Source organism: Lepisosteus oculatus, chromosome 12, assembly GCF_040954835.1.
Source record: "Lepisosteus oculatus isolate fLepOcu1 chromosome 12, fLepOcu1.hap2, whole genome shotgun sequence".
NCBI classification, from domain to species: domain Eukaryota; kingdom Metazoa; phylum Chordata; class Actinopteri; order Semionotiformes; family Lepisosteidae; genus Lepisosteus; species Lepisosteus oculatus.
This window is the reverse complement of record NC_090707.1, coordinates 23,970,494-24,258,851: the sequence shown is the minus strand read 5'-3', so window position 1 is coordinate 24,258,851 and position 288,358 is coordinate 23,970,494. Positions and strand designations below refer to the sequence as shown.

General features: G+C 37.0%; 5 protein-coding genes across 5 annotated transcripts in view; 4 read left to right on the top strand and 1 right to left on the bottom strand.

Annotated features, from left to right (window-relative positions):
- glb1l (galactosidase, beta 1-like) overlaps positions 1-1,819 on the bottom strand; it is a 13,418-nt gene extending 11,599 nt beyond the window's left edge. Inside the window, exons 1-2 of the mRNA XM_006636711.3 lie at positions 1,582-1,819; positions 595-764 (exon numbers count right to left, since the gene is read on the bottom strand). Coding sequence (XP_006636774.2) covers positions 595-764; positions 1,582-1,638 — 227 coding nt within the window. The 5' untranslated portion in view covers positions 1,639-1,819. The remainder of the gene's footprint in view (positions 1-594; positions 765-1,581) is intronic.
- Positions 1,820-64,132: 62,313 nt separating this feature from the next.
- On the top strand, positions 64,133-198,162 carry LOC102695284 (unconventional myosin-X-like). The gene is made up of 41 exons (XM_015359310.2): positions 64,133-64,542; positions 104,890-104,988; positions 128,562-128,720; positions 134,536-134,723; positions 136,795-136,929; positions 137,390-137,514; positions 138,667-138,680; positions 139,493-139,577; positions 140,149-140,252; positions 140,753-140,882; positions 141,884-142,002; positions 147,705-147,851; positions 148,409-148,509; positions 151,454-151,520; positions 153,148-153,240; positions 153,740-153,808; positions 156,529-156,611; positions 157,423-157,531; positions 158,879-158,959; positions 162,046-162,170; positions 163,384-163,498; positions 171,561-171,667; positions 175,217-175,657; positions 176,158-176,197; positions 176,856-177,641; positions 179,247-179,370; positions 180,465-180,708; positions 181,083-181,178; positions 183,400-183,493; positions 184,543-184,598; positions 185,067-185,209; positions 185,621-185,815; positions 186,294-186,451; positions 189,771-189,894; positions 190,481-190,778; positions 191,650-191,857; positions 192,494-192,630; positions 193,156-193,279; positions 194,094-194,564; positions 195,090-195,281; positions 195,781-198,162. Exons 1-41 carry the CDS (start codon positions 64,522-64,524, stop codon positions 195,883-195,885), a joined length of 6,312 nt encoding a protein of 2,103 aa, XP_015214796.2. The 5' UTR covers positions 64,133-64,521; the 3' UTR covers positions 195,886-198,162.
- Positions 198,163-209,970: 11,808 nt separating this feature from the next.
- Positions 209,971-224,066, top strand: pttg1ipb (PTTG1 interacting protein b). The gene is made up of 7 exons (XM_015359316.2): positions 209,971-210,399; positions 212,307-212,359; positions 215,588-215,696; positions 217,887-217,989; positions 218,980-219,045; positions 221,181-221,227; positions 221,887-224,066. The coding sequence occupies exons 1-7, from the start codon at positions 210,309-210,311 to the stop codon at positions 221,928-221,930; spliced, it is 513 nt and encodes a 170-aa protein (XP_015214802.1). The 5' UTR covers positions 209,971-210,308; the 3' UTR covers positions 221,931-224,066.
- A 3,143-nt stretch (positions 224,067-227,209) lies between these two features.
- LOC102682389 (small ubiquitin like modifier 3) lies at positions 227,210-232,957 on the top strand. The gene is made up of 4 exons (XM_006636645.3): positions 227,210-227,351; positions 228,589-228,717; positions 230,899-230,970; positions 231,932-232,957. The coding sequence occupies exons 1-4, from the start codon at positions 227,331-227,333 to the stop codon at positions 231,992-231,994; spliced, it is 285 nt and encodes a 94-aa protein (XP_006636708.1). The 5' UTR covers positions 227,210-227,330; the 3' UTR covers positions 231,995-232,957.
- An 862-nt stretch (positions 232,958-233,819) lies between these two features.
- ube2g2 (ubiquitin-conjugating enzyme E2G 2 (UBC7 homolog, yeast)) lies at positions 233,820-275,716 on the top strand. Its single transcript, XM_069196246.1, has 6 exons — positions 233,820-233,975; positions 245,324-245,359; positions 250,333-250,378; positions 266,495-266,613; positions 271,173-271,313; positions 271,677-275,716. The coding sequence occupies exons 1-6, from the start codon at positions 233,933-233,935 to the stop codon at positions 271,787-271,789; spliced, it is 498 nt and encodes a 165-aa protein (XP_069052347.1). The 5' UTR covers positions 233,820-233,932; the 3' UTR covers positions 271,790-275,716.
- The last annotated feature ends 12,642 nt before the right edge of the window (positions 275,717-288,358 follow it).

Here is a 288,358-nt window from a genome sequence, read left to right as displayed (position 1 = left end):
GTGAATCAACCATGGTGACAAACTCCTGTTTGTGTTCTTGTCATAACAGGCATTTTATCATATCATTTCTAAGTACTCACACCACATAGGGGTGCTGAGGCATGTCTACATTTCAAGATGTTTAAGGTCAGAGCTTGCCATAGAAACATAGTACAGATGTCTTTTCAGCTCTGAAACTTTGCAACTGACATCAAGTTTTTTTTCTTTTTCTTCTCTCTCATTATTTATTTACTACTAATTTAGTGATAAGGATTATTTACTATGATTTGAAATCACATCTGTACCCGAGAGTTTTTCTATTGCACCCGAGCTATTAATAGTAACTGATAAAATTGTAAACTTCTTACAGTCTTACAGCAGGATGAAGGCAATATAATATGGGATAACCTGCTTTTGGCAAAGTGTGTCTGAATATTTCCCCCAAGAATGCAGTTTTCTATGGCACAGAAAAACCTAAAATTTCTTATAATGGCAAATTTCTCACTGTTGGTTATTTATCGTTTTATACTTAATAACATACTGTTAGTTTGTATTTCAACTGTAAAAGGCTTCCCCTTTATCTTTTATTCTAACTATGCTTCGGTCTGTACTTACGTCTGAATCGTATTGAGCCCAGTCATGTACATTTTCAGAAGCCTGTCTTTCCAGTAGAACCACGGGATGCGAGAGTAGTGGATACTTCCCGAGATGTACTGGAATGGAGCGCCATCCTTCAGGAAACAGTTGTTCTTGTAATCAATACTGAAACTGCGACTTTCTGATGCCTGGACAAACAGAGGGAGCATGTTTTAGCCCATCTATGGCAGAGGTGAGAAAACAGTTTGCAGAATTTTCCATTTTCACCAGCTCTCATCCAGTTTGATTAGTTACTTGCTAATGTAGCATTCTTGGGGTCATATAAAGTTGTCATATAAAGATATGTATGTGTACCTTTATCAGAATTTCTAAATGTACTACGAGAAATAGGCATTTGCACTAAAATAACACCCTTTTGGTACTTCATAGAGTTATAACCTTCGATGATGTAAACCGCATATTTTATATGTTTAAAGGAAAACGAAAGGTGAACCAACACTTTTTAAAGAGAATCCAGTCTGGTTTGCGCTGTTATGAATGAAACCTAAGCATAAAAAGAGACCTGTTTTGTTCGTAAGAATTATTTTACTTTGTCTTCCGGAATCTAATGGCATTGATTCAGGTACATTGAACACCTTAAAACATTCCTTGTCGTATTTAAAATTAAAAATTAAAAATTTGGTCTGAAAAGTAACTTTTTAAATTAAAAAAAAAGGATCTCAGATCAGGCCAGAGTTTGCCTGATGAGACTGTAGTTTTCCTGAATCTTTTCTTTTACCAGTTTTTCCAAACTTGCCCTCACCTTATGCGTGACATTTCAGTCAAATTACAAGTAACATCATTTCCATTTAAAAAGCAAGCCAAGTACAGTATATCTCAAATAGTTTTAATGTAACAGCATATATTGCACTCATATAATGTTATCTCAGCTTCATACAACTGACATAATGCGGGCTACACTTTCCTGCACAAGATGTGAACTTCAATGAAACAAAATTAACATACCTTTATTATTAAAAAAAGAAAGCTTATTGCGAAAACGAAACCAACCCTGAATTTCATAATTTCGAATAGTCGATTTACTGATTTAACACATCTCTTACTTCGTGCATATTACTTTCTACAAAACTTTTTTCAGTAATATAGAAAATAAAAATAAAAAATTGTTTCGATCCAATCACAACATTCTCTTTCGTCTGTAGTAACGGGAGTTCGCAGAAGCTATCATGCAGACCAGTTTGCAGAAGACCATCATGTGATTCAAATTAGGTGTTTCCGCTGGGTCCTAAACAGAATAGAGCTTTCTGCTACGGGCAGACACAGGCATCTTCTAACTGTGATTAGATAATGCAGCATAACATATCGAATATATATTTTTAAAGGAACAAGTAATAGGTTTATTCCATGCTGAAAAAAAGAAGAAAGAGAATACAACATTTCGGCCGTGGAGCCAGAACAAGAACAAAAAGCAGATAGGAGGAATGGAAGAATAAATAAAGCACGGATACATTATGACTATTACGAAGGTTATATTTGCACACAGTTTTGTTGAACTACAATGCTTGTAACAATTGATTAAGACAGGGTAATCTTTGCATGATATATTGAATATAGCGATATATTGCCCTTGTTGAGTGACGATACTGTATGTACATATTTGAGTCCATATAGCGCCTTTGTCATGGGGTGCTAAAAGTTGGTGTAGGGCTGTGGCTATGGCATGTAAGGAGTGCTCACTGGGACATTTTCTTTCGTTACTCTCTTTTTGAGTAGATGTTGTTCATTTTATTTTGTGTGTGTGCATCCTTTACGGATACTTGTTTGAACTCTCTCTTTTTGAGTAGATGGTGATACTTTGTTGTAATTTCTAGAGGAAACAAAACTACAATTACTGTATGTATAATTTCTTGGGCTGGTCTCTGGGTGAGCCCATGGTTCTGGGGGATTCAATGTGTTGGGAAAGGGGTCCTTGAACCTTATAATTGCTAGATAGCATAGCTGGCTAAGGGTACTGCCTGGTCACTACTAAATTAAACAGCTAGCAAAATCTATTAACTCCTTTCCAATGACATCCCATTTGGAAGAACTACAAATTTGTAGACATACTGTATTTTAAAGTGAAAAAATGTAATGAAAATTTGAATGTTCAATCTAAACATAGTTGGAAGAGGTGAAAAATTTTGCAAGGCAACTGGATATGAGCACGTATTTGTAAAAAATATTAAAATAAGCACAACTCAACATCAAATTTCCAACATAAACTGGGCCCTATGTAGGTCAAATGATCATGAACTGTCCCTGTGGTAGCAGATAAGGAAAAAAAAATCTCTATGTATAACAGCTTTTTTATTTAAACAATAATTAAGGCATTGGCCTTTCTTTGGCTCATCATCACCATATCTAGACTGCAGTAAAAAGCACGTAAGTGCAAGTGAATAATAACATTGCTGTTGATAACTATTACCCTTCAATACATGTCTTCTGGCTTGAAATGTTAGTTTGTTTTTGTACATATCTGTAATCTATTTTCAGCATGCTTGTGAAAAAATGGACAAACCTAGACCATTCTCTGTAATTCCAGATTTGTCAATACACACAGATTTCTCGTGACACTATATGAACTGGTTCAGAATGAATGGGCTACAAAAAACCTTCAGAGAGCTGACTGAAATGAGCACAGTGACATGCATGTTGTTGAACAATGGCCATTGGTTTGACTTCATTGAGCAGACAGACCAGGGAAAGAATGCTGAATTTTACTTTCAGTCATCCCAACAGGCCTTACGTATTGTTTCATATAGTGTAGCTATTTACTGTATATACAGAACCGTTCAAATGTTTGGAAACACCACACACAGAGAGGCAGAGAGAGAACAATGCAATTTATTCTTCTTAACTAGCTAGTAGATTAACTGCCTAGTTAATCTAATATCTTTGCTTTGCTGAACCAGTATATATCTCCTATTTAATTGTACCCTAAAGATGTGTTAATGGGTAAAGAGAACCCAATATGCCCATGTTTTATAGGCAATTTTACTATATAACCATGCAATTTAGTAGTGCGTGTGTTTTTTCTAGTATATCAGCTTGCATTTCTGTATGTCAGATATGTTGATTTCTCTTAACATGGCTTCTTATTATCACTGGCAAGGTTTTAAATAATAATCTTTACTTAAATTGTAAATGCTAGATATTGTAAGCAACACAATATCTACTGTAGCATTGTGGCAGCCCGGGTGCTGAAATGGTTGTAATTGCAGCTGAACTGCCACTAGAGGCTGCTACAGCGATCCATTTTTTGGCCAATTAAGGGTCACATGGGAGCCGGCACCTACAGTATCTCAGCAAGTATTGGGTGCAAGGCAGAGTGCACCGTGGACTGGACGCCAGTTCATCATTGGGCCAGTGCAGACATGCACACACTCACACACCAGATTCAATTTACTCAGACGCCAATTAACCTACCACTATGTCTTTAGACTGTGGAAGGAAACGATAGCACCCGTAGGAAACCCACATAAACACTGGGAGACCATGCAAACTCCACACATATAGCACCCCAGGTCCATAATTGAACCCAGGACCCCAGCTCTGTGAGGCAGAATTGCTAGCTACTGTGCCACCATGTTGCCCAAGACTGCTGCTGTTACGCCCTCTGCAGCCAGAGGGCGCTCCTTCTCTGTCCTGTCTCTTTTTTCCGGTGCTTTGCTGTCCTTCCGGTGTCTCTCTCTCTCTGGGGCTATATATTTCTGGGTCTTTCATTTGCCCTCGCTCAGCACTGATGTTCGGATGTCCTGAGACCCACCTAGTACCAGGTTGCCCCACGTCAGCTACCTGGGGGCATAGGTTTCTATACAGCATTTCCTGAACAGCTGAGCCCTGGCTAACCCAAGTCTCGCCGCTACGCATAGGGTCTTTTACGCTCTCCTGTCATTCCGCGGTTCGTCCTTTCCGACATCCGTGACAGCTGCAGTGCCTCCAAATTGTTTGCAAACAGCCACTGTAGGGGGGTGTTGGTTAATTATCAATAATAATAATTCCCTTTTGCTTATACAGCACTTTCCTGGACACCCCAGTCACTCCCCTCCCCTCAACCACCAACAATGTGCAGCATCCACCTGGATAATGCAATAGCAGCCATAACGCTCACCACACATCAGCTATCAGTGGGGAGGAGAACAGAGTGATGAAGCCAGTTCACAGATCTGGATTATTAGGAGGCCATGATTGGTAAAGACCAATGGGAAATTTGACCAGGACACCAGGGTAACACCTCTACCTTTTTCGAGAAACACCCTGGGACCTCTGTTTTACATCTCATTCGAAGGACAGTACCTTTTTACAGTATAGTGTCCCTGTCAGGATCCACATAGACTGCAGGGTGACGGCCCCCTACTGTCCCCACTAACACCTTTTCCAGCACCAACCTTAGCTTTCCCAGGAGGTCTTCCATCCAGGAACTGACCAGGCTCACACTTGCTGAGCTTCAGTGGGTTGCAAGTTCTGTCATAGGTAGTATGGCCACCATTAAACATTTGTGCAACAACCTTTTCTCTTTCCTATAAATATTGTTAAAAATATACAGTATGTACAGTATATATAAATTGTCAAAGAGGACTTTGTTTCATTTAACTCTTTTACAAAATGAACAAGATGAAAAAATAGAATCTCCGTATTTGTCACATATGTGTTACTACGGTTATTTTTCTGGCCAGCTGTGAGTTTTCTAACTGCCGAACCCGTACTTTATACAGTGCCTTGCGAAAGTATTCGGCCCCCTTGAACTTTTCAACCTTTTGCCACATTTCAGGCTTCAAACATAAAGATATAAATTTTTTATTTTATGTGAAGAATCACCAACAAGTGGGACACAATTGTGAAGTGGAACGAATTGTGTAGAGCCACCTTTTGCTGCGATTACAGCTGCAAGTCGCTTGGGGTATGTCTCTATCAGTTTTGCACATCGAGAGACTGAAATTCTTGCCCATTCTTCCTTGCAAAACAGCTCGAGCTCAGTGAGGTTGGATGGAGAGCGTTTGTGAACAGCAGTTTTCAGCTCTTTCCACAGATTCTCGATTGGATTCAGGTCTGGACTTTGACTTGGCCATTCAAACACCTGGATACGTTTATTTGTGAACCATTCCTTTGTAGATTTTGCTGTATGTTTGGGATCGAAGATAAATCTCCGTCCCAGTTTCAGGTCTTTTGCAGACTCCAACAGGTTTTCATCCAGAATGGTCCTGTATTTGGCTGCATCCATCTTCCCCTCAATTTTAACCATCTTCCCTGTCCCTGCTGAAGTAAAGCAGGCCCAAACCATGATGCTGCCACCACCATGTTTGACAGTGGGGATGGTGTGTTGAGGGTGATGAGCTGTGTTGCTTTTACGCCAAACATATCGTTTTGCATTGTGGCCAAAAAGTTCGATTTTGGTTTCATCTGACCAGAGCACCTTCGTCCACATGTTTGGGGTGTCTCCCAGGTGGCTTGTGGCAAACTTTAGACGAGACTTTTTATGGATATCTTTGAGAAATGGCTTTCTTCTTGCCACTCTTCCATAAAGGCCAGATTTGTGCAGTGTAAGACTGATTGTTGTCCTATGGACAGACTCTCCCACCTCAGCTGTAGTTCTCTGCAGTTCATCCAGAGTGATCATGGGCCTCTTGGCTGCATCTCTGATCAGTCTTCTCCTTGTCTGAGCTGAAAGTTTAGAGGGACGGCCAGGTCTTGGTAGATTTGCAGTGGTCTGATACTCCTTCCATTTCAAGATGATCGCTTGCACAGTGCTCCTTGGGATGTTTGAAGCTTGGGAAATCTTTTTGTATCCAAATCCGGCTTTAAACTTCTCCACAACAGTATTACGGACCTGCCTGGTGTGTTCCTTGGTCTTCATGATGCTCTCTGCACTTTCAACAGAACCTTGAGACTATCACAGAGCAGGTGCATTTATACAGAGACTTGATTACACACAGGTGGATTCTATTTATCACCATCAGTCATTTAGGACAACATTGGATCATTCAGAGATCCTCGCTGAACTTCTGGAGTGAGTTTGCTGCACTGAAAGTAAAGGGGCCGAATAATTTTGCACGCCCCACTTTTCATTTTTTTATTAGTTAAAAAAGTTTCAAAAATCCAATAGATTTCGTTCCACTTCACAATTGTGTCCCACTTGTTGGTGATTCTTCACAAAAAATAAAAAATTTATATCTTTATGTTTGAAGCCTGAAATATGGCAAAAGGTTGAAAAGTTCAAGGGGGCCGAATACTTTCGCAAGGCACTATATGGTTTACATACAAGAGCCATTCTTCGTATTTGCATGGATGCTCATACTGTACATGGTTCTGCCGGTGGAAGCCTGAAAAGGTGTGTGGCTTCTCCACCAAGTCATCACTATGAGTTGCCATTTTACCTCTGTAAATGTTCTCACAAACTTTCTGTGTAGGGCACATTACAATCATATTAGTAATCCCAGTTCTATTACTACTATTACTGTATTGGAACAATACAGGTTAAGCTAGGTATACTTTAGAATTACCCCAATTCTAAATAACCTCTGAAACTCTCTTTAATTTTAATTTTGACACAAATTCTTCCAAACATAATCTTCCAAACAGAATTTCCAGTGAGGAGAGAGGTCAACTTCACACCATGTACACTACATTTAATTTATTGTATAGTAGTGTTTTCTATCTTAAAAATGAGCTGAAATTTAAAATATAAGAGCTAATTATGTGCTGAGGATATTCAGGACTGATCTGAGTCAGGATTGAGAAAGTTAGGAACTGTAAGCCATGGAGAAAAAAAAAACTGTTTTTTTTTAAATGCTTAAAATACGATTGTGTGATGTCTACTTTGACCTCAACTTGATTTTTATATAGGTCTATTATGGGGTCTCTGTTTTTTAAAGTTTTCATTCTAAAGTTATCTGTAAAGTAATTCCATGTCCAAAATTTGAAGGAGGGCAGGACTTACACTGTAATAATAATTAATATCATTTGAACCACACATATGACTCTGTTGACTCTCTAACCTTAACGTTTGCTAGAACTAACCCAGATCTAAATAAAATGCAAATAGGTTTAAACATTGATGCTAAGTCCTGAAATATCATTGTCAGTCAGGTCAAAGTACATTTAAAACATGGAGACTAACTCTTTTGTGTTATATTAATATTTTCTAGCTCTGAACTGAAATTTGTGCTAAATAACACTTAGGGGATCATTGTGTTCACAAGACTTTGAGCTGACTGGATTGGTCTGAGACAGGGTTAAGAATAGTGAAAGGCTTTGATGAATGGAGCTTTTTTTATAGTTGCATTTTAAATGCTTAAAATAAGAGTATCATGCTTCCGTTGACCTTATACTTTGAATGTTGGTATTGGTGAATTTTGAGGATATTTATAGTTTTAGGAGTGGCAGAGTGGTTGGTGCTGCTGCTTGGCAGAGTGGAGTCCTGGGTTCAATTGCAGGCCTGGAATATACAGTATATGATCTCCTTGTGATTGTGTGGATTTCTGCCAGGTGTCATGTTTTGCTTCCACACTCCATGGACATACTGGAGGTTAATTGGCTTTTGGGAAATCTGAACCTGGTGTGATTGTGTGCGTAATGGTATCTATGTTAGTATTCTAATGTATATTAAAAATATTTCTGACATAAATGGAATGTAGGGCCAGGGTTGCATAGCAATTATATGAGTAAAGTAATTGGAACCACAAATATTGCTTTGTTTGGATTGGTTTTACATCAAAAGTAGCAATGCTTTATAACTACCCTAGGTCTACTGTAAATAATATGTAAAGCTTTCTGCACTATGCAATGGATAACAATTTAGACTGAAAGGCCTGCAATATCATCTACAGATCAAAATAAATTTAACACCAGGTAGGCTTTGATTTCTACTTTTATTTTCTTTTTTATCTTATCATTGAAACTTTTGCCAAATGTACACCATAGTGTTAACAAGGCATTGAGCTGACCCCTAAGGTTAGGTGTAGAAAAGGCTTTGATAAAATGTATTGCTACATTAGCATTTTAAAAGCTTGAAATGAGAGAGTATGATATGTAGTTTATCCTTGGATTGCATTTTTTGTTTGGGTCTATTTTATTTCTCTTATTGTCTCCTGTTAGGCTTAATGCTAAATCTATTTTAAATAAAATGTCTAATTAGTAATCCATATTGAAACACAATTATTACCCTGTTGGAAAAATAAAGCTGTAGAATTTCTAACATTCTCTATCCATTTTTTTCACATCTAATCAAGTCATATGTGCAAAGAAACAAGACCCAAGTCAAGTTTCAAATTAATTTGTTCACACCTTCAGAGAAATAATACTCAGATCCAAATCACACTTCATAGTCAACAAGTATTGTGTTATTTCTAGGATTACGTACACAGATTCAGTGGTATTAAGGGCCGCCATTGATTATTTGTGTGAAATATCATTTTGACAATTCGATAACATTCGCACATCGTTTATCAATCAATAAAATGAGACTGTGGTTCCTGGGGAGTTGGGTGCAGTAGGTATAATCCTTAAAATGGTTGAGAACAGACAAATCCAGACATAAGATATAAAGACAGTAGTCTTTTATTATAATGCAATATAATAATAATAGTAATAATAATGTGTGAGAAACTCCAAAAAAGAACATACCACAAAACAAAATCTTGCTAGCAAGCCTCTTGCTACATTTCTTCTTTGAGTTTTTCTCTATGAGTAAGTGGGCAGCTAAGCTGCTTAATGAGAGCAAAATCCAAAATTCTTCTTCAAAGCTTACATAAAATCCAAGAACTCGTGCTTTAAAATTCAAGAGGTCCAAGGGTCTCGTGTTTCTGTTGGTTGCTTGCTTCCTGTTCTGCTCCCTGCTGTCTCTGGTGCAGTGTATAAAGGCTTCTGCTCTTTTCCTAGCTAGCAGAGGTTAATGGCCAATGTTTACGTGGCACCTGACAAGTTGTTTTCCTTCAATTGGTCAAGTGACTGAGGATGGCAGGTCATTACCCATTGCTCTCTAGGGAGTGTGGTTAAGACAACAATTTTACAGTTTTTCTCCAGCTGTTGCCCTCTTACATATTGTACACTGGAAGGGGGGAATACTTTTGCAAACATTGTATATTCTGAGTATAAATTACACTGAGAGGGAAAAAATAATTTGTACGTTTGAAAGTTTATGTCACCCCTCCTCACTGAGGTTGGGCTGAAAGAGTGAGTCAAATGCAGCATAATTTCACTCTGTTATCTGACTCATTTCACTGAACATATATATTATAGCTTCATTGCAATAACATAATTGTAAGAAACATAAAGACTTAGAAGACTAACTCAGTGTAGCCAGTCATAAAGTTGTGGTTCTAAAAATAATATAGTCATAAGAAAAGCTGCCACAGTGAAGAAAATATTATATGACATTATCTGCAAGTGATATGTGTATGTTATACTTTAAAAATTAGAAAACATGACAGCAGTCACAATTATAGAAAATATTTTCCTCATTTATTAATGGGTAACATGTTCACTCTATTTTATAAAGATTAGAAGATTTAGTTCAAATTCCTCACGTATTTATTCACCATAGAGTCAGACAAATTCCAATTCATCCACAAATCATACAGTTTTTCATCAAAAAATATTTTTGACAAAAAGCAAAAAGGAAAATGTGAATTTATTTACAGGGAATATCTTGGCTTCAGTTGCTGTGGTGTTGTTTTGCATATTCTTTTAGTTGATGTTTGTGTGATATAGCCTTCAGCTTTGACCACCATGATTCAAGACTTGACTAGGACTTGATAAAAGAGGCTGGAATAAAACTCTGGTGAGACAAACCATGCAATCTAGTACTAATTGCAGCATTGTTGTACATTAAATGTGTTAAGACAGGTTGGGGTTTAACTTGAAATGTTAAACGTTTTGGCCTGAATTGGCATTGCAGTGAATTCCCAAAATAAAATAAACTGAACAGAAACACAATCTGCACAAAAATCTCACTCCATAGTGTATGTGATGCCAGCTGTGACAGTCTACCTTCATTCAAAGCCTGAATACTTGCTTCTCTTTTTATAGAAAAAAGTGTAGCACTGATTATCTTATGTGTTTTGCTTCATCCATCTGAGAGTACAGTATATACTTACAGTGCCAGAAAAATTAAAGCAGTAAGGTCTAGAAGTTTAAACAGTTTTTTTTTTGCTTAACAGTCAAGCAATTTGTATTTGTGATCATGAGATTAGTATGAATAATACATACAATATGATTTAGTTTTGGCTGATTCCATTCATACATTTTATTAGGACAAAAACATTCTTTGTGTTCAATCCAGTGCTTGTCTCTTAGTCCAGTTTTTAATCACAAGACAGCTGCTGAGTTTGTTTATTTACATTATTATTTACAATGGTCTAAATTGTTTCTGCAAAGGAAGAGGTTAGATAATTCCACACTTGAAAGTAAAAAGAAAAACACAACATTTTGACTGTGAAGCCTTTTTCGGGAATGAAGAACACATGGAGAATGCTCCAATCCAAAATATTATTTTGTCTTCTTTTCAGTGTGGAATTAACCTATATCAGTTCCTTTTCAGCTGACCTGCTAGTGCCAATCCCACTCTTAATTCTTGTTAATTAGTTGCGTGATGTCCAGAAAGGTGGAAAAAAGAACCAAAATAAAAATAAATATAACATTTTCACAAAAGCAGCAGCAGCCATATCACCCTGCAACTGGTAGCCCACTGAAGCTAAGTAGGTGTGAGCCTGGTCAGTACCTGGATGAGAGACCTCCTGGGAAAAACTAAGGTTGCTGCTGGAAGAGGTGTTAGTGGGGCCAGCAGGGGGTGCTCACTCTGCGGTCTATGTGGGTCCTAATGCCCCACTATAGTGACAGGGACACTCTACTGTAAACAGGCGCCGTCCTTCGGATGAGATGTAAAACCGAGGTCCTGACTCTCTGTGGTCATTAAAAAATAAATCCCAGGGTGTCTCCTGAAAAGAGTAGGGGTGTAACTCCGGCGTCCTGGCCAAATTTCCCATTGATTGCCCTTACCAATCATGGCCTCCTAATAATCCCCAGCTATGAATTGGCTTCATTACTCCTCCCCACTGATAGCTGATGTGTGATGAGCATCCTGGCACACTCTGGCTGCCGTTGCATCATCCAGGTGGATGCTGCACATTGGTGGTGGTGGAGGGGAGTCCCCATTTCCTGTAAAGCACTTTGAGTGGAGTGTCATTACCTGTGAAGTGCTATATAAGTGTAAGCAATTATTATTATTATAAAAGTAAAAAATCCGTACAAAAATCTGATTCTAAATGAAAGCCAAACTTGTAGTTCTCCATATTGAACATAAGATGACAGTAAAAAGCAACTTATTACAATATGCTAGATGTCCTTTTCACTCTTAAAAGGCAATATGTATGGTGAACTAATGGCAGTGTCACCTGATTCTATAATTAATATTTAATTCTATACTTGTTGTTTTATCACTCTATTCTACATTGTTCATTTGTTCAGTCCGACATTATTTTGAATATACTGTAAGTGTCCTTGTCCCTAAGGGCATCAGTTAGACTTATGATAAAAAAGTCAGGTGTAAACTGGATTTAAAAAAAATATCAGTTTTTGGGTTATTATAATATTAGAAGAATACTAATAATCTTTGGAGTTTAAAAGTCTAAAGTATAGATAATACAAGACAAAATATAAATATAAAGGTAAATTAAAAACACAAAGTATATGTTTTAAATGACAAATAAATCTTACATGGGGGTAAGATGGGTCAGTAATTAGCATCGCTGCCTCACAGCACTGGGGCCCTGGGTTCGGTTCCAGACCTGGGGTGCTGTCTGAGAGGAGTGTGTATGTTCTCTCTCTGTTTGCGTGGGTTTGCGTGGGGGAAAGCTGTCCCTAGGTTTCAGTATGAGCGTGTCTGTGTTTGTGGCTGTGCCTATCCTGCAATGGACTGGATGCATCACACTGTACCTTGTGCCCATTGCTTGCCAGGGTAGGCTCTGTCTCCCAAATGATCCTGAATTGGAAGAAGCAGGTAGAAACTGGATTGATGGATACATCCAACATAAGTTTCATTACTAATTGGTGAGTCAATTCACTGGATGTGATGCATTAAGATCAGCATTTTCTGACTTTGGTTCAGCTGAAATCTATATATAATTTGAATATATGTATCATATTACAATGTGTGCTGGCACAGTGGTGCTGTAGTTAGCATTGATGCCTCTCAGTACTGGGGCCTTGGACGTGTCCTGTCTTGTACTCATTGCTTGCTGGGATAGGCTCCGACTCCCCTGTGTTCCTGAATTAGATAAAGTGATTAAAAGATTGATGGATGAATGTTAAAAGACTTAAAAATGTATTAAATTATGTTAATGATGTTTAGAATTTAAAAAAAAATATACATCTCTGATTCTTATATGTGTACCATTTATAGTGTAAAGGAATACGTTTTGCAATTACAAGATCCACAATTACTACTTTCTTTAAGGTCATTTAATATTCTTGCACTTAAATATTTCATCATTTGTTTTTGACCTTTTTGGAAAGCCAACCTGAAGTGCTGCTGTGTGTGTTACCAGAAGGGAGATTTGGATTCGGTAAAATCAACTTGAAGTAATTTTTTAAGCAATCGCCCTCCTCTTTCTGATCTTAAAATCAGAATTGTTAATGAATGAGAAATGTATTAAACATATATCTGGAATGTTCATCTTTCGAAATACTCAACATTTCTCATACACCTCTCATAATGTTTCATCAAACTTTCCCATATTATTATGTTCCCTTTGTAAAACAACTCACAAACAGCTTTCCAAGAAATTCATACCTTTGAATTCAAAACTTATATGTAACAGATTATGTTTTGAACGTGTTAAGGGTGAAAGCCAAAATGTTGTGTTTTTTTCATTTTCAGCTTGGAATTAAACTCCACTTGTCCTCTTACAGCTCTTACACTGATGTGACTCCTCTTTTGAAACTCATAAAATAGTTACAGATTATATGACATTGGGATGTGATATTATTTCTGAAATATTCTTACACTTTCAAATTTAATGAAAATATTTATGAAGTTATGTGGGGACTTTTACTCCCCAGACAAAACAGGAACATCATCATCATCATCATCATCATCATCTAATAATAATAATAATAATAATAATAATAATAAAAACTTTATTCTATGTAGTGCCTTGACAAGTAAAATCTCTAAGCTGCTCACAGTAGGTGTAAGAAACAGTTTTAAAGATAAATTACAAATTAAGTTAGAAAATGGAGCAGACACAGATACTATTTAACTGAAAAGAAAGGGTTCGACTCTAGATTTAATTGCACCCTGGTTAGGTGACTCTGATGTCCTTGGGGACAGAAAACCAGAGCTTTGGGACATAACAAGAGAAGGCCCTGTCACTCATACAATGTCAATGAGCTTGAGGGGCTTTTAGAAAACCAGAGTCAAATGAAGATTGTAAGGTGGGGAGCAGACAGATAATAAATCAAATAGGCGCCAAGCAATGTAGAGTCTTGTAGATAAGCCTGAGAATTTGATGTCGACTGATCAGGATTCTGGCTGCAGATTTCTGAAAATATTGACGTTTGTTCAGTGTGGATTCAGATGCCCTAGCGAGTAGGGCATTGCAGTAAGACAGATGGTGTTGACCATCTTTTCTGCTACAGTCAAAGACAACATAAGACATAGTCTAGCTATTTTTTTCAGATGGAAGAGTGATGCTTTTACAATATTCTGCATATAAGGTTCAAAAGTCAAACTGGGATTAAACATCTCCCTTAAATTATTTAATTTTGATTATAATTCAAGCACGGTTCAGTTCAAAGTTAGGGTTACTGCATTAGCAATAACAACAGTCTTATTGCAGTTTAAGGAAAGGACATTTTGATTCATCCAGGTTTCTATATTATCTCTATTATATTCTATATTGTCTATATTGTATATTTCTATCCAGGTTTCTACATTAGAGATGCAATTAAAGACAGCTACTTCAGTGTCAGGTTTAGTATGGACATAGATTTGAGTATCATCAGTATAGGAATGATCATTTAGAAGATTTGTTGTGTAATAAGGACCTTAGCTCTGCTTTTGGTCCTGGGAAGTTGCAGTGTGAATGAAAACTAGTAAAGAGCTCTCCCAGGATATGTGCAGGTGGTCTTTCTTTGCAAGCAAAGGTACTTTCTCTATTAAATTAACGAGTGGTGTTTTTACAAAAAATATTATAAATATGATAAGATATGGGCACATAATAGTTTTGTTAATTTGGACATTTTTGGGCAATGCAGTGGACAACACAGTGCTTCGTAACACTGGAGCCCTGGGTTCAGTTCTGGACCTATGGGACAATCAGGTTTTTTTCTTATTTCCTCCCATAATGCAAAGACATACTATACTGGTAGGTTAATTGCCTTCTGGGGAAATTGACACTGGTGTGAGAGTGTGTGTTTTTGTCTATGTGCTCTGTGATGGACTGGTGTCTTATCCAGGGTGAATCCAGTTATGCACCTGTTGCTTGCTGGGATAGACTCTGACTCCTCCTCAAGCCTTTTTGTAAAAAGCTGTAAGAAAATGGATGGATGTAATGTAGTTGATGGGTAGTAAATGCATTAGATTATTTATTTTGAGTTTTTCTTGCAATCTTTGCAAGATGTATTGGTCAAGGGTTGCTAATTGCAATAAATATCTCTGTACTTTTTACTTCCCATGTATTGCTTTCTTCTGTCTTTAAAAAGACTGTCACATTTTGTATAATTGTAAATCAGTGGAATGCCCCATCTTCAACACGTTAGCAGGTATGTTAATATTTCTGCTTGTGATACATATCTAGAACAATTTCTTTAAAGCAGTACAGAGTCATGGTGAATAGTTTTGTTTCACAATATGTACTAGGACCAGGCACACCTTGTTCTGAACAGAAATAATTTTGAGTCGGTGAGTACTTTCTGAATGCATATTCCTGTATGATTTAATCTGAAAAATAACAGTTACCAACATTAGCAAGAATTCCCTTTACTTAGATAAGGACTACTGTACATCTTGCCAGGATAAGCTTGAGTTAATAAATATAATTTTAAGAAGTATAAATGACAAATCGGACAATTTAACAATATTTTTCTTTAAAATGTATGTATAAAGGTCCTGAAGTTTTGTTTACATTCAATTCCTGCTACATGTACTGCACATGTTTAGATGTGATTGTTGAGTTGTTATTGTGTCCTCTTTCTTCACATTGAGTGTATGTTTTGTATCTAGTACTACCTTTAAATGGTTGAAATCTTACCATTCTAAGCAACATTTTTTTTTTCTTCGTGGGTTTAGTTCTGAAGTTAGTATGGTTACATCTGGCATTTTACAGGGCTCAATCCTGGGGCATCTGCTATTTGGTACTCATGTAGTTCTTATTGGTCAAGTACCAAAATATGTTCTTAATTATTATTTCGAAGCAGATGATTTTCAAATCAAATGTGGACCCTGAGTGTAATGTAGCTGTTTCAGTACTCTGTGATTGCATTTCAGACATACTCGTTTGAATGTAATAAGGTTAACTGTAATACGACTGAGGTTGAGTTATCGAGTTTTTCCCATGACTTACATAAAACCAGCAGGGCAGGATTTGGGTGTTCGTAGGCCCTAGGCTCTTTCACTCCAAAATGTGCAAAAAGAGGGGTAAACGCCAATTGAATTATGTCGATTGACATGATGCACTTTAAACTATTATAATGCTAAACCACGTGATTGATGGAGCGAGTCGAGCAACCATCACTTCGATTCTTCTAGTTTCTAGAACAGCCTCTAGATAGCGTATGATTATTTGGAGCACCTAGAGTCGATCACAAGCATGTTGTTTCAGCTCAATTTTCGTTAGTCACTAGTGTTACCCTCCTTCGTAGGCCCTTAACAATTTGTAGGCCCTAGGCACTGTAGAAAATCTGGCAGTGAAAACAATTGCTGTGACCTTGTCAGTTAACAGAACTGTGCTTGAGTTTTGAGCCACATTAAAGACTTTGGCAGTTATCATCAATTCTGGATTGACTTTTTTTAACCTCATTTGGAGAGTTATGTACAATTTTACTTTCTAGAAACATTGCCAGGCTATTTCCTATGCTGTCTGTGTCTGCAGAAAAACTAGAGTTAGTTTTTTTTTATTTTTTCAAGGATTGATTGATGGTACAGTATGCACTACGTGTAGTAGTCTCTAATACTACATTTAGCATGTTGCAAAATGTTTAAAATTCAGCCATTTGTTGAATTTTAGTGTTTAGGAGCCAGTGATTATACACAGTAGTGGGGTTCTGGGGCAGACATCTGGTGCTTTTTGCTTTTTGTAACCTAAAGAGAAGGTCATCTTGATGTGTCTGGGGCATCCAGCAGGAGTATCTGTCTGCATCAACCAACTGCCCTGCCTGTCTCAGGTTTGATATCAGGGTAGTGCTGAAGCTTATTTAGCTTCCAAAAGCTGGTAGTCAAGGTAATGCTATTGAGAATATGTTAGGTTATGCACCCTTGACCAGCCACAAGCATCCCAACTTTGACAGAAGGGAGATGGGATGACTAAGTCCTTTTTGGACTACTTTAGTATGTGATCACAGCGTGATGTTAGTGACAAGGGAATTCCCTGTTGTTGTAGCCTGCATTTTGTATTGAAAGGGAACTGTTAATTCATAGAAGCAGCCTACCATTACCTTTTATTCAGGCCAGTGACTAATGCATCTGAACATTTACTTGGAAAACACTTACCTCTCTAGGTGCCAAACATATTTAAATTGTTTTTTTACATAAGATTAGGTACACCAAAATCTACCATCAAAAGGCAGGTGATCCTTACTAAACAATGGTGGCATTGAAATTAAGATTATTGATATATACTGTAAATCATTACAAGGAATAATACTTTGCAACAATGATGCAGAACAGCATGAGAACGTAGGCAATAGTTTGCATCATTTGGGCTAAATTTACAAAAACTAAGATAAGCTACTTCTTAAGAAATTCATTAAGTCTGTAAGTTAACACGGTCATAAATTCACCTTCAACATGAATTAACGTTCTCTGGCACATCCACATTTGTTTATCTAAAATAAATGTAAAAATTAAATATTAATCCCTTTCTTTCTTAATTTTCTTTTCAGGTAGGTAGCTGTGTCAGCTGGCATAGGCTGCAAAGGAACAAGTAAAGCTTCAGCTCCATGCTGAAAAGAGAAGAAAATAGGCACAACATTTCGGCTGTGAAACTTTGTAAAAAATATTTTCTTGTAACGTGAGGGAATTCAAAATGTATCCTGCATTGAGAACAATTTTATCGTGCTATGTGTTACCCAGTCACTCAGTGAGCCATTTTACAGACAGTTTAAAAATGTATAATAAAGACAAGCTACTAACAACACATAAATTAGCCATATTGTTAGAGAGAAAAAGAAGTGTATTCCTGAAACACAATATTCAAAACCTGAAATTGCCAACAATGACAAAATGATAAAAACAGTAAAATGAGTCATCATTTAAGTTCTTATTTATCTTTAATATAATTTTTATTTAAAACTTTTGCTGGTAGCTGTAGACATTCAGAAAATTGAGAGTACTATCAATTAATACTTGTTGATTGTGTACACTGCATTCTGTTTTAATTAAGATGTTATAAAAGGTAAGTTCAAACTTTAGCAATTGGCTCAATATTTCTGAGAGGCGTTTCTATATGTGCAACAAATAAGTATAGTATCAATCTTGTCTCTTGAAATATCTTTAACTTAAATCTGACTGTCTTTGAAAGGAAAAGGTACTGTAGTAAACATAAACTGTTTTATAGCCAATGGATTCAAGTACAGTGCCATCTAGATTTATTGATTTATCAAAACAGCAGTATCTATTTATACTACATTAACACTCTCTGTCTGACTTTGCATGACATTGTCTAAAAGTAATGGGTACTTTTTATGATACCCATTTTCACTTCCCCATTTCTGCTGTTTGTAAATCCTGCTCTTCATTTAGGTCTGGTTTGTGCAGGGTATTTTTGGCCTCCCTTAGATTCTCTTAAGTTGTTGTCCCCTCCACATCTATATATTGAAAGGAAAATCAGATAACATACTTCTATTAGTTGATTAAGGTACACATTTTCAAAATAAATCTTTAATGGAGCATGGACAGTGAAAAAAGTTAAATTAGCTCACAAGAAGCCTCAGAGCTGTAGATTGTGAAATCATAATAAAGTACAGAAACTGATATCAATTCAGACAATTTCCAGTGTCTCATTTAAAGCAATTCTTAAAATTGTATACTGTAATATAATAGCATTGAATGAGCAAAGTCATATTTGTCATAAATAATTGAATTCCAAAATAACATGGGTAAAACCTATAGAGAATCCTTTATATAAAAACAAAACAAAAACAATATTGTAGAAGCTCTTTGGAAGTACAATGAAGGAATTTGGAATTTTATAGAGGACTCCAGAGACTTCCCATTTCCCTGGTGTGTAAGAGGAGGTAACGCAATGATGTGATCACATCTTTCATTCATACCAGTGGACATCACCGATAGACTACAATAGTCATGCTGTCTAGTGTTGTAGAGTAGTGGATTCAAACACTGAAAGCAAACAATGGGGTTCCCTGCCTGATTCCATGGAGTAAGAGTTTTCCAGCGGAAGAGTTTTGTAATGACTTGTGGACTGAAGTATTACATCCCTGGATGGTCTGAATCTCTTGGACCAAGATGAACTTTTGTGGATAGGCTAAAGGATCACAGTGGGGGCATTTTCATTTCCCTCATTCTCTGGAGAGAAATAATAGAGAGAGAGATGATGCAACCATGTAATGTTAAATACATTAGCTGTGAGTTACATACATTATTTTAGTTAGTCATTCTAAAATAATAATTATGTGTTTTGTGAGCCAGGAACTGTGCAGATAAGGATCTCGACCAAAGGCTTAACAAAATATGAAAGCAATTAAACCTCTATGGTGTGAAAATATCTGGTGATGGAAAGGAGACATGGGGATGTGTCAATCTACTTATTAGACTGTTATAAAGCTGAATCGGCACAACCTATTGGGCAAATGCCGTCAAGAAACACCTAGCTACATGTGGCCTATTCATTGAACAGCCTCCAGCTGCCTTTCCCTTTGATGATAAACCTGTCTGCCTTTAACTGTTTATTACTTGAGACAAATAAAACGTGATATTTATGGTATTGACTCACTCCTGCCAGCCATTGTGACAACCCCATCTGTTGCAACAATAAGTATTATGAGAGGTTGTGTGCTGCCAGCATTACGAGAGATAGGTTTTCACATTTCATGGGGGAAATGGCTACAATGTTTTCTTTCTGCAGGGCACTGAATAGAACATGTCAAGAGAAGAAACCCTGTTCTGGAAATGTATATGTTCAGGAAGGTAAACCTGGCTTCGACAATGAAACTGAAACTGGTCAGTTGAACAATTTGAATTACGTAGACAGAACAACAACATCTTAACAACAAATACATTCCTTTCCCATTGAGTTTTACTTTTGTTTACTGCTTTGTTGATATTTTTTTTTGGTATGATGGCATAAGAAAAAAAACAATAATGCTTAGAGAATGGCTTATTTTTAGACTGCTTTTCAGTCTAAAGTCTAAAGTAATTTAAAGTTTCAGTCTTCTCAGTCTTTACTTTTAGACTACATTTCAGATAACCTGTCATTAGGTTAATATAGTCATAGAATTAAGACAGGTTCTTATGGCATTGATAGTTTTCACAGTTAATAGTCTTGTTTTAGACCTTGTTCAGACTTTCAATGATATTTGCTGGTGAAAACGCTATTCCCATGGAGTAAATGTAAGAGGAAAGAAGTGGTATCATGTTAAATAGCTGGTTGATTTATGCACGATTTCATTCAGATCTTGTATGTTGTAGTTCTCACGGATCAGGGCGCAAGCTACACATTTTGGCACAATGAGTACTGTCATCTTTTGGTGCATGTAGTATGGGAGAGTGACAAAATAATAAAGGATTTTATTATTTTGACTCATCCTTCTGACATAAGCAATTTGTTTGTTTTAATGATAATCTGTTCCACAACCAAAAGACTTGATTTTTCCCAAACATTTTTGCCTCAAGAAGATATTCAATAATGAGTGATAATAAGATGAAAATGGTGATTAAAGCAACAATGAAAAAAAGTTATGTATTGGGGTGTCACTGGAATTTTTCAATTCCTTTATCGCCTCTCTTTAGTTAATTGCCCTTTGTAACTGACTTCTTGAAGTCAGGATAAGTCAAGATAAGTAAGATTTCTTCAGCTTCTTGTTACCAAGAGGTTCTGGGATGCTCTGGCTCTCTCTTTATGGCTGAAGGAAGATACTGTAATTTGTATCCATGTTATACTGCATTGATGAAAGATACCTCGTCTCACTCTTTGACATTGCTGGTAGTTTTTAACTCGAATGGAAGATAGCTGATCGACCTCACAGTCTTCTACTGTTGGTTGCCATCAATCACACCTTGTATAGATTCCAGTATCCTTTTTTTGTTGTTGTAAGACACTGTGTAAATAATCATCTCTCAGAAACTCACAGAAGCATCTTTGAAATAGTAGCATACAGGGACATAGATGGATATACTGTATTGCACATTTTTGTAGGAGTTTGGTCCAGATGTTGGCTTCTTTTTTCATCTGATTTTTGCTTGCTGTGTTACTTCTTATAATAAATTGTTTTGTGACTCTGAATCACATGCACGTTTAAAAATATCTATTACATAAGCCACTGCACCTAAAAGTACAAAGAAAACAACTGTGTGCTGTAACTTGCATTGTAAATGAAAATGAAGTGGAGACATTCCAGATGGCAGCAGTAGTATTTATTTCTAACATTACAAGAGAAAGAACAATAACAAAACCACAGTATGGAAAAAAGGATAAAACAAACAGCACAAAACCACACAGTCATGCGATGAGATTTTTATTGATAATAAGATGGCTTCTTGATTCTTTATGTCTGGTGAAGTTTATAATATGCATTTCAGAATGTAAATGATTTCCATTATCATTTCATTTTTTAAAATTAAACAGCCCCTAAGCCTCCCTCTTAGAAGAAAAGAAAAACAACACAAGATTTATGATCCTGACTGCCATGCACGTGTATTTAATATAACTATATTTGTCTGCCATCTGTCACACTCCTTTTGGAGAGAATAGCTGATTCAATTGTGGTTTATGAGAGCACTCAAGGATGGAACCTGATTCTGTAACGTAATTGCATTACATCATTGGACTTGCTGTCCTCTGCCTGTAAAGCTCTGTTTTAACTCCAACTGCTTGGCATGGACTGTGATGAGAAGTAGACATTTTCTCATCATTTACGCCAATATATTAATTACAATATAGTATTAATATACTAAGTAATCTGCTTATTTAATAATTTAACTCAAGATAATTATTATTTTTTAATTAGTAATAAAAGGAGAAAGGCATACTTTTCCTGAAAGAGTTAGAATATCCTCATTAGCAATATTGTACTGCGTAGTTTTTCCCTGCTCAGTTTTATAAACCTGAAACTGCCATATTTTATATAGTTAATGCATGATGACTGACAAAACAGTCAAATAAACTGTTTACAAATAAACAAAAAAAAAAGAATAGGCCTCTTTTTGTAAGGGGGTATCTCTAATAGTATTGTGTTGCTATGGCAGCTAATTCAGTGAAGGAACATGTGTCCTGTCACCTGCATGGAAACAATAGAGCCCACCCTCATTAGTACGGTGCATCGATAACCCCAGTGGAGGACAAAATCAAATTGTACAGGTCTACACCCCTGCAGGGATCTCTATTAAGAGACTGGCCTCAGGGCACATCTCATTAACAGAAGCTTGTTTTCTCTGTACCAGAACAAATATGACAGACAAAAGATACAATATGAATAATTTAAGGTCCATGAGTGGTATTTGTATACCAGATCTGGAGTTGTATACATGTACATGTAAAGTTCTTGGGTTGAATGCAGAGACATATGGATTCTGTTGTTTACAAAACTGAAATCACCCAAACATGGCTAGCATAGAGTAATGGTGAAGAATAAAACATAAGTGGATACACTGCATTCTGAAAATAAAAGAAAGATGGAAGAGGTGTAGGTGTAGTGCTGTACATTAAAAGATTATTCAGGCACAGGGAAGTTAACTAATACTGACCTAGATTCTCCGAATTTATATGGTCAGAGCTACTGTATAAAAAGCATATAAAAAGCAGATATAGTGTTAGGAATAGGCTACAGATGACCACAATTAAATATTTTCCTCACATAGATAGGGAAAAGCCATCAGGGATGTCAACATTGCAGATGAAACTGAATGACTGCTTCCATACTCACTTTGAAAGAAGGCCTACTAGAGTGAATGTTAAATGGAATCAAAAACTGTACAGACAGAAACAGATTTTAGGTAAGCAGACTGTGATGGAATGAGGCAACAACAGTTATGTATTCTGCCTGAAGCATAAATCAGTTCTCATCTGAAGTACATCAAAATTAGGAGAGCAAATGCCATAATGTAGTAATAAATTATGAAAAATATAAAGAGAAACAAAGCACTTAGAAGATTCAACTGTGCAGGATGTAGTTAAAAATTAGTCTTTACGAACTACAAGTAAAAGTAGATATAAAAAATTCCAAGAGAGTGATTGGGATGAACAGTACAATGGAGGCTTAAATACATAAAGAGTATTATAACAGCATAAGATGAGTGAAAGATAGTGTTAAGTGCCTCAGTGATGCAAGTAAATGGCTGATGTATGAAATGAATTTTTCTCTTAGGTTTTACCAAGGAAAAAAACAACAAATTGCTTCCGACTGAGGAAAAACAAAGTTATATATTAAATGATATTAGTATAGAGGTAGAAGTGTTAGAGGTACAGTATTGGAAGCATTTGATACCAACAAACACCCGAAGCCTGATGGTATCGTAGCTATTGTATTTAAGGAAATGAGAGGTGTTAATCATAGAAAATTGGCTTAAAACAAGTGCTTGCTTAAGGGGGAGTTATTCAGAAAATTGCTAATGTCGCACTTATCCATGAAATGGGAGACAAAAATGAACTAATACTTATAAATCAAAGTCTTACTTATATTACATGTAATCTTATGGAAACAATCATTAAAACTTAACAATAGGCTCATCTATATAGTTCTGAATCTACAGACAGCATGAATTTAGCAAATATGTTTTGCTTAACTAATCTGTTAAAAGATTTGAAAAAGCAAGTAAAGTAATTGATATAAACAAATGATACAAACATAGGGTGAATGCCCCAGTTGAGGCGGAAATACTAATTATAGTAAAAGAAGTACCACAGAGATCTGTTTTAGGATCATTGCTCTTCTCAATTAATATTAATGATCTATGGTTCTGGCATAGCTAATTAATAAACAATATGTTCACAAAATGGTAGGTGTATTATTAAACAAGGTGGAAACTGCAAAGGATAGTAAAAAATGTTTAGAAAAGATTCAGAACCAGGCAAATACCTGGGTGATGCCATTTAATATAGAGACATGGTGAGTGTCACTTGCAGGTATGAAAAACGGTTAACCATCAATATAAATATGAACCATATTATAAATCACTATACTATACTGTATCATTACTTTTTTCAAGAGATTTCTGGATGAGAAGCTTACATCCATTCATTGTTCTTCAGACCCTATCCTAGGAAGCATCAGGTGCAAGGCACAGGCATGAACACACACTCACACCACCACCAGTTTTCCCAGAAACCAATGAATCTACCAGTACAGTATTTTTTTAGGCTTTGGGAAACCAAAGCACCTGGAGGAAACCCATGTGAACACACGGAGAACATACAAACTCCTCACAGATAGCACACCAAGTCTGGAACTGAACCCAGGGCCAGAGTTCTGCGCCACTGTACCAACCTGAGATCTTCACATTACTTATACTGTACATCACAGATGATATGCAGATTACAACATCTTTTTGACTTGAATGGGAATGTTGTACACTGGATCAAAGATTTCCTTACAGATTGAACTCAGAGAGTCCACATGAGTGGTGTATTCTCAGATGTACTAGTTTTAAACACAGGTGCCCCCTAGGGTTGTGTATTGTCACCTCTTCTGTTCTCAATATATTCTAGTGAGATGCAGAATCGGAGTAGCACAGCCAGTCTGATTAAATATGCAGATGACATGGTTCTCGTGGGACTCTATTTAAAGGACCAACCTCTGGGTGAGAAAACTTACAGTACGTTAAAAACATCAGTATCCTTGAAAGCTGGTGCCAATCCAGCGCATTAGAAATAAATGTGATCCAAAATTAAAGAGCTTCTTTTTAATGCTAAAACTGATGGAGGGCAATCTTTGCAGACAATAGTACTCAATGGTTAGTCTGTCGAGATTGTGGAGTGTTTTAAATATCTGGGAACACGTATTGATCACAGGCTGAGTTACATTGAGAACACAGACAATTTTAAGAAAGAAAATCAGAGGTTTTTAATTCAAAGACTCAAGAACTTTAATGTTAGTGAAAATGTCCTAGAGATGGCATATAAATGCCTTGTTGAGAGTATCCTGGCATTTAACATGACAGTTTGTATGGAAACCCAGGGTTGGTAATACAGTCCTCAGGATGGCAAGGAATATCACAGCTGACTTCACACAACCACTCCATTCTCAATTCATAATGCTCCCACCGGGAAGATGGTATAGGTCCATCTATTTATGTATCACATACTGTTGTTGTGATTTAATGTGACTCTTATGTTTTGCTTGGGTGTTTTGTGGGAGAAGCCAAAGACAAATTTCCACAGCAGTGGACAATAAAATATCTAAGGTATCGGGTTTATTCCATGCTGATAAGAAAAGAAAGGAAACACAACTTTTCGGCTGTGAAGCCTTCTTCAGGTGTGAAGAACCTATTACCTGTTCCCTTGCAGCCTACATATGCTGACGCAACTACCTACTTGAACTAATAAAATATCTATCATCTTACCTAATAAAAACCAAACTAGGAGGAGCCTCGTTTCATTTGCAAACATTCTTATAATAATCTTCATCATTAAGTCACACAGGGGAGCACAATGGAGTTAAACCAACAGCCATATCACCCTGCAACTCACAACTGGCAACCCACTGAAACTAAGCAGGTGTGAGCCTAGTTACTGTAGTACCTGGATGGGAGACCTCCTGGGAAAAACTTGGGAAGGTTGCTGCTGGAAGAGGTGTTAGTGGGGCCAGCAGGGGGCGCTCACCCTGCGACTCATGTGGGTCCTAATGCCCCAGTATAGTGACAGGGACACTATACTGTAAACAGGCGCCGTCCTTCGGATGAGATGTAAAACTGAGTTCCTGACTCTCTGTGGTCATTAAAAATCCCAGGGCGTTTCTCGAAAAGAGTAGGGGTGTAACCCCGGCGTCCTGGCCAAATTTCCCATTGGCCCTTACCAATCATGGCCTCCTAATAATCCCCCTCTAGAATTGGGTTAATTACTCTGCTCTCCTCCCCACTGATAGCTGATGTGTGGTGAGCGTTCTGGCGCACTATGGCTGCCGTCGCATCATCCAGGTGTATGCTGCACATTGGTGGGAGTGGAGGGGAGTCCCCATTACCTGTAAAGCGCTTTGAGTGGAGTGTCCAGAAAAAGCGCTATATAAGTATAAGCAATTATTAATTATTATTATTATTATGTTCTTTTGGTCTGACTGGAAGCCACAGACGCACTGTGAATTTGTTACTTGTTGTCCTACATTATTACAGGATTGTCTCATGTTTGCTCGTACTGTAGTCCGTTTTGTTTGCAGTTACTAATAGGAACAATACATTAATTTCACATAGGACCCACATAGACCACCGGGTGAGCACCCCCTGTTGGCCCCAGTAACACCTCTTCCAGCAGCAACCTTAGTTTTTCCCAGGAGGTCTCCCATCCAGATACTAACTAGGCTCACATCTGCTTAACTTCAGTGGGTTGCCAGTTGTGAGTTGCAGGGTGATATGGCTGTTGGTTTAACTCCATTGTGCTCCCCTGTGAGACTTAATGATGAAGATGCAAATAAGGCATTAAATAAGGTATTGAAGTCAGATAAGAGGGTTAATTAAAATATATGGTGACGGCTGTCATGCTTACAGTCGCAGTGCCTTCAAAATTTGTAATTCTGATATCACTGAACAGCAAACAATTAACCTGAAAAATGGCTTTCAGTGCCTTGAACTGAACTGTACACTCACCGTCACATTCTGAAATATAAAAAATAAAGCAAAATTAGCCTGGTTCATCTAATTAAAAGGAACATAAAACAAGTTTGCCCACAGAAGAAGCAGTTAGAAAATGGGCGGATGAAACAAGTGAATATTTTGAAAACCATTTTAACCGTCAAAGGGCTGTTAACTTCAAAGGAGCTTGGAATCTCATTCATTTTGTCAAGCGGTTGTTGAAGGGTCACCTGCATTTTCATGATGAAACAAGATGGTTCTTTCTTATATAAGGGGGTTTTGTTGCTTCTTCTTATTTGCTAATGTCTGAGTTCCCTCTTCCTCTCAACCCAGACCACCTAACAGATGCCATGCTGCATGGTATTTGCAGATAAAATCTACAGGATATATATATGAACAAAGGTGTCTGCATAGGTTTTTCACAGTTACCGAGAACAATTTCAAGGAAGTGTATTAATATCAAAAGTAAGACAATAACAAAGCACATTTCTTATAAATTGTATAAATGGATGACAATAGCACATATATCACAATTTTAATTCATGATATCTGTTGATATATGTATTTTGTGTTTTTCTTTTTGTTAAGTGTTGTTGGAAGAAGGCAACACTGAAAACAATCATATACATTCTTGTTTCACAGAATACTTGCAGCAAAGGGAGTTCCTCATTTGTGTGCCTCAGATTTGTGTTACAGAAGCCAAGGACTGGGTAAATAAAAAAGTATGCCAATTTTCTAATAAGAAACTTTGTTTTTCATTCATCAGCTTGAAGCTACGAACCCTTTAACTGCACACAAGGAGAATGAAGTGAAGGCCGATTCCCCTGACCCAAGCACCTTTGGTCTTTTTAATACTTCACAGACAGCAGAGTCCTGTTCCAGAGACCGTGAGCTGATTGAAGGAGAGGGGTGTTTCTCATTAACTGCAAGCTCCCTGGAGGCCACAATGGTCATCTTGTTAGTGAGACCCAAAAGAGCCCTGGCAAATAAATCCTACCTTATCCAGTGACACTTATTGAAATGTCACCAAATCATGGGGAATTCCATTCACAGTAAGCTAGTGTCCAATCCATGATCACAGAGCTCAATCTGCACTCAGACAAGTCCCTTTAACTGTTGAATGACTTTGGGAGGCCCATGATGAAGTTTTAAAGGAAGCCACAGAGTTCTACAGGCAATTGCTCTTTGTTACACTTTTAATTTTCTACATGTATGAAATCCAAAATTCTTTACCTTCCCGACTCCACTCCATCGCATTGTTTACTTATCGCTCATACCCTGGTCTCTTCCTATTACATGTCTACTTGTCCTGTCTGCTCAGTTTTCTCCTGGTGACTGAATATATAGGCTTTTTGTTAAAATAGGCTTTCCCCAGCCTGGTTCACACTGGTTCTGTTTCCTCAACAGAACCAGTGTGTGCCAAATGATTTTTCACTAAAGTTTCATTGCTTACTTTCTTCATATCATCTTAAATGTCTAGTTTTCCCACATCGTGGATCAGAAGCTCTTGCCTAGATGGGTAATGAGTACAATCTAAAATTATGATTCAGAACACAGTAGAGAACCCCACACCCCCTGGTTTCCTCTCAGTGAAACCTGACTCAGATGGATGTGGTACCATGCAAGGAAATACTGTATCATTCCTGGGGGAAAGCTTTCATGGAATATTTTAAGGGATCAGTGGGTTATGAGAAAGATCAGCCCTGCCACTTTGTAATTGTGTCCAAGTGAGTCTCTATGAGAATTAAGGGAGATTACAACTCTTGAGTAATAGTTTAGACTGAGGTCAGAGCCCACGCTACTTGGAGAAGCAAAATGTAAATGGCCAGTTATACTGTACGTGGTTGCTTTTATTTTAGCATTCCACTCTGTCATATTTTCGTAGGGTAAATGGATATGTTTAAGCAGAGTGCTTTGAAGTCTGAACTGCATTTAGATGTTTCTCACGAAACACATTGATGCATATGACACCCTAGAACTTTTTAAGAGCGAGCTTTGCTTTGGGGTGTTTTCTACATGGGATCTATACTTTATCTACGTTCCTTCCATCCATCAATTATCTAAAAACTGGAATTATTTTTGGGCTGCAAAATCCACGTATACATGGGGAGAAACTCCAGCTCCACGCAGAATGTGTCTCAGCCTGTAGCTGAGCCCAGGACTCATGAACTGTGAGGCAGTAGTGCCAATGACAAATGCTACCCTATCAAAAATAAATCTAAAATATGCATAACATTTTGTATATAATTATGCATATTATGTAAGACCTCTGTCAATAAAAGGAGATGATTTGAGAGAATAGATTAGGGTTAAGTTACGCCTGGTAGAAGTATCGTCAGGTTTTATCTGTAAGTAGCTGTGATTATAGGATTTACAGACCTGATTTAAATTATCCCTGGCATCCACAGACATTTTGTAACTTAATATAGATAATGGATTTCTTCACTGTACAGAAATTCTTTTACTTATAATGAACAGGTTATCATTCAACATTATTAAAAAGTTGGGAAAAATGTTCAACAAATGTTAGCGAACCTGCTAACTGCATGTCATGTACTAACTCTTAAGGTCTTTATGGACTACTTGTCACCTAACACAAACACACTAATCACTAAGTAACAAACACACTCCTACATCAACCTCCCCTTTAAAGACAATAATTCATACTGCTTCTAACCCACATCACAACAGTCAATTTCATTTGGCACAGTACTATATAATTTGTGAAATTCAGCAGAGGCACTCATGTAGTTATGCAAATACGCTCTCCTCTGCACTACCAAACAGGAGTGTTGTGTTAAGATTCAGCTTTAAGACCTTTTTTCATTGCAACATCATATTCCCTTGGGTCCACACCCTTCTTGTCCAGACTGTCTTCTGAAACACATTTGCTTTATCTGTATCCCCTTGGAGGTTTCAGGAGATGAAAAATAGAAATTCACAATTTTCTGATTTTTCCCTCAAAATCTGATAAATTATTTACTGTGACTTTTTGTGCATTTGGATTCATTATAAAAATGCACTGTAACAGGGAAGTGCTTATTTTTAACAGTCACTGTTTACTCAGCAGGACCATTTTGTGAAGCTGATTTAAATTGCATTCTTCCCACTGCCTCAGAAGTATTCATCAGTTCTGACAGGCTGCTGTAATGGTGGTTGGGGGGGGGGGGGGTTCTCATCCTTATTTTCATTTTGGCAAGATCTGAGGCTTTGAGAGCTTGTTTGCAGATGAAAGATTTATATCATATGGGTCCTGGCATCCAGTCAAAATCAGATTGGTTTAAAAATACATAATTCTCATTGTGGAACACTAATAACAGAGGTGTATTTACTTTTTCATGGGAGAATATTAATGATGTAGACTACAGTAGTTTAAGAACTTTTTAAATTTGATCTCTTGGTGAACTATTTCACCAATACTTGAATATTTTGAATATTTTTATTTTTTTTTATCTGTTAAGTATCTCTTATGCTGTTGTGACAGTCAGACTTTGAAACAGACTGACCATTATATCTATTGAATTACTTTAATATTGAAACCCTCACTTTCTAATAACACTCCTGGTGAATAGAGCTTTGGCCAAAAGCACACACACACAACTGGTCTTAAAGGAGGATTATTCTTTGATATTTCAAGAGCAGCAATATACTTGGTGAATTTTAATTTGCTTAAACCTTGATATTAGATGTAACAGAGTGGATCCCATGAGTTATATAACTCAGTTCAGTGTTTATCCATATCTTCTCTCAAAGGTGCATATGTTGCCACAGCAACAGGGCACTGATTATGCTAAAAGGCAAAAGCATTTATTTAAGTCCCATCCATGTATAATCTTAATGCTTTGATTACCTTAGGTTGGACATGAGGACTGGTAGTTATTTCTATTAAAAACTTTTTTTTGTTGGTATTGAAATATAAAGACATAAAATACCAACACTTTAACACCTGCAAAATGATATCTCTCTCAGGTTAATGATGTGTCATTGTTTGCTCATAGAGCAAGTTATAATTGTTATTGGATGCACCCAGTCAGTACTGGACTGGAGTCGGGGCTGGATATAACAGCTGTAAACAACACAGGAGATAATATTTACTGTGATCAGGTGATCAATAATCTGAAGACATTGAATATTGTAGTCAACGGTGAGAAATTCATGGAGGGCAGAAACCTACTACAACAGCATCCCAAAACAGAGATTGTAGAAAATGCAGTTTTCTGCAAAATATACCTTTTATAAAAACACATAGTTTTTGCCTAACTTTATAACAAACATTTAGACACGCTGATGTTTATAGGTGCAGTTTTATTTCTCCCTGTGCTCACAGGTAATGTGAGGTACAATAACTCTTTCATGTCACTGTCTTCATTGTTGTAGCTTTGACATAAAAGAGGTAAAATCTCAATATATTTGATTTTCCATTAATGGCTCATTTCTCTTAATTGCAGTCCACAGATTAATTTGGCCTTTGGTACCTTATTGTAGGAGTGTATTGTGGAATCTAATAGTCCCCTCCAACAGGAGTAGGAATAGGAGACTGCTTATCCTCTTCGCTGTGAACTCTATTTCATTGAAAGTTAAATAGTTTGGGTTGCATGGAAACAAATAAGCAATTTCCAGTTTCTTTTATTTTCACATCAGAGTGTAAAGAGTAAGAGAGGTAACACTGCCTGTCAGTGTCAAGTTAAATATGTTCTGTTACTTCTGCAGTGCCAGTGGAAACATATATTGTGTGGTAGGATCTAGAACGCCCATGTTAAACAAAATGGACATTCACATTTTTCAACTCACAATGATTACTAGACATTTCTTGAGTGGAGTTATGGTGATATTCTTTTGTCTACAAATATTGCTTTATTATAGCTGTTTTCATTAGGACATGCTGTACTTAATAATGTGTTTCAAATGCAACTTCTCTCATTGGGATTCCTGCAAAAACAAGAGCGGAGCTTCTTGTGGCCCCATTGCCACAGGGAGCATACCAGGAATGTCTTGTGTTTTGTGCAAACACATGATATCCTTGGAGTAAGAAAATCTGTCTACATTTTCAAACAGATGATACTTGTTGATTATTGTAGTTTGGGTTATCAACTGCCTCCTTCACAGTGCAAACTGTGGGGACATGAGACTACATATCACATCCATAGTTTATACTTGATACTTTCTTCAGCAGAGTAAACCATTTTCAAAAGCAACAAAATCTTACTCTTATTGTTGTAACCCAAGACATTATTCATGGTTTTCAGTCAGTCTTTGTAAGGCTTTTTATACAAGCTGAGAAGAAAGTTATTCATGTTAAAAGGACGGTTGCACCATAGGTTTCTGAAACAAACCTTTGAATGCTGTATGAATTCTTAACTGGAAATATGATTTCAGGTTGGAATTGGACAGTTCTATCATGGTATCACTAAGATATTTTATCAGCTATATTATTCCCCTCTGTTTCTCCCTTCCACTGAAAATAATTAAAGTTTTACATTATATTCTGATACACAGAAAGTGATGTAAAAGACAATAAAACTGTTAGGAATCCCTGGTGGGAAGATGCAAGGATCCTGTGCAGACGCAGGCACGGGTAATAGGTGAGGCAGGTGAACAATCCAAAACAAGAGGCAAGGTCGTGGTCAAAAGGCCAAAGGCAAATCGTAATCCAGGGAGATCTCCAGTAGCAAACAGTCTGAGGCGAGAGGCGAGGTGCAAAGTCGAAAAGGCAGAAGGGGAGTCCAAAAACCAGAATAAACGAGGTACGGGAAAAACCGCCAGGTAGAGCTCTCAAGGAGTAGACTCAATACCGAGCAGCAGGAAGCAGGTGAAGACGGAATAAATAGCACTGCACACCGCACGGTGGAGTGTGAGCAGGTGGTTTAACTCGTGCGGCGGCGTTTGTTAATAATCACCTGCTGCTGGGGCTGATTAGCTCGCTTACGAGTTGATCTTGACTGCCTGGTGGTCATGACAAAAACTTTACCTTAAAAGTGAACCTAAGAATACTATTATCTGTATCTATTGCTTTTTAAAAATACTTTTTACAGGGTACTGGAAGGTCTAATGGGAAAGGGGTCCCACAGGATAATAATTTAAGTCTTATTGGTGATTATAAGTGAACCAATATGAAAGTGAAATGCCAATGGGAAAAACTTTTGGGTACCTTCTGGGCTATTCACTTCTGAAAACAAATGAAAAATTGTTGTCTAGAAAAGGGAATCAATGTAAGACAGGGGAAATAAAACTACTTTCCTGCGTCAAACAGGTTTGAAATGTGACCTGCAGGAGACAGAAAGCTTTAACAGTTTTGTCTCACTCCCAATAGGAGAAACTTATCTGGTGGAATACTAAAAATGTCAGGGTGCAAAGGTGTGCTTAATTGAAAAAAAAGATTGGAGCTGCATAATTTATAATTATGCTTAAACATGTCTTTTGAATATGTGCTGCTGGGTTGTTAAGTTTTTCTCCTAGAGATACAAAAATGAGTTCCAATAAAGGTGAATTTGCATTCTGAAGTTCCTTTCAAATTTAATTAGAATTTGTGCTTAAACTGTTACCAGAGTGGGTGTATGATGGCTTGTCCTGCTGCCAGCCTCAACACGTATTGAGTTGTGGATTCAATTCCGGTCAGAAGTACCTTCTGTGTGGAGTCTGCATGTTTCCCCCATGTGCATGTGGGACTTCCCAGGTGCTCCAGTTTCCTCCCACCTTCCAAAATGCAAGTTGTGTAGATTATTTGGTGTCTCTAAATTGTATCAGTTTGTGTACCCTGCAATGTACTAGATTCATTCCCATCCATATTGTAGTCTCATTTGTGCCCTATCCTTCCTTGATAGGCTCATTACTAGAAATAAGCAGCTTTCTGATAATAGATGACTGGAGACACTAATGCTTCACTATTGAGTGGAAAATGAACACAAAACAACTACAAACATGGAACATATCATAGATCAGAAAAGCTCTCAGGAGACACAAGAGATTATCTTTGGCTTGGACCTCATTTAAAATCATCACCTCTTGCAATAATCTTAGCTTTTATTACTTTGAGTCAGATGTGTTACATATAAATGAGTACAATTTTTTCTATCAGTGTGAGGAGGAAAGAATATTGGAGAGGCCTGGGCCTGGATTACAGCACATGGGCTAGAAATGTCTTTGTATGAAGTCTGTTTAGGTCAAACAAAAAATGCTGTTTATAAAGACATGTTGAATAATGATTTATAGACCCGGAGCAGGTAATTCATGTTAGTTGATCATTCTCTCATTTTCAGCTATGAGACATTACATTATGAGTTATTACCACATTAATAACATGATTTATTCCCAGAAGTTTTGTGAAAATAAAGAAACATGCATTGTAGGGAACTTTAACATCTTAGTTTGCTCAGTTTATCTTCTTTTTGGGTGCTAATCTGAATACACTGCTTCCAGTTATGGACACACGATTCTTATTTTTATTTTCTCTGCTTGTTTCTAGGGTGGTTTGCATTTGGTTTAAAATAGCAGCAGGTCCAGATGTCTGTAGCTTGCTTGGTATGCTGAAGATGTGCTGACTATCAGCAAATTAACACATTTCTACCAGTTCCATGTGTTAAATTTGATTCCTTCTTTGTTCTTGTAGGGAGGTCTTCTTGATAGGTCTTGAGCTAACTTGGAAAATGCAGGAATTTCATATACGTAATCAGACATTCTCTTGAATAATTGTTATTGCAATAACATTCCTGCCAGACACTAGGGCACAATTCTTTTCACAACTCTAGCTACAGAAGTGTATTTTTGTTCTCCATCAATAAAAACATTACAAGTTTATTTTGTCAAAGTGCACATCTGTTGATGTTTCCTTTACCAAAGACATCAGCTGTGTTATATTTAATTAGTGCTGGGTGAAGACCATACGGTTTCAAAACCACTGAGTCATCCACAAATGTTGACTGTTCACAGACGAGGCAGCGCTATAAATTACTGAAAACACAAACAGGAAGCTGAGTGGGGGAGGAATGACTGGACTTCATTCTTGATGCAAAAGTATTTCTCAAGAATTAGGGCTGAGGGGCTTTTAGAGACAATGTGCAGTGAATACTCAAATGAAAGAATATTTTATAAGTTATATAAGATGAATGATTTCAGTCTAGTATTTAAAGCTACTGGTTTCTACAGTAATTATGACCTGTCAAACATAAGGGTTCGCAATTGTATTTCTTTGTACTCTGATGTATTTTTCTCATACTATTGTTGCATGTATTATAAATTGCATTGTTGCCAGTATTCTAAATGTTCTTATGCTATTGTGCTATTGCAGAATAGCACATCAAATACTGCCAACATAAACATTGTCAAAGCAGATGTAGTGTTTTATATGATCAATTTTATATTTAACACCTCTGCTGTTGAAATTCTAGCACTTATTAAAATGTCTTTAATATTTCATAAAACACATACGTCTGAAAATACTTCTAAAGTCTGAAGCGAAAGCATGTAAAGTACTCGGGTGATGGAGGTGAGCAGTTGGGGGTATTCATATACTATGCTACGATGAACTGGAAGAAAGCAGCAACACACAGTAATACTGAATATGCTGTTGACCTTCCTATAGTTCCTGTCTTTTCAAGCTATTTATCTCAAAGTTGTTTTCATGGAATAGTACATAAATAATTAAATGACACCATTTACACCACTCATTGTTAGCCCTGAACATAAATGTGTTAGCATCTAGATCTCCTTTACAAGTTCATACATGGAAATGTGGAACCCATAAACACTGACATTGAACTTCAGACAGGAAGCTCCATGTTTTATGTGAGTGCCAAATAACTTCTGGCTCACAATATTAAGTGTGCTAACTGGCAGAAAAGTGTAAGGGATGATTAGTGAATAAAATGCATGGGACGCCAAGTTTCCACTCTTCTGCTACATGTTAGATGTTTGTGGGGCCAGCAGGGGGCATTCACCCTGTGATCTATGTGGGTCCTAATGCCCCATTATGGTGACGGGAACACTATAGTCTCTGTAGTCATCCCAGTGTGTTTCTCGAAAAGAGTAGGGGTTTTACCCAAGTGTCCTGGCAAATTTCCCCCTGGCCTTTACCAATCATGACCTCCTAATCATCCCCATCTATGATTTGGCTTCATCACTCTGTTCTCCTCCCCACTGACAGCTGATGTGTGGTGAGCATTCTGGCGCACTATGGCTGCCGTCGCATCATCCAGGTGGATGCTGCACTTTGGTGGTGGTGGAGGAGAGTCCCCTTACCTGTAAAGTGCTTTGAGTGGAGTGACCAGAAACGTGCTACATAAATATAATCAAATATAATCATTATTATGTCTACAATAATTTTGTACGGTAGAGCACCAGTCAAGCCAGCAGTAGCAGACTCTCAGCAGGGTGTGGGGTGTTTATAAAAAGTGCTGCCCTCCCCTGGGTGTTGTGGTCAGCAAAGATTCCTAGAAATCACTGCACACCCTGTGCTTTATTGTCTTGTAAAATCAATTAAAAATACAGTTGAATTTCAATGGTTCCCAATTATAGTCAATGTTCTTACCCATTCAGTAATGTGGTCTCATATAAAATGTTTATTTTACATTATTTCAGCATTGTGCTGATTCTCCACAGTTTATCAGATGGGAATATCCTGATCCATTCTGAACATTCTCAAGCTGTATATATTTATTTTGCATGTTAATAAGATTGGTTTCTTCATGCAGAAAAGTATCACAGGCTTTGCATTGTGAAAGCCTAAGATATATGTATATCTTTTTCACATTACAGATGCATTAAACACATTTTGTATGTATTTTATATATTATATATGTTTTTAGATATGTTTTAATACATTTTTTTCTTAATTTTCAATGGAGAAATGCCAAATAGGGAGAATGAAATTGTTTGCTGAACAAACTATTTTTTGAAGCATCATTGTGAGAATAAAAGTGAAGTACTCCAACCCTAATGCACGCCATACACCTAAGCTTTACCTCAACCTAAAATTAGCTATCCACTTTTGCAATAAATATGCCAATTAATTTAATTTTCCTTTGTCTCTTCTTTCCTTTGTAACTGTGTGCCTAATGCCTTCTTAATTAACTAAGAAGCTGAACCCTAGTTCAAAGATGAGAAGTAATATAGGTTTCTGTACTTATCCAAAAGGGTTTAACAGCAGACAACAATATCAGCTATGATGGACTGTATAAACTTTTCTTTTCAAACTGTGTATCCAGGTATGCTCTAAAACCACATTCTAACAAAGTACTGTAGGTGGTTTGGTATGAAGAAGTATTCAGGCCACTATCAAGATCTGTGTTATCTATCACTCTGGATTAACAGGAGAATCCAGCACAGAGGCCTAAGTAATAAAGAGCTATATGACTGAAAACCACTTCACTATACAATATTTTAGAAAATGAGTTTCTAAAAAGTTTTGGGGGTGGGACTGAAAGAGGAAGTGTCATTCAATACATGTATATTGAATGTCTTCACAAATCACAACCAGCTAACCACATTCAATTACATCCATCTAAGAACTGGTGATTATTTTCCCCCAGTATTAACCTTATCATACAGAGAATGGAAAATTAGCACCCTCACTTCTGTTTATTTTATTCCTTGTTAAGTACATAAAGAAGGCAACAGCACGATACCAGTTTTTCTTTTACCATTTTTCTAAATGTACTGTAACAAGTGATGTCTTTTGAATGTGAAGGGACTTTACCCAGATTCTGTCTAGGCTGCATTATAAAATAATACTAGCATAAATGACAAAAAACTGCAGGAATTTATTAAATTCCCCACAGATGCCAAAGAGTCTTACTTCAAGCTGTAGATGACATGCTAATTAGCTCTTCTTTATCACCAAAGCAATATATTTCATTTCTTCTGACTCTCTTGCATAAATCCACATAATGCAATAAATGACTAGAATTATAATTCCAAGTAATTTAGTATATCAGATATCAAAGTCTGCCTCGGAGTATGAGGAATATTGGGGCTGTACAGTACGTAACAAAAGTGCTTTTGCTGAGGTTTGGATTCACTTTGAGATTTTAATGTTTTGCTACTCCCTGGTGAATAATACACCTTCAAATGGCTCTTACTCATCATTCTGTGGTTTTGGAAACTTCAGTTATGGAATGAACTAAATATAGCATCCAAACTAATTTAGGTTTCTCACAGTTTAATATAAAAAAGCTTGGCAAAGCCTAAAGAATTTAATAATTGTTACATCTGCACTCATTTTACACATATTATATTGCACTGGCAGCTTGCAATCAAACTTTTCTGTGAATATGGCAGCAACACCCGACGAAGCCATTTTTTTTTGTACTGTGCAAAATAGATCTGTAACATTGCAACAGGCGAATAGAAAATATTAATCTGATTAAGATAAATTTTAACCTATTAAGGAAACTCAGACATAAGTCATTTGTTTTATTTTGTACCTGGTCATTGTGTTGGACAGCATAAAACCTATACAGTATGCTGTTATACACATGTTTAGGGGTTATTATTTAAGAGCTTGTCTTTATAAAACTCACAAGTGCAGTTGTCAAAACTGAACACAAATAAATAACACTGAAAAGTCTGGCTTAGTGGTTCAGGCTTTGGATGGAAGGTTTGTAAATTCTGGCCCACTGGGAAAAGTGCCAGATACTAGTCTACCAGTTTAACAACATTATAAATGGTACAAAGAGGAGGAGGCCATTCGGCCCAGCTATCCAGTTTTTTACTACATAGTCAATTGATCCAAGAATCACATCCAGCTGTTTTTTTTTTTTTAAAAAAAAAAGCCTGTCCACCAGCTTCAACAACATACAGTAGCTAGGAAGTTTGTTGCATGGTCCCACAGACCTCTGGGTAAAGTAGTGCCCCCTATTCCAGTTTTTAATGCGCTTCAACATAGTTTTCACTTGTGTCCTGGTTTGTACTTCATTCTGAAGTAATCCGCTCGCTTGACTTTTTGATGGTCTTCTCTGTTCAAGACTAAGAATGGTCACTTGCTTTTGACTATCAGTGAAGGGCATTTTCTTAAGCACCAGAATGTATTTAGTTGCACTTCTCTGGACTGATTCCTTAATATAATGTGGTGACCAAAATTGTCCACAGTATTCTAAATGAGGCCTTGCTAATGCATTACAGCACTAGTATAAAATCCCTAGATTTCAGTCCTTTGCCTAACTATAAATCCAAGCATTTCTGTGCCTTTTTCATTAATTTCCCATATTGATCCGAATGTAAATGATGTAAATGTTTCAACAAGATACCTTAGTTTGTTTTTCATAAATAGCCTCTTCAAGCTCAGTGTTTCCAATTCTGTATTTGAAGTGTACATTTTTGCTGCCTGCATGAAATGTCCTGCTCTTGTATAAATGTCATCTGCCAGGAGTGGTCCAGTCTTGAATTCTATCTAAATTACTTGACTAGTTAACTAACTATTCCAGGACTCAAATCACTGATATAAATTAAGAAAAACAGATCCCTGTGGTACTCCATAAATTACTTCTCCACAATTTAACTATTCATCCCTTATCTGTAAGCTCGGTTACCTATATAATAAGTAATTCTCAATCAAAACACTCATGTTCTCATTAATACTTACTGCCTTTAATTTGAGAATGAATCATCCATATGGAACTTTTAAAAAAACCTTCTGAAAATTTACACACCATATCATATGCCTTATGTGTATCAATTAACCAAGGTTGCTGCTAGAAGAGGTGTTAGAGGGGCCAACAGGGGGTGCTCACCCTGTGGTCCATGTGGGTCCTAATGTCCCAGTATAGTGATGGAGACACCATACTGAAAACAGGCGCCATCCTACGGATGAGACATAAAACTGAAGTCCTGACTCTCTGTGGTCACTAAAAATGCCAGGGCGTTTCTCGAAAAGAGTAGGGGTGTAACCCTGGCATCCTGGACAAATTTCCCATTGGCCCTTACCAATCATGGCCTCCTAATAATCCCCATCTATGAATTGGCTTCATTACTCTGCTCTCCTCCCCACTGATAGCTGATGTGTGGGGAGCGTTCTGGCGCACTATGGTTGCCATTGCATCATCCAGGTGGATGCTGCACTTTGGTGGTGGTGGAGGGGAGTCCCCATTACCTGTAAAGCGCTTTAAGTGGAGTGTCCAGAAAAGCGCTATATAAGTGGAAGCAATTATTATTATTATTATTATTATTATTAATGTTCTCAATCATCACGCATCAACATGCCCTTCCTAGAAATTTCTAGAAATTTCCTATTTTGTCCCAAAACAATTTTCTTGATTGTTCTTTTGTTGTAGTACTGCTTTTAGCTTTTATTATTTATTTTAGCTTACACTGCAATATACCTTTCAATTTCTCTGTTGGCCTTTCCTAATTTTACTTCTGCTTGCATTTCAATGCATTATTTATTGTTAACTGGATCCTGTTGTCCTTTTTTATAATTTTGTAAAGTACTAGTTTTCCCATTATTTTTGCTTGAGTTGTTGAAATCCCATTTGGGATATTATTTTTTAACTTCTGATGTTTGCAATAATTTTGATCAAGCAAAGACCTTCTAACCTGTTGACATCTATTTTCAACCGTTTTCACCTGTATTTTATCAGTCTAATTTCTTCTAAGCTTCTGTAAGTACCACATACAGTAGAAACCTGGGTTTCCTTGCCAGTTGTGGTTTTTATCTACTGTTTTACCTACTATTATCTATTTTACTATTTTAATTTTTTAGGGTTAGAAAGAATCAGCTTCGTTGAGAGATTTCTAACCACAATAAAAGTAAAATGCAAACAGTAGCTTATAACACCTCCAATTTACATCACAAAATAGCCAAAGTTTCCAGGTATTCCATATCCTGTGTTTTGGAATAAGGCAACAAAACTTCTAGTTATGTGATGCAGCCCTATGACATTACAAAAAAGTAGACTTGTGAGTACATCTCTTTTAATCCAATAGAAATATTGCTCTTGATTTCAAAGTGGTTTTGCTGACAAAAACTACTCACTTGTTAACTCTGCATAACTCTGCTGCACCTACTGTACTCATTCCCTCGTGGATTGCATTACATTATTCATTATAGTAACTAGTGAGCAGGAAGGGGCTACATCACGTCGCAATTTGAGGGAACCCTCTACATACTTGCCCGTGACGAGACTAGGGGTTGCCACAACATAGTAACTTACAGGACTTTCACAATGTTTATGATTTGTCAATCATAATTCACAATGTCAATGAATTTATTTTGTTATCTAGATTTAACCATCCTGAGAAATTGGGACTGCAGTTCCCCTTTAACTTTTGTAATCTGACAAGATCAGGTTAGAAGGTACTTATGCTTTGAATAAAATAATAATAATAATAATAATAATAATAATAATAATAATAATAATAATAATAATAATAATAATAATAATAATAATTGCTTACACTAATATAGCACTTTTCTGGACACTCCACTCAAAGCGCTTTACAGGTAATGGGAACTCCCCTCCACCACCACCAATGTGCAGCATCCACCTGGATGATGCGATGGCAGCCATAGTGCTCCAGAACGCTCATCACACATCAGCTATCAGTGGGGAGGAGAGCAGAGTAATGTAGCCAATTCATAGAGGGGGATTATTAGGAGGCCATGATTGGAAAGGGCCAATTGGAAATTTGGCCAGGACACCGGGGTTTCACCCCTACTCTTTTCGAGAAACGCCCTGGGATTTTTAATGACCACAGAGAGTCAGGACCTCGGTTTTACGTCTCATCCGAAGGACGGCGCCTGTTTACAGTATAGTGTCCCCGTCACTATACTGGGGCATTAGGCCCCAAATGGAGCACTGATTAAACAAATTAATAATCTAAACAAAATGACCTTATACTGTAACATTGATAATAATAATTTGCAGAAATCTGCTAGGACATAAAGTGGACCCACTGTCTTTATAGGAGTATGTGTAGCCAAGAGTGTGCATGTTTTGTGAAGACTGGACTGACTATGCCATCCTAAGGTGATTGATATTCTTTGCAGAAGTGTACAAGAGGAGTTAATTAAGAAATATGCTAAAGCCTTACTTTCTTGCTTTACTAATAAAGGATTCCACTGCTACTGAGTAATACTAGCAATCATCCACAACTTTCAATTTTCGGATCATTCTAAGAGTTCTTGTCTTATAACAATAAACTTAAAAGTTCTACCAACACAGAAACAGAAAAGAAGTCACATTGTGGCCTTTTGAAGAAACATGGAATTTTGGTGCTCTAATACTATTACTCACACTGTATGTTTAGGAAAGAAACTGCAGTCTAATGCATTTCTTCATGCTATAACCTAAATGTAATATGTCAGTTATGCCAACGTCTGCTTATATAGTTGTATAGGTATTTTAAAAGGCCTAGCTGAATAGATTTGAAACATTTTTACATTATAAATGGTGAAAGTGATTGACAGTTGAGATAGACACAATGTGCTCGAGGGATTAGATATGCACATGCACTATTGTTTCTGAATTTGAAATTATGGAAACATGGAAAAATGTGTCCGTACAGAAGGATGAGAGCTTCATTCACTAAAATGTTACACAACATCAGCTGAAATGCCAGCAATGCAATGAATTTGTCATATTTCTAGTATTTTCCAAGCCTGTCTGATATGATCAAATTAACTGTTGGGTCAATGGATTTTGTTGCAGAAACCCACTGACTGGAGAAACAGCTTCTTTCAGAAGCATACACTCTACTGTATATACTCACAGGAGTTTTCAGATATTTACAATACTAATCAACAAGCCAATCACAATGCGGAGAATGGGATATATGACCTGTATTCTTTTTAGAATCCTTTACATATATATTACATTATACTTTTAAATTTCACCTTCCATACAGGAAAATTAGATTTTTTTAAAACATTGCCCCTATATACAAACTGTGTCTTACAGGCTAAAATGAAGGTACAATTTTCATTACTTTAATTTTAAATATATTGAACACACAGTTCAAATCTGGCCAAGAGTGAATTCCAATTATTTAATGACTATTAAACTTGGTTGTTTTTGTTGTCAATGATACATTGTAAAATTATTTCCTACTCTCTGACTTTTTCTACCCTTGGTAAACATATCCAATGCATCTCAATTTAATTTTAATATGTTTAGGGACATTTCTGCCTGATTATATGGCAGCACATTTTGGTTGCTTAGTGGTATTGACATTTTGTGGTTCCATTTGTCTGCTGCTTTTGTGTTTCCCAGTAGTCTTCGAATTTAGAATTATGTTGCATTAGCCCGCAAGTTGTCCTTGATAACCTGCACTTATCATTTGTGTCATACTGGTGTTAAATAACACTCACAGTATTCATTTAAAAACAAATCCCTTCATAGAAAAATGTTTGTGGAAATATGACTATGAATCTTTTATTCCTAAAGCCTTGTATGGATTTGAACCAGATTCTCAAAAGTGAAATCCTTTTTTATCCCTGACCATCTGAATACAACTCACCCCTGCTGTGAGTCAGTTTTACTGCTGAGAGCCATCCCCCTTTGTCTCCTCTGTTCTTTCATGTCTGTCAAAGTAAAATGTTTCACTTCGTAAGTGCAATTTCCATCTCTTTTTAGTAATTTCAGTGGAAAAACCTGCTCCAAAACCATATTCACCTCTAATAGGAATGAAATGGAAAAATACAGTACATATCATGACAATTTACATTCTTGGTTTTGCCAGAGAACTCCCATACAGATTCAGCTTTATGAAACTGTATCACTTTTAATTTCTGGACAAAAACTGGACAGCTCAGGTTGGAACCCTGACTGGTGCCAGCACTGACACTGCTCATCTTCCTTTTACAATAACAGTAAATGCCAGTGAACAGTAGGAAATAATGTGTTCAACCCATGTAAGCAATGATTCATATGTTTTTTTTCTGTTTTTCCCTATGTATAATTTGCTTTCTTGAGCTAAAAGATTTTAGAGGTTTTTATAGGAAAAGAGTCAAGTATTGCCTGGGGTACTATTAGACTAAAAACAAATGCTTTTTTTCTTAAGCAGTTAATTTAAACCTCTGTGTTATCATGCCGGACCACCCCTGGTTGCTGTTTTTTTAATGCATGCTTGGCACCTGTGTGTGGGTCTTCAACAGTGCCAATATCTCCACCTAGTTTCTTCAGAAATGTGACAGTTTTCCAGTCAGTGTCAGCTCTCTCTGTACATACATGCCTAACTGCTAGTTTCTCACATTCCATCTCTCCCTAGGGAAGAGTGCAAATGCATCCCCCTTAAATCAAAACATCTAGAAAAATCTGTTCAAACAAACACTGTTGCTTCCAAAGGTCATGCATTATTTCTTCTTAAAAACATCTCTTTATATCAGTGAAGATTAGCAAAGCTGGAGTTCCAAACAGGAAGGGTTACTGTGAAATATAACTCCACAGAAATATGTTTTCAAAGGTCTTGAATGAATAGGCTAAAATGAAGGAATATTTCAGCAGGATATGAAATGACTTGTTGTAATGGGGTAATTGTTTTCCTTACATGTGTATGTATTTTTTTACATCAGAATCCAAATGTGGTTTTCCTAGGTGTTGATTGAAGTCTAGTATTTCAAAATAAAAACATGAAAGCATCAATTCTGGTATTGATAATGATGTAAGTGTCTTAGGCAGGTACTACAAGAAATACAGCTGTTCAGAAATGACCACCTAACTATATTGGCATTCATCAACAGACAGCTTGTTGTGGTCCCTTTGTCAATAAGCTACCAGCAATCAAAGAAGAAAATGTAGTTTCTATGAAATTATATTCTTTCTATTAAGATTGATAATGGACACTCTGTGGAATTGTTTCAGGGGAGCACCAGTATAATCTACAGAATGTGTAAGCAGTTGGAGCAGTTTCTATGTATTTCCCCTCAAGAGGCCAGAGAGAAAGCCGTCATGCACATTCATGCGCTTCAGTAACACTGTGTGTGGTGGCCTGGCCTGGTCCAGTTGCAGAGAACTTCAGGTAGAAGGCTATTAAGGCTAGCAAAGTCCTGTGTAGGGGGCAGTACCATTTTGAGTAATAGCAGACTTCCACAGTGAAGTTATCCCCCCTCTGAATTTTTGGGATTTTGGGAGGTCTCCTTTCCTTTCATTTTTTCTTTCTTTCTGGTGAAAAAGAAAATAAACTGACTTGTCTAAATGTTTTTGTTTCTGCAGGCAACCAGACATTGCACAAGAAATTCATTCCGCTTCTGTATGCTTTTCCTTACCCACAGACACTGATGCCTTCTTCCATGGACAAGTGTGTTTGTGTACAGAGAAGTTGCAACCCGCTGTATCTGTGTCCTGGGACAAGGTGAAGATGAATGAGTAGAACTATCTTGGCTAGCAGTTTAACTTCTGTTAAACTATTGAAAAAGGAAGTAAAGGCCAAGAGGGTAAATTGTATTTTGTCTTTCATTAACAGCTTATAACTCCTATAACTCGGCTGAATGTTTCTACAGGGTGGTTATATTCAAAAACACACACAAGAAATAAACTATATACAGACATCCCAAGTCTCCTGGAAGTTCCAGGATTCTCCTGGAAATCAGCATCTCCTCCTTGACTCCTGCAAGTGATCCATAATTTCCCGGAAATTCCCAGATTTTCCCAAATTTTTCTGTTGGCGACACTCCCAGTCCAAAAAAATCAACAGTGAATTATTTGATTATACAACATGACCCGCATCTATGTACAATGAAATTTTTAACAGAAAGGGAGATTATTCAACTGGACCGATGATGTATAGTATTTAGTTTATTGCATGTTTATTATAGCATCTATCACCAAATTATTTAATTATATAGCTGCAATTTTTTTCAAGGGGGGTACCCCCGTGGTCTGCAGGTTTTCACGGGAGGGAGGACCCCCCCTCCCTGAAATCAATTTTTCAAAGTTGGGATGTCTGTATATAATTCATTATCGATGTTGCGGCTAATGACATGCAAACATTGCACATTACTTTAGTCATTTTTCTAAAATCCTTTTTAAATAGTGTCCTGGGAAGTACTTTGAGATCTCCCTAAGAGAGCGTCCAAGCTGTGACAGAATTTGTGCAATTGATTGAGTAATCCTAAGAAAACCTGTCTGATCCAAAAGTGTGGGGATTAGATCAGGCCAATTCAAGTGTTCTTCTCAAGGCATTTTGTAAGTGTTTAGCATGCAAGCAGCATAAAAGTTATAAACTTTGGTGCACAGATTAGAAACTAAATGACATGTGATTTTTAGGAAGAACCTGGAGCGATCTGGTAACCCTTACGCCTCGTACTCACTTGCACTTCTCACAGAAGGAGCAGCTGCATGGTAATGGCTATTCTGGGTCATTCCCACTGAAGTCTCTTCTCTGCTGGACGTCCTCCTGTTCTCCTTTTCCCCCCTTCCCTTTTAACTCTTCCTTTAGGAATTGGGCTAATTTCATTAGTGCTGCTACCAGACATTTTAACCCCTTTGTCACCATATTGTCTCTTTTAAATAATTAGATGTTGCCATGCTCATGTGCTCATGGGCGTACAGAGGTTCCATCTTCTAAATGAGCTGAAATCATTGGGGGACATTAATCTCATCTGTTTAAAGATTCTGTGCTTCATAAAAGCAGCTCTTCAATTATTCAGAATATCTCATAAAGTCTTGCTGAAAACATTAAGCCTTATGAAGTGGCTGGATCTTTCTGTTCAACCTAAACGTAAATGTGCAGCTCAACAAATGCAGTAGTAGTCATAAACTTAAGACAGATCATTTAGGAAGTGAGTAACTCTGAGGAACCTATTTTTTTTATTCTGTGGACTAGACTTTTTTCACAAATCCTTACTTTTGATGTTAACAGCTTTGATTGCTTTGGCATTCATCAGAAAAGGGATTTATTTGGTTTTCTCTGATGGAGGGCTAAAGAACTGAAAGTCGGTAGTGCTCTTTCCAAAACATTTAAGTAACAGGGATTATTGATGGATTTATTGTCTTGTCCAGCCCTTTAAAAATAGTTTTATCCCTTACCGGTTATAAAGCCTTACTTCTATCATTTGTGCCTTCATGTCTGTGTTCTCCACGTTGTGTCCTGTCATCTTTAATGACCAACACAAAGACAGACTGATCATGTCCAGAAAAGCACTATATAAGTATAAACAATTACTATTATTATTATTATTATTATTATTATTATTATTATTATTATTATTATTATTATTATGACCACTGATATACTGGCAGCTCCATCTCTCAAAATCCTGATGATGTTCAGTCAGCTCTGTCCATTGAAAAGTTAGTCATTTGCTGTGGTCTCCAGGACTAGGTCAGTGAATAGGACCTTCAGAATCCAAACATATAAGTTCTGAAACAAAGGTATCTTCTAACTCTCCAAATGGAGGGCTTTACCTGAGATTCATGGCTACACTTCCTGTCTCTCTTTCTGCAAAATTGGTGCAAGATGCTGGCTTGACCCTGCTTGAAGCCACATGTTTACAACCTTCTGCAGAGGTGAATTCTGCCTTGGAATCCAGCTGCATTGACTGTAAAATCTATGTACTTTTCATATAAAAGAAACTCAACAGATATCATCAGCAGTTTGAAAAAGCTCACAATATGTTAGTGGCCGGATGATACTAGAAAGTTTAACTGGAAGTAAAAGTCATTTCAGTCTTGAGAGCCCGTATTAATTCTGTCATGGTGGTTCAAGTTAACTGATGCATATTATCAAAATAACTTGATTTCTCATAGGAAAACTCTAATATGGAGGACACTGTATAGCTGCATCCCTTCTGAGATACACTAGATAATAGCACATTTCTATGAATAAGGGCCTTATAGGCAAGTTTCTGTGAAGCGAAGCAGCACAAAATAGATATTTCATAATTATCTGTCCATCATATGGGTTTTTAATAATATTTTATTGAAGTGTCTATCAATCTCTGGGCATCCTATCAAATATATAAAAAAAATATAACAACAGGAAACTGATAAAAATTCCCTAAGGCGACAGATGACTCACAACGCAGACACTTTAAAAATATAATTAATTATTTTATTGTTCTATTTCCATGTAAACAACAATTCAGATGGTCATTTGTACACATTTATGCTGTAGCATTGATATACTGTAAGTTTGAACTAATATAACTTGATTATGTTATGTTATGTATAACATTTCAAATGTACAATATAAAACTGATCCAGCCTACATATTTTAAACTATCTTATAGGCTTGTTCATCTGAAGAATTTTCTTACGTCAGCTTCTAAAAAAATCCTCTAATATTTTTTATTTTTTTCAATTATGAAAAAACCTATATGCTTATTTTATGAGGCACATCAGTGATTGAAAAGGCAATTTTATAGAATTTCAGAAAACTTAGGTTGTTCTTTAGCTCAGAGGACTACAAGTCAATCAACGACCCGCCTAGCTCTGGACACCTGGCTATTGTTGTGGTCAATCATTTTGATTTTGTTTTCTGTTTATCCTTAAACTGAGAAAATGTCTAACACTCTTTTTCTTCACAGAGTAATTTTGTTCTTGTGTATGTAGCCTGTATAGTCTCACCACACAGCTGTTCAATTGGTGTAGCTGACAGTTACAATATGCAAACAAAGCAGAGAATGTATCCAGAAGGGTTTAGCCTTTTCCTATGACTTTCTCTGAGTGTCAGAGCACTGATTACTCTGCTTAGCCACAATGCTAGTACTGTGGGAGTGGCATCTAGTCAGTCACTCCAGCTACACTATGGTAAAACAATATGAGAACTATCATTTTGAATATGACATAGTCCTTCTGGCTTGAATGTGCATCTACAGTCTTGGAAGGAGTACTTGATTGAATACAAAAATGCAATGAAGTCTGCTAGATCCAGTGATTTCATCCATTAAATTGTGAATCACCCAAACCATCCTTAATTGGTAATTGATTGCTAAAGCCTAACTTTAAATTCAATTCAACATCTCTGAACTGGCTTCATCACTGTGCTCTCCTCCCCGCTGATAGCTGGTGTGTGGTGAGTGTACTGGCGTACTATGGCTGCTGTTGCATCATACAGGTGGGTGCTGCACATTTGTGGTGGTGGAGGGGAGTCCCCATTACCTGTAAAGCACTTTGAGTGGAGCGTCCAGCAAAGCACTATATAAGTGTATGCAATTATTATTATTATTATTATTATTATTATTATTATTATTAACTGCCCTACTACCTATTACCTGGCTCACTATTTACAACCAAGATTAAAAATATCTGCCATCACATCTCTCAATCACACTTGCCACTCCTACACCTCCTCCTTTTCAAGTTTTCTCTGCTTGATAATTCAATTAATAATTTTAATAATTTAAATGGTTGATGTAATTATTTAATATTTAATAATTTGATTTAATATGTAAGAATTTAAAATTAATAACTTAATAAATTGGTATTGTGTGTGAAACCCATTACCTGTCTACACGATCACATTCCTTTTGTTTTTTAACTGTTTTTTTACATGTAGTGTAAATGTTTTTCTATTTTTAAATCCACCACCACCAACAACAATACAAATAATTTTATTGTCCATGAAATGCAGACTCTGCTAAAGATAGCAGATTAATCTGTTTAAGTTTCTTCTTTACCATTTAACATTTCAGTTGTTTTGCAGAAAGTTAATGGTTTTGACCTTGCTAAGCTACCTCTGACCCATTTTCACTGGTTGTAGTGTTGGATAAAGTGCTCTTTTTCTTGATGTTTTAAAGCAACAAAGTGTATTTTGTTTTATATTTATAATTAATCATTAAATTAAATATCTGAAATCAATGCAATATAATATGATGATGATGATGTTATCAGGTCAGTCGGATCTGACTCTCGGTGATTCCATAGGCCATCTCTCGCCACATTTTCCGGTCTTGGACTTTCCCTTTCAGCTGTTCTATGCCTAAGCCAGTGTCCGTTTTGATGGCGTCGAGTCACCGCGTTCTTTGTCAGCCTTGTCTTTTTGTCCCACTGACAATTCCAAGCATCATTGCTTTCTCCAATGAATCTGATGGCATCACGTGACCAAGTGAGACGGAGTCTGGTGATCTTTCCCTCAAGCAAAATTTCTGGCTTGATGCGTTCCAGAACTTCTTTATTGGTGACCCTTGCTGTCCATGGTAGCCGTAACAATCTTCTCCAGCACCATAGCTCGAAAGCATCCATCCTCTTTCAGTCAGCTTTTTTCAGGGTCCAGCTTTCACACACATACATTGATATGGGGAACACAATAGCATGGACCATTTTGCATTTGGTTGTGAGGCTGATGTCTTTGCTCTTCCAGATTTGGTGCATGCTCAGCATCGCACTACGGCCTAACGCAACTCGTCACCTAATTTCAGGGCCGCAGTCTCCAGTTCGGTCGATCATGGATTCCAGGAAGCAGAAAACCTTGTCACATTATATCTCTACACTATTGATGGTTATTTTGACTGCTCCATTTCCAGCTGTTGTCATGATCTTCGTCTTTTTGATGTTGAGGTGGAGACCCATGTTTTCGCTTTCCTTTTTGATTCTTAATATGAGATATTTCAGGCCATCTTCCATTTCCGCCAGTAATGTTGTATCATCAGCATAGCGGAGATTATTAATATTTCTGCCTCCAATCTTCACATTGATTTCCGATTCTTCCAGATCTGATTTCCTTAATGATCATTTCTGCGTAAAGATCGAAAAGAAAAGGGGACAGAATACAGCCTTGTCGCACGCCTTTCTCGATTTTGGACCACTCGGTGTCTCCATGTTGTGTTCGAACAGTTGCTTCTTGATCTTTATAAAAGGATCTTATCACCTGGATCATGTGTGCTGGCACTCCCAGTTCTTGCAGGGCCTTCCATAGCTTATCGTGTTCGATGCAGTCGAATGCCCTACTGTAGTCGATGAACCAAATGTAGATGTTTTTCTGATGTTCATGACAATTCTCCATAATCCACTGCAGATGTGTGATATGGTCACGGGTACCACGACCTCGTTTGAATCCAGCTTGCGAGTCAGGTAGTTCTGCTTCAATGATTGGGCACAGACGCTGCTGTATGATCTTCAGAAGGACTTTACTCACATGAGGAATCAGGGTTATTGTACGGTAATTGCAACAGTCCCTTGCGTCACCTTTCTTAGCCAGTAGGATGAATACTGATCTCTTCCAATCCTTTGGCCACCTGCTGGTTTCCCAGATCTTCTGGCAGATCGCTTTGATTGCCACTGGTTTAACAGGCCACAACATTTCTGCTGAGATGCAGTCAATACCAGGTGCCTTGTTGTTTGGTAACTGCTTCAGCACCCATACGACTTCCTCATCCAGGATAGCTGGCTCCATTTCCACTGGGTCGTCGTGGGGTGGCTCAGGGTCACTAGTGCTTGTATACAACTCTTCTGTGTATTCTCACCATCTGCTTCTGATACATTGCTGGCCAGTCAGGACCTTCCTGTTCTTGTCATTGATTGCTCCTTTGCGGACAGTGAAAGAAGTTAGAATTTTCTTGACCTGCGCAAAGAGATTTCTGGTGTGACCTTTTTTGACAGTCCTCCTCCATTTGCTTGCATCGCAGATCCAAGTATGCTTCTTTGTCCTTCCTTGCTGTCCTTTGAAATTCCGCGTTTAGCCTCCTAGCCTCGTCTCAGTCCCCAGCGGCTTTGGCTGCTCTTCTTTGATCGGCGTCTTTGATGGTTTCTGCGGACAGCCACTTGCTCCTATGTGTTCCTGCGCTGCTTTCCTGCGCTGCTTTGATAATCTTGGATTGGAATTCCTGCCACAAATCGTCTGGCTGTTTGTCTTCATTGCCATTGCCAAGCAGTTTGAATCTGTTCTTCACTGCGACTTTGTATGAAACAGGTACCTTGGAGACATCAAAATGCTTTGATGGAGCATTCTTTTTGATGTTGCAGAATTTCACCTTGATGGTGGCTACAAGCAGTTCGTAGTCAGAACCGCAGTCAGCACCAGGGAAAGTTTTGATGGCGAGGACTGAACTTTTCCAGTGTTGACTACAAAGAATGTAATCTATCTGATGGCGATGCTGTCCATTGGGGGCTGTCCAGGTGTACAGACGGCGTTTCAGTTGTATGAACCATGTATTTGAGACCCTGAAATGGTTTTCATGACAGAATTAGACCAAACGATCACCAGCTTCGTTCCTTTCGCCCAATCCACACCAGCCTATGATTTTCGCCTCTTCCTGACTGCCGACCTTTGCGTTGAAATCACCCATGATATAAATGATATCCTTTTTGGGCACTTGTTCCAGTGCTTCCTCGATTTTGGCATTAAATCGTTTGCTTTAAACTCCTGGAGCATCTGTTGTTGGAGCATAGACTTGTAAAACCGTGATATTTAGCAGCTTTCCACGGATACGGAAAGTATCTTGATGCCCAGAATAATACACTGAAACGTCCAATTGGAAGTGGCTGTTATCTTTCCAGTGTAATTCACTGATTCCAAGCAAATCTATGTTGAGTCTGATCATTTCTCGCTTGATGATGTCCAGTTTCCCTTGACTCATTCCGCGGACATTCCATGTTGAGATCTTGTGCGTTTTCGTGCAGCGCAGATTCTTTCTTTCATTTCAGGCAGCATCAGCATCTGGGCTTCCCAAAGGATTTCCCCCATTTGCGTCATAAAATCCCGGATTACTCGCAAATGAACCTTGCTCTTTCCCAGTCTAATTTTTGGATACCTGCTGGCCTGGGTGGGGTCTACCATTGGGTACCATATTTGAAACATGTGAGAGATTTTCCATCAATTTTCATGCCGATGGTTTTCTAGGGTAGGTCGCCAGGTCTTTCCCCAACCCTCCCCATTTGTCCGGGCTTGGGACCGGCATGCAGGAATAACCCTGCATGGCTGGGTTGCAAGATAATATACTCAATTGCTAAGTTATAGCAATTGAGTATATTTGAAAACAAATGCTTGGATACAACAAATTTCCTTCTTATTATTTTAGCATAAAAATAATATATAATATATTCAAGTAACATTCAAGTAAAGGTAACATTTCTTCTGTTCTTGCTGTCTTTGCACCAAAAGGCTCAAAATGTCTACCAACGTGTAAAAATGTGTAGCTTCTGCAATGTAGTTAGTGCATAGTATACTAAGACCACAAATCACATTTCAAGCTGCAGAATAATGCATGTACTCTATTATATCATTCTAGCAATCAGGACCAAAAATATTGTTAGGAGTGATATACTAACACTGCTTATTATTCTAACAGAATTTACAGGTGGCCAATTTATCCTTTTTCATTTATGTCTTATATGGCATAGAACCTTTTGAGATAGCAAATTATAGTGTGAATTTTAAAACTGAAAAAGGTAGGAATAACAATACAAAATAATTATGTAAGAGATTGCCCAAGGGGGCGATAAAGTGAATAAAATGTTACATTATGTACCATATTTTCTCTTCAAACACTAATTACTAAAAATGGCATTTTTTAAAAAACATTTGACATGAGTGCCTTTTGCCTGATAGTAAAGATTCCCAAACATTCGCCAAGTATTTGAGGATGATTGTGCCTGAGGATTGCATTCAGTTTCCAGCACCACTTCATCTAATTGTTGTATGACTACAGTGCATGTGTCAAAATATAATCTGCTAGCTTTGTTTGCAACCAATGTAATTCTATTGTCAGCAGAAATATCATGACTAGGTGAAAAGGTGCCTCAGACAGTGGGAGGGCCGTCCAAGGTCTTGTGTTTCATTGTGATGCTTCTGATTGCTTTATGTAAAATCAGTCCCTTGGTGTGGTTCTTTGTTCTTCTGTGTTACTGTAGTGATAACGCCTGGTCTCGTAGACAACTTTTACTGAGACATGCTGATGAGTAGTCTGTAGACTACTGGAGGGCCCTTCAAAAAAAGGTGTCAAGTGTTTAATTAAGAAATGAGTACTTTATTTGCTTTCATCTTCACCCAGCAGGTATCTGCTGACAGCCCACATCAACAGAAGGGACCCATTTATACTAGCCGGGAATCTTGAGATAGCTGGAGAGTGAAAGCTACTTCACTGGGCTAGTCTGTTTGTCTGTGAGCACAAAAGCCATTCAGTGTAGTTACAGGTGTGATAACTGCTCTGGACTTGAAAGGACATGCAAAAGTTCTGCATTCCAGTCCATGAAAGAAAAGCTAGCACACAATGATGTTTAGTGATAATTTTAGCATCCTGTAATGTTAAGCTAATACTTTATTTCAGGATTCTCCTATCAGGCATTTCCAAGCCATGTTATACAGATACCATATTATTAATTCTGAATTCCTAGTGCTTCATAACCACCCCTTGGAAAAAATAATTTCCTGTTAGCTTTTGTGTGTGTATACATATCCTGCATTAAAAACATTGTGTTTCTCATCTTTTAAAGATGAAGAGATATTCTGTGGAAATGGGTCCACTTTGTGCGTATAGTGCTTTGGGATACTTGAGCATAAAAATCACAGTATATGAATGCTCTATATAAAAATATTTAAATGCATGAGAACAGAAGGCACTTCTTTACAAAGGGTTGTGGAAGTGTAAAAGAGCCATCTTAAGCTAAAGAAGAAATGACCAAATAAGACCACATAGCCTTCTTTTATTTGTAACATTTCTTATGTTCTAAATACAGCAAGTGATGATAATGATGACTATGATGATGATAATGCAAATTTCTTTTTTACAATTGTCAACAACTACAAGAGAACTACAATTGTCAAAGTTTCTGAGAAACATTACCTCTCAGTACTCTCAGTTGCACTACATAAATACCTGTTTGTAACTTGTAGCTATTATTTTTTAATTTCCTTAGAATGGCTAATGAATAATTTCTTATATACTCTTAGGTATATATTATTCATTCATTTGGGACTTACAATCGCTTATCTTCAGTACAACTGAGAAGCAAAAATAACAATGAAATCTTTTATGCACTGTTCATTTATAGAGTAAAAGACTATCAGTGTAATTTACACAGCTTTTTTAAGGCTCTTAAAGGAAAGATGGTAGCATTATGCTGTCTTTCAAACAGCAAAGAGTAGCCTCTACTCAACCAGCTGGGAGGTAGCCAGGCTTAGAAAGGTTATATTGCCATTTTTGCTTTGTTGTACTTATTGATTTCTGTGTTCAGAATCCTTTATGAAGGCTGTGTCTTTGCATTTGCACTCCTAAAATAAAATATAAATTCTGCATGAAAAGCAATAATTCACTGATTTATAAATTCAAAAGGGCTATTGATTATAATCAAGACCTGTAAATGTATGAGATGCCCTGAAATATACAGTGAATGGCAGAAACAAAGGCCGCAATGTATTATAAAACAGATTTAATATAGCCACCTACCAAATGCATATAAAGAGAACAGAACAATAGGTTTAAACTGTTTTATTTTTCATCAGTGAACATGCTACCTGTGGACATATACTTAAAACTTTAGACATTATCTCAAACAAAATAATGTTCTTTGATAATCCTGAATGTAAAGCTACACTGGTCATTATTTCAAGGTAGTTCAATGTATGATAAAAGGATGGTAGGTGAAGACAAGATGCAGATATTTGTACCACTTTTCCCAGAGAGCAATGATCAGGTGACATTTAAGAACAAGGAAGAAGAGGCTTCCAGGGGTTGCTGACCACTGCTATGAAGACGGAGGACAGAGCTTCTGAGATGCAGTGCCTCTGATGGAAATGGGAGCAAGGAACTGACCTAACAATGGATCTGTGGACGTGTTGTGGAGAGAGACATGTTTAAAGCATCACTGGGCGGTTATAAAGCTGCGATTGAAAGAAAACGTTTGGCTAGAGTTAGGAAAGATCTAGGCCTTCTGTTTCTGGTTCGTTTTTCTTTGCACTGTAAGTAAAATAGTGCTGTTTTACTTCACAGCTGTTTTCTGTGCCTGTTTTCCCTGTGATCTTCCTATAAATAATTCTTGTTACTGCACCCCACCCCTGGGTATGCCACAATATACAGTATACATGCTGCATTATACAAACGCACTCTAAAGTCTCATACAGCTATTTCATTCCTAGGGAGGAATTTCAGCAAAATGGCAAAACCGTTTGTTCCAGACACACCCTAGGGAATATGCAAAGTAGTAACTCTGTTCTTTTTAATGCAGTTTATGAGTGACCAGAGGGGAATACTGTATTGCAATAATGCTTCTTGCCTACATTAAAATGATAATTGATTAAGTTGAATTGTCTTTAACAACCCTGCTATTGAATGGATACTTTCAGGTCCTATTTAAGGGAAATGCAAAGCTATCAATGTAAAATTCATTCTTTGCTAATGACTGCACCAAGAGCCAAACTGACACTCCTCTGTACACTGCCCACTGAATCTGAACAACAGTACCCAAAAATTAAGTATAACTTGAATTCTATCAAGCGTGACTGTTGCACTCCTTTTATATTGACTGTACATACAGAACTGATGCATAAACTGTTTACCAAAGTACTGGTTTGTCTGGATTTGTAACTTAAATAAGCTAATATTAGTCCAAAATAAAACATCCATCCAGCTCCATCTGAAATTAAGTATGAGTCATAAAAATACAAGCAAGGCTGTGCAGCTCACCTGCGATGGCTGTCAGAATCCTCTGATGGTGGAAATCTTGTTGAGTGACAGCTGATCGGTTGCTAGAGGACCCTTGGCTGTGCTGGTTGGAGTTTTGGAGTCTCTGATCAATCGGAATTCGGCAATTAAAAATCATTCTTTATTGAGGATGAACATTGCAGAAAAAAAGAGCAACGTCTGTGTCTTGTAGGAAACAAGAGTTTGTACTTACAGTAATTTCCTCTTGGCTTAGTGTAGGGCTGCAGTATAGATGTAGATGGAATAAGAAATGGTGATTAAAGACACGGTTATGGAGGGGTTCACTTAGTGGCTCAATCAATAGTAGTTTGGTTGTGGTGGAAGTTAAAATCTCTTTATCCAAATGAAGCTAATGCATGCCTAAGTAATGCGAGTCAGATTCCCCAAACAATAGCACACGAATAGCAGAGCACTGACTGGTGAGGGGTGGAAATACTTGTCCTCTTGTCTTTTTGGCAAAACAGCGATTCCTTTGACTTCCAGGGTACATGCAGGTTTACAGAGACATCAATAATAATAATAATAATAATAATAATAATAATAATAATAATAATAATAATAATAATAATAATAATTCCTTACACAATATATTTTCGAGAAACACCCTGGGAGATGAGGGATGTGGGATGTGCTGCTCTTGAGCTTGATGAATGGGTACCCACGTTGGTGTGCCATAGGAGTGTCTACATCCCTTGTTCTCCCATGACCAGGTACAAGAGATGTTGCTGGGTTTTAAATCTGGTAAATATATAAGAGCAAATCATTGGGAATTCCAAAAAGAAAAAAATACAAGCATATAAAACATATAAAAGAATTTCAGTTCTACAGTACATTTATATTTGAAAATTGTATGAAATGATGTACGCATGTTTAGAAGAATACACATGGGACCCAAAATTAACTTCTTCAAAAGCTCCTTCATTCATTTTCCCAAGACAAGACAATGAAACACAAATCAGAGAACAGAAGTGGGACCTACAAGGCAGTACATCTTGAATTGAGACAAGGAGGCAATCTCTAACACAACAGGTTACAGCATTCTAAAAAAGTGTTGCTGAAGTTGTTCTTGTATCAAGAAACCACTGAATGTGATTTTTGGTTAACTTGGTGTAACAATTAGCAATTGCAATGATCTAGATGGGAAGAATGGTCTCCTCTTGGCTGAAACATGTCTTAAGTCCTAATTACAAGTATTACAGGATTTGGGCTAAAGCCATGGTCCATAAACTACATCTTGCAGTCTGTATAGCATGTAGGCCTAAATTAGAAATGCTTAGTAGAGATTCAAGAGCCCATCAAGACAAGTCCAAAAAACAGTTGCATTTTACTGCCAGTGCAAATGGACATTGGTGTCAAATGTCATCAGTGAGAAGGGGCTTAACACCGTCTTCTTTAATAGTGCTAAATCTAGGATTGGCACCTGTTTTAAATTTTCTTGTCTGGAATTTAAGAAATGCTTCCTGGAATTCCACACTCATTTTATGGAACACCTAGTTTGTCACTCTCTTCAGCTAATTTTAAATACAAAATTTCGAGCCATACATCAATTTAGAATTTGCAAGTCTCACACAACAGGCCTGCATCAGAGGCACAACCAGTACAAAAGGCAGAGAATATTATGTAAAACTCTTACAAAGTTCTGCAATTTTAAGAATTTCAAGAATTCTGATGTAATGAAACCGCTATTAAAAGGCAAACTGGATTAGAAAGGTCAGGTTGTGGTTTGAGAAAAGATGAGAGAGGCAGAAAACCAGGCAGACTCATGTTGGGCCATTAAACAGCTGCAAGCACAAATGAAAATGAAATACTAAATTGAAATAAGTATTACTGCTCCTAATCCTTCCTTTGCACTGTTCCTCAGGTGACAGATAAGAAAGAAAGGGTTAGGCTTTCATCCTTTATAACCGAAAAGAGGCTTAAACCCTCGCTTGTTGAGATAAACCAGACCACTTCCTAGCCAGAAGAAACAGAGCTCTTGTTCCATGCAGAATTAAAATCTCTTATCACCCCATTGATAAACATGATTGATAAATAACAACAAAAAAGGACAGCCCTGGCTTAATATTAATTCTGACTTTTCAAACTTAATTCTTAATTTTTGTAAGACTTAATTCTTTAATCTGAGGTTAAACACATTTTACTAAGGAGTGAGTTCAAGCAAAGGACAGTGTTCTCTGATTTTCCTTTTTGAATAAAGCAAGATATAAGAAATCAAGCTACAGTATCAATTAAATGTTTATAAGCAAATATGAATCAAACTTATCTGTATGGCAAAAAAAATCTATGAATATGACCATGCAAACATCTGCAAGAATATGTTATGAATATATCAATATTTACATAGGAAACATATTTAAGCTTGTTTATTTAAGCTTTATTATTTAAGCTTGAATTCACTTGAATTGCTGACATTTGCTATATTGAATGGTAAATTTATAAACACAGACATACTTTCCACCACACCAATGTTTATAGTTTATTGTCTAGGCATCTAAAATTCATTTTGAGTCCACATTAGCTCAAAGATGAGGCTCTCAATCTAAAGCAGTATCAGAACTGTAGTGTCTTTGACAGTTGCATGGATTTATGTATATTATCGCAATGGATATTTTGTGTGAATTGCAATATGGTTTTCTACAGTTATTAGATTTTTTATCAGTTCAGTTTCATAACCTGTCTTGAGAGGTTTGATTACAATCACTTGTTTGTAAAATATTAGGGATGTGAAGTTCACTTTAAAAAAGAAACATCTTTTTATGTCAAACCTATTACAAAAAGGTTAATATAAAAATTAAATAAAATATAAAAGGTTTATGTCTACCTAACACCAACTAAGATGCATGATCACAGTGTAATATGACAAATGCAATATGTACTGTAATTTAACAAGCTAAGTTGAAATTTATAGACACTTGTCTGTATGATGGACTTTAAATATCATTTTTTCTTAACTTACTTTTTTCCAAAATGGTATTTTGACAAGATGATCCAGATTCTCTTTTGTATAGGCTTTGCTTTATGACAATTATGGCCATGTGACTTCAGAACCAAAAAAGAGCAACTGTTTAGGAGAAAGAGCAAGATTCTCATAATGGAGGAACTTCTTAGCTTCAGTTAAATCAACTCTTTATGGGGTATGTCTGCTGGATATAACCTTGCTGCACAGGAGTGGAGTCTAAAGCTTCTTAAGTATTTTAATAGGAACTGGTAGCATCAGGAGATGAACAGAATATGCAGTTCTATTATGACATTTAAATCTACAAATATAATAGACAAATAAGGTTTTCTGTAGTGGTTCTGTTTACACTTTGGATGAAAAAAGCAGCTCGAGTATAGGAAATGTGATTCACTGATGGGCTTGTGATTATTAACATATAAAACATTAAATAACTTATTTTCCCTGTTCATTGTTTCAACAATATATCTGGGGAAGTTAAAAAAAACAACTGCTACCTAATCACGCTGAAAAATTATAAAAGGTTCAAAATGCTAATGGTTTTTAAAGTGTTTAATGATGCTTCATTCAGAGACTAGGTTATCTGTCTTGGTTCTTCTTGGTGTGATGTGAAACATGTTCTGTTCTGAAAACTCAGAAATGTGTCAGAAAGTGTTTTATTTTGATCCCCAGAGCCGCTGTGATATTTATAGCCCTTGCTGTGAATTACTCTCTCACAAAACAAAAAGGAAAGATTGTTTTGTAGTTGAAGTGCTGAAAATTGCTAATGACAAAATTATGCCTCATAGCTCACAGTTTCAGAAAAAGCTGGGGGAACTGTTCATTCCTCTTTTGTCATCTACCTTTATCAGATGAGTGACAAAACAGACAAACTAGAAGAGATGCAGACACCAAGATCATCGGAATTTTGGGATGCCTCACAACTCTGTAATGCAATCAAGGTGTTTTTAAATTATGTCCCAGCTGGGGAGAACACAATGACTTCAATTGATCTACGTGGCATTTCAAACGTTAAAGGCAAAGATGTGTAGATGAGCATGCTCTTCTTAGTCTTTTTGTTGAAGACAGTAAAGGCAAGCATCATTGTATCGACAGATATATAACTTATTCATATGGCTTCCTTTTACATGGGTCAAAGTTTTTTGGGGGTAACCTACTGGAATGTAAATTCACTCCTAACAGAATCTCTCTCTTTGGATAGTATTGAGCTTTTGAAACAATTCTGCTGTTCAAAGCAAATGGGGGAAATGCAGGTATACTTAATATTTGAAATATTAAGTATAGTGAATATCAGAAAAAGTTAAATGGTTGTTTAAAATAGCCCACAGTGCTCTAAATACTTCTGAAGACATACAGTACTTTGTTGAGTATTCACTTGCGTACACTGTAAACAGTTGCCTGCAAAAACCTAAAATGAAAGAGCTGTTCCCATTATTCCACATCCTTTATATATAGATCCTTACATTAAACATATTTCTGTGTAAAGGAAACAGGGACCACACGCTTAACTCTAGGATTAAAACTTTATACAATTGAACAACAGGTTGAAGTTTTTTGAGCTCTGCACGAGTTTTCTAGCTCACATTGAAGTGTTATGGTAGTGTTCTGGCTCTGTATTCAAAAATTGAGTCAATGCTACATCAGGATAAACCATAGTCCACATGGTCCACAGCCCAAGGCACAAAGCTTCATTTTTGGTCATTAAACTCTTATCATCTGAGACGACCAGTGTCATATATTTCATTGTCATTTTCAGTTTTGTCATCTTGAAGTCAGCTGTGAATACTCCAGCTCCGTACCTGAAAAGCCCCTGGTGAATGAAGCTCCCAATTTCATGGTGTTTACAACCTCTGTACATTTTCCGTTTCAGAATTTGTAACTACAATGAAGAATGACATAAAAATGAAAACAGAATTAGGTTTTATACTTCTTTATGGCCGTTTTAGTTATGCTCTGGATAAGGTTTGACCATCACTACCATCCATCATCCAGGTGGATGCTTCACATTGGTGGTGGTGGAGGGGAGTCCCCATTACCAGTAAAGCGCTTTGAGTGGAGTGTCCAGAAAAGCGCTATATAAGTGTAAGCAATTATTATTATTATCACTTCAGCATTTCTTGTCTTCCTTGTATTCTTTGTGTGCTTTGTATGGATATAGAGTAATTTGGTTGTCTCATCATGTTGCATGGATCTATTAACAATCAGGATGTTTTGCAAGTCTACCTTTCAATCAATTTCATTAACAAATGGGTGAATAAGCCGCTCTGACTCACACTCACTCCCTTCCCTTGGCCTGCTCTCCCTGGGCTTTTCTGTGACTCGTCCAAGTGTTACATATCCCAAGCTACCTACAGCACTCCTCAGGTCACACCTTTAGGCTGACACCTCATTGGTTAGTTTAGCACCAGGAGTTGCATAAACATGGCTGTGGAAAGATTCCTATAAGAGAAATTTAATGTTCTTAAAGGTAAACTCACCTGTTTGTTTTTCTCTTTTGCCTTTACCTTCTGGCTGTGTAATTTCTGTCCTTCTATCTTCTTATGAAATGATTATGAAAGAATTGCAAGACTTCTCAAAGTATGCGTGAGCTCAATTAAGATAAGCTCTGGCCTCAACATTATGTCGATCGCTTAAATCTTAGAAATACATTCTTTTAAAAAAAATGTTGATACATGTAGCAGAATTTAAAGAGATACATTTTCGTATGTCTTAGTTTGTAATACACCAAATGAACAATCAGGAATGCACAAAATATGCATTATCTTCTTGTGTGAAAACACAGTTCACTACAAGGAACTCCTATGACCAGCTTTTGCTTTAAACTCACACATATGTTGGTTATTATGCTGTACAACAGCAGACCTGGCTTTGATGATGTGAATGATAGTATCACAGTGAGGATTGTATCCCATAATACACATTTAAAGCCAGTCCTTTCTTTCTCCAGTGAAGGAGAGAAATAGCATAAAAGTGGCCTGCTGGAAAAATAAAATAAAACATTACATTACAGAGGACTAAGGCGGAAACCTACAGTGCTTTTCTTATGAAGTTTATCTTGTGTGTGAAACAAGGTTCCCTCAAGCTGTGGATCTGAGAGATGGAGCTTTACTGCCTGCAATTTCCCTCACAGGATTAATAAAATATCTATTTATCTATCATATCAACTGCTTGAGTCCTATTCTTTCACCCTATCTGAGTGCAAGGAAAGGCAGAAGCCACATCCACCACATAAATGTTTTTGCTGCATTTAATGACTGTGTTAGGCTAACTACATAAAACTAAAATATTTAGTTATATTTATCAACTCATCCATGAATATTGATTACTCACCTGTGTTTTGCAGTCAGAAGTGTATCACCTATACAACTTAGAAAAAAATAATTGTGTCAAAGCATAAAATACTTAATTAAAATATGAACTCAGGAGGATAATACAACATTATATTATTATATAACAGTATTACGGTACTGTATTGCATTGTCATATTGGAAGATAGTTTCTTCTGTGTTTCTTCTGTGTTTCAGGACATCTATGAATAATGTCACAGAATTATTCCCACAACAGAAAATTACTTAAATACTTTTAAAATACTTTTATTGGTAGCAAAAGGCTAAGCACCAGAAACCAAAGTGGTACACAAGCTACTACTTTCTCACTTGGTTTGTCAGAACACCTTCAAGAGGCAATGTCTGTATTGAGCTACTACTCTTTTCTTTTCATACAATCAAGATAGAGTAAGAAAATAGGTGAGAGAATATGGACCTGTGATCATAATATTATATGCTTTGGATCATATTCTGAAAGTGTACGGGGGTACTCCACAATTAAGGAAGTGCTTAAAGGAATTGTTACAGTTAACCCCAAGAAGTTATTTTAATCAACAGTGAAATCCGAACGAGCGTGCACAACTAGAAAATACGAGGAAATACATTTAAAATTGAAAATAATTTTTTTCTCCACAAAGAGTTGTGGTAGTCTAGAACCAGACACTCAGTCATGCGGTTGAAGCTTCTTTCAAGAAATGGCTGAATATATTTCAGATCAATTAGCTACCAAGCAGTACATAGGCTGAATGACCTCCTCTCACTTGTACCTTTTTTTACAGTCTTCCATAGTAGGTCTAGAAGTATTAGAACCAATATTAGTCATATCAGCAGTAGTAGCATTGTTGTTATTACTAACTATGTCATAGCAGTCATAATCAGTAATTGTAGTTTTAATAGTAATATATAATTATAAGTGAAGTTTCTTCTTACCTTACGTTTATGAAAATTGCTCCTTCTAAGAACCAAAGACTATAAGAACAGTTAGAAATGAGAAGAAGCCCTTAAATATTTCTGAAAGTAATTAGTAGTACTGTAGGTAATTGATGCAGGGATCTCATCCAGTCCTTTCTTGATAGAAGTTAGGGTTTCAGCTTCAATGGCATGGCTGAGTAACTTGTTCCAAATGCCCACTACTTGTGTAAAGAAGTGCCTCCTATTCTTTCCTTCCCTTCCTAACACTTCCACATAGTTTGTAATTATGATCTGTGGTTCAGGTTTCAGTGCTGATACTAAGGAAGTCCACTGGTTTAACTTTGTCAATACTAAAGAGGCATTTAATGATGGAAAAGTGAAAAGGTGGAGGAAAGACCTTTCTTCCATTTTATACAGGAAATATCATGTTAACGAGAAAAATGGCAATTGTATAAAATATTGTTCAGTTTTACCGTTACTAATAAGTATTGTTAACAAATGTTAAATAAAACTACGTTTTCAATATTTTGTTATTATTCTGTGAAGTCATGGAATGGGTTGTACCTTTTTCCATATATAGCTTGGAGGCAGGGTTTTTGGCGTTATGCACCGCCTACCCTGAATTAAATCCCTGTCTGCCGGGTCCATTCATTACTGCCGGTGTACACAATTTCACACTAGATTGGTTAGGAAAGACAGGAGACCCGGGAGGTTAGAACGTTGTCCTGTAGTAGATTTCACCGAGTGGTCACTGTCCCAGGAGGGCAAGAAAGGTCTAAGTAGGATCACGTTTGCTTGAGGGGAAGCGACGTCCGTGTTACTGCTGATGCAGTGAAAGCGCAGGGTACCGGCTTTGTTTCTCGTGTTTCTTAGTCTGGGAGAGGGAATGCGGATGGGACCTCCTCAGCTTTACTTGAGCTTGTGAATGGAAAGCTCCCGCAAACTGGACCACAGCTCCTTCTTCCAGTACGCAAGCTGTTGTAGTGTAATTCACTGATAACTGCAACGGGGGTCATTTTGACGTGCACTTTTGGAAATGGATAACTTCTTCGTTGAGGTATGTGTTATATTGTATTCATAAAACCTTTTATGTATTTTGTGTGTGTGGTTAGGCAGTCTTTTACTGACAGGGAGACGAAAGTTGAATACAATCGCTGCTTTACAGGTCTGTGGTTTTAGATTATGCGCAAAGACTAGCGAAATGCTGCTTTAAATGTAAGTCTTCGTGGATGATGTCATTAAGCCTGAGGGGCTGATAGCGTCTCTTTGAAGAATTTTTGGTTGATCAGTTTCCAGTGGATTTTTGTGTTACACGCTATGAGTTTCTAAACTACAGTCCATTGTTTCTCGTTTTCTTTACGATTACTGTTGGACGAGCATTCAATGGTTGTTCTGAGAACACGATTCATGTGGCAACATGTCTTGATTACGCATGTAAAAATTAAAACGTTTTTGTAAAGGATACAATTCAGATATAATTAAGTAATCGATGCCGTTTATATTACATTTTAGATGCAGAGTAATTTTCCTTTGAATTGGAATAACTGTTCGACTTTTTAGTTATCAACTGTGATGCAGTGCGTCTGACCCAGGAATGAAGCTTTTACTTCCCTGCTCAGCAAATGCTCTTAACAGTGATGTGCTTTTCTCAGTAACAGACATTACGGAGCCGTTGCATTTAAAGCTATTGCATGATACAGCTGTGATAGTAGGGGGGCAGTCAGATGCAAATTGTGATACCAAGTTATCGTCAGAGTCTGGGTGAGATAGGAGGGGGCGGGGGGCTACACAAAGATAAGATACTCAAATCATTTTGTACTAAGCAATATTCCTGTCAAGAAAACGTAGTTATAAAAACAATGTTAGGTTTTAATTTATTGAGCTACTAGAGAAAACCGTCTTTCCATCCAGGTCACAACGTATTGTATGGATTTTCAGAGGCTTTTATTAGTGACTCGAGTAACAAGCGTTATTAGACTTAAAACAATGTCATCGAAAATGCATTCAAAGTCGAGATAGTAGATTCTAACATTAAAAAGGTAGCATTATACATTCCACACAACACCTTGTCTATGGCCAAGGTGAAACTGGTGCTCCGCTCATTGCTTTTCCAGATCTATGCTTAAGCAATAAGCGCCTGCAGTCTCGAAGAAACTACGGTACATATCCGTCTATCGTACCCGTTATTAACTCGTGTATTTTGGCGGTGATGGCAAGGACAAATTCTGCCGTCATCCAAGGTAGAGATTTTCATTGCGTCTAGTGTAGACGATGGCACTTTGGATGGATGTATTATTAGTGCATCTGCTGCATTTTTGCGGCTCAGGTGTTCCTTTATTCCACACTGCAACGTTTTTAAACTAATGGTTCTTAGCAATTTAGGCAAATGTGTTGAGTTTTTCAGTTAAGGTTGGTGAGGTGTTAAAGACATGAATGTTATCATATTTGTTCTTTTACCCAAAATATATTTGAGCATCATTGAAAGCAGAGCTTTTCTAATCTTGCTTAAGTGTAGTCGGTAAGAGAAATGTGTAGTGTAAATATTTTTAAAACCGTTATTTTGTGTACACTGTACCATGCGATTGTGATTATCAATTAAATCTATCGGCACTTGTCTTTCACTGCTTTGTTTTGTCGGAGCTTGAGTGCATACGTTATTTTTGCAATCATTACATAAGGATCCTTCACAATATGACTAAAATTTTAAATTCATGATTTCATTTCAGTGGCTTTATCATAAAAATGATCCATGTCAGATTATCCATAATGTAAAGCTCAGTATGTATAGAATGGGTATATAGTTGTTATATACAAATCCTTTGACATATTGCAAAATCTGCAATAAGCTTTTTAAGATGACAAGCCTTTCTACCAAAACACATTAAGTTTTAAGCAGCTTTCTTTTGGTGTTAATTTCAAGCCAATGATTGTACTTATACAACACTTTGCCTTTCATCTTTTTCTTCAAATTCAGGGCCATTTTCAAAACACCTGTGCACTCTTTTTCATCTGTCATACACAAGGGTGCCTAAAACCACTGACTGATTTCATTCCACCCCTGACTGTGCATAGGAATGTGTCAGCCCTAATCAATAAAAGTTAAACCTCTTCCCTGCAGGGTTAGATCTAGCGTTACATTACACAAGGTGCAATTAAGATTTCTAAAGCCTTTTAGTATATGACTTTGACGTCAACTCTGTATGTACACATGCTTTGTGAGGGTCACAACAAAAAAGGGAACTTGTAATTCCCTATGTATTTGATGTGAAATTCCAGTCCTCTTCACTATTCCATACATCTGAGTTCCCATGCTCTATTTCAGTCTTCCTTCTCCAGAGATGAAACACTAGGGCTTATGTGTTCCCTGCACGCACAGAGCGTTATGTTTGCCAGAAGCACTGCTTCCCCAGCTTGTCTGTTGGATGCCAACCATCTCTACTGCATACATGAGAGAGAGGCACTATTTACCCATTTGTCCAGAGGTCATAGCCCAAGTCCCCCAACCATTTGTCACTAAGAAAAGAGGAAGATGGTTGTCCTGTAAACATTTTTGATCTGAAGTATCTGGCTGGCATCTTAATTGTAGACGTATCTCATCAAATGAAATGTGGTCTGGTGTAATGTTTTTCAGATTCTGTTTGATTGGAATTGCTACGGGAACTCTTTGGGAGTATGTTTTGTTTCATCTGTCTGGATAAATAAGGAATCATAGGGAGGAAAGCAAATGAATAGAAGTTTCATATTATAATAACAACGAGACATTTCACCTCTCTTACTGCAGTTGATTAATACTGCTCAAGAAACAAGCAGAAGACTATAGCTTGATTTAACCCCGGTATCATTGTTGGATACTGAATCGGTTCATCGTTCTCTTATTTATCATTATTTCAGTGCTGAATCAAGGAAACTGACAGTTCTTATGCACCCAGGAATTTTTGCAGAAACACCTTTGAAGTGGCAGCTGTGCTTCAACATGGTTTGAGAGAAACTCTGGCCTAATGAAAGATTCTGGTCTCTCATCTAATCTGCCAAGTTTAAGGAATGCTAGAAAAAAGAAGTGATATTCATTAAGAGGTGAACTTTTTTTAAGCGATCTTTGTTGCACAACTAAAGCAATGACCATACCCACTACTACATTGTCCCAAATCATTGGTATGGATGTAGCACATACTGTAAAACCACTGACAACACTGCTGTGAAAAACGACAGACAGTCATTAAATGTGGTGCTTAGATTGCTGCTCATATCTTCTTCTGGATGTACTTTTGTGATCTAGTCAAAGAAGAGAATGCAAACAGACAGTGCTGGACAAAACGTCAAGACCAGTAGCCTATCCTGTTTAATCAGGTCATTGGTCCAGTATAACAATATTGGCAATAATTGGACAAATTTAACCTTATTCCTTGGGTTTTACGGTAATAATAAATTAAGGAAACCCAGAAAAACTGCTGAATTATGAGGACAAGAAATGGAAGCCCTGAACCTAGACTTTTTTTAGACTATTCCATGCTGCTTGCCAGTGAAGCAGACATGTGGTAGTCCTACAGTGTAAATTATTATTGTTACTGAAACCTCAGATGTCTGGTGCTCTTTAAAAGCTCAGACAAGGTTGGGGCACATTTTTGTCATTTAAATTGCATTAGCTAACTTGTGGATAGAAGCTTTTGTATTCATTTTGAGTCCATTTTGTGTAGGAATGACACAAACAAAAAGAAGGTCAAATTATCCAGTCGCAAGTCACCTTCTATAAAATGGGATGTTCTGTCATTCCCTTAAGGCAGTGGTGACTTCAGAAAGAATACCATTACCACAGACAGTTTGGCAAGCAGATCTATATGTGCATCACAGTTTGCCCCAGATAAACTATTTGTTAACTGATAAACATAATAATAACAGCTGTAACAAGAAAAAAAAAGTTTTTTTATATTTGCAAACATCATTGCTGTGTAATGTAACAATTTTATTTGTCAAGTCAGAACTGACTTAAGACATTTGTTACAGAATTTGGATGATAAAATGCTGAAATATTCTATATTTCTATGACTTGCTCAAATAAAAATATGGTGCTCTGTGAACAGTTGTGTATATGGTATAAACAGTAACTGTCCTTTCTATTGAACTGATGTTGGAGCAAACTCAGGATTCTGTTAAACTGTCAGTACAGTTTAAAGAGCACATAGTTTCTTTTATCTATTGTTGATCTGACTGTTGGAGAAATTAACAAATAGGTTGTTTTTATCCAGTTAATTATTTTTCAATGTGCTCAGAAATGCTGATATTAATGTTTTACCAAAGGCAGTTATAAGCTTTGATTCTCAGTGTCTCCTTTACATTAAATTGAGACATTCGTGAAATGTATTAGTGTGTGGCTTTGCAAACTGGGAAGAGCATGGCTTCTGTGTTATACAGGAAAGTACAGCGGAGTGAGTTTCTAACCCTACCCCTGTCTATTTGTAAACCACTTCCCCCAGTCTTTGGTGACTGTAAATTCACTGGATATTGTACAACTCCTTTGCTTACAAAAAATATCATCAAGCTAAGTTTCTTCCTTCCTCAGACACTGGCCTTGGTTTTAGTGAGTCACCACATATATAAACACGTTCTCAGAGTGTTTTGATGGACACAGCTATTTTGTTGCCGCCCTGGCATTCCAGGACCTTGAGTGGTCCCTGAATCATGACTACTGTAAAACTACTGTTAATCAGGATGTCCCAACACTGAGACAGACATCTTGTTTTATAGCAACCTGTCGAGGAAAAATACTGAAATTCAGAATTTTCACAATAGCGCCCCATACTCTCTACAATCCACAATTCTCAAATTCAACTTAATTCACTTGCTAAAAATTGACTTTGGTGGTGAACAAAAAGAGTACCTTCTCCACCTGATCAAGAATTTATCGTTTCCTTTTAAGCAAAACACTTAATATAAACTCTATACAGACTGTAATATCGATTTTTGGAGATGCCTGATTAAAATAGCGATGCATAACTGGCTTTGTCTGAACGAGGTTGAGGAAATTCTTAAATTGTTACGAGTATTAGAATCTTGGCTGATTTTCGACTTGCGCAGAGCAACTACTTCCTAGGCAGGCTGCACCTGGAGAAAATGAAGTGAATATGCATGCAAACGTTTATAGATGTATCTTAGGAACAAGCAATAGGTTTATTCCATGCTGAAAAGATAAGAAAGAAGGTGTGTGAAGAAGGCTCCATGGCCCAAATGTTGTGTTATCTCTCTTCTCTTTTCAGCATGGAATAAGCCGATCACTTGTTCCTTTGCAGCCTACGCATGCTGGCGCAGCTACCCACCTGAACTAGATGTATCTTAGCCTTATCTATACATGTATACTAGGTATTGGATAGAAGGATGGATGTAGAGAACTACAATTGTTTTGAAGTACAGGTATCAGTAATGTGCAGATTAGCCAGGAGCAATAGGCTGCACCTTTGGAGGCAGTGAAAGGAAAAGCATAAATGAAGCACAGAAAATCTTTTAGTGAAGTGGTAGAAAAGTGGTAAAGCAGATGACCTAGTGTGAGAGAAGGAGTTTCCTGTAACACTTGTGCAGTTACTTCATTTTCTCAACTGCAGTGCTCATTTATCATTTTAATCGATCTGCTTGCATCTTTAGACTTTTACTTTTTTGTACATTCTGAGTTTTAAAAATACTTCAAGCATGTATTTTGTCCAATAATCTAAGTAAACACAATTTTAAGAAGTCTCTTATTAACTTGTTTACATATATTTCTGACTTAAATATATTTAAAAATGTATTAATAAGTGATAAATTTCATAAAGGCCAGGCGCATTTGTGTAGCAAACAAACTACAGTAAGCTAATTTTTTCCCCGCAGAAGTCCTGTTGGTTGGCTTTCAGGCCAAAGAGCGGAATGAGGGAAATACTGAGATGTTTTGCGGTTTATCAACAGTTACAAATCCCATTCATCATTTGAAGAGCTGAAAGCAATTTAAAAAAAATACCCCTGTTAAAATATCAGAAGATTTGGCGATCTTGAGAGGCAAGAAGGACTGTTCCTACATATTTCCATCCACTCCTTGAAGTACAAATTGGGTTGCAGCAGAATTAATCTCATGTCCTGTAATGCTCATCATCTCATGTAATAGCTCACATCATGGTTATAAGTATTTCTGCTTCTTAAGTGCACAGCTACAGTTGTAGAAAGCTTGAAGTGTATTGAAAGAAAAAAATGATATATGACCTAATTTTGTTTCTTCTTATCCTTTAGCATTCATAGTGTGCTGAGATATGTACCCAACTATTAAGATATTATTAATGTGAGTCTGTGACTGAATCAGTCCATCATTTTTGGGAAGTGTAATAAGATACCTAATACTCATAAGGTCTGTATCACAGGTGTATTAGTCATATCTAATTGACTTTTTGAGTAAAAAACACAAAAGTAAATGAATAATACCAGACTAACATTATGAAAAGGACAATTTTATCAGAAACTGGATTGACAGAACCAAAAAGAAAGTGTGTTTGCCCTGTTGAAGGTTATCAAACATTTGCCACAATGACTCAGTTTCCTACCAATTTAATAAAGAGGGTTTGGTAACTGACTCATTAAAACCAAGAAAATGCAGTCCATCTTATTGACTTATTGCATCATCCTAGTGTAATGCATACTGCATGATTATTTCCCTCATAAAAGATGACAGATTAACAGCACCACAGACTGATGTCCAGTGTAACAATCCATGTACTGTACACAGATGTCAAAGTGTGAATATCTTGGCTATTTAGCCCAATCCAATATATTTTATAAATTGGTTAAAACAGTTACGATTTTTTCAGATGTTATTTCTGGTTTTGATTGAGACTTGCAAATGAATACAAGAAACTTTCAAGTGAGATATTTGGAGTCATTGATCAAACAGCTCACACCTTGGTCCTTTCGATCTGTGACAGCTGCTGTGTTCAATAAGTGTGTTCCCGATTGGCAGACAGCACACGCTCACATGTTTTTCATGTTTTGTGAGCTGTCTGCAGGTCGTTGCTGGCATGTGAACTCTTTGCGATGACAAGGGCCTCCCTGAACGCCCAGATTACTTCCTTCTATCTTAAACATTCCTTTGCTAAATTGCCTAAATTCCATATGTGTTATAGGAATTCCTGGAAGTTCTGTTCCCAGGCCTCACAGCATTCTCACTGTTGCTCTTCCTACCTCCCTAGATTCACCATCCTGTGTCCTTTGGGGAAAAAAAGCAAAGTATTGCTCCACTCCACTCTATGTGCTTCACTTATCAATCTCTTAATCCTTTGCTTCATTAGCTTTTCATGGTGCCATTGGGTATGAGTGGAAGTCCTGGGATGAAACGAAACATACTGGCAGTATCGCCTTTCATTGGCCAATTGTTGAAGGGAGCTTTTTTTGCAGCTTCTGTAACAAAACAAAGCCCCACCCTTGATTCCTGTTTGACTTTTTAGCACATAGGCAGAGCGCTTCCCTTCAATTGAGCATTTTCTTAAGGTTATTAAGCCATCTGAAATCATTGCACTTCCATTGTTTCCAGTTGTAAAGGAAACGGGAAAACAATAAAAATATAATTGCAGCTCCCTTGTCATTTTGAAGCTTTATTATTTTCATTTGCTGTGGGATTTGTTGACATGAGACCTAATGGAAGACTATAATATAAGAAACTAGTCATTATAATAAATAAATGTTGGCTGTAACACTTTCTTTCAATACGAGCATGATCGATAGCCCCAAGCTGTTGGAGCACACACCCCTTGCATTGCCCAGAGAGGATTATTGATTTATTTCTAATGGTCCAAATGGTGTACAATGGTACAGTACTGCTCTAAAGAATGTACACTTTAGAGAACCTGTGGTTTGAAGACTAGAGTACTGAAAGGAAGTTCAAACTCAATTTCGAGGTCTGAGCTAGTACCATATACTATTACCATAATGAAATATCACTCCCATTAAGCACAGGAAGACCATTAGTATCATTATGGAAGGCTAGTAATAGAGGCTCTGCTACTATCTTTATTGATCAGGTGATTGCCATTATATCCTGTTAACAGTGTTAAAAGTATATAATTTACCACCAATGATATTACATATAAAAATAGTAGATTATTATCTACTATTATCTAACTGTTCATTCTGACAGATTAATTGATAAGCACAATTCTTCTGAAATGAGATTAAAAAGTATTGTTAACTTTGATGCAGTTAACATTTGCTGTGTTATTCCATAAGCAGTGCTGTTTTCATACTCCACTCCTGGCTCTCAACAAGGGCAGTACAAGACATATCAGCTGCTCAGTCATGCTTGTTAGAGAAAAGATGTGAAATTTAATTAGCTACAGGCTGTGTGTTTACTAATGATTTAAAGTAGGTCATTTTTAGTTTTTTTTTTCTAGCCTCAGAAAATGGACCACACAATTTAATCTTCACTCTACCATATCTGTATTTTTTGTGCCATCTTTACTGTCCACCACTTGTGAGTTGTTTTAAGTTTATATCATCACTAAAGGTTTAAAGCACATTTTTCTTTTTTTTCGATAAATGGGAATAGATTTGTCATTTTCATTTAAGGCACTTGGATTAAAAATACTTTGTAAGGCAAAAATAAATATTTACAGTGGAGCAGGAGGAGGAAAGATACTTAGGGCTAAGGTGCAGTGATGTTTGTATCAGAAATGAAGCAACTAATTTTGTTACCCTGCCCTGCACACCGAACACACAAGATTAAAAACGGGAATTAGAAATCATTTCAGAGGCAAGGATGGGGCATTCTTACAATTTGGCACAACTAAATCAATCCGGTAAGTGTAAGGAGAAAAAATAGTCAGTTCTGTTGTAATAATAATGCTTACAGTTGATAATATCCAGGCCTTTTCTATCCAGAAAGTAAAATTGTAATACCTTTATAACCCAAATAATTTAGTAATAATCGTTTAATAACCCCAATTCCTCAGATGAGCTGTCATTTACATAGCGGGAAATACAACTGTGGAGTCTAAAATGTATAATACTGGAAAATACTGAAACTGTTATCTGGTGTTCTCATTAAATAATCTTTTTTTTAATTCTGTAAATTTTGTTTGGAATCATCTTTGATTTTTTTTTCTTTTTTGGATGCATTTAAGAATGCCTGTGTAGTTGTGTTTGCATTATAGCTCTCACTGCCACTTTGAACCCTCATGAATCATTTGAGAGGAGCTTTATTTTCAATGCTATAAAACCCCTGAAGCTTAAATGGGACATTTAAGCTGGAGCTTGATCTCTGCCCTCATGTGCTGGTCACACTGCAGTCCGCTGGCTTCACAGTGGCAGAACGAAAGATGACAATTACTGCATAGAGTAAAAACGTAATATCTCATACATCAGGAACTAAATGATAGATATCTACTCTGGGATTTTTCAGCTACAGAACTGCAGGTGACGTTTACTTTGACCTTGAACTCTACCCTGTGCAGCTAACATCCTGAGGATGGAAGACCTTTTTATTGCTTTCATGTATCAATAGTCATATGTCTAGATAAGATACGTCATGGTTTCTGCTCCTTAAGTATCATAATGATGGAATTAATAACAAAAGTCATGAAGTGGGAAAATGACACTTAAAAAGTGAAACCATGATGGTCTTGAATTTATTCTTTGTCTGTATGATATAAATAGTTTTAAATTGAGAAAAAGAAGTCAAATTCTAACACCCCTTGGCTATAATGTGATATAACTCAACACTAAAAATTGCTTATTCGAAATGTTGAAATCAGATCAATTCTGTTTAAGGCCATTGTACCCTAGGGTAAATTGATTGATCTAAATTTGTTTATAGGAAAAGAAAGCACTAAAACAGAAATGTAATTGTGCATTTTATTCATTTCACTTGTTACTGAGATGAACCCTTAGTCTCCCTGATAGCTGGGTGATACAGCCAAATTATGTGTCACTCAGTGTCCTAATTAGTGGCTGCAGTGTGTTCATTGTAGGTTTTTTTCAGCTAACCCAACCTGATTGTTAGCTGTATTATTGCTGTGCTGGACTCAGTGCTGCTGTAGCACAGATTGAGCTCTGTGTGCTGATGAAATAAGCACCCCAGCACAGCATGCTACACATGGTACTGCTGATGATCTGGCAATATAGTGTGAATTACAGTAAATTGCCCAGACTGCATAATTATCTAAAAATAGTGTTATTCAGCTGTACATTCTAGGTAGATCCATTAATTTTTAGAGGAAATATATTGGTTGAACTTAAGTAAAAGTGTTAGTGATTCTATCATTTTGGAACCCTTTGCCTCTATTCGTCTTGTGTAAGTTACTTCTTATTGTTATGGGTAGGTTGAGGCCATGCCTGTGTTTTGTGGAGTGTGCTCTGTTAGCATAGTCTTTTGCTACAGGTGTTTGACCATATATTGAACCCTAGCCTGCTGCTCAGATTCAACTTGATATCCTACCTGTGAAGCCATTCCAAGTTTTGCTAATTTAACTTAATGTGTCCTTGGAGATAATGTTATTATTACATTTTCAGAACAGTTGAAAGCATAATAAATCAGTTATACGTTGTTAATTTTGCAAGGCTTCACACATTTCAAACTTGAAGTGTACTGTAGAATGCTCACAGTGATATACTCTTTCTTGTTCCTGAATAAGCCTAAAAAAACCCACTGGGTTAGCATTTATTATTAATCACTGGTGACACCTTTTCTCATTTTCCTGGTTGAAAAAGAGCATGAAAATCGGCTGCTGAGCAATATTTTTGAAAAAGGAGGGATACATTGTTTGGTCGCTCTGAAGTATGGTGTGACTCATGGATTTATTACAGCAAATAATTCTTACCTTACTTAGAAGTTAACCTTTATCAGCGTCTTGGTAACATATTTTGCCATTAATGGCTGCATTAATGAGCAATGCCCTCAATAAAGCCTTGACCTTCTGTTGTATCTGTATCACAGTGTAGGATACATTTCTCTTTGATCTCAGGTTTGAAACTCTAGGGAAATAATTTCACACACTTTAGAATTCACACTAAGAAATAAGAGTTTATATACACATGTTCTGAAATCAGATGTTTGTTGAGATGCAGCCTTTTCATTTTTTAAATTTTGTATATATATATAGTACAAAAACATTTCTCAACAGTGCTTTATGGGAGCATTGCACTTAAGGAGAGAGGAGGATTTATTCATGATGCTGCTGTAATTTAACATAGTTTGTACCGGGCTATCTTTAGTTACATTCTGATTTTTTTTATATGAAGTAAATAATGCTTTGAACACCAAATCCAGTTTGTATATTAAACTTTGTTGTTAAAAATATTCAAATATCAAATTAACCTAGTCCATAGCAGTAAAGCAGATTTCATTTACTTCAGTATTCATCTGAAAATGAGTTTGTGCAAGCTACATTTTATTCTGTGACAAAGCAGTTGAAATGTGCTGTTTGCTTTACAACATCAGAACATTTCATACAATTTTATTTTGAAAGTAGAATTTTTTTTTGACCTAATTAAATCAAACTGTCTTATTTTGTAAGTGAATAGCCAAATCTAGCAGAAGCTTGTATGTTCCTTTACTTTTCTGTGAACCTATAAAAGAAATCATCTTGTTCATGATAGACGTTTTATGGGTTTTCTGGAGATTGTAATCATAAAGTTCCATTCTACAAAGTCAAAATATACGTTTTTCTCCACATAATTGCATTCAGTAAGAAAACATTGATATATTGATATCAATGTTATAAGATTATATAAACCGCAGTCTTTCTTTAGTTTATGTGAATGTAAACTTAGTACAATCAATTTGCTCTTTTGTTCTTTACTTTTTCATTTGCATTTAATTTAGGTAAGAATAAAAAAATTGTGATATCCAAGAAGTTTTAGTTGCATATCCCATTGAGAGAAGGTGAGAAGTAGTCGCCATATACGTAATTTTCAGTGGTATGAGAGTGCCATGCTGTACAGATAATTAATAATAATAATAATAATAATAATAATAATAATAATAATAATAATAATAATCGCTTACACTTATATAGTGCTTTTCTGGACACTCCACTCAAAGCGCTTTACAGGTAATGGGGACTCCCCTCCACCACCACCAATGTGCAGCAACCACCTGGATGATGCGACGGCAGCCATAGTGCTCCAGAACGCTCACAACACATCAGATATCAGTGGGGAGGAGAGCAGAGTAGTGTAGCCAATTCATAGAGGGGGATTATTAGGAGGCCATGATTGGTAAAGGCCAATGGGAAATTTGGCCAGGATGCCGGGGTTACACCCCTACTCTTTTCGAGAAGCGCTCTGGGATTTTTAATTACCACAGAGAGTCAGGACCTTGGTTTTACGTCTCATCTGAAGGATGTGTCTCCGTCACTGTACTGGGGCATTAGGACCCATATGGACTGCAGGTTGAGCGCCCCCTGTTGGCCCCACTAACACCTCTTCCAGATATCCTAGGAAGGTGTTAATTAGAAATATAGAATAATAGAATGATGTTACTTTGGGTATGTTATCTGCACGTATGATTTATGCGATAACCAGCAAATTGTTTCGAAAATATTACAAAAAATGAAACGCAACACAAATGACAGAATTAGGCTAGAGATGTTTAGAAGCCTGACAGTAGAGGACAGGGTTTTTTTTACAGAGAACCAAAAGAAACAGGTCAACTGAAAAATGCAGGTCCATTAGAATTTTTTCTGCTGAAGCTTTATCTGGGGATGTGGGAGGAGGAAAAAATTCAGCCTTAATCTTTTTGTGTATAACTTACAGTTTCCAATGTGGTATGCCATCATGTGCCCATAGATGTATATCAGGATGCAGTTTTCAGTATTATATCGGTCATAGAGATTCTTTGGTTGAAACCTCAGTTTTAGCTCTTGTGTTTCAGATCTCCAGTGTGGTTACACATACCAATGTCACACACAATGATTGCTTTGCCACAGCTAGGAAACCAATATAAGAAATGTCTATAAATACTTTTTGATCATATGAAAAGGCTGCTGTGTGTTACTTTTTATTGCACGTTTAGTCTAAGCCTAATCTGGTATTATGAACCATTTCTTTCAATATTCCATAGGATGTTAAGTTTAAAACAAGCTATATACAATATACATATAATATATATAACACACTGATATGCACACCTGAAGAAGGCTCCACAGCCAAAATGTTGTGCTTCTTTTCTTCTCTTTTCAGCATGGACTAAACCTTTACTTGTTCCTTTGCAGCCTACGCATGCTGATGCAGCTACTTGAACTACTTGAACTATATACAATAGCTTACAAAGTTATTCATGCTCTTGTTGAATGGTAACTAAATGATATTTTAACTTGAAAATCCCACTGTACCTTCAGTATTTTTGATGGAAGCAATTTAAAAAAGTAAAATCTTGTGTAAATTTCAATATTGGGTATATAAGTTGAAATTTGTCAATCAAAACATTATAATATATTGATGTAAATGCATGGTGTTCAAGTTTATTTTTACCCCAGCAATCAGTATTCTTTCCGTTGGTTTTTTAATAATTTTTAGGTGACACTCCTACATACAGAGCCTATACAACTCCCCTTTGTGATCTGCTCATACTACAAGTATATAATTTTTGTGATGGTCAGTCAAAAACACTGATTTGTTATGCTCTCTTACCTTCGTTCATTCAATTCAAGCTTTATCATCATCTGGGGGTAATGTGTTATATGGTAGGTCCAACAAAACAATGCAACAAACAGAGTTAAACATCATCAACAAAGAATACCGTATAATGGTGTTATAGGACAAAAGATAATTATTTTATATTGTTTTACAGTGGCATTAACATCTTGCCAGCAGCTATATCATGCTGCAACTCACAACTGGCAACCCACTGAAGCTGAGCATAGTGTGAGCATAGTCAGTACCTGGATGGGAGACTCCTGGGAAAAACTAATGTTGCTGTTAGAAGTAATGTTAGTGGGCCAGTAGGTTGCGCTCACCCTGTAGTCTGTGTGGGTCCTGATGCCCCAGTATAGTGATGGGGACACTATACTGTAAAAGGTGCTATCCTTTGGATGAGGTGTAAAACTGAGATCCTGAATCTCTGGTCATTAAAAATACAGGGCATTTAGGTTTATTTAATTTCCCCCATTGATTTTGCTGCTTATCTTCACTAATTTTCCCAATCTTTTACAATTACTGTACTGATGTTGCCAAACCAACAAATGAGACATTGGGACAGCATCTTAATACGCTTTCAATAAATGGTTTGTAGAAAAGTGTTAAAATAGTTCTGTCTACCTTAATGTAGATGGGTTTTCAGAGGAAAAAAGATTGACCTTTTATTTTAAATGATGTCACAACCTTTGTTTATGTTTTTGTTTATGACCAATGCAGGGTATTGGTAGTTACTGACAACCTCTACAGTCAGTCTGTTCATTACAGTAAGTGAAAGAGGTGTTGCAATATTCCTGAAATTAATGTTCAGCTTGTTTTCAAAATATTTAACATCAAACAGAACTCATCACACTTATTAGTAAAATAATTTAGAATAGACCCTTAGTGATTTTCTAGGTCCTTTTAATGAGCTAACCAGGGCTGTGTTATCAGCAGGCTTAATGAGATGTCTGTCTGTGTTTTTGTTCTTGCAAAACAAAATGTACAGTAGAGACACATCTCTGTGATGATGCAGTAGAAATGTAACATATATCATATAACCATTTCTCCACTTTGGCCTGCTGAGACCTGTTAAGAAGTCTTAACACCCCTAGCCTTAAGTCTTAAGACTCATATGATCAAGTTAATGTTTAGTTTGAAGGTTGACTTTGAGAGTTTCTGTACTAGCAAGAGTGGTTGTATTGCATTGAAAGCAGAAGAAAAAATACCAAATAAGATTCTTATTCTTACAAATGTCTGTGCCTTGTCATGATGTTCATAAGCCATGTTTAGCAGTGTGAGTATTGTCTTCTGTTCCTCCTTCTTTCTCTGTATGGAAACTGCAGGGAGTCAATAAGGTCCTGTGTGTTCTTTAATGTGTTGCTTCACTATTCTTGCCAGACTTTTCATTGGGGGTGATGTTAGAGCAACTGGCCTGTAGCTGTTAAGATCACTTAGCCTGGCAGATTTTGAGATGGGAATAATAATTGATTTAGATTTATTTATAGATTTAGAGCATTGAGCAAATTTTGCTTGACTTGAGCAATCTTTTTTATTGTTGTCCATTTGCAACCAATGTTGAGTTTCATGATAGAAGGCACAGTTTCTTAATAGAATATTTTAGTAAACATTCTAATTAATCTGTTTCTCTTCAGATGTAATTAGGACAGCAGGATCAGAGGATGCAGATCAACATCAAATGGGTTAAACACAAGTCTCACCTTTCTGTGCTAATCCAATTCCTGTGATTGAGCTGTCCCCCAAAACCAGTTTATACCTAAACATTTGCTGTGACCTTAAAGATGTATTCTGACAGTTCAATTAAGTTTTTAATTTGCATTATTCTGCTCTTTCAGCCAATCTGGGCAGTACATTTTTTGGCCACTGCTCTGCTGGTGTTTCTTTTGTGCACAACTAGCATGGAATTTAAAAATCTTTTTAAAGTTGTTCAACAAGATGGTGTAAGCAAAATACAAAACCAACAAATAAAGATCTTTAAACAAGGTCTGCAAAATGTATATAATAATGTTGGAACAGATTGAGCGCTTCTCTCTGTTGCACACACATTCTGGAATTGGATGAACAAGGCGGAGTTAACAACGTTCACAAACCAGATTCATTTAGCTTACCAAATTTTAATATTGAGCCAATCCATCCAGCTATTTTCTAACCACTTCATCCAATTCAGGGTTGTGGGGGAGCAGGAGCCTCTCTTGGCAAGTAACAGAAGCAAGGCAGGATTCAGCCTGGAAGGCATACCAGTCCATCACAGGACACAAACACAGACACTCACAACAGGACCTTTGGACTTGAATTGAGTTTTTGATCATATTTTGCATCTATACAAGATGTCTTGGTCTTCACCCTCTTTTTACACCCTGCATATTTGTTTTCAATCACCACCAAAATATGACTATTTTCATTTACTTTCTGCTCTGCTTTGTTGTTTCATTATTTTGGAGGTGATGAGGAAATTGCTGATCATTGTAAGGACAAGAACCTGTTTTTAAATTAGTGACTTTAATAACTGGACTGCTGTATTTGACAATATAAGACTCTAAACAAAACAGTCTTTGTGAAGTGTGTAAATGTGATTGAGTAAACTAAAGAATAAAGGTCTTGGGTTGAACTGCAGTACTAAAGGAGTTTTGCATGTAATAATGTGCACGCAACCTGGTGGTTTGATTTCTAAACCTAATTCACTTTTTTTTTAAGGTTGTCGTAGTATGTGTTATGTTTGAAGCCTGATCTCTCTAGTCTGGGTGAGATACAGAGTGAATTTTATACTATACTAATTGGTACATAAGAAGCAATATTTTTTAATCCTGCAGGTAGTCCTTTCTTGGGAAAGGCCTAAATCTTATAAGCATTAGAGATTGAAATGCCTTTGTTGAGCAACTGGGAAGTTACATTAACATTGCCTTCAAGCATCAAATCCTAAAAACAAAACATGACCCAGCATGCTGTTCTGATAAGTATTTGATTTCCTCATAATAAGGAAATAAAGGTTTCAGCTCTTCCTTATTATTTGGTTGCCATTACTGAGCTAAAAGGTGTTAAAGGAAGATTGAATGCAGTGCATCTGTAGTTTTATATGTATGGGATTAGGAGATTAATGACATTTAATTGAGCTTTAATAATGGAACGTCTTTAGACTTAACAGTGGTACTCAGGAAATGGCTACCAAACTTAAAATAGCTTTATTTTTGATACCATGCCTTATTATCTATTCTATTTATACTCTTTCTTTCTTAATTATTCTAATGAAGGAATTTTCTCGCTCAGATTAACCTACTGTACAGTGGGCCTGCTGTTATCTAATGCCTGCAGCCAGGTGGTTATCAAACCTGGTTATAAAGCAGTTCCCCTGCTTGATCAAACATGAAAAAAGGAACACAAGTGGAAACCATGTATAAGTGTATTTAAAACCAAGATAAGAAGGCACTTTGGGTGTATGGAACAAACTACCCAGCCATGTTGTTGACAGCTCATACCCTGGCTTCTTTAAACAACTGGCTGAGAACCTTAGATCAACAATCTACTACCTACCAGATGAGCTAGGTGGTAGTTATCTTTCTTTCTCTCAGCTAGTGTATTCCAACTTAAATGGCTAGGTGATCAGTGTGAAAGAAACCAATAAAAACAATGAACATCAAATATTCTCTTTTCCTTCGTTTTTTTAATATTTAATGTAGGTTTAGATATTGTGAAATGAATAGCTGGTGTGATTAATTCTGAAGATTATCATCATGTTGGCTTGTTTACTGGCCTGTGAAATATTGTGGCCTGTAGGAAGCTGTCTTAGCTCTTTGTGCAGTGCTAGGAATGCCCAGCTGGGAATACATTCAGCTTTGTGCTGTGCCAGAAAGCTTTACAGCTGGTCCGTGTGGCTTCCTCAGGAACCACAGGCCCTCTTCCTGGAGGAGCCGCACCTGGGAGGGAGCTGCTCAGAGGATAGCAGGGATCAGCTGTTAGAACAGGGGGCTGGGAACGGAGGTGGCTGTGGACTTCATGACTTAAACACGCCTGGGATTTCGAATGCCTTGACAGGAAAGAAACAAGCAGTGTCCTTCCATGAGTTTTAAGTCACTACTTTAGATGTAACAACAAAAAACATTAGTTTCTTGTTACTGTGTTCACAGTACTCCTCTTACAGGTTGATTTAATTTTCTTTTTAAGGACAAACGCCTATAATTGCCTGATGGAGTGTGTAGGATCTGAATGGTTGTGCAAAAAGCCGATATTTGTCCTGTAACCATGAGTATACAGGGGGGATGTGGGACCTTTCCAATGTTTTTGAATTCTGTATGTGTAAGGTAGTCATAAAGGATCAAATTATTAGAGATAAAAATGAATGCTTGGGAGCTACTTCAGAATCTCAGGATTGACAAATCTTTCTTAAGACACATTAACTCATTGACTAATAGACTAATACTGTAGGTCTTCATGAGTGGTTATGACTTGACTCTTGATGGCAGTGGCTGTTTAGAGGATGTGTCATGATGCACTAGCCGGAGGCACCAAAACCAGGCGGGTTTGTTATTCAGGACTTGATTTGCACCATTAGCAATTATGGTAATCTGAAAATGTTGAGAAGACGCTGATCTCATGTGAAACTGATGAGCAAACCTGTGAGGAGTTCTCCTGTACTAGTCCTGGATATCCTATATTCTCCTGGAACAAGTTAGAGATAATTATGAGGGATTTGTCCTTGGCAGCAACTGCTAAGTAACTTAATATATGACATCTAAACATCTTACTTTTTAGTGGTTAATATCAGCATGCAATTATTATATTGTTATGGAAGAAAGGGGTGAAACCCCGGCACCCTGACCAAATTTCCTATTGGCCTTTACCAATCATGGCCTCCTAATAGTGCCCATCTATGAATTGTCTTCATCACTCTGGTCTCCTCCCCACTGATAGCTGATATGTGGTGAGCACACTAGCGCACTATGGCTGCCGTCGCATTATCATCCAGGTGGATGCTGCACTTTAGTGGTGGTGGAGGGGAGTCCCCATTACCTGTAAAGCGCTTTGAGTGGAATGTCCAGAAAAGCACTATATAAGTGTAAGGAATTATTTGTTATTATTATTATATAATAATAGGATAATGACAAAACAGCACTCTAATATCTTGCACAAATGTATCAAATATAAACTTATTGGCTGTATGTTCAGTCTTTATTTTATGAGTTGTTGTAATAATTGTAATGTTGGATTATTTTTGTTCATAAAAAAACGTCTTTGGCTATTTCAAATATGTCATCTACGTTTTACAGTACAAATGTCTCAGGATTTCAGAGAGACACAGTAGTCTGGCTAGTCTGGTTTTCTCTCCAGCTGATGCAATGAGAGCTAAAGGCAGTGCTTTTTGTGGTTGTCTGTGCCCACATTGGCATACACAAGGAAACATGTAGTCTCAGTGGAACTCCATGCCGGCAGGGTGACTAATGTTCAGACTGTATGAGGGAGCAGGGAAACTCCCTAGATGCAATGGGATATAGCAGTGCTGCTCTGTCACTAGACTGCAAATCATGTCCCAAGACGGTAAGGAGCTCCTCCTGTAAATTTGGGAGGATGATTCAGAATTTTGCCTGATGGACGTGAGGGGAGGGGGTTTTCTTTTCCGGAAATTTAATTTTTTGTTTCGTTGTTCCCTTAAAAATCAAATTAATGAAAAAATATGGCTTGTCTTAACATTTTACAGCCCCTAAATAATTACGGACTATTGCTTTGGTAAGTAAAATTCAGACAGACAAGAAAGCTTACATGAAGTAAGCATCAAGTTTGGTAAGTGTATGTTTTAGGGAAACATATTTAGGGCATCCATATAATGTTTTTGACCATTTTGAGTTTAAATAAGAAAATGATAGCGGCTATCTGCAGAAAGTAGATATTTTTGTTAATAGTTCAGGTGGGTAGCTGCGTCAGCATGCGTAGGCTGCAAAGGAACAAGTAATAGGTTTATTCCATGCTGAAAAAAAGAAGAAAGAGAACACAACGTTTCGGCCGTGGAGCCTTCTTCAGGTGTGAGAGAGACAGGGCAGTAGGCAAAGGTAAAGTAGCGGGAGAACAAAGGTTGGGAGGGAGGAGGAGTGAGAGGCGGGAGCAGGGGACAGAAAGAGAGGCCAATCAAGAGGTGTGAAGTCAGAATGGGTGCAGAGAGGTGTGAAATGAAACTTCCAATGAATGGAGAAAATTTAAAAGAACAGTAATCTGTCGTTAAGGGAAGGGAGAATGTGTGATCCTAACTGCAGAATAATTTTAGTTTTGGTGGTCTTTCTGATGTATGAGTTCGGAAAACCGTCTTTGAGAACACAGACGGAGAGATTAGTGTGGTCGTGGCCATCAGAGGTGAAATGAGAAACAATGGGCTTGGAGAGATCTTTAATCTTCACAGCCCTGACGTGTTCTCTGAAGCGGTCTCCGAGTCTCCTTCCTGTTTCTCCAATGTAGATGGCTGGGCATTTACTGCAAGAGATACAGTAAATAAGGTAATAACTATTATTTTTGTTAATAGTTCAGGTGGGTGGCTGCGTCAGCATGCATAGGCTGCAAAGGAACAAATAATTTGTTTATTCCATGCTGAAAAAAGAAGAAAGAAAACTCAACAGCTCCACGGCTGAAACATTGTGTTTTCTTTCTTCTTTTATTCAGCATGAAATAAACCTATTACTTGTATTTTTGTTAATATACTTGCTAGTTGGAAATGAGAAACAAGTGAATTTTCAACCCAAGTTCATTTATGCCATTTATAAATCTGTTCATGGCATTAATGATGATTACAGCTTTTTTGTTGGAGATTCATGTCTGTTTTAGATATAGCCTTCTAAAAATATTTTATCACTGTCTTTTGATGGAGGGATTATATCATCTTCATTACAATTACTTTTAGCAAATACTGATGGTGTTACAATTACTTTTAGCAAATACTGATGGTGTTAGGTTTAAGTGAAAAGAAGTTTGAAGTTTAAAAGTGTACTTTTCTACCGATAAGTTCTATAACAAAACACTTTATGTATGGTAGGAGACCCAGAGCACAGTCCACTAAAGATTAGCCCCTACCTGGCTCATATTCAGCAACCATTCTGCATCTCCAAGCCTGCTACACAGTAGATGAGGTGGAGACCAGACTGTGCTAGCCCAGAATGGAATTTAGCCAGGGCAATAGGGTTAATAGCCCTACTCTTACAAACAGTGCCATGAGATCTTTAATGATAAGTTGTCAGGATCTTGGCTTAATCTCAAAGGAGAGCACCTCCCACAAACTCAGTATCCTGGTCTCCATTAAGCTATTGATTTGGAAATTGTAGTCTAGAGGGAATAATACCCTTTAAATGAAATGTGCTCTTTGGTGATTCTGTATGTTGGTCACTGTCCAGGAGACCTGAAGCTACGCATTGCCTGTAACAGAGAGCGTGTCTCTTGAATAAGATGCAGTAATAAGCAATGTTTATTTTGTTGAACATTTTTCATGATGCATCACTACAAGGGTCTTTGCAGTAAAACAAACAGACATATACAAATGTAAAAGAACAAGTAAAGGTTTTATCCCATGGTGAAAGAGAAGAAAAGAAACTCAAAGTTTCGGTTGTGGAGCCTTCTTCGGGTGTGATGCACATTCAGCTGATAACACCCAAAGAAGGCTCCACAGCCAAAACGTTGTGTTGATTTTAATGTGCAGACTGACTTGCAAGATCTGATCTGGGGAGGTTGAATGTTCCTTAGATTCAGATATGGATTTCATTCCATTATTCCATTGACGCAACAAGCAATCTCCCACTGCTCAGTCTTGTATTAAAAACATATTGAATAAATAAGAAGACTGACAACAATAAGAATACTGCACTATAGCCACAACATTTGCATAATTTACTTTTTGCAAGACTTAAATGAAATATAAAGAGATTACATACAAGCAATAATTTTCCATTATATTGGGTTTTCTTTAAATCAGCTGCTTCAGACCTCAAGATAATTTGATTTGTGTTTGTTCTTGTGAAAGCTCCTTGCAAGTTACGTTTTGTTTCATTTTAAAATAGTACATTAATACAATGCAAAGGAATGTGCATTATTCAAACTCAAAAGAGACTCATTGAGACTCATATTGTTCTCCATTATTCATGGAGAGCAAGCTGGGCTATTTGAAAAAGACAAATTGACAAATTCTAATGCAAGAAATTGTACATGGCTGATAAAGTGATCTTATAAACATTATTTATATGACCAGTGACTAGAGTATGATGTGTGTGTGTGTATATATATTTAATACAAAGTATTGCTAAGGATAACAAAAATCCTAGTTTCTCACTTTTCTCCCCCCTTCTCTCTGGTAAGCATTATAGGAGCATAAAGGCGAAGAACCTCTCGATTGAGAGAGTTTCTAGATTTGTGTGATTTATCTAGGCGTATTGGATACCAAACAGAAAGAAAGTGAGAAGTTCAGTGTTGTTGTCCTATTGTACACATTTCAGATCACTTGAAACCTCAAAATGGATATCTGCAAAAGAGCACTTTTTTTCCTATGGAACAATTATGATTCTAGCACAGTGCAAATATGGACATTTTGCAGTGTCAGATCCCTTTCATGCAAGACTGCAAAATTGCTAGTATGTCGAATGGATGTAATCAAAATCCTTTGATTTCAGGGTTTTTGCCCATTCCTGGTTGAGAATGTCTGTAAGTGAGTCCCAGGAAATGCGTTTACTGAGATGTTTTCCCAAGGATGAGTCATAGAGTGTACGTGCTCAGTGGGGTTTATGTCTGGAGATTTGCCAGGATATGTCACTGATTTGATTATGTGAGTCTCTGTCCTTGTGCTGCATGTGGGTCAGGAATCTTCCATGAAAATGACTCCCCTCTTTTGAGTCTTTCACATGTTTTAATTTCAGGAAGTCTTTGGTGAAGCTCAGAAGTATATGTAAAAGCTTGGAATTGAACAGGAACAGAAGGGACGAGCGCATTAACATGATGTTGTAAAGCTTAGTGCCATTGATTTCCCTTGCTTTTTTCCTTTGGGATTGTAACCTAGCTATTTCAATCGGTGGAAAACATTCCAAAGGCTACCTTTACAATTTGGTCTGCATTATGCCCATAAAATGCTGTTAAACCATGTTTAAAATTTCTGGACTCTGGCCTGACCTTGAAATAAGCACACAGTACATTTTTCAGATAATTAAGTGATTGTTAAGTTTAGTCACTTTCTCTAAAGCATGTGTAAATAAGCATGCTGGGGTGTGTTATTCTTGGATGTACAGTAATTGCTTATTGCGTGGGACTGCAAATTACTGAAGACTGCAGGAGACAGATGACAATGACTGCTCCTTGCAGGAACATCTTTTGATTCAGAATCATCTTTGGAACAATGGGTGTGAGATATTACACTTGGTATATCAGTTGTATTTTTATTTATTGTTAAGCAGCACTTTGTTTGGGTGTTGTGACCTTTCTGATTTGCATTTGAGAAATGTAGACTTATGCAGTCATTTTACAGTGTAAAAATGTTCATCTACCCACCATTATTAGCTTTTTTTATACAAAGAGCAAAATTCTGTTACACATCTCAAAGGGTGAAAGTCCTTAAAATATGCTTTAAAATGCAACTCTGCTATTTGGGAGTGGTTCTGGTCTAAAAGGGAGAAGTGTTGAGCACTTGTCTGCCAGATGATTTCAGGAAAGTAATCACCACACTGTCTCCTCTATACTTTATTGTTTTGAACTGCTGTCCCCTTTAAGGCTGGGTGCCTGTATATTCATGACTGTTATCTGTTCCAGTGCAAAGTTAAATTTTCTTAGAGTGTCTTCCTATGTCACACCACCCTGAGTGGTCCACACTTCCTCTAATCCGAAACAGACAAGCACATTTAAAGTCTTGATCTTGGGAAATTCTCACGCGATTGCTCAGTCGTCGTCTTTGCTGAATGTACACATCTTGGGAGACCTCCAGCTGAGACCGAGTAGAGGTCACTGGGCTACCAAACGCTTGGCTCCGTCAGGGCTGAACCACAGCTGGCAACTGTCCAGATGTACAGCAGGCGGAAACTTCCTTGAGTTTTGTTATTGAACTGCATACTTCAAATTCCTCTTTTCCTCTCTGCAGTTTTTAATGATAGCTGCTGATGATATGCATTAGACCAAGATGAGGTCACCATGATTAAGAGAGGAAGTATTTCCAACTTTATTTCATAGGCTGTCTTGAAATATTTTTGACACCACTCATTTAGACACTTTCTGGACATGTTTGGAACTGTAACTTAAATTTTACATGATAAATTTAAGTTTAGTCTTTGGTTAATAGATTGATGTGGGTGTTTTTGGGGAAGGCTTTCATTTTGAATGTAGAAAGCACTATAGAGAGGGAAATTTACCATCCAAATGCTTTTATTTGTGACAGTTCTTGCAATTCTCACCTGTATGTGTGTTTTTTGTAAAACAAGGCATCTGGTTTCTGATGCACTTAGTGAGTGATGGCAAAACAGTGTGTAGCATGATGATGGTATGTCATTGCTTTGTTGATGACCATGTACAGTACTTCCGCTAGAATGTTTTAAATCTCCACAATATGTAGTCACTTAATAATATTGACTGTAAGATGTTTTTATCTGTCACAATTACTCTATTAACCTAAAAGTGAACCTTTGCCTTACATTAGAATTGTTCCAAACTCCTTTCCACTGTTGACTTACTAGAACAACAGTTTACAAGCCATGGATACCTGTTTTGTTGGTGAGTTGAATCTCCATTTTATTCAGTACGAATTAGCACTATAATATATGGTATTATAAGGTCTTTGTAACTAGACATTTTAATCCTGTAACATTAGTTTTCTCTTTTAAACTCACTGGTAAACGTCCTTGTTGGTAGACTCTGAAGGCTGAAACACATCACTCTGCTGTTTGGTAACAGTCTACTTTTACTGCTAACGCCATTAAGTTAGCTCTATTGGATCTCTGACAGTAATACTTCACTATACCAATAAAAACCTCTTCAGCCCTGTCCCCTTCAGTGACTTGTCTGTCCTGCTGATGGACTACTACTCTGGAGACCATATGTTCTTTTGTATGGCTGATTAACCCTTTTATCACTTTACTTGTCTCTCTGACCTTTGGTGACACCCTTCCCTCATTTTCCAGGTGTCACCAGTATAAATAGTCACAATGTTGTGAATTGTCTTTATTAAAAGCACTGAGCGGTTAATATTGAGCTGCCATATTTGCTTGTGTATCTTATACTCAAGCTTTTTGGCACTGATAAGAAGCTTTGAATAAATGTATTCTAATATAGCACCCTCCACTTAGTGGGAACTTTTATGTAGCAGTTTGCTGAATATGGCTATAGTACCCATGTATTTCTGGCCAGCAATGTAAAAAGAATGTTACATTTCAGCATCTAAAAGTTCTGGTCTGAATGAAAGTTAATTCCTGTAAAATGCAAACTGCTAAAACAAGAATACAGAATGTAAAATATGCTAAATGGCAGGCTATCCATTCAAAAAGTAATGTACTAGGCATTTTCACCAGAGGGGACAGTGTTATTCTGTATATTCGGTTCATTTAAAATGTTGTGATATCAGCATAGACAATTTCATTCTGTATAGTGAAAGGAAGCAGGGCGTATTAAACATAACTACAATTTTTTGTATATCTACAATGTAGCTCATTTACACAGAAGACTAGAAAAGCAGTATTTTTAGTTAGTGGCTGATTGAGCATGTGCAGTATATTCTGTATATACCACTGGTACTGTGGATATGTATCACTGAATCAGGGCTTGTTAACCTCTGGTTTGACATTTTTAATGCATACGTCAGGCCATCCCAAGAAAAGACTGGGGAAGGGAAGAGGGGGTTTGCTTTTTTCAAGTTGTTTCCCATTTTCTGAACTCTCCTCATACTCCCCCTCATTCTCTGCTTTATTCAACTTCTCCTTCCTCTTACTAAGGGGCTTTGCTTTCCCCTGGGCCCCTCTGCGAGTACAGCTGCCCTCAACATCATTAATTCATTACCCATTTTTCAGATGCCCTATCCTTCTGACCTTCAGTGCTGAAAGAAAACCTGTTTAATGTAATATAATTGCTATATGTGGTATTACATGTGGGGGGTGTAAACTGTTTCCCAGAACCATTTCTTAATTGGTTACTGTCATGTATTTTTAAATGTCTAAAAGCATCTGATAGTCAGGAAACATCCAGTGTTCAGAGGTTCTGGCTAAACATGGGAGGGACTGGTCCTCATTGTGACAATGCTCTCAGAGTTAAAGGTTCTGGCCGGAATAAAGCCTACAATCTAGGCTTTTCCCACTAGCAGTTATGCCTGGCACTTCCCTCCCCTATAAAATATTATGTATTATGACTTGGTGTTTTGCTATAGATGCAATTCTAGCATAGGGGAAAAAGCAGCCAGACACATTAGTATTTGCAGCTAGGGACACATACAGTAGGAAGATAAATGAGGAGAACATGCGCTTTCTGAAGCACTTCTCCATCTTTTGCTGTTTTACTGGAAAATAAATAGTGCTTTATTGGAAAAGAACATGAAAGTGAAAATAGCAGTTGATGTAATATTCTACTCCATCTATTTGCAATGCAAGATTTTATTTAAATTGGAGAACTTTTTCTTTTTTTGTAGTTACCTTTAATGGAGCCTGATATATTCACTATAAATGTGGCCTGAAATCTGTTCAATGTTTTGAGAGCTTTGTAGAATCTTTCAAATTTTATAATAATTGCAGCTAAAGTACATTCCATCTGTGTTGAACTGAATGATACACAAAATGAAAACAGTCAGATGAATGCATAAGATTAAGTAAAACACCACTGCAAGTTAAAAATAGGCTTTGTCTTCTTTAAATCATTTGATACACTTGGGCTATCAATTGATGTTAACCTACAGTATTTTCATGGTCTTGCTCTAGATTCACTATATTTTTTTCATTCTTAGACCTTTACATTTACATTTATTTTGTTGTTCGAGCAATGTCGTAATGAGCAGCTGCCGCAGAATTGAATTCTGAAGAGATCTCATTTCAATATGTTTGTTCTATGATTGTGTTAATAAATACAGATGTTGTAGAAGATTTATTCTGAGTGGCTATAATGAATTGTGTCCTGTAGTAGTGACAGCTGAGGGGTCCATTGGAACCTGACTTCATGGCTGTTCTTCAGTTAAAAAGTATGGTCTAATGGGCTCAGCCTTGTAACATGTTATAGTAGCTATATCCTTGTAGAAGGCTTACAATTACTGTCTTTTGTCTTTTATTAAAGCTGTTATTTAAAAAAGAATCCTGCTATGCTGGGCAGCAAAGTGGCACAGTGCTTAGCTGGGGCGCTGGGTTCAGTTCTGGACCTGATGTAATATCTATGTGGAGTATGTTCTCCCCGTGTTTGCGTCTGTTTTGCTGTGGGCTCCTGGATTCCACACACAGACTAAACACGTACACTGGTAGGTTAACTGGCTTCTGGGAAAATTGTCCTATGTAAGTATGTATTCCTTGCCAGGAAAGGCTCCAGCTCCCCTGTGACCCTGAATTGGATAAAGGGGTTAGAAAATGGATGGATGTTTGGATGGCTGTTGGTTTTCAAAAAGATTTTATTAAAATAAATTGATCTACGTCAGCATTTACACAAAATGCTATCCCAGTATGAAAGATTTGCTCCTAAAGCTTGCAACAACAAAGAAAGGGGAGATTTCTGTGCAAACAAACATTCTTCCTTTTAAATAATATTAAATGAAGATGGGAAGTAACTGCAGTTACTAAAAGTAACAGTGTGGACAAAGAAAATGGAACCTACAAAGATATGAAAGGTTAATGAGAGGAGGCCATTTGGCAGATCTAGCTTACTTCATTGCAAATCCAAACACTGGAAGGTGATAATTTCTTCAGTCTCAAAAAGAATACAGTACTGGCAAACTTCCTGAGTCCGGAAAATTGAAGCATTAAACTGGACTACAGTCTTAACAAATCAATATAATATATTATAATATATATATATACACTGTAAAGGAGCAAGTAATAGGTTTATTCCATGCTAAAAAGAGAAGAAAGAAAACATGACGTTTCAGTCGTGGAGCCTTCTTCGCGTGTGAAGGTGTCTTCTTCACCTGAAGAAGGCTCCACGGATGAAACGTTGTGTTTTCTTTCTTCTCTTTTCAGCATGGAATAAACCTATTATTTGTTCCTTTGCAGCCTACGCATGCTGACACAGCTACCCACCTGAACTATATATACTCTATATTTTTGCACTGTACATCAATGCTAAGGTGACAGAATGGTATTTGTACAAGGAAAAAGCTGTTTCTGCTAAAATGTGTTCTAGGAGGTGGGGCAGAACACTGAAGGTACAGCACATTGAGACCTAGAGAGTCACTTAAGAACACGTGAAGAAGTGTAAGTGATGATGGAAACAAAAGCACCAAATGTTCTTTTCATCTTGTATGTGTGCAAATGGGAGTTAAAATAATCAACTGTCAAACCATTGTAGAATGTCTCATACACTGAAATGCCAAAATATCATTCCATGTGTTAATAAACAGGTAAACACAAATTCCCTTTAGAGGACAATTCACTGTAAAGGAACACTGTACAATTCACTTTAGAGGACTGGATTCAGCCCAAAAGCAGGTAAGGGGTTTTTCTCATCACATGGTACTCTCACAGTTGGGTGGGAAGGAATGCCGTCCTCTTTATTTTTGGATTCATGAAGGGCAAGAGGCACATCTCTTTAGTTTGAATCTTCTGTCTTTTTGTGCTCACATTTTTTCTGCCATCTTTGAGCTCTTAGAAAATCCCTAGAACTGAAGCTGCCGGGCTGTTATCTCTGTGTAGCAGAAAATATATAAATGCTTTGTTTTCTCAAACCTGTTATACAGTGATTCAGTGACAAATATCCTGCGCTTTCAGACATACTCCTTGCGTTTCTTTCGTTTGTGATGATCTGAAATTCTGCCTTATTTCTTTTGCTATTTTAGCATTCCCAGAATTGGCAGTCTTACAGTGGTGGTACGTGTTTCATAAGATGCAGTACTCCAAGGAGCTGTCTTCTGTTGGGAGTTTCTGTGATTCAGGTGGTGATAACCGATATGGTTATAAGATAGAATAAAACAAGCTAGTTCTAGATAATAAGTAATTTATGTTTGGACCGTGGCACAGTGGTTAGTATTGCTGCCTAGCAGCCCTAGGGCCCTGGGTTCAATTCCTCGGATGCTGTTTGAGTGGAGTTTCTGATATCCGCGTATTCACTTGGTTTTCTTCCAGGTGCTCCGATTTCCTTTCACACTCCAAATATGTACTGGTATATTAACTGGCTGCTGGGAATGTGCTCCCCGTGATGGATCGGCAACCCATCCAGGGTGTATTCTGTCTTGAGCTTGTTGCTTGCCGTGATAGACTCAAACTTCTCCATGGCTCTGTGTTGGATCAAAGGGTGAGAAAGTGGGTGGATGGATGTTTGGAATATTTTCTTTTTAGATTAATAATCCTAAACAGCTTCATAATATTTTAAGACAAGAGCTGTAGCAGTGGATAAAGGTACCATGAGGTCAGTTTCCTCTTTTTCCCAGTTATTGAACTTGGGGTGCTGTGCTTTTTCCTAAGGAGTAAGTGAATTTTTATTTTTTGTTTTGCATATAAACCTCGTTCGGATACACCGCGAGCTCCTGCACATTTACTGCTGTAATAGCTATTGATTTTCTTTATAGGTCTTGGTTCAACCCATTGGAAATCTTTGCTTAGCTTGTGAGTGCGACGTCACCAGCAGCCAGTGCTATTGGCATACCATTTTCATGGTTCAGGTCACAGTTATGCATGAGATTGTACTGGTTACCTGCTGTTTAAATAAAAAAGTGTGACTGAGAAAGACTTCCTTTGCAGCACTCAAAGGGTTAAGAAATTTGTGCACTAGGTATGCTGGACAGAAGACAGCGGGGGATGGGGGCACACAGATACCTAGAAGGCAGATCATTAATTATACCGACCCTGGAGACTGAACTGCTCAGGCTGTATCTCTGGATGGTAGCTGCAGAGCTACACTTGTACTCTCCTGGCAGGGCACTACTTTTAATGAGAAAGAAAAGGGAATAAGAGGTTGTGGCATTGTTACAATGTCACATTGTTTGAGTAACTGTTGGTATTTGGAAACAGTGTGCTGGAATTGAATTGTAATGGCAAGTAAATACTTGAATACTGGTTACACTGTAAATGCAGCACAGCACGATTTAGTAACAGAATGGCAAAGGACTGATTTGATTTATTGTCTTAGTAGCAAAGGCTCACTAAATGAAGGTGATTAAATGCTAGTTACCCACCATACTCTTCCCTTCTCATATACAGTATATATGTATATATTTGCTCAGCAGATCAGCCCCCTTTTTAAGTGTAGCTTTGTCTACACACAAACATCCTGGAGTTCTAAATTAAGCCTGTTAAAGGTGCTACCCACAAAGCTGTAAGTAAGACATTTCTCTTCAGAATTCAGTCCTATTTTTGATGTAAAAATAGCCATATGTCTAGCCAGGCTGTAATCATATTAGACAGTTTTGTCTCAAAAGCTTGTAATAGTAATGCTTTCTTGTTGTTTTCTTTTTTTGTTCCATATCCTGTTATATTAGGTGTGTCCTGCATTAGCATCTGTTATTGATGTTTTTTGCTTAGGCTGTAAACGAACTTAATGGCTCGACATCAAATTTCAGAAACCTTTTCTGGCTTCTGGATCTTTTCTAAAAATCATAGATAGCAAGGGTAATAAGTCAAAGGTACAAAAGTGAAGCATCCTTCTATTTACAGTATAATCACAGAAGAGTTGATTCCTGGCAAGGGTTGAAGCAACCTGGAACCTGAAAATCAGTTGTTACACAATTTTGTAGGAAGCATAAAATATCAGGAATGGAATGGCATAAAAATTAAAACAGAAAACCTATTTTTTTTCCTTCACCATTGATGATAAATTACTATTTTATTATGTGGTATTACTATAAATTGCTTTAAATTATTCACACTCATTTGCTAGTATATAACGACTTCTTTTAAGCTGAGACCATAAAGACCTTTTGGATACCAGCCAGTTTTGTAATGGGTAATAATTTAGAATTAGGTATACACTTAGTACTGGAGAAGGATGAGATACTGTTATTGTAACTGACAATGTCTCTTATTAATTATTACTCCAAGACACTTTCTATCCTAATACTGCAGTAATATAGAAGAAATATGCAAATTACAGTGCTCAGGTCATCTTTGTCAGATTTTGGTGTATTATTTTTATAGATGTAAAAATAAAGTAATGTAAATCATTGTTTGGGAGAGTAAGGCAAGGTTCTGTTGAGCTCACAAACATCCCTTTTAAGGACTTCAGAACATCTCTTTTAAGTTCTGTCTCAATTGTTTTGTGTTCTGATATTTCCTTCCTCTGTTGGTCGCTTATATGCTTAAGTAGTCTGAAAGTAGAGGCATTGAAACCTAGCTTTAATTGAGAAAGGCTTAAACTAATTGACTGACAATACTGCCGTTCATTTTAGCTAATTGGAGACCCTGTGTTTAATCAGCAGATATGTTCATGGTCATGCTACGATGAACTAGCAGTTCAACACCTGAGAATGAACAGGAACTATCTTGTAACCTTATAAATATTTTAGGTGCATTCATTATAGACTTCCAGTTGAATAGGTCATTAGGCATCCTTAACAAAGTAGGAGTAATTTAATCTAAACATCTTGCATGCTAAACCACACAATTAACATCTTTTTTATAGTATCCTTAGGTAGTTTTATTGTGTTGTACAAGTTTTATACACTATGGTATTTTCAAGACTGTTACAAATAAGCAACATAAACAAGTACAAAGTACTCAAAGGGTTAAATTTCACTGTTATTTCCAGGTTTTTCAAATGATTTCCCTTTAACCCATCTGGATTTAGGTGCAGTGAAACAGAACTATTGTGAAATAGGGCCAATTATACTCTCTTTTGTAGACCCTGAAACTCTCCTTTTGTAGATCCTCTGTTAATATTGCTTCTCATTTTTCTTGTACTTCTAAACATATAAACAATCAAAAGTCTATAGTATCTTTGCAGTCGTAGGTTAGTACCAGGATAGATGTGGTGCTACTTCATTACTAAACAGTGGTAAATCTTGAATTGTGCGGGCTGATGTCAGCTCCTTGAATAGTTGGGATGCAAGTCTCCTGCCGAGTGAAAACTTACAGGGGTGAAGGGATTGTATTGGCACCCCTCTCTTAGCTCCCCAGCTGGCTATTGTGAAATCTTTCCGCCTAGTTACTCTCTAGGCCTCAGGGAGCCTGAATTCCCATTGTGGGTAATACACTGAGAAACGAGAAATGAGCCGCAGTTTGGGGGTTTAGACTGTGGGGGTGTCACCAAAAGAACATTTCAGACTGTCGGACCATCTGTTCCAAAAATAATTCCTTTCCTCATACATCCCTTGTTTTGCAGCTCATTCAGGGTGCCACATCTGGTCATTCTTTGTCCAGTCTTTGAAACAGTTTTCTTTTACCTCTTTTGTTTCAGTAAAGTGTTTCCATTCTGAGTTGTTTCTGCTCCAGACGGTGTTATAGGAGGGTAGAAATTTAGACCTAAGCTTGCATTCAGTTTCTTAATAGCCATTTGCTATAAATGGTTTGGCTACAATCTCAACAATTTTCCACATTTCAAAGCAAAGAAGTCATAAAAGTGAGAAATGTCTTAGGATGTCTTACTGTAACCAGCAGAATTTTGATACTCTGATGAAAGTGGAGTGTCGTAACGGAAACCTTAGAAAGTGTAGCCACTTTTTGGAAGGAACTACAACCACAATGTAGTCTCCAACTCCAAGTCTTCCTGTAATGTTTGCCATGTTTCCATGAAAAATACTCACATATATGTACACCTACAGTGGACTGTGATGAGTAAAAACACGAGGCCTTGCATGTGAGCAGAGAAAAGGAAATTCTCATTTTATAACATTGAAATTTCTACAACTACAATATGAGGGAGCCACATTTATCAGAGGTTCGTCTTCAAGCTATGATTAGTTAACCAGTAGCGGTGTGTTTGCATACAACATTGAGAAGCCAAAAAGCCAAACAGCAATATGTGTGAATGACTTTATGACTTGGAATGGATTATTATTTGAGTTGAGTCTTTGACCTCTATAGACATAAATTGAATTCTTTATGTTATGAAGGGTCTGTTCTAATATCATATAGTAGCCAATAGCAGACCTACCAGTTCATATTAAATATTTATTATTATGATATTATCTACTTGTGGAGAATGGTTGCCTCTTTTCTTTTATCATTTCGTTGAAAGTACAGGATTTTGTGTGACTGTGGGGCTGCTAGGTTTGGTGGGTGGTTATTAAGATGTGCAGATGACTTTTGATGAATTCTTACTTTTTAGCAGGTCATTTGAACTTGTAATATATTTTATTAAATCACAAATTTAAAACAGAACCCAAAGCATTTGGATCACTGCAGCATGTCCAGTACAGAGCATTAATAGTATAGCAATAGCCATTTGGAAATAATTATCTTGCAATTAGAGTTTCTCTGCCCTCCGCTGAATGATATCTAATATAAATTTCAATCTGAAGCAGTGGGAAGCAGCATATGAGGTCTGTGATACATGAAGCACTGATATGTCTGACACAAAATCACAGGCCATAAATAGTAGCATGATCAGTGCTGTAATTTCTCCAAATATCTTTGGAGTTGGGCAGCTTTTTATATTCTTGGCTCTCTTTGTTGGCAGTTTTAAAGAGGCGCTCAATGCTCACTGTGACATTTTTAGAACATCTCTGGCACTTCACAGCATCAGTGTCTGACGTGAAAGCACAAGAGGATACATCCTACTTTGTAAAAATATCGTCAACACTACCAGTCTGTATAGACTTATTCAGAGCACTTGTAGCTGTTGGTATTGCCAAAGATACAGTATCTTGTGGTTATGCAGACTGAAAAAATGAAATTTGAAAGTAAAAGCAAAATAGAAGCCTAAAAGTTATGTATTTTGAAGTACAGTAGGTCACAAATAGCATTCAAAAGATTATTGTACACTGTGTATACTTTTTATTGGCTTAACCACAATAAACTTTTTGTAAGAGTGGATTGACAAAACCCTTGATTTACATTTATTCATGAACATTTTATAACAGTTCCAAATACATATTTTGAGTCTGATTTTAAATTCGACACTGTAGACCAGGGGTCCTCAATCCTGGTTCTTGAGGTCCAGTTTATCTGCACGTTTCCTAAATTGATTTAAAGTAGCGGCGCCTGGTCCATATAAACCGATAATGAGCACAGCTGAACTACAAAACCCATAGGCACACCAATGCTCCTGGACCAGTTATGGTGACCCTTAGCTGCTGCATATAATCTAAAATTACTATATTTGTCCTGTTGCATAGTAAATCACCCATCAGACTGAGGAGTAGGCATAATGGTAAGACTACTTTTTAATTTAACAGTTGACCAATTTTAATATCTATAATATCATATAGATTATACAGTAGAGGAACAAGTAATAGGTTTATTCCATGCTGAAAAAAAGAAGAAAGAGAACACAACGTTTCGGCCGTGGAGCCTTCTTCAGGTGTGAGAGAGACAGGGCAGTAGGCAAAGGTAAAGTAGCGGGAGAACAAAGGTTGGGAGGGAGGAGGAGTGAGAGGCGGGAGCAGGGGACAGAAAGAGAGGCCAATCAAGAGGTGTGAAGTCAGAATGGGTGCAGAGAGGTGTGAAATGAAACTTCCAATGAATGGAGAAAATTTAAAAGAACAGTAATCTGTCGTTAAGGGAAGGGAGAATGTGTGATCCTAACTGCAGAATAATTTTAGTTTCGGTGGTCTTTCTGATGTATGGAGCTACCCACCTACCCACCTAGATTATACAGTATTAATTATATTAAATAAAAAAACATTTATTACATTATTTATTTCATCAGTTGGTTACAAGTTATTAATTCATCTGACTAGCACTTTTAAAGTGAATTACATTTGTATCCATGTACATTTATATTAAATTTGTATAGCTGGGAATTTTACTAAAACCATCTGAGTGAAATACCTTTTTTACATGTGCAACAGTGCACTCTACCAAAATGTGAGCCCACAACCTTCCAGTCCAGCGCCCAACTACTACTCCAAACAGCTGTAGTAGTTAAATTTAAAAAAGTATTATTTTAATTTACAGTATATTATTGGTAGTATTCAGGCCCTTCCAATGGGGTCTCATTTTGTGAAATTAAACAATGATGTATACTCATTTTTCTAGGCTTCATATTCATATAATTCAAAGCTTGAATGATTAAACTGAAGACTTCTTAGGGTAAGATGTATATAGCATAGTATGGTGGCAGCAATTTGTTGATTTTGCATCAGATGTAACATTTACATTTAGACTAGAAAGTTCAAATTTTGTCTTGTCTGACTGGCAAAAGGATTTGTGGCATCACGTATTGCTTTACTTTAAACTCCTGGAAGGATTTTGGATATGTTTTAATTTTGTACAAGCCCCCTTTCTGGACTATCAGGAAGTTATTGAGCCATGGATATTTTCTCCCATGTCAGCCACAGAGCTTTGTAACTTTTTCAGACTTGCCATTGGCCTCTAAGTGGTATCAACCATCAGTGTCCTCCTTGCTGGACTGCTTATTTTAGAGGGACAGGCTTATCTAGGCAGTCTGGATATGTTCCTCTTCTTAATGGTAGACCTAACCATGCTCAAAAAGATATTAAGGTGTTTTTGAAACATTTTTATACTCTTCTCCTAATCTGTGCCTAATCTTTCTTATTGAAACTATGCTTGAAATTTACTACCCGACAGAGATACCTTACAGAGACAAGTGTTTTTATTCTGAAATTGTGAGCACAATTATTGAGAACAGAGACCATTTGACTAATTGTGTGTAGCTCATTAAGGTAATTTTGGGGACCTATTAATTTAGGTTTACTACTGCAGTAACTACTGCAATCTTTAAAGTAACAATGCAAGAACTGCAAAGGTCAGAAAACTTTTGCAAGACACTGTAGTTAATTGATGAGATTTATTTAAAACAAGGCCATTTTAAAATAAAGATCTCATTTGAAAAAGTTCTATGTACTTTATATGAAAAAAATGAAAATAAGATCTTAAAACACCACACACAAATTGGCCTTGTAATTGTAATTACAAAATTGTAAAATTGTAATTTTCACTGTAAACTTCTTCTGACATACTAAGCAATATAAAAACAGGAATTTTCTTGAGGCTTGTATACCTTTATTTGTTAATTTCCATAACTCCAATATCATATTAAATAGATCATTTGGTAATAGTTAACTGGAATTGCACAATTCCCCTCATTGTTCATCTTATGTCAAACCACTGAATGTGTTGTAGCATGCTTAGCTTTAATAGCGCAGAACTTCAAATACAAACTTAGGTTCTAGTAGTTTTATTTTTTTTAAAAGCCTACTTGTTCCCTCTTGTCCTCCTTCTCTGTCAGGTTCAGAAATACAGTGATATATAAGGATGGTCAAGGTGAACACTGCCAGTAAATACCATAGTATTTACTATCTATTTAGTATTAGTATTTACAGTATTTTTATTATTTATTAGTACTTATTAGTATTTAGTATTTACATACCATAGTAAAATACCAGCAGAGATAATGTACTCTATAGCAGGCTATCCAACATCAGACATAATGAATAATTTGGGATGCTCTTTATAGTGGGTTTATGTAGAACACATCTCAGCTCGCTGATGGTCAAAGGTTTCAGCCTCTACAGTTTTAGGAAGCTAATGAGTTCTGCGTTTGAAGTAGAATGGCCCCAGCAAAGTTTCAGAGAGCTGTGTGAATCTGTAGTCTACTGTTAAAGCTTAAGTTTTCTGTGGTCAGGTGACTATTAAGCCTTGGAAGCACTGCCAGTCACAAAAGTCACTTGCATACTGTACCACCCAGTAATATTCCGTCTCCCATTTGTTAATGTGGATTTGTATTCCCTATAGTACCAACCTCCTTGCCTTTTAAACACTTCAAGAAGTATTTTATTTTAAAGATGTCATATGAAATCTGTAGACAGTTGAGTGCCACCTGCAATGCATGGGATGTATACAGGTAGGCTTTAATTTCCACAGTAGATAAGTTTTTGATTAGATTTCAATGTAAACAGAAGGCACAGACAAAAACAAAGACATTTTCTAGATGTGTCAAGCATGAGATGGGACTATTAGAATAGAATGACTATTCATCCCAGCACTGGGTATATGCAGCATATATGGACTCAGACTCTCTGTTATGTTATGTGTTCCTGGCCATACCTACGTCCATTTGAGGGAGAGCTAATGCTGCCTAAAGTAGCAAGTGGCAAATTCTTGAGGTGCATTAAATCAGCTTTGAAGGTAAACTGATGCCATCTCTTGTCCTTTCCCCCATGTTGTTAGAATCTTGTATAGATATTTTCTTTGACAACAAGATTAAATAGAGAGCAGCTGACTCTGACATTGCACTGCTGATTGAGTCAATCAATGGGGACTGAGACATCAGTAGCTTACCTAATGTATGTATAAAACAACTCAAATGTCAGCTTATGTAAAGATAGCACTATCAACTATAACATTAGTTTATTTTGTTGCTCCTTATAAACTGTATACAGCACATTCTGTTTAAAAGTAACTTCAGTCTTGTCTGTATTTGCAGCAAATAAGTTTTTTTTAATCTACTGTCTTTATCTGAAATCCCACCTTGAAAAGGCTTATTTAAATTTTCAAATGTGGATTTGACGCATCTTAAAAAGGGGTATTAACTTAAATTAAATTCAAAATAAAAAAAATTTAAATTCAGTACAGAAACAGTGAAAGCAGCCTTCTGAAATTAAACGGAATACGATGATGCCATTTTAGCTGACACAGCAGAAACCCCACACATGGATCCTGATTTTTAACATTTTATTCTTATTTTGATTGTGAATGATCAAGTATGTACTATTTTAAAGAGATTTGTTTTTAGATGAATTCTGACAAAGATATTGATTTTTTGGAATTCTTTGTATTTTTAATCAGATTCGTTCATTATTCTTGGGTTATGACTAAAGGTACATATTCTGAAAGTCATTTAATTAGTTCATTGACAGATGAAGAGAAGGGCGTAGTTCCTACTTAAATACTTAAACACACAGTCCAGCAAATGGCTCAGCCATAGGAGTCACAAATGTACAGAGAACCAAGCATCCATCATACAACACTACTGAATCCCATCCTGGCAGTGTTCACTGATGCCAGTGGTGACTTCCTGCCAGTATGTAGGAGGAACAGCTTAGTCATGACATGATGACCTTTCTATTGTTCTGCTAATCCCTTGCTTGGATGAAGTCTTTTGCTCTTTGGATATAAGCTTTTACTGGGTTCTTTTCAGCTACTCCCCCCCAAAAAAAATAAAATATGTCTGCTATTCAATACTGAGTTGCAACTTAAAATTGGAATAGGAAACCATTTTAAACCCAGGTTCCTTCATGAGCATCTCAATACACAGCTACACGAATGAGAGCCTGGGCTGTTTAAAGATAGGGTCAGCTGATGGCAGCACAAGTCAGATCAAGGGGGCCTTTAAATTGTTAATGAGGATTGATATCTTTGAGGTTGGACTTTGGTATTGAATTTCTGCATGGCCCAATGCCTATTGATCTCACTGTTCTAATGTTCCTGCCAGACAAGCAATGCGCCTAACACTCAGCCTGCTCATTAGTTTCAATTGTAAGATTTATAAATGCAAACATCCGCTAGACTTGGGAAAAGTATGCTTTTTAAAGGAGAAGCTGAATCCCACTTTAATTCAATGGAAAATTGAGGGGATCAGGAGCACAAGTGAAATAGAATGCCACAAAGAGAATGCAGCTGCAGAGCTTGTGAGTGAGTGAGTGTCGTCAACATTTAATTCTAACTCCTCTCATCCCTGCTGCATAATTAAAAGGCTGTGACTTCATACAAGGTCTGTGTAAGTGAATCAAATCAAATGCATTTTATATATAGATGGAGAAACGACAAAGAACCTTTTTTCAATGAAGGGATCAGACTATTTTATGTTAATTGAATCATATGTTTATAGATATGCATGACACATGTATAGATCTTAGACCAAAGGTGAATTATAGAAACGGGCATTTTCTGTAAAAATACTAATAGTAAGATTATACACCTAACACCTTGGAAATTGGTTCTATTTTTGTTGCAGTTGAAATTGTTACTAGTGCGATCATAATTATTTTAGAGGAATTTGTCATAATTATTATTGGGGAAAAACACTTTTAGGGCAGTATCAAATGACTGTTCTGTGCAATGAGCTGCAGCAACATTTTTGTATATTGTATTTGTATAGAAAGACCCTAATAGCTTCGAATTTTAAGTGGCAACAAATTCAATCAATGTGGAAATGACGGAGAGGGGATTTCTCTAACTCACAGATGTCTTTAATTGATACTGATGTGAATTCATCTTTTATGATTGAGAGCCTCATATTCTTTAACAAAGCCGGAAAAATACCCCTTAAAATACTAAGTCTATGGTCTTTGAAGATTTTAATATTCTGACATCAAATGTAAAACAAAAAAAATGAGAGATGATTTCAGAGAACTGTCTATTTATGTTCAAATTTTGCCTGTTCCAACATTATAATTTCCCAGTGCTCTCTGTAATTGAGCCTGAAAAGAGTTGTGGTAGGTAATTACACAGCAGTGCAGTGAGAGTTGTGCTGTCTCTGCCACACCCTCTGGCTGTATCGTTTGCTGTGTAGGCTATAGGACATTTTCTGTGCTGTTGAAAATGCCTAGGACGTGACTCCAAAAATAAAAGATCACACCAGCTGTATTTGAAGACTTGAATAGGCAGTAGTGGGATATCAACAGGATGAGGTTCAAAGCAGTTTACTGCAGTGCACAGCTGTTTTTCAACTCTTTTGCTACCTCCATTAAAAACAATTAAAAATACAAAAGTTTTTTCAGAGAAAAATGGTTAATTAATTATTTTAATAATTAAACTTATTTTGTCTTTTCTTTTTTATTATTAAACCTTTAAAGGCCTTTCACAAAAGAAAATTTTAAACAAACTTTAGTTTACTGTGAAGCAAATACCTTTTTACAGTCTTCCTGTAAATCACTCTTCAGTTTTCCTTAGCTAGATATTCCCACCCAGAGGCAATACAATTCCGGTATCTTATTCACTAACAGTGCAGGGTGGTGCTCAAGATTGCATAACTATTAAAAGTTTTTTTCAGCAGTTTCCTTCCTGGAACATTATTCAATCCATCTACCCATCTACAATATACACAGCACATTTCTGTCAGTAAATGTGTAGAATCAGTAAACATTGTGGTGTTTGGAGATGCACAATGAAAAAGTTAAAGTTTGTATTAAAGAAATAAAAATAACAAAGCCACCATATTGCTTTTGGTACTACATGATAATACCATGCTACGAAGTATAATTTTTGTTCTGTTCACTGGGGAGTTATTAGGCTTGTGACTGCCAGTTTCTTATAGCAATTATTTTATTTAAAGTTACCTGAGAACATTTGAGAGCATAAACATTTCTTTTTTCCCCTTCTTTGCACTGGCTTTATAGATCTTCTGAAGTCATCGCACAGTATTTCTAAGCAAACAGCATGTTTATGTTAACATAAAATCCATTTCTCATTATGACGTAGTGAACTGTCTTCCTAAACAAATCTAAACACTGTTTAGCATGTCTCATCAGCCGATGTGCTTCACTGCTTTTTTTAGCAGCATGTTTAGTCTTGCCATGCGTTTTTAACTCATCACTGTTTTGCAGGGTGCCCAGGTGTGGGTGAAAGAGAAGGAGTTGCTTCACCCATCCACTGTAAGCTCCTGTTCCAGCGGCTCTTTGGTCCTCAGAACTGACTATGGAGAGGTATGCCTACAAAAATTGACCCAACTTAGAAATTCAACTGGGATAATACAAGCTTCACTAAGTCAATTAAAATTTTTACGTCATGTTGAGGTGCTACAATGAGAGGGTGAGCTACATATTGTTTCTGTGCTGGGTTACGTGTAATTATATTCCTCCAAACTATGACAGAAATAATAGAATAGTAAAAACATACTCTTTAAACCTACGTGAAGATTAATTAGAGAACACCAAATATCAATTTTTATTCAATCATACTTAATATTAACCAGACCCGTAAGTCCTTCACTGCACCTTAAAATAGATCATCGCTTTGTTTGGGGGCAAGGTTTTGACTGAACATGCTCTGCATTTTTATTTTCCCTCTTGGATGGTTTGTCTCTGTCAGTGGGAGATAAGACAACTTTAAAAGATTTTCCAAGATCACTGGTTTTGGTGTTTTTTTCTTTCACAAAAGCTTTTTAAAAGTGGCCCAAAACTCTAATTTAGTGTTCTTCTAAACTTAGTTGATCCAACATTTCAATTGCCATACATTCTAAAATGTGAAGACTTATAAATGATCAAGCTTTTACTTGGAAAATATACTGTAGTTAAGTTTTATTCTTTAACAAACTGAACTTTCTCTGTATAGTCTGAGATGTGTTGCAGTAGCTGCAAGGTTTTAAAATGTCCTGTTATACTGATTTTAATATTGTGAAGGCAAGTAATCTTTGCTTAAAGGAAAAAAAATCACAAGATTGTGTGGATATTTATCTCCCTGCTTCTGTGCTGCTGTAACAATGGGGTCAGTGTCAGAGGATCCATGCTGTCTGTTTTCAAGCACTTTGTACCTGAACCTCTGATCATCATCTTGTGACTTTGAACTTGAAATTAGAGACTGGAGTTTGATGTCAGGTGTCCATTTTCTGGAATTTGCCCTTGGGGACTTTCTGGGTAAGCAGGAATCCAGCCCAGTAGGAGGGGAGGAGATAGCGTGAGTTCAACAGGTAAACACAGCTAACCCTAAAGACACCAGATCCTCGCAGCTGATATTGAGAGTTTTAGTAAGACAGGCCAGTTTTAAGTCTCCCAGATAGACATCTTGACAGGACCAGAAATTAACTATGTTGCCATTTGTTTGATGAATAAATTAGGCTCAATAACAATGGGTGAGTCACATTCTTGCATGCTAATAAATGCATGTGACATGAGAGTTTCCTGTCTCCAGGACAGTGAGAAAACTGTAAACAAACCTAAGGTAATGAGTCTTCAGTACGTAACTGTGGCTTGTCAGGGTGAAATGGGTTTTCATTAACTATGTGGCTTAAATGATGATAAAATAATATAAGGAATAAATGATTAATGATTGATAATAAACCACTTAGAGATGTCAAATTAAAAAGGAAATACAAAGGGTGTAACTCTACCATTGAAAAAGAATCTGCTAACATATTTTCATTTTTTGGCTGATTCAGTTATCAAAACATGAGCAAATCCTTATAGATTACCTCTGTCGGTAATATAATTTCTTCAATAACATTTGTGCAATTGCAAGACACATGCCTGTGTAAAGTGTTAACAGACTATTTTCATTTGTATCTTATTCCATTCGTTCATACAGTATACAATAGTATTTTCACAGCAGTGCTTAATTGATTATTTTAATTTTGGCTGGCAAAAATAATTCTACTGCTGCTTTATAACCATCGAATCATTCTCTTTTAACATCAATATAAATTTTCGTCCCGAAAAAGAAAGGTGTAGCAAGTTTTGCTTTCTTTATATTATCAAATGCATTCTAGAACTTGCACTTGATCACTGCAAATCAGAACAAGCCTTTGTCTCATAGCTATCTTATACTCTGTCAAAGTCTTGGCTATGTGTCTATAGTTAATGGCAACGAACTTGTAACAGGCAAAATGTTCTGCCACTTGTTCACTGCAGCCCTTTATGGCTGTTATCTTTAAGAAGGATCACAAGATGAGGACTGTGTCTGGGGAATGAGTGGCAGGAATTGTGACCACTAGGAGTGTCGCCCAGCACTCCATACTTATCGGCTTGGCAGTCTATGGAGACCTTTGTGTCTGGAGGAAATCCTGTGCAGAAAAAAATATAAGAGAGATTGAAAATAGTATCAGAGCTTAACATTAAAGAATAAAATCAGGAATGTCTTAGTGGGGAAATGCCTTCCGGTGCCACGTATTCTCAAAACTGATTAATTTTTTTTTCATGTACAGTCCAGCCAATTCAGTCACAGCCTTTTATGGTTATTTCTCCTAGTCAATACCTTGTCAATTAAAAGAACCCCAAGTTAATTGTTTTAATATGTTATGGACTGTGGTAAGATGTATTTATTTGCCATTGATATTGACTCATTTGAAAGGAAACAAAAAACCCTTGTCAATGATTTTCAGACAACAAGCCACAATGAAAAGGTAATTGATGTGATTTATCGTGCAGTTGTGCCAAGCATTTATTTACTCTCCTGCCAAAGTTTGATAATTTGTTTTGCTGGCAGATTTCTATGGATTTCTTGCATTATGCTAAATGTTTTCAAAATCCATTATTTCACAGGTGCAGATTCCTTTTACATAGAGTAGATTTAGGATTTTTTTTGGTTTAAGGTCAGTGTATTTTTGCCTCACTACAGAAACTAGCATTAATTCTTTGAAATCTCATCTTATTTGATTTATATGATATTACATCTCTACTGATCCCCTCCCTATAGTCCAGGCACCACAGGCTCTCATTATAAAGGGCCAGGCATTTAAATTATTAAATTATAAAATTTAAATTAACTTGCAAAAACTCTGATTACAACTTCTAACGCAGGTATAGATTAAAAATGCTTTAGTAAATGGATAATTCAAAATAAGGAATACGTGGAGAATGCCTTTGTGGATATCACCATTAAAGCCTATATTTGTCATGTAAAATATCACTCTCTAAAAAACAAGGATACATGTGTTGTTTACCCATGTGAAGATTTGCTTATATACAGTCTCAGAAATGTGAGACGTCTTCCTCGTTGAATCTATGAGAGTGTATCAGTCATAGGGAAAGAACTAGGATCCTTTCTTTTTAGGAAGGGCAACGTTGCTGTCATCCGAAACTTTTAGAAGTTGAGATATAGTTGTTGGATTATCATTCACAGTGAGTTGCAAACCTAAGGTCCTTTATTTTCTATTTTAAGCAACTATGTAGTTTATATTGTCTATGAATTGGACAGAAACTTTAATAGAATACATCTCTAAAATGATCAGAAACTACTGAAGTTGGTTTTGGAAATCCGTATGGAACATTCAATATATGAAGCAGATGATAATCTTACTTGTAGAGGACACTGTGTATTTCTCTCTGTTTAGAGGCACTGTCTTCACATTCCTTGCCCCCCTACTGAGTTTGTATGTGAACTGATGCTGTAATTAGATCCCAATTAGTGCCAATCCTTTGGGTGTTATTTCTGTGCTATGTTTCTAATCTTTCCTTAAAATGCAGTCGTAACACACGCAAATGTCTAGGTTTAAGAGGATTGTGAACCCTAATAAACTGTCTGAAATGTAACTTTTAACTGTGTAAACAGAATTTCAGAATTTTTAGCCAAAAAATTCCATCTTAATTTTATTTTTATGATTGATCTGATTTCTTTCTGGTATGCCATTGAGTCAATTTTAGGCAAACTTGGGACTCATGTTATAGACGGTGTTCATATGAGGCAATGTCGGATGCTGATCTAGGGTTAGAATAACCATTCACGTTGCCTCATGCTTAAGACACTTACCCTGATTTAACACTTTATTTCACATTTTTAATGTGTTCTCTTTTAGGTTCTAGCTAGTGAAAGGTTCAGTTATGGGACTTAATCTTGTCAATACAGTTTTCTTTCCCATGATTCTCTTTACCAATGGTTTTATTTGAGCTTGGCTTGGAAATATCAATAATGTAATTTAGATACCTCAATATGAAATTTTCTTTCATATGTGTTCTGTTAAAAAGTATTCAATGCATTATTCAACCCATTTTATTGGTTTCACACTGGCTTCTTATCGACCTGTCCATTTCCTAACTGCTTCATTCAGGGTTGTGGGAGGGCAGGAGCCTGTCCTGGAAAGGAATGGTCACAAAGTGGGATACACCCTGGATGGGATGCCAGTCTGTCACAGGGCACACACAGACACAAACACTGACATGTAGAGAATCACACCAGGGCCAGAGGAACACAGGGAGACCATACTTACTGTATGCTGATAGCACCCCAGGTCAGGAATTGAACCCAGGGCCCTAGAACTGTGAGGCAGCAACACTGAGACACTGTGCCACCCTGGTTTCTTATTTTGTTTAAAAAAGGAATATAAATAAGGCTTATTGAATCTTAGTGGAATGTGGGAAAGAAGGATGTTAAGACTTGGAACTGATTCCAACCACAACGTTATCATTCACTGCAAATATTGCAGGACCACAATTGCCTGTTACTAAATCTGTGACAAAATATTCCACATCTAAGTCCCCTCCTCCACGTTGTTCCATATTAATCACACAGTTGGGGTTGCCAGCTGCGAGAATGACCAGTTTCACTCAAAGTTAAACGCAATGACCCATGCTTCTCACTCATCGAGGAGTCTGTGCTGCTTCACAGTACTGTTTCTGTAGCTTGGCCAATGATGCACCTGAATATGTTTGACATTTTTCTTCAAGTGGCACCTGACATTATCATTTATCATTGTGAATTACAGTATATAGCTTATATGCTGCCAGTCTATCAGGACAACATAGTGACCAGCAGGGACATAATTTTGATATGGAGCTTTAAATTTGACTTCACTGTGCTTTTATTAGGTTGTACTGTCAAATTTCACCCACACTCATTATTACACAACTGATAAATAGTAAATGACTTACCTTCTTATTGTGAGTGTCCACTTGCTGTATTCTTCCTTGATTATTCAACACTCCCCATAAGCATTACCTCCCCATAGTCCCAGGCTACAAATCACCCATTATATTTTACGCAAAAAACATAACCTTTAAAAATAAATCCACTGTCTTTATGCCTTTGTACAATATTTCATAATGCAGTTTCATATTTATTTCCTTGGTCTTGGATAATTTTTAAATGTAATTCTCAACACATTGCTTGAACGTAGTTTTGGAGTACATTGAAGTAAGAACACTGAAATTATTATACATGAGTCATTACACTGTATAAATGAACAGTGCTAAAAGTACACGGATATTGGAATAGGTGTTATATACAGTGTCTTGCTAAATTATTTAAAACTCAGCAAAGTTTCTGCAAAGGTTTTAAACCTCTAGCTTAATGGGTGCTTTTGCTGTTGGCTTTTTAAGAACCTCAGATGGTATCTCAAGCAATAAAAGAACCAATAGGTGTAAAAATGGCAAATTAATGTTTAAATCTGTTTAAACCCAAGAGACCCTGCAAGGGATGATACCTGAACCTCCTAAAATATTATCCAACAATGATATTATTGATTATTTTGTATTGACAGGATTACAATTCTGTAGATGACAGTATCTGCATAGTATCACATCATTAATGTGTTGTGTTGAACCTTTGAAGAGTATTTGGATATTTGCTATTAACATATAATATTCCAGTTGTATGCATGCCTTTAAACAAAATATGAAATAACTTGTTTGTATCAGATAGCTCTTCTTTGTAGCTTGTACTGCAGCAGTTGGCATTGTGCCGGCACTAAAACTAAAGCACTATTCCATCATGTTCACAAACCTGAGTGCTGCAGCATAAAAACAATCCTAGAAAAGTCTCCTTTTGCAAGCCCACTTCATTGCCATCAGCTTTGCTTTTGCACATTAATGCATCAGCTCTGCCTTGTGTAGGCTCATGGGCATGTTCCCATGGAAACTGGCACACTGTAATGCTAGTGGTAAATGATCATATGCTTTTATGTAAATGTGCAATGATCTGATTTGTTAATGAGTAACAGACAAGTCTTCCATCCCTTCTTGCAATACACCTTGGGGAGACTTTCAAGTTTAATTGGTAGAATTGTGTGTTTCGGGTGACAACTAGCAAAATACAAAGCAGACCACCATCTGAGTTGAACTCAAACTCCATGCAGTGTAAGCAATTTGGTGACATAAGAACTGTGCAACAAATTAAAATCACCTGCACAATTTGCAAATGAAGTTTACATTCCTTCAGCCAAATAAATTGCAAAATGAGAAGGTAACCATCATTATTAATGTAATGTTTATTAGTGTTATTTAAAGGAAACACAGTACTTTATCTCTGGCTATTGTCAACAGCTTCCCAATCCTGGTCCTGGAGATCCACACAGCTGCTGGTTTTTCTTCCAGCCAACCTCTGGTATAAAGTTAAATCCCCAGTTGGCTCAATAATAGGATTAATTTGAACTATTTGACTGTTTTCAGCTATTAAACATTATGGAGATTGAATTTTCATTATTGCATTCATAAGTAAAATAAAACCCCAGATGTCTGAGAAGAAAAAAAACTTGCATATATTCCAAACAAGCAACTTGTTAGTTCAATTAAGGGTTTAATTAGGTAATTACGCTCAGCTGTGTATGGGCCAGAATTAGGAACCTGTGTGTTAAAGCATTCTAGCTTCTTCGCAATGCTTCTGAAATAATTGTATTTGTTTTCTTTTTGTAATTTTTTGTTTATCGTTTCCCTTGTGGAAAGCTTGCTCTTGTCTCCCATGACCTCAATGTTGTGTCTTACTTTCGGACACTATCGGGTGCAAGCAGAGCGGGCTGTAACACAGACGTGAAATTGGGGTTTGTAAATTGAGAGCAGTCAAAGTTGCTGAAGGACTGAATAGGGACCGATTTACTTTTTTCTCTTCAGAAACATCCCTTTAATAAATAATAGCAAGTCCCTGAAAGAGGGAATTGCTGCTGGTGTGTGCTAATCTTAGCTCTGGACTGTTCCTCTCACTGCACCTGTCACCTCCCATTGCCATCCTGCAGTCTGTGCTCTTAGGCTTAACTCTCTGTCTTCCGGGAGAATCCAGGAATTCTAATGGCTTTTGCCAGATTCAGCTTATTGCTTTAAAAAATAAATCAGCTTATTCAGACCAATGTTTTCTCTGATTTCATGTCCCCTCTTTTAAACTACAAGTCAGTATTTTCAATATTTGATCAAATCTATCTTATAAATGTTTTTGTCTATTTTGTATAGAATTGTTTGTTGGAATATTTTAAACATAAACCACTGTCATCTCATTGTGGGTATAATAGGCTGATTAATTTGTTGTGTAGTGCTCAACATATCTCTTGTGTGTAGATTTGAAAGGTGAGTTTTCTAAAAGGTTCGTTCTCATAAAATAGTGCTGAATCCTTGTTTCTTCTTCCACCCTAAATTTTGTTTTATGTTAGTATTTGAAGTTCCATTAGCATGTGATAACACTTAAAAATAAAAATAAAACATAAAAATAGGAGTAGCTCTCTTACTTCCCTACTTTTTTCCTACTGTTTTTGTTTAGTTTTGGGGTGCCTATTCAGCATGTGGTGATATAAACTCCCTTAAGATCCCTTATAAATGTATGCCTGCAAAAGTTCTTATATACAGTACACAACAGAAAAGCTTTCATTATCATGCAAATGCTGCTGGATTGTAGTAGAAAGCCGGGGATCAAGTGTCTTTTTCAGAAAGTGGTAAAAAGAACAGTTGCAAAGCAGCAAATGCAGATTACAGCAAGAGCAGCAGAGATGTATTTGCTGAAAACAAAGTAGGCCAGATACAGCATGATAGTGCTGCTGCAGCAAGGCTTTGAAAAGACAGAAGTGTGTGGGGACTGTGCAGTGTCAATCCTGCGGCACTGCTGGATCAGCATGTCAAGAATACTGTGAAGCCAGTCTGTGGTGTCTAGGTGACAGGAAAGGTGTGTGTGTGTGTGAACAAATTTAAGCACAGGGCATGGGTCTGTGAATTTGAAAACCTTTTCTGCTAAGGTGAGCTCTTCTGCTCCACTGCAGCTCAGATGCTGGAAGAAGAATCTAATTAAATTATAGGGGTTGCATGTCCACAGCTTAATGCCCTTCTTTCTGTTTGGCATTTTAGATTTTATTGGGTTGTTTTTTCTGGTCCTTTTGTTTCCTTCAAAAATATCGCACATTATGTCCATTCTATGCATTCCATTCTTCATATGGTAAGGTCTCATGTATAGAATCCTAATTGTTCTGATTTGAGACCCATCAATGCTGTCAACAGAAAGCTTGTGATCATCTATCGCTTGAGCTGCACCTTTACATCAGAAAAGAAGCCACACTAGAGACGGACAGAATAGCCCTTTGGATAAACATGTGCGACAGAACATAGACCATTGAATAAGATTGAGTATTCATAAAACTCCCAAGCTGCCTTTTCAGTTATTTAAATCTTCTTTAGGACCTGGATCAGAAAAAAAAGCAAAATGTACATATGTATTTGTCACATGTAAGAGCAGGGAGGAAAACCTGGACTCAATGATAGACATCATAAAGAATACTGCAGATTTCACTCACCTATCCCCTTGATTTCCATTCATTGGACACTAATTCACCAGACATCATGTAATGATGAGGAGATTTTGATGATATGAAAGGAGCTGAAAGTAAGAAACGTCACAGAGGATTTGGACTAAATACATACTTGTATAATCCTGAAAGGCAGATTGTTTTACAAGACTGTTGCCTTAGGATTCAATAAAGTACTTTGTTGTTCTGCTTGCTTTTAGATGCTGTATTGATATCTTGAGTACTTGTGACCTCTGGTTTACAGTATGTTTCACTGTTAATACAAAGTTAACCCATGAAAAGAGTCTATCTAGTCTATCACCTAAAAGTCGGTTAATACCAGAGTTGTTGTTCATTTATCAGAGTCTCTTTTTAAAGTAGTTCTTTGATAAGTTCTGTCCCTGGTGAAACACACCATGGCACATGAAACTGTTAAAAACCATTCACATATCTAGTCTTTAGGACATAACTTAATATTTTATAACACCAAAAACTGTCCCTGTCATAATGTCTATTCCAAATTATAAGATTTGCTGTGAAAGAATTCAAAACAAAGCACTCTACAATAAATCTATAAAATGATTTCTGACAGTCCATCCTTCTGTCAACCTTTACATCTGATGGGTTAAGATAAGATTAACGTTCAGCTGAAACAGTAGCAGTTTCTAATGATATAAAAGTTTGGTACCGCTTGAAGCACCTTCACAGTACTGCATGCAAGCCATTCAGATCATTGGCTTCCTTATTAAGATTTTCTCTTTTTTAATGAAAATGGGAAGATTCTTTTCCGCGGTTTCCCCTGTTCGGTGGGAGGTGACAGGACTGAGCAGAATTTGCACATGTTGCACTTTTGTGGATCAGTCTGCATCTGCTATGCTGTCTGGTGGCAAGGGCTGCTTTTGTCCAATAGCACAGCACTGGTGGTAGTGGTGGGGGGCAAAGTTAGAATCACCTGCAGTCCTGCTCTGCTTTTTCTCTGCCTTTCCTATAGCTCAGCTCCATTGCACCCCTCTGCCTGGCCAGATGGCAGCAGCTTGAGGTGCAGAGGAGAGTGTGTGGCCAAGTGACAGCAAACCACCTAATGAGGCTTCCTGCAGGGAAGCTCAGTGTTTAACGCACAAGACCAAAAGACACAGGGTTTTATAAATAAAGATTTGTCAATAAGTTATAACTTTACAGAAAAGGTGCTTTCAGGGGTTTAACATGGTTAGTAACTTCCCAGGAAGAAACAGGATTGGTTTAAGAAGAAAGCATAATTGGTGAATGTTTTGTTTATTTTTTTATGAAGGAATAGGGAAAGTTCTTTATTACTGGTGCACCAGCCTTCAAAAAATAAAAATGTGTATTTAGCGATAAAATATTTAAATTTGAACACAGATAGAAACCAAGGAGATGTATGAAAATAAAGAAAGACTGTGTGCATACTATTTAGTCACTCTGACAGGTTGTGAACTGCATGTAGGCTGCTTGTTATTTATTAAGTTTCCAAAACCCTGTTTTTAAATGTTTGAGAACTTCACAAAATTGTCCGCACCCACCCACCAAGACTGATTGTCCCAGAATGTGTGACCATGAGGGCTAATGTTCTGTATAACCTAAAAAGAGCATGATAGACTCAGAATTTACCTGCTTAAGCAGCTTGTCTGTATATCCACACTATATTTTGCAGGTCTGTCCCTTTAAATGAAGGCCTACCTCTTGTTCACCAGTTTGTTTAATGCAGTTCTTATTCTTTAAAGCTTTGCTACAACCGGAAGCTAGAAATGTTGTAAAACTTTCCTTTAACCAACAGGTATATCCAGAGCTAGCTAGAAATGCAATAAATCATATTCTTGCAAATAGTTCCAACACTGTATATAGTTGTGGTCTTCATGCTGAATAACGTGGTTGTTAAAATGTATTCCCTCACCCTAATTTGTTACATACATGTTTTGTGGTTACTTCTGGTATTATACTATCAGAAATACTATATGTACAAAATAAGCCATAATTGTGTATGTTTTGTTTTTTAGTAAACAAAAAAAGTGATACCATGTAATGTCAACACATTGTTTTAAACTTTTACTGCCTTCATGTTTGCACATTCACCAAGAATCAGAAATAAATCTAGGTCAGTGATGCCAGGGGTATTTATGTTTATTTTGTCCAGTGAAACAGCAAGAATTATACTTTTCTAGAGATTTAGTTCCAAAATCATGCAAATGATTGAAATGAAAAAGGTTCCTGCATTTAAGCTGTTTAGTCATATTCGTCCTGAACAGTCTTATTTGGAAACAAATATGTAACATTTAAAATGACCACTTTCCAGAATAGCAAAATCAAGGTATTTACTACTAAATGTCTATAGATAATCAGACTTTGTTTTATATACATTTAATGAAGAACAAAACTAAAGTACTGACAATAACAAAGCTTACTCTCCAGAGCTGAGGGTGAGAAAAGGGAGTGTGTGTCTGAAGAAAGGTGAGTGGATGTGTATGTTTTCTGTCAGACTTGCTCCCCCTTCGGTTTTATGATGCTTTATCTTGCCGTCCCAGCATTCCTCAGCAAAGGCATGTTGGGTCCTGAGACGGCAGAGTAGCCCCATGAGCAGATGGCCCCATATATCACTCCTGATTCAGACTGTTCAGTCCCTGCTGCATGACTGCCTGTGGTTTCATTATCCAAGACATGCAAGTTCATTTACATAAGATTAGATTTGCACCCACATCCAAGACAGAAGAGCTGTATCTTATCACAGCCTTAAGATCAAAGTATTTTCTTTCCTTGTGAAGATGTTGGCCTTTAATTACTAACTTTGGAAAAATTGAAGATTTTTATATATATTCGCTGAAACTAAGTTTTTTACTGGTTACTATTTATACTTGTTTATACTTTGTTTTTTTTTTCTTGTATAAATGTGTGCAATGTATTTCCTTATGTTCTATAATGTGCTGATTTTTGGAAACATTGTACCAAAACTGTTAACTATGTTTTAAGAATGAATTTTAAAAAGGTATCTTAGAAATTACTGTAATGGGGGGCTTTAGCATAAGTATCTTTATCTTCTTTTTGAACTTGAAAAGTGTCTTATTACAAACTAAGTTGCCAAGAAATCAGTAATGTTTGATTATATTTGATTATATTGTCAATTATAGAACATGTAAAATGCAGTGGGCTGCATTAATATAATTAATATAATAATTAATTATTGATTAATTGATAATTGATAATTAATATATTAATATGATTGCTTACACTTATATAGCGCTTTTCTGGACACTCCACTCAAAGCACTTTACAGGTAATGGGACTCCCCTCCACCACCACCAATGTGCAGCATCCACCTTAATGATGTGACGGCAGCCATAGTGCGCCAGAACGCTCACCACACATCAGCTATCAGTGGGGAGGAGAGCAGAGTAATGAAGCCAATTCATACAGACATTTCATCATTGCAAATGATATTCTTTTATCATACGATATTCTGTGTGGAATATTACATGGTTAACTGGCTGTTTAGGTTTTTGTTTGCTTTTACTAAATCTGGTTGAACTAATTAAACACTCAAAAAGGGTTTCTGCCTAAAATTCTTTATGCCAAAGATTGAATGTTGCCTAGCAACTTTAATTACGCAAAGGTTTGGCATGAGCCAAATCTGTTGTCACTTTCAACTGGTACTTAAGTTTTCATAATCATGTGTCCAGTGAGGTATGTTAGGTTTCTGTAATATGGAGCTTTGGCTAAGTATCTTAATCCTTACTTTTGAACTTGAACAGTGCCTTATTACAAAGCAAGTTGTCAAGAATGTGTAATGTTTGACTATATTGCTAATGCAGTCAGGGTGAGAAGAAATGGCTTCAGTAGCAGCTGATACTTCAATAGACAGTGTGCACCTAATTAGTCTTTTTTAATGTAAAGGCTTCTCTGCATTTCTCTGAAGCAACAGAACTTATCACCAAGATAGCGAGGGGTCTTTTTCTCTTTGGGAAACATTCAACTAGATAGACCTTCCATAATCGTTTGATTTTGAGTTTTGATGTTCAAATTCATTGGCTAAGAACAGATTTTCATATATTTTAAGTTCATGAGTAAAAACAAATATTATTACAGGTTACATGTGTAGGGTTAAATAAAAAATGTAGCAATAGGTTTCCGGAAGCACTAGAATAGATTAACAGCACAGTGTGTATGCTGGTAAGTATAAAGTTAGATCTGTGAATCATTTTATATATTTATAACCCTTCTGTATATTTGTATAATGATGTCTTTGTTTATTGCATATATTAATTGTTGAACTCTCCTGCTTTGTTTTTCACCTGAGCCTGAAAAGGTCAAACTCCTACTTAACTAATCTTTAATTGGAATATAGACTAGTTTCTCTTGTTAAATGTACTTTTATTGATTCAGTAAAAAACGCCTAAACTGATGGCACGATTACTGCAAAGGTTTTTGTTGTTTTACTGAATCTGGTTGAACTAATTAAATGCTGTCAAATGTCTCGGCCTAAAATTCTGTCCTTCTGACAAAGATTGAATGCTGCCTAGCAACTATAATTACGCTAAGCTCTGGCATAAACCAAATCTGAAAATCATGATTCCAGTGAGTGTGTTAGGTTTCTTCCTGTATGTTAAGTGACAGAGTATTGAAAGTAGTTTTTGTCGGCCATGTGCTGTATGGGCAAGTCAGCACCTTTTTATTTTGGAGATGTTCCATCGTCCTCACCTAATAAATGGAAGAAAATAAATTACACAATAAAATATTAAATAACAATGTTTTTCCAGACAACAGAAGAGGTTTAGTTGATTTACTGTATATACCCTAGCTTACTATTGTTTGGATTTGCATGATCTTGAAGAAGGAAATGAATACCAAACTAGCCGTCTAAATGGATTGAAATTCTTTTGTTCACCCCCCCCTCTGACCTCTGTCTGCCACCCCCATCCCCCATATCTGTAGACCCATGCTCCAGTCTTGCTGTGACCACAACTTAAATGAATTAGGTTGTCAAGGCCTAGCCCCCAGTGGACATCTGTTTCTACAGTGAAAAAAATTGCTACAATTGTTGAATGACAGAGGTGCCCAGGTCAAGACTCACTTGTGCTGGCAGGAGTGGAAGTGAAAGCAAGCCAGTGCAGCCATCCTTTTCCTCAGACAAAGAAAGCATTTAAATTAGAGCCGAGCTGCCCGTTAAAGAACATGGGCCTTCAATAACCAAAGAACAGTATTCAATTGCAGAGAAAAATAAATCTTATTGTAAAAAGAATAAAAACACAAAGCAAAAGACACCTGTAAAAAACATCAAAACACAAACCACTGGAAAATGGCTACATTTCTTTAATTTGATAAGTAAGCACTTTTGATTTAGGGCCCTGGATATCCTGTAGGTGTAGTGTGAACAATTTTCCCTACAGAAAATTACACCACTACAGTCAGATAAGGTGGACAAATCTAAAATAAGGAACAGTAGTGTTGTTGTTTTGTGTTTTCTTTTCTTTTCGGCATAGAATAAACCAGTTACCTGTTCCTTTACTGCCTATGCATGCAGATGCAGCTACACTTGAACTAAATCTAAAATAATTTTAGAATAAGGACCTTCAGCAACACAACATCTGTTTGTCAATATGAGCATATATAATCACAACTATTATAACTGGTACTTCTAAACAAATAATTCTGGTAAATACAATGCGTTTTTCCTTTGTTCCTTCCTTTGTTAGCTGGCTTTACTCTCCATTATGTTTGTTTTATATTCACAATTGTTAATCTAAAATAAGGAACAGTAGTGTTGTTGTTTTGTGTTTTCTTTTCTTTTCGGCATAGAATAAACCAGTTACCTGTTCCTTTACTGCCTATGCATGCAGATGCAGCTACACTTGAACTAAATCTAAAATAATTTTAGAATAAGGACCTTCAGCAACACAACATCTGTTTGTCAATATGAGCATATATAATCACAACTATTATAACTGGTACTTCTAAACAAATAATTCTGGTAAATACAATGCGTTTTTCCTTTGTTCCTTCCTTTGTTAGCTGGCTTTACTCTCCATTATGTTTGTTTTATATTCACAATTGTTAATGTATATTGTTCATATCTATTTAAGTCAGTGGTTAAGGGAGTCTACTGAGACATTGGTAAAATATGATCAATAAGATTTTAAAAACCTGTCATAGATGAAAAATAACATTTATCTAAATTTCTACAAAACACAAAAAATGTTTTCTTTTTGCTATAATGAGTTAATAAAATGGCACATCAGGTATGGTGTTGGGTAAAATAAAACGATATATTTATTTCCTCCCTAGAGTCCTGTTTATGGACAATCTGAATTATTTTTAAATATAAACATTATTAGATTAATTATTGTTTTAATTGTAGTATAGACATGTTGATTACAATATGTTTTTGTACTTTGATTAGTAGCCCAATGAAAGCAGTTTTTTCACATGGGTTGTTTTAATTTGTTTTCATTACTTTTTTGTTTTCAAGTTTGATTTTTTTTCTCAGTTTCTGAATATTCTTTATATCCTTTGTTATATTTTGTTTATATCAGCATTTCCTATTCCTAATATTGGATCTCTGTTGTAGGGTTTTGCTACAAATAACTTCAATAACTGGGAAAAAATGTATTAATTGTACTAATAAACTGCTTAATGGTGTATTTCCATTGATTTGAGCTATTTAAATGTTTACAGTTCAAGCTACATTTTTGTGATATACATTCATGGAGGTGAGTGTGTATGAGTGAAGACGAGATAGAAAAAGTCTGATTAAAAAAGATGTTAGTTCAATTCTGCAACTGAGAACACAGCTTAACCCCCTCCCCGAACATAGTTTGATATTCTTCAGATAAAATGTACATATTATTTTTAAAGTTAAATAACAAGCATGAAATGCCTTCTGAAATTATGTATGAAGTGCAAACAATAAATAAGTTAGTGCTATACTAGTCCTAAGGTCTGAATTCAAGGGTTCAATCTTTGTATGACCTTTGTATGTTCTTCATCCATCTCCATCATCTTGAGAATGTGTTTAAGAAAGTGTTCCATCTTACTAGCATAAAGGATCAAAAGCACACTAAATTATGTGACAAAGTGAAATAATATGATGATACAAATCTTGTAGTGTCCTTTTTAAATCATAATTTTGTCTGTTCAGTAAAGATATACCTGGGAGAAAATCACTTTTTAAGAAGAAGACATTTATATTTAGGATTTTGCCAAAAAACTCAAGTCCATTGTGGGTTAAAACCTAATTATCCCCTATGAAGCATGTCGTCATTGTAATAATCTGCTTAGAGGTGGGACAAGCAGCAGATCTTGGGGCCAAGAGTAAACCGAGAGGTAGCCGAGACTGGGAATCCAGCAGACAACTTGCAGGCAGCACCCACACACAGGGAACTGCACACTGCTGTGTGCACATGGAAACTGGGCTAAGTGGGCAGAGCATACAGATGGGAACTGCACAGGCAGTGTGAAGCTGTAGCCAGTTTGGGACTCAGTGCATGCAGGTAGATGGCATGTAGTGGCAAAATAGGAAATCAGGGTGTGATCACAGTGTGAGATCATAGACAAAGCAGGTTGGGTTAAAGTGGGTACAAGCAAGCTAAGCAGCAGAGTCCAAAGCACAAAGTGGAATCTAGGAGGCATGGTAGGACTGAAGTGAGGGTCAGATCTAGGGAACACAGTGAATAACAGATCAAAGTAAAGGGCAAATCAAAGAGACGTAGAAATAATAACAAACAGCGTCCAAAGAGTGGTGAACAAAGAGAAGTAAGAGCAATGGGGGGTGAACTGAGAAAAGAGGTACAAAGTAAACCAGAGATCAGGATTAATGAAGCTAGGAAACTCAGAGCTCTCTCAGGTCCTAGTTTTTATCTTCTGAATTGGGCGTGGTCGTAAACAATCTCCAGGTGATCCAAGTCTCCTGTCAATTAGTTTCCGTGGCAACCGGCACTGGTAGATGGGTTGGACAGTGATGTAATTGTCTGGCACATTAGTACTAGTTTTCCCTGCTGCTCGTCAAGAAGCATGACAGATATGACCAAAAAATGCTACGTTTTTAGTGCTTCTTGTAAGTTTATATGTAGAGACTCAGGCGGATATCTAAAGTATTTACATTACTACTGGAACAGAATAATATGCTCAGAATATTCTGTTGCTTTGATACCCCTGGTTATGCAGATTTCTGTAGGACACATTGTGGATATAAGAACTACAACTGGGCAAAAGAGGAAATCTGAATTCTTCTGGCAATGGTAGTCGTTTCTATTTCTTTTCAATGCCGGCTACCATAAAGCACAGCTTTTACTTTAAAATATTAAGCTGTACTGTTTCACATAATCAAATAGATGGTGCAGCTCATGTCTGGCAAATAGGGCACACATGGCCCAAGTGTCACATTGCCATCTTGAAAGAAAGCTGTTGTTACACAAGCGATGTAAGGACTGCCTTGTCCCGCTGGCATTTTGTCATGTCAACAGGAAGAGCCTGCAGGAAGAGGTCCCAAGACTTGATCAACTTTTCACTTAGCAGACAGATTGCTATCAGTCTGCTCTTAGTAGAAGTGGAGATCTGTAGCACCTAGGCATTCATTACTAAAGAAGACTTGGGGTAGGGAGCTGCGTCAGCATGTGTAGCCAGACAAGGAACAGGTAGAGGTTTGCTCTATGCATGAAGTTAAAGAAAAGAAAAACTGCATTTCAGCTATAGAGGTGGCTTCAGGTGTGTGAAGAAAACCTGAAGGAGGTCTCACAGCTAAAAATGTAGAACCTTTAACTTGTTCCTATAGAGGACTTTGCTCTACTACAGTTAAGTTCACTTGAGATGTCTTAGTCCAGTCATCAAAGTCACAAACTAGTGACTCAAAGGCACTGCTGTCTGAATAATTGTGACATGCTTTTCTGAATCTTTAGACATTAATCTTGATTCAGGCTTGATATTCCAGAGGTTAAATCACCTCATCACCTGTGCCCACAAAAGTCCATCACTAATCAGATGATTTACTGCTTATGCAACAGTCATTGTCACTTGATTCTGTCAAGGTCATTCTTTAATGATTAGTTAATCCAAAAGATGCAAATATTTAATCAATAACTACAGTTTGTATGCTATATAAAATACAGTAAATGTAGAAATGATATTACATTGTGACTTTTGTATGTTTGAAAAGAAGAAAAGGCAATCTCATCATATTTCTCTTTTCTTTATAGCAATATTTTAAAGATATTTCAGGGAGAGTTGAGTACACTGTCTATTGTGATAAGAGAGCAAGGGTAGTGGCTAGCTTACAGTCTTACTCCTAGGTCTGAATATCCTCTATGGCTACATTTAAGGTTTCATATTTCAAGACATATTTCAGTTACCAAAAGGCTAAATATCTTGATACTAGAGAGACTTTGATCAAGATAGTTCTACAGTATCTGTTGAAACTAGAGCTGTCTTGACATTGCACTTTTTAAAAAAGTGTCATTATTCTCAATTCATCTTCCTTTTATTCCTTGTTGAACCACTCTGATAAAGGACAGTCTTCATCTGAAAAAGTTAAAGAAGCATATAGTGTTGAAAATGGAAAGATGAGAGTAGAGAAGAGTGTGAGCTGAGCAGTGGCTTGATTTTGCCATATTGGGCAGAGAGTGGGAGAGTGCTGTGACTAAGTGCTGGAACTGGGAGCCAGCAGATGGGATCTGTTAAGTGGAACAAAAGGCAGGTAAGCTGATCCTGTGCAGGGACAGATGTCTTGTGCGGCATTTTTAAAGGCCTGGACATGGGAACATGGGGCCCAAAAACAAAGGGGTGAGGAAAAACCTTTATTAGGATTCACTTGGGATTTTCAGAGCTCAGAGCAGCTGCCTTAACCTTCAGAGGCTCCACCTGAAGTTTTGATTTTAACAGTCTTTAGTACTGTTCTTCTACTGCCAGAATGACTCAGACTGCTGTTTATTTTCTAGTAAGGAAAACATTTTAATTTTCCAACAGGAATAGCATACTTTCCAACAAGAGTACAAACATTGCAGTTTATTAAGTAAGGACATTAGTTGATATTCATACTGATTAAAAGCGCCCTAAAAACCTTCCCAAGATGAATTGCTTTTGTTTTATTAATGGGAATGGTAGTTATTTGGGGTTTCATTTAATAGCTTATTATGATGAGATTATGTTGAGTCTATACATTTCAAAAGTTTTATTTAAATAAGCACTAAAGTTTTCCTAAACGTGTCTTAACAAAGACAAAATGACAAAATAATAAACAGAACAATTGCAGTTATAGCAAGCATATTAATTGACTGATATTAAATAACCTGTTGTTTAGTGATTCATTAGAACAGGAATGGACAATCCTGTTCTTGTTTGGCTTGTGGTTCTACTTGTCATGTTTTCAACTTGTCAACTTGCCACTCATCAAGATCATTCAGTTCATTATCAGCTTAATGGGTCCATTTTAACAGCGCTCGCTAACTCTTCAGGTGCTGCTTCTTTTAGAGACAGAAAGCTTTCAGATACACTGGCCTTTCTTGAACAGGATTGCTTGGAGACCCTGAAGAACACTGCTACATTTTATGCAAGTAAAAAAGTCATTTCCAGTTAATGTTAGTGCTTTTTAGGGATAAAAACACCCATAAGCTTTTTAGCCGTCATTTTTCTAACATAAATGTTCACACAACATACTATCCTGATTTTCTATTACTTGTTTAGGCCATTCCAAGTCTTGCCATTTTGTATTGCTTTGCTTAAATCCTCTAATACCCCTTTTCTAGTTAGGTTAACCACTTAAACAATTAAAAAGCAAAAAACCCCTTAGGAAAATAAAATTTAATCCTGTTCATTCCATTTAAAATCAGTCAAAATCAGTTTCTTTCCCTTTAGATGTGCATTTTGAATGTTGTGCATACCTATATTGGACATACCTAGGTGCTGAGAGCTTTAATAACCATCTTACAGTACAATCATCAATGCACTGCATTATCATGACAAATTGAGTGCACTTTCTTCAATATGTTAGCCAAGGAAATTAAAATCTAAAGGTCTGTTATTATATTACCCTTTTCAGAAACCGGTTCTCCTTAAAGAGTTCATATCTGATCACTGAGTCACCTGGCTGTCTATGATCCATCCAACCATTTTCTAACTGCTTCTCCCAATTCGGGATTGCAGGGGAGCTGGAGCCTTTCGTCATAAAAGGGTGCAAGGCGGGATGCACCCTGGACAGCCTAGGGCCAATTTTCCTAGAGGCCAATTTTCCTAGAAGCCCATTAATGTACCACTATGCTTTTGGACTGTGGGAATAAACCAGAGCAACAGAAGAAACCCACATGAACACAGGGAGAACATACAAACTTCACACAGGTAGCACCCCAGATCTGGATCCAAACCCAGGGCCCTAGTGCTGTGAGCCAGTGATGCTAACCATTGTGCCACTATGTCGCCCAAGCCTGTCTGTAATATGGCAGAAACTACATTTCAGATTAGTGAGAAAAATGTTAAGCACTCAGTTTTATTCCAAACAATTCCCCACTTCCTTAAGTATCCTGTTGTTTTGTTCATCTTAGTGTTTTTTTTTCAAACAAGGTTATGTCACTGGCATTAAATAAACATCAGCAATTTGGTAGGAAGCAGTAACTTGACATTTCTACTCCACAATGACTGCTAGTGCATGGAAATGACTTGGGAAGCTGGACCCCAAGGGGGTTTCTCTGAAAAAGCCTTCAGTTATATGAGGGATACTTATTCCCTCCTGGCTGTAATACAGTATCACTTTTTGGATTCTGAGGCATTTAAATGTTTTATTCACGACGTCCTTATAAAAGGACACAACTGGATGAAGGGTGGAAGTAAATAGCCTTTTATTTTCGGCTCTTTTTTCTCTTTTTTTTGAGGGATTCCTGAACTGTTTGAAATTATGTTGATGTGGTAACAAGTATCACTAATCACAAAGAGTGCTAATAATATAAAGTCTGTATTTAAGTTTTATATTTAATTATTATCAATAGAATGTATGTTAAAATGTATAAAAAACATTAATAGAATGTGCTTTTAGGACATAGCTTTAATAATCAATAGCAACACCAAGCCAGGGTTCCTGTGGTGCCTGTTTGAAATTTACCGTATGTACCCCAATATCAATAACCAGCGAAAGATTGTGATAAATGAACAAGTTGTTAGTTGTACTTTCTGAAGCTCATATAGTGCAATTCTGTGGTAAGCTGCATTGAACTGGAGAGAAAAAAATACATTTACTCTATTGTGTAAGCTGGGACTCCAGCTGCTGGACAAACTGTTTTTCATCTTACTTCAGACATACTGAATTATTTATGTTGACAAACGGGGTGTTCAATATACTCTGTGGACAACACCTTTGAGAAACAACTGGATTTATATTCTCTCTTCTAGGCACCATTTAACCAGACTCAATTTATTACAGTGTAATGTTAAAGAGCCTACAATCCATTTTGAGTGATGGCTGCCACAAAATGCTGTGTTAGCCTGAGCAATTTCTTTCCGTTGTCTCTAAACTTAGCTTTCTGTAAGATTTGATAGTCAATTCAGCTAGTGACAGCTTAACTGATGAACATCTACTTGCTTTGTTTAAAAGCACATTAAAAGAATACAACAAGAAGTGGAGATTGCATCAGAGCTGTATATTATGCCCTCCATAACGATTATGCTTCCTCTCATCAAGAAGGACTTGTCCAGCCTAGATAATCAATTTTAAATTACCTTCTTCTCTACCTCCCAGTTTTCCATTAAGTCCCATTATCAGAGGTTCCGAGCAGCTGTCTGGTGCTCAAGCAGCAGCCTTTTGTGTTCCATTTAGCGAAACAAAACTCCATTTCCCAGTAAAGTCTCATGGGGAGAAGTGGTTAGATGCTTATCCACCCAGAGCTGACTCTTCATCTTTTTTCTTTTTCCATCCTGTGTATTTAAACACCTCACTGGTTCATTTTCTATACTTGTAAACATGGTTAAATAGTAGACTACATAAGTGCTGTGTCGGTAACTGTGTCAGCTGCAGCAGTATTGGTTCGTACGATGTGCCAATCAGAACACGTCATTTCAAGGTGTACTGTTCATGGATCCCTCCATGACACTGAGTTTACTCTCGTGGCTTGGAAAGAGAGGACGTTGAATTTTTCTTCAGTGCTGAGCAAAATCGCCTATCTGGACTTGTGGAAATGTGGAGAACTTAAAAAGTCATTGTGACATAAAATAATGTTCTCCCTGGAAATTCAATAGATAGCACAACAAATGTTTGCAATGCACTCCTGTGTCTCAAAGCTATATTGAATATATTGAACAGGAGAGCAGTTCTTATTCTACGAGGGATATAATGGAAATTGAATAGAACCAATTTACTGCATTGGACAGTAAAAGCAGTTTTGTTTAAGATGAGATGTTTACTGTATGTAATCTGTGTTTTATGAAAAATTGATTTCCATGGTAAGCTACTAATCTATTCTATGTGGCAGCCCTAAATTCTGGTAACAGTATTGCTGTTTAAATGTACTTTTCTTTAATTACTAAAATGCTCCATTATGAAGATATCCTCTCCTCCATTCAAAACCTGAACCTTCAATTTTCTTCATAAATTTGTTTCATACGGTCTTCATAAAACGACATAGAATTTTTTGTATCTTGCTTGAGCCATATACCTACAGTAGCCTAGCAGTCTGTTACAGGCACACAGTTTCTGAAATTAAGGGCTCAAGGGTTAAGCACCAGGAGGAGGAGATCAGCTTATTATTTTATTGGCCATATACAATTTCTTGTATTAGGAATTTGTCTTTTTGCATACCCCAACTTGCTCTCCATGAGACACACATACAGGGAGGGAAGCTTGGGGTCAGAGCGCAAGGTCAGCTATATATACGGTGCCCCTACAGCAGTTGGGGTTAAGGGCCTTGCTCTCAGGGGCCCAATGGAGTAGGATTCCTCTGCCGGCTGCGGGATACAAACCAGCAACCTTCCAGCCACAGGCGCAGATCCTTAGCCACCGCCCAGGTCGTACTAAACACACATTTCCAAGTAAATATGGTCTTTATTCCAAATTTTTATGTGAGATTCCTTGGTGGGAAACAACATGGCTTGGTAGTTTGTTTCATATTTCCACAACCTCATATGGCCTCATGTTATCAGTTTTTTTAATGCATTTACATACAACATCCACTGTTAATTATGAAAATGTCCACTGGGTTGACTTTATCAGTGTCTTTGAAGATTTTAAATAATTGTGTCAGGTTCCCTCACCAACTTGTCTGTTCAAAACTTAAATTGTTAAGTTCCTTTTGGTGTACATGTAGATTGTGAAGGAAATGGTCAAAGGATATCTTGACCACAGGTCCTACAGGTTTAATTATTAGTTAAACAGGCTAATCATCTATTCAGATCTTTAGGACAGTTATTTACTAATCAGGACATTTTGTTTTCATTTCTTCTGCTGGGACAGCTTTATGCAGTGCTGAAGCATTCCCAATGAAGTACAGACATGCCTTTGGGCTTCAGAGTGAACAAACCTCTTTTCTGTTTCATGTGTTTCCATTCTTTAGACCCTCAGTTCAAAAGCTCATAAAAAGGATTGTTTTATTTTCCAGGTAGCCATATGAAAATATCTGTAATTTAAATGCAGACCTTGATCAGATGTATATATGTATACATGTGGATATTCTGTCTGTGGTGGTGTGAAGAGAGTTTTAAGAAAGCATGATCAGTAGATACACCCCACTGAAGATAAAAAAATATATTTTATAGTGTTCTTGCCAATGCAGTGAGCAAATCAGTATTGGGAGGTATAGGTGTTGAAATGTGACATTGAAAGTGATCAGCTTTTTTGTTGGAAGAAATCATCTGAAGAAATAGTATGAAGAGTGTTCTGCCTTGAAAAACATATAATGCTTGTTGACAAAATGCAGAATGCATTGTTTAAATCAGCAGTTAGTTAATACAGGTGCAATATCATGGTACGAATTGTATTTGGTGGGACACAGATAATCTGACTGTATTTAGTGGTGGTGGGAGGGTGGTCATTTTATTATGAAAGAACTCCAAAGTATGCATTATCACTGCATAGCTCTTAGGATATCTGTCTGGTGCTTCATGGTTCCTAATGCTGTGTTGCAGGTGTTCTGTCTGGAGCTTGGCAAAGTGTCGAGAGAGAAAGTGTTTCCCATGCACAAGACCAGTGTGGATGGGGTGGAGGACATGTCCACATTGGCTGAACTTCATGAGGCTGCCATCATGTACAACCTTTACCTGCGCTACCAACAGGACAACATCTATGTGAGTAGCAAATGATACAGCTGTATCAATGCATATAACATTACTGTCCATTTTGAGTCATTATAGCTTTTTTGCAATGGAGTGTCATTTTCTCTGCCTCTCCCCTTATTGTCAGAAATATGGTAGATTGTTTTCAGGTGTCATAATGATGATCACCACCTCCAAGCACTTTGAGATGGGGGGGGGTGTTATAACAATGCACAGCACAAGCAGAACTGCATTTTAAACGATTATTTCCAAAATTTGTCACTGAATCTCATCCAATTAAAAACGGGTTTTCAAATGTCAAAACAGAATTTTTAAAACAAATTTTATTTTCAACAGTCTCAAAATATTTGAACAAGCTGGTTATAATACAAAATAGATAACGTCCAAAACCGCACAGCGGTGAAAAGTCATCAGAAGAAGACAGTTATAAGAACATGGATTCCTCAGTTAGTTTCAGAACAGCAAATGTAAAAGAAGAAATGACACTTTCTCCTTCCTTAATTGTCAACAGTATGCCAGTGCCCTTTTCTTATCTCACCCAGATCTTCCTACTACTGTCTTGCTGCATATTATTTTACAGGGCCTTTTAAAACGAGGACCTTTAAGTCTAGATTTTGTCTAGATAGGCTGATTTGTGAATAACAGGTGTTTCCTGTCACAAACTCTCAATATAGAAAAATGCCTTTTCTTGGAGGAAAGGGCTTTTTCACTGACTTATTTCCTGACTTTTAAAGAACCCACTGCTTTTATACATGACAATAGCTTTCAAATGCTTAAAGAGGTGCAGTGTTATTTGCACTAGATATTGAGGAAACTAGCGACTAAATAGTTTTGATTTGTGGTGACAAGCTGGGCTACAACTAAAGTTAAACACTTTCGAAGTACAGCATATGTATTCATCCCTAATTGTTCATTAGGCAGAATTACCCATTTTAAACGCTTTCATTGTGCTAACACAGCTGGGAACAATGTAAGACCCATAAACCCAAGTATAGTACAATTTTCAAAGGTACCTCCAACTGCATCATTGTTGTATAAACTCGCTGTTCTGCATAGCTGTAGTTTGCACAACATCATAAATGACAGGTAATTGGCAAAGAGTAGTGTTTTCTAATGAATCCCAAATTTGTTTGGTGATTGTAGAGTACTAGCAATTAGGACCAAAAGTGAAAGACTCACAGAAATCTGTGTAATAATTTTCCTGTCTTTAATTTCTGGATCTAAATCCATATAATTTTTACACATCATATGTTGACACCTGAATGAGGCTCAACAGCCAATGTTGACATGATTGGAAGGGGTAAAAACCTTTGCAAGATACTTTATAAAGTAAGATAGTTCTGCCTTTTTGTCCTGTTGTAATTGATTGTTGAATATCGCTGATAAAATACTCTATGACAACCTTTCATCCTCACATTCTGCTTTCAGTACTTTTTGAATATTCAGTTAACATGCCAAGTTCATAGGCTAAATTACCAAAGGAGCACATCTGATAATTTACCCCAAAAAATAGATGCAAAGAACACAGTCCAAGAAATTAAATTACTCAACTGTGCAGAAGGCTTAAACATCATAGAGTCCATCAGGAATTACAATAGATGTTATAGTGTTTTGTACTATTATAACACCTTTGTCTGGTATCAATACACCTTAGTTTGGATGAGAAGACATCTTTTGACATTTGCAATATTTAATTCGCATTGATCAAAATGGGATTGGCTCTAAAAATTAAATAGTTGCTGTTTTATGGTGGACTGTCACCAGAAAATTGTTTTTCTACATGAGGAAAAACATCATTGAGTGGAAATAGTAGAAAGATGCAAAATGTCTAAGACCTTTGCACAGCAGTGAATGGCAGAATGAAAGAAAATAATGGGATTCACCAAAAGGCACATTTTTTTGTAAATTACAAAACATTTACACCCTAGCCAAAGAAAAGTGGTGCAAGGGTCTGTTTACAGACAACTCTTGGCACATGTAGCCACTTACTGTAGTAACAAGGCTGTACACAGTACACTGGTGCTGTGTTTTGCAGTGGGAATCTTGTGTACATTGCTTTGAGTGAGTTGCCATTCTACAAGTGTATTTGTTCTGGCCCCATCTGCTGTACTGACATCACTACTCTCGGGGGGCTTGTAGACAAGCAGTGGGGGGACTGACCCCAGTGCCCTGACTACAGTCCTGCATTACAGGCTCTTCTCCCACAGAATAGACGAGCAACACATTGCACCCAAGGGACCAACTCCATTACCTCATCACAGAGCCTAAGTGTCTTAATGCCAGCCAGCATGTCCTCCATGAAAACCCTTTCTCTGACCCTTTTGCTTCTCCACATCATACAGTCTGTATGTTCCTATTAAAGAACTGTAGTGAAACTGTGCCTAAGTGCAAATATCCTGTCCTTGACTCCATAAAAAGGCTTTGAACTTCTGATCAGCATTACAGTGGCAGAATTTAAGGTGTTACACAACATCGGAAATTCTGAAATTCTTGCCAGTAATTTACAGAGCAAAAATTTCTGAATTATGCCCTCTGTAATCGAACAACTGCTGAAATAACCATTTTTGTATTTATTTTTGTTCAATGTGGCAATTTATATATGAAGTAACCCAGCAGACACTTACTACACTTGTGATGGCTGAAGCAACAATCTCATTTTTCAGTCCAAAACAGGAGGAATGCAGTTTCAGAAGAGGATTGTTTTGCTGCCTCCTGGTGTTGTACAAATGTTATAACACTGACGTTACATAGTGAAAAATTATTTATCACAGTAGTTCATTTATAGGGTATTCTATGAGATTCAAAGGTATTTACTTTAATTTGCACAGTTATGACATTTAAAAATTTTAGACTTTCACAGTGGAAAAAATGGAAAAAATCTCAAAGCAATGCATCTTTAAGTTCTTTTTCAAGTTGTGTCTGGCATGCAGCAATATTTAGATATATTGATTGTTAATAGATGACAGGGTTATCCTTCTTATTTACCAATGTGACGGTACCAAGGCATTTTTGGGAGGCTGAGATAATGTACTCCACCAAATTCCAAGCCTATATCAACTTCTTTAGATTTGTTATTTACAGAAATTATACATTACAGGCTGCATGAATTATCATGTCACCATCATCATCGTGTGAAATTGAATTTATGAATTATTTCACTTGGTCTGCTCCAGTAATTAATATAAAACCTTAAGATCTGCTTTGGACATTCCAATCATTTTCACTCATGTTTGTAAACGGTTGAGGGTGGAGTTCCCTGGCTCTGCTTTTTTCCCCCTATGAGACCTCATACTGTTAACCTCATCCTCTAAAATTAAAGACCAATTGAGGGTGATTACTAGAATAGTTTATTAATTGAAACTTAACATTTCAATTTTGAGTTTCAATGTGCAAAACATGAAATGCATCAGAAAATGAATTTGTTAGATATCAGAGTAGTAAATGACAAAGAGCAGATTTAATTGTGGATATTAATTTTCTGTTTGATAGGACATAAGCTATCTGATTATACCTAGTGTGTACATCTGTGATGTTAAGAAGAAAGGTCAATTGGTGCTTAAATTAAATTGATCCTGTTAACATAGAATACCTTTCATGATGTGTTCCAGAGGCACTCCAGTGCTTACTAAAACGCAAGTACCTGTAGCTTTTCTCTCATTTTCAGTACAAAAAGTGAATTCAAGCTGGCCCTACACACATCTTTTCTCTAGTGCGTGTGACCTTGAAAACCTCCCAAGCCACAGCTTTATTGTCTCTACACTATAGCATCAGAAGTGGAGAGTATACTTAGCAGGATAAGGTGGCCCTTTAATCAATTGTTCACATAGCACAAACCTGAAACTGCATGGAATCATTATGTATACGATATCTAATTTGATCATTAAGTGCTCTTATACATCCAATTTTGTTAATTCATGCGTGTTATCAAAAGGGTTCTCTAAATTATATTATCTATCCATATAGTTTTCCTGTAACTGACTATGTAAGCAATACCTCCATTGCCTCCTCAAAGGTTCTTTTCTCACTAACAAGACTCTAATAAAGTAATTTTAATTTTAAGTAATCCAATGAGCAAAAGCTTAACAACACAGTGTGAATGTGGCCAAGTTACAATTACTATTAAATAATTAAAAATGTGTACAAGGTACTTTAGAAAGAGTGGATAGTTTGAAATCAAACTAAATTTTGAAGGGTAACAAAACTGATAGAGAGGAGCTCCAGAGCTTTTTGTACAGCCAGGTTAGTCACAGGTAGTTGTTTATAAGCTTGAAATTGAGAAAATTGTCTATTTTGGGATAAAACTGGATTTTTGGGGTGTTTTAAACTACAGTTTAAAGAGTATAGGATGTAAAATTAACCTAAAATACAAACTCATACTGTGTATTTAGGAAATATTAAACAATGGAAAAATATATAATATCAAAAGAAACATGTCACTCGATATGTGTTATTAGAATGTAATACTGATTTTGGTTACAAATAATTTTCTTTCATCATTCATTACTGACTTGTTACACTTGAAAGAGTGTTGATTGGGCACAGCTGAGATGATTTAATCTATTGATTGTGAGTCCTGGGGAAAATCAGAAAAGGTTAAGACCCAATGTGCCTCACTTTTCAAGAGACCAATGCCTTTGTGCTATCAGAGTATTGGAGCAACACCAATTGGAGTGAACAAAGTTGTCTCCAGTGATGCATCTCAGATTTGTGTAGATCACCCTGATCATGAATGTTCATTCATTCATGCATACGCAAATTTGTATAGCATGTGTATACCAGAACCATCGAAGGGTAGGGAGATACAAGTATGGGTGCATGGGCAGGAGTATAGTTGCAAGAGTACTTCATTTGATGATTGATGAGCTAAGTGAAAGAGACAATTACAGTATTTAAATGTGCAGGAGCTTCAGACTGTTTTCATATTGAGACATTTCACTCAAGACGTGAAAAATGGCCCTGTACATACTGTTTTTGTAGGAAAAAATGTTTAATAAGTGGTGGCTTACATTCGCAAAGGACATTAAAATAACTGAAAGGTCATGTGGGATCTGGTTTCAGATTGTTGTCTGCTCAATGTTAAGATGTTTTAATAACCCTGTGGCTTGTAAATGCCTTCTTCTGTCTGTTTTTTCTGCCCTCACCCATGTTACTTTTCACGTCATTGGTGAGGTAGTGTCATTAGCTCTGAGAAATGTCAGCTAGTGTATTTCTCATTTCAATAACTGACTATAAAATTTGATACTGAACGTGGAGGTATAAAATTAATTTAAATGAAACTATTTACATATCACCGTGACTGAAATCCAGGAGACAGACAATCGCGATGGGTCACATCCCTCTCACACATACTCCCTAGGCTGTCAAAACACTGCATGTTTCCATGTCATTCTGGGTGTGGATTTCCTATGTTTAAGGTCATTCATTTTCACTTCTATGGGAGATGAGATTCTTACATTTATTTATCCAGGTCTTCCCTATGACCATTTGTTCACCAGCTGACTCAGTCCTGTTGCCTTTTCCAATAAACATCCACACATGAGCCAATAACACCCCATGTAAATGCCTCTAATTCCAAATCAATATTTTACTCAGCATCTTGTTAAAATACTGTTTAATCAGCACCACTTCAGACATAGACTAATCACTCTGCCGCTTAAACTTCCAGTGTACAAAGCCAATGTCAGAGTCAAAGGGATAAAATGCTTTGGGAATTTGCTCACCATAAAATATATTATTTAAAATATTATCTAGAATGACTAATAATAAAGTACTAAAGACATACAGTAAACCTAATCTGTAGGTGATTAACTCTTCTCTTGCCTCTCAGACCAACATTGGCTCCATTCTGGCAGCAGTGAATCCCTACAAGCAGATTTCTGGCCTGTATGATTCCTCTGCTGTTGACCTCTACAGCCGGCACCACCTGGGCGAGCTGCCTCCTCATATCTTTGCTGTGGCCAATGAGTGCTACCGCTGCCTGTGGAAGAGACACGACAGCCAGTGTGTGCTCATCAGGTGAGCTGGCCTCCTTCTCTCTTTCTCGCATTCCTGCTCCTTCCCTTCGTACCCGAAGAAGGCTCAGCAGCGGAGTCGGTGAAGTTCTTTTCCTTTCTGCTTTTCATTGTGGAATTTAGCATTTGCTTATTTAGAAATATTGATGTATAGAGCAGTGACATTTGGTATGCATATAAAGGGAATTATGTGAAAATCATTTTGATTAGCTTTAATTATTCATTACCTTAAATAGTCCATCATCATATTCATAGATAGGAGAAAGATAAAAGTTAGCGGACTAGAAGAATGGTGACTATATGTCTTGATTTGTGGTATTATTACATGGTAAAGCATCTGAACAAAGAAACACAGCAGGTACCCTAGGATTTGGAATCAGAAATCTAAGTTTGACATTTTTATCGGAACACTCCTGTCGTGAGACAGCAGTGCCCACACTTTCATGACTCACAAAACCAGCTGACTTCAGAGTAGATGTAGCAATTTGTATGGAGCGGGATTTTTTTAGTTTTTTACATGTGTTCATTGTGTCTCCACAGAGCTACATACTCGATGTAGATTAGTGGGAATGATTGTAGCTGCCCGAAGGATTGGGCCAACATCATGTCTGCCTCATGCCTATTGATTTTCTAGAATCCAAGCCATCATTCTTCGTGCTGCTACGTGCTGCTTCGTGGTCCTTTCAGCCCCCCCTCAACCTCCAACCTCCCAGCATTGAATATGTTTGCATTGATTGCTTACCAGTGCTGATGTCTATCTCATCACAAAGATTTGTGAGCCTGTCTGAGAAGTGGCTTTTTCTAGCCAGTAGTGGTTTCCCTGTCTGGTTGATGAATGGTTTTCACTGTCCAGACACCCTCAATGTCCATCTTCTGCGGTAGTAGAAGTCTTTAATGTCTGAAAAACAGGGAAAGACTGATCAATTGAAAAAAAAATTATAGATGCAGTGGAAATCCAATGCAAAAACCCTACGAGACTATTAGGATAGGATTATTTGAGACTAACAAATATTTCAAATCCTATGGATATGAACCTTTATCAGCTCTATATGTAAAATGTAATGAATAAATTAATTGAAAAGTAAGAAAGATATCTCTACATCTTAAAAGTTGTTCTATTCTTTTAGTTTTCTTTTTGGAATTGACCCCCGCTTGTTTCTTCGTCTTGCTGATGATGTTCCCTTCATCTTCCATAATCATTGCTAATTGTTAATCATTGCTTTTGGCTGTGATGAAAAAAAGTGTACGAATATGTCATTTGTTAAAGCAGTATGGTAGAATGCAGGGTTTTTACTCCATCTATTTACTTCAAATTTGTTCATTTATAATTAAGGCTTTAATAAAATTACAAATAAATTACAATTTTTCTCATGTGAACCTTCCCTGTTCAATCACACTGTACGGTTAGAGGTGCCATATCCGTAAGATATGACAACATGTGGACATTTCATATCTAATAGCATTATTTGAAAGCATAAGGTCATTAACTGTGGTGTCTTGCTTAAATTCCAGATCCAGCTTATACAACCTGCCATTTTTCAAGTTCTCTTTGTAGTTTAATTGACTGAGTATTTCTTACTTCTCTGTTTTACATTCAATGTAATGAGCTTCTGCAGTGAGAAGCAGGGCTGTAGCATGTCACCCAAGTCTTTGATGCTGGATAAAGCATCCAACTGTTGTAATTGTTTTTGGGATATTCTGACCTGAATTATATACATTTGAAATGCGAATGATTCCTATGAAAATGATGACACATCCTTGCCAGAATTTATTTACAAGCTGAATTCCAAGATGAACAAGACTTCATATAGGCGTAAAGTGACTGTGACAGACCACATCTTCAACCAGGGCAATCCCGTTATACACTTCAAAGAAAAGTTTAATTAAATGCCTTGTGAGTGTTAATACAATAATTAGATGATTAATCCCCATTGTGGCTATGTACAAAGATTACTGATCGTATAGCGGCCTCTAGTGGTTCATTGCAACTGCAGCCTCTTTTTAAGCCTCTATTTTGTAGTCTAAATGACTCCTGAGTCCCTTTTAGTGATGTGCTGTTGTATGGTGTCTTTCAGTGGGGAGAGTGGAGCTGGGAAGACTGAGAGCACAAAGCTGCTGCTAATGTTCCTGTCTGTGATGAGCCAGAACTCTGCAGGGACCCCAGCCTCGGAGAAGACCACCCGTGTGGAACAGGCTATCATCCAGAGCAGGTGTGCCAAGAGGACTGGGTCAGCGCTGGCTCACCAGAGGCAGAGCCAGATATAACAATGGTTGTATTACTGGTCCTGTAGTGTGCCTGCCATAATAAATACCACACTAAAATAGTAATTTTGAAATTTGAAAAACTGCTTCCTCATTTACATTAATGTTGATGTACAGTATAATTAGATTACCTTAGATCATTACATTCTATAATCACATTAAATACATAAACACTTTTTTAAGACAATCTGAAATCTGCTCACGTTCTCTTGTGCCTAGTAATGGTGAATGTTGCAGGTTAGTAGTCACGTTAATAATAATAATTGCTTACACTTATATAGCGCTTTTCTGGACACTCCACTCAAAGAGCTTTTACAGGTAATTGGGACTCCCCTCCACCACCACCAATAATACTTTTTGGCATTGGCAAAAAACCTCAACCTTAACTTTTTTTTTCTGTCTCTGTAGTCCCATAATGGAAGCCTTCGGAAATGCCAAGACGGTTTACAACAACAATTCGAGCCGCTTTGGCAAATTCATCCAGCTTCACTTTTCTGAGAATGGGAATATCCAGGGAGGATGTATCGTCGACTGTATCCTAAGTTTAAATCACATGACAAAATCCTTCATTTAATCAGTGCAAATATGACTGAATAGCAAAGTGGTTTTCATTAGTGACTCTTCAATTGCTCTCTGCTTTGGTTTTGACTGATCTGAAGTAATAACTCCCTTCTCATTCAAAAGGAACAGAACTGTGTGAACCAATTATTTCCTTTTTAAACTGAGATTTTTTAAGAATGATTAGAATAGTGCTTATTCGGGTAATTTGGTACTTCAAGCTAAAGAGCATAAATGATTCATTCATTTTTAATTGGATATATCATTTTTTTGGCAATGAAGTTGAGGAACTTAATTTGACTTGTATTTCTCCTAAGATTTTGTGTGGTTCGAATAACATAAAATTCAACTGAAATTTCTCATCATTCCTGTTAATTAAGCAGTTGTCGGCAAATTAAAATAGGACAATGGGTGAAAATGGAATCACCTGTCACTGAATTTCCGTAATTTAATACCACACATAAAACTCACTGTAGTCCAAATAGGGAGTACAGCCAATATTAATATCGGGGCCTTTTGTGCATTTTTACAGTCTATACCATAATCCAATTAACTATAACTACATCATATGAAAAGTTGGTCCCACAAAATAGACTGGCTTTGTACAGATTTTAATTCTTGTATGTCTTCTATTTTTTCATTCCTAATGCTAAAGCTTTGCCTCAAAAACCCATCTGTATAACAATGTTTTACTTTTTGCTTATCAATTTTCAATTTTCTGTTTAATAAAAACAAAGTGATATATTCTTAAAAACTGTTGCAGCAATGCCTGGTTATATTTTTTTCTAATGAGAAAATTATGCAAAAAACGTATTCAGGATGCTAATTGAAGATGATACTAAATTTACTAAACTAATTTAATATTAACTAAATTATTTTTTTCCATTTCTTGCAACTTGGGAAATTTGTATTTCAACATGTCAACATTTTGTGAATATGACCCAGAATCTGATGGGGATGTGAGGTGCAGTTTCAAACTGCTTACTACTTTTAATTCCAGAACCAACTTCTTTAATTTTATTGGAGTGCGCAGTATTTAATAGAACAAGGTGAATTACATTATTGAGGAATGTTTATAGAATATATTCAGGAGTCTAAAGGCTGCTTCCTTAACCTCTCTGTACCAGATTTGCTTGAAAAGGTGACTTGATGAACCTGAACCAACTTGCTCCTGTGCCAGAGTGGCGTTTGTTTCTGTATCCTGTTTCATACAATCTTTCAAAACGAATCAAACTGTAACAAATAAATGTTGCTCATCATGTAAAGGGAGATGTATAACAACTAGATTTATACCCATGGTGGCTGTAGTGTTGTCAATTTATGACAGACCCAGAGCAGTGAAACCAAAAAGTAACTAAATTAAAATGTAAGACATGAGGAAATATACTGACATCCCATGTAACATGTTTTGAATAACTGGAGAGTATGAAACATACACTGGTGATAGTTTGACAATATGAAGTAACACAAACCACAATAATAGTTACAATTAACTGGAATATTTTAAAAATCAGTAATTTGTCAAGCATTGGGATTGTTCGTCCACTAGTGGGGAAAGCGAGTTGGCTTTGGACCGTCATGAGACAAGCTCGTTTTACCCTACTGATGATGGGTTGTTATAATCATAATCCTGCTCAGGCTAGAGGATCCGCAGGTTCAGACATTTGTTGTCTGTGCTTTGCTGAGGAACCAACAGTGGGAAAACTACCATCTGTAGGATTATAACTGAACACCTTTGAGTCAGAGTTCCCTCTAAAAGGTTTTCAATAAAATGTTTTATATAGCTGGAACGTGATATTTTTGTGTGTGAATAGAATAGTCCTACCAAATCTTTCTCATTGGTTTTGGTCTAAAGTAAAAGTCATTCACAATATTTTCTCAGAGCATATGCTTTGCACGTGAACCAACATTTAATTATGGAGTTTTAAAATCCCTTTTTTTCCTGAATTGCAGAACCGTGTGGTGCGACAGAACCCAGGAGAGAGAAACTATCATGTATTTTACGCACTACTGGCAGGAGCTGATGAAGAGCACAGAGGTTAGTGTTCATGGCTCTTGAGACACAAGGGACAAAACGTTGTCAGTTGCATCCAGTTTGAAATGATTAAATCTTAATTTGCACTCCTAACTAAAGTGTGGGGTTAAGTTCTTTAAACAGAATACATCTTGATAAGAGGATGTTCAGTGTTTCCCATGGAAAAAGGGCATGCTCTGCAAGTTACTATTGTTTTCATGACAGTAGCCCATCAGTGCTGATTCACAGCTATTGGGTCCTGGAAAAGATTTTGGACTGTGGTGCTTTTTGTGTGCAAATGGATATTGCCAGTTGCTTCAGTTTCCTTCCAGCTCTCAGAGGCATACCGGTTAATTGGTATGAAAATCTATTGTTCATGTATGTGCATATCTGTGCACTGAAATGGAGTGGTATCCCAACCAGGGTATAGTCTTGTCTTGTACCCTTTGTTTTTTGGGACAGGTTCAAATTGTCAGAACCATTGCTAGGAGAAAATGGCATTTTGATAATGGCCCATCCATTCAGCATTCTTTATTGCAATTATTAGGTATGTTGACTAGATCTTTTTGTGACCTGTGAGGTTTGTTTTTCCCAGAGCTATATTTCCTGACTGAGCCTGAATCCTATCATTACCTAAGCCAATCAGGGTGTGTGCAGGACAAAAGCCTGGATGACAAAAGGCTATTCAACAGTGTCATGGTGAGTTCTGTTCTGCTATCACAGCAGTCTGTGCTTATTTTTTACTTTGGGGTAACAAAGATCAAGCATCAAATTAGCTTTTTTCATACAGGATAAAACTGGAATTGAGAACAGGATTTTGCTGTGGGCTATCTACACAGTTTAAGCACTGGGTGCCCCTAAAGATCTCAAATCAATGTATCAATGTATTTACATAACCTCAATTTAATATCTGAGGTAAAGCTAAATGAGGTGAAAGAAATCCATTTATTGCATATATTTCTGCATCTGTGACTAGCTTCTTTCTGATTGTCTGGTATCTTTAATATTTTGGATAAAATGAAGTGTTTAGATTTTGTGTTAAAGTGTTGAAATAAATGATTTCACATTGATGTTATAGTGAAGCAAGATTTACAGACATGTTTCAGTACAAAATGAGTTAATAGCTCACAATAAGGGAATTGCAGAAGTGATCAGGTGGTTGAATTGAAACTGGGCTGCCCTTCAATCTCGACTTATAGGAAGCTCTTAAAGTGATGGAGTTCAGTGAAGAGGAGATCCGGGACATGTTTAAGCTGCTCTCTGGGGTCCTGCAGATGGGCAACATTGAGTTCATGACAGCTGGAGGGGCTCAGATTACCACCAAAGGAGGTAAGGAATAGAGGTGCTCAGGAGATCTGGCTAAAGCAATCCAGTTCTCTGAATGTTATAGTTTCTTATTCTCACCTTAAAATAGGTAAATAGTAACTGGTTGAGAAAATACACCAAACAATTCACTGATTGAACTGATCTTAATGTAACTCTTTAATGTTTTAAAACTCTTTTAACTACGTTTTTAAAATCAGTTATAAGAACAGTTAAAGTTAATGTGAAGTAAAAACAAGAGAAAGATTTAAACTGATAATGGTATAGCAAGAGTTCACAACTAAAGTAAAAGGTCAGTATTGCCAAGCAGGAAGAAAGTTAAAGTTTTCCATTAAGAAAATATCTATACATGCCATCATAAAGCTTTACTGTACAGCTGCACTATATTGTATTGTCATTTGACATCTGAGAGATTTCTGTGAGAGAAAAAATGGTTTGGCCCCTGGTATAATTTAACTTTGTTTCCATTTACTACTGTAATTGTGCCCAAAAACTACTTGATGCATTCTGGTTTAAACAGCGATGTAAAGAATATGCCTGGAGCTAGAATTTCTTAACCACAGATGTGTCTTGACCCTGTTTCTTTAAAATTCAGAAAATCAGCTCATTTGAACTGTGACCAAGTACAGTATGTGCCACCGTTGCTAGAAAATCAATATTGAACTTGGATGATCAGAAGATTAATTGACCTTAGCTTTTTACATTGAACTCTAGGATTCAAAAGCAAAATATGCTGTGATTCAACAGTAATCAGTTCTGATGCAATGATGGATAATTTTCTGAAATGTTCTGTGTTTTATTTCTCAGGAATTCCTACTGAGGCTGAACACTGTATGAACAGTACACTGCATAATATGCAGTGCTTTGTTAAGACAGAAAACTGCCCTTACAGTACAGTACTAGCGTTGATGCTTGGCATGCTGTGGCATCCTTGTGAACTATTGGGCATTGGATGAATGTGCTGGGCTTTGGAGGTGGTGTTCATTGACATGTTTCCCTGTGCACAGTGATCAGCAATGTGAGCGAGTTGCTGGGCCTGGACTCCTTCCAGTTGTCTGAGGTGCTGACCCAAAGGTCCATGATCCTGCGAGGGGAAGAGATTTGTTCTCCTCTCACAGTGGAGCAGGTAATAATAAAAATAATAATAATAATTGCTTACACTTATATAGCGCTTTTCTGGACACTCCACTCAAAGCGCTTTACAGGTAATGGGGACTCCCCTCCACCACCACCAGTGTGTAGCATCCACCTGGATGATGCGACGGCAGCCATAGTGCGCCAGAACGCTCACCACACATCAGCTATCAGTGGGGAGGAGAGCAGAGTGATGTAGCCAATTCATAGAGGGGGATTATTAGGAGGCCATGATTGGTAAGGGCCAATTGGAAATTTGGCCAGGACACCGGGGTTACACCCCTAGAGGTAAATTTCAACCTCCAGCCAAATCTTGCCTCAATAGCCATATATATCTTACACGGTATTTTGCATGTGATTAAATTCATGGGCAATCATAATTTGTTTTCCACAACATCCTAATGACACTACATTTAATGATAAACATACATGATTTAATTTTTATTGAGATGTGCAAGCTTTTGTCCCAGTCTGTGCTCATGATATGTGCACTATCATAAAGGTATTCATTCTGAGTATGTTGCTTTCACACGCATGCAGTGATTTAACACTTCTGGTAGAGAGTAGCTCACGTTTTACACTTTTTGTATGCAGGCTAATTATTGAAACCACCCATCTTAATCCTGTTTTGGAAAGTAGATATATATCTTTCTTGACTACTCTATACGACCAAGATTTTCAACATAAGAATGGTTACAAATGAGAGGTGGCTATTTGTCTATTTAGTCAGTTTGGTGGTCATTTCCTCATATGGATCTCATCCAACAAGTTCTTGAAGGAAGCCTAGGCTTGAAGAACATGACTGGTTTCTATTCAGACTTAAACTAGCACAACAATGCAACATAAAGAACCACCATCAACAAGCTGTTAAGGGCAAACAACATTTCAGGATATAAGAGGATTAGTTTACATTATTTAAGAGTGAAATTGCAGAGGGCATAAACAATTTCCTAAGTTTATTTCCATTACACTTTGGGGCACAGAGGCATCTCCTGGATGGGAGTATTGCAGAGTCACTGTGGAGAGAGTGTGCATTCCTTCATTAAAAACCTATGTTCACTTTTTTCCCCAGCTTATTACAATTTGTTGTTCTGACTATTTTTCCTAAATCCAATGATGCTTTCATTTGTTTTCAAAACCTTTCTTGTTTCATACTCCCATATCCCACTGGGTAAAGAAATGCCTGCTGTAATGCTCACTTTTGCATGTATTTCCCTGTAGTTTCTCTTCATGTCCTCTTGTTTGTGTTTCACTGTTCATTCTGAAGGAGTACTGTGAACTGAAATTGTCAGTGCCTTTAAGTATTTTGAATATTTAGATGACATAACCCTTGCTGTCTTATTTCAAGTCTACAAAGGCTCTGTTTTTAACACTGTCAGCTTAGGACATTATTGTAAGAACCCAGGATGCATCTCATTAGTCTTCTTTAGAATAAAGGGCACTGATATATTTTTTAAAATGTGGTCCATAATTATAATGTTGTACACAACAATCCTTTAAGCCAAAGTAAAGAATTATGCAATTTTAACATAGTGTCTACTAATTCCTTGAATTTGAACATATATCCCATTTGACCTTTAAGCATTAATTATTTTTACAGACTATCACTGATTGTTAAAATACAAAGTTAAAATCACCCCAGTGATTTTGTTACTTACTGTAGGTTTACTTTTTTTCCCCACAACTTATTACAGTTACAGTTTAGTTTTTCCTAAATTCATTGAGTACATAGAATACTAGGTTATGTTTAACAAACTCTTTATATTTAAATAGAATGTGTATACTATATAATAAATTTGAAAATGCCATTGGAAACCCTGTTCTGTGCTTGCATAAGTCTCAAACCAATTATGTTTCTTTCAGCCTGTGTTATATTCAGAGTAACAAACAATAAGTTTGAAAATGTGCATGCCTGTTGTGCCCCTCTTTGTTGCTGTTATTTTTTTCCAAAGTGTCTTTGAAAATGGAAGGAATGGCTGGCATTAATAATGACATCAAATAAGAACTAAAAAAGGAGTGAGAAAGTTCAAATTGCTACAGTTGCCAGCAGAGGGAGTATGTCATTGTGACTCTATAGGAATGATAACTTGGTTCTTAGCATTTTATTCTTAAACCGATGGGTATAAGAGCAACATGTAGGCATGGCAGTTAGTGCTGCTACCTCATATTTTGAGTGTAGGGTTCAATTTGAGCTTTCTGCACATTCTGTGTGGAGTTTGCATGTTCTCCTCAGTGAATCCTGTGATGGGCTGGGCTTCCATCCAAGGTGCAGTCATACCTTGAGACTTAAAGGATAAGGGTGTGACAGCACTCTGGGTTCCTGTGAATATCAATAATGTATAATAACACATTATACAAAATAGAGAGGAAAAATAGAAAATAGAGCTCAAAATATTATAATTTAAATAAGCACAGTAAACCTTCAGTTTAATGGAGTAATATGTGGGAAAGAGTGTTGCTGAATGTCCATTAAATCATGAAAGTTTATTCAGCCTAAAAAAACTGTAATCTGAGAAAAATACACATAAATATATATAATAGAATATATATGCTTCTGAATCTTCTGACTTATTTTTTTAGCAACAGCAATCAATACAGTCAATGAAAATTGTTCCTGTGCAGTTTTTCGTAAATATCGTAAATATACAAACTCTTTATTTCATGTGTTATAAATATACTGTTAGAAATTGCTGAAACATAGAAAAAAGCAACAACCATCATAAGCAACTGACTTACCCCTATAGGACTATTGATATTCTCGAATTCCAAAGTATGAAATTTTTGTTTTCACTTAGTTTCATATTTGTGCATTTCCCATATTACTGTGGGAAAAGGCAGACTATATTTCTAATTTTACAAAAAAAAATTCCCATGCAGCAGTTTGTCCATTACATCTGAATCATTTATAGTCAATTAAACCAAGGGTTTACTGTAGTTAAATAATGAAATGCCAAAGATATACCTGAGTGGTTGGTATAATTTGAGGCATGTACGTTCTTTATTCCTTGGCACAGCTCTAGTGAAAGAGTAATAAATCAAATGTAAACAAGAAAAAGCTAATATTAAAAAAACACAAACAAAAGGGCGGAAAATGTTGCTTACAACATTAAATATAATGGGTATGAAAACGGCAGAAGTGTTTTATACAACTTTAACCTGAGTTGTTTTGAAATCACCTTGATCTTCATGGTTGAACCTTACAGAGACAGGTGTACTTATTCATTTGATTGATCAGAAATCATGTGAACCACTATTATGGCACATAGTCAGAGACTGTTTTACTAATTGTGTGGCTCACTAAGACAGTTTTGAGCACCTAATTTTAGGCTTGCCACTACTTATGCAATCATGACTTTGACATTTCTCTTTCATACTACCTATTTATGTCCTTTTTGTTTTTGCTTTGAATGTGTGTAGCAGATGGTGTACATTTAACAAACTAATTGGTGCTTCAAAGTGTCACAACTGCAAGCTTTAAACTGACAAAATATGAAAGCTGTGCGAGGGTCTGAGGCCTTTTACATTGCACTATATAGCAGTGGATTGCTCTGGGAAGCAGGAGAAAAGACTAAGATCAATGGACTACTGAAGGTTGCCATAAAGATCTTCTCATTTGTATCGAGTTCACCGATTGTATAATTATTAACTGAATGAGTTAGTATTTATAATTAAAAACCATGTAGTAATTTCTAAATTATGGTAGCTTACTAACTGTCAGATTGTGGTGATTATATCAATATGCTTTTTACTTAAATGCTTTCTTGTCTCACGGGGGTAAAGTGAGTTTGGTCAGATCTGCCAAGTATAGTAGTAGTGTAGGTTTGAGACTGGCTAGGATGATTGATGTCTCTAAATTGCCCCCTAGTCCCACCTTTTACTGTATGTCTGCTATGCAGGTTAGGCTCAGGGTTCTGTGGTTCTCATTAGGATGAATTTGCCATGGATAATGGATGGAATTTATGATGTTCATAATGTAATGTAAGTGTGAAATGTTTCTTTGCTGTCATGATTTCATTATATTCATATTTAAATTGCGCAAAACCAAATGTATTTACAAATTCCAATGACACTGAAAGAGCCTTTTCCTATATATGGAACTAGTAAAAGGTTTATTCCATGGTGAAAAGAGAAGAAATAAAAAACAACGTTACAGCCGTGGAGCCTTCTTCAGCTTTTCCTATATATGTCATAAAACTGATTTTGTTAATATTCTTATGTTGTGTTAAAAGCTAGTGTTATTTTTAAAAAGTATATTTCTATTTCCATGACCAATTCTTTTTACAGTAACAGGAGCTATGGTACAATAAAACAAAGACTTCCTTAGACAAGTGATAAACTATCTTAATGGACTGTGTTATTTGTCCTGGCCATGCTCACAATGTATTCTCACATTAATCAACAACTGAGTGCTTTACACTACCAAGACCCTTACAAATGAGCATTCAAAGTGAGCTCTTGGAGTCACTACTTGTATTCAAAATGAGAAAAATGGATGAATTATGGTGCAGAAAATTTTATCCGTCACATACTAGACACAGACTTCTTCCTAATAACAATGAAGCTTTTTGGAGGCTTAACTGTCCTTTTTCTTCATTATTGTTTTCCTTCAGAATGAAAGCTTTTTTTCCTTAATGTTACTGATTGACCAGTAATTTGGAATGTGCCAGGACTGCAGGCTCGACTTCCCCCTCCTTGTTTTCCTTTTATTGTTACATTGATGGTTCCATGGTGTTTCAGTGCCTGGGTGTGACAGTACACAGACTGGGGGAGGGAAATGCTCACAGTCATTTGAAACCCAACACTCAGTGCACACATATGAGATCATAAGGGAATGACATAGTGACTTGGTGCTCCCCTGTGATTTACAAGTCCCCTTGACATTTGACTCCCTTCTATGTTCTGTGGACACTCACGTCTGTTTTGATGCTGTTAAGAGGCTATGGAACTACAAGAAAACTTTTACAAAGTTTTCATAATTTGACGTACCCTACCCATAGACATACCCTAACTTTTATAAAAAAAATTTACAAAAAGACATTTACAAAAAGAAATGTTGGTCATTTCTTTTTGACACCATTACAATCACAAAATAAGAGATTTTTTTAAAGATTTTAAGTATTGCTCGATTTTTTAATTCAACGTAATAACATTATTTTGCACAATTACCTGAACAATCATAAATAACAGGTTTGCTTTTTGTATCCATCCTACATTTTGTCAATTACAAAATGAACAGCACCTTCAAAGTATTACCTCCATCTTTTCCTAACTCCATTGCATTGAATTTGTTAATTTTAATCACTTAAGAAGCAAAATTATTGTTTTGTATTGTAATCACAGATTGTTTCATCTTTTTTGTTGTTGTTGTTCTCTGCTGCTTTGGAAACTAAAAGGAAAAAAAAATAAGCTGTTAGTTTTTACTTTATAAATATTGTTAGTGTATCTGCTTGTGTGATATGTGAGTACATGAATACAAATTCAAGTTAAGGATGTAGCCCCAGAATTATGTAGGAAAATGACTGACGTACAGTACAGTAGGTTATACTGTAGGTCTTAGTCCTACTTTGTAGGACGTGTGCTCTTGGGAACCTAACTGCAGGTACCGAAATTCTAGGCTGCTCTGATGTAATACATATGGCATGTAGGCTGCGCTAGCCTCCCAGGTGCCTCCTAAACTGGTGCTCTGTGTCCCAGGCAGAGGACTCCCGAGACTCCATGGCCATGGCCCTCTACTCCCAGTGCTTCTCCTGGATCATCATGAAGATCAACCACAAAATCAAAGGGAAGGACGACTTCAAGTCCATAGGGATCCTGGATATCTTTGGATTTGAGAACTTTGAGGTATCTTTTCTCGGCTGTAGGTGCTGTATGTGCCTGGATTGGCAATTCTTTACCTTTGCACTGGTGTGATGCTTACTTGTCACACTGAAACAATTGTGGAGATCGGGTCCAAAACTACTGAACTCAAGTATAAGTGGCAAGAATGTCATAAGGGAAGTTCATGTCAGTGGGTGGGACTTTGTATTAATTTATGCTTATTCTGTACTGCTGTACAGTTTACACAGAATGGTATTTTTTCCCATTTTTCCAATTGGTAAAATATAGGGTATCCTTTAAGTTGGGATACCCCTGTCTTTTTGTTCTTACCATTATGCACAGACTAACCTCACAAATGTGAAACAATGATGATAATTTAGCATCTGATTTTCATATCACATGAAGAACTTTAATAAAATAAGAACGTTTTGAAGCTTTGCCATTTTTTTGACAAAGGTAAAGTAAGATCCTTAACAAGCTTGAACTGACAAAGCAAAATTATTTTCTGGATAGATTCTCATTTAGTTTGCAGTTGTTGTTTTTTTAATTACTGACATATGTGTCTTTATCTGCCTCCACAGGTTAACCGATTTGAACAGTTCAGCATCAACTATGCCAATGAGAAACTGCAGGAGTATTTTAACAAGCACATCTTCTCCTTGGAGCAGCTGGAGTACAACAGGTGAAGATAATTAAATAACAGACTTTCTTATCATTCTCTGAATTTGGGGCTCAAATCAAGATGGATTTTTTTCTTCTGCGATAATTACAGAACTACTGAGTATTACAAACTAAATTACCAGAATATTGCCTTCATTTTACACATTTATTGATTGTATTATCTAAAGTAATTATTATTTTTTTCATCTCATTAACATGGGAGTCAATTGAAATCACATGACATGCCTCTCATTCTTTCCATCCATCCATCCATCCATCCAGTTTTAACAGCTTTATCCAATACAGGGTTGTGGGAGAGCCGGGGCCTATCCCAGCAAGCAAAGGGCACAGTGCAAGAAACACCCTGGATGGAATGCCAGTCCATCACAGGGCACACACAGACAGAAGCACTCATGCACTCACACCAGGGTCAGCATTCCCAGAAGCCAATTAATCAACTAGTCTTTGGACTTCCGGAGGAAACTGGAACACCTGCAAAAAACCCATGTGAACACAGGGAGAACATACAAACTCCACACAGACAGAAACTCAGGTCCGTAATTGAACCCAGGGCTCCAGAGCTGCAAGGCAGCAATGCTTAATATTGGGCCAATATCCATAAAAATACATTGCATAGACTAGTTTTCAAATTGCAAAATGATTTCCATTGTGATATTTTTAATTATGCTATATGCATCTTGTTTAAAAAAAAACATTAATTAAATTGAGTAAGTGTCCTCATGGATATTGTTTATTGTAGTAGAAGCTAACAGCAATCTAGAATGTTGTATAAATTTAAAAAAAACACAAAGTTCATTGGCCTGAATTGTGGACATGCAGTAAGTCGGGTAAAGTTCTTAGTCCTACACAAAACACAAACTTGTGTTTGATAGCAGTGCTTTACAACCAGAAAATGGTTTTATTCACTGATTTTTTTAAAGCTGTTTGATTACTCTAGTATAGACTTGCTATGATCTTCATTGCACTTTGCATATGGGCCAAAATAATTGCTGGCATACAACTAAAAGAAAGGTTTGCTGATGTGTGTCTGCATAAAATAAAAAGATGGCCGGATGCAAATCTTCATTTTGTAGGGACAAAAGAAAGGTTGCAAATGAGAGAGGCCATTTGGCCCATATTGCCCAAATATATATTTAATTGATCCAAAGGTTTCATACTTTTGTTTCTTGAAAGAAACCAAAGTATTGGATTCAACAATATAGCTGAGTAGCTTGTTCGATTCTCCCTTAAGTCTGCAGATCCACTAAGCATTGCATTGCATGTGACTTAATAACTTCCATGTAGACTAATTCTATTGTAATTCATCGTTCTTTATATTTTGTTTCCGCTGTTTTGAACATTTGAGAGACAAAACGACTCACATTTCAGTTTAAGCGGCTAATTTCCAAAGATCTGAAGCAATGGCATTGTGATCAATAAAGCAGATAATTTGTTAAGTAATTTAGAGATAATATAAGGGAATCTCTGATTATTTTGCAGTTCTCAGGAGCCCTCAAAGAGTTTACATAATTCAGCACATTACTTGCTTGATTCAGCAATAACTCACAGCTTTAGAAAAACTAACTGGATTTGAGTTACCCAGGACCAGGGTTTCAGACCCTATTCTATAGCAGTATGCAAGATATAAAACAAACAATACATTCAATCATTTCTTGTAAACATAAAAACTGAGGCCATTTGGATTGGGTTACATAGTTGTAGGCGCTCAGCCTTCATGTGTTGGAAGCAGAGAACAACGCTACTACCTGGAGAGATTGACAGCTCCTGCAGGCACTGAACTACACAACTTTAGAAATGTGACCTTAAGTTAACCACATTCTAACCCAAGTGAATTAATAAAACACTAGAGGAGAAGTAACCACAGATCATGTTCAAATCTTGTATACCATGTTGTGTAATAATATTTATTAACTTCTCAATAACTACAATCAGTATAGACATACCCTAACGTTAACCTGACCTTAACCAATCAGACAGATGTCCTCACAGACCGTATGCAGTGCATAGCATTTACATAGCATGTGAGCTAAAAATAAGTAGTATTTTATCAAATTAAAAAATGTGTGTATGAAAACAGTAATAAGATTTGCCAGTGCTAGCATGTGTGTATACTGTATATAAATTAATTAATTTTATAAATTTGTCTTCACATGTAGAGATAGTGTAAGTTCCCACACACTAGGCTTGACTTTAAGAGCTCTTTGTTTCCACAGTTTGCGTACAGTTAATGCTGTAGTTGTCGAGGGTTGTATGTAGAGACAGATGTTTGAACGAGTCATTTATTTAAAGACAGATGATTTTTTGTATTTTAAAATTTGATTGCTAAAGTGGCTAGCGGGCTGGTCACATGCCATTGAATCACATGAATACACAAACAAGATGGCTATTGTGTCTCTGCACTAGGCAGCCCAAACCACTGAACCAGAGAATCTGATCAAACCTATCTGCCTGTTCAGAGCCAGGAGATTCAAGCATGAAACTGAGTTTGGTATGTGAATATGTATTGTGAACCAGCTGTGTTCAAACCTCTGGGTCTTTGAATGTCTCAGGACTGCCCCTTCAAACATATTAAATATATTCATCAGGTTTCTCTGTCCTGTCTTTTTTTTTAGCTTCTGTGTCATTTTATTTTTACTGTGTACATTGCTGCTGCTCCAAAATAAAGCATTTTCTTATATTAATTAATTATTTTTATATAATTAATGTCCAAGGTCAGCAATGTGCAAAAGTGATATGCTACGTAAAACTAAATAAAGTAATCAAATGTTAGTGTACTGGATCTACCACTTAGGTACAAATTAATATTAGAAACTCTGTGACTGGCAGCAATAACACAGTCAATGTGATATTGTTTTTTTTTTGTAAGAGGCCTTTGCGTCTGTGATGCAGATGAAAGTTATTAGAGTCCTTCTGGTTGTCAGCTCTTGTGTCTTATTCTTATACAGGGAAGGAATCCACTGGGAGGCCATTGACTGGATGGATAATGCAGAGTGCCTTGATCTCATTGAAAAGGTAGTGACCTTTACTAGAGCTTAAGTTCCATTTAAACATAGAACCTTGAGTTGTCTAACTGCTAGGGGGTGTTCTGAGTCAAGGATGAGTCCTAATATATAGTTCCCATTTATATGGCAGATGTCGCCAGTCTTCAGTCTGAATCTGGACTATCTAATTAGTGGGTTCTATCCAAGATTCTTTAAAAAGCATTGGAAGTTGAGGGGTTTGTTGCCAACACGAAACCCCAGTGAGCTTGTAGTGTTGATCAGCACCACTCCTTCACTGTAGGCCTTGAGGCTTGACTAATGGTTAGAATCTCTGGCAGAGAAACAGCCTGCATAGTCACAGTAAGTAGTAAAATTAACTTAATTAAAGGTAGTCCTAATTTAGGGGCTTTAAAAATAATAGGCGATTCAAACAATACATCATAAAGAAACAAGAACAAAAAGGAACCTTGCCTTTCTACTTTAGCTTTTGCACTGTAAAATGAGATGAGCTCTTAAGTTAAGTTAAAACTAACTTTTCAGAATAGTTGCCAGTAGCTATGTTATCCTGCAGTTCAACTGGCAACCCACTGAAGCTAAGCGGGTGTGAGCCTGGTCAGTAACTGGATGAGAGACCTCCTGGGAAAGCTAGGGTTCCTGCTGGGGGAGGGGGTACTGGGACCAATAGGGTGCACTCACCTTTTGGTCTCTGTGGGTCTTAATGCCCCAGTATAGTGACGGGGACACTATAGTGTCAAAAAAGGTGCCGTCCTTCGGATGAGACATAAAACCAAGGTCCTAACCCTCCGTGGTCATTAAAAATCCCAGTGCATTTTTCAATAAGAGTAGGGGTGTTGCTGCAGTGTCCTGGTAAAACTTTGTCCTGGCCTTTACTAATCGGGGCCTCCTAATAATCCCCATCTATGAACTAGCATCATTACTCCTCTCAATTTATAGCCGATAAGTAGTGAGCTTGGCAGGTGCTACATATCAGTGGTGGTGGGTGTCCCCATTACCTGTAAAGTTTTAAATTCAGTGTCCAGAAAAGCACTTCATAAGATAAATGTATTATTTAATTAATTGGATTGGGTATAAATAGTGATGTGAATGTTTCACATCACTTACAAAGGCTTAGAACAGAAAGGCTTAGAAAATGAGTGAGGCCTAACTGGGATATGTCTTTTTTATATGAAAATGGGAAACATTTAATAAATAGGGCACAACAATAGTACTTTATTCATGGATTAATATTTTAAATCATAATTTGCATGTACCCTACACCTTTTCACCACATTAGGCTATATATATTTTCTTCAAAATGCAGAATTTCCTTAAAATCAGGATAATAATTTACAGTATATCTTTGATATAACAAGGCCTAGGAATTAATATAACTAAATAAAGTCAGGTTAATTGCTTTTGTCTTTCTCGGTCAAACTCTTGCTTCTTTGGAATTAACTTTTTACCCAGATTTAAAGTGAGATGAGACTGTTTTAAGAAGCTTGGGACCTCTAAGTAAAGAATCCTAAAGGGAGGTAACATGAAACAGGCAAGAATGTAATTTTAGTGCACCAAAAGAAAATAATGGTGTCCAAGTCAATTTGCTGTGATACCTTTGCATTGGCTTCTTAAACCTGTGTACCTTTCTCTCTTCCCAATAGAAACTGGGTATGCTGGCCCTGATAAACGAGGAGAGCAGATTCCCCAAAGGCACAGACTACACATTACTGGAGAAGCTCCACAGTCGGCATGCTGTAAGTAGGATCAAAATACTGATGCAGTATTTCAGTTTGTAGAGCTTGACAGGGTTTGTTTCAGAAGATGTTGAGTTACATCAGATTAAACTCCTTTTCATTTTCTGTTACAGCACAGGTTTTTGACTGGTAGCTAACCCTACCAATTAGAAAGGCCATTGTCCATTTTTTAAAAATTTTGGACAACAGTTTAATGACAAAAAATGGCTGGTGATCTATCATATGCGTGCATACAAAGCTATTGTGAAGTGCCCATGGATATTCACTCACAAGCATGCAGTGCAGAAATTTGATCTCAGAAGCTATAGCTCTTGGATAATCTGTATCAAAGCCATGGCTTGAGAACACCTGTGTTCAGGGCCTTTTATAGATGACAAAGAAGAGAAGACCCAGCTGAATTTGTTTCGCTCAATATTACAAATCAACTGGGTTAAAATCCCATCATGTCAAGAATATTAACATGACATATTGTTGTTGGCTAATGTCTCTGTTTCCACAGATTAACCCTTACTACGTCAAACCCAGGGTGGCAGATCACCAGTTTGGTATCAAGCACTATGCTGGAGAGGTAAATAACTATATCAAACTATGGCTCAGCAAGACTTGATACTGTACATGTGTCCACAAATAAATCTAATGTCCAAGTATAGTGATGGGGACACTATACTGTAAAAAGGCACCATTCTTTGATTGAGATGCAAAACTGAGGTCCTGACTCTCTGTGGCCATTATCCCAGAGCGTTTCTCGGAAAGAGTAGGGGTGTTACCCTGGCGTCCTGGCCAAATTTCCCCCTAACCTGGGGGAACCTGTAAAGTGCTTTGAGTGGAGTGTCCGGAAAAACTCTATATAACTATAAGAAGTAGTTGTTGTTGTTGTTGTTGTTATTATTATTCTTATTATTATTCAACTATTGACCCCTCCCCTTTTAAAATATTACCTGTTACACTATACATAAGGAGAAAACAGAAAGTAAATCTTTATGGTTTTTCTCTATACCCTATGTATGCCAGGGCTGAGAAACTCCAGAAGGTCTGAGAACCTCAGATATGGTGCATGCCAGCACAGAATTCAGCAACAAGGTTTCACAGTAACTGATAGGGGGCAATGCTGCCAGAAGTGGTTCATCTTTCAGTAATTAGAAAGCTAGGATTCTAAAGGGATGAGTTGCTTCTGAGAACAATGAGTGAAAACAGCTGGGAGTCCTGCCAAAAGCTGAGCCCAACACAATTACATGCTGTAGCCAGCCTCTGATTCTGGCGTCTGCCGCTGAATGAAACAGGAAAGACTCTGGAATGAAAAGGTCACCGTAGTGGGCAGTGTGACAGCAGGAGAAACTGGACCTCCTTACTTTATAGAGCAGAAAGTTCATTTTGTGAAGATGCCCTTTAGGAGATGGCACCCACTGAATGTCTGTATAGTTTGGTAGCTTTGAAGCAGCATGCCTTGCACTTTCACTTATGATAATTATTTGGCTCAAGGATTTTTTTAGGCTGCTGTTTCTTTGTGCTTTGAGAAAAGAAAGCACCTTTGTGCTAAACTACTCTCTAAAGCATGTTCATACCTAAAGAGAGAGTTTGGTGGAGAGTTTATAGGTAACTGCCAAAAAAAACAAAATGTTTTTTTAAAACAAATCTGGGGCAGATTTATTACTGATGTGTTACTAAACGCATGTAAAAATGTGCATTTATGGGTTGTTCCAGTTTATTATTTACTGTATATTTTGTATATAAATTGTCCTCCAGGTTACACATTTTTATAAAATCATAGTCGATTATTTGGAAATTATGACAAGAAGTGGAAGTATTTAAGAGGATACTGACAGTTGCCCTGTTACACAGAACAATTATTTTTTTATTGTATTGGTGTAGTGGTTAGCATAGCTGCCTTGCATCACTTGGTTCCTGGGTTTGGTTCCTGGGGTGCTGTCTGTGTGGAGTATGTATTTTCTCCCATGTTTGCCTCAGTTTTCTCCCACAGTCCAAAGACATACTGGTAGGTTAATTGGTTTCTGGGAAAATTGTACTGACGTCCTGTCTGTATCCTGACTTGCGCCCAGCTCTGGCTCCCCCGTGAATCTTTACTGGACTAAGTAGTTAGAAAATGGATGGATGGATTTTTAAATAAAACTTGAATGCTCAGACTACTTATTTTATGATGTGTGAGAAGTTAAATGTTAAATAAAAAAAGGTTGCAGAATGTTTTCACATCCCTTTGTCTATACATAGTGAGTGCACCTTTGGCAGCAAAAAATGTTTTTGTAAAGATTGGTACCAACATCGAACTATAATGTAGTGTAACTTTTCCACTTTGGAAATTTGCTCAAGCTCTGTCAGCTTGGTTGGGAATTATTGATAGACAGCAGTTCTCAAGTCTTGACACAGATTTCACAGAGCCAGACTGGGATATTCACTTTCTTCTTGTTATACCACTCCAGTATAGCTTTTTCTTGTACTTTGGGTTATTTCTTCTACTGACTGTTGAAATGTTTCAATTTGTCTTGTCTCAGCAGAAAACATTGTGCTTCATGTTTGATGTATTGCTTAAATGCTTTGTTCCAAACTCTCTGTGGGATTTACTGCAAGATAGTGTTTTCTTCAGCATTGGCTTTAGATCTGGTACAATTATACCTTGCCGTTGGAGTTTTGTTTGGCTTTTAATCAGCCATCAGAACTAATTTTCAAGTCCCAGGAAATTGAAGCCAATATTTCTTTCCTGCTGATGGTTGAAGAACCACAGGTGCTCTTAAGTGTGTGGACTTATGCGTCATCACAGGGTCCTTGTCACCTGCCTGGACCTTAATAAACCTTTGAGGAAATAGGCTTTCAACTAGAACATGAAATAAATTTCTGTGATGAAATGTCTCTGTGTAGAAAAATGCAATGCTTATAATACACACCTACAAATAAACCAGTTGTTGCTAAAGCTGCTGTGTGGATAAATGTAAGTGTTTTAAGTCATCACTGGAGAGGTGAAAAGAGTCCAATGCTATATATATGTCTGTGTGGCAGCACATTTAAACAGGTGACTGAATTAGCACAACAGTCTACCACCCAGTTGGCAGGCTCTATATAACATAACAGCATGAAACTAAAAGGTGGTTAGATCGTGTGCATTCCTTTTTTATCCTCTACTATGAAAACACCCCAGTCACAATAGGACACTCACTGAAAAGGTTTTGAGTGAATTTGCTCTGTGTAGTAGAGGGGGGTTTCAGCCAGTTATCTCTCTTTCCATTAGGCAGCTGATAAAGTGTGATAATTGATGTGCTTTGCCTCTGGTCCTGCCAGGTCCTGTATGACGTGCGAGGGATTTTGGAGAAAAATAGGGACACATTCAGAGATGATATCTTGAACATGCTGAAAGACAGCAGGTGAGCCATAAAAATAGACAAACATTCATTTCAAAATATAGAACTCGCTGGAAAACGTAGGATATATTAGGAAAATGTTCACAGTGTTTTTCAATATTTTAGTTGTTTTTTTCATACCTTACTGTATGCGTTCTCTGATTCTTGGCTGATTGTTTTTAGTTTTAATATTCTTAAATACTACAACATAGTTAAAGGTAAACAGTTACTGAAGAGATAGTGGTAGGCGCCATGTCAAGAAATAAGAGGTATGTCTGTGTTGCATACTTCACTGACATACTTCAGAGAAAGGGTAGCCAATATGATTTTTCCAATACGTAGAAGATGACATAAGAAAATATAGTAGAAATAGAAAATAAGGGTCATATAAACAGTTCCTCTAAATGTATAACGTATGAAAACAGTACTTATTTTAACCCTTTCAGAGAAACTGTAAAATAAACCTTCAAACCAAATTACAGTAGCACTCACCTTTTAATCTTCTAGATAGATTTTTATGATTAATAAAATCACATATTCACCTTTTTATTCTTCAGATTTTATCATTTTTTCTGTGTCTCAGTTGACTTATTTTTCCATAACATACAAACTGTAAGGTACAAACCTTTAAATGGTTAATTGGGAGCAGAGTTAATGATCTTTTGTGTTGATTGTATATACAGTGTGGTTAGTATGTGTTGCATGTATGGTACCGAGTTATAAAGTAAACTCGCTCAATGCATTGCAATGATAAATCTCATTGTTTATGCTAACAAAAAGCCTGTGTTATAACCTTACCAAATACAAGCCTGTTGTCTTGGGTTTTTTGTTTCAGGCTGGATTTCATTTACGACCTATTTGAGCGAGTAGCCAGCAGGAATAGTGAGGAGACACTGAAGATGGGCACTGCCAGGCGTAAACCCACTGTCAGCTCCCAGTTCAGGGTAAGAGAAAGACAAAGTGTGTCAAGGGGGGATGGGGGTGTTGGGCTTGGGATGCATCGTTTGAATAGATGTAGTGACTCTGAAGTGGTCAGAACAAACCAAAGTAAACCAAGGTGCACCACAGCTGTGTTGTAGCTGGTGGGTAGTAATTGGCTGAGCACTGTGAAAGTGTCAGAGTGAACTGTCTTCCCAGAATCAGACAGAATCTTTGACAGAAATGCCAGGAAGGGCCCACATTATTGTGTAGACCAAAATTGCTGAGATGTGACATATGAAAGTATTGGCGCCATTCACAGTACAGTGAAAGGCCCCAAATAAGCAGGTGTCTAAATGTGGTTACCTGTTTACTTCTGTGTGATCTCTTCTTTGGATGTATATATTTTAAATATTACATCTGTGGAATACAAGGGGTTGTTTTCAACAGAAACTCTTAAAACAAAAAAATCTGAACAATTTTCTATGAAATGATTATGCTGTAATGAGGGCTTTCCTTTGGCCTTTCTGTAAATATGTACAGTGAACCAATAGTTCACAAAAGAGGAAAAAAGGAATGCAATTTTAAACTCGGGAAAACTCATGCTGAAATGAGTCTGTGATGGTAGGATGCCTATAAGCTATAATATTTTCTCAAACTCCAAAGATTTGAAAAATACTGATTGTAAGTTCTAAATTGAAAGAATGGTATTTTTTTATTATTTATTTTATAAGGTAGAAATACAGCATAGTGACAGGTTCACTTAAAAGTGGCAATCTAAAAAGTAACTTGGCAAGGGATATAGCTTTGTTTCCTAGCTCAAGACTTATACTATGGGGATTACAGCAGCCCTGGGTGAATGTGTTCGACATTCTTCTCTCCTGTTCTGGTGCAGACTGGAGACATGCAGTCTGAAAATAAGAGGGCTTGGTGGATGGAGCCAAGTTCAAGGGTCCTTGCTGTCTAACAGAGTAAATCTCCTCTTGCTAAAGATAGCTGAGGTGTTAGACATTGGAGCTCATTAATTTGGAATGGTGCCATATTGGTGGTTAACATGACATGCTGCACATTTCAGAGTGTTTGTGTATGTTAGTGGTAAATCCATCTTTCAGTTAGCATTAGTAAGTTTCCCCAACAACACAAATTATTTAATGCCAAAAAGTTCTTTTTGGCAATGCTGTTTACACAGAACTGTAAGTGATGAGAAGTATGATGATTCATGAATGCTGTCCAAATTAAAACCTTGCTCTATGCTACTTTGTGCAACGTGCAGGTTTTATGTTGTTCTCTGTTTGGTAATGTTCCTAAGTGGAAGTATATCAACACAGCCTGAAAGGTTTTTAATTTTGTTGATTGGAATTGTCTTTCTGCAGGACTCCCTTCACTCTTTAATGGCCACACTGAGTGCTTCCAATCCCTTCTTTGTTCGCTGCATCAAACCCAACATGGAGAAGGTAGGTAAAGCAAATATGCCCCCTGAAAATACTGTCTGTGGATGTTTTGGGACTTTATTGCAGGCCTTTCATTCTGCACTACATGTGTTGGAGGTATGATATGAAAGTTTTCTAAAAAAAATCCCAGAGAAGTCTACATTGATATTTGCTTTAGTCAGAGTGTTTCTGAGAAAGGGCAGTCTTTGGCAAGCAGAAATAAAAGTCAGCAGTCAGGAATGGGAAAAGGGGATACATGGCTGTTGGTTGAAACCATTTCCTTGTTAAATGAAATCCTATAGGATTTGTATAAGGTAAATGCTTAATTAATGCAATCGTTAACAGTCTAGCAATACCATCTTTCTTGGAGTTTTGTAAGTTAGATCTTTATTTACTGAAATTTATACATTTTCAGAGACACGCTTTTGCACTTGATGAGTGTAGGCAAGAGAAAACAGGAAAACTGAGCATAAATCTCCCCAGACTGCCTTCTAATTTGCTTCATTAGACAGTCACTTCAGCTCTGTTGTACACTCTCTTCTAGATTTCAGCAGATGTAATGTAAGAAATAATGAAAGAATAAAAATAGGACAGCTAAATATTAAGTGCTTGGATTTTTATTCCAAGAGAATGATACAATTCGAAACAGGACAGAGTGTTCCAGACGCTGCCTTGGTCTATGAAAAGAGCCTCTTTGTGTTTCTCAAATACAGAACAACGGAGCCTGGCTGACAGCACATTCTTTCAGCCCAAAGCTTCTACAAGAAGCCAAAGGTCACTGTTAGAGGACCGCCACTCATTCCAGCTGCCATGAGCCCCCTTATTGACCCCGTAACCTGTGCTACTGCAGCAGTACTTTCATGGTTCACAAGTCCGAAGGCAGAAAGAACAGCCATTGATTTAAAGACTACAGCACTTTTTCCATTGTCATCTGGCTATGCACCTCACATTGAAATACACTGCAGCCTCTGTGTAAAGCAATTTGTCTACTGGTGCATTGTCAAACCTGCTATAATGTAACTCAGTTACAGTATACACACAATTTTTTTTTGCCCTTGCCAACTTTTAAAACTTTGTCAGGATTAAAAGAGTTCGCCCCCCCCCCCCCCCCAAAGACAGGAAAAATAAGTTAACACTTCTAGACAAAGAATATAAAACTGATTTATTTTACTTGCATATCTTATACAAAATTTAACAGAACTAAAAACTAAAAAACTATACTTCTTGATTATGCCTAATGTGTTTTAATTTCTCTGATATGTTTAATATTGTACACAGTGTTTAATGAATATAAACTTAATGAATATGTATATAAACTTCAAGGTTTATAAGAACGACAAACAATTGTTCCAGTAAGGATGCTTGGCAGGGGTGAACAGAACCTCTAATGACCACTGCTGGATTGTGGCTAACAGAACAGTACCATTGTTCCTTGTCTGCTTACAACTCTTTAAATCAAAACCTGATTCTGTTTCTGAACCCAGGTACAACTTTAGGCCCTTTTTCCATGTTATAAACCCCGCATTATGTGATGATCCCAAGTTATAAAGATTGTCCTCATGTACCACCTCCTCGCTGTGACCTAGAAAACAGTACTTTACAGTGGAAAGGGGCTCAGTGCAAAGGTGAACAGTGTGAAGTGGGCTTCTCTAGTTGGTGGAGGAATTCTGAGCCGTGATATAGGGATCAGAAAACGGGTGATAGGAGGACCAAGCCTTTGTGATTCATGGCAGCTGTATAGTGATCATTACAAGGGCTTCTTATGTAGTTCTGTGCCAGTGTTGGGGAAGGCTCTTATGCTAAAGATGTCATCCAACAGGTGCCACTATCAGAGATCTCATGATATGGCATTAATACTGAAGGAGTCTGAAGCAAAACTGTCTGATCCCAGAGTTTGATAACTCCAAGTTAGTGATCAACTTTGCAAGACAGCAGACATTATTATTATTATTATTGAATGCAATCGATAATATGATCACACAATGTTTCCTAGAAAACATTTGTAAGTTACAACAGTATTTACATAATTGTTTTTGCCAAAAATGTCCCAGCAAAAAGATGAAGTGGATATATAGTGAAGAAAGAACAATCATACAACTTTTTTTATTACAAAACATCAGGATTCTCTATTGATCTTCTTCCTTGCCAAGGATATCAGCGTGGCAAACTTCAGATTTCAGTATCTCTGATGATGACTTGCCTCTTAAGTGGCAAGCTTCTGTGGGAGTGGGAGCTTCTGACTGTGTATAGTATTTCACCTGTCTGCCTTGTTTTCATTGAGTACAAGTTGAAAACATTGTGTACGAGTAAAAAAAACAGGAAATTGTAATGCAGAGAAATATTGATGGGGAGACAGATTAAACTAGAGAGAGCTATGACAAGAAATTATGTGCTTACATTTTACTTTAAATTTTGTTATGTCTTCCCTAATGTTACCGATGCAACTGTAGTATCAATTGTATTCAGATCCTTAGTTAGCACTGAAGTGAAAGTGAAAGAAAGCTCTGTAATTTTAGGGAGAAGATTGATATTAAATCCCCTAATTGCCTAGCAGTGAAGGAAATAGGCCAAACCAATGGTCATTGTTGGGACTTACACTTGGTTTCATTGCCTGTCTAAATGAAAGAATTAAGTCACATGGCTTTTGTCTTTATATTTTCAGTGCTGAAAAAATGGAGTCAGATACAGAAATCAAATTGTCTTGGGCAATGCTGTGTATAATCCTCAATTCTAAACCAGAGTCACAGAAATGGCATTGTATCTTTTCTGTGGACATTCCACCCATGACGTTTCTCCTTCTGTTTTTAATCAGTTACATCCAGAGATCAGATAAACCATATTCCCTTTTGTCTTGGCATTTGCTCTGCATGAACTTGTAGACTTGCAAAATGTAAATGTTAAAGTGCAAACGTCATCCCACTAGAGAATATGCTTTAGCAATTCCGTTTGTTAATGAAATAACTGCAGACTGAGAGACCATTATTTCCCCTGAAATTTAGAATCTAATAAAGTGTGTTCCCAATCCTATGTCTGAAAGGTACTAAATATTAATAAAAGGTAATAAATATTGTCCGAGTACTTGACATCTGTTTGGTTGTTTCTCTCAACAGACTCCCAATAAATTCAACCCAGAAGTCGTTCTGAACCAACTGCGCTATTCTGGTATGCTGGAAACTGTGAAGATTCGGCGAGCAGGATTTCCTGTTCGCAGGCAGTTCAAGGATTTCTACAGCAGGTAGAAAAATGGCCTATGAATCTGATATATCTGCCATATAGTGTATCCAAAAATACTGGGTCAAAACCGTTTACTTTTCAGTCAAGGTATTTATATTCATGCTATTGAGATCAATGATACATAAAAAATAATATGCTGTATGTTTTGGAAAAATCCATCCATGCACATACTGTATTCGATCACATGGAATTAAAACATATTTTGCATTCAACCAAGTTATTTCAAGTCACTTGAAACTTCAAGTGATCAGAAGTACTGGGACACATTCACTTTAAGTTTATTTCAGTGTAAAAGTCTAAATTTGGTTGCATAGGTAATAGCTAAATGACATCTATGATCCTTTGTGCTCATCAAACTCTTTGTATAATCCTTTGCAATTTGCTCCTTTTGCTGTTGTCACCTTGAGGTTTTACCTGTTCTTGGGTTTTTTTCAGTTCTTTCTTAAGCTTGTAAAATGTGTGGTCAATTGGATTTAAATATGGGGATTGACTTGGCTAGTTTAAGACTTTACAAAAGTTTGATTTTTTTTCTTATGAACCCTTTGATTCAGTGGAGTTTCTGCGTTTTTATATTCCATTGTTGAAAGTGGATTTGGGTCTTTAAGTAAGACCATCCAATTAATCCTTTTCACACTTGATTATCAAGACATAAGATATGGTTTTCAGAACAATTGCTTTTGTTAAAAGTGTCTGTTGGGTGAACACTGCATCCTCTTAAGAGTCTTTTGATTTGTTAACATTAAGTGCAGCAATTATAACAAACTCATGTTAATACAAAATACAATAGAAATAAGTATTGTAGAATTAATGCTTTCTGAGTGTTGAAAAAAGGCAGTTATATTGTTGTTTTGATATAACACATTCCTGTTTATTCATTTAAAATGTTTTAATTTCTCAGTAATCAAAGAATTATTGCAGTTATGCAAATACAAAACTCCATCTAACTCAGTGGAAAAGCCTCAGAAAAATCTCAGTTATTAAATTTGAAAACCTGACAAGTCATCAAGAGGGAAACCATACACGTATAAATATGGCAACAAATATCTATACTGAAGTTAATGATCCATATTGTTGTTTTCTTCTGGTTTAAACAAAAATGAGGAAGCTGATAAAACACTGAAGAAGCTGATGAAGCCATGTTTTAGATTTTTTTCTTCATATCTTCGTGATTAAATTACGACATGGCATTTTTGCCTTTTTTGTCTTTGCTTCAGATACAAAATGCTGCTGAAGGAAAAGAACGCTACTGGGGATGAGAAGTGCAAATGCTTGGACCTGTTAAACTCTCGTGATGTCACTAAAATGGAGTGGCAGCTGGGAAAGACAAAGGTATCCACGTCATTAATCGTTAAGAATATTACTACAGTAATGCGCTGCCTGTAGCCGTCATCTGCAAGGAAGCAGATCTGCAGTTTTTAGCCATAGACTATCATGTCCCTGTGTCCGTGTGTCATTTGTGATTTTGAAAAAAGTGAGTGCCTTTGTCTAGATTCACTCTATATAACACTAATCATCTCTAAGCACCATTTAATTGTGAATTAATACAAAAATAATACCCAATATTTCAGATGTTAATGTAAAACCTATTTATTGTTTTTGTAAAACATATGTTTGTCTCAGTCTATATTACTGTACTTATCATCCTCAAATTCTGTCTGTTATGGTAAGAAACATAAATGACAAACATTATTCTTTCAGGGTATGCTGTAGTTTACCAAATACCCACTTAATGTGCTTTAACTTCATAGGAACTTCTTAAGGATTCACTTTTAAGAACCAGACTAAAACACCAGGGACCCTTTTTAGTTATTTATTGAACTGCATTTTGAAAACAAGTCTCATCCTACTTCCCAGAAGAGGCTGGTATTTTTCCAGCCAAGTTTGGAGAGTTCAGAGTGCCATAATAAGCCCACAGAAACAAGGCTCTATCGAGAAGTCATCAAAGGCCCTGGAGATTTTTGTGGTTTCTGCATTCTTGGCTCTCTTTATGCTGGTGACAAATTGAAGGTCTACAAGAGTAGAACACTGTGGGATTAAAATATATAAAATAAATGACAGCTGATAGTTCTTTTTTGTTGTTTTTAACTATATTATAGCTTTATTAATCTTTATTTTTGCCTTGGTGGTTCAGACACAAATTAGTTTTGTCAACCAGCAAACACTTTTGATGTTATATACACTCTTACTTACTGAGTAATTAATGTTCCATTATATTGCTCAGTAACTAATACAATTGCAAAGATTTTTGTGCATTTGGCTGCAGGAGACAAATGTTTATTTTTTCTGCCTCCTGAATCATTCTTTGATTTTTTTAAAGTCTTCTTAGAACAAGAAGTATTTGACTTAAGTAGGAAAAATCAAAAACAAGTCTGTTTTCAGTTGAACACTGGGAGTAGACAGCTTAATTGCAACAAAATGATGGATATGGTATCTGATATAAAAACAGAACAATTAGTTTTCATCAAATGTACCAAATTTGCAATAAAAAGTTCAACGTGCTGAAATAATGAATGTAAAATGTAATTTTGTTGTGAAAATTATCCTAAAGTGTAGATTTTGACAAACATTTTGACCTCAAGGTCTTCATCAAGCTTCATCAAGATTAAGCAATAAACATCTAGGGCCGTTTGAGAATGCAGCTATAATTTTATTTGTCGTCAAAGGAATGTCATTCCTGAACATCATATGTATCTTTTGGTTAGTTTATTTATGTCATTTTCAAGAATCATTTGAAAGATGACCCAGTTTCATGTTAGTCAAAGGGCCCTTTTTGGAACTGATTATTTGATTACAATATTTAAGTCACTTTTAACACATAGCCAAGAGCTCCAGCAACACATCTGTTTGAAAACAATTCTGTGATCTGAGTTCTTAAGGTATTATAAGGTAAATGGAGGATGAGGAAATGTATTCCATTCACTCTGGAAGAATCTAATTTTTCCATTGTAACAAATTTGAAGGTTTGTAAAACAACAGGGGGACTGAAAATTCACAGAATGTTGTTTGAAAACAATGCAGAAGCAAGTGAATGCTGATGCCTTTAATTACCCTATGCAGAAAGCAATTTCTTCCTCTCAAAGTGTGCACTGCTATGAAACTAAGGTTTCTTTGTCCGTGGTGGTTAGCTTTCTTGTGACTCACTGCTAGGCAGCGACACCTTCCCACTTTCTACGGTTGTGCTGCTTCTCGATTATAATCAGTGAGATAACAACGCACTGTATGCTTCATGCTGTCTGTGAGCCTGAGTTCATAGTAAGTTACAACCGGAGTTTCCGTTTGGCATTTTATTTTTCATATGGCCCTCTCACGCAAAGCTCTTGATGAAATAGGGATCTAGGTGGCTGAGTCACATGAGTCTTTTCCTGTTTTGCTATGTTACTTTGGATCAGTGGCTTCATGGATTAAAGCTTCTTAATCCTGGGTTCGAACTTGGCTTTGTATATGGGGGGAAAAATACACAACCACATGGCTTGTCATGCTTGAAAATCTCCAGAGCAACCTCACCACTCCAGTACTGTAATGAAATGAACCCTGAACATATAGAAAAAAAATAGAAAAGGTAGTCTCTTAATCTTCGCTGATTTTAGGCTGCAATTTTGTAAACAGGAATTGAATATCTTGCTGAGATTTTCCGAGTAGAAATTACTTGATTAATCAAGAAGAAAATGATAAGTGGAATGGTTTAGAAAATGTCTAAAAAAACAAATTGAGTGGACTCAATTCCACTCATTAAAACTCCCCCTGCTCTTGGTGCCTAATTGATTCCAGAATGCTGTTTTCTTTCTTCCCAATTGGTCTCAGTGAATCAGCAACTCCCACATAACTGTAGAGCCGACAATGTGGGTCATTATTATGTCCTGTTTGTCACAGGGCTGGTCTTCTATTGAAGCTAGTCAGTACTTTTTATGCACAATACAGTTTTTCTTCTTGCATATTTTTAACATAATTTAACCTTAATTCTCATTTGCATACATAAAAGACATTGATTGAGAATATGTTGAGATAAATATACTATTATGTAATATAATTTACTTTCTTTTCAGTTATTTGTACTCAATTCCATTGGATGTATTTCTGATTTTTGAAGGCACATTATGCACTCTGAATTATTACCTGCCAATAATAACTTTATTCTAAAATACAAGAAAAAGCTCCAAATGTAGTAAAGGTATCTTGTGTAATTTTCTTTTTTTCCAAAACTACAGAGCCTTTATAAAGAGTGAGATAAAAATGCAACGTTTTGACAATTTAAAGAAATTCTTAGAGGTGTTTTCCAAATTAAAAATGATCGCAGCTTTGGAATGGTTTCAGCCTTTTTTATATAAAAAAAAGAAATCTGTTGTTAGTAGTTTCATTGAACTTATTGGAGTTGCTTTCTGTTATGGCCTTAAAGGATAATATGCGGAGGCCTTGCATCTCAGCTTGAGCACACACACAAACACACAGAGCTGCTAAGGATATGCCTCACTGATTGTTCAGCAGTAAAATAGCTCCATTGTTCTACAGCGAGGTCAGAAGTGGACAACCTTCCCTGTGCTGCTCCCATTTGCTCTCAGTGTGTCATAGTTATAAAGTACTCAAGGTCATTTGCCTTAACCCCTTAACTCCCTCAGTAAACACACCAGAATGTGTTTACCTGCATTCGTGTTATTTAGCAACTTCAACATCCAACTTTAACTACCATTGGTAAGACCCACACTAATCAATCCCGATTAATTTTTTTTCTGAACTTTTCATTAGTTCATTCATTCATTAGCAGCCTGAATTTAAAATATCACAACAATATGAATGTAATCTGAAATTACCTACAGTTCATGTTTAAGATAATCAGTTTTCTTCTCTATCTCAATTATTTTGCCTAGTGGACTATTTGAAATGATGACTATATCATATATTGATATATATATATATTGAGTCATATGACAGTGCTGGTTTCTGTCTGATATATATATATATTGAGTCATATGACAGTGCTGGTTTCTGTCTGATTGCCACCTAGATTGGATGCTTTTGCAAGGAATAATTGCGAGATGTCTGTGAGAACTGTTTCAACCACAGACTGGCTGTTACATCAACCTGCTCAGGCCAAAATCAATATCAAGTGAAATCAATAAGAATCAAGTAAATTATATTTCCAAATTATGGTAGATAATTGGGAGATGCTAAAAACATTTAAGTTTTTTCATTGAATTACATTAAAGTAAATACAAGGGTATCACACCATTGCAGGAAACAATCTCTGGACTTCTAACTTCCTAATATATATAATAATAGTAGTTCAGGTGGATAGCTGCGTCAGCATGCGTAGGCTGCAAAGGAGCAAGTAATAGGTTTATTCCATGCTGAAAAGAGAAGAAAGAAAACTCAACGTTTTGGCTGTGGAGTCTTTTTCTCCTTCCCTTACACCCGAAGAAGGCTCCACAGCCGAAATGTTGCATTTTCTTTCTTCTCTTTTTAGCATGGAATAAACCTATTACTTGTTCCTATATAAGATAGTTTGTACTGTTTGGTAAATAGAATGGATTTTTCACAAGCCTTGGTGAAATGGGAAGGACGTTACTGTCAATGGTCAGATTTCCCAAGAAATATCCTTGTGTTTTCCCTGCATGAAAAAGTCAACCCCTGCTACAAGCTGCCTATACAAAAGCTACAGTTTCTCATATATTGGCTTGTCAAAGTGTGCTAATGTGCATTGCATGAGTTTGTAGGTCTGCTATTAGAGCTTATCGAGCACACTTAATCTTGCTGCGTTTGGCATTGTTCTGGTAAAAGCATTATATAACAGGCAAAAATGAAGGAGAGCAGACATGAGGTGAACTGATCTCTTGATAAGTCAACATTGCCTCATCTGAATCAGGCAAGTACGCCCTTGGGCAAAAAGTTTTTATACTTTTGCAAATGTTGCTAAGCAGCACTGAAAATCAATGGAGCCCTCAGAATGAAAAAATACATGCTTTATACTCATGGTTGACATGGTACAGATTGTTTTACTAATGGACTGTAATCTAATATTCAGTAATCTGACTACTGTTTGTTGTGGTCCATGTAGAAGTGAAGGACAGAAGGTTGACAAAGAGTTTCAGTCCTTGGGGCTGTTTGTATGAAGGACAGGCTAGACAGCATTAACATATTTTATAGCTTAAAGTTAAATGACTGACTTCATCTGAATGCTTAAAATATCTGTCTACCTGTCCAAAGTAAAATGAAGGCTAAAAGTTGGCCAACATATAATGGTTTAACTGGTAAAAGGAAGACACAAGAGGGATCCTCACTCCTACTTTTTGTCTGCATTATACATGACATCTCAATTATTTTGTTGTATCAACTTTTGACTTATTTGGTCTGAATAATTACTGAGAGTTGCATACTTTTCAAGGCCACAGTGTCTTTGGGATTTCTTTACATTCTAACTACTGCTTGTATATCATAAAACTAATTATTTGCTTCAGTAAACAATTCAATGTATTCCCAGGTTAACACATTGGTCATTTAAATACAGTATAATAATAAAAACTAATCCAGTGATTGATTTGTCCTGTAATGTGTCTAGAACTACTTTCTACAATGACAAGGAATGTTCCAGTGCCAATGAAAAGGGTTAAAATCAGCCATAGAAAATGCTTTGTTGAGATTGAAGTGGATCTGGAATTTGTCCACTTTGCGTATGAGACTTGAGATTTTTTAAAGTAAATTATTTTACCAGTGAATAAAAGCAATCTGAGCTGGTTTTAGACCATCCAAAATGGAAAACTGCAGCTGTTTGATACATTGCAATCTATCCAGAAGACAGAAGATCATTAACCTGTCTCATTGAGCCATTCAATACTACAAAAATGATACTGTGAATAAAAGTATACCATTGAATACTTTGTACTATTTTGGTCATCAATATTGGAATCTGAGAATCGTTTCAGAGAAAAGAAACCTGATAAATTGCTGGCCTCAAATGAGAGGCAGCCACAAATCTAGCTCAGTTCATTGTTTTTCAGTAGCTGTATAATCCAAGGATCTCCACCTGTCCTTTCTTGAAGGAATACAGGATTTGTCAGATTCAATAACATGGCTGGTCAGCTTGTTCCATACTCCCACAGCCCATAGTGTAAAGTGCCTCTGGTTCTCAGCTTTAAATGTACCTTCCCAAAACTTCCCCTTGTTTCCTCAGTTGTGTGCCTTACTGTGGAATCTGATGCCCCTTGTCAGTGCCTTTGGGCATTTTGGAAACTTGAATCAGGTCTCCTCAACATGAATCAGCATTCTCTGTTCAAGACAATTCAGTATTTTAGGCAGCCCCTCGTTTGTAACTGTTGTTATACCTTTTGAACAGGTTAACATATGGAAAAACATTAATAGCAGTGTTAAGGTCCTTTCCCAGACACTTATACTAATGTGGTTTAAATTCTTGGCTAGGTTGTAGACCAGATATCCTGAGTGAGTGTGTGTATCTGCGTTTGTATGGATTTGAGTGTGAAGTTTTTGGGGAGGGGTGAGGGGTGGTCTGTGTTTCCTTTGTTGAAACAATCTGTGTGTAATTATATCTGGGGTGATTGTGTGGAGAGGAAATTCAGTCCCAGGATTAGTATTTTGGATTGTGTGGGATGTGGGAAGGATGTGGAGAAGGAAACTTCCCAAGAATGGCTTTAGCACTGGTGCAGCTGTGTGCTTGTGATTGCAGTAACATCTGTTGCATCCTCACAGGGAACAACAGGTCCACAGTAGCTAAACAGATCTGTACCACCAATTCAATAATTCACTAGGACTCACTTGCCATTCTGGGTCAAAGTATACAGCCTATATATTAAAATGAGGGGACTTGACATAAAAATAATACAAAGCAGAAAATGGAGCATGCCCAAACATGCCCAAACTCCATACCTGGCAGTTTGTGCTTGTGTGTCACTCAGAACTTGACAGTAACAGACAGTATCCCATGGGTGTAGGGTTACAGTGGGAGGAGATTGTGGTGGTGTTCATTTAATATGCTAAGGATTTGTTCTAAAGTGGAATCTTGTTTTTAAAAACGAATACTGAAACAGCGATTGATATCCACAAAAACATGGTTAATGCTCAGATTTGTGTTTATTTTTAAAAATAATAGTGAAAGATTTTGTGGTCCTGTTAAATACCCAGGAATTTGGTGGTGTTAGTAACTTATGTAGCCATGAAAAACCTGTATGACTTTCTTTCCATCTACCATGTTTTCCCTGGCTTGTTTCCTGATCTATGCTTTGATGCAAAATGTCTCAGAGTCTTATTTTGCAGGTTAAAGCTGAGCCCTGTGTTTCAAGCGAACTGTCAGTGTGTACAGACAATATTCTATTTATGAAACCTTAAATCTTAAAACTTCTTCTTAGAAATTCTTATAAAATATGGAGGACATCTTGTATTTTTAGTTTTCTGTTATATAACGGATTGCTGACAGCAACCAAAGCAAACATCATTGTTCACATTTTGCAGAAGACAAATCTAATCTGAAATTCTGTTAATATAAAGTGAATATAACCCCCACAGACTCTCTACGGTAGGCTCGGAAATTGTAATTGCTGACCCTTGGAAGAATGCATCAGGAAGCAAAATATTGTGATTGTTCACTAGCCTGTGCACACAATAAATTTGTATCTTAGAAAATGGATTAGCCTCATTAAAAATATAGGTCAGCACTCAACTAAGTTTTTTGCAACATTTAAGGTGGTACAATAGGTAATATTAATTTCAATTTAAATTAGTATGAGATTACCCTTAGGAACCTGTTTATAATCCTACAATATTCAAAAAATGTCCACATGTTTTTTTTACTTGTACTTTTTTACAATTGACTTCTGTGGCAGCTAAACCTAAGACGTAAAATATCAATAAAATCAAGACTAAAATGTACAGCGCTTAGGTTGATAGCGATGAATTGGTTTTAAGGCCAAATAACTCCAAGCTCCCTTTTTATTTATACTGCAGGGGGCTTTATTTCCTATTGCTACCATAGGATAGGAAGGGGTTAAGTAGTGTGTGTCTATAACCCGGTTTCTTTCTGCCTTTACAAGAGCAAGGAGAGGTGTGGCCTTAGCTTTGGACTACAGCCATTCACAACTTTACCTCCCCCCTTCTCCCTTCTCTATCAAACTGTCCCTCCCTGAGCACGTCAGTACAAGAGGGGAGGCCGTAGCAGCAGCAGGACTACTTTTCCACGCAGCCTGTGTTCAGTGCAATGACAACCTGTCATAGCACGCATTTGACTCTGTGACTCTGGGGGATAATTTCTACCACATCCAGGAAGAAACATCGACAACTTCCCTCACTTTCCCCCCAAACCTAGTCTTTCAGATTCACCCACCCCCACCCCCCGCCCCCCATTCCCCGCCCTTCTCCACCTTCAACCTCCGTGGTCTCACTCGTCTTGCAGGTGTTCCTGAAGGAAGCGCTGGAGCAGAGGCTGGAGAAGGAGCGGGAGGCAGTCCGGAGACAGGCTGGCGCGGTGATCCGAGCCCATATTCTGAGCTATGTGGCAAGGTTAGTGATCCTTATGGGAGAAACACGGAGAGGTTGGGAGGTGTATGTACAGGCGGTTTTGTGGTATCAGACCTCTGAACTGTGAGTTTTATTCTGCTGCAGAAAATGTGTACTTTAAACCAAAATCCAAATAATCCAACCCTGGATTTCGTAGACAGGTGACACAGAGTGCTAAGCACAAGAACTGCGATTGAAAAAAACTATTAATAATAACATGCTAGGAATGTTATTATTAACATTAATGTTATTATTACAGTTATGGAATCATTATCGTCATCTACTGTTTTAGACAGAGATGTTAAGCTTGGAAGAATGTTTTTTTCTGCCCTTTAATTGCATTTAAAATTGTTATTTTCATTTTAAAACTTACAATATGCAATGCTGGCAACATTGTACTGAATGCTTTTAAGATGAAGCAACAGATACCAAAGTATGCTTCAAACAAAGTGTTAAAACAAATTGTACACGTACCTTTATGTTGTAGTTATTGTGTTTTGGGTAAATGAAAGATAGATATTGCCTCTTTTGTTACTTATGAAAGAGGTGGTGGTATACTGTGGGTGAATATAGAATAAAGACAAATCTTTTGTTCCTTTTTTTCCTGCTCTTGTGTTGAAGGGTTAAGAGGTAGATGGAAAGCACTGAAGGAATGGAATGAACTGTTAGACATATTCAAATCAGACAAGTGTGCTTAGGGTTAATGTTGTTAGTAGCTGCCAATTTAGTGCAAAGCTTAAAAATAATGTGACTAAATAAATCACTGGAAGACAAAAGACCACTACAGATCTCAACTGTCTGGTCGCAGTGAACCTCCTTTGTATGTTTACCTGGAATGTACACAGATTAAGGTATGTTTCAGTACTAAAATGATTAATATTAAATGGGTTAAGTCATACTGCTACCTTTGTCTTTCAGGTGTATATGTAAACTCCCTTATAAATGTTACTACTAGATCAGTCCTTGATTTAAGTATGAAATTTGTCCTCTTTTGTGTCAAAACTGACTTGGGTTAATATGGGCTGAATAGCAAAATATGGGCCAATCAATACTTAATATTATGGAGTAGTTAATAGCCAATAATATCAGTTGTTTGTTTTGCAAAGATTGTTTTCTTTGAAGGCAACTCCAGCCCAGTTTTAAAACATATTACTGAATGGGTTTTGCCATCTATTCTACCAGGTGTTTTCTCAGGCTTTGCTAGAATACACTACAAACAGCATATTGTATCTATCCTAGATATTAGGGAATTGTACAACCTAAATCATCCATCAGTAGGATAAACCATTCTTATACAATGGTTTTCTGTGATCTGATGTAGGTTTTAATTAGATACTACAGGGGCTTTATTAAGTACAGTAGTCTTTAAAATTTGGTGTATAGGTTAGGTCAGAAATACAAATTATTAGGAGGTCTGATTGTAGCCAGTGGACAAAGGATGTTTTCATTCAGTCACAGACTGCTGAGCAAGGAGACATCTAACTGGGTGGTCTCTCTGAGAACCTAGTGGTTCCTGAAGTAAAGTCTTAGAAGGAAAATAAAACTTCTCCTGCCATTTGCCCTATTGTTTGTACAATGGAAGAGAAATAATAGAAGGACATCTTTACTAAGTGCAATAAGCTATCAACATTGCCTTCTGCTGGTTTTCATTCTGTTTCAGCTTGGAACAACTTACAATTGGATCAAGCAGCTGCTAAATTAGGAGGGTTTAGCATGCGTTCCAGGACACTCCGTATTGACAGTTTAAGGCTGCCTATAAAACCAGCAAACCAATTGCTCTCTATGACGAGGGTGGCAGGTATCTGCAGTAGAACAGCACCCACTGTCATTGGCACCAAGTCAAAGTTTGCCTAGTTGTAGTGAGGTGAAATTCCTCACTAAGTCAAGTTCCTCTACCTCACTACACTACTATGAGGTGGAAGAACTTCATTTAAGTACATTGGAAGGTATACTAATGAAAGGACGCCAGTCAAATCTATATTGCTAATTTGGATGTATCATATACATTTCTTGAAACCGAAACCTCTCAAAGAGTCCGTTTTAACCTATTGACTGAGTCAATATGTTATGGGCTCCTACTACTCTTTATACCTCCTATATGCATCACCTAAGTTTCCATTTGTGACCTTGGAGTCCAGTTTCATTGTTGAGCTAGAAGTATTCACTTGGGATGACTTTATCTTACCTTTTAAAGATTTTGAATACTTAGTTAAATCCCTGTTTATTCTCTTTTGTTCAAGACCAATGAGACAGAGTTCGTTTATCCTATCCTGATGTTCCTTTGAGCCTAGGAATCATTTGGTCTTTTTTAAACAATTTTCCAGGCAACAGTAGTAGTAATAGTAATAGTAATAATAATAATAATAATAATAATAATAATAATAATAATAATAATAATAATAATAATAATAATAATTGCTTACACTTATATAGCGCTTTTCTGGACATTCCACTCAAAGCGCTTTACAGGTAATGGGGATCCCCTCCACCACCATCAATGTGCAGTCCCAACCTGGATGATGCAATGGCAGCCATAGTGCGCCAGAACGCTCACCACACATCAGCTATCGGTGGGGAGGAGAGCAGAGTAATGAAGCCAATTTATAGAGGGGGATTGTTAGAAGGCCGATGGGAAATTTGGCCAGGACGCCGGGGTACACCCCTACTCTTTTCGAGAAACACCCTGGGATTTTAATGACCACAGAGAGTCAGGACCTTGGTTTTACGTCTCATCCGAAGGACAGCGCCTGTTTACAGTATAGTGTCCCCGTCACTACACTGGGGCATTAGGACCCACATGAGCCGCAGGGTTAGCGCCCCCTGCTGGCCCCACTAACGCCTCTTCCAGTACAGTCCTAACTAGTCCTGGACAGATCCCAAGTCTTTTTGTATTCCCTTTGTTGGTTCTACATTTCATGCACACAACTTACATTTATGTTATCTGTAAATTTATCAAGTTCACCTGTTACATTATTGTTGATGTAATTGTAGGAATGATAGTGAACACACTATCCAAGAGGTGTTCTCCTAATTACATCAGCACATTCTGCAGCTTTACATCTTGTCAGGGATGTTGTCCTAAGCAGTTCTCAATTAATCACTGTCATTTCAGAATTTATGTGTGTAGAACTTTCTCCTTGAGAAATCCAAGTAATCATGTGTTTTGCTGGTTTCAATTGCACTTGTCGCTTGTTCCAAAAATACTAACTTATAAGGATAAGTTGATCCAGATAGTTAACCTAGATAATGGTCTACAAACTACATTACTACTTTCATTACAATTGGGAAACTACCACCAGACACATGCAATTAACTCTCAGTTCCAACAACACCTTGTTGTCTCTTATTATTTATTATTGTCTCGTATTATTTTGGGATCATGTTTACCTGAGGAAAAGAATACCTGAGGCAAACTTTGCTGTTCTTTTGATGTGGTAGTATTTTAAAATGTTTATATCTTAGTCATAGCCTCAATTGCAATATTACTTTCAGTCTCTTATACATGAAAAAGGCAACAATTATACACTCTTATTTATCCATTAAATCCCATAGGAAGCACTACAAGAAGGTCCTGGCCAGCATCATCACCATCCAGAAGAACTATCGGTCCCATTTCTGGAGGTGCATGTTTCTGCGGCTGCAGGCGGCTGCTCTGGTGTTTCAGAAGCATTGGCGTGGCCAGCTGGCCCGCTCTCTGTACCGACAGCTCCTCGAGGAGAAGCGCAGACGAGAGGAGGAGGAGAGGAGGAAGAGAGAGGAGGAGGAGGAGAGGAGACGAAAAGAGGAAGAAGCCGCTGCAGAGCGGAAGAGACTGGAAGAGGAGGAGCTAAAGAGGAAAGAGGAAGAGGAAGCAATCCGCAGGCGACAGGAAGAGGAGGAGCTGAAGGCTCGGCAGGAAGAGGAGGAGCTGAAGGCTCGGCAGGAAGAGGAGGAGTTACAGCGAAGAAGCGTGACGGATGTGAGCGTGCAGAAACAGGAAGAAAGACAGAGCAGGTATGGAAAATATTCCCTTCCTCTGGGGCTCAATTTTCTCTCTCCTCAGAGGCAGCAGCAATTGGCATTAATCCTGTACTCAGAACAAATAACTACACATCAGACATAAAGTAGAGTAATAACGGTTTGAATTGCATTTACCACAGTTTTACCGTTATATTGTTTTTATACATTTAAAAAATTGCAACATAAAATCTAGAATTTAGCACATGGTGCAAAACAGCAGGAAAAAACCCATTTAGTGTCTGTAACAGAATTCCAATTAAGAAGACACAAACTATGCCACTTCATTAGTAATATGACCACATTTCCCATGACTTTAATTTTGAGAATAATTGTATCAAATTATTGAATACTTAAAAGTCCATAACCAATTATAAATTAATGGACAACCTTCTTGCAAATGCCCATTTTGAAGAGTGCAAATGCTAATCAGTACTAATCACGTCTGTCAGTGCTGCTAAGATTAACAGTATTTTTTCTATTTCATTTTCTTGTAGAGAGATGGAAACACTGGAAGTAGAGTTTCTTTCTCCAAAGGTAATTTCTTACTGTTACAAAAATATTAACAAAGTGGCCTTGTGCAGTAAATAGGTGTATTTAAAACATTGGTGTTATAATGTAGATAAATCGGAAGATTCAAATTATCAAACTTTTAAACTGATTGTATAAAAGACTTTTTGAGCTCTCTATCAAATGTTTTTTTTTTAATGTGCATTACAAAATGAAATATCAAGAATGGTACCTTGCACTACAGTTTGTATGTATGCTCATAGAAGGTGTTCTGGCTCAGGATCCAAATCATTATGCAATAGGTGAAAGAGTTTATAGATTTTTGACAGTATCTAAAATGAGACATCAAAGTGAGGTTGGAGGGGTTAGTCTGTAACCTGAGTGCTGCTCCTTCTCCTTGCAAAGTTAATTATTTTGGCACATTGTTCTTCATGTCATTTATCTCTATTTTTTGTGATGTCTTCACAGCTGAAACCTCTGGAATGCGTTAGACCACATTTGTCTCAAATTGTCATTTTGGGTTGATTGTATTTGTAGAATGTAGAACTTTTATGATGAATTAATGATGTATTAACTGAACTGCAGGACTGCTTCACTCGCTGCTTTAAAATGAACATACCACTTTTCACTAAACACATCTCTCGCCCCGTTTCTCTCGTGCTCCTCCCTCTCCCCCCTTTCCCAGAAGGAGCAGGCAGCTCCTCGGACTCCGAGCCCGCAGGTCCTGGAGGAGGAGAGTCGTCAGATGGAGGAGATCCTGCGCCTGGAGCGGGAGATCGAGCGGCTTCAAAAGCAGCGGGAGGATGGCGTGTCGCTGCTGTGTGAGACCTCGCGGACCGAGCTGCAGCTGCGCCGCGAGGCCGAGATCCGCCGTCTGGAGAAAGAGGCCTCGCGGGTGGCCCAGGAGTTCCTGGAGCTGCTGGATTTTGGGGGCCTGGAGCACTCTCTTTCCAGCGAGGAGAATCTCAACGAGCCCTCGGAGACCACCACTGCCCCCCTAGCAGAGGAGGAGGTGGATGAGGGCTTCCACGCTGAAGACGAGACCAACCCCCTCCCTGGCACCGAGGAGGACATCTTTGCCAACCTCCCTCCCCCTCCGCCAGATCTTATTGCCCCCGAAATAGTGGAGGAAGCTCCCCCAGTTCCTCAGGAAGCACTAAGCACCTCCGAATCTTGTCCCCTTCCCCCTCCTTGTCTTCCTCCCCCTCCCGCTGTCACAGAGGATGATGGCGATGACTACCAAAGCATTGACCAAGCCATTCCCGAGAGCCTGGCTGACTCGGAGGAGCCCATCTACAATGTTCCCCCAGACCTGGAGTCTGACTATGATCATGACGAGTTTGAGGAGGCCTTGGCCAGCTCCGGAGATGCAGGCAGCACCAATGATGGACACTTAACAGATGAGGAGGTCCTACGCAAATCCACCTGCACTTATAACAGCCTGGACTCATATCGGGGCAGCTCAGATTCAGTGAGTGGCAGTAAGCCTGTTGTTAGGCAATGGATTGTCAGTATGAGCTCCAGATTTATGTCAAGTTTTAAAATGTACAGTCAAATGTTATCCAGCTTTCACTTTTCAACAGTCTCGTTGATTGATATAAACTTGTCATAGCAATTATTGTTTAATTAAATAATTGAGAAACTAGATGAGGTAAACCAGGATTAGAACCAGATTGTGATTGGCCGTCTAACATGATGATCCACTGAGTATGAAATTTAAAATGGAGTTGCCAACTGTTTCAGATTTTGTTTTAGAAGCAGAGTTCAGTTAAGAAAGACATAAAGCGAGTGAGTGTATTTGTATGATGGTATTTTCTTTACTTTTTTATAACTCTTCTGATTTATAGGACCTGTTGTTCTCCAATAATGATAATTTACTGGATACATTCCCATCAGGTGGAATGTTTTAAAAATATTTTAGAGAAACGCATAAAATCCACAATGAAAATTTCTGTTAGATCATTTGGATGAATAGGAATAACCTAATTTCTGTTATCTGCTAGTGAAACTAGTTTTGCTAATAGTGAATTATTTCTCTAAAAATATTGGAGGTAATTATTTTGTTCAGTTTTTAAAATGTAATACTTGAATTAAAAATACAAATGTTAGACAGTGGATTCAGTTTGCTCAGTATAGCTTTATTAAAATGAACAAATCCACAAGATTTGCACTCTGTAAAGTAAATAGGAAATTAAAGAAAAAAACATTTGGAAAAGTTAATTACAAAATGTAAGCCAGTACATTTACATATTACAAAAACACTTTAAATTAAAATACCCTCAAAGTTCTCTGTAAGGTACTAGAGTAGTTAATAACACTTTTTTGCATGTTCTACATCTATAAGACGCATAATTTTCATATTTGATAGTCTGTTTGATGTTTTTATATTTTCTTCAGAGAAGGCAGCAAGCATTATTGCAGTCATGCTAACTCTTTTCATCTGTGCTTCAATCCATGTGCTGCTGAACATGAAAGCTACTAAGTGTAAATAGAGGCAATTCAGTTAAATTAAGCCTATTCTGGGACAGCCTAGTTACCCTAAGGGGAAAATGTAGGAATGTTTCTTCAGAAACTCCTTTGTTCTCCCCTGCCATTAACCCGCATATGATTAAAATTCACTCAAGTTGTTTTTGCTTGAAATTCGTTCATATGCTTGGCAGCTGTGATGTGCTGAATAGAAACATACCATGGGTGCTTTTTAGAGTGGAGTTGAATTGTTTTCTCAATATGTTTTCAAAATGCAAGATGCTTTCCTAACTTAGTTCCTAATTCACCCATAACTCATTGTCCCTAGTGAAGGTTTTCAGGTATTAAACAATTTTTGTGGGGGTTTTCAGTGATGTAAACTGAGGAATTACAGATAGAGGCATCTTTCAGCCGTTTTCTAGAAGCCTGTGGATTTACAGGAAATTCCATTACAGTGCAAAGAGATAGCATGATTTACAAGTAGAAAAAACATCACAGATTATGAGAAAGAAAAGAAAGAATCAAATAAATGCAGATTTTTGTTGCAGGTTAAGGGAAAGACATAGAAAATGACTGTCTTCAGATGAGATAATCTGTCTCTTTTCTCCAGTTCATTGACAGCGATGATGACAATGATGGCTACATTGACACAGATGAGGAAATCTCTAATGGCAGACTGAGCCTCTTCAATGGGTCAGGCCCTCCATATTTCCACAGCTACCTCTACATGAAGGGTGAGTGCACAGTTTGTTTTCACACCTTCAGGACTGCAGGCCAGCTGTTATGTGCTTGTAACTCCCATGCAAAACATTTAAGCCCGATTGTTGCACTTTCTTTTGTTTTCATTTGTTTAATTTTAGTTAACATAACAGTTCTTCTTTCATTATGAGAAGAAGATGATCCCTCAGAAATCAACTAAAAAAAGCAGAGTGTAACCGAGTTAATTTATAATTCTGTGGTATATCAAATCCTGGTGCTACTTTCCACCAACTCAGAACAGTTGCCATCTAACTGAGCTAAATGTTTTTGAGTTAATTCAGTAATTCTGATTTTTATGAATCCTAGTAATAATAATTGTATTATGTTATTATTATTTTTATTATTAATAATAATAAAACTCTTTAATACTGGAAATCTGCTTCTTAAGTCTTAGTTTTCCTCTCCCTCATTGTAAATAATTGATTTTTACAATGTTATTATAAAATAGCACAGTCAACTGTGTCAGACAAATACCAGACAGAGCCACAGACAGAGGGACACAGTCAAGTTGGCTGAGAGTCAAATAAAGATTGCAAAAATGTGTTTAATTGCTTAATTGAGTTGTATCTCTCATTCCCAAGATCATACATTTGCAACTTGGCTAGCCTTTAATCAACAGAATAAACTCTACAGGGTGTGGTTAGATGATATTATGTATGAAGTTCAATATGAAATATATATAGTGGTTAAAATACGTTTTCATGGAGATCCAAAATGTTTAGACAATGTGTAGTGGCATGTGTCATGTAAACCCTTGATGTAAAGTTCTTGTGGCAGAACCATTCCTACCACTCCTAAGGGCTGTAGAAAATAAATCTAGCTATAAAAATAAGATGAATAGTGTATTAGGTTACTTATTGAAAATATTAATATCTCAAATGTTTAAAAGTGTAGATGTTTCATGTTCTAGTTTGCTTTGTTTGCTTTGCATTGCATTCAGTATAGTTAGACTAAAACCTAGCTTCTCCTCTCTTGGTCCTGGTCCTACCATGAATGGCAACCTACAATATGCACTATTCTATATAAAGCAGATGGTCTTATATGAGACTGGCCTCTCCTTCCTGCGCAGGCGGTCTGATGATCCCATGGCGACGGCGCTGGTGTGTGCTGAAGGATGAGACCTTCATGTGGTTTAGAGCCAAACAGGAGTCCCTGAAGTCTGGTTGGCTGTACAAAAAGGGTGGGGGCCTGTCCACACTCTCCCGCCGCAACTGGAAGATGCGTTGGTTTGTCCTGCGGGAATCCAAGCTCATGTACTTTGAGAACGACAGTGAAGAGAAGCTTAAGGGCACCATTGACATCAGGGCAGCCAAGTGAGAGCACATCTATACTTTTCTCTCTGTTATTTATAGGGGGTGTTTTTCCACCTGAACTTGTTTTTTAATAGAGCCCTGGCATATTATAGTGACCACCCTAAGAGAAAACATTACTGTGTCAAGAACAAAGCTCAAAATGTAAAAGACACATCCATATTTGATGTAGGCTTTGCTTGTGTGTTATGCAAGAGATCTTGCATTACCTAAATTAATTCAACTAGGTGAGAAGTACTGTAGTAAACCTCAGGACTATTCTACTATTTTGGGGAGGGCTGCTCATTTTAATTTGCCTGGACTCTACTTAACACATAAAAGATGGACTCGACACTAAACAACTGTAAGATTAATTATTAACATGGGTCTGTTTGCAGAGAGATTGTCGATAACCACGAGAAGGAGAATGCCTTGGATATTGTGACAGAGGAAAGGACCTATCATATTGTGGCTGAGTCACCAGAGGATGCCAGGTGTGTCATTTGAGGCTCTTAGCGCCTTGCCTTTGTTATCAGACCTAAGATTCCTTGTGTAAATCAACATATAGAGTTCCATGTTTTGTCTTTAAAGAAATGAAATGCCAATGCTGGCCAATACCATTTCTAAAGTAAACTGAAAGAAAGATATAAATCTTGTGGAACAAGTTCTGTGGTTCTCTTATTTCTCTAGCTTGAATATGATGATGATATACAGTAAAGAAGCAGACACTTCAGGTCCAGACATGTTGGTCATTCATCATCCTCCAATCTGGGGTTTCAACAGTTGCTCCATTTGTCTACCTTTTGCCAGCCTATCCAATGTTAATATCCTGTCAATAGATTATTTGTAAGTGAAAACTAAAAATAATCAAATGTGGGCACAGTTCTTCATGCATTAAAAAGTACAATGCATTAATAAGACCTCATTTAGAATATTGTGTACAGATATCATCACTTTAAAATAGATATTCCTGTTGTCTAGAGAAGAGCAGCCAGATACATTCAAGAGCTTAAAAGAGTGTCCTAGGTAACAACAAGGGGACTTGAATCAAGTATACAAAATCTTAAAAATATATTATGTCAAAGTATACAAAACTATGTAAATTCATTTATACATAGTACATACAGAGGTATTCTGCCCCTTTCTATGATATCTCACTTTGTGAAATTACAAAATGATACATACACATGTTTTAAACCTAATATTGTATTCAAAACCTGAATTCTCAAACTGAACACATCTAAGAGTAAGACAAACTAAATATGAGAAACTAAAGAAAATAAAATGTGTTGATTGCATAAGTAATCGTACCAGTGAGCTCAATATTTGATGGAAGCACCTTTGGTAGCAAAAGTGTTTGGCAATGAGGGTTACTACTACGGCCATTTCAAGTTCAAGTTTATTGTCATTATACTCATACACAGGTATATGGTATAACAAAATGCTATTTAGCTAGCTCTCAGACGGTAAGTGGTACAAAAAACAACAATACAATTCTATAAGAAAAGAAAGACGGAGACAACAGATAATGTGCAAAATAACAGCAGTTGTGCAAAATCATGCATCAACAGAATGAAATAAAGGATACAAAATAATGGGGGGTGAACTTCTTGACATGTGAGGTAGAGGTACTGTAGATTTCAATGTGTGTTTGAGTTTTGATAAAGAGAGAAGGCACCATAAGGTCGTAGGTGAGAGAGGCTGGGAGTTTAATATTTGGTTTTTTAAGTTTTTGCCCATTTCTCTTGATAGAACTTTCTCATGTTGTTTTTGGATCACGTACGGATAACAATTTTCAAGTTGATCAAAAAGATCAATGTACAGAATATTGAATATAAATAGGATTCAAGTCAGGACTTTGTGCCACTCAAAGACATTTGCTTACTTATTCTTAACCAGTATAATTGCACACAGAGGCTGTTAACCTAATTGTGTGGCTCAAGAAAGTAATTTGTGCACCTAACACCTAAGCAATAACGAGTTCCATTTTTCATTCTGATTAATTACTACTTTTTTGTTTTTTGCTTTAAAAAGTGTGGAGAACTGTATGTAACAAATATTATGTGCTATTTCAAAGTGTAAAGCTTTACAAGGCAATGTGCATGTATACTGTACTGTATATGTACTGTACAGTATATATTTTAAACATGTATAATGTTTGTACCATGTTTCTTCTCAATCTTTTATTCATACAAAAGCTATTTCCTCACTGGCTTTCTCTTACCACCATATTCCTGCCAAGATGACAATATGAAATCATTCAAGTGAATATTTTCAGTAAACACCCCAGAACCACACTGAGAGCCAAAGCACACAGACTTAGAGCAGTTTTAATGACCTCATCATGCACTGGTCAAACTGTAGCACATGGCAGTATTATACAATAAATTCTCTCATTACTCACACAGGGCAGAATAAAGTCATCTTGCTATTACTCATATCATCTGTGAAACATCTCATTCCCATTAAACAGATGAATTTGTGCTGCAAAATTTGTTTTTGGGAAGGAGGCAGATGGATATTCAGACTTTATGCAAGACTTGAAGGTTTCCATTCAGGTTTATTTACACTATAAAATGTCTGCTGCAATGTCATTCTGTATGAGATGGTAGTTCAGAATTCAATATTCAATATTGAACGTCTGCACTGCACACTAGCTGCAGTGCATCATGGCCTAATTGTGCCTTGTCTCTGCTTTTTTCCCTGTTGTTTCAGTGGCTGGTTCAACGTGCTGAGTCGGGTTCACAGTGCCACTACAGAGCAGCTGCTGGAGATGCAGGATGAGCAGGCTAACCCCAAAAATGCTGTGGTCAGCATTCCCTCTTCACTGCATTACACTGATTTTCTGTTACCAGTTTGTCTCATACACAACGAAATCTGATCTGCAGTAAATGTTAAAAGCAAGAACATAACTTCCATTTGAGAAACAGAAATATATAATGAGTTTTAAAGTGAGATGTGAAAATAAGAATGCAATGTAACCAGCACTTAACTAGCTAGGAGGTTCAATATCAGGAATGTTATCTAAATAAAACTAGATGACGTGATTATTGTAATGATTGAGTATCAGTGTGTCTCACTGGTGGATTTCATATCTCATGCAATCAAATAGCTCAGAAGCAGAGGTATACAAGTGAGACTTGACACCAACAGTACTTAAGCGGTCAACGGGTCGTGAAATTAAATATTAAATGAGCCTGAGTCTTGTCTCTATCCAGCTGTGATCAGGATTCCTCAAGAGCTGCCGCACAATTGGCACACAGTGACTCCAGTGAGGGACACAACACTGGATGTCCTCTAACTTGCAAAAGAGATTGTAGAATGTAAAAAATGGATGTGTCATAGCAGCCTATCTGCATGCCATTCTGCCCAAGTGGCTACAGGAGTAGCTACTATGAGCTGAAATGTGTAGATACAGTTAGTGATTCCAAATTGATATGATGGTTTGTATAATTAGAAAAAATAATTGGCAAATCTAAATTGTTTTTCAATAATAGAATAGTAAATAATAAAAATAAATACAAAATCACACTGTTGCCACAGCATAGACATGAACTACTTTGTGACAGACATGTATGAGTATTAGACAAATGACTAATGAAAGAATTCAGTACACCTTCTGATACCAAATTATTATCAAAAATGGTTGCAGGTTTTCAGTCAATGGTGCAAAAAGTATCTGGAATTTAGAAAGGTGCCATCAAATGAGATCAAATGGATGTTGCAACTGTTTGGTCAAAGGTTTATGATTTACTATATCTTTAAATAATACTGTTGTATATGACTTCTAGGACTAGTCTTCTTTTACAGAATGGTATCTTTTCTTTTTAACATGCTGTGTGTTTTTCCATGTTCCAGGGGACTCTCGATGTCGGACTGATCGACTCCGTTTGTGCCTCAGACAATCCTGACAGGTAAATGCCCTCTGTCAAACATTGTTGGAGCCTCATTTTTTTCTATCAGACGAATCAATGAAAAGCACAAAAGGACGTACAAAAATGGCACTTTAAACGGTACAAAATTAAACCATGTTTTTATTTCTGACGTTTTGCATCAGACAATCACTGTACTGGAAAATATTTTTCATTCTAAAGAAAAATCGTCACTGAGAACAGATTTCCTGTGGTGCTTGTATACTGTATTAGTACGTGTATGGAAATGCATACCACTGTATGCAATAAATAATATGCAAAGGGAAATCCCATTTCAGCTAACAACCCTAAGTAAAGACTTAACACCTCACAAAGGAGATTAATAGTTGGAAGGTGGAATCTGATTATTAAAGACATGAAGGACAGGAAGTTGATTGAAGAACTAAACATATAGTAAGCAGTGGGATGTAGCTATGCTAAAAGTGCTGTTTTTGTTGTCTCTCCTTTTAGGCCCAACTCTTTTGTGATCATCACAGCAAACCGAGTAATCCACTGCAACACAGACACTCCTGAAGAGATGCATCATTGGATCAGCCTGCTTCAGAAACCTAAGGGAGACTCCAAAATTGATGGGCAGGAGTTCTTAGTGAGAGGTACTTCGGCTCTTGGGCTTTCAAATGGGCTACAAAATTAGACTGTGACTTCTAGTTTTACATAGTGGCAATGGTATTAATATTAGTAGTATTTCATTTATTATCTTATAACCTGACACCCGTATCCAGAGGGACTTATACTGTGACATTTTAGACTTTTTTTTACATGCAGAAGGAAGTTTTACTTGTTCTTATGAAAGTGTACAGACATTTAGTGAAACTATACAATAAGTAGTTAGAATTTAAAAGAGACCATGAGTAAATGAGTAAATCATAAAGCAAATTACATGGTAGTCTGAGCATCAGATAATCATGGGTGGCTGCTTAATCACTGTGAAAAAGGAACCTAGGAAGCTTATAAAAGCTATAGGCATGTCTCTTACCTTTTGCTTGTCAATCCTATTATCTCAGGCTGGCTCCACAAAGAAGTGAAGTCTGGGGGGAAGAGTACCTCGCTCAAGCTGAAGAAGCGCTGGTTTGTCCTCACCAACAACTCTCTAGACTACTACAAGTCCTCAGAGCGCAGCTCCTCCAAGCTGGGCACACTTGTCCTCAACAGCCTTTGCTCTGTGGTGCAGCCTGATGAGAAGATATTCAAGGAGTCTGGTAAGTCCTTGCTTTCACTTGCTTTAGATTAGTGCTTTCTGTTTTATAAATGTTAATGTTTAGAAAATGGATAAGGGAAGGTAATAAACCTATTAGTCCAAGTGGTAGCTAGACTATGGTTAGGCAGTGTAAATGTACCAAACTTCTGTCACAGAATAGTCTTTAACGCCACTTCAGAATTTCCAGGTTCTATAAAAAAATAATTGTGATATTTTTTGTTCCTTCTTTTAAAATCACTTTATTATGTATCTTCCTTATCTCTAAGTGTGTATTCTTATATTTTTTCTTTAATTTTTTGAGGAATATGTCTACAAGGTGCATAATACATAAATGATTTTTATTAAAATACTTTGGTAGATTGATGTTATGTTATTTTCATTCACTGTGAAGCTTGGGATCTTAGAACTACTTTGTTATATTTACATTTTTTTCTTGTTTTAAAGATGTTCTTATCTAATTTCTTCACTTATCTCTCTAGGTTACTGGAACATCATTGTCCATGGACGCAAGCACTCTTATCGCCTCTACACCAAGATGCTGAACGAAGCCATGAGATGGGCCACAGCCATACAGGGTGTGATCGACAATAAGGTGCCCATTGAGACACCAACACAGCAGCTGATCAGGGACATAAAGGTAAAATGTGGCAATGTACCAGACAGATAGAGTGCTGCTTTACTATTTTAGTATATCTGTTGACAGATCAAACAACAGTATGTAGTGGGAAATTTTTTAATACAAACTGAAAAAAGTGCACTACTGGACAAACCTCAGAAATTCGACCCGTAGGTGGTGTTGCAGTTGCAAGTATTTTAATGCAGCATTTTAGCTATGAATAGTTAAGGCAGTTAATATCTGCAGGCCATCATAAGAAACCTATAACTACAACACATTTACAGAGGATCTTCTGTTAGAAAACAAAAGTCCATTTTGTAGCAAGTGCATTGACATTTTGAATGTGGACAAGCAGATGGTTTAGATATTGAATCAACTTGACGGTCATTAAAGGACAAGTGTACAATTGGGTATCACCAGCATAAAAATTAGATTTAAGTTTGAAGTAAGATTGAATTTGTGTTTAGAAAGAAGTTAACCCAGAGATAAAAAATAATGGGCCTAACTAAACAATTTTTGGTACACTGCTCAAAACAGATTTCAGAGTAGATTTAGTGCCATTCATAGAAATATACAATTCTCATTAGGAAGGTATGTTTTAAACCTTAATAGAGCTGTAATAGAGCTTGATAACTGACAGATAAACCAATTCGAAGATTTCATTCTGTAGAGAGATAATACAGGATCAATAAAGGCAGGTTTGATATGACTGTCATTCTCAAAAGAGCCATTTCAGTACTGTGCATTTTGTAATTAAACACATAAGTTTTCATATAAAATTACGTGATTTGAGATGGTTAATTTGAGACCCATTACATTTTCGAGAATTTCATCCAGGAAAGGAAATACTTTTATGATTTATTCATAGTTTTCCAGAATATTTGGAAGAGTTCTTGGCTCCTTAGTAGACAGCAGTAGCCTTAAAGACATTGGAGACTACACAATAAAATGTTAGCATCAGACAGGTGGAGCTACTACATCTATACAACTACATAATAATAATAATAATTGCTTACACTTATATAGCGCTTTTCTGGACACTCCACTCAAAGCGCTTTACAGGTAATGGGGACTCCCCTCCACCACCACCAATGTGCAGCATCCACCTGGATGATGCGACGGCAGCCATAGTGCGCCAGAACGCTCACCACACATCAGCTATCAGTGGGGAGGAGAGCAGAGTAATGAAGCCAATTCATAGAGGGGGATTATTAGGAGGCCATGATTAGTAAGGGCCAATTGGAAATTTGGCCAGGACACCGGGGTACACCCCTACTCTTTTCGAGAAGAGCCCTGGGATTTTTAATGACCACAGAGAGTCAGGACCTCGGTTTTACGTCTCATCCGAAGGACGGCGCCTGTTTACAGTATAGTGTCCCCATCACTATACTGGGGCATTAGGACCCACATGGACCACAGGGTGAGCGCCCCCTGCTGGCCCCACTAACACCTCTTCCAGCAGCAACCTTAGTTTTTCCCAGGAGGTCTCCCATCCAGGTACTGACCAGGCTCACACCTGCTTAGCTTCAGTGGGTTGCCAGTTGTGAGTTGCAGGGTGATATGGCTGCTGGGATTGAAGGATCCAAAGTAGTAGTACCTCTCAGTTGATAAGTTTTTTTTACATCATCAAGTATAACAAACAGCAAGTAGGAGAAGGCAGAGAGTCAGACAGCACACACAATGAAGTGGGGGTTTGTGTGCAGGGCTCCTTAAACTAAAGTAATTGGTGCCAGATTCTAGAGAAAGTATCCAGGAAGAAATCAGCTATTTGTTCACAGACTGAATTTTTTTTCACTTCAAAGTTTTAATTGAATTTTTAAATCCTTCAATTGTTTGAAACGTCAGTTTGTCGTTATAGTGACCATACCGTTGTTGTTTAACCCAGAACATTGCCAGCTAATGTTAAGGCAGAAACATAGTGTAATATATTATCTTTTCACATGCCTTTTAACAATGAAGTCAAAGCCCACCCAAGTGTGTTGCTTTTAAAATTCCAAATTCCTGCATAATTGGTGTTACTTTGAAACTGATTATCGGATAAATTATAGGTAGCATAATCTTTTATTGCTTGATCTCAGGAATGAAATTGTCAGGGGCTAGACAGGAATCCAAAACATCCTAGAATCTAATTAAAACATCTTAATGTGAATTTTCCGGAACGTTTAATTGTCAGAATGCTTTGACGAAAACTAAACATAAAACATTGAGATACTATAGTTGGAAACAGTGGCAAAAGCCACATTTGTCCCCTTTGAAAGGAATAGATCATGCACATATGGCCATGACAATGGGTACTTGCTCAGAGGTTTTAATAATAATAATAATTGCTTACACTTGTATAGTGCTTTTCTGGACACTCCACTCAAAGTACTTTACAGGTAATGGGAACTCTCCTCCACCACCACCAATGTGCAACACCCACCTTGATGATGTGAAGGCAGCCATAGTGCGCCAGTACGCTCACAACACATCAGCTATCAGTGGGGAAGAAAACAGAGTAATGAAGCCAATTCGTAGATGGGGATTATTAGGAAGCCATGACTCCTAATTTTCCCATGTATTAGGATGAATTTCCAATTCATAGATGGGGATTATTAGGAAGCCATGACTCCTAATTTTCCCATGTATGGGAAATTGGCCATTTCTAGATAGGATTATTTTCCAACATTACACTAAAAACCTTTTACTAAAACATTCCTGTATCTCAGACTGTGAGAGTGTTTTGTATGATCCTTTGTGGTATAAGCAAATGAATTAAGGCAGACATTACTGACCTTAATTCACATTGCACGTGACACCTCTTCATTTCAGCTGTGGAGCCGCACTCCTATGCCACCCCTATTTGTCACAAAGGAAGTGCTGTAGTTAATCAGGTACCTGGAGCTGAGATGAGGCTCTGTAATCTCTCTGTGTGCCTTAAACAAGTCAATAATACTCTTTCAATCTATATCTCTTCACTTCTCCTTTAAAGGTGTGTCTGCATCTGAATTAGCATTGTCAAGAGCTACAGTATTTGACATTTAAAAGTCACCATATTTAATGAAATTCTGTTTGCTGTGTTTTGTTTTGCTGCTCTAGTATATATACACATCCAAGATTTGTCAGCTTGGCTATGAAAAAGACTCTGAAATGTGTTTTTCATGACATAGATTCTTATGGTGTGCTGTTTCTTTCCCTTATCATTTACTTCTGTGTGCAGATAATTGCATTTCAGACTGGGGCTGTCAGATTGAGGTGTTTTCTCACCAAATGTTGTTTAGTAAAGTCACATGCAGAGCTTGACCAAAGAAATAGATATTGTATATTTTCCTAATCCCAGTGCTTACCCTTGTTTTTCCAGGAGAATAGTTTGAACTCAGACGCTGTAGAACAGACATACAGAAGGAACCCTATCCTCCGATATACCCAGCATCCTCTGCATTCCCCTCTACTTCCCCTTCCCTATGGAGACATTAACCTGAATCGTGAGTCTTATCTCGTCTGAGTTACTCTTGTTCTGCACTTGTACTGTGTAGTAAATGACATTCATTTAAACTGTTGTGTCATTTTCTCATTAGTTTTTTTTACATTTTTAGACTTTGATAGTCAATGATTTTACACCTATAGAGCTCCTGAAATAAAATTCTGAGCTGTACCAAGAGCCACCCCTATTATTTAGAAAGAGCTGAATTGATTCTTTGTACTTGGAAGTGAAGATTTTTTCCCAGAATTAATTAAATGCATTATGGTTAGATATTTTTTCTCTTGTTCTGAGAAAATATTTGAAATTTGTACTACCATAATCATGATTTAGCACTGTGTTTTAAAAACATGGTAACTGTAATATGGTAATGCTCAAATTCATGGTTGTTATGTAATGATAAAAAAATGATTGTAAAAGCAAGTCATTATTTTTATGCAGTTATCCAAGATGGTACATTGAATCAGTGTGTAAAAAAACTTGATAATAAGACATAATGCCCCATGTAATCATCAAGCAATCGGCAAAAAATATCAAAGAGACTGCCATCATCTGCAGATAACACTGTCCTGTGTGTTTTTCCTTGCTAGTCCAAAAGGAGAAAGGCTACGCCAGTTTGCAGGATGAGGCGGTGAAGATGTTCAACTCACTGCAGGAAATGGAGACTGTGTCGGACCCCGTGCCAATTATCCAGGGCATCCTGCAGACTTGCCAGGATCTGCGCCCACTGAGAGATGAAGTCTACTGCCAACTCATCAAGCAGACCAACCATGTGCCCCAGCCTAACAGCGCAGCCAACCGCGCCCACTGGCACCTCCTCACCTGTATGAGCTGCACCTTCCTGCCCAGTCGTGCCATCCTGCGCTATCTCAAGTTCCACCTGAAGAGGTCAGATCCGTCTTTCCGTCTAGATGCTCTCTGTTGCATTGCAACTCACAGACAGATGTATTCTGAACCTGTGCAATAGGCAACATTTTCAGGTTCGATGTCAAGAACAATGTGTACTTCATCCTATTCATTCTCCTACCATGCATGTATACAAAGAGTATGTCTCAATCTCAAGAAAACTAAAAAGAACTACTAGCTTTGACTTTGACTAGCAGATCAAAAAATCTGATACAGCACGCCTTCATATTCAGGTGCTTTCATCTGCTGCTTTACATTTTGTGAACTTTGGGGTCAGATTTCTTTGTCCTTTTGCGATAATAATAATAAAAAACAACTTTATTTTATATAGTGCCTTCAAAGGTGGCTGCTCAAAGTGCTTTACAGAATGAGAACAACAATAAATAAAAAGAATACACAAGATAAAACACAATTACAATATACAGAGGAGACCGTGGATGGTGGTACTAGGAAAAGCAGAGGGATGAAGAATGGAATCAGTTAAGTAAAGGCTCTTCTAAAGAAGAAGAGTTTGAGTCTGGATTTGAAGAAGTTTAGAGAAGGTGACTCTCTGATATCCTTGGGCAGAGAGTTCCAGAGCTTGGGGGCATAACAGGAGAAGGCCCTGTCACCCATACAATGTAGACGGGCTTGGGGGACAGTAAGGAGACCAGAATTAGAAGAGTGAAGGTAAGGTTGCAAGATGGGGAGTAGGGCGATAATTTGTCAGACAGGTACTGAGGTGCCAAGCTATGCTGGGCTTGTAGGTGAGCATGAGGATTTTAAAGTCCACACGGAATTTGACAGGAAGCCAGTGCAGGTACTCCAGGATAGGAGTCCTCATTCCTATGCTATGTCTTCTTTTCTGCCCCAGGATTAAGGAGCAGTTTGCAGGGACAGAAATAGAGAAGTATGCCACTTTCATTGGCGAGTCCCTGAAGAAGACCAAGACACGAGAGTTTGTTCCCTCGCAAGAAGAGATTGCAGCACTGCTCACCAGGCAAGAGATGACAACCACTGTGTACTGCCATGGAGGAGGCTCCTGCAAGATCACTATCAACTCCCATACTACTGCTGGGGAAGTACGTCCACTTACATGTCATTAACAGCATCTCTTCACTTCCCCTTTACAAGTGTGGCGAGTTTTATACCATCCCGTTATCTTATAAGGTGAAAGAAATGAGGATTTTTTTAAAACATCATGGAGGATTTAAAAGCAAAATTTGGTTTACACTGCTCCACTCCACTGCTCTCAATTCACAGATCTATGTCTAAGAAGAACACAAGTTGATATTCTCATAAATATAAGTATGCCCCAACATTCACTTTAAATTCGTTTGTGAGTATCAGTCTTGTGGGATACATAAATGGTTTACTTCTGAAGTACATTCCCACTCCACATTCTGAAAAGATGCCTTGTTCCAGAAAGTGGTTTGGATACCTGCTAATGTACAAAATAATGTATAAAATATTTTTTTAAAATACTGGAATAGCTATTGCTATGTCTGTTTTCTCCTTAATGTTAAGGAATTGTTGAGGAAAACCCTGTTTTAAAAAGCAAAACACCACTCCAACAAATTGACAGAAATATCTTCTTCAAAATCAAATGTGTACTTCTTGTTCAACAGCAGTAATAAAACATATAATTCTCCCTTGATTCAAGTCCAATAGCAAGTCTATAAGTGGTGACAGAAAGAGTTCGTACTGTTTGTCCTCAGGTTGTGGAGAAACTGATCCGAGGCCTGGCGATGGAGGACAGCCGCAACATGTTTGCCCTGTTTGAGCACAACAACACCACTGATAGAGCAGTGGAGAGTCGTGTCATCGTGGCCGATGTACTGGCAAAGTTTGAGAGGTAGGTTGTGAGCATTGAACTTTGTACTCATTATCTCTTATCTGCATGCAATGGAGATCCTGACAATTCCTCAGCGAAATCTGTTAGTAGAAGGATGTTTTCTGTAGTGCCATATTGGAGCACTCTCTCTGTATTGAATATTTTGGCAGAAATTAATCAGAGGAGTTCTACTCTTGGCTTAATGTGGGGTAGTACTCTAACTGATCTTTCTTAGGCTTCTACTGTATGTATAAGGATTCCCTGATGATTTACAAAGCATTGCATTTTATAAACCTCAACTCTTTTGGTCAGGTTGAGACTTTTCAAAATGCCTTTTCATATTAAAAAATAGCTGATTGGTATATAAATTAATTGTATACATTATTTTAGATTACTTAGCAAGTAATTCCTTGGACATTTTGTTTATAATTTGTTACACAATATTTTGCCTTATTATCCTTAGGGTATCTTTTACGAGACTCAGAATGAAGCCAGCATCTGAGTAAATGAACCATTATAATTGACTTGTCTCTGATGTTTAAACAGACTGGCGGGCACTGAGGAAGAGGAGGAGGAAGGACAGTGGAGGCTCTATTTTAAACTCTACTGCTTCCTGGATGTGGAGAGTGTTCCCAAGGATGGCGTAGAGTTTGCATTCATGTTTGAGCAGGTGAGTCCCAGTGGCCAATTTAAAGGGCTGTAAAAAATATCAAAATAACATTAAGTACTTACTTGGCAAGATCCACAAACGATTTTATCCAATGTAGTCATTTTTCAAAACTTTGCATTCTGCAGGATAATTTAACATGCGTCTGTCATTTTGGAGAGTTAATACAGTGGTTCCTGAATGGACCAAATGCATAATGAGATGTGATTATGACATGACCGTTGGTTTAGAGGATGAACAACCTGTTTTTGTCATAATTATTCAAAAAACGTAACATCCAAGATAAATATTTTGCATCTTTTGCTTATCTGTTATTCTCTGTCAGGGCTATAATGATAGTAATAAAACAATACTTCAGAAATTCTGTGACTTAGAAATCACATGGGTTTGATGAAGCAGCGTGTATGCTTTTAATGCCATGTGTATTCCAAGTGTTTTCATGAATTGGTCAAAAGAGGGCATGTTTTTGCCATCTGCCATTTTCCTTTATTTGTGAAAGTACAGAGGACTCATGTTGTTTGAAGACTTGTAAACATGTTCCGTTCACACAGCATTTTGCCAAATTTTTTGACACATTTAATAGAGTGAGGATTCCATGCATATGCTTGCTTATGACTGCAGTATCTATTTTTTTATTGGTAACTACAAGCAAGAGAAATTGAGCATGCCACAGAACCCTAAAACTACTGGAAAAGTTAAATGCATAGACATGGAGGCACTTTGGTATTACACCACAACAAAGCAACAAAAAAAAATAGGATTCCTTATTTTTTTCATGAACCTAATGACCCATTATTTCTCCCGTTCTTTGTCATAGGCCCATGAAAGCCTGATTAGTGGGCACTTCCCCGCTCCAGAAGAGACACTCCAGCACCTGGCTGCCCTGCGGCTTCAGTACCTGCATGGGGACGTAGGCCGGTCGGGCTGGTGCCTGGACAACATCTACCCAGTGGGTCGCCTGCGCAGCCGCATCCTGCAGTCCACCAAGTGCAGTGGTGCGGTGGGCAGTGGTGCAGGCTCCAGTGGACACACCCTGGAGAGAAGGAGAACCAGCTTCCTGGAGGGAACCTTGCGGCGTAGCTTTAAGACAGGAACCATGAAAAAGCAGCGCGTGGAAGAGGAACAGATGCTGGAGATGTGGGTGAAGGAAGAGCTGTCGGCCACCCGCGCCAGCGTGATGGAGAAGTGGTCAAGGCTGCAGGGCTTGCAACAGCACCAGGCCATGCTCAAGTACATGGCCATCATCATGGAATGGCCAGGATATGGCTCCACACTCTTTGACGTGGAGGTGAGTTCCAGGCCTTTCTTTGTTCATACGGATGGATATTTGGTATTAGGCCAAATAATTTCCATGTTTAATTCCTTGGTCTTTTGTTTCTTTTCATTTGCTGAATTTGTTAAAAAATACTACATATGCCATACTATTGTAACTGTATCCTCTGGTAAGCCTTAGGTGGTTTCAGTGTGTGTACTATAGTTCACTCCATATTGGAGGTATTGCTTTTTTCATGGATATTCCCTTTTTCTTTTGATTCACCCAACCAGATCTGTCCTAAACTAATCTGGGGTCCGTTTAGCTTTCTTGTGTATGTCACTTTTGCCAATTAATTAGTCAATGCCTCTAAATATCTGCATATTCATTTTATTTGAAATAATGGGAGAGTTGCTGCATTGAGTTTCTTTATTCATATATGATTATATAAACCTCATTCCTAAAAGAGCCAAAGCTCCTTTTGAACTGGCTAGTTATGCTGGTCTGTAGAATACAGGAGAGCTGTCTTTCCTAAAAACAGAGTTTTGTATTTCTATCTAGTGTAAGGAAGGAGGTTTCCCCCATGACCTGTGGCTGGGAGTGAGTGCAGAGAATGTCTCGGTATACAAGAGAGGAGAGCCCAAGCCTCTGGAGACATTTCCCTACGAGCACATTGTCTTCTTCGGTGCACCCCAGGCTAGCACCTACAAAATTACTGTGGATGAGAGGGAGATGTTCTTTGAGACCCCACAGGTAAGGGTTTCAATAGGTCTTTCCATTGCATTTATAATTACATTAGATGTGTGTTTTCTAAATTGATATGATTGTCTATTCTATTTGCATTAAATCTTTACTCAACGTGCAGTAGTTAAGTGTAAGTGTAGTTAAGCTAAGTGTAAGTGTGTCTTAAACATACAAATTGCCATGGCAGCCTCAAATACTGACTTTATAGACATTGTATTATGTTACTTTTGTTGTTTTTATTAATTTTTTAACTGCATCTGTTGCCATAAAAAATCATTCAGTCCTTTTTGAATTTGTTTCAGCTCATTCATTTGTTGTTATGTACAAATTAAAGATAAGTATTTGTGAATAATTATTGTTCATGTGAAACATTATATATAAAAGTAACCATATTGTATCTAGTTGGAGAAAATAACATGTTCAACATGATGTATCCAATTACAAAGCAGTTAATTGTTTTGCTGTTCTAAGAAGTTTCCAGCAGGAATTGATGAGTGTGTTGTTTCAGGTTGGGGAGATCACCAAGATCATGAAAGCCTACATTAACATGATCGTGAAGAAACGGTGCAGTGTGAAATCTGTGTCTAGCCAAGGCAGCACCTGGATTAGGTGATCTTGCTGCCCAGTCATCACCCATCTTCACAACAGGAACACGTGCTCAGCAATGAGCTGTTAGTGACCTGACAGGAGGAAGAGTGGACATTCGGAAGCCATAGGAGTGATAACCTGCTGTTTTAGATGACTACCAAAGTTCAATGAGGGCAAACTGTTGTCCTGCCAGACAAAAGGACTCAAATAAACAATAACCCTGGAAAACTTCTGCCATGGTATTCAACTCATCAGCAGAAGGCTAGCACATTCTTGTATATGCTACAGTTATTGCAAAGGATTTGTTCGTTTTTAATTCAGATGGAGCACACTGATTTTATTAGTCCATTCTCTGTTAATGGCACCCTTCAAGAGACAAAACAATCTTTGCTTGCTTTTACTTCTTTCTTGTTCTCACATATGCAAATGCCTCTTCTACAAGTGAGTTTTCAATGTCAACTCATGTATAGTAGCACAGTTTTGAATAACGTTTTTTCCTCACATATGCAGGCTTGGATGAATTTCTAGTGGAATTTCACGGTAAAGTTTAGTATTTGTCCAATCCATACCATGTGATTATACCTACACTCCCTTCTCAGCACTGCAAAATGACACATTCTTATGAAGGTCTCATTCTGGAGGTCATATTTCCACTTCAAGGATTTCTTGATTCTGTCACAAAATCCAATCCATACCATGAACGATTTTCAGTTCAGCAAGCCTGTTCTTGTGAGGAAACCAGATTGTTTTGCAGCAGTTGTTGGATCTGCGTCAGTTTTGCACAGAATATTTCTGTGACAGTGTTTCAAATGTCACTTAAAATTGTTTGTATACTATTTTCTACAGTATACTATGTAAGAAGCAGAACCCTACATTTATATCATATTCAATATAAATAAATGAATTTAGTAGGCTTCCACTTCAACGTCAATATCAAAAATGAAAAATAAAAATGTCCCCTAGCTGTTTTAAGCTTTTTACCTCTCATTCAGTTTTTAAGGTATGGTTAAATAGGAGTAGGGAACAAAATATCAAGTTTGAAGAACTATTTAAATCCCTGAGTCATTATGCCTTAATTAGATTTGCTGCCTTTGATTCCTACAATGCCTTCTCTCTCAGCTGTGAAGTCAAACAAAAGTAGGGTAGTATTTTACAAATTTGCATGTCAAGGCCTCGAACCTTGGAGAATAATCCTCCATAAGATTAGAAGAGCCTGATTGCCATTTTTAATTATAAGGGAGCAAACAGTCACACTAAATTTTATTTGCATAGTAAATTGAAATCTGATTAAACAGGTATTTTAAAGTTTTAACTGGGTTAACAAGAGATTGCCTGCCCCACTCCATGGTACTTTGGGCATGTTGTCAAACTGGCAGTTGGTCTTCATTTTATTACCAAATGTTTTAATTGCTTCTAAGAAGAAAGGACAGGAAGTGAAGATTTCTTCTATAGAAGGTGAAAGAGAAATTCAGTGCTTATTTCTTAAGGGATTATCTTGAGGCCATTTGGAACAGGCATACATCTACTCTAGCTTATTGATAAAGGTTAATAGTGCTCTTCTGATGACATAAAATAACCATTTTATTTACACGGCCAAATTTCAAATTTTCCATTTTATGTGACAGGAGAGTAAATCCAGATAATTCAGAAGGACCTGTAGTCGTAAAAGATGTTTTCTTCCTTTAGAATAAAGCACATTTTGTGACTGAGAAACTGAAGATATTGCAAGAATTAAATGAAGAGTACTAAGAAGAGGCCTCCGAGGCAGATGGAGAGGCAGTCATAGTCAGGTACTTCTGTTACAGAGGGAAGGTTTTCTGTTTTTGAAAGAAGTAGTTGTATGTGTGATGGGTGGGGGAGGGAGGGGTATTTATTTAACAATAGCTCATGCTATTTCTTTTGCGGAAGGAGGCAGCGGGTTAGTTAGTGCACTGTGAGCCTGGAAAGGGCAGATTATTTACCTTAGAAGGCCTCCTTAATTTGAGAAACGGAATGCCCAAATGTGCTGCAGAATGTTAATATGTCAATTGTGGTGCAGTCTCCTTGGAGAATATGTCTGGGTAGGTTTAATGGTCACCCATATTGTCACAACAACTGGGCTTCATCCCCGGTGCTGTCTACCCTGTCTCTTACTACTGTTAGGCTGTGGCCTCTGGGATGGCTGCAGGCAGCCAGTCCAGGGTGAGAATGTAAGCATTTATTATGAAAACCGTGCTTGTTTTTAAAAGAAGGCAAAGAAAAAAATCTGTTTTTTTATTTGTAACTGGCTTTACAAAATGCTTTAATAAATTATTGGATTACATCTTTTGTGTTTTATTTTGTTGTTAATTGATTTGTTGTTCCTTTTGCTTTTGTGATTTTCACTTCCAACACTTTAACACTTCACATTTGTTTGAACACATCTGAAGTCTAGAGTGCTTAAAATCAGCTAAAGGCATCCCCTTCAAGTTCTAAAACCTTAGATAACAGTTTTTTTTTCATAGTTTATTTAAATGATTATACTTTTAGTTTTTTATCCATCAAATCAGTGCTTTAACGCAGCTGATATTCTTTTTTTGTTAAAAAGCCTAAACTCATTAGGGTAAAATGATAGATCCTTTTACACTGTTGAGTTATATTACTGACAATCAAAATATGATGTTATGATATAACAGTTTTATTCAAATATATTGTTTTTAACCTATCAATAGAAGCTGTTCAGGTTTCCACCTTGTGGAATGCACTAACACCTCACAAGCAGACCCCCTGGTTTTTCAGAAGAAACAAAATCTCAGACTATAAGGAAGGTAATCTTCCAGACATTTCAGTTAAGTCACAAATAAGACCTTGGAAGTATACAACCTGTGAAATAGACTATTTTTCAGTAATTTGCTGGTTTTTACAGTAGTATTCTTTCTCACACTAGAGGTACCACTTCTTAGTTACTGGGTCACTTTTGACAGCATTTTACATTATGGGAAACAGATACTTTAAAAACATTATACCAAATGTGTGCATCTATGTCATGCTACAAGTTCTTGTGGTATTATCCTATATTTAAAAATCTAAATATAAGACTCCATATATACTATATACTGTATATGTGACTCCTATGTAAAATATAGACATACAATGTGTTGAATATGTAAGTGTGCCTTAAGCAGTGCACAGGAACTTAAGGAGGTCCCAGTTGATTAGTGGAGTTTGTATGTCCTTCTTGTGGCCATGTGCGTTTCCTCCATGTACTCTGGTTTCCTCCTATAGTCGTAAGAGGTGCTGGTAGGTACTGTAATTGGTTTCTGTAAATTGGCTCTGGTGTGTGTCCTGCAAGGCACTGGCATCCTATCCAGGGTGTTTCTTGCCTTGTGCCCAGTGCTTCCCATGATATCCTACAGTCCACCATGACCCTGATTTGGATAAGTTTTTACTAAAAGTGATAGGATAGATTATTGCCAAAGACACTGGAGCCACTATGTCAATAATTTCAGAGAAACGTTACAACAGCAAATTCAAAAGGAAGTCTATCAAAATCTAACAAAAAAAAAGAAAGAAAAGAAATAAACTATTTTGCAAACAACTAGCCACTTCTTGAAAATCAAAACCCCAAATTTTTATTTCTAAAGAGCAAAATCAAAATTACACTGAATTGTTGGCTACAATAACTGTTATTGTACCTGATAATGTAGCAGGTAGTCAAGGGTAAATGGTGCTCCTTGTTTGGGCAAAGCTGGACTGTGCATTTGCAGTTACTTTGATTAGAGGTACACAATGTTACAGACCCTGCAGAGCATTTATGCCACATATACTGATGAAAAAAAGAAACACAACATTTTCTGGAATGAGAATACTTTAGTTATAGCTTATGTACTTTCACAAAAAGCTGATAATTTGTTTTAAGCCTTCTAACCAACAATACAGCTTGTGCAGTGGGGCATTGTAACTTGCCAATCACACGAAAACTTGTTAGGTTCACTTTTACCCAACGAGGTCCAGCTGGAACAATGCCTGATCAGGTTACCTTTAAAAAGGCCTTTTTTCAAAGCTTAGGTCAATGCAAGAAAAAGGCCACACTTTTTCTTTTTTCACCTTTTCAGTTTTCTGTCCATTCCAAAATGCCTTGAATGACACCAGAAGCAAGGGAGAGAGCCATTTGCATGCTGCAGGTAGGCATGTCATGTGCCAGCATGCCAAACACTGTGGAGTAAGCTGCTCCACTGTGTCCCTACTGCAAAGAAGGTTTCAGCAGACCGGCAGGACAGATGACAAGAGCAGGACCGACAGATCAGACTGGTCCATCTGAGAGATCATTTCAGATTTGCCACCCATACTGTTGCTTAAACTGCCGGTAGACACAATGCCCACTTGAGTGACAGGACAGTGAGGCTCCATGCTGCTGACCTTAGAGCAAAGAGACCTGTCAGAGGCCCTCTTCTCACACCTCACAGACATCACACCTGACTGGCTTGGGCCAGGCAGAGGCTGCGATGGACTCGTCAGCAGTAGCATCAGGTCCTCTTCACGTATGAGTCATTCTTTAGCCTGTTCTTTAGCCTGTTCCACGCAGATGGGAGGGCCGGAGTGTGGAGGAGGTGGTGTTTCGTTTCTTTTTTCATCAATATACATGTGTTTTTGATTGTGAAATAGGTCTGTGTTTAGGAAATTAAAGTTGAATAGCTTTGACTTATTATTACACTCAGGCAGATCTGAGCTCCCAGTCTTCGGTTCACACAGGGACTCACCGCATTCACACAAGGAGCTCGACTCCGCCCGGCAACACTTGGACCTTGTATGGCAGGCTCTTTCAGCTGCCTGCCACTAACTGGTCAGTAATCAGCCGGGTATTTAACCTCTGCTCACCACTGTCCCGGTGCTCTGATATTTGAGCTACTAGGTTGCAGTAGTTCTCTCGCACCAAGAATTCTGGTTGTTTACGAAACCAGCTTTCCGTGGCCTGAAATAACCACTGCCTGTTTGCGTCCATGAATATTTCCTCATTTGCCAAACGTGCCAGCCTTGTTTTCTGATTCCACACCTGAACAGGGGCAGTCATGTGTCTCCGGTCAGCCCTCGGCTTTCTCCAATATTTTCGACCTTGGCTACCTTTGTCACCCCTCGCCTGCCCTTCATGTGTCTCCATGACCATTTGCCATTTTCATCTCTCCATTGTGTATAGCAGCTGGATCTCTATTTCCATCAGCCAGCCATGGGCTCTTCAACACTAAGACACGGCATAACATTTATAGTACAGTTTATTGCTGCTGAATACAGTCTAGTTTCCTATGCAGTGCGATAAGCAGTAGATTTGTACCTGGAGGGAATTGGTACACCGGTGTATCTTTCCATTAGCTTATTCAGAGTGGGCAGCATCTGTTCATTATTTGTGTGCCAAAGAATGATGGGAATATACATACAGTATATGGTGAGAGACAGATGTTTATCCCATTGCAAGAGCTCATGACTTATTTGCAAAATTGTCAAATAGAATAGTTTGGAAACATCTGGCTCAGTCTTATCAATTTGTCAGGGATCCAAGCAAACCGTACTTGCAAAACTCACAGTCAGTTTCCTTGTAGGATTTCTAAGTTCTCAATGAATAATGGGTTTTGTAGTGCAAGGATTGGAAGATGATATCCTACTATCTGACATTCTATTGATTTGCAGAAATAAGGCAGACCGTTTAAATTCAATTGCCTTCTTGGGATGAATAAAGCATTTTGAATTGAATTTGAGATGAGGCTACAGCTGCATGGGTTTAATAAGAAATGTACAGAACAGTGTAGAATATTTGAGTCACATTGTTGATTGAGTGGAAATCACATCTTTAAAGGAAAAATCTTCCTGAATCGATTGAAAAGGCTGTGCTGTCCAGAAACACAGCAGACCTGAGGTATTTCCTTACTTTGCTAAATTACTATGGGAAATTCATACACAATCTGTACACTACGATCAAACCTTTGACAAGTTCGTTAGAAAATAATGGGATCATTGGAATTCAGTTTAGAGAGAATTTTATTATTGTGTCATTTGTCTTTTTAGATGTTTAATCAAGGTAAGTACAGTAGTGTCTGGTGCAGAGAGCTGTCATGAATAGTCAAATTCCCATGTTACCAAGTCCACCCCATATCGTCACATGATGTACTAAAGTGTATAGTATGTATGGTTAAAAGATATAAGTAACACTCATTTATATGATTATTAAAGTACTAATGTATTGGCTTTAATTTAAATAACATTGATAGTAGTAAAAGAAGTAAAAGAAACAACAGTAATCACAAACTTATAGTAATCAGATAAAATAAAAATTAATGTCTTCTCTGTGTCCATCCTGCACTTTCTCTCTCTGCCTCTGTGATTAGCTCACCCCACTGTAATGAAACAGACAATTAAACTATCAAAGAGCCTGTAAAGTTGTCTAGTCCTTCTCCATGCTGCCGACACAAAACCAGGAGTATTTGTTACAATATAGAAACTATACAATGGTGAGATGCCGGTGCAGGTTAGAGGGTACTTTGGCAGGGGACAGGGAGAAGCTTACTCACTATCTTGATTTGTCTCATCATCCTAATCTTGTGGCTGCTAATTTGATAGTTGAGGTTAACAACCTTCATCCCGTCTGCTCTTCCATACAAGACTGTTGGCCTGACTGAATCGCTAATAAGCAAATTCGCAGCTTCTATTCGCAGATATCATGACCCTACCTTAAAAGTATTTATAAAGATTCATTGTGGTATTCCTTGTGCCAGTGCAGGCAAAGGAAGGTTGCAAAAAAGGTTATTTCTGGGAAGACTTTTAGAATAAAATGATCTCTGTTAAAACTGTTTGTGTCCCAAAAAAGGTTGAATCATATGCTTACTACAGGCTTAACCTGTAAATACACTTTATACAGCTCAACAGTTTAACAAAAGAACAATATTTTAAGTGTTTTTGGGAGAGGTGTTGGATACATAATATAAGTTAAGCACAGGGACTCTAGATTTAAAGCAGCACTTTGAAGTGCAGCCCCTTCCTAATGAGCACACCCATGGAGTTGGTGTCCATCAACTTACAGCAGTAATTTGTTTATATGAATGGAGTGCTACCAGACCAGGAGACAGAGATGGTGTGTGACCTGCTCACAGGAGACTACTTCAGTCAGTTTGGGGTATTGCAGAAGATCCACTCTGAGTAACACACACAGAGTCATTTCTTCCAGGCCATGTGTGTCCTCCTCGGCATTCAGAATATTACTACAACACCCCTTAGTAAACTACCTGAGATAACCTTTGAGACACCCCTATATCACCCCAATGTGGTTGACAGCCCCACATATGATGCTCAATTCATGGAGTAATGGCTCATGTCTCATGTCATAGAAATGGCTCATGTCTATATCACTTTCCAAGAGTTGCAGGACAAAGGTTCTGGTGGAACTATGACCTACAGGTAAAGGATAGGTTCTTCAAATTCCAAGTTTAGGTCTATGGGCATGAATCCCAGATGTAATTATCCCAGATGTGACTTTATATGGATTGGAGGGTGACTGAGACCAGGTACTATCTGCACCTACCCCCTCAGAGTCACCTGTTTGTATTCAATTAAGATTATAGACAGTGCTCTGTTGAAAGCACTGATCCACTGATTCACTTCTGGGCCTTTACAATTTCTCCTTGGGGCAAGGAGGCTGACTGAGGGGCAATGTAGCATTCTGCCCTTCCCCCTGGTATTAGACTGCTGGGACTATTTCCTTGATTTTTCTCCCCTCTTTCCATGTGTGCTCACCTACTTTCCTCCCCCTTCACTTGATTGACAAATCATACAAGACTGACGGTTAATAAACATATTTAGTTTAAAGTTCAAGTTTATTGTCATTATACACATACACAGATATGTGGTATAACGAAATGCTATTAAGATAGCTCTAAGACAGTAAGTGTTACAAAAAACAATACAATTGTATAAGAAAAGAAAGACATAGACTACAGGCAATGTGCAAAACAACATCAGGTAACAAGTAATCTGAAAATCAACATCTGTTGTGCAAAATCATACATCAACAGAATGAAACAAAGGATACAAAATTATGGGGAGTGAACTTCCTGACAAAGAGGTAAATTTCAATGTGTGTTTGAGTTTTGATAAAGAGAGAAGGCACTGTAATGGTTCAGATCGTAGGTGAGAGAGGCTGGGAGTTTAAAAGTTTGTTGATAGTGCGGGGGTAATAACTGTCTCTGAGTCTGGTAGTCCGGGTCTGAATGCTCCGTTTTCCAGATGGTAGAGGGTCAAACAGTCTGTAGCTGGGGTGTGTGGGGTCTTTGATGATGCTTAGAGCTTTCCTCAAGCACCGTCTATCATAAATGTCCTGGATGGATGGGAGAGCAACCCCAGTGATGGACTGGGCAGTTTTCACCACCCGCTGTAGGGCTCTGCGGTCAGCAGTACTGCAGTTGTCATGCCACATTGTGATACAACCTGTCAGTATGCTTTCTGTAGTTCATCTGTAAAATTTGGTGAGGATCTGGGGAGATATCTTAGCCTTCTTCAACCATCTTAGGAAGTACAGGCGCTGTTGCGCTTTCTTAATCAGACGAGTGGTGTTGAGAAACCATATGAGATCCTCAGTGATATGGACGCCAAAGATTTTTAAAGTTACTGACCCTTTCCACTTCAGTCCCATTGATGTGGATAGGAGCATGACCATTTTGCAGTTTTCTGAAATCAATGATCAGCTCCATGGTTTTGCTGATGTTGATGGTGAGGTTGTTGTCTTCACACCACATTATAAGAAGATTGACCTCCTCCCTATAGGACTTCTCATCATTGTCTGTGATCAGACCTACAACTGTGGTGTCATCTGCAAACCTGATGACGGGGTTGGTGTAATGTTTGGCCTTACAGTCGTGGGTGTAGAGGGAGAAGAGCACAGGACTAAGCACGCAATGCTGGGGGACCCCAGTGTTCAGAGTAAGTGTGCCAGAGGTGTGGTTTCCAAGTCTGACAGTCTGGGGTCTGCCTGTCAGGAAGTTCAGAATCCAGTTGCAGAAACTGATGTCAAGACCCAGTGCACTGAGTTTCTTGACTAGTTTTATTGGAATTATGGTGTTAAAAGCTGAGCAGAAGTGTATGGCAATGGAGATTGCGTCATCTGTGGATCTGTTGGGCCAGTAGGCGAATTGGTACGGCTCCAGTGTCTGGAATGGTGTCCTTAATGTGCCCCATGACCAGCCTCTCAAAGCACTTCATGATAACAGGGGTTATTGCCACCGGGCAGTAGTCATTAAGGCATGTCACTTTGGTTTTCTTCTGAATTTGGATGATGGTGGTTGTCTTGAAGATGGTAGGGATTACAGCTCAAGCCAGGGACATGTTGAAAATGTCTGTGAATACACCTGCCAGTTGTTTGGCGCAGGTTCTAAGGACGCGTCTGGGTATGCCGTCAGGTCCTGCAGCCTATTGAAAAATTTCAAATATTTCAAAATTTAAAAACAGCTTTGAGGCATGTGAACTAGTTACTAACCCTTGGGAAGGTGAAAAGCTATTTTGCCTTTTGTTGTGAAAATAATAACATATATAGCAAAAATTATGTTTAAAGGAAAATTTACCTTTTTTCAGCTGATAAGACAGTTAAAATTTATAACTTTAGCTTCCTTTGGCTTGCATGGAACTTGGTGCCAGCAGCCAGGTACTTGATGACATACTTGACATGTCACCTCTGGAGATTGCAGTATGCTGACTGAAGACCTTCTTAACCTCATGTGTCTTCCAAAGTGCAGTTTCCAGACCTATCATGCAGCCAGGCAGATCTGACAATCCAGAGTTAGGCTATAAATCAAGTGGTGAGTGCTCAACTGGGGTAAGTTGCATGCACAAGATAGTGCTGGTCCGATGCACAAATCCTACGTTTCTCACCTAGTTGCAGAACACAGAGCTCAAGCTGTTCTTGCAACACCAGTGTGGGTTCCAAGCCTCCATAGCGGTGATCAAAGGCTGCTAATACTGTCCAGCAATCAGCCAGTTCATCCGGGACAAAATCTAGCAGCAGTCCCTGGAACTCTTCTTCTGTTTTTCTTCAATAATTGTGTGGTCGGTCTTTTCCTCTGAACAGCCATTCAAATGTGCAGGCAGCTTGGATTTGGTATTTAATGTCTCCCATGACCCTTGCCTGGTGCAAGTATCGAGGTCCCCAGCTTTGGGCCCAATGCTCCAGTCACTTTGATTGTCCGTGACAGAAAATCGCTGTGGTTCACGTCACCACAGTGATATTATCTCATTATCTCACAAGTACACATCTGGCTCACTGCCCACCCCTATGACTTGCAACTCACTATGAGAAAATTAAACCAATTTGATTTTATCGTAGAAAGTCGCAGAGAGTCGTAGGGGCTATTAAGAGCGCTATGACTGAGTCGCTGGGGGTATCACACTACAAAACTGACGGTAACGGGCAAAGGCTGCGACTCTCCACAACTCGCTGTGATTTTCTTTCAATTAGGTTAATGAAGGCTACGACAGAAAATCCTAGGAAAAATCATGTAGTGTGACGCCGGCATGAAGGCAAGCACTCGCTAACAATCCATGTGATTAAGTCAAGTAAAATGTTACACCTCACACCTCCTGTTTACAGGGGGAGAGGTGGAAAACATCAAAGAAATAGTTTTAAGAGTCTAATATTTTTTACAGGAATTCACCTTTTGTGGATGATAGCTGTATTTCAAACATTTGTCAGAGCAAACAATAAGGATCCCCACTTAATGCAGAACTTCCATGCCCATTCGTATTTGGATTATGTTGTTTCATGGTTTAAATATGTCTCCATTGTATGGCAGGATAGTAACCTGATGGTCTCTCCCTGCTAAGCTGCCTGAGGTTGTATACAGCAAAAAAATATCTAATTGTACCTGTATGTTTTGGGTTCTTACCAATTGTAATGTTTAAATAATTAAATGCTTGTTATTATTGTGCCATACTATAAAAATGTATGTGAAAAATATATTTTTTAATCTGCTTAAAAAATGTGCAGTACAAACCTGTATTTTTAGTTTCAGAAATGTTTAATGGTTGATCATAGATAACAAAATACATTATGTGCTTCCAGAAAATACATTTTGGGGGGAGACTGTGATGTTTTGTTACTACAAGGATGCAATAAATATTTTCCTCAAAAGTGACAGCAATTCAATTCAATTTATTTTTATATAGGGCCTTTCACAACAAGGTTGCCCCAAGGTGCTTAACAATGCAAGTGACCATACATGTGAATACAGAACAGAAAAGACCAGAAGACAACAGAGGAGAGGAACCAAAAAAAGGAGAAAAATGTATAATTTTAAATATATATTATTGTATCTATTTCTTGTGTCTGAGAAGTGTCTTGAGTTTGATGAATTCATCATTGTAGTTGTTTAATTTTTACACTGATAAACAAACAGAATGTATTTGGATTATAATGTAAGAATTCCTGTTCATGATTTATTTTGTTCCTGTTTTTTTTACTAATGTTACAATGGTCATAAAAAGTAAATGTTTGCAATTCTCAGGGTCTAAGAAACAACAAGTAAAAGGCTGAAGTGTTTACTGAGCATTAAGTGATCATTGAGTTATAGATCAAAGGAGACCTTCTGGGGAATTGCTTTAGTTAATCATAATAAGAGTGAACATTCAACACCTAGGAAGACAGGATAAGGAGACACAGAGGAAGCAAAGAAGGAGAAAAAGAGACATAGAAGAAAGAGAGAACAGCAGAACAAGAGTGCTGTGTGAGAAGACTTTGTTCAGAACAACCTTTAAGACCAGATTCTAGCAAAGTATTTGAATCTTGTTCAAGAAAGCTTGCTGTTCTGTTATTTTAGGAAACTTCTGATTTCTTTTTTGAAAAATTCCTAAAGAGGTTCTCTTCAGGTTACTTATGCATTTTCAGAATAGGGTGTTCCCATTCAATTTGGATAATCTGGGTTTACACGAAGGGAGGTTTAGCTCTGGGTTGTATTTTTTATTCAGAATTCAGATTTCATACTCTTGTTGGCCTGTTTTGGCATTATATAAGATTTCTGCTTGCTTGGCAGTCTGGGTTTTCAGGGACTGTCAGAACACAAGCCAATGAGATGCCTTGTTTGTAAATTGCATGTTTTATTTTGTGTCACGTGTTGTTTAGTTTCTGTTTAGTTAATAAATATTTGTTTATCCCACTTTGCCTCTCATTTATTAATCTTTTGTCAGAGTTGTGCCAGAGAAGAAAGAACTCAGCTGCCTCAAACTATACTGCCATTCAGATATAGTTTTGACAATTGGAAATTGTAATTATTTAAATAATTGTTAATCCCAATCTACAGTAGATTCGATATTTTCATATTCATAGCAATATGAAGCTTACACCCGAAGAAGGCACCATAGCCGAAAAGTTGTGTTTTCTCTCTTCTCTTTTTAGCATGGAATAAACCTATTACTTGTTCCTATTCATAGCAATATAAAACAATTCAAAATGTATCACCTTCAGTAAATCAGTAACATTACGTTCACTTGACCAGATCTTTGTTAAGAATAAAAAACAGCTTAACCGTACTGCAAAGTTTAAAGCAACCTGTCATTATGCACCAACAATTATCTCAGCAAATCTATCCATCCAATTTCTAATCAACTATTCATCCATTTTCTAACCACTTCTTCCAATTCAGGGTTGCTGAGGAACCAGAATCTATCCCAGCAAGCAGCAGGCACAAGGCAGGGTACATCCTGAATGGCACACCAATCCACCACAGGGCAGACAAACAGAGACACACGCACTCATACCAGGGCAAATTTTCCAGGTAACCAATAATCCTACAAGACGATTTTGGACCGTGGGAGGAAACAGCAGCACCCAGAGTAAAACATTTGTAACACATTCAAACTCCAGGCGGGTACAACCCCAAGTCCAGACATGAGCCCAGGGCCCCCGCACTGTGAGGCAGCAATGCCAACCACTGTTCTACTGTGCTACCTACTGTATCTAGGCAAATGTGTGTTTAATTTACAAGTTAGTATTATTCAGCTTGAGTACATTTTAAAATCCTGCTTGAAACTTCCTGCTCTCCCAGTGAACAAGGAGTCATACTGTATGTTCATCTGTTCCCAATGTAGTAATTTTACTTGTCAAATAACTCTCAATAAAGTGCCTAATGTTTAATAGTGATTGATGTACAGTAAGTACAAAAAAATTGACAGGGGTCACTAAAATGATCTCAAGATAAGATATCGTGAAGTCCTCATCCCAGATCCATTTTGTGTCTGGTTTAATTATTTAAAAAAAAAACCATAATCTCAGATTTCAGGCTACTTCTTAATTTTAAGTGTTTTGTCAATGGCATAATTTTTGGATCCTGTACACTGTGTTACAATTATATTTATTTTAGTGTGAGTACACTTTTTTACTCAATATTCTTTTATTTTTTATTTAAAAAAAAAAGTTATCACAAGTTTTGTATCATAAATATAACTCACAGGAGAAAGGAACTTGTATTTTTTATTGTTAGGACACCTGTAACAGTTTGGATACCATATTAAAAAGTAAAATATGCCCCCACCTATTCCAACCCAGGCAAGAGAGGTGCTTTTGACACGACTCTGAAGTTGATCAAGATTGGTAGCCAGCAGGACCTTCATGGTTTTCGATGACACTTCATACTTTCTAGATGAGCGAAGACGGACTTCCAGTACTGTCTGGACAGGGAAATTCCGTGACGCCTTTATCTTTATAAACTCGAAAGAAAGAATTGCTGAGCATAGATTGGATTTTGAGGTCCTTCTTCAGTTCTTGTTTGGAAGAGTTTAAAAATAAAAACAAAACAAATTTAAAGTAAAATTCACAGCATGAAGTGTATATAGCTTAACGTTAAGCAGCATTCTTTGCAACTGGTATTAACCTAGTACATATTTTATCTGATACCGTGATCCTAGTACCACCACATTGAGTGCTCTGTAATTGATCACTTAGACTAACTAAATCGTACTTTCCCCCACGTTTAAATTGTAACTATACACATTGTTTTTTAACAAGTAAATGTACAGTCAAAGAAATCATCACGGTTTCTCCATATGGCACGTTAGTGTAGAACACTGTAGTAACTGAATAAATATTTCAAAGACAAAATACTCCGACCTTCGTCTTCTTTTCAGTTGAGCTTTACGGCTCAACTGAATTATGATTATGTAAATCTCTCAGTCTACCAAACGCTGTGTTTGAGTCACACGGCATAGACCATCCCTTTTCCCATCGATTCTGGGAGGAGTAAGAAGAACAGGAAAGTTTTTTGATTCGGCTTGTGGCGTTTGTTTCCTTAATCATTCTAACTCCAGAATACCGTCTTAAATTTTGAATCGCGGAAGCCACCTAATGTAATGTATTTCTGAACATTTTTTTCTTGATTTTTAAATCCTGGTAGTCTGTATTTTGAATAAAATATTATTTAAGTAACCGAAACGGCCACAAGATATTGTGAGTCGATACAGAAATTATTCATGATGGAATTACGGATTTTGAGCCCTTTGGTTGTTGTTGTTCTTGTTAACCTGGCTGTAGTCTACGCTCAGACTTCCGCACCTGGAGTATGTAAGTCATTTTTCTGTTGTTAAGTGTTAGCAAGTTTACAACGTAAAGGAGACTGATATGTTATTTACCCTTCTTTTTCTGTTACTAAACTCTTATCGGAAATATGAAAAGATATCACCTGTTGTTGAAAACATATTGTGGGTGTGTTTCAAATTGGCTGGTTTTGATTTAACTAATGAAGTGACATTGAGAAATCCTTGTACGGAACTTTAAGATTTTAACGTACTCATATTCCGGGTCAATTTAAATTTTCGAGTCACTTTTCCTCATATATTGACTTCAAGATTAGTAGTAATTTAACTAGATTTTAGGTGAGTTGCATTTCTGAATATTGTCAGAATTTGTATTGTGATTTTTAATTAACCGTCGTCTGTTTTTTTTTTTACCATGAAGTGATTTTACCCCCAGCGTTCATAAAGGACCTTGATAACGAGAAAAAGACTGATGTTTATCTCACAAAACAGGCTTAAAATGCTGATTTTCCCGTTTGTCTGGGGAAGCTGCCCTGGAAAATGTTTAGTGTTTTAAATAGAACTGCTTTTTTATATTCCCCATTTAACCCAATTTGAGACGACTAGACGGGGCTGAAATTATTCATTAAAGTTAAATTGTCTAGTGATGACTGTAAAAGGGATTAGAAATTAATGTTGAGGACCAGTGGAAAATTAAGACAATAATGCATATGGACGACATTAACTTAATTAAAAATAGTTAACGAAAAAATAATCAGAATTTAGTTAGAAGTTAAAAAATAGTTAATTAGACCAACAACTGTATGTAACTAGGCTTGGGTGAAACAAGAAAACAGGACACTAGATCATCAAGGAATTTGGTTTGAGAGCGCAGTGTGAAAGTATGAAAATCATGAAAATAGAAATTGGGGGAAAAAAAGGACAAGCTTTAACCTTGCAGGTTTATGGAGGCGTTTCTGGTCCAGGGTTGAGGAGGGTGGCTTCAGTGGTGCATTTCTATTTTTAAAACTTGAGCACTTAGATTCGTATAACAATTTATTTGCATCTTCCAAAACAAGGAAGTCGGTATGTTACAGTTTTCTGTAGTAAAATGACCAGACCTTTTGTCCCTGTGTAGTCCCTTTTAGTGAGGGAATACAGCCCAGATTGGTTTATAGGCCTCAGTTCTTGTTTTTCAGTTTAACCTAGCTGTATTTTAGACAATTTTAGTTTAACCTCTTGCATTTTGTGTGGAGTAGAGGCTGAACTTGACCTGTTGTTCTTCCTATGCCACTGAATTCAGTTAAATCCACCAAAGGGATTATTGGCTCTCTACTTGTAATTCGCACACTGGGGATTTGAGCCTTTTTTGTTTTGGAAACCAAGAAACAGTTAGCTGTTGTTTCTGTAAAAAAAAGAAAACAAGCCTAATGTTGTGCCTCGTATATAAAATTCAGATGAGTCTGTCTTAGGAATGTTTGATATCATATTTTCACTGAATTGAGAATATCTAATCTCTGAAATGAAAGAAAAAAAACAATTCAGCTTTTATAAGTGTAAAAATACTTTTTTGTTTTTCCCCAGCCTGTACTTTATTTATAAAGGTTTTTGAAGATTTTTATATTACCTTTTAAAAAGATGAAAGTCCTATAATAATTTATTTTTGAAGTAATGCTCCCTGTGGCCTGTATTAAGTGACATTTTAATCTGGGGTAGTTACAAAACTGCTCAAAGCATCATAGTTGGAAAATGTATATTTAGAGTCAGGATTGAAGATGCTTGCACATACAGGTAAACAACATAAAGATCCTGTGTTTTCTTGATATAAAATATGTTCTCTACTCAGGGGAAATAAGTGCACATATTAGTCTCTCCTGATTGCCTAAATGAATTGTATCGCATTACTATTTATCACATTCTCATCACTATCTGTTCTGTCTCTGTTGTTTTCCACAGCCTGTGCTACATATTCCAACACCAGCTGTGAACAGTGTCTGAAAAATGTTTCGGTGAGTGTGAGGTCTTTTTCACAGCATTGATGCCATTTGAACCTGGTCATCAACCAGTTAAGTATGTACTTTTGGCCTGGACCGCCACAGTACTTTTCAACAGTAATTTTCCAAAGTACACTATGTACACTTTGTACTGCATTCTCAGTGTTGCACCCAGGAAGCGCCGACAAAAAAGCTAGGAAAGCTAGCTATGGGGTGGGAAAATTTCAAGTGACAATGCGGGTGGAACATGAACTGGTTGGCCAATTACGTTAGCACTAGTCATTCAGGTTAGTTTACTTTAAGGTATGTGGAGCTATGTGTTTTTTTCATTTTTCTACAGTAGTAGGTTTAATATCATATGTTTATATTGGTACCTTTTAAATACATTTGTTTTCTTTTTAGGGATTGCCTTTGGGAATCAACAGACTTTTTGGAATTGCTTTTTCCCCCCTTTTATTACTTTGCTAGGTCTTGTAATAGAGTTCCTTGTCTCATAGGAAGAAGAAGGTGATTTCTGGGAGAGATCCATATGCTTACTAGACCTAGACTTGCATGATTTTTCTTTTTTATTTCTGCGATATAAAGTGATTGAAGAAACAAAAGTAGTCAGTGCTAGATGTGAATGTTTTAATATAATTAAATTGTAGCATGAATGAGTAAAGTTTCTTAAAGGGACTTTGAAAGTGGGTGGTTGTTAGTGTAAAAATATAAGTGAGACAATCCCAATCTGTGGTTAAACCCACTCCAAATGTGTACTTTACACTGTACTCTAGATGTAAATAGCCTGTATTTTCTGAAAGTAGTCACCTGGTGACTTGCACAACAAACGTGCTTGTAATTGTAGTCTTTTTTTTTTTCTAGGTATGGCTACTACTTAAATTTTAACACAATATTTATCGGTGTGGAAAACTATGGCCTGCTCAAAAGAAAATTAGGATTCCAGTTGTATTTTTTTACCAACCAGTCAACGATAGTAGTTTCCTACTTCAGCTAACACTGAGTTTTTCACACACCTTCTATGTGGGTACTAAGAGACTGTTAACTGAAAAAAGAAAATTAATTAAATCCAGTCTTGTTAATTCAAGAAAGACAGCATAAAGGGGAGGACATTTGACCCATTTAGGCTGTTTGGTTGTGAGTTGCTGTTTTATCAGTTTACCAGGCTATTGTCTTTGATGGTATTGCAGGATAGCTTTTTCTAGACTTATACCAAGCTTTTGCAAAAGTATCCCTCCCCTTTTTAGTTTTTGCCTTTTTCCAGTTGTCATGTTTCACTAGTGATTCTGAAAAAGTCTATTGGTTTGAGTTTGTCAATGCCTTTGAATATTTTGAATACTTGAATCGGGTCCCCATACTGTCTTCTCCATTCAGGACTAAAGAGATTCCATTCTTTAGACTGCCAGAGTAGGACATGCTTTAATGTTTAAACCCTGGAATGTATCTGGCTACTCTGCTCTGATTGAAGAGTAGTGGGATATTTTTTGTAAGGTGGTGACCAAAACTGAACAGTATTCTTAACATCCTAGATATAAATTCTGCATTCCTGACTGCTGTTAGAAGTTCATCATATACTGTACAAGGTCAATTAATCATGCTTTAGAAGTAACAGTAATCTTATCATTGAAGTTTCGACTGTGAAATGTTTCTGGCATATTTTTAAGGTTAAGAATTTTGCATTCCAAATGCTTTTCCAAACCATTTCTTTTGGAAAATGGCACTGCATGCCAGTTTTTTTAAAGACATTTTTGATGTAAGTTATGATAACTGAGTCTATACAGCATGGGTAGACATGGAATATGCATTTTTGACATCAAAATAGTGTAATATGGCTTTTTGTTCACATTAGGTGCACGACATCAATAAGTATTGTCCGTGCACTGTTTTACTTAATCCCATATGTTTATACAGTATACTGATTTCTCTGACAAAAATATTGGCCATTCAGGCTAATGTTTCACTGGCACGGTGGTTGGAACATTTTGAAGGGTCTGTTATTGGACGCATTACCATATGCATATTTGTATGTGGTTATTTCTTGTTCCTATTTAAAAAAAACTTCATAACATTGTCTTGAGGATCGCACTTTAATGATCTCTAAAAGTCCCTCCCAGCATGTTTGTTTAACATGTCATTTGACACTTTTTTCATGGGAGATGTTAAAAAGGATGTCATATCTGATATGAAGCAACAGCCATCTTGCAGCAATGTTGTGATGTAGGTTAGCTGGTTAAGAATTTACAGTGTTAGTGTTGTGAAAGTATGATTCTGTGAAACTAAAGCCCCTCTTGATCTGTTTAAGGGAAAGTTTTTTAAAAAATCATTAAAAATTATATCACAAAACACTGAATCCCCAGAACTGTAAATGATCAGGGCTGGAGCTGTGTGCTGAGTTGTTAATCCTGTGACTTTTACGTTATAATGATTCACATATAAGTGATATGTACAAACCACCATCACCTACTATTAGGAAATACTTAATAGTACAATTCGTCGATTCACAGGTACATTATATAATTACTATATTTTGCCTAAATATTGTTTTATTTACAATACCCTATGGAGACCTTCATAGTGAGATTTTACATTTTTGATGCAATTTAGTATTTTCAAGAATTGTTGAAATATGAGCAGTTAGTCATTTTGTTAAAGTGACATTCTGAGTCAACTACTCAGTACAGTTGTAGACATGAGTCTACATGTTATTAGGGGCAGTATAGTTATGTGGCAACAAACATTGCTGTCTCAGAGCTTTAGGGTGCTGAGTGCAAGTCTGGTTTCTATCTCCATATGTGGAATAAGATTGTTTCCCTCATGTGTATATGGGTTTGATTGGCTGTTTTAAAGTTTTATATGTGCCCCTGCATTTTTTGGCATCTTGTGTATAGGGAGAGCATCCATGTGCTTTTGGTCCTTTCATCAACTGTAATTCCAGGATCACTTAGAAATATAGCTGTCTGATAATGAGTAGATGGATGCAACACTATTGTTCTTACTATTTTAAAAGGCTGGAACCCGTGTCATACTGTTCATAAATCAAACGTCAGTATGTTTAATTTGAAGGTGAAGATTCAGTGTTAAGTATATTTGGCTACTTGGTTGGTTGGAAGTCAATGAAAAAAAGAGAGTTTGAAATGTACGAGGTTCTTTGTATGAAGATGAAAACTTAACAGTGGCTCACCTTTACAAATGAAGATGTGTAAGACATGAGTGATGAGTGTGCTCCTGCATTTTTGTGTATTGCAGTGCCTGTGGTGTAAAACAAATACCCGATGCATCGACTACCCTGTGAGGACCATTCTGCCACCCCATTCCCTCTGCCCCCTGTCCTCGGCGCGATGGGGCATGTGCTGGAGTAAGAATTTCCACTATTCCCTCCTGATGCACGGCTCTCCAGGAGTAGTCCTGGACAGCTAGACTGTCTCATGATGTTTATTCAAGACAAGCTTTGTCTTTTTTCTCATATATCATGTTGTTTGAGATTTTTTTTTTGTATACTTCTACATTCTTAAAGCTCAGATTTCACAACTATAAAAACGTCATTCTTTCTGGTACCTTTGTCCATGTTGTTACTGATTTGTAACTTAAAGGGGAACTGCAACGCTATTTTCATATTCGAGGTTAAAACGAATCGGCATTGATGAGTGCATTTCAAACCGCTACGAAAGTAAAATGTACACAGTAACTTGTAAAGCCTCCAATTTACACCACAAAAGGGCTGAAATTTCCAGGTATGCTAAGCACAATGTTCTGTTATTCAGACCGAGGCAACAATACTTTGAGTGACGTGTGGCCCTATGATATTGTAAATAAGCAGGCGTGTGAATATTTTTCTTTCAATCCAATAGAAATATTGCTTTTGATTTAGATTTTCCGACAAATAGTACTTGTTTACTCTGCATTCAGATCACATTGGAACATTTCTGCGGTGAAATGTCTGCTGCACAACCTGTTTTTATTTCGCTTGTATGTCACTACATTAGTCATGACTGAGACTAGTGAGCAGGAAGGGCAGAATCATGTCTCAATTTGTGGGAACTTGAATGCGAGTTTGTGACAACATGGCAACTTACAGTACACGATTTTGTGCTTAATTCGAAATTTGTACATTTTTTTTTATTTCAGTCTGTTGCTATTTCCAGTAAGGTGGATAAATAATACAAGATAAGTTTTCTTAAAGGCAGCAAGCTATGAGTGAGCTTGTCACACTGTAATAAGGAAGTATTTTCTTTTTTTACGTGGTTTAAAGCTGAATAATCTACAGTGTAAGTATCCTTACCTGGATTTCTTGGAGAAACCTCTTCCATTTCTGTTAATTAATTAGGCAAGAAGGAGGTGGCTTAGTTACCAATGTGATGTCAAACAGAAGAAAGTCAGAATTGTTCTCAAGTGACGATAGAATTTTTGCATATTTTGAAATGTTCCTAACGTGACAACAATTTTAAATCAAAGGTGAGCTACACAAGATCTTGAAAGTCGTCATGTTACCATATGATCTTAATATGATCTGTTGAAAAAATCTGCATACTTTGTGTACTTCAGGAGCAGGTTGGCAACCACTGCTCTTAATTAATGTGTCCAGCCCAGAGGGCTGAGGGACACCTGTGGTGACTTGAAATTAAATGTTTTGATTTCCTGTCTCACGATAAATAAAAATAGTTTTGTCGACATATTCTTGTAAGATAAGGATATAACCTTGGATCATTTCTTTGGACTGATTTTGTTTAAAGTTTCAATTGGATTGCTTAAAACATCATTTAGGATCTCTTAGAACTATAGCTATATTTTGAATATGCTTTCAGTTTTAACAATTTGATTTTAAGATGTGGCATTCAAGTCATGTTTTGATTGCAAATTGCTTCCCATGAAAAAGGTGTTGACTGTTCTTCTAAAATAATTTAAAAAATGCTATTGATTGATGACTGAAGAATTTAATTAATGTTTAAAGTAACTGGGCCAGTGTCAATCGCTAGTAATGTCATTGTATCTCGCGGTAGTAATGTTTTTGTTGTCCCCATACTCTTTGGAACGAACTGCAATCTTGTGGAACATACATTTCCTTTTAAACCAGAATTTAGAATTATATCCATTTTGAGTGATACTAAGCCTTCATTGCTGTCATGAATATCATAGCAGCTGTCTTTAATTCCAGGCTCGGATGCACCCAGCAGCACACTGCTTAAAGACTGACTGAAAATAAAGTTTGTGGATCATCATCTAGCTAAGAATTTAAATGAGCTTGTAGTGTTACATTAAACAGGCCAGGCTAGAGAACATTTCTTATTCAAATTTGTCTTTTGCAAAATGGTAGGCTGGGTTCAGTCACCTGAATTCATCAAGCTGTCGTCACCATTATGTTAAAAGCCATTTTGAGATAATCCAAAGTTTTTCATTTTGTGAACCGCAAGCTGGGTGATGGTGAATGGTGCTGGTACCTGCCTTATCATGAAAGAAGGTAGAAAAAAGTAATAGGAATCTTCAGTATGAAAAATAGGATTTGTTTTTTGTTGTATAATGACTTATTACTGTGTGTTTTGCTCTCCAGTGGATTTCCAGGCTCTGATTATTGCCATATCTGTAATAGCTGGGATCATCCTCATTGCCATTTTCATCTGCTGCTTCTGTTGCTGCAAGTGTGAAAAAATAGGGTAAGTTTCCCGAAAATAATTCTAAGTATACAAAGGTCTTTTAACAGTCGGCTCTTTTGAAACCTTTCGACTGACCTTTGCACAAGTTAGACGAGCTCCACAATATACAAAGTCAACATCTACTGTACGTTACTTTAGTTTTTGATTCTGTGTAATTGTTTAAATTTAGAAAAAGCATTTTGTGACACGTAGTCACATGCAGATTTTAATGCATTCTCCATGGTTGTTTGAACCTTAACTTCATAATATGTATTTGGCACTTGTGTTAACTGAGATATTTTTTGGCAGTGTTACATATCTTCTCAGCAACAGGAGAAGATTAAAAATTTCAAACAGCACTTTTTCATGTGACTTGCGTTCGCTTGCTGTTTTAGCAATAGATGCATTCTTTCCCACTACACAAGCCTCTTACAGTACAACCCGGCTTAAGTCTGATTGCCCAGAGGGGTTTCACCTCATAAATGTTGGAACATGCTGGGTAGTCATTTTATTCTATAAGCCTAGCAGCTATTCAAAGTATTTTTGAATCTGGTAACAAAGTGTCCACTTGTCCACCCCCCATTGTGGCACACACAACTTAAAAAAGTACATAAATCTGAAAGTTTAAAATCTGCCCCATACAGTATATGAACATGTGTGGTTGTCGAACCATTCTATTAAGACATGATAGTAAAATATGACCTATGATTTGCACTTTAATTTCACCTGACATTTGACCACCTGACTCGTTGAATTAAGGCAAAGGAAAACATTTAAATGTTTCTTTAACAAATGTATTTTATTGTTCACGTCAAGCAAAATGAAATCATGCAAAAGTGCTGTTTGAAAATTTTAATCTTTTCAAGTTACTGACTCAGAGGGTGTGTTACACAATGCTAAATAAATATCACAGTTAACACCAGAGGTTGTATTTCTGTTTTGTGGAAAAGTAATATCTTGTAGAATGTAACTTCATGCATTAAGTGCAATTCTATTTCTGATTTATTTCAGTATTCCTAAACTAGATGCAAAATTTGCGCATCAAGGAGAGAAAAGGAAGGCACGTCAGGAGGAGAGGTGAGCTAGTCTAAAATTGTATGATAGTGTTACATTCCAGGCTCTGTGATACCTGTATTTATGATATAAATATAGCTGTATGCTATATTTACTTTTCTTTTGTACAATTGTAGATTATACAGATGGTTTCCTTTTATCTCACCTTAGCTACTTCATTCCATTGAGAATCTAAGCCACTTGGATGTCCACAGTCTTCTTTTAATCTTTTGGTTTTCTTTACTTTTTTCTTCTTTTTAATGTTCTTTCCTGTTCTTGTCTTTGAACTTTCATGGTTCTCTACCTGTGTATCCTTTTTCTGTCTTTTCTCTATATAATTTTATCCTTCTCATTTCTGTTTTCTTTCCCCATCTTGCTCTTGCCTGGTTCGGATCAGGCCTGGAGACTGTGATCTAAATATGCAACTTATTATCTGTGGGAACAAGTAAAGGTTTATTCCATGCTGAAAAGAGAAGAGAAGAAACACATTTCAGGTGTTGATGCCCGAAAAAGGCTCAACAGTTTCTTCTCCTTTTCAGCATGGAATAAACCTTCACTTCTACCTTTGCAGCCTACGCATGCTGACATAGCTACCTACTTGAATTATTTCTGTTGCACTTTATTTTCTTGTATCAAAAAACCTGGAAGACCAGGTTTTAAATAAAGAACTGCAAATGGAAGAACTGCAAACTGTCAGTTTTGTTATTTTAAACAATATTAAGATAATCATAATAAACATAAGTCTAGTGACTAGAAAGGGTTTTAAGACGGCATCCACAAAACTGTCTTTTTAATAGTGATGTTTTAATAAATTCATTGTCTTAAAGATATGAAAAAATATCTTAAGGAACATTCGATAAATTGGGTAATGAGAAGAATGTGAGGAAATGATGCTAAAAAGGTCATGAATTGCATCTTATTATAGTTTAACAGCAGTGTTCCCTCAATTTGTTTACTCACTAAGGCAACTGGAGTGTCTCCTGAGCACAAATGTCACTGCTCTGAGCTCTGGGGGGGTGTAAACCTTGGGCACGCCCAAAAAGTGTCTTTTAAAAACATTAGGGGAAAGTTTGATTCACTTGTAACTTAACTTAATTTGCAATGGCATAACAACACATTCTTAAGCACCCCATAATGCTAGGAACTGTCTGTTTAAATTCAGTTATACAGTAATGTTTGCTTGAATCCTACATTTATCTTGTTTTAGGCTTGTAGAGCAACATTTTTTTATAATTCCCCTACAGCAGACTGAGACCAAATGACAGCACCACTGAATAGCATATTCAGAGAAGCGATTACTTAAGTGAGATATAATCATTTACAAAACTAAGTGGGAAATAAGAAGATATAATGTAATGTTGATGGTCTTGGAAGTTCTCTTTCTTCCACATGGAAAGATGATGCAATTTATTTTAGGTAAAACCAAAAGCTGTAGGCCCTCTGGGAATTGGGTTTGAAAGCCCTTTATATTTTAATGATACATTGTGACAATTTACCATTCCTAGTACTACAGATTTGTCTTCCGGACTCTGAAAAAGGAAATTCAGATATGCTGTGGTTTGTTATGCAGTTAAGGGAGAATTGTTTTACAATTTATGTAATGTTCTAAAAGAAACGTAAAATGTTTTGCCTTCACCTTGCTTAGTGATGGTACTGTACAATTCTAATGTCATGAGGTCCTGAACCATTACTTCAGACATTTAATTGCATTCTTTTTTAAATGCTTTTGTATAATGACAGTAGATATTGAAGTAAAAGAGAAAAAAAACTATTCTCTGACTTCCTTGACTTGTAATTACTCTTCAACTTCAGGTTGGAACTTTCAGAAAGGAGTGTGTAAAAGATGTCTCTACTTTAATAGGATTAGTTTACTTTTTAAGCACCCATTCTCTCTGTATTAATTGAACCTGCCCCCTGGTAGATTTTTGGGATGGTTAGACCATGCAGCATGACTTTTAAAGATTGTCATTAAGAGGAATGTTGTTTCGTACGTAGCTGCACCATTTCATATGACGTGCTTACTGTAAACTTCAGCAGAAGTTATGTTCTGACCTAACCAGTTTAGTATTTGGGAACACAGCCTAGTGATCCCAGCCATAAAACATAAGATGGTCAGCTGTTTCTTTGCAGCTTAAAAAGATTTCCTTGTCTCCTTGCAGGAAAGCCGAGATGAAAATGAGACACGATGAAATCAGAAGGAAATATGGTAAGCAACTCAAAACAACATATCCCTTTTTTACAGCATCAAAGGAATTTATTAAGTGATTTATAGAAAGTCACACGAGAATTTCTAACTGAAGTGCTTGCAGTATGAATCTGTGTAGTTTCTCTAAGAAATCAAACATGCCAGTTATCTTTCAGAAAGAAATGAATAATTGCTGCATAACCAACAACTCCCCTGTTGTGAAAGGAATTTAATATTACATATGATGCACACACCCTCTGTTGGTGAAAACAAATACAACATGTAATTGAAAAAGGAAGTACACCTTGTATCTGATTCAGTTTATTCATTTGATATCATCATACGGAGATCTTTGATGTAAATTAGATGGTAATGTGTTGTTTAAACGTGGTGCTGAGACAAGTTTGCACTTTTTATGGTGCTTTTGTCATATTATTTATGTTCTACAAATTAAGTACTTCAGTACCTAAAGCAAGAGGAGTTTGAGCAGCTTTTTGTTCTTTTAATAAAATATTGTTTTGGCTATGGTGGAAGAGTAAGCTTTGTAAGCGATGGAATCTGGATGTCATATTCTGGCTTCTTTACATGTTATTTCATTTATGTCGTTTTTTTAAACTCCTTTTATTATGTGGTACAGCTTGAAAGTATGCAAATGCATTCAATTAATTTTTCTCTTTTAGGTTTAACGAAGAGCAACCCTTACTCTAAATTTGAAAACAATTAACTCCAGTGGAACCAGAGGCTCCTCAACTTTCCAAATCTTTATTCGATGGACGAACAAATTCCTGTTAGACCACTGATTGCAGATTTTTTTCTTACTGAACAGAAAATTCCAACATTAAACAATAAGGCCAATTAAATATAAATTGTTTTGTGAAGGTGAGTGAACCATATTGCTCTTTGCACACACACACCTTTACATCTCATTGTAGAAGTCAACCAGTTTAAGAGATTTTCCTTTGTAAAAGCTGAATTATCTTTAATTCCACTAAGAAGTGAGTTGTTTAAAACTTGTAGATAGAAGCAATAAATGCAATGCATAAAATAATTGAAAATAATTTAGTGTTCCTAAATACAATTAATAACATCTATTATTTTAAAATTTAATCTAGCAAATTTAAGATTGTCAGAGAACTCTTTTAGGTTTAGGAGTTTTAGGTTCAAGAGGTGATGTGAATACATTAGTTAAAGGTCAGGATTCTGAATTTGTTTGATTTCCCAGAGCAGTAGACTCAGCAAACAAGATATTTAAACTAGGCTTCAGCATTGGTTAGAGTTACAACAAAGTCATTTATAATATTAAGATATTTTTCAGTACCATTTAGTCTAGCTCAGGTGATACCATTTTGGGTTTCTTAAAAATACTATATTTTAAGTAGCTATTAAAAATTTGAATGTAATTTTGTTCTTACTTTGTACGAATAAAGACATGGAGTTAGTTACTATTAAATTAAGACGTTTGTGACTCTAGCCTGATAAGACTGACTCATTTCATAAGTGCATTCTGTTTAAAAAGAGAAGAATCTGATAATGTCATGTGTGGTTGCTATTTTTATCTGGAAATGTCTGCAAAAATTATTTTCCCACAGTGATAGTTTGAAGAAAATACTGGTGTAAAGTTCTGTGAAATTATACACAGAGCTAACTGCTTGGAATTCACTCAAAGATTGAAATAGCTCTTTTTTTCTCAAGTTTTTGCTCCTTCAGTGGTAGTGACAAAACATAAAAGAAAAGAATGATGTTTCCTGTTATAAATGCTAATGCAGTGTTGGCTTTGTTCCTGTAATTGCTAGACTTAATATCTTTTTGAAAAAATATTTAGATGTTTGGACGACAAATTGTTCTCAGACATGATAGCATTTTAACATCATAGTTATTCTAAAACAATCTGCATTGCAAACCATTATAAAGAGGGTATTTTTAACAAAGCTTTCGCATGTAGAATAACAATTTTTAATGGGTTGAAACAGCAAACTAATCGGGCACTTGTGGCATTTCATATAGGGACAGATCAAAGAGAATTGCTTGATATAGGTCTAATGGTATAGCCACTTTGAGAAGTTTCACAATGGTGAATACTTTCAGATATGGTCACGACTTATTGAAAGCCTGTTTTTGACACATTGCTAAATGTATACGCAAACTTTGTTAGTAACTGTTCTGGAAGGCAGATGTCAGCGGCAGACACTGAGCAGTAAGTTTGTAACACTTATGGAAATTTTACACTTGAAGCACAGCTGCCTATATTATATATACCAAAGGAATAAGAGGAAGAGTTAGCTTTTAAGGGTTAAGCGCTCCCTTGATAGTTCAGTAGATCATCTCAGCCCAGTACTCTTTAAATCTCAGCTTTGTATTTGATCATTACTCACACCGAATGTAGAGCTTTACTTAAGTACAGCTTTATGTACTGAGTATCATTTGATTGAAAATGTGCTGCACTGTTTTACACTCCAGTTTTTATAGAAATATAGGACCTTCATACTTTTTGCCCGTTAAGCCTTTTTCATACGACAAACCATGAGTAAGGAAACCATTGTGCCTTACATCTTGTGCCTTACAACAGTGCTTTGCCGACAAATTCACTGACCAAAAATGAGTAGAGGTTGCTTGTGGATATTAATCTTAAGTATATTTTTGTATCTGTTAAAAGCAGCACATTATATATATATATGATGTTATTTACTGTGGTACTTAAAACTTCACGCTTTTTTGAATTTGTATAATGGTAATTTTGGTGTTTCCTAATAAATTGCAAATGTAGTGCGATCACATAGTGATTTCTGTGTAGTTTTAATGTTTCATTTATTAGCTTACCATTAAAAAGAGCTTTTCTGTTTTAATAAAAGAAATAAAACTATTCATCTCTTGTTGCTGTGCCTTTATTTAAACAAACAAGAAGATTTTATGCAAAATGTCCTATTGTTTGTCATTTTATTTTATTAAGATGACAATACAATAGGTGAATGTACAAGGAGATTTTTGGTTTGCTTTCATAAATGCTTTGCTCCTTTGAGATTGAACGAAGGGTAATTTGGGGAAATCTTTCCATTTAGTTAGGTTAATATGGTTACAATCTTTGCTGTGTTCGTACATAATTGGGTCTCTCCTGCTTCTGTAAGTAAACAAAATGATTAAACTTTGTAGCATCATATGAGCACAATAAATATTACAATGCGAGGCCACGTGGCCTATGTAGCTCATGAGGTTGGTAGTAGCTAATGTGTGGATCTCTTCCATCCATTTCTTTGAAGATACCAAAGTATTTGCTTGGATAGCATGGTTGGGTATCGATCATAATTTTATGACATTGCATTCTGCTATGCAGCAATTATGCCTTTGGGTTGCCTTGGTAAATGTGCCTTTCGGTATGGACCAAGTTTATTATCATCTAGCTCCTGTTTAAGAGCTAGTGGAAGAGTGACTTACGTTGCATGTCCTCTTAGTGATGAGGACTAGGTTTAAAATGCACACAAGTAGCTTATTCAGTAGAAATATCTCATGTGAGCTGTAGCAGAAACTTATCGTGTAGTATTGTATCGTATACTACAGTCCCTTATTTCATCTAAAATGACAGATCATCACCTGAAAATTCTTCACAATTCACCTCATCAGAAAAAAGGAGGCTCGAAGTACAAAACAATTCTCACTGAATTCTCAACTTCTACTGTACATCTGCAGTGTAGGGAATTTCTTCTTGGAGTAGCATGGCCTAATACTGTATATACAGTTAGGGAGTGAGTAGTTTGTCTTAGATTATATAGCAATGTACTTGAACTGTTTCAGCAGGAAAGGTCATGAATTTCTGTTGCTTCTAACTTGTTTTTGAGACAAGAAAGTGAATGAAACGTGGGCAACAGCCAAAAATAGCAAAAAAGAAACTTGAAAAAGAATCATCACATGAGAGCAGTTTCACAAAACTTTAAATTTTGTTTCACATCTTGCAGAAAAACTCTTTTGACTTTTAAACATCTGACACTGAAGACTGAATATGGAAGCTTTACAGTTCAGGAAGCTCTCAATTCTGGTGGGAACTGAAGTCATTAGAGTCAATTTAGTAAGTAATGTATACCACCTCTGCCCACCTGTACATAATCTATCATATCCAAAACTCAAAAAGCAGGTTTTTTGTGTGTGACCTTCCATTAATTAGATAAATGGGAACAAATATGCCCTCGCTTGGGGGAGTGAAGGTTGAAAAATGAAAACAAGAAATCGGAGCCAAGTACAATTAATTTAGCAGGGGTTTTTTTGCGCAGCCACGTAACGTCTCAGGCAACTCTCTCCTTTACTTCATCTGCGTGGTCTAAAAAAAATTGTTCATAGTGCGACCTCTAGTGGCAAAGTATAGTACGACAATAACAAGATTGAAAAGGACACGAGTGATAGAGAATTGGGCCCAAATTAGTCAAGTCAGTTTATTGTGCTTAACTTGATCCGCACTATTTAGAAATTATTTTTTAAAAAGACGGGGGAAATAAGCAACAAGTGGTGACTGAATATTATTACTCCAAATATATTTATTATCTTCTCTGTGTTCCGTGTAGTTCGTGCAACTACAGAAATGTCCAACAGCACAACAGCACAAAGAACAGAGTAGTTTTACTTACCTTCTGTTCTCGTAAAATGTTAATTACGGAATTGAACTGAGAAGGACAAAAGCTTGTGTGTGGAAACATTCGCAACTTTATCTGTCAATTTAGTTTTGACACAAGGGATGTTATGTGGATATGAATCTGAGGTTTTCATCAAGCAGTTTCTTTACAGATCCCAGGGAATCAGAATTAATAACACAACTGGTAGTTTGTTACAAAGACATTTTGGGAACTAGAATAAGGTAGTTTCCTATAATCCACCCTCAAATACTTTTCGGAAGCAATCCCATTAGGCTGATTTTATCAACCCTTTCATGACTTTAAATATTTGAATGAAGTATGCATATAATCACATGGGATATCTATTTTACCAGCGACATGTATTTGTATGCACTTATTTGCAAGTCCTAACTAGACTTTCTCAACGTGTTTTTTTTAAAGAAACATTAGTATTACCAAACATTGCACAAGGTATTGCATCTGAGCATATTTCATGTGCACGTTTTTTAAAAAAGTGACATTTTTCAATATAATCACCTCAATGTAGCAAAACTATTTATCTTAATGTTAACCAAAGGTAATGTTAATGCGTAAGTTTTATCAGTTTAAATTCATCGAGAGTTATTTAAGTACTCAATACAGAATGTTTTCAGTGTTTGTAAGATTTGTGAATTAGTGCTCGTCCGGGGAATCGTTTAATATGCATTAGACGGTATTGCTGAACCTTGTATTCTTATGTGATCTATTTGATATAAAAAATAATTCCCAGTGAATATGAAGGCACATTAATCGTTCTCAATGTGCTTAAGGATATTATTAAATTAATAATATTTATTTGATTTATTTAATGTTATTTAACCACTACGGGTAGTTCCCTCGTCCCTTTGCTTCTTATACGATTATCATCAGTCAAAATAACTTAAAAAGTAATTTTGCACACATATCTACTTTTTATCAGTTGAATGCAAAAGACAATAATGGTTCACTGTCCGAGACGCTTCTACATTTGTCATTTAACATGTTAAATGCGCTACATGTGTAACATGTGTCATTTAAGGTAAATGTCAAGCATTCGTTTATCACTTACTGTAAATATCACTATAACTTACAGTACTGTAGGAGTACTTTATTTTCTCGTCCGAACACCGAGCGCCCCCTGTCGTCATAAAATAATCAAATATCACATATCAGAATAAACGGCATTGTATAAATTAATTAGAAAATTGATTTATTTTGGTGTATACAGATATTAGAGATTAGCTAAACTTGTTTGTTCCAGCGCATTATACATACAGTTAGTTTTGAGCAAGTTAAAGCAAAAATCCTCACTATGGCGATCTCCGCGACACCCAACTGCTTGCAGGACATGCGCGTACCCGAGAAAGCGTCACGTGACGTGCTTTCTACCTATCAGTGACTGGGCTCTTCAGGCACAAGGCGCGTTCCAGTGGTGGAGACGACTGGCAGAGGTGTATTGAAAAGCTGTCCTTCAATAAATCCACACCGAAAACTTACAAATCAGAGGCATCATGTCTGAAGAAAAGCCAAAGGTAAGGTTCTGATGCTTTAAAAAAAGACGATTTATATTTTGTGTGATTATTTAGCGGTATGGGCAATCAGGCTGTGTTTAGGGCAGGGGATTCCTCATTTTTGTGAGTAGAATGAGAACCAAAATATATGCAATAAAAAAAATAAAATCTGCTATTTGGAATTTGGAAGCATAGGTTGGTTCTTCAGCAAAATTTACTAAGGTGCATTAGGATGGGGCTTTTCATTGAAATTGCGCCATTGTTTCCCTCTGCCGCGCAATCTCCTCGGGTTGGAATTCAGTGTGTGCTTTGCGCGATTTTCTTTGTGAAAGGGTAATGGAGTCGCAAAGCAGAGCTACGCCTTCGGCGTAAGAAATGCCGCAAAGGAGAGAGGTGCTGAGCGGAAAGATGCACAGTGCAAGCAGCCTCCATTTACAAAGCTGAGCGCATCACCGTTATGCAGTTTAACAGTGCTTTTTGGTAAAGCACACTTTACACGACCGTGGAGGGAGTGATTACCTTTTCGTTTGTTTACATAGGTATTTGTTTTAACTATGATTTCGTCCCATTTAGTTTGTAATTTCACTGGGGAAGGGGGTACGTTAATGAATATGGCCTTGTACCTTGTTACAAATTACAAAGTTGAGAAAGAACGTGAAACTACAATAAATCCCAATCTCTATCAATTAATGAGAACGTTTCTTCCCCTGTACTGAAATAAGGCAGTTCATTCGTTGAGAATAAAGTGTACATCTTTTTTCGATTACAAATTATGAACATCTCCTGTCATGCCAATTCTATGCCATAACAATATTAGGCTAGTAATAGTAACGTAAGGTACGTTTTATATTTGGCAATAATGATAAAAAGTACAACATTTCCAATTTATGCAGCACAACTGATAAAACATGGCGATTTTGCTGGAGCTGGAGGGTTCACCATGTGTGATGCTCTGCCAAGGTATTAAACACAACGATCCGTAGGAATACATTGGTTCAAGTAAATCATTACGTACTGTAAAGATTTTCGCTGTAGCTGTCAAAAAGTAAAAAAATAGTCAACGTATGAGATGCTTTCAGCAGTTAGTGCGCAGAAAAAATGGTCGATGCTTTAGTACACGTTATGAGGGTTCTAAAGTAACTTGATTTGTTTACATCAAGCTACTTTGTTACTATGTAAAAAAGACCTACAGGTCTTCTGTAGATTTATTTGAGCGATTAATCCATGTTTGATAGTCTTGTTTTTAATTCACTTTCAGGAAGCAGTGAAAACCGAGAATGACCACATTAACCTGAAGGTGGCTGGTCAGGATGGCTCTGTTGTCCAGTTTAAAATTAAAAGACACACCCCCCTCAGCAAACTTATGAAGGCATACTGCGAAAGACAGGTAAACATTCCTTTGAAGTATTTTTCTTTACCGCGATCTTCCTTAAAGTGCCTTTATAAGGATGTAGGCAACCATACTTGAGTGTCAAAGACTGCATATCTTCATAACATTTTAGGACGTGCACTCTTTCCTTCGGTGGTGTTTTCCCGTATGCATTGGTGCAAAATAATTCATAAGGTTTGATTCATGTGTGGATGCAGGACATCTGTAATTGTGTGCACATACAGTATAAATCTAGAGCTACTTTCCCTTCATAATGATTAATCTTTTCTTGGATGGAGCCTGTAAAATCTTCAGCATTGCACAGGCTTATTAAGTGCACATTGTGTATGTGGGTGCAAGAATTATGCCATGGGGTTTCTCAAACTTTGGACACTTGCAGGACTTTATGTTTTTATTTTGAGGAATAATCTGGTCTGAGCACAATCGTGCCTTTAAAAGGTGAGCACCCAAGTTCCAGAGAAATCGAACAAACAAAAAAAAGAATTCAGTGCAGATGTGCCTTTTAAGTATGCCAGGCTACAGTACTGGGGACAAAGGGTTTTACAGTTACTACATGGATCAGGCAATTACAGTACAAATTAAAACAAGCCAAAAATACCCACTAAAATCTTAGTTTTTAAAATATCGCCATGCTGCAAGGCATAGTATATGCAAAATAGTTGTAGCAGCACTTGAAGAAAAGACAGTTGTGGCTTGCTTTAAAGCTCAAATGCAAAATAAAAAACAGCAATATTTTAACTATATCAACATGCAAACAAACCTGCATTCCTGACCATTGTTTTCTCAAAAACCGTCACCTCTTAGGCTACAAGGAATGGTTAATTCCACACTGAAACATAGAAGGAGAAATTCAATGTATTGACTGTTGAGCCGGCAGCTGTATTTTCTTTTTAGTTTTCTGTGTGGAATTAATCTTAACTTGTTCCTTTGGAATCACGTCACAGTGAGTCTGTTTTAGAGAGAAAGAATTATGTAATGCTGTGCTTAATTGTCTTTGTGTAGGCGAATGTTATGTTAACAATTGTCCTGCATATGCCCTGATCAGTCTGGGAATGCACAAACTGTCAACGTTTAAATAGTATAATGCTGATTATATTTTATTGCATGCCCACATTATTTAGGATAATATAGAACTATATGGACAATGTGCTTATTTACTGTTTAGTCAACAGATGGATTGGATTTATGGCAGGCTTCAGTGTAGGTTTTGTGGTTCACACTTAAAACAGTAATCAGGGAAATAGTTCTGTTAGAGAGTTATTTATAAAGGACAGGACACATTTTTGTGTTCTTTTCATTTAAGTGCTGAATGTTACAGTTAGTGCTTACCTCTCTTACTCCGCTTTAAAGATGTGTACCAGTGATTATAGCAGTACTCTTTCAAAAAACATTTCTGTCTCTAAAGGTTTGAGGATTGTCCAGAGAAACATCTTTCTAATGGAGTGCTAAGCCTAATCATAAACGTATTTGTCTATAATTAGTCCACAAGTATTCTGTGATTTTCTGAATTGTCCATTTTTTGAAGGCTAGAAATATGAGGGAGCAGTTTTCCTCTTCAATTTCCTGTAATATATATATATATTATATATATATATTGATGGTTCTTGTAATTAGACCCAGCTGATTAGGACTAGCCAGCTGTGTGTTGCTCACCTATGCTCACAAGTATGAGCCCTGTCACTGCATGCAGGAAAATGAGGATGTGAAGGGAGACTCATCATGTCAAAGGCACTACATCTGGAGGCTCAGTGCTAAATGGAGGAAAGACACATCCCCGAACAGCATATCATATGTGCAGGCACCCAGGAAACCACAGGGCTCAGTGTGTCGCTGAGGGCCCTGGTCAACTCTGCAGCCTAACCTCGGCAGTGCTCAGTCAGTCGCATGCTTTTCACTGGAGAAATGCCTGTCATTGCTGGCTAGTGACGTGACCCAACATCAAACTGGTGACCACAGAGCTTTAGTCTGTGCTTATCAAGCACATTCACCAGTGTGCTGCTTTGGAGGCATGGGAAATGTAATAGTCACTGTCTGCCTGCACCTTTAATGACAACATATTGTATTTTAGCTTTGACTGCCATTTGAGCTATTTAGAGTGGTAACTGGTAATGTTGCAAAGTGCAATGTTTAGATGCGGTTATTCATGAGGGTTTAACTCTTCTATTTTTTGATTCCCAGGGTCTGTCAATTAGGCAAATTAGATTCAGGTTTGATGGACAGCCAATCAATGAAACGGACACACCTGCGCAGGTAAGGACAAACTCAAAACAATTGAGAGGCACTTAAAGCCTGCTTCTGTTTGTCACAACTGTAGTTTTAGGCTCGCCCTGTCCGTTCCACCTGAATTTGCCTTCTTAAATGAAATGAGATGTTTTTGACATTACCTGCTGTGTTCTGTTGTTGTGCTGCTGGAGCACAATGGATGCTGCAGGCCTTCCAAGAGAGTGCCCACTTCTGTAGTAAACAATATAGATCTCCTCATACATGTGATTGATTTGGGACTGAAGGCACTATAGAAATACAGGCAATACTTATTCCATTTCCTGTCACAGTAGCAAACCTGAACTATTGATAGCTTAATGTAATTTGTACCTATTTTAGCAAGAACCTGCAGCACGTTTGAAGCATCAGAAGTATCACTTCTTTTATAAGTATGGAGGTCCAACGCCTGTTGACTTGAATACTTGTCTATTACAAGTTTTAGTTTGTTTTGAGGTGAACATTTTTTTTACATATTACAGTTAATATGTAATGTTTAAAAAATTATTTAGACCGATTATAAGTATTGCATTCAGGCATACCAGAGGGCAATTACACAATGTTGTCCTTGTTGCTTTTGAAGAACTGTGTAATAGTGCTTGTACGTTTGCAACAAGTGCCACTCTGAAGGTCTGCACTGGCACTCACTGACCATACAGCCTTGGAAGAAGTGATCTTCGGTGTTCAATTGCTGTATATTGAGCAGTGATATCCTGTTTCAAGATCTATAGTCAAGAGGCATTGATAGAAAAGTAAATCCTTGAAAACTGGAACCAGATAATTAAATGATGTGAACACTGGTTTGCAGTAGAAGGAAGCTTTTAATGTCATTCTGATTTTGGATTATCAACAAGTTTGTTCATAGTAAAGAACTTGGCCTTTGTTAACTGCAGATATTGTGTATACATTTTGAAAACAACTCCCTATATGAAAAGTATGTGTTTGCTTTCAGCTTGAGATGGAAGACGAAGACACTATTGATGTATTTCAACAGCAGACCGGTGGAGTGTGTTAAAGGTGTACATCCTTCCTTAAAGAGGACTGCGGACCTGGAGTAAAACCCACTTTACTAAGCTTTTTTATTTCTTTTTTCCCCCCTCCAAATACTCGGTTTTAATGTTTTTTCCTCATAAACCCCCCCCCTGGACTGTTGTGGAAACAAAGTCTGAGTTTGAACGCTGGTTTTAAATGATAACCATGACTCACTGGGAGCAAAGGATTCTTTAAACATCCATCCTGAGTACACATGAATTAAAGTGCATGGTACGTAGAGAGCAATTGTGGTTTCCCCTCGAAAAATGCATGATATCTAATCGTGGAATTTAATGGTGGGCTGTGAGGTGTTGGGGGGAATCAAGTTCAGGTTTGTTTCAGTGAGTGTAAAAAATTGTAAAGAGCACATTCTTGGAGTCATGCTGTGCGTTTTTCAGTGGGCTCATTTTATGATACCAATTGAGATTAAATTAATAAAGCCACAATTATTATTTTGGAGTAATGCTGGGGTACAAACTGCTTTGTAGACAGTATACTGTGCAAACCTTTTTTTGAAGTAGACAAGACAAGTTCAAGTTCATTGTATAATGCTTTATAAAGAAAGGAGGTATAAAGTGTTGCATTTTAAAGCAGACTCGATGACTATGGTGTTAACTGACTTAAAGTGCAACCTTATACTGTTCAATGAGGGGAAGTGGACTTGACAGTTTGGTTTTCCCCTCACCTTTTTTTTTCTTCCGGACTAAAGAATGGGCGTTTTCTTTAAAATTAAGATGTGTAATGATTTTTTTTCTACACAATTGTTCAAGAGAGTCTTGCTTCATTAACCTGTATTCTGCGAGTTTCTGCATTTCCTTTTCATTGGGGTGGGAGGGAGGTGGGCAAGGTAGAAATTTCCACTGAATCTGTCATGTTTCTCTACTGATTTGTACATTATTTGTTGTCCTTTACTACTGTATACAATAAATATAGTTTGGTACTCAGATTGCTTGTCAAGGTTATTGGTTTCAAAGCCTATTTTCTCTGTTGGATAATAATCTCACTCCACTACTAACCACCTGACTGTTACATTCATCTAAGGTTTTTTATGCCAGCCACACACCTTTTTCGTTGGCTTTGGTTGTAACATTGAAAAGTATATTTTCACACTGAGATTAGTTACTGCTCTTAACAGAACATTTGTGCACACTCTATGGTGATTTTAATGATAAAGACCACAGGAATGAAAAATAATTGGTCCCATTTATGTCATTTATAAAATTCAACAACTATTTGTGAACTGAATTTGAAAGAGTCCCATTACGATTAAGTTAACTTGGCGTTCTAAAGTCTTTGAGCAGTATCTGCAGATTTATACAAAGCAAGGATTGTGTAAGGAATGAGTATTATCAAGCGCTTTGAGAAGCCACCTTTAAAGGTGCTATATAAAATAAAGTTTATTATTATTAAGCATTAGCTGCACCTATTACCAGCACACAGAAAGAGAAACTAAGTTTACTTGATTGAGGAAATCCCAAGAAATCTGTTTTTTACATTTTACAGGATCACAATGAGGTACTGCAGGAAAAAAGTTTACTGTGTTTGATGTCAAGGGTGGTACAGGGGCTGATTACCTGGGATATCTCAGTAAATGTAAGAGGTTTTGGGAAGACAACACTTTGCTTTGCTTTTCAGTTTTTGCGTAACTTGATAAATCCTAGTTTAAGAAGTATTTTTAATGAATGAAAAACAGGTCTGGGGAGGTGTGGACTAATTTGACATTACATTTTGATTTCGCAGATAAAAGTCCTCCGGCCTTCAGGGGGTGCTGTAAGTAAAGCGGATAGTTTTTAGCATCTGCGTGCTCTAAAATAACCCGGAACAGGTTATTTTCTGCACTTGCGTTTGTTGTGTTGATAGGTCTGCGAAGGAAGGAAGAATTTAGCCTAGTTTTTATTTCTTTCGTTACATTTCTTTATAAATGGCTGGGACAGCGTTGAAAAGACTTATGGCTGAATATAAACGTGAGTGCAGCTGCGTATTGTGAACGTCTGTTAGGCGTTGTTTGTGCTAATTTAGTTTGATTAATCTGAAAAGTTCCGAAAAGCTTGTGAAGCAATGACAGCCTTTATTTGCGGTGTGTGCTGATGTGTTTGATAAAGCAGGCTGCTGCTGAGCACTGGTTTTAGTCAAGAAGTTCTGAGTTTCGGGTGGGATTTTAGTTGGAACCAGGTCAGATGATTTGCAGCAACTCTTCTCATACAATGTTCGGGTTGGGAATGTATACCAAATTCAGGATGGACTGAAATATTTAAATTCGTCTGTTTCAGTTCAGTTTCGCTCTAATGACTCCTTGCTGTGGCCTTTTGATATATCTAGAGATTGTGTTTCAGGTTGTTTTAGTATAATATTATTTTCGTTAAAATGTAGGAGCAATCGCAGTACATTTTGTACGAAGCTTCTTTTCTTATATTAGTGTATACTGTTATTGACCATATACAGCACAGTCCTTGAAGTCAGACTTGTCCTTCTGTTATGAATCCAGTGGTTCAAGGGACATTAAATCTTATTTGGAAAATGCGGTTTTGAAATATGGTCGTGCAATGATGTATGCAAAGCTGGAATTTTTGTTTGTTTTTGCTTAAGCTACATAATTCGTGAAACTGTACATTTGTATATTTGTCTCGGATATTTCACATTTGTTCTACTTTATCAACTCGGTTCCTCCTTCTTAGAAGAAATATAATTATATGGTTCTTGCCATGGAAATGTCAGATATTTTAAGATAAGTTAATCGTGGTAAACCTGCGATTTCAAGTACAAAAAGTAGGCTTTTCAATTAATGGATGTGGACGTGAATGTGATGTTAATGACGAGCAACACCTAATGGCGAGTAAATTAGATTTAATTAGTAAATCGAATTAATGAGCCCTTATTGGCTGCTCATGTGCAGTTAACATGTGATAAAGGTTTTAAATAATCTAATTAAGGTGTTTCACAGATTTCTTGTTTCTTTCTAATGCAAAGCTTTAGTTGTATTACTGACGCTAAAGGTCACAAATGCGGAAGGCACTAATGGAGACTTTGTTTGCATAGTTGGTTCTCTTCACATACATTTTATAATTCCTGATTGTGTATAAGCCCATTGTATAATAGTGTATATGAATGAAGTCCAGGCGCTCAGCCTTATTTAAATAAAGGTAAAATAATTGAAACAAAACAGACCTCAGTTTGAATCATTTGAGCCAGAAAGACGACCACATGTCCAGACTACCTCAGTTTCCCATTTATTGATGGGATTCACCAACATGAAAAATTTCCAATATAAACAACGTGTTGTTGCAGACTGCCTTTTTGTAAAGTTCGCTTTTTAAGAAGATTTCTCCTAACTTGCAGTTTGTGATAGCTTGTTACATTCACCATTTTGTGAATCGCAACTCCACGTCCCCTCCTCCCTCACATCATGGTTAAATAAGTATTCAGTGTTTCAAATGTAGTTATATTCGGCTCTGTGAATTCTGCAGTACGGTTTCCTTTTCTCTAGATGGCGCGATTGCATTCTTTGCGAAAACACCACACGGTTTCTCTTTCAATGCAAGAGTAGGAAACTGTTGTATGAAGCGCCTTTCACAAACAGAGCTCCAAGTGTTGTACAACGGAGGGAGAAAACCTTAAATTAAACACAAAAGAATCAGTCAGTGTGTTAATTCAGTGTATATTGTATAACGTGTTCTGGAATGTCAGGACAGGCAGATATATATCTAATACACTGTGAAAGCTGTAACCTCAAGCTGGTCATCGCAGTAGTCAAGTCTTGATGAGGTGAGGAAAAAAGTGATTGACTAGTTTCTCAACAGTGGGTAGAACCAGAGCACGACACAACGTAGAAACGCTCAAGAGTTGAAAAACAGGCATCATGGTGAGTAAAAAATGACCCACAGTTTTCATTTGAGCACAACTTTGGTTTGAATACAATTGATTACCATCCTTATGGCACACACTTATGAAATACAGCTTTTAAAAAGGTTAGAAAGTTCTGTTTCCATTAACAGGCTTAACATTTTCGTCCTCCGCTGGCTGCTAATTTAGATATTCTCCAGCAGGTGGCACAATTGATGCTGCTTTTCACCAAAGTGCAAGAGCGTCTCGAGTTACAAAAAAAGACATAACAGTAGATGCCATCTTGTGGTGAAGGGTAGCAGTGTAAACAAAGTGTACCCCTCCATTTATTAACCACTTCATCCAGTACAGGGTCACAGGAGATGCTGGAGCGTAACCCGGTGAGCAGCGTGCTCAAGGCAGGATGCACTCTATTACTGAGCACGCAGAGACACAGACACTCATAACTGGGCCAGTTTTCTTTTTCCAAAATTAACAAATTAACCTACCAGCATGATTTTGGGAGGGAGCAGCCAGCAGAAACCCGTTTGAACATGGGGGGGATCATGCAAACACCACGCGGATAGCACTCTAGGAATCGATCCCAGCGACGCAGCACTGCAAGGCAGTCATGCAGACCACTGCACCACCATGCTGCCTTAAGATGTTCCTAAAAACGACAGTCTGAAATTCCAATGTTGATGCTGTAATTCACCAAAAAGGTACAGTCTACTCTTTTACTTGTAATCTGTACTGCCCCTTTAATAAAGGCCATCTTTGTGTATTTACAGAAAAATAAAAAATAAAGGGCAAGCATGAAGGCACAGTGATCAGCCTCACTGCCCTGCAGCACTGGGGCCCTGGGGTCAATTCCTGGGACGCTGTTTGTGAGGAGTTTGCATGCTCTCCTGGCATTCTCGTAGGTTTCTGCCAGGTGCTTCATTTCTGTTAAAATGTTACAACATCATAAACACCATTTTATGAATGCAACGCTTGGACCGTTGATTTTCACAGTTGATGGACCTAGTAAAATAACCTCAGCTTTGTCATTGCCTTTGAAATGCTATGTAAATAATTATAGTTAATAGTTCTGAATTAAAAGCCTTGAGTTATTGCAGCCCAAAATCCAGCAAGGCAATAGAATCTTCGACTCTCGTAGTTGTGTGGTATGCATTGAGCTTAGAGTCCCTCCAAAAATAAACTGCATCTATGGAGCTCAGATAACCTCTGTACCAATGAGAAGAGATGGTATACAGTACAAGACAAACAAAAAAGTACAGCTCTTACAAAATGGATGATTTTTAGAAATATGCCCTTTGATGTAGAATGTCCTTGCACTAGACCTATTTTGAACACAATCATGACTAATGGCATCATGTGGAGTAAAAAGATTGCGATGCATCAGAGAAGTTGTGGCCATTTGTAATATGCTAAGTGGAAAAAAAATCAGCTAGCAATCACTTCAGGCTTCTGACATTTCAACACTGTTTTGGATTACCGAAGTGATTATAACAGACAACAGAATAGGCAAGGATTCTTATTTCAGTTTCTGTTCTGTTCCTCATGATCCATGGTCTGTATATCTCCGTAATCCCAACTCTGGGGGGTGGGGGGGTGGGTATGTTTACCGTTGTTTTATATTGGAAAGTAATTTTCTTTCATTTAGAGTACTTTATTAATTAACTGTTTTTCACTTCTTTTTGTTGTGTTTTTTAGTACACATCTAGCAGTATAAATAATAGACTTATTTCTATAACCTTGTCTTGTCAGTGCCTTGTCTGTATTCGCTCCGTAGACCTGGAGAACGATATCTGGCTCCTCTGTATACTGTATATGGCTGGAATGACACATAAACTTGAACTTGTTAGTTGTATGTGTGTGGCCACTATGATGCATAAAATTGAGACACCCTTCATACATGTTACAAAAACAGCATGTTTCCTTGAAGTGATAATAGTGATGGATACGTTTTTCATAGATATCTCTAAATTGTGAGACCAGGTAATGATACACATATGATAATACCAATCAAAATTAATTTACTGTAAGTAATACTGTAGATGAAAGTAATTTTATTTTAGAGTATACAGAGCTTTTGTCAATATGATAAAGTTTAAAGGGAACACAGATCGGTTTTATTTGAGTGGGGGAGGTGTACATTTGGGTTTGTTGAACACTAGTGTACAGGGTCAACAGCTTGCTTTCTTTTATCTGTAAGAAATATTCTTTGATTTGCTAGGCATGAACCTTGATATAGAGGCACACTCAAGCAGTGAATTATGCAGCATGTCTATATTAAGGCTTGAAACAAGAAAACGATGTAAATAATAGAAAAGATCTTAGAGAAATAAATTTAGATATTATTGCTTTGTTCTGTTTCTGCATATTGATCAAGAAATGATATATTATTTATAAGAACAATGTCTTTCTTGTTCTGTGTTCTGTAAATGCAGCTATAGTACAGAAATCCATTAAAACTGCAGTTGGGGAGTTAAATGTCGTCTTTATTTAATCAGATACTTGACTTCAGTTTATATCTAGTTAAATCTCTGCTTGTATGTTCCTTTGTGTCCCATGTAGCTCTATAGTTCCTAATGATCTTGTTGCTCACATATCTGTGCTTTAGACTACAGTGCTGTTTTTTAGTAGGTTCTGTTAACCCATAATTTAAAGAATATGGACATTCACATCAACATTTTTAGAATTAACATTGATCAGAAAGCTATTGGTTGCTATAGAGAAAGTCATTGTACAACTGGGCTTTAGTTTAATTCAGTTGCCTGAAGGCTCGTGTAACATTTTGTTCTTTTCTTTTGGTGTGGTGTACAGTATAGTACATAACTAGTCTGCCATTATTAAACAAAAATAACTGTCCTGCTCTTTAAAGGGGAACTGCAATGCTATTTTTATATTTTTGAGTTGGAAAGAATCGGCATTGATGAGAGCTTTGAAACCACAACGAAAGTAAATATGTACACAGTAGTGTGTAAAACCACCAATTTACATCACAAAATAGATTTGCTGGCCAAATTTCCCATTGGCCCTTACCAATCATGGCCTCCTAATAATCCCCATCTATGAATTGGCTTCATTACTCTGCTCTCCTCCCCACTGATAGCTGGTGTGTGGTGAGCGTTCTGGCGCACTATGGCTGCCGTCGCATCATCCAGGTGGATGCTGCACATTGGTGGTGGTGGAGGGGAGTCCCCATTACCTGTAAATTGCTTTGAGTGGATTGTCCAGAAAATTATTTATTATTAATTATTATTATTAATCTCCAGGTATGTGCAGTGCCATATTGTTCTCATTGTCTGTGATTCAGAACGAGGCAACAAAATGTCCGGTGACGTGAAGCGGCCCTATTACTTTGTAAAAGAAGCAGGCTTGTGAATACAGCTCTTTTAATCCCATAGAAATACTGCTCTCATCTTTGAGACAGCTTTACGGACAAGTGCCACTTGTCGATTCTGCACGCAGGTCACCGAAGGGCCGCTACACGTCGTGATTCTCGCAGACTCTCATTCTCTCCTGTGACGAGACCAGCAGCAGCGCGGCGACGGGACAACATGGCAGACATGGAGTACTTTCACAAAATTCACGATCTTGGGCTTAATTCGGAATCTGTAGAATTTTCCAATATCATCAATTTATTTTGTCATCACGGTCTGAGAAATCGGGACTGCAGTTCCCCTTTAAAGACCAAGCTCTGAAGCTTTAATTATACAGAATTCATATTTATATATTAATCCTCCTCTCGACAGTGGAGACTTAAAGGAGTCGTAACAAGATTTAATAATTATCAAGAATAAGACGTAAAATATATTTGGATTATTCAATTACCATAATGATTCAGGAGTAAATTTCCTCTACCATTGAGTTCAGCTAGATTTTTCATGTGACTGTTTCTCTCTCTTTGGCTTGTGGTGGAGTCTACATCTCTGAGTAGACTATGCATCTCGGGTGGCAATTTTAGAGAAGAGCAGTCACTGAGCCAAAATGGCTATTGACAGCCTAATGATTGAGCACAGGTGTTGGCAGGGATAATCAGGGCCCTGTTTTTGTATACATTTGTGAGCAGATGTGTAGGCATCAAACTTAAACATGACATCTTTCTGCAAATTATAATGCACAATTAGTATTGACAGTTTTGTAGATATTCAAAATAATGAAACTGTGAATAGGGCAACCCTGTCAGTTGGTACTTATTAACACCTCCTTTGGTCGATCCAAATGTTTCCTGTAGCCAGTTAAAGCTCTTTCTCTTCTTGCCTTTTGAATTTTTCCCCACTCTTCCTTGGAGAACTCTTCTAGGTCAGAAATGTTCTTGGGTCTTCTTGTGTGCGCTACATGTTTGCGATGTCCCACAGACTTTCAAAAATATTCAAGTCTAGGGACTGTGACGGCCATTCCAACACCTTAATCTTTTAACCTATAAGTACTTCATGGTTTATTTTGATGTATGTTTCTCATTGTTGTCTTAGTGAAATATGCAACCTTTTTTAGCTTCAATTTCTTCTAAGACTCTGGGACAAGAGCTTCTAGGATTTGTTGATAAATAGAATCCATTTGTCCTTCCATCCACACAATATTTCCTGTGCCACTGGCTGCCACACAACCTCAAAGCTGAATCGATCTACCCTCATGCTTACTGTTTGGCGTGGTGTTCGTTTTCTTTAAATTTTTCACCTGTTTTTCTCCAAGCATATCTTATGGGGTTCAGTTTTTGTTTCAACAGCACTTTGTTTAAAAATTTTTCCAGTTTATCATGGTTTTGTTATGCATACTTTAGACATTTTGTGTGATGAGGTCATTGGAAAGGTTTTTCTTCTGACAATTCTCCTGTGCAGATCATTATTGTGTGAGCAACACTGTACTATGGGCCTGTGGATAACTACTCCAGTGTCGGCTATACTTTTCTGGAGGTTCTTTGCAGTGATCTTTGGGTTCTGCTTCGTAGATCTTACCAGTTTTCAAGCAGTTCTATTGCAGATTTTTCTGGGTCTTTAAGATCTTGCCTTAACTTCAACAGTGCTATATAGACAATATGGTTGTTGAAATTCAGCAGAAACAACAGTCAACACCCGAGAGATTATATGGGTCAGGTATTTGTTCATACGTGGAATTGTCTTCCACCTGGTTTAATTTAAGGCCTAACAATTCAATCAAGTTTTGAAAGAAACAAATTAAGTAATGAATCAACTGAAAGGGTTCCTAAACCTTTGCACCTGCAACTTATGCTTTTTTATTTTTTCAATCTATTAAAATCAGCAAGTAATTAGTAGTTTTGCATTACAATTTGCAGAAAGATGTTGAGTTTAACTTCATATCATGTAGAGGTTGTGTCAGCTTCTGTTCACTTAAAGATTTGTTGAAACACAATTTAAACTTTTGCACAACCTAAACTTTTTCACATAACTGTATTAACACATTACTTGAGCCAGGTAAATTAGTGGTTCACTCATTATTTCACATTCAGCTGTTCGTAATTATTAATTTTTTCCTACTCGATAGAACAATGCATCTTAAAAAACATCAAATTGGTAACTATAAACCCCTTTGGTTAGTTTAGAAAGGCTGGTTTCAATTAAACTAGAGACACACAGTAAGAAATTATTTTTATCATCCTTTTGGACACTCTCAGACTGTTCAAACATATCTGCTGGAGATATACCCTATATGGCATTAGTCATTTGGAGTATATGTAGTTCCTGAATTTTTGTCCAATAATGCAAAATTATATTAATGTTTGATCTGAGCCCTCCAGTTTTATTCATTGGCGTGGAACATTTACTATACAGGGATTGCACTAGCCATCTTTCCTAGAAAATAAAATGGTAAATACTGTCAAGGGATATATACTCTCTTTGGCAAAGTTGCAATCTGCAGTCCATGCAGGTGTACTTGCATTGTATTGAATTACTAATGCGATAGTGACCAAGTTAATGAATGACAGTTTAATTGCTTATTATGAAGTACAAAAGTTATAATCACAAAATGTAATGTTTAACAAAGCACATTTAGGTAAAATGCATAGTCCCTACACATCAGCAATATTAATATAATTTTCATAGTGGAATTTTAATTAAAATTCAGGGTGGGCCAGTTTGTCACAGAAGAGTTTCCACAGGCTCTGTTACAAAGTATTGTTTGTGACTATCCTTGAAAATAAACATATTAAGTTACTGAAGGGGTATGTAATTTGGGTTACTTATTCTTTTACATGCTTTTTCCCTGAACTACATTCAATAGGCAAATATTTTGTGAACATTTAGAATAGAACAGAAGAAAAAGCAAAAATGTGTTAATTGTGTAAATCTAATTTGACACTCATCTGTAATTTAACATTGTATGAACTCTATTGCAAAATATCAGGACTCAGTTGGGATTGGGTTATCTGGTTAGATGAGCGTCAGCTATCTAGCACCTCTCAAGACCACCAGAGAATCACGAAGAACATAAATGTTGTTACAGTAGCACGTGAGGTAGCTCATAAAATCGTTTTAGTGTAGTCTGTACTGTGTAAATGACTACTTTTTCCTTAATAATGCAACTTTCCCACAAAACAAAATTCTATTGCTTTTGTAATGTTTGTAAGTCTTTATACAAAGTGTTGTGGGAGTGTGGAGTATGGAACATGCAGCCAAGCCACATTGATGAATTGATATTTCATATCATATTTGTAGAAATGGAAAGAAGAGGATATCAGTTATCCACTGAAAAACAAGACAAGTTACATGGACAAAATGGCTGTCTCTATTATGTTATTATGTTCCTAAATTGAATGTAACCATATGAATGATCAATATTTTCATGGCATATATGCCTTTTATGGAGACATGCCAATAAACGTGCTTAAAATGAGATAAGGACCTGGCATTTTTGTTACCAGTTTTTTCACAGAATCCTTAGTTGCGTGAAAGACAAAAGCAGGGGTGTCATCTAGTATCCCTTCATTGTCAGAAAAAGGTAGAACATTCATACGTCACGCCATTGTACTGTTGTCATCCAGCACTCAAGGTGTTGCTCTCTTTGTTTTAATAATTGCCTCTGCCTTGTAGATGAGGTAGTTAGTGGACGTATCGGGTTTTTTTCCTAGCACTCTGAGTGAATAGTGAATGTCAAGTTATAAATCATATTCTGGCATTGCACGTTGTATTAATCATGGGCTTCTCCTGAAAAAAAAATCCTTCTTTGTTGGTGACATTTTCAGGTGAAATTAAATACTGTTAGTTGGTTGTCTTAGACAATTGCTGTGATCATATTCTCATATTTAAGGTTGCTGCTGGGAGAGGTGTTAGTGGGGCCAGCAGGGGGCACTCACCCTGTGGTCTATGTGGGTCCTTATGCCCCTGTATAGTAATGGGGACACTATACTGTAAACAGGCGCCGTCCTTCGGTTGAGACGTAAAACCGAGGTCCTGACTCTCTGTGGTCATTAAAAATTCCAGGGCGTTTCTCAAAAAGAGTAGGGGTGTTACCCTGGCGTCCTGGCCAAATTTCCCATTGGCCCTTACCAATCATGGCCTCCTAATAATCCCCATCTATGAATTGGCTTCATCACTCTGCTCTCCTCCCCACTGATAGCTGATGTGTGGTGAGTGTTCTGGCGCACTATGGCTGCCGTCGCATCATCCAGGTGGATGCTGCACATTGGTGGTGGTGGAGGGGAGTTCCCATTACCTGTAAAGCGCTTTGAGTGGAGTGTCCAGAAAAGTGCTATATAAGTGTAATCAATTATTATTATTATTATTATTATTATTATTATTATTATTATTATTATTATTATTATTATATTTAGAATATCAGAATGTGTCTACAAGTTTATCTGAACACCATGTAAACAAATGTTTTCTCATTGAAATTAAAGTATGTTTCTCTAAAAACAAAACTGAAACGGGAAGTTTAATGAACCATGACGAAGACAAAATTTATAAAGACTGCACGGAATGGCTCTCAAAGAGCAGTCTAGAAATTCCTTGAGAGTGAAAATAATTGTATTCTTCTAAGAGTTGTAGCCTAAAAATAATCTGTTGGAATCTTTTTGTTTGAAAAAGAGGTGCAGTGGCTCTGGGGCTAAGGATCTGCTCCTGTGGCTGAAAGGTTGCCAGTTCCCACAGCAGGCAGAGGAATCCTACTCAGTTGGGCCCCTGAGCAAGGCCCTTAACCCCAACTGCTCCAGGGGTGCCATATAAATGGCTGACACTGCACTCTGATCTCAAGCTACTCTCCCTGTCTGTGTGTCTCATGGACAGGAAGTGGGGGTATGGGAAAAGACAAATTCCTAATACAAGAAATTGTATGTGGTCAATAAAGTGATCTTATCTTAACTTAATTGGAGTGGAAATTCTGTTCTAACCCGGGAAGTAGTACTTCATGAGGCTTTTGATGTTTATAATGCCCCATTAACTTTCTGCACACAGTTCTTTCCAGCCAGTTTCAAAGTATCTATGGCAGAAGACCTGAGGGGAAAGACAGAGGACCTGTACACTATTGAGGATTTAAAAGCACCAGTTAAGAAGTTTAGTCAGTTTAACCTGACATGCTTCTGAAGTTATGATGAAATTTGAAACTTCTATTGGGTTGTGATTGGATGTAAAAGAAAATATTGAATGTTCATCAGTTATTTGAGTAAATAACATTTCCCTTTAATCTGTGACTTTGCTCATTAAAGATGCAGCTTTGCCAAAAAATACAATTCGTTTAAACCATCCATTGCATGAATTGTTTTCAAACAGCATTTTTCTTTGAGATTTTGTATTTATTTTATGTGAGTGCTCTGTCCAATCTCAAGGTTTTGTGGAGTACACCACATATATTGTCCACAACAGAACAAAATACAGATAAAAGCACACCAAAGTGACCTACTGAAAGCCACTGGTTACTAAAGTATTAAAGCTCTGGGGATGTACATTTTCATCACCGTGAACCACTTTCTTTGCATTTTTTATGAGTGCTCACTTAAGATAAAGTCTGGGTTCTAAATGGGGGTCCTGTGGTGGAAAGATGGTTTTGGTGATGAAGTGAAAGAAAAGTGACACTGAATGAAAAGAGGAGAACTAGGCTAATCCTGATGAGTTTTTCCATTCAGCTTTGGTGTGATGCACGGTACAATTTTAAAAGACATAGTAATGCCAAGGCTGTAGTGTAGTATGAATTAAACATTTTACTACCATTCCTTGAAATTACTTTAAGACTTAAAATGTGAATTATGAAATTATGAAATACTTACAAATTCACTAACATTTTCTTTTTATCGTAATCAATTATGCCAAATACCAGTTATACTATAAGTATCCAGTCTATAAATATATAATTTTCCTTTTAAAATGTACCTTCTCATAACTAGTTCAGGAGGCTCAACTTTATGTTGACGCTAATATTAGTAAAGCAATTAAGTAATTAACTCCTGTACACTGTAATGAACACTGTGCAGGCTTCATTATACTGAGAGAAATACTTTGTGTTTAATATCTTCTGTTCTCTTTCTTTCCAGAGCTAACACTCAACCCGCCAGAAGGAATAGTGGCAGGTAAATATGCTGGTCTTCACTTTGGAGCTACAAGAAAACACTTGTGGCTATCTGTTACATTTGTATATATATTCTTTAATGTGCAGTTTCTCAGGTATTGTACTATACCTAACAGTGGAGGATATGAATAAGACATTTATTTATGGCTGTACTTTTTACAGCATTCGGGGAACAGTCATATTCTTGCACATCATGTGGGAAAACGTAAGGGACTGAGATCTGTGAGAATGCAGTCCCATTCCTAACATATAACGTATATTGAGGACAACTTGAGAATTTATCTTACGCAGTAGTGTCATTTCATATAAAGTCTATTGGCAAAAGGACGTATTTGACTTCTCCTTTGATTGTAATAAAAATCTCCATGCAGGCATTCAGGGAAATGGTTACACTGTACTTTTTAGGACTGTTTGACACCCTGAGGTACATCAGACTTTACTGTCACTGTATTTTACTCTGTATTTGGAAGGTTTTGGTGTTGTTTCACATAGGGCTACCTTGGTCTTGGCATTCTATTATTGTATGTGAAAAATGTGAACAGTCACAAAACCGCCATATTTCTTATCTTGCCCATCTTAAAATGTGTAACCTTAGAATGTATTTTATCCTACACCATTATCTACATTCCTTAAACATTTAATCCTGTGTTCACCTATGGTTGATGCATAGCAGAGATTTAGGGGCTAATCATTGGAAGTGAAACCTAATACAGATGCAGCCATTCAAAATGCGCGGGCGATACCGCATTATTTTGCGGTGCGCTTTACGCGGTCTACCGCGAGTTACCGTAAATTCTCCTATAATACTGCAATTAAAATAACAGTATCCGGAATTTCCGCAAGGTGGAGCTAATAAAGCTCAACCTCTCATGTTTGAGCTGTTGCCATCAAAGTCTTTAACAAAGATATTACTAATAGTATTAATAATGAATGACCTTGGACAAGCTGTAAACAAAGTATTGCCTTTGTCCACGTTCTTTTTTTCATTGACTGTCTTTGTAAAAGTAACACCACAGCATTTCGCAATCACATATTTGTTTCCAATCATGCAAAGTACAGTAATTTTTGAGAACTGATTCACCATGCTTTTCATATGCTCATAGAAGAGATTGATTTAGGTTAGATTGATTAACATAAACATATTACTGTATGCAAACTGTACTGTATACAGTATGTATATGTATATTTAATGTCTTAACTGTGCCCGTTTAAGTATTGAACATTTATATGGAATTTTACCACTGAAGGGAAATCTTAGTAGCTGTGCATAAAAAGAATAGGAGCATACTGCAACGCGTGTGAAGGCCATAAACGGTATTAATTTTGGAACTTAAACTTACAGTATATGGCTGGTCTCGGTACTTTAAAGAAAAAATACACACCAGTATTCCATTTCTCCCTAAACATTAAGCATCGAAGTCTTTAACTAACGTGATACCGAAGTCAACAAGCATACTTTTAGAATTTGATTAAAAGGGAATATAATATGGAATCGCGTATCTAAAGAAATTAATAATGATATAATTATATTCATGTACCGCAACACAAGAATAGTACACGCTGTACATTGTCTGTTGATAGTGTTTCTGTAGTGCTTTTTCAGCACTCTGCACGTGACTTTGCCGGTGGCGCTGTGGGTTAGGTTCCTGACTCCCATGTCACATGGTCTGTAATCAAATCCTACTGTTTTTTTTTAACAAACATTTCTTTGAAAAAAATAAACGTTTCCTTAGTCAGAGCTTAATTAAAACCTCACTCGCACCAAACAAATTTATATTTCTAAATATCACAACATGATCAAATTTAAGTCATTTTAATAACAATGAATAGTCACCTAGGCGTTACAATATTAACATTTATATTGATTTAAATGGCGTTTAAATCGCCTTTATTTAAAACCCATAAATAAAGCTGATACTGTTTAGACTATTAATTATTTAAAACTGTATTACAGCAGCACAATGCACAATGCAACGTAAATCGCTATCTTTGTCTTCTTTGTAATAATGTTCACCTCTCTGTCCAGCAAATTAACAATAGTAATAATAATGAACTTTATTGTATATGGCGCCTTTAAAGGTGGCTCCTCAAAGCGCTTTACAGGTTAAAAACAATAACAATAATACTATTGTTAGGCTGGGCAAACGATTTTTTTTTTAAGAAATACAAAATGAGATATAATGATGTGTTCCGGCTTAGACATTAACGAAGAGCATAACACGTGGGCGGCGTAGAGGTCGGCTCTGGCTTTCCCATCTACTGTATACACTGCAAGTACAACCCCCCTCTCTGCGGGAGTGCTGGCTGTGACTAATTAAACCGGTTTCACAAGTATTTTCAAAGTAGAAGCAGGCGAGATTTCCAAAGAAAGACACCACCCCCCCTCAAAAACCCAGTAAGTACAGTACTTACTAGTTAAAGGCTAGGCTCCTCAATGAAATCGCTTTAACATGCTAATGCGTTGGTGTAACAATCCGGGCCTGGCAAGCTTCTAATTTCATCCCAACTACGGCGAAAGGAACCCTTCTTTCATTAGACGACAATGAACATATTTTAGCCCTGAATGAATTAATAGCAAACATGGTTTACATAAAAGACATTTTTCCAAGAAAGTTTAGCCTTTGTCACTAATGAAACCACTAAATAAAGACATAAATATAAAAATCTTAAGATTTTTAAAATACATGACTTTGCAAACATTTATTTGAAAATAACGATTACAAACTAGGGATTGGACAGTTTCCAAGTGCTTGTACAATCGATGGAAATGTTCAAATAAATGTGCAAAAGAAATAAACAAAATAATCATTTATTTCTTTATCATATTGGCTAGCTAATGTCCTCTCTTTGCTAGTTAGTGGCTGTGTTTCTGCGTTGGGTAGCAACGGGTGACTGTTCTCAGTCGGAAGATGTAAACAGCTTAATTTCCGTGTTAAATAATTTTTTAAAATTAAAATTCATTCTATACAGCAATCACATATTTGGGTACCGTTTCATAAAACTTTCATGCTTAAAATGTTTAGGGAGAAATGGAAGACTGGTGTGTATTTTTTCTTTAAACTATCAAGACCAGCCATACACAGTACAGTTTATGTACATACAGTAATGTTTATATTCCTAAATTAATATCGTTTATGACCTTCAGATGTGTTATGCTCCTCTTCTTTTTATGCTCAGCTACTAAAATTTCCCTTTAGTGGTAAAATTCCATATAAATATTCAAAACTAAGCGGATTAAAATGTGCACAGTAAAGACATTAAATGATTAAATCTTTTCACTACCAACCAATGCACCACGAGTGCCCCTGTCGGTCATTTTGGCCAGCCAATCACTTACCGCGGTGCCCTGCGGGTAGGTTACTGTACCGCAGGTTTTTACCGCGCATTTTGAATGGCTACATCTGTACAATGAAAAATTTCTTCCTAATCTAATATACTCGCCTGTTAAATTGAAGCAGTGGAGAACTACGGAATCTAAGAAGTCCCCTTGTAACATAAAAAGCAGACAGAGGGTGTTCCCACATGGCTCACCCAAGGCACTTTTATGATCCAATGCATGAGCAACACATGTTAAGTCACTAGATGACTGCAGCTGGGATTCCCCAAGTGGTGGCACACATTTGGCTGAGTACTGCTGAGGACAGGGTGGGAATGGGGTGGTAATCAGGGCTCTCAGCTCTCTGCAAACAAAGAATCCAGCCCTTTTGTGGTCTAAAATAAACATCCTAAAAGCAACATGAAGTTTTGAAGCTGAATGGGTTCTTGAAGACATCACAATGGAAAAAAAGGTCTTGGATACAAAACTGGAATCATCAGTGGGTTGTGGCAAAAGACTTAAGTTTCACAAAAGGTAAAGAAGTTTGAGGGAACGATGAAAGTGAGGCTAAAAGAAGTGTTTCTAATGTACACCATTAAACCATGATGATGTTTTCTATATCAAGAAATAATGATCCAGCTGAATGATAAATTTAATATGAATACAATGATTTCTACTGATTTCTAAAAGCTGTCCCAGAGGTGTATTCGGAAGGTTCTGGAGCTAAACTGCTGTTGGCAGTCAACAGCTAGTACATAAGGGACAAAGTCTTGAGGAGAATGCAGATGGCCAACACATCAAAAATCTTGACAGATTGGTTACAAAGGAAAATGTCTACTTAAGGTGAACAACATTGCATGACAAATATGGGCGTAACAGGAACATGACAGATATTTCCACCACTTCCTCTGAGAGACTTTCTTTTCAAGTCTGGGGGTTTCCTTGCTTTCAAATTATGGTAATGACAGCTTTTGAGAAGCATCAGAATCGTCCATGTGGAAATGACAAAAAAAACATCCATGTGCTTAGAAATGACAAAAAAGGGTTCCGTTTTTCTCATGGATGGATTGTCACTTGCGCTTAAACTGTTACACTGTCACCATATCTTCCAAGGAAAACGTGTGGAATTTTTTCTCAAGTTGTTTGTGATTACTTTTTTAAGGAATGACTTGGTATTAAACGCAGCAAAGTGGCACAGTGGTTAGCATTGCTGCCTTGCAGCACGGTCATGGTTCTATTCTGGACCTCGGGTGCTGTCTGTGTGGAGTTTGTGTGTTCTTCCCTTTTCGTGTGGTTTTCCTCTGGGTGCCCTGGTTTCCTCCCAAAGTCCAAAAACATACTGATATCTGCTTCTGGGAAAACTGACCCTCATGTGAGTGTGCGTGTCTGCCTGTGATGGTCTTGCGCCAGTTGATTGCCAGGATAGGCTCTGGCCGCCCCGCGACACTGAATTGGAAGAAAATGTTAGAAAATTAATGGATGACTTAATATTGAAAGAGGTAACTACATTCACTTCTTCACTGTGTTACACTGAGACGTATAGAAGAGGGAGCACGAAAGCAGAAAAGAAGCAAATACCAAAAATGAAATGACCTTAATACTGTTTTAAGGTTTCAATGTAAATCAATTCACTATCCCTTACTTTTGCAAATTAACAGGTCCTGTTAATGAAGAGAATTTCTTTGAATGGGAAGCTCTTATCATGTAAGTATTGCCCTTTGGTTTCTGCATAATTTATTATGTCATTTGTTTCCTATGTGCTTTTGATAAGGCAATGTAATTATACATTAAAATGTGCTTTTTTTAAACATCCAGGATAAAAACCATTTCAGCAAGACAGGTATTACAAAGAAGTGTCACAAAATACAGCAGTCGGATACATCTCAGATATTTACATTTACCTTTGATCTCTGCAGATTTTTCCACTTTGAAAAAATAGTATGTTTTCTTTCTTATGGTGTTGTAAACAAGAGTCATTTCAAATCCACTGTTATGCCATGTTTTTTCTGGCCTTTAATAATCATGGCCTCCTAATAATCCCCATTTATGAGCTGCCTTCATTACTCTGTTATTCTCCCCACTAATAGCTGATGTGTAGTGGGTGTACTGTGTGCACTTTGGCTGCTGTTGCATTATCCAGGTGGGTGCTACACATTGGTAATGGTGGAGGGGAATGTCCAGAAAAGTGCTATGTAAATTGAAGGAATTATTATTGTTCATTTGGCAGCTGTGAGCAATAATTACGTAATCCAGACAAAATGAAAATAAAGGGTAAAGAATGTTCTGCCAAGATAAACCAACTATGCATTTACTTTACAGCTATGCAGCTGATTTCTCATTTGTGCATTGTTTGGTTCTGTTCAAAGCCTTAAGTTATTTCACCTTGCTTCTTTAAAATGTGTACCATAAATACACTCCTTGTTTTAAAATACTTTTTTCTGTCGTCCACTGGACCATATACTTCTTGAGAACACATAGAGCTTTTGTAATATGCAAATAAACATCTTTCAGCCATCGTTCTATTCACTACTAATCCTTGTGAGTTGTGTATTTATATATGCTCACATGGTTGTAGCCTCTTCATTTTCATAAATGATACATTTTACTTTCTTAAGGAGGTGTAGGCATAGTTATTTGGTTAAAAATTTAAGGAAATTTGTCCAAGAGCTACTTCACGTGATATTTTCCCTTTTGTGTCCTATGTGTCAGCACTATATATACACTATGTATAAAGAGAACAAACTGCTTTCTTTTTTTTTCAAAATTCTTTCGTTACTGGCACATTTCATGCTTTAAAATTATCCCTGATTTGTCTTTATGAATGCATTTATTTATGTATATATTCCCCTCTGTCATCTTAATCGACTCATGACCAGGAAAAAAGTTGTTTGCAGACATTGTACAAACATTATTTTCATCTCATTGACGTGTACTTTTGTTAAATATTTAAAAATGATACTGCACTCGGTTGCTTGCAACTCAGCAAGGGTCTGTCCAGTTTCAGCATGTAATCCACATAAGGCTTTGGCTGCTTCTAATAGTGGATGGACTGCCTGTCGGTTTTAGAGCACATTACTTTGGAGCTCGTGACCTGTACCACACAACACATACTTCTTAAAATGTTTGAAAATAATGCAATTTCATAGCCACTACTCAATAAACAAAACTGTGTTCTATTTAACATCATTCTTTTACATTTTAAAGTTTTTGTATTTTTTATGGGTAATAATGTGGAAACATTTTATAAGCTGTACTTGTAAAACCAGATCAAGTACTGCATGCCCAGTTATTAATGGTTTCCAGACATAATGCAGTTTCATTCCAGAGCTGTCTGTAATTGACTGCACTCTACTAGCCTGCAATTTGTATTTTTAAGCCTTTCCTTATCTGTCTGGAAAAGGTATCTGAGAAACAGTAAAATAATACGGGTAACGACAAAGGGCATGCCAACATTCTTGAAGAATTAATCTCTAAAATTTGCAGAGCATACAAAGAGTTTGAACTCTGTAAGTATTCATACTTATTCTACTATTTAATAGTAGTAAACATTTTTATGTTCCACATAACATTCAATTTAGATTGTATTAAATAGACAAAAATATGATTAAAGAAACTTTGTATAGAGGAGTCATGATTTTAAGTACTGAGGAACTGAAAATTATTCCACTGAATTAAATGTTTATAAATCAAAGCATGATGTTTAGTAAATAGCTAAGGTGATGCTTTACAGGTGGGGAAGACTTTTCAGAACTGTTTCCTCATTACAAAGTTTGGTGTGATGTTAAATAGGTTTATTACCTTGTATTCTTGGAAAATTAAAATAACTAGAAATGAAAAAATGTTAATTTGTGGTTTTATGAAGCTCAGTTTTACATCATATAGTTCATTTTTGCTGCATGCATGTAATACTCTGTCCTTGGCTACATAAAATATCATCCATCAGTTGTGTGCCTAGTCTTGGTCTTTTTGGATTTTTTTGCAGCTTCCACAGTTTGATATTTCTTGCTTTTTAGCATTATATGTAACTTAATCATAACTGGTTTGAACAATGACAGAATCTAGATCATTAATATAATTTAGGAAGAGCAGTGGCCCAACCCAATTTTCACGATAGTCCACTGAGGATTTTTCCCAATGTTGAGTATTCACCCCTTATCTGTACTCAGTTTCCTATGATTTGACTAGTTGTTCTTTTAAAAAACATGCAATTCCTTGAATGTTTACTGAGAATTAACCTTTAACAAAAAACATTTATCAAAAGCCTTCTGAAAAAATAAATGTGCTCTGTAATAATTTCCTGTATTGATGTTTTTAAAATAACTCTAACATGTTTAGCAACAGAACAGATAAAGGTTTATTCCATGCTGAAAAGAGAAGAAAAGAAAGCCCACATTTCAGCTGTGGAGCCTTCTTTGAGTGTGAGAGAAGCAGAGAGGAAAATTGGCAGTTGATAAAGCATGGGAGAACAAAAGCTGGGAGTGGAGAGGAGACGAGGGCAGGAGATAAGCAGAGTCGACACTCTGGTGGTGATGTGAAGTCGAAGAGAAGTGAAGAGAGGTGTGAAGTCGAAACCTGCAAATGAATAGAGAGGATTAGAAGGAAACAAGTCTGTCGTTGAGAGAAGGGGATAGGTGTGATCCTAGTTTCAGGATTTCGGTTGTCTTTCTGCAGAATTCTGAAATCCCTCTGAGAACACAGATGGAGAGATCAGTATGATATAGCCATTAGAGGTGAAATGGGAAACTTTGGGCTTGGAGAGATCTTTGATCCTCACACCCTGACATGTTACCTGAAACAGTCTTCCAGTACCAGTAGAGGAATCATCCTGTTAGGTGGGGAAGTTGTTATTAATGGTTCTGGGGATAGAAAGGGTTTTAAGGTGGTAGGGAAGCACCAATGGAATGTGGTTGTGAGGCCAAGAGTTCCTAATTGAGTTGATTATCTGAGGGCTGTTGTTGGCTCGGGAAGGGCCCTGTCAATAACATGGGTGGAGTATCCTCTAATGAAAAAAAGTGCATTTTAAGGGTTTTGAGGTGTATTTTGGAAATCCATGTCATCACGGCAAAGTTAGTCGGTGCCTGAGAAACTGTGAAAAAGGGAGAGAATTTTTAGTATGTGTGGGGTGAAATGAGCTGTACAGGAGATAGCTGTGTGAATCTGTGGGTTTGTAATAGACAGAAGTAGAATCATGGATGGTTAATGGATAGGTTTATGTCTACAAACAGAAGAGTAGTGGAAGATATGTTAACTGTTAATTTGAGGGATGGGTGAAAGTTGTTGGAAGTGATGCAGGAAATGCTCTAGCTGGTCATTAGAGCATGTGGTGGTAGTCATCGATGTATCTTCTGTAGAGGTCAAGGACAAAGCCAGTGAAGGAACTGAGGAAGCATTCTTCTACCCAGCCAACAAAAATATTGACATAGCTGGGTCCCATCTTGGTGCCTGTGGTAAGTCCACTAACCTGCTGATACGAAAGGTTATTGAATGAGAAAGCATTCAGTGTAAGGACCAATTCCGCAAGACATACAAGAGTTTGGGTGGGTGGATCAAGGACTGTGTGCTTGTCCAGTGTGTGCTTGAGGGCTGTAAGACCATCATTATCGGCAATGATGGTGTATAAGGATGTAATGTTCATGGTAAAAATGTAACATTCTGGGCCCGGAAACTGGAAATCATCAAAAAGTTGGAGGGTATGGTTGGTGTCCTTGTATAAAGGAAGCCCTTCAACCAGTGGTCTGATAAGGCTGAGATGTGAGTTGTGGGACAGTCACATGCTGAGACGATGGGGGGTCTGGGGGTGTTGAGTTTGTGGATTTTGGGGAGGAGGTAAAATATGTATTTCCTTGTTGTGGAAGGGATGTTGGGAGCTTGATTGTTGCATTGATTAATGAAGTAATCTACTGATGGAAAATGGCTGGAAGGAGGAGTCCAACAGCTCTGTTTAAGATTGATATTTTTAATAGGATTGTTAACTGGGTTGTTGTCAGCTGCCAATTTGTGCTGAGTCAAATCATGTGGTATAAGCAGTTGAGGTCAACTTGGGTTTGGGGGATGTCCAGTGTCTTGGGGACTGGTACAAGACTGAGGCCTTTGCTGAGAAGAGATAGCTCATCCTGTGAAAGGGAAAGGTTTGAGGGAATAGTAACAACAAGATTAGGATTAGTGGAGGTAGTGGGGGTGTTGATGTTTTTTCTGTAAAAGATGATTGTTTTATGTTTTGAGTAAATATATTAAGTTTTTCTTACCTACTTGAACCAGTTTAGCAAGATTTACATTTTCTAAAGTTACATTGACAATCCCCTAGAATCCTGTTGTGTTACAGATTATTTTCTAGTTAAGGTCTAATCATTGTTTCCATAATCTTATATGTAATAGATGGAAGATGTATTGATCTTCTTAGTTTGATTTTACTGACCTTTTTGTGGGTGTAAATAAGCAATTATCTAGTCAGTGGGTTTTTCCTGTCTCAGTTGACTTTTAGAAATGTCTTGATAATAGTTAAAGAAGAATCTCTAGTTTCCCCAAATGTGCTGTTGCATATTTAATCATTAGAAAATACATTGCACTTTTCTGGAGCATTGCATTATACCTTTGTAACCCTTTCAGTTAAGTCAAGATACTGTTAGTCGCAGTTTTACAAAACATTTATTTTTCTGTCCTGGGATCTCTGTTAATTGTTAAAATAAAAGCCTAAAGATCTAAAAGTTAGAATAAGAGCCTAAAGGGTCAAATGTTTATCTAAATGGCTATAGAAATGCAGAAAACATGATCCAGTTGTCAAACTGATGTCAAGGTTTCAATGTGTAAACATATATTGGACAATGTACAAAAACAACAGATGCTGCGACTGAAAACAGCTGGTTAATGATGAGATACAGTTTTAAGTATAGATTGTTGCCAGTCAAAACAAGGAAGATAATTAATGGTTTCCTCTCCTGCTGAGCAGGTTTGGGACTCTTAAGGAAATTAGATGGCAGGAGTGATGAGTCAATTTTTCTTGTGAATGATTAATATGTATAACAGCATGATAAATCTGGGAGTGGAAAATAAACCACAGGATTTGCTTGTGAAATTTGAATGAAGTAGGGGTGTGGACTGCATGGTGATTAGCGCTTGCTGTCTTACAACTCTTGGATCTTGGGTAAAGTTCAAAGCAGGGGTACCTCCTGTGTAGAGATTACATGCTCTCCTGATATTAGTGCAAGTCTTTTTGGGGTGCTCTAGTGTCCTTCCATAGAGCTGATGGATGGGATAATTGGTATCTCCTAACTGTACTTGTGTGTGCCCTTTGATGGACTGGTTTCCCATCTGAAGTGTCGTTTTGCCTTTTGTCATATGCTTCCAGGTTGCTGTAATCCTTACAAGAAATGCATAGCTCTTTGATAAAGGATGCATTAATTTATGGATAGAATATTTTGTTGCATTGCATCTTTTTTTAATCAGACTGACAAATGTAAGGATTCATTTCATTCAGCCTATTGTGCTAGGTTTACATGTACTCTAAAAAAACACACTTAAATTTGTGCACTTTTACACTAAACATCTGGTATACAGATTCCAGTAAAGTTTTTAAATCTATATCTGTAATCTAAATCTAATTGGTTTCCTAATTACCCATTAGTATTTAATTCAAGTTCATTTAATTTTTAACATTTAAATATAATTTACTTTTATTTTCTCTTGATTAGGGCTATAGGAGCCATAGGGTGTTTTAATGTGGTTATATTCCTTTAAAAACAATCCTGTAAATATGTTGATATTCTACTATTTGAAAACCACATTGTTTTATTTACATTGTGTGTGCCTTTAAGATGGCCAAACGCCGATGTTCATTCATGTAAATTCTAAAAGTTTTCAGAGGAAATTAGAGCACAACGGTTTCTGGTGTGCTTGTGTAGGTGCGTGTTTAGTTTACTTGAGCTTTAAGGAATAGTTATGGTATTGTGGAAAACTTTTTTTTGTTTGTTTGTTGACGAAACCAAAGTGAATGTGAATAAAACACGTTTACTTTTTAAAAGTTTAAAAGTTTATTGTGGAGTCTACACGGGCGTAGTCAGCCATCAGCTCGCCTTTCTTACGGTGGAATTTGGATACTACAAGGACAGAAACAATCCAAAATGCAAGGAATAAATTAAGAATTAGAGCTTCTCCAAAGAGTATGTAAATATTTTAGTTATGTCATAAATTAACTGAATTCCTGAGGATACAAGGGCCACAATTATTCACACATTTAATTATACCTTTAATTTAAATAAAATGTAACAAAAACATTTACAAAAAATTCTCGTCTTTGAAAAGTGCAACAAAGTATGCAGAACTATGTAGAGGCCTCGGCAGGTTTTGTGTAAATGGAGGCAGCACATAAAAGACATTCAGTGATAGCATGCGTTATTGTGGATAACGTTAGAGAACTCTCCGCAGACTTCGGACAAGCGGCCGTTAACCACCACCATTAAAAGAATCTATACAAACAATATTAGCATTGCATTTTGTACAATGAAGGCAGAGTTCATGTTGAGAATATACTCATGCCTTTGGGGTGTTGTTTTCCATCTAAGTGTCCTGGATTCCCTTATTAACATAATCACATGGCTGGACATTTTGACCTAAAACCTGGTTTCTTCTGCCAAGAAACGAAGCTTTGCCAGAATTAGACATTGCAACATGACAATGAACAAAATTTAAATAGAATGTAACAAAAATATCTACAAAAAATTCTCGTCTTTGAAAAGTGCAACAAAATATGCAGAAATATGTGTCAAGATATGGTTCAGTACACACAAATTAAATGTTCTTGATTGACTGAAATTGTAACCCTTGATTGAAATCATCTCAATCACCAAACCTCAATCCAATCAAGCCAGAAAAGCATTTCACTAATGAAAACAAAATGACCTGACGGTTATTTCTGAAATCCCTATCAGAAGTGCCAGGTTCTCATAATACAGTACTGGAGGTGTTTTGTCAGTATAATCTTCTCCAGAGGAGAATTTTTAAAAATACTAAAAACAGGGCTGTGAATAAAGGTGACCCTCGTGTTTTTTGTGCTTCCATTATTGCAGAATGTCCATTAAATCATGATGGATGTTTTTTTCCACCCCAAACACTATTGTATGAGAAATACATTTAAACTATACTGTATTAATATGCTTTCTGGATCTTTTGACTATTTTTTTAACAGTTTCAATCAGTACAGCAGAAATTATTCCTGTACCTGTTTCATCAGAAATATACAAGCTCTTTTTCATGCGTCACATATACTGTATAAAATTCACTAAAGCATGTGAAACATAACACCTGCTATAAACATTGGACCTACTCCTCTAGGGCACTATTGATATTTCAGAAAAACCTGAAGACGGATGCTGTGTTCCTTGATCTCATTCCAGCCTAAGACCGAGTATGGAACTCCACTCTACTATCATGAAATAATCCAAATGCTGCTAAGCAACAGACAATTCGGAGTTCACCTTTGGTAGCAAGCAATTACTGTACGTAGAAATGACAGAGAAATAGACTCTCTCAGGGATCAGTATTGGCTCCCACTCTGGCCGAGACAGGATGCTTACCTTCTGGGAGCACAACAACAGCCAAAGTCAAATCACGGAAAAATCCAATCCACCTGTCTCTAACAGAAGACATTTAATCTACCAAAAACATGTCTGCCTTCAGGAAAGCCAACCTGGAAAAATCCTCTCCATCAAGACTTCAGTGCAGACTACACCTGGGCTCAAGCATGGGGAACACCGGATTTAACAAACAGGCATCTCATCACATGCCCTACCCAACACCTCCAAGCTTTTAGTTTCCAAACAAATGTGATCCACTCTCAATGATTTTAGGACTGGTCATGGTCCTCGTCTTGCCAACCTCTATAGATGGGGAATTAGCGCAAGCCCTGTTTGTTCCTGTGGGATGGAGCTAACTATGCATCAATTCCAGAGGCCTGCCTAATCCACAGACTCAGTGGAGGACTAAACATCCTCAAGCAGGTAGACCAGAACGTATTGCTTGGCTCAGGGACCTGGCATTTATCAAACAAACCATTGATATTCTTGAATTTTAAACCTATGTAGTATTTATTTTTACCTTGTTTTATTATTTGTGCATTTTACATAACACAAATTCTGTTAAATCTGAAGCAAAACAAAAACACATAAAACAATCCATGAACCTTTTTGTTTCTATTACATGTGGTGTGAATAACTCTGAAGTGGAGTGTATTTTCTCAGAAAAAAAAAAAACAGGAAATTTGACTTATGGCACACATCTCCCATTTATCTTAATAATGTTGTGCCAGCTTTTTTAATCGGAACATTTGGGAGTTTTCTGATTATGCTAGTAATTACAGGTAAATAACAGTAAAGCTGCATGACTGTCAAATCTGTAGGTGTCTTGCACAAAGTATTTTAAGCTGTTGTTAAGGATGCAGTTGTAATACATCTTAAATCTTGGCACTCATCCTTGTTTGCATAACTTTAAAGAATTAGATAAATCATCTTTAGGAGCTGAAGCCATTGAGTAATGGTTATTGTATTGATCCAGGAAATACTTTGAAAAGCTTTTCTTACTCAGTGTAACAGTATCACATTCACTTTTGGAGAACATGTCTATGGCCCACACACACAGTAAAAAGATGATACCTGTGTTTTTTCTTTTTGATCATGTTAATTTTGTTAAGTGCTTTAAGTATAGAGTATTCATAAAGGTAAAAATGTCTATCTCTATTTAGAGATTGTTCTGTAATATGTGTTACACTATGATCAGAGTTAGTCATTGTTAAATGGATGTTTTTCCTTTGCATTTAAGACAAAGCTTTCCTTAATCCAAACAAAACATTTGGTAAATAACATATGAACCAGTCAGTACATGTTTAATGCTTAACATAGAACGTATTCCTGATATACTTCAATACTGCTGAACCAAATGAAATTCACAGGTGAGTTTTACGTAATCTTCTTTGTGATCCGCGGATCGAGAGGTGATGGGGGTTCCTTTGTTCATTTTTCCATGATTTATTGAGTAGGTAAGCAGTTTGTAGATAAGCATAATTTGTCTATTCTTTAACAAATATCCCATCAGTATGATTAGAAAGCAGGTGCTCTTACTGATCTGCCTTCAATTTCTGATTCTTTAATGTGCGATTCAAGATTGTATTCTGTCACTTTTAGTTCAGGTGGGTAGCTGCATCAGCATACGTAGGCTGCAAAGGAACAAGTAATAGGTTTATTCTGTGCTGAAAAAAAGAAGGAAGAAAACAATGTTGTGTTTTCTTTCTTCTTTTTTTCAGCATGGAATTAAACTTTTACTTGTTTCTCTTACTTTTGCCTAACTTAACCATGTTTGAGAAGTCACTGGCACCGTCAATGTTGATCATCCTCCGTTTGCTGAGGATTGCCTCATAAATACATAGATAAGTTTGAATAAATCTGTTTGGTAGATAATACTTGGTCTTAGCAATACAAGTATTATTACCCTGCCTTACTGACTGAACATGTTTTGGATAGATTTCATGGGCATCCTTTTGTACTCCTGAACAGATGAAGCCAATATTGGCCAAAAGTTTTGTGACAGTTGATTATTTTCTATCTGTGCATGCGGCCTGATCATATGCGCTTGTATGTTGTAATGGTGAAAGCTGAAAAAGTGTCTGATAAACAGCTCCACAATAACTAAGCATATCAGTACATCATTTGGATGCATTTTTAAAAACTTAAGTTTACCTTTGTTGCCGTCAGTCCATCCTGGTAACAAGAAACACGGACAGTGAAATAGTAAAGCAATAAATGCAAAACAGAATTAAAAGACTGAAAAGGTGTACGAATGAATAGCTATGCTGCATTGAAGACCAAGTGATAAAAATTGGGGGTGGGTAAGGTCTCCAAAAAGAATCCCTGTATTATAATTGAATTTGCACATTTTTTCAGTTTTGCCTTTGTAGTTAGGCAATAGTTTGTATTTTACTGTTTACTGATCAATCTCGGATTTAAGATGTTAACAGGAAATTGTGCATTTTCTAACTACTTTGTCCAATATGGGGTCGCATGGGAGCCGGAGTCTATGGTGGCAAGCAACAGGCATGTTCCGTCCAGGATGTATCCTTGCGCATCCATCTCAGGGCACACAGACACAAACACGCATGTACTCATACCAGGGCCAGTTGTTCCAGAAGTCAGTACGGCAATAAAGATATTATTACCTTCCCTACCAGTATGTAGAGGGAGAACATACGAAATCCAGGCAGATAGATAGCACCCCAGGAATTGAACCCAGAACCCCAGCAGCAGGGCAGCAGTACTAACTTCTGTACCACCTTGCCACCCTCTTAACAGGAAATAATGCTTTCTAATCTCTTTAGAGAGCATTCATAAGAACACAGGAATGGTTACAAATGAGGGGAAGCCTTTCTTCCCATGTACTGTCGCTGGTTTGTAAGTAGTAACGGTTGAACCAAGGATCTCCGTAATCATTTTTTGAAAGAAGCCTGGGTGTCACATTAGCAACTTGTTTCATACTCCCACAACCGTAAAGAAGTGGCTTCTCTTCTCTGTTTTAAATGGATTTTCAGTCTTGTTTTTTTAAATTTGGAATCTTCATATACGTCTTGGTAAGATTGCACAGTGCACAACTTGAAATTTAATAGTTATGTGTTTTCATGTCAAGCCTGGCAAAAATGATCCCTGCACCCATACTCAGGGAAGAATAAGGAAGTGTAGGCCATCGCCATTGATTTGCCCCCCTTTGAGCCGCTCATCTTTTTAACACGTTCTTAACGTCTTTCAATGACAGCACCCCAAATCGGGGAGGCATCAGTAATACTATCGTACTTTAGCAACAATCTGTCAATTGTGGAATCCAGCTCAGGATTAGCTAATCACGCTGTCATGTGTAGAATTGACCTCAAAGTTAACTAATTACATGATCCAGTCTGATACTGTGATCTTAGTACTTAGTCTGCTTTTGCGCAAGCACCTCTATCAGTTGAGCAGCTCTCAAGTCTTTCAGACCCTTCTTCTAAACAGGTTTTTTGTGTTACTGTTTGAAGAAAAGACTTTATACACTTTGTGTAGAAAAATTAGGAAATTCCTGGATTCCTGTAAGTTGTAAGTTATTTTTAAGTTACTGTAAGTTATTTATGAGCCTGATTCTTTGAAAGACAACACATATAAACCTGTCACATTTTGTCTTTATTATTCATCAAGTGAACCTGTACATACTGACAGGAGAATCATGGTATTGTCCTTTTAAGTTCTCACTTTTTTTATTTTTGTAAGATAATAAGGAAACGGTTGTTAGGAGGTAAAAAGCAGTTTTGGAAATATGTAGAAATGTTCTGGTTCTGGTGATGGCTTTTCACTTTTTTGACATTAGCATGTGGGCATGAGTGAGGACTTAAGGAATAAATAAAATGGCAAAGCGTGTTCCTCTTCTCCCTTAATTGTTGCTATTTTCCAGAGACTGGGGTGTTTCGGATTCTAATCATATTATAACCATACTGTATTACATATATGTCAGTAGGAGTTAAAGTTATAACATTTTCAGATGGATTAACTTTTAACAATTCCAATCCTATTCCGGTATCTTCTGTTTTGTTTGGTTAATTTAATTGGAATTATGATTAGGGTAAAGGGCTTTTTGATTTTTTTTGCCTTTCTTGAAATCCAAGGGGGATAGTGTCTATATGGATTGTTTGGGGTGTTTCATTCTGTTTGGAATGCTTGCACGGTTGAATACTTTAAATGTAAGCTTTCTTCTGCATTACTGTGGAAGGTTTGCTGATGGCAGAATGTTTTTGAATTATTCCAATAAGAAGTTTAACTTCTTAAAACAGTTTTTAAAACCTTGGTCTAAATATACTGAGAGTGTGAAGCAACTAATGCTGTTGTTCCAAAAAACTCATTTTGTTGTGTTTTAAAGTCTCTTGGTGTGGACATACAGTATTTAGGCAAAATATGGCATCCGAAAAGAGAAATATTTTTTTGTTGTAGTAATAGTATTGGTTTCTTTTATGTTCATTTTCGATTTTAATTAAAAAAGGGTTTATTAAGACTGATTGACTAAAATGGAAAATTTCAGTTTCCATCACACACCTGTGAGAGCCCCATAGAGGCAGTAAATTAAATAAACTTTTCCGACAGGAACAACAGGAGGGAATGGGTTAAGTAACAGATTCTGTATGGCTCCCATGTCATGAGTTCTACTTCAAACACCTGGGTGATTGATCCTTAAAACCTGCCTGTTACAAAGACAGATGTAACACTGTAAAACATTTTAAATGGGAGAGGACACTTCACTACACGTAGTTTCAATGTCTTGGAGTATTGAGATGTTTTTGGTTGAAAGTCTGAATTTGCTTTGTGTTTCTTCAAAGAAGTGACTGTTTTTTTCTGGGTTGTATATGGGCTTATGTAAAGGCAATATCAAAGGTAGTGTATGTATTTCTAGCCTTTGTAGCTTCAGTAAAGGGACTCTAATCTTTATAGTAAAGCATTAGTACAGTACTTTACCACAGAGAAAAGTACTCATGTCTCTCCTTTGTAAATGTGGCACAAAGCTTCAAAGAACAATTAAAAGGATTAGTTTTTGTTTATTTGGTTCACTACTGGGGTCTTTCAGAAGTATATGAATACAATAGATGTCTAAAGCCTTATCAATTAAATTTAATTTTCATACAGTTTAAATTAATACATCTGATACATGTGCTCATTAAACAACTGTAAGCTCTTCATCTCTTTCGCTGGAAGGTCAGGTCCTGTTATGGCAATACCTTTGCTCCTTCTTGTGCTCTGTCATATAATCTGATCAGTTATGTTAGAAAGGGTTTCATTGCCTCCTGTTCACTGAATAACAAGTTCACTGAATTTTGATGTAAAACCTTTGCAGTTTTGTAAGTATAACAGATTTGTGTTGCAATTTTAAGCTTTAATATGACTAAATCTCTAATAAAGCATACTGGCTGAACTTCTGTTATTGTTTGTTTTGGCCCAAGATGTGTCCATTGGTATTGATACCAGCTCTTTGTGTTTGCATGGCAGTTTCTCAGCACAACACAAATTCTATGTCAGATTTGAATCCTTTCATGGCTCTAAAAAAACAGTTTTGTAGTTTGTAGTACTGTGTGAAGACCTACATAATTTATGTACTGTGTAATGGTCTTGGATTAATAATTTGTATTGTTGTTTGGGGGTAATTAAAAATGACTTTAATCAAAATTGTTTTCAGGACTCTTACTATAGTCAATATTTAAACATCAAACAATTTCCTCTTAATAAATAATTAACATACAGAATCTGGTTAAATTGAATTTACTAGAGTACATAATAGTGATATGTTGAGATAAGTCATGCTTCTCTACAGTTTTTATGCAAAGCTTTTAGGTAATGTTTTTTGCAAACAAATTAAAATTCTGAATCTTTCAGGTCTAGATTTGATCATCCTCGTTTCAAAATTAGAGATAACATTTTAATCTATGGATTGTTACTGTTCCAGATGTTTTCTCCTTTATGGTAAAATAGTTGCAAGACTGACCTACAGTGAACTCTGGAATTATTGGCACCACTTGACAAATATGAATAAAAAAAAAAGTATAAAGCAAATAATATTTCCAACATAATTAATTAATTATCCTAAATTAATGATTCGAATCAAACATGACAAAAAAAACTATTACATTATAAATTATTTTTCTCAAAATAAAAGAAACACAGTTATTGGCACCCCTGTTTTTAGTACTTGGTGGAGCCTCCCTTGGCAAGGATAATGACAGTAAGTATTTTCCTGTAATGCTTTATCAGATTGTTGAACACATTTGGATGGATCCTAGACCATCCCTACATGCAGAACCTTCCCAGATCCGTGAGGTTTGTAGGTGTGCGCTTATGGACAGCCCTCTTCAGCTCAGACCACAGATTTCAGATTTCAATAGGGTTCAAGTCAGGAGACCGAGATGGCCATGGCAAAACACTGATTGTCTTTTATGCCAGCCATTTCTTTGTTGATTTTAAAGTCTTTTGGATCATTGTTGAAAGATCCATCATCGGCCAAGACGCAGCCTCCTGGCAGAGGTAACCAGGTTTTTGTCCAAAATATCCTGGTACTTTTGAGAATTCATGATGCAATGGAATTGATCTTAACAAGGGCTCCTTGGACCACTGGCTGCAAAGCAACCCAGAACATCAAACATCGCCCATTGAATTTTACAGTAGGTATGATGTTCTTTTCGGTATACAGTATGCATCCCTATTCTTACGCCAAACATACCCATGATGTTCAATTTTGGTCTCATCTGACTGCAGCACCCTCTCCCAGTCAAAGTGCCAATAGTGTTTGGCAAACACCAGGCACTTCAATTTGTTCTTCTGCAACAGTAGGGGCTTTCTTCTAGCAACTCTTCTAAATAGCTTGTTGGCATTAAGGTGTCGTCGAATAGTCGTTTTGGAGAAGATGATGCAATCAATCCTTGTATTCCTTTAACTGAAACCTTTGGATTTTTCTCTGCCACCCTCACCATCCTTCTCACTGTACGTGGGGACAAGATGGGCTTGCATCCTCTTCCTTTTTAATTTATTGCTCTGACTCGATATCCGTATTTCTAAGGTTTTACTTATTTTTTGTACCCATTATTTACTTTGTGAAGATGAACAACGGTTTGCCTCATTTCTGTTGTTAGTTCTTTGGCATTCCCCCTGCTGATGGATGACAAAAGGTTTTTTTTTGCATATTTCGTCATTTTTATACCCTAAAGAACTAGGAAGTCAACAGTACAAATACAGACATTATTTCTTTAAGGCAAAATTGAACTAAAAAAAGTATAAATATATTATTTTTTGTGTTAGATTGTATTTGAAGGGTGCACCTATGTTCTTCAAGTAAAATGACATTACTTGTTTACAATTGAACCTTAAAAATGAAAAAAAGAAAAAAAGTATTCTCCAAACATGTGAATGTTAAATCCCTGTCCTTATCCTATGGTTTATTTTATTATGACTTTTCTTCATATTTATCAAGGGGTGCCAATAATTCCTGAGTCCACAGTATTATCTTACGGAACTGCCTGCATTTCTATTCAACAACTCTGGAGTTCTTCACCCCAAGCCTGTCTTTTCTCACTGTTATATCTACCGAGCCTTTTCTGTTTCCAAATGCAAAGAATCATTGTGAGAACTACTCATGCTTCCTTAAGTATCATAGTGCCTTGCCGATGGGTCCATATATACCCAGAACTTTTACACTGGAGTTTTCCTGTTTCCCACAAACTCTATAGCTGGCAGCAACAATGATCTAATTGTGTATTCTGGTTTGTGGGGCTACAGTAGCATGTATTAAAAAAACACACACAACTGAAGGAAATGTCTCAGTTTGGTAGAATAATCACTGTATGTCTGTGTGATCTCTAATAAGCAGGGAGGAGAGGATTGAAGTGTAATGCTGAAAACTATGTAAAATGCTGAAAAAAGACTTTTGAGACCCAATTGTTTGTTCTTTGCTTTTTTTATAGGGAGAGTCTGTTGCAGAGAATCTCCATTAACCTCTACTAACATTCATTTCACCTTAACCTTCACCATCTATTCATTTAGCTTTACTCTAAAATCAGAATAAACTTGAATGAATAAAACATTGACATCACAAGCTGCTTTGGGATTTGTCAATGTTCAATTTGGTAGATTGACTTTGACTAGAAGGACTTTTTCCATTCTCCATTTTCATTGCTTTGCCACCTTTATGACTATCAAAGTTATGAATCTGCACAGTGTCTCTCTAGCATCTAAATGTGGTAAACCACTGACATACAAAGTGTGTATTTTTTATTGTTTTGTCCAGGGGTCCTGAAGATACATGCTTTGAAGGAGGTGTTTTTCCAGCCATCCTGAGCTTTCCATCTGATTACCCTCTCAGTCCTCCGAAGATGAGATTTACCTGTGAAATGTTTCATCCTAACAGTAAGCAATTCCTGTACTCCTCATTGTCACAATTAAAAACTTTGTATATGTTTGTATATTAGCTATCAAATAAAGAACAATCACACTGTAGATCTGTGACATGAAGCATTGATGCAGCTGTGTTTTTCTAGGAGGAGATTAATGGAGGCCACATGTATCAGTAGTCAGGTTCAAGTGGGAATTACTATTTAACACCATTGTCCAATCAGTTATGATCAACAAATGAAGCCTCTGAAGCATAAAGAATTTCTTTTTTCTCTTGCCAGGTGAATGTTTTAGTGTAGATTACTGTGTACAAATGCTTATTCTATGTCTTCAAAGCTCATTCCAACTCCTTTCCAGATTACCACAGTCTGAATAGTTTATTTATGCAGCTACATATAATAGCTTGTACCCCCCGACAGTAATTGAGTAATGCACAATAAAAATGCAGAAAAACAAGCCCTATGCCATTCGTGCCTATTCAATGCTTTTGCTTGCCTTTAGGTTTGATAAGGGCACCAAAATGATTTTCATGTAAGGATTACTTCTGGCAGTGAATAATTTCTTGCACGCATTTCCAGTCCTAATCCCTCTCTGATGCCATCTAATTGTTGAAAATAGCAACAATGCATTATTTCCACAGGGATGAAAGATTGCTTTCATGATTATAGGAAAATTATTGAAAAGCCCACATCAAGACCTTTATAGGATATTGACACACATTAAAGCTGCAGGTAATGATAGAGGTAGCAAGCACATTCCAAACTTTGCAACTTTTTTTCTTTATCCTAATGATGGTGCTATTTGATATGTGCTGGTGGTAATTACAGTATCACTCTTGTGCAACTTGTGCTCAGTCTTCAATTTATCAGTCCTCGTGTTTTGAAACCTGTATTTGACCATCTACAAAGGGTTGTGAACCAACCTCGAAACATGCCATCCAGTACTCTACTAAAACTGCTCTAGGTGCATTTGTACGAGTGCCTAAATTCTGGTAGGCACTCCATCATTAATCTTCTCAGCATGAGCTGACATTTGAAAAATACTTGTTTCAGCATACTCTGTCTTGTTCTTAAAGTTAAATATAATATTCTCTCACCTGAGGAAAAATATTGTGCTTAAGTATATTAATTTGGATTTTTTTTTTATCTTCCATACTGAAGTTTAATTTCTGGATAGTTGTAGAAATGTATGCTATTTAGCTTAAGGTCTCTTAAAATCATAATTAATATACTGTATGTCATGAATGATGGCATGATAAACTTGGTTTAATATGGTTCTACATTGGAATAAGCTTTAAATGTTTAAGAAATGTAGATTGAAATTGTTCAAAATAGTTACCAGTAGCATTTCAGTGTCCTACTGAATAGGTGAAGGTCAGTACAAAGAGCAAGTTTCAAACGCTTTTGTAAGTTACGGACATAAATTGGCTAAATGCTAGATAGAACTAAATGTTTGGGTATTTTGACAGGAAAGAGAGGTCAGACTTTTGAAAAAGAGAACTTAAGTGTCCCTGGAGTGGGAAAGGTGTGAAAAGTCTTGGATCTCTATGTGGACAGGATTTTATTTTAGGCTCAAAAAACATTTTTTAAACCTCTTAAAATGTGAAAATAAACCAATGGTACTACATTACTATTAGCACTACAATTAATGTCTCTTTAGGTGTTTAAGTCTCATGGAAGTTATATCAGTTTTCAGTCTTTCTAGAACACTTTTAAAGGTCTTTTGAAGTTCTTTTGTAGTATGTAACAGAAATCAATGTAGTTTAAATTCTATGTGTATGTATAAACCAGAGGTATGCAGTCCTAGTCCTGTAGGGCCCATGTATCTGCAGGTTTTCAAGGTCTCTTTAAAGTAGTACCTGAAGCTGGGAGATGTTAAATTGGTCCTACTGACCTACTGACTAAACAGGATCAATTTATGCTGTAAATTGAAATGAAACTCCACAGACACTAACTCTGCAAGACCAGGATTAGACACTTTATCAAAAGTAACATTTATCTTGAAATCAGTGTTGCTTTGATTACAGATTAAGTTAAAATTTAATTTTAGTTTTATTTTTGGGGAACATACTACTTCAGTAAACATACATTTTTGAAAGTAAACCCATTTAAGTAAAAGCTTAAGATTTTTGCTTTGTCTCAGTTTCAAAGTGATACAGAAGACTATTTGTTTTAAATGGTAGGTGAATAGCCTTTTATTTGTCCTAAACAACCAGCATGTACAATTTGAAGACTATTGTAGATTGCTGATCTTAAGTCAGGAAAGTTTTGGTTGATAAGAAGTCCCTCTGATTAAAGGCACTGGTATCTTTTTTTTCACTGCTTTTTTTTCTTTTTATGTCCATCTGCATTCATGCTACCTGTGCATGGGTAACTGGTTGGATGTTCACTGTAAGCTTTCATGAAAAGCAGCACCTTCCTCTAGGGCCTCTGAAAGGAGTATGTCGCAAGGCATTAATTTAAAGCAAAATGCATTTAAACTTGTTGTCCTTCTCAGTGAATGGAATTCTTAGTGGTAGTAGGTGGAGTTCAGTAGCATAGGTGCAGACTGGAGTTAATTGTTAGGTGTCTAGATGAATAAAGAGAATACCGCGGTACAATTAATTTTGTTGCCTTTACCTTGTAGTGTTTTGGCCCAGATCCAGTTATCATTCTGTGAGAAAATCTTTATATATGACAAGATGACACATTTTACATGTTTCCTGCCTATTTCAGTGTTGTGTTATTACACTGCATAAGATGATTGCCATAGGAAACTACTACATAAACTTTCTTGACATAATGCCTACACAAAATAAAAATGAAAATCAAGGGTCTAAAAAATCTTAATCCTTTAACTGAGAAGCAGCTTGTGAAATTGATTTCCTATAGCCACCCACTAAACATGCCTGAGCAATGTGTGCTGTATTCAGTAATAATGGCACTCGATTATACAGATTCTGTCATTTAGTTCTTGAGATGACAGTGCCTCACATATGGGATATGGTGCATTGCTTCATTATGCATCAAATGGGTTTGAGTATTTCACCATTTTTTAATTCAAAGCAAAATCTTTTTGATTGTGAATATTAAACTTCTCCCTTAGTAATGATGAAGCTTTGTTCATGCAGTAAATTAAGCCTGTGGTCAGGAATTCACTATTAGCCATGTTAGATCAATTGGACTACTCCTCCAATTTGTACTCACTAGTATTTGCCTGCTATTGCCATTTCAAACATTTGAGCTTACACCGGTCCTTCAGTCTTAACAGGGAGTTCTGGGATTCAGAACTCTTCTGTGAAATAAACATTTTCACACTGACTATTCCATTGTAAGGCTTTGTTAATGCACAAGGATTCATGGTCTAATAAGTGATGAGAATGATTTTACATTTGTATTCTATAACACATTGTAAAGACCTGCCAGGGAATGAACTAAATTCTGGCCCCACTCTTTGTTCAGGCCTGCAGTTGTTTGGAACTGTAACTTTTCACTGTCAGTATTTTGGATCACTTAGATATAAGTACTCTATGTGCTTAAGGAAATATTGCAGATAAACCACTTCCTTTTTAGAGTCTTATCAGTGTGCTGAATAAGACTATAGACAAAAAATGAAGGGGTTATCTGATTGCAAAGTGGATTCCTATCCTGGTTTGGCAGAAACTAACCAGAGATATAATCATTCATTTCTCATTAGGTCTGTGCCTTCTGATATAACAGCATGTTTGCTTTGATTTTTCAGATTAGAGTGCCGAGTTTTCTTCAGGGCCTTCTCTGCTAAAACAGTTTGCTCTACTGCCACAACACCAGGAAGTGTTTAAGTCATTACACATTTTATTCACATTCACATTTCCTCACATTTTGCCAACTGTTTGACAGTTTCATGTCATATATCCACCTTTACCAAGATAGTTAGTAGTTAAAAATGATTATTACTTTACACTGTGTAACTGATGCCCTTTGGTTAGTAATATTTGGTAAAAGACTATAAAATAGTGGAGTAATGATAAGTGCTATTGACATACTGTTCAATTTGCTGTGATGGAGTCCTTGTTCATTAGTCCAAAAAATTAGATTCCTGTCCTTTTACAAAAATATCACCCAGACTCAAATTATTTTGCAGAAAATATTTGCAATGTTTCTGGATGAAAACCTTGGAACCATAAGAACAAGAAAGTTTATATGAAAGCCATCCAATCTATCTAGCCCCTTTGGTATTCTCAGGTGAAGTACCTCATCCACCCATTAGTTGAATCCCTTTGCATACTGTTTTCAGTTTCAAATGCACTTCTGCCAAGTTTCTCCATATTGCAAAGCCATTCATTTTTTGCCCTTAGAAATGTGAGAAAACTAAACAGGTTGTACATGTTTTCAAGCCACTAAGTGTAAGGCAGACTCATAGTCCAAATCCCAGACATTCAGATTTTTAGACTGCATTGAAGAAATCATAAATGATGTCTGGGTTTTCACAAACTTGCAAGAAGTAAGCAGTTCTTGTGAAAGCTGTACTACATTTATTTCGTTTTAAATGTATTTAAGCTGAATTTATTTTTTTACTCACTCTGGGCTTTTTTCTCTTGTGTTATACTGTCTCAGTCTACCCTGATGGACGGGTTTGTATTTCCATCTTACATGCCCCAGGAGATGATCCTATGGGTTATGAGAGCAGTGCTGAGAGGTGGAGTCCAGTCCAGAGCGTGGAAAAGATTCTGCTGTCCGTGGTCAGCATGCTAGCTGGTGAGTTGCTCTTCTTTCTCTGGGGAGAACACTGAGCCCAGGTCAGGGAGCTTTTTATTGTGAAGATGAGCAATATAGTGTAGCTTGAAAACTGTAACAGTCCATTACAGGTCTTTGCCACAAGTGCTGCTTAAGTAAATTTATGAATTAATCAAGAGGGAAATAATTGTCTTACCAGTTTAAAATAAACCCTTATTTGCTAAATGGATAACTCTAAATATTATGTTATGCTAAATGTGTTAGTCTGCCATGAATGACAAACATTTTAATGTTTTCTTTAGAGTTAAACATTGTTGTCACTTATGCTGTAACACTGAATGCAATAATTTTATTTTTTATCACTGTTTTATATGCATTTTAAAGAGCCAAACGATGAGAGTGGAGCCAATGTCGATGCATCAAAGATGTGGCGTGAAGACAGAGACCAGTTCTGCAGAATTGCTCAACAGATTGTACGCAAATCCCTGGGGCTCTAATGCTCCCAATGTCTCCACCTAATGGACCTTTGATGTTATTTCTTTTTTAATTTTCACAAAGAGGACTGGAAATACATTGCTAAAGCAGAAGAGATGGCCCTTTTCTCTCTCTTCCTTGGACTTTGTGCTATGCATTACCAGCTGCTTTCATTTTTGTTGAGGGCCTGTTGTTGGGAACACTGACAATGTGGGTGAAAATCAGTAGATTTGGGTTCCTTCATTTGTCCTGTGTTTTCCCTCTATCATTACATCTTACTTTTCCAACTTCCTTGTTGTTCATAATACAGGAATTAGTATGTATGACAGAATTTGTCTCTTCAACAGTCTATTTGTATGACTACAGTGAGATAATAATTATACAGCATTTAGGTTGTTGTACAAAAGATACTTATGACAAAAGGCTGTAGTCCTACTTAACAGAGAAAAATCTGGAAGAGTACTTTGTATTTACCAGAAAAGCAAGCTTATCTTGCAGTGTGATACTGACTTCTTTTTCTTCCTTTGCAAAAAGGGTTGTACAATGCTTACTGCTCTATAAGGCATAGACTTCAGAAATACCTGTCTCCTTCGACTTTTATTTAAATAGATAATAATTTTGAAACAAGAATTAAACAGATGGCAACATTAAACCGAGCCAAACAAATGAATGTAGTGACCTGTATTTATAGGTTTGTTCTATATGAAAAACACAGACTATAATTTACTACCTTTAACTGTGTAATTCATGTATGCATTTTATTACTCATATTCTAGTTTCTCAACTTGAAGCTTTTCTGTCACATTTCTTCTTGCAGATGTTCTGACTTTATTAGGAAAAATATCTGCAAAGAAAATAAAGGGTGTGACTTTTTTAATGTTTTTTTGGGAGCTTGTCTTTTAGATTTATATTGTAGAATAGAGAATTTACCTATAAAAGCCTGGTTCTGGAAGGGCAGGTCACATAAACAACATTCTGAAGCATAGTTTTTCAATAAATGAAACCTAAACCAATTTGGTAATCAGTATTTTTTTAAAAAGTGTTTTTTCTTCTACTGCGTTAAATTTAATGGGTCTAGGACCATGCTTGACCTTAATGGCTGCTAAAGTACTAGAAAGAAAGCATCCTATCACCATTTGATAGATAACCTGAGGAATACTTATTTTTCAGTGCAGTCGTAAATGCAGTTGAAGAATTTGCTCTATAAGGTCTCTTCCTGTTTCATTGTTCCAGTGCATCCCGAAGGTGTTTTATGGGCCATAATTCAGGGAAGACCATGCTATGTTTCCAGTCCTTTTCTTTCAATCCATTGTTTTACACTCCTGGCTTTGATAGAGCATGTCATTAAGTTGGCATATGTACAGGAGCTCCTTCAATTTGCTAGTACAATAATTTTCCAAAGTACCTTGGTACATGCTTAAATGTTCTGATGGGACAGTGTTAGTGTGTTAGTCAAAACCGTTTCCTGGAGGCCTTCACACCCAGACTCTCCCATTGGATACCATCCATCCAAATGTATCCGGTATTATCACTCCACATGCTGTTTCCGAGTTTCTTTACCCAAGTTACTAAAGATTCCAGAACCCCTGTGTTCATCTCTGTGCTTTTATAAGTGATCAGTGGCTTGGTTTAAAGTGTTCTGTCATAAAATTTTTGTGCATGCAGTTCCCTACGTTCGGTGCAAGCTTGCCCGTCGCTTGCCTGTGACATTGATCAACTAGGCTTTTTAACTTTTTCACATTTCACTGTTTCTCATGCCTGATCTACCATCATTTTGTACTCTTCTGGTATGGATCCTTCTCACTAAACTGTAAGAGCCATGAATTCTCTTCAGTCCCATGAGCATATGATATCTGAACAAACCATCTTTCCTCACTAAAATGCTTTCTGTTCTAAATTATCTTGCTGGCAGGAATCAGATGCATGAGGTTGCAAATACCTATATATACACCTTTGAACTACAGTCCTTATCCTCTGCATACCTAAAAGTATCTTGTACAATCCATTATTGGCATAGAGAGGCTTGTCCATTACTTTTGGTATTATAGTGTAAATAGGTTACTATATAGCTTTATGTTGGTCATTTCTTGACACACTCCTTGCCAGTAGAATGTAGTAGAAGTATAATGCCATTTTATTTTAGCCTGTGTACAACAAGCATATTAAAGGTCATTTGCATATGCACATAATACTAGTAAGATCACAAGGCTCTTAGAATGTGATTAGATAATTTTGGATTTAAAGCAATATTTTTTACAGTAACCCAACTTTTTAGTACATACACATCATTCATTGGTGTCTTGCTGACTTGATAATTACCATGATATTTGGTGTGATGTTTAAGTGTTTTGAAATGTATAGAAATTGTTGTGTGGATGTTTTTTAACAATGTCTGTATAATCTGAATTTAAAATGGTTTTTGATGGCATGGGGAAAAGACATAGTGGCCTGCAAGAATTTTAGTTTAGTGTATAAGATCATTCACTTTAAAAAAAAAAACTTATATTGGTTTTTGGGTAGGTTAACATTGAAAAGGACTAGACTACACAAAATTTGGCAGTCACGGTCTGTTTTATTTCAGAGATGCAATGCAGATGCAAACAGCGCCTTAGTACGTAAGTGAGCTTAATTAAAGATATACATTACAATCTACGGAAAAGCAAGGCTTTATGTTGTATAATTAATTAAGCTTTTCTATTCATTTTCAGCTGTCCATAAACAGAAGAACTATGCTTTGAATTTAAATATCATAAGCAAATATCATAATTACCACAGTACAACTCAATCAACAAATCCTTTTTAAAATGCAAATAGTATTATGTATGTGATCAATGTGTTAATGATAAAAATTAGACTGACTCTTCTTTGTGCATCAGTCTATTTTATTGTGCAGTTTCACTGTACAGATTACTTTGTGTTCCAAAATGTTAAATACATTGTGTCGGTGATGTAAAGTACTGTAGTTGTGAAAGGTCTAATGCTAATGTAAAAAACAACGCTAGCAACTGTAGTCCAGAACATTAATAATGTAAGGGCCAGGTACTGGATTTTTTGGTAGATTAGTATATTTTCTTCATTCCTAAAATTTGTAATTTTTCAGTCAAGGCTGTTCATAGACACAATCTTTCCTGAGCTTTAGTGGCGGACTGGATGCCTCTCTTGCCATTCAGTGGAGTTGCAGCCCACCCAAATGACAAAAAGAGTGTTTTATGAACTTGGACTGTTCAAATTCTAGAGTAGCCATTTCACTATATGAATAGTAGAAGGTGGCAAATTGCTATGTGTATTTTAGAAATGAAGAATGCTTAACATGACTTCTTAAAGAATCCTTGACTAGGTTGAAGATATATTATCCATTCAGAAATATATAAATACATTTAGCTTCCCTCTGAAAGTAAAGTCACTTCAATATAACAGTCAAGCAGTTAGGTAAAATACATGTATAGTATAAAAGGTATTGTCTCAGACCAATTTGTCATGGAAAAGATAAGAGATCCGTTTGCACATAACAGGACATTTACTGTAAAACATTTGAATTGCCTTATGTTATATAACACCACATTTAAATAGTGTTAAGTAATCTCTGAATTATGAAATGGGACAATCGTGTTAGTAGATGTTTTTTTATAATGCTGCCCAATAAAACAAAAATGTAACAGGGGTCACACAGAAGCTATGCAATCAAGTGGCTATTAAAACAATCCTGCTGCCAGCTGTTTAGAGGAGTACCATTGCTTCCAATAACTTATATACTTTAGAAAACATATATAAGCATGTTCCTTTGAAGTGAGTACTTTGCACATCTAATAATAACTTAAATTTCTGTTACAAACTAAGCAATACTAAATCTTTTATCCCCTTTCTGCAATCATTTTTTATTTCTGTGTAATCGACATTTGAAAGCAGATGTGTTTGAGAAGATTACAAATAAACATATTTATCGCTTCCTATTTTCTAGAGTTCTTGAATCTATGGAACTGTAAGCTGTCTGATTTTACATTTTAGTTCAAGATACAAGAATATAATATTCATAGAACTGTCATCTGCAAATAACTAGAGAATAACAGAATATTTAAATTCTTTGAAAATAGCAAAGATTTTTTTAAAAGCATTTAGCTGTTCAACAGCAATCCAAAATCTTCTACTATTCCATGATGGATATTGATAAAAAAGTTATTTTATTACTGAGAAAGAGTAACCACTGTGTCAAAGCACACAATCCACATCCCAGAACAGTCTTACTTTAAGCTTATGTTAGTACACAGGCCCTGCTGGATTCATTTATCAACTTTAAAAGGTTAATATTTTTAAATATTTAGAAGCTTGACGTGATACATAGCTCTTGCAGTGAAAGCTGTCACCAAAATGTGAGTGCCATTATGAAGACTGGACATTTTTCTGCCAAAGTAGATTGCAGTGTCACAGATAGGTATTCAATAGCTTTTCAATGGCCCCACACCTCATATGCTCTGATTATACAGACCAAAAGATTGTGCTTGAGGTTAAAAAAGGAATTTGGGGGAGGGGATGTTGATACCAGCATAGATTCATCAAAAAATAAGATGATGCAAAGACAACAAAGAGAATATGCATTGTTCCCTGCAGCAGAAAGGAAATGTTCTCTCAGGACCCAAGCTTCCACCCCTGGAAGGAGGTAACTCCAGAGACCCTTAGAAAAGAAAAACTGATGTGTTGTGTTGAGCTTTGGGCTGTTTTATCCATTTTCGAGCCAAGGTACTCCTCTTTTATCAAGTTTGCCGTAAGGCTTTTTTCACTTTCCACATATTATCTTTTAAAAACCTCATCAAAGAACTTGTTTTATATTTCTCTTCTATCCTCCTAATTTGGCCCTCTTGAAGTTCTCTTTTGTAGTCAACAGCAGAGTGTTCTACAGACAGTTATTCTTCTCGCACACCCCATTAACATTCTGTTAACTACTCAGTAGTTAGACTTATTGTGTTTGCTGGAATAAATATTTCAGTCTCAAAGGCTGAAAAAAATTGCACATATAGCACTTCCTTTTCCAGATAGTCTACTTTCCAGATAGCATATTTAAGTAATCTATCGATTTCAAATAGAGGACAAATTCTAGAGTGAGATAAAGGTTTTTGGGGAAAAGAAACACCCATGTGGTTGTTTCAGAAATGATTAATTCTCTTACTAAATCTCATATTGTGTTCCTTTCGTAGTTAGTGTTACTGATTTTTTTTTATAAGTCAGTTCTGAAAAGGCTTACAGTCTAGATGTCCTTTGTCATGCAATACTATTTGAATTTGTCTTTAATAAGCCTTGTATGGTGAGTGTTCTTTTGTCATCTATTCTTAAAAACACTTCATACATTTACCTGTGATTAAATAGGATTTCCTCTGGGTTTTCCTAACCAATAGTAAGGCCCATGTAATTTTCTAGACTTACAGTAGCAGAGCAATATGGAATGAATATGAAAATGTACAGTACAAGCTCATTTTAAATCCATAGCTACAGATCCTCGTGTTATTTGAAATACTGCAATCTAAAATCTAGAATTTCCATCTTGCACATTTTGCAATATATATTTTAAACTTCTGAGAATCCTCTGTTTCACCTTTGAAAATATGTCAACACTCTTAACCTTGCTTGTAGATTGGAAATGATAGGTATAGTCAGGAATCACTTGAAAAGATCCTGTTTCTTGAAGCATTTTTAATGAAGACTCTTCATTCCAGCAGTGTGTTCTCTAACATTCTGAAATTTCTAGGTTTCCCTAGAGATCTGTAGACTAATATACCATGTTTGGTGCTTTTTAAAAATATATATTATTCTGACTGACTAAAGTCATGAGAAAGAAAATGATCTTTGAATTGTTTTGAACGGAAATTGTTGTTTGCAGAATATTTTCATGAATGCAGAAACTGCCTCCCATAATCAGTTGGCTTAAAGATTTAAAGGTGTCATATATAGTTTTTATAGGGACAACTATAATAACTAGAAACGCAAAACTGACAGGTGCATGTACAAAAATCTCAGAATGGCCTGTGATTTCTATGAATAATCGATATAAAATGAAAATATATTAAAATAGTTCAAATATTGTATTACTCTGAAAACAATCACAATGACTTTTTAATAATTCAGTTTTTTACAATATGGAAAGATTTATCTTTAATAAAAGCATTTTTTTTAAAAATGGCATTGGCATAAGTTGCTTGTTTTATTTTAATATAGGTATACATTAATAGTAAGAATGCAGTAAACCAAAAGAACAGTACAGTATGTCAAGTATTGACTAGAACTTTTCTTCTTAACAGAAGGAATTGCTGTCCTGTTCCTTTGTCAAACTACAGGACTCGACATGACTTTTAGTCAGAGAGCATGTCAAACTTAATGACTGCAGTTGCTTAAACTCGCTGCCTTTTCTGTCCTAGAGGGTGTCAAATTATATGACTAGGAATCGCAGGGGGTGACTACACAATTCTCTAGTGACTTTTCATCACAGTTCCAAATCTCACATTGCATCGTGAAAGTACCGCGAAGTCTCCTCATTTTGGCAGCCAATCAACATGGAGCACCGCACGAAAGTAAATGAACAAAAGTTCGACGAGCCTCTCCTCTATTTGCACAGTAAAAAAACATTCGTTTTCCTTCTTTCCTTGCAGCCGCATTGTATACATGTATGTACTTCCGGTTGAGCACTCATTGGCTGTTGACTGTCGCAGACACCAGAACCCACCCCTACGACTTGGGACTCGCTATGAGAAAATCAAACCCATTTGATTTTATCGTAACGAGTCGCGGAGAGTCGTAGGGGCTATTAAGAGTGCTATGGCTGAGCTGCTGGGGGTGTCGCACTATATAACTGTCGGTAACGGGCATGTGCTGCGGCTCTACAACTCACTGTGATTTTTTTTACGATTATGTAAATTAAGGCTAAGATTGAAAATCCTAGGAAAAATCATCTGGTATGACGCCGTCTTAAAATGCCTGTCCTTATAAAATGATCCTGTGATAATCTACTGAATGAATGGAGAGAAGGGTGTACTCATGATTACTTTCAGGATGTTCAAGAAAAAGGGAGGGAAACACTGGAACATACAATTTGCTTAATAATTATGGATTCACTAAGCTGTATTTGTGCCTAGTCATGCAAAGAGGTAGCAATCATATAGAAAGGAGATACCAACTATACATGGTGGAACTTAAAGTACAAATAACATAGGGTCATATAAATTTAATGACACTAGAACCACAATTGGAGTTAGTAAACTAAGTAAACCATAGTTCTATTGCAGACTTACGTTGTTGAGCAGAGGTTTACAAGCTGGTGTGAACAGGCCATGTGTGATGCATTAAGGAGAAACTACCTGACATTTTTAAACTTTGCCAAGCATCTTCTTTATTTTGTGATATTTCTGTAAACTTGAACCTCAATTTTCTCTGGAATATTATTGAAGAAACCATTTAAATTTAATGTACTAAGGATTGTCTATCTTTTTAACACCAGGGATTAATGATTGTAGCAAACATGACTACAGTAAGACAAGAACTAAATTTGGGATAAAGCAGTGTGGATAAGACAGTTCTACAGTACAATTGGATCTACAGTGAGTGGATTTGAAGGTAAATTATTGGTACAGCTGGCATTTCATTTCTTTATGATCCATATGCACAGTGGCTGTAGCTTTGAGTCACTCAAAGGCTTGCTGCCTTTCTTCGTCCAGGAGAAATTAGTTTGGATGCCTAGGACAGCACACAGGTTTTAAAAAGAACTGAACACAGAATTACCTTGCTGTCTCTGTAGTTCGTACTTTAAAATAACATGCCTTCATCACCTGTTTGATTGCTTGACTACTAGCAAATCACAAAATTATGTTTTTTTGAGCAGTCTTGTGGTGACCTTATCTGGTATCACTTGCATATCGCAAACTATAAAATTAAACGGTTATACTAATGTCACTCTTAATATCTCTTAGAAGCTTTCTGATGTCAACAGCAAGAGACAAGTATTTTTGGCATAGAAGGTCAGGTATTTGCTTGGGTTGTTGGGGATGAATTGCTTAGAGCTGTGACCATAATCAATAAGCCTATAAGAATGCAACAGGCAACAGTGTGTAAAATGAAAGTGGTATGGTGGCATCATCCCCAGGGGCTCCAAAGAGCCTTCTATCTCCACAGGTCAAGATACTGGTCAAGATACCCAGAACAGAGAAAACAGATGTTTAAATCTGAGGTTAAAGTACACATCCACATCTGTCATTATACAAATTAAGAAAACTTTTAAGGTAATGTATAAAAGGAGATATTGTACAAATGGGGGGTTATAAAAATTAGAATAAAAGAAAATGACCATGAGGATTAGTCAATAAAAATAAATAATCCTAACCCCCAATTTGTAAGGATTTTGAATACTTTTCACCTGGCACAGCTTTGGTGAAAAGAGTACTAATTCAGGCACACTGGGTTAAACAAATATTTATTAACAATGACAGTGACACACCTCACACAACATTAGCATACAACACAAATTTCCCTATGTACTGTACAAGTTTATAGACAAGGTATTTCAGAGACCTGCATCTAGACCACCCAGAAAACCTCAGATGGCAAATAGGTATTCAACTCTTAAATAATGTCTACAAAGACTAAAAGAAGAGATAAGCTGCCTTCTAAATTAAATAGGATACAACCTACGTTTAAATTTCTCTCTCTGCAAACCTGGATATCACAAAAGAAATGGGAGCCTATCTCCCTATTCTAAAACACATCCCCTAAGCTGGAGAGGCTGTTGTAAACTGAGGGATTGTTCACTCAGGAACTCCTAGTTCCCTAAACCCTACAAAATAGCAATCTCTTTTAGCAAAGGTTCAAACACTTAGCGCCAATCGATCTATTCGGATGATCGCAAACAAGGACCTCTTGCCTGGCACCATCTTTAAGTTCTTTCCCCCCTCTTCTTGTGGTATCTTATGGTCTCTCCTGTTCCTTTTTCTGTCCTATGTCTTTTATCCTACACTTTTGACACTCTTAATCATTTACCACAGAAATTAATTAACTAATGTAAACCAGAAGATTATTTTGATTAGGGTGTCTCACACCCTAGTAAACATCCATTGATTTAAAGCTTTAAAATATTATTTTATTTAAAATATTGACACTAGTTAGGTGTTACTGCATTGTGTCTAGATTCTTAGAGACTCCTCCATTGTAACCTACCTCAGCCTGTAACATTATTAACTTATTTAGTTTAATGCCTCAGATTGGGTTAATAAGAAGTGTGTAGGTGCCTGACTGAATAGCGAACCCACAAGGACTGAAGGACCAAAGCAAAAGTTAAAAAAAGAAAATATGCTACTCTAAATGACTACAGAACAGCAGAGAACTAAATCCAAGGGGTCTGTAGAGGTGATTATTATCTCAGTTGTATAATTACCCTTTAATATGCAGTGCAAATCTGGGTGGGGAGAGAGTGAGGAAAGGAGAGATAAAATGTGCCAAACTGTTTCATGTGCCCCTTATCATACCGCACCTTCATTGAAGGCATCCAGGTGTGGCAGTGCTTCTTCCTTAATTTTAGTGTAGTGTTACTCCGAGAGAAAATCTTTGCTAATCTGTAACAACACCAACTTGCATTGATTCCATGGTTCAAAGTGGCAAGTGTGGTTTATATCTCGGATGTGTGCTTTACAGCTCTTTTTTTTCCTCACCTGTCTTTGATTTCGGAATCTTTGTTGGCCACGGAAAAAAATACAGAAATAACAGTGAGATTCAAAACTGCTTAAACATATGTACATTGATGTTATTAAAAATATTACTTTGGTGTACTTTGAGATGTGTCCTCAAAATTATCTCTTAGTGCTGATTTTGTGTTTCTTAAAAGTTAATGGTTGAAATAAAGAAATAACTTGGGCCATACAGTATGTACCAAATTAACTTAGGTGATGTTCAACATTGTTGGTAAGGTTAAGCAGCCATATCACTCTGCAACTCACAACTGGCAACCCACTGAAGCTAAGCAGGTGTGAGCCTGGTCACTACCTGGATGGAGACCTCCCGGGAAAAACTAAGGTTGCTAAGACAGGGTCACTATACTGTAAACAGCCGCTGCCCTTTGGATGAGATGTAAAACTAATGTCCTGACTCTCTGAGGTCATTAAAAATCCCAGGGTGTTTCTCGAAAAGAGTAGGGGTGTAACCCCGGTGTCCTGGCCAAATTTCCCATTGGCCCTTACCAATCATGGCCTCCTAATAATCCCCATCAATGAATTGGCTTCATTACTCTGCTCTCCTCCCCACTGATAACTGATGTGTGGTGAGCGTTTTGGCACACTATGGCTGCCATCGTATCATCCAGGTGGATGCTGCACATTGGTGGTGGTGGAGGGGAGTCCCCATTTCCTGTAAAGCGCTTTGAGTGGAGTGTCCAGAAAAGTGCTATGTAAGTGTAACCAATTATTATAACACATTATTTTGTGCAGTTGCATTTGTAACTTTAACTTCATTACAATAAGACTGTAGGCTACCACTGATGATTTTTGTATTAGGTTTAATAAGATTTACTGATATTGCTTATATCACTAAAGTAACAGAAGGAAAGAAGTGGAAAAAGACCAATTAAATCTAAAACACTTTATTCATCCCCAGGGGAGCAATTTAAGAAGCACCTTGTGCAACATACAATACAAAAAAATAAAAAAAAACATTAGTGTTAAGAAAAAACTGAACAGTAGACTCACATTTCACATAAATTTGTATAAACATGATTCAGCGTATAAATTAAATATCAAATATTGTGGGAAATTTCACAAATTCAAATCTGGCGTGGCATGCACCTGAGGTACGCTATGGGAATTAGTGTAAGCTTATAATATTGTTGTCTTATTCATTTGTATTTTAAAGAAGTCATAAGTTATATTGAATTCTCTGATTTAGTTTGTAGATAGGTTTACATTAAAATACATGTCCTTGTTTGCTGATTGGTCACACTGACAAGGAAATAGGTAGGTATCAGGAAGAGAGAGAGAACAAGACAGTTGAAAATGGGACTGTTGAAATAAACCATCAAATAGAGAATGTCCGTCTCCATCCAGTTTTGATCCTTACAGACAGAATGTATAACATCCCCTTCACGGACCCCGGAGTTACACTAGTTTCAAAACCTATAGCATGCCAGTTCTTTCTTTATCGTGCAGCATCATGCTCAATATGGCTAGTAAATGGAAAACAAATACTAAAGAAAAGAAACAAGTATAAAGGGAAAAGGCAAGTCAAGAAAAGTGCCTGATTTTGAGTTAAAATCGTGATTGTGAACAAGGTAAGGGATGATGGTGGCCAGTTTGGCGCATATGGATGGCAAGAATAAATCTTTGACTCTGCAATTCGAGACAGAAGGCTATTCGTGAGAGCTATGCATCTGCTGTGTTCTCTGCATTTTTTTATGATAAAAGTTGACCTGTTTTATATACTGTACAGTACTGTATTTGCTGTATTACTGTTTTCATAATATTTTAAATGACATACATTTTTCTTGTTTAAGGGAAGGGAATAGGAGGATCTAATGGAAAGTGTTATGATTATAACAATATACTTTATTTTATACAGCACATTTAAAGGTGGCTTCTCAAAGCACTTTACAGAACAACAACAACAGCATTGTGTATGTTTTTATACACATTATACACAATGAGAGTAGATGGGGGAATGGAATATGCTAGGAGCAAAGAGGTATATAACAGAACCAGTTAAGTAAAAGCCCTTCTAAAGAAGAAGGTTCTGAGTTTAGATTTGAAAGAGTTTAGAGAATATGACTCTGATATCCTTAGGGATAGAGTTCCAGAGCTTTGGGGCTTAACAGGAGAAGGCCCTGTCACCCACAGAGTGGAGATGGGCTTGGGGAACAGATAGAAGACTAGAATTAGAAGAAATGATAGAAGCTCAGACAGGTACTGAGATGTGAAGCAATGCAGAGTCTTATACTGTAGGTAAACATTTGGATTTTGAAATCGACACAGAACCTGACATTGTAAGGACTGCAGGACAGGAGTCATATAATCACATGCACTAGACCTGGTCACAATCCTGGACATACTGGAGTTCAGTGTGTTCAGTGTGTTCAATGTGGCTTTAGAAACCACAGCGAGTAGAGCATTGCAGTAGTCAATTTGGTAGATTTGAGTATTATTAGCACAAAAAATTGATTTAGGCTATGTGATTTTAAAAGCTGACCAAGTGGAAACATGTAAATGCTGAAAAGTAGGCAGCCCAGTATAGAGCCCTGAGGAACACCAGATGTAACTAATCCAATTTCAGAGCTAAATCTGCCAAAGACAAAGTGACAGCGATAAGTGAGGTAAAACTTTAACCATTTAAGAGCAGTGTCAGAAACCCCGAACACCGTCTCAAGACAAGAATATAAGATCATGGTTACAAATTTTGAAAGCAACACTGAGATCAAAAAGAATAAGAATAGAAAGTGAACCAGAATCAGAAGCTATTAGAAGGTCATTGACATTGACCAGGACAGTTTCTGTGCTTTGAAGTTGTCAGAAACCAGATTGGAGGAGCTTGAAGAGGTTATGTGCAATAAGGTGGTGATTTAACTGAATTGCAACAGCACGCTCTAAAATTTTTGAAGAAAGCATAACTTGGAAATGGGACAAAAAGTGTTTAGATTGTCCAGTACCGTGTTTATTTTTTTGGCACAGGGGCAATAGTAGCAGATTTGAAGGCTGTTGGTGTGACACCAGTAGTCAGGGATTCATTTATTATATTGAGGACAATGGGGCACAGAGCAGTGAAACAGGATTGAAATAAAGTGCTGGGAATGGGATCTAATAGGCAGGTGGTGGATTTCATAGGTGAAATCAATTTACTGAGGGATGCAGCATCAATTAGAGAGAAGGTAGAGAGAATTATACACGATTTTGGGTATGTGTGCATTGTCAGGAGCTTAACTACCATGTAAAACGCGAGTCTATTGTATACATAAATAAAAAATGGACCATAATACTGCCATGCTTAATACCTTAATACCTGATGTCAATAGACATCATATTGAAAAGACTTCTTTACAGTCATCGTTTGCAAGCCTGATGGCCTCTGGAACAAAGCAAAATTTCCTTTTATTTGTCTTGCACTGCGTACAGTGAAAACATCTTCCTGAAGGCAAAGGTTCAAAAGACTGATGAAGGATGTAAGATGGGTGAGGATGGCACAGGCCTTCCTCAAGATCAGCTGGGCATAAGGCCGTGCCAGAGATCTTAAAAGCTCACCAATTACTATAGAGCTGATGTTTACAACACTTTGAAGATGTTTTTTTTTGATTGAGTGAAATTAATAATAATAGAATAATATAATATCCTGCCATTGGTTAAAATCACCAGCCCTGAACTCTGTTTAAAATAATTGGGGGCAACCATCCTTTTTCTACACTCTTGATGGCTAATAGGATTTAACTTCTGTTTTAGCTGTTTTGCTGAACTCATTAATGATAAAAACAGAAAACAGAAACAAAAGACCAAAAAGTGTATGTAATGCAGATGAATGACCCGGGGTAAACAAAAAAGCACAAAACTGGGTGTCAGCATCTATCCTATATTAATGCCTCCTCTCCATTCTTCTCTTTTGTCAATTCAGCAATCCCCTCCAATGAGAGAAGGGTAGATACACCTGGACAGTTGAGGTCTGATGTCGTCCTTCATTTGACACCATGAGATGCAGAACTGCTCTGTAAGAGGATGGAGTAGATCTTTCAGAGAGTAGGTGTGGAATATGTTCAGAATCAACTGTGTTATCCAAGACTGCACTGAAAAGCAGGCACCATATTGTCCTAATTATAGGGCAAAACATTATAACTCTGGTACAGATAACGGAGGGGCTTGACCTGTGGTAATGACTGGGGATGGCAGCACCTTTAGGGGTGATTACAGGGAGTTTAACACACTGCCCATAAATTAGACTGTTCTTTAGATGTCATTAAACTGGGCATCTTCAACCATCAGGGCCATAGCCCCAAGGAACAGACCAGGCAGACAGACCAAAAAACAACATGGTAAATGATTACTATATTTTCTGAAGACTGACAAACAGTTTGAGGAGGTATTTCTTTTTTCATTTTCCTTTGAAGCATTATGGACAAAGATCTTTGATAAGATCGTCATAACCATGAAGAGTTATGAAACACGAAGAGGGCTCTAGAGGAAAAAACATATGGAGGGTTATGAAACCAGTGGAAAATTCTGATTTATGTTTAGAATATTTTCATTAAAAAATGCTTGGAAATGTTGATGTAGAATGATTGCCACAGCTGAAGGTGCCTGAAAACAGAATTCTCATTAGAAAACGCCAACATCTTTTCCATTTTTTTTATTTCTGAACTTATCTGAATATCTGAACTACAGTATATATATCTAAGTAATTGCAAACATCTAAGTCATTTACGTCACTGTTTTAAGTTGTGGAAATCATTCAATGGTGATCCCACAGTGAATTTAATGTGGTTGTGGTTAAGAAAATTCAAATACACCATCATTAACAAATGTGTAAGGATATATGTAGAATCATATTTTTTTGGAACAAGTAATAGGTTTATTCCATGCTGAAAAGAGAAGAAAGGAAACGCAATGTTTTGGCTGTGGAGCCTTCTTCGGGTGTGGGTCTCATTTTTATTATCCACTTCTGCATATACAGTATATATTGTACTGAGTACTGGAAACTGCTCTTTATGAAGTGGGCTTCTTAAAACTATTTAAGAAGAGGTGTGTCACAGTAGTTAGTGCTGTGAACACCTACTGTAAATGAAAGGTTGTGGGTTTAAATCTGAGGCAGATAACTGCTGTTGGGCCTTTAAGCAAATCACTTCAGTCAGATTGCTATAAAACAATCCAAATGTTGTGTGGTTTGTGAAAACTTTTGAGGACCAGGTACAAAAATGGTAAATAACAAAAGGTCTCTCATATTTCCAACATCCTTTCATTAGAAATGGACAAAATTATATATGTATATGGATTTTGTTAGTTATGAAACTCAGAATTTATAGATCATATACAGTTTTATATTGAATGTGAGGTATATTTAAACATTGGGTCACCTAGTTAAGCAGGTGAAATAAATGAATGGTCAAATGTAATTAAAACCTAGACCTACGATATAATATTAAAGCTTAGTTAAGAGTTTTTTTCCAATATTTCCCTACTGCACATCTATTGTACTTGTGTTATTGAGATGCTGTTTTACTGTGCATATTTTGCATATGGGATGTTCTCATAAAATAACATTTAAAAAAATATAGCCAGGTACCTTGGACTACACTGGGCTCTTAATTATTTGCCCATAGTTTTTTGCATCAAAGTACTTAGAATCAAACAATTCTAAGAATTTTCTGTAGGCTTCACAGACTGACAGTAGTAAAAGCAGAGTTATTATAGATACAAGAGTAGATGACAGGAAAAAGGGAGCTCCAGTATTGTGAATCAACACAACAGTAATGATCAATAATGATTCTTAATAGACTAGCCAATAGATAGCATTCAAGGGCAGTGTTACCATTTGTCTGAAGCAGTGAGATTCACACAAGCCTGAAAAAAGAGCAGGTGGGTTTTTGGTTGTGATAATGTAATGCACATGCAACAGATATTCAAATATGCAACAGATATTGCAATAGATATTTAAGCCTCCAGTCAATAACATGCTAACTAACGTAAACATTTTTAATTAGTAATTTCAAATACCATGAAAATGTGCTATTATGCCTACTCTGTTTTTGATCCACTTGTTGTCCTGATGGACTCCATAGGGTTTCAGAACCTGAATGTATGATCTCACTATAGTCTCTACTATGCACGGTATGTGACAAAAGTAATATCATCCTCTTGAACCTAGACAGTGTAGAATTCTTCAGCAGTAGAAAGTCTAGTTTTAGGGCATAGTACAGTTTGAAGCTGTGTCTGCTCTGAGACCACAACTGACTATAATCAAATGCTGACAAGGGCAGAGCAGGAATACACTCATTACATATATTTCTCATGGTTACCATATTGCCATATTGACCATCCTACCATAAGTTTAAAGCTAAAATTTTCCTTTTTATTATTTCATACAATTTTCTCCTCATTTCTGAGGAAATGTGTTGAATGTTTCAGCATGCAACACTGGAAGACAAAGTCCATCCTATATCAATCTCATTCAATCTCACTCCTAACTATTTCATGTTAAAAACCTGGGTTTAGCTTTGTTGCAAACATTGTGGTACATATTTGTTCAGATTAATCATTGACTATGGTCTGTATTAAAGTCCCCTTTAGCTTTCTCCAAAATACCAGCTGCAGCTAAACTAGTTGCTGGTAGTCCAAGCATGTTCCACAACCTTTTCTCTAAGTGCCCTTTGCTATTTTTATTACATAAATCAGACTTGGAGCAGAGAATATCACAGTGCATGTTACTCTCATAACAAGGTTCATGCCAAATATTTTCTTTGGACACAGGGTGGCCATTTGTCATGTCTTGCAGGTAAGATCTGTTTTCCATACATCTTGAATGGTGTGTTGAAATTAAAATTGATCAGTAGTCCAAACAATCAGAAGCCCCTCAGTCTTGGAATTTGTCTGGTGCATCCTGCTCTT

Bases quoted from the DNA above. Each gene is read 5' to 3' on its own strand.
- LOC102695284 (XM_015359310.2), top strand. From the start codon at position 64,522: ATGGATAACTTCTTCGTTGAG. The intron at 171,668-175,216 runs GTTAGTGATCCT...TAAATCCCATAG, and splicing joins ATTCTGAGCTATGTGGCAAG to GAAGCACTACAAGAAGGTCC. The intron at 191,858-192,493 runs GTACGTCCACTT...GTTTGTCCTCAG, and splicing joins CCCATACTACTGCTGGGGAA to GTTGTGGAGAAACTGATCCG.
- pttg1ipb (XM_015359316.2), top strand. From the start codon at position 210,309: ATGATGGAATTACGGATTTTGAGCCCTTTGGTTGTTGTTGTTCTTGTT. The intron at 219,046-221,180 runs GTGAGCTAGTCT...GTCTCCTTGCAG, and splicing joins AAGGCACGTCAGGAGGAGAG to GAAAGCCGAGATGAAAATGA. The intron at 221,228-221,886 runs GTAAGCAACTCA...TTTCTCTTTTAG, and splicing joins TGAAATCAGAAGGAAATATG to GTTTAACGAAGAGCAACCCT.
- LOC102682389 (XM_006636645.3), top strand. From the start codon at position 227,331: ATGTCTGAAGAAAAGCCAAAG. The intron at 227,352-228,588 runs GTAAGGTTCTGA...ATTCACTTTCAG, and splicing joins TGTCTGAAGAAAAGCCAAAG to GAAGCAGTGAAAACCGAGAA. The intron at 228,718-230,898 runs GTAAACATTCCT...TTTGATTCCCAG, and splicing joins AGGCATACTGCGAAAGACAG to GGTCTGTCAATTAGGCAAAT.
- ube2g2 (XM_069196246.1), top strand. From the start codon at position 233,933: ATGGCTGGGACAGCGTTGAAAAGACTTATGGCTGAATATAAAC. The intron at 266,614-271,172 runs GTAAGCAATTCC...ATACTGTCTCAG, and splicing joins TGAAATGTTTCATCCTAACA to TCTACCCTGATGGACGGGTT. The intron at 271,314-271,676 runs GTGAGTTGCTCT...TGCATTTTAAAG, and splicing joins CGTGGTCAGCATGCTAGCTG to AGCCAAACGATGAGAGTGGA.